This window comes from Colossoma macropomum, unplaced genomic scaffold (genome assembly GCF_904425465.1).
Source record: "Colossoma macropomum unplaced genomic scaffold, Colossoma_macropomum, whole genome shotgun sequence".
Classification (NCBI taxonomy): domain Eukaryota; kingdom Metazoa; phylum Chordata; class Actinopteri; order Characiformes; family Serrasalmidae; genus Colossoma; species Colossoma macropomum.
This window is the reverse complement of record NW_023494798.1, coordinates 29,250,283-29,538,640: the sequence shown is the minus strand read 5'-3', so window position 1 is coordinate 29,538,640 and position 288,358 is coordinate 29,250,283. Positions and strand designations below refer to the sequence as shown.

The 288,358-nt window shown below is 38.6% G+C and overlaps 3 protein-coding genes across 5 annotated transcripts in view; 2 read left to right on the top strand and 1 right to left on the bottom strand.

Annotated features, from left to right (window-relative positions):
- The first annotated feature begins 99,772 nt into the window (after positions 1 to 99,772).
- Positions 99,773 to 241,128, top strand: b3gat1a (beta-1,3-glucuronyltransferase 1 (glucuronosyltransferase P) a). 3 transcript variants are annotated; one of them, XM_036585633.1, is made up of 10 exons: positions 99,773 to 100,252; positions 165,150 to 165,296; positions 177,886 to 178,124; positions 188,396 to 188,522; positions 222,859 to 222,976; positions 224,754 to 224,916; positions 228,646 to 229,154; positions 236,883 to 237,179; positions 239,627 to 239,730; positions 240,922 to 241,128. In XM_036585633.1, the coding sequence occupies exons 6-9, from the start codon at positions 224,805 to 224,807 to the stop codon at positions 239,711 to 239,713; spliced, it is 1,005 nt and encodes a 334-aa protein (XP_036441526.1). In that variant the 5' UTR covers positions 99,773 to 100,252; positions 165,150 to 165,296; positions 177,886 to 178,124; positions 188,396 to 188,522; positions 222,859 to 222,976; positions 224,754 to 224,804; the 3' UTR covers positions 239,714 to 239,730; positions 240,922 to 241,128. The 3 variants fall into 3 exon arrangements, with proteins under 3 accessions (XP_036441526.1, XP_036441525.1, XP_036441527.1); XM_036585632.1 differs by lacking the exon at positions 188,396 to 188,522; XM_036585634.1 differs by lacking the exons at positions 165,150 to 165,296; positions 188,396 to 188,522.
- Positions 241,129 to 272,927: 31,799 nt separating this feature from the next.
- bckdha (branched chain keto acid dehydrogenase E1 subunit alpha) lies at positions 272,928 to 283,886 on the bottom strand. Its single transcript, XM_036585190.1, has 8 exons — positions 283,760 to 283,886; positions 281,866 to 282,042; positions 280,159 to 280,245; positions 279,923 to 280,031; positions 279,483 to 279,644; positions 277,532 to 277,738; positions 276,614 to 276,755; positions 272,928 to 274,718 (listed from the first exon to the last, which is right to left on the bottom strand). Exons 1-8 carry the CDS (start codon positions 283,871 to 283,873, stop codon positions 274,376 to 274,378), a joined length of 1,341 nt encoding a protein of 446 aa, XP_036441083.1. The 5' UTR covers positions 283,874 to 283,886; the 3' UTR covers positions 272,928 to 274,375.
- A 1,349-nt stretch (positions 283,887 to 285,235) lies between these two features.
- Positions 285,236 to 288,358, top strand: part of exosc5 (exosome component 5) — a 4,174-nt gene continuing 1,051 nt past the window's right edge. Inside the window, exons 1-5 of the mRNA XM_036585695.1 lie at positions 285,236 to 285,372; positions 286,290 to 286,403; positions 286,946 to 287,067; positions 288,053 to 288,193; positions 288,345 to 288,358. The exon at positions 288,345 to 288,358 is cut by the window's right edge and continues 76 nt beyond it. Coding sequence (XP_036441588.1) covers positions 285,282 to 285,372; positions 286,290 to 286,403; positions 286,946 to 287,067; positions 288,053 to 288,193; positions 288,345 to 288,358 — 482 coding nt within the window. The 5' untranslated portion in view covers positions 285,236 to 285,281. The remainder of the gene's footprint in view (positions 285,373 to 286,289; positions 286,404 to 286,945; positions 287,068 to 288,052; positions 288,194 to 288,344) is intronic.

Sequence of the window (288,358 nt, the reverse complement as noted above, 5' to 3'; positions counted from 1 at the left end):
TGTTTGAAACTGTAGGTAGAAAGTAAACAAAATATCCTCATGTGTTGCACATCTATGTGTCAACTAGTCCATGCAACCCCTTGTATACATCACGTTGTTATTCATATTAATATTAAGTGCCGTCACGTTGATTACAACTACTGGTGACCATATGAACAGTCAGGGCCAGATTAAACTTTTCCATGAGCATAAGCTATGAAAAATAAGTTAAATTCGACTTAAAACTTCATCAGATTTTCACACAAGTCCTAATAGTAGATAAAGAGAACCAAATTAAACTAATGAGGCAAAAATATTAGACTTGGACATTTATTTATTGAGGAAAATGGTCCAATATTACATCTCTGTGAGTGGCAAAAGTATGTGAACCTTTGCTTTCAGTATCCGGTGCGACCCCCTTCTGCAGCCATAACTGCAACTAAACTTTTCCGGTAACTGTTGATTAGTCCTGTATATTGGCTTGGTGGAATTTTAGCCCATTCCTCTGTACAAAAGAGCTTCAACTCTCCTATGTTGGTGGGTTTCTTCCCATGAACTGCAGCTTCAGGTCCTTCCACAACATTTCTGTAGGACTGAGGTCAGGACTTTGACTTGGCCATTCCAAAACATTAACTTTACTCTTCTTTAACCAGAACGACTTGTGTGCTTAGGGTCGTTGTCTTGCTGCATGACCCAGGTTCCTGGGGAGCATAATAATGGTCTTGAATTTCCTCCATTTGTACACGGTCTGTCTGACTGTGGATTGGAGTCCACACTATTTAGAGATGGTTTTGTAACCTTTTGCAGCCGATGAGCATCAACAACTTCCTCCGAGGTTCTCAGAAATCTCCTCTGTTCATACTGTGATAAACTTCCATAAACATGTTGTGAAGATCAGACTGTGATGAACCCCTGTTCTTTAAATAAAGCAGGGTGGTCACTCAAACCTGATCACCATCCCATTGAAAACACCTGACACTAATTTCACCTTCACATTATCTGCTAATCCTAAAGGTTCACATACTTTTGCCACTCAAACATATTTCATATTAAATCATTTTCCTCAATGAATAAAAGACCATGTCTAACATTTTTGTCTCATTTGTTTAATTTGGTTCTCTTTGTCTACTTATAGGTCTGATGAAGTTTTAGGTCAAATCTATGCAGAAATATAGAAAATTTGAAAAGCATTTACAAACGTTCAAGCACCACAACAGGGTTGCCAACTTTGGTGAGGTGACTGGACTCCTGGTCCTCCACCTTTCCGAAGCAGCTCCTCATTCTGGTAAATCACTCCCCACTGCTCGCTGTCCTGCTGTGGGAGTTTTTTTAATATGAAAATGTAGACGATTTTTCAAAAGTAATAGATGAATTGAATCATAATTATGCACATATAAGTATTATATGGTGGATGAGCAGTTTGGCTGTGTGTCTGTGTCTGTGAGTGGTCTTGAGGCATGAGGACGAGGAGGCCTTCTATGAGTGGCCTTAGGTGTCAGCTGTGACTTGATGGGACACACACATACAGCTGAAGCCTGTTTATATCATGAGAATGTTACATTTATTATTAGGAAAAGGAGAAAAGTGCATATGTAGCAGAAATAAATAAAAAAAAACATAAATCCAAATGTAATAGGCGAAGCAAATAAAGCTTGAAAGTTTGGGCCTGAGAATGGCCTCGGCCTTCAACATTAATACAAGTATTACTCCATGGTTCGGAAATAAGGGTGGCAAAAATAGCCGTGACTTTTGGAAATAATGGTGTGCAAATGAAAAAGTTTGAAATATTTGGTAAGGACAAGGAGGAGCCAGGTGTTGACCCCTACATGCCCAAAATGAGTATAAAAGGCGTGGATTTTTGTGGGTTTGTTAGTTGTGCCCGGGCCAACTCAAGATTAAAGCTTAATGCTGAAAAGCCTTGATCTTCAATAAAAGAATTGTGCCTTTTCCTGCCAATCCTGGAGTCTTGAGTTTTATTTTTAGTTTTGTGTTGAGAGCAAAGCTGTGGAGATCATTTTTCAACAACACTGCGCTAGTGACAGAAAAAGGAAGAGCTGATAAAGTCACTGTCTCCTCAATAGGCTATGATAAAACCTAATCAGATGTCATCATGCAGTCATCAAGAAAATAAAGTAGTCATTAGTTAGTTTGCTCTGAGTGCAGAGGTCAGTTGCCCATTCCTTGGTGTGAGATTTCTTGGCACAGTGTGAGAGAGCTTGAGAATAACCCGAAACTATGAGAGTCAGACACTCTGCATAAAGAAATATAATAATCTTCTTCACAAATATTATTTTGTGATATTTTCTTGCCTTGCAAACAATGTGCTTTCTTCAGGAAATGCACATATATTTGCATGTAACATAAAAAAGAATAACATGACGAGTGTCTCCAGACTTTTGAACAGTAGGATCTATGGATCATTCTACCGAATAGGCTCAAAGTCAGAGCTACATACATTTCAGACTTTTAACTGATTGAGTGACCCTACATGTTATTTATGTTTATTTTATTTAAATAAATGATTGAACATTCCATTTTTTTTACCAATACAAGTACCAATACAATAATAACATCTCCAAAACCGAAGTAGTGTATATACATTAAATCATAATATTTTTCATTAAAACACAAATAATTTTACTTAATTGCAGAAAATATGTGTTTCAGTAGTGACAATTCTTAATATTCCACTCTGATTTTCAGACTTTGGGAAACATTTACTTCAAAACTATGGGACCTAACTGTTCACCATGTGGCCATGAGGGACAGGGATGCAGTCTCACTTCCTGCTCTAAAATGCAGGGGTGTGGCTAAAACAAGGCTCCGCCTATGGACTAAAACTCTGTGTTTCGGTAGTGACATGAAAACAAGGGACAGCGATTTTTGAATAAAGTTTTTTATTTAAAGAATATCCTGTTGATAAATCCAAATATTTCAACTTTACTTTAACAGAAATCAAAACGTTTTTCAAAACAACAGCCAAAAAATAGGTAAAAAAAAACCAAAAAAAACAGGTAAAAAATGTAATTTAATGTAATAATGTAATAAGTTTTCAAGTTCAAATTTAGGAGTCAGGGTCTGGGTCTTGGGTTTATATACATATAACATTATAATATATAACATTATAACATTATCTTTGTAAATATCTAAGGTCTGAATGCTTAATTGTTTTATTATTACTATTATTTTTTATCATTATTTATTTATTTTTATTTTATTTTTTTTCTGTGGGACCACAGTTTGACTATCATTGAGTAGAATGACCCATATAGATGAGAAAACATGAGAAACATGAGAAAATTCACCACAATAACAGTGTCCTTGATATTTTCCATGACATTATTGCTATCTACAGTGTTCAAATTGATTTAAGAGAAGCTTATTACAGAGGTGACACAGACAACCTCTCACTTAAGTCAGACATAAGTTTTACTTCTCATGCAAGCCTTTGAAGAATTCAAGGCCATCTTTGATGAGAGGCAACATTCTGTTGTAAAAGTGTGGCAGCTGAACTCAACTGCCGAAGAGTTCACTCAGACTGAGGAAGCGTTCTCGTCTTCAAACTAACTGGCTGTCGTATTGGTACATGCACAAAAGCAAAGTTCAGAACCAGCCCTCAGTGCACCTTCATTCTCAGCCTGCCTTTTCACTCTGCTCCTAAACAATGTGGAAAAACCATCAGCGACTCCCTCGTTTATTCAGTAAAGGGCAGGAGAGCATGCCCCAGTGTCGATGGTGAGAGACGGCGGGTCAGCTCCGCTCTCGCCCCCGCAGCTCCAAACTCCAAGCTTCTGCGCATTTGTTTTGGGGTCAGCACGAGCTACAGCCGAGACGGAGGCTTTTATCTGTAGATTTTCCTTCAGCTTTGCTGCTAAGGTAGAAACGCACACACATATAGACATTCTTACTCCTCCACTTGCCCCTCCCTGTCACTGGAGGTTGTGCCGTGGACTGCGGTCTCTATGGCAACCAACTCAGTTTTATGACAAGCATGAAGAACATACAGTTGGGGGGAAATAACATATATTCAACACATCAACAATTTCATTAAACATATTTCCAATGCAGCTAATTACATTAAATTTTAGACTAGACATTGGTGCAGGCATGGTTCATGCACATTGGTACATTAGTACTCCCACTCATTTGTCACCAAGCGGTCATGAAAGAAACATCTCATGATGGGTAGAGGCAAAGTGGTTTCCCAAGAACTTTACAACAAGACAGTTGAACAGCATAGCAATGGCACTGGTTACTGACAGATTTCCTAACTACTAAATGTTCCTATAAGGACGATTGGGGCTATTATTAGCATGACGAAGGAACTTCACTCAACCATCAATGGGCCACACACAGGAGCTCCTCACAAGATTTCAGAAAGTTAGAAGAGAAGCCCAAGACCACTTAAACAGAGTTCACAGATAAAACAATAGGCAATGCACTCCACCACAGTCTTCATTCAAAAACACCCTGGAAGACTCCATAACTGAAGAAAAGGCCATTTGAAGCTCTTTGAACACTTGGAGGAGCGTGTAGATTACTAGGAGACTGTAGTGTCAGACGAGACAAAGAGTACCGGCATGGCTGAAGATCAAGATTCACCCGCGGGCCTCCTGGAATCTTCAAGATTTAAAGACTTCCTGTGTAGAAGAATGGGCCAAAATCCCACCTGAACTCTGTGAGAAATTAGTTGCAAACAAAGGCTTCTCCATTAAAAGTCATCTCAAACTGATTTCATGAACCTGACAATGAGTTCAGTGTTCTTCAGTGGTCTTCGCAGTCACTGGATCTGAATCTAAAAAAACATGTTTGTGACGTGGTAGAACTGGAGAGTTACAGCATGAAAGTGCACCTGAAGAATCTGCAGGAATTGCATGATGCAATCATGTCAACATGGACCAGAATCTCAAAGGAATGTTTGCAACATCTTTTGGAATCCATGCCTTGAAGAATTGAGGCTGGTTCAAGAGCAAAGGGAGGCTCTACCCAATAATAAAATAAATAAAGTAATAATAAAGTGCTCAGTGAGTGTATAACAATGACTACTGCACTGACTGCAGCTTTCTATTCATCTTCATCTCCAATATAATCTAATTTAGCAGATGATTTTCCTCTCTGCAGTATAAGAGATTAATGATGAGCAATCAACAATTAAGATAATGTGATAAGTATATCATGGCTGTTTTTTTTTATTACATTTTATGAATAAATGACCTGGGTTGGCTGACAGGGTTACCTAGATTTCTGCATTAATTGCTCATAAAATGTGATCTGTCACAAGTCACAAGTACAGACACACACAACGGGCAAAAGCTAATAACACAAAGAATTATAAACTTCTGTGTCTTTATTGTGCACACCAGTAAAACATTCACAGTAGGCCTGGGTGATAGGGTGATGTAATCGGATAACGTCAATGATGGACAAGTAACCTGATGGTGATGTGTAAGAGGTAATAATCACTGGTTTGGTAAAAAAAACTGAAAGGGGAATTAGAGTGGACTAATTTACCATTAAACAGAGTGAAAACGTTCGGAAGTTGGAGTTCACGTTAAAGAAGTGTGCAGAGAGAGAGAGAGAGAGAGAGAGAGAGAGAGAGAGAGAGTAAGAAAGAGAGGGGCTTGTTTTTTTTAACTAGAAAACATTATGCTAATCATTTTTAGATATCGCCCAGGCCTAAATCACATTACTGGTGGCTAAAGTGACTGAACCTTTGGATGTAATATCTGGTTGAACCTCCTTTGGCAGCAATAACCTCAAGCTAGCATTTTTGGTAGCTGTGGATCAAACCTGCACAAAGTTCAACAGGAATATTGGACCATTCTTCCTCTCCTTTAGCTTCAGATGTCTGGTGTGAATGATTCTCTCGAGGTCATTCTACAGCATCTCTACAGGGTTAAGGCCTGGACTCTGACTGGGCCACTCTAAAAGGCAGATTTTATTTTATAGAAGCCATTCTGTGGTAGGTTTACTTTGATGTTTAGGGTCATTGTCCTGCTGCATTATTCAGCTTCATATCAGCCTTCCTGACACGATCCAGTACAATGCCTTGATAAACTTGCTGATGGCAATTGGTCAAGTTATATGTATACATTACAAATGGGACATATTACTATTACATACTGGTACACATTTATAATATATATGGGATATTTAAACAATAGAACATGACAGGAAGTTTGTTATCTCAAACACAATAATAGCTGTGATTTGGTTCTTGGCTCATACTATAAAGCTATCACAGCTGAAATGTTATTTGCGATAATAAACTCACTGTTTTTACATAACAGTTCTGCAAAATAAAGCAAAAAGTAAAGTGCAGTAGCCTTGAATATTATATCAAAGTATATTGTACTTTTTATTGGAAAGTACACCTGTGAAAAGTTGGCTTTTTTAAGGCTTTTTAATTGTATTTTTTAAAATATATTTTTCTTTTATAGTGAAGTTAAAAGATTTAGATCATGAGTTTCATTTTTTAAAAAAAAATATTTTAAAAAATGCTGCCCCACGTTTTCATGTCAGTACCAAAACACAAGAGTTTTAGTCAGTGGGCGGAGCCATATTTCAGCCACACCCCTGCATTTTAGAGCAGGAAGTGAGACTGCATCCCTGACCCTCATGGCCACATGATGAGCAATTAGATCCCATTATTTTGAAGTAAATTTGTCCCAAAGTCTGAAAATGCAGTGTTTATTCTGAATGTTTATCACTACCGAAACATATTTTCTGCAGTTAAGTAAACTTTTTGTGTTTTAATAAAAAATATTTTGATTTGGTGTGCCCATCTGTTCAAAGCTGTCAGTACTGAAACATTTTGTTACGTTTCGTAGTGTTATTATTGTTTCAGTGGTGACAAAACAGAATGTTCAATCATTTGTTTTAATAAAATAAACATAATTAAAGTATAGGGTCACTCAAAGCAAAAGGATTTGGGTCTAAAGTCCAAGTCAGTGGCTGACACTGTACAAAGACAAATATGTTTGTGTTTGCATGTGTGTTTTTTTCAATATGTTATGTCACACCACAGACTGGCTAACATAGTTTGACTAGTGATAAAATAAACCCTCCCCAACACACACACAGAACAACACACCATCTCAGTGCCCTTAAATAAACTGTGGCATTGGCAGAGGACTTGGTGCAACATTTCACATTCAAACAAGAGAATGAGAGAGTATGAAGTGCGCAAGACGAGAACCAGAATAAACACTGGGGATCATCTTCACCTCTACACGCTGCTGAAGACTACTGTATCCCCTGCATAACAAATAACAGTGGAGCATTCAGTTCTGCACCTGAGGCCTGAAAGGGCCGCGTTCAGGGACAGGGAGCCGGTCCTGCGTGAGCATTAACAGCAGCAGAACCGTGCAGGGCCTGTGTGCTTTTGTTAAAGCTACAGAAGCGACCGTGTGTAACGCACACCAAAACGCTCAGGGCTTTGTTCCTTGCAGCTTGAGTACGAATTGAATAATTCCTTCGAAAATTCATTATGCCGCTTCCTCCTTGGTGTCTGGAGCTGAAATTAAAACGCGGTTCTCCTGAGGACCGCCGCTTGCAGGGACGTTTTGAAGAGAGGGGGGAGAGAAAGCTCCAAGCAATTAGGATTAAAATCATTTTCTTTCATACTGCTCATTGGAAAGATGCACTGGCAAGCGCACAACCCACACTGTAAACAAGAGATGATACTATACTGTACATTGCACAACATGTTAGCAACATGCCCACAGAGCAGCGTTGGCATGGAGACCGCGGCTGAGTTTATTTCAATTAATGGTGGGCAATATGATATGATATTATAATCATGATTAATTACATCATAAGATGTGTCCTGGGTATTTTCAGTACTTTTAGAACACTGAATAATTGCATGTAAAAAAAGATAGACATAAGAGCATAAGTACATAAGAACAACCAGTGTTAACTGGTCGTTAACCAGAGTAACTGCATTATCTGCTAATAACATAAATTGGACATCAGCTCATTATGACACCATCTAATTTTATTAATTCATTTTTTACCACTTGTTTGATGTCTCTTGTTAATCTTTTCTTCTTCTTTGGTTTATTTCTGAGCAATGAATTAAAAAACACTTTTGTAAATGAAGCTCTACTATTTTACTGGTGCATTTTGTCCTTTTTCATGTGGTTTGCAAACCTCAGAAAAACAAAATATTGTAATAAATATAATTTCATAATATCAATTCCATTATTTAATACTACTACTACTACTACTACTACTACTACTACTACTACTACTAATAATAATAGTTATTATTTTATACATTTTTATACATTGTTCCTGTGCAAAATGTAAATAAAACAAAATTCAATGATGTGCAAATCATTTAAACCCTATATTATATTGAAAATAGTACAGAGACAACATATCAAATGTTAAAACTGAGAAATTGTATTGTTTTTTTCAAAAATATATGCCCATTTTGAATTTGATGCCAACAACACGTTCCAAAAAAGTTGGGACGGGTTCTACAAAAGGCTGGTAAAGTTGTGTAATGCTAAAAATAAACACCTGGTGGTTAATTAGCAACAGGTCAGTAACATGATTGGGTCTAAAAAAGCATCCTAGAGAGGCTGAGTCTTTCAGAAGTAAAGATGAGGAGGGGTCCAGCACTCTGTGAAAGACTGCACGAGCAAATAGTGTAACAATTCAAGAATAACGTTTCTCAACATAAAATAGCAAAGAGCTTGGGGATTTGTTCATCTATGATACATAATATCATTAAAAGTTTCAGAGAATCCAGAAAAATCTCTGTATGCAAGTGACAAGACTGAAAACCAATACTGGATGGCGTGATCTTCGGGCCTTCGGGCAGCACTGCATTAAAAACAGACATGATTCTGTAGAGGAAATCACTTCATTGCCTCAGGAACGCTTCCGAAAACCACCGTCTGTGAAAACGGTTCATCACTTTATCCACAAATGTAAGTTAAAACTCTACTATGCAAAGAAACACCGCCACCTTCTCTGGGCCTGAGCTCATTTAAAATGGACTGAGGGGAAGTGGAAAAGTGTCCTGTGGTCCAACAAATCAAAATTTGAAATTCTTTTTGGAAATAAAGGACACTGTGTCCTCCGGGCTAAAGACTACCCAGCTTGTTATTAACACACAGTTCAAAAGCCAGCATCCATGATGGTGTAGGGGTGCATTAGTGCACATGGTATGGGTGACGTGCACATCTGTGAAGGCACAGTTAATGCTGAACGAAATATACATGTTTTGGCAACATATGCTGCCATCCAGACGACGTCTTTTTCAGGGAAGGCCTTGCTTGTTTCAGCAAGACAATGCCAAACCACATTCTGCATGTACTACAGCAGCATGGCTCTGTAGTAAAAAAGACTGGGTGCTAAACTGACCTGCGTGCAGTCCAGACCTGTCACTATTGAAAACATCTGTTGCATTATGAATGACAAATATGATAAAGGAGACCCCGAAATGTATTATGTATAATATACTTTTTTGCACTTTCAGTAGCTTATCATTTATGTCTTACCTTCAAACTTACAAATGATTTTGTATCAACTTCACATCTTAATTAATTTTATTCACTGGATCATTTTACAGATTTAGATAGAATGTTAATGATATTTTTGTTTTTAAGCTATAGATTCATCCAGTAATCACCACTTAAAAGTAGACAGTTCTGAATGTGCTCTGCCCTCCAGCCTCTCACATTAATTAGTTTTTATCATGTCTTGACATGTTAGCCAGTTAGCATCTCTACATATTACTGAATTACCTAATTCTATTGACGAACATGTAACATTACATTTGGACCTAGTTGATCATTACAACCTTATGTAACTTATTATGGGCCATTTCATAGCTACAGTCATATGTAAATATTTGAACAGCTCCAGTCAAATTACAGGTTTATTTTTTCACTTGAGGTCCTCTTATAACATTTGTGTGGTTTTATGTACCAAAAAGAAGTTCTAAATAATTCTTACATGACCATTTTCCAACCTCCTATCCACTAGGATCAATCAGGCTGTTTTTGTTTGTTACTGTGCCTTTAAGACAGATATATGTAAATAAGCTCTGTTCTGATTAGCTGCCCTGTATTGTACTCATAGCTGAAACACTCCTTATAACTTCAATATGAATGGGTGGAGCTAAACTGCTGTAGGTTGCATAGGTGGATGTATGTAAATGAGATTAGCTACCACATATGGACTTGGGAGTGAAGGGGATGTTTGCATATAACTTCAAACTCTAGATAGAAATTTAGATAATAGAAAAGCTGGGATTTCTTATGCATATTCTTTTGTAGACTTTACATATTTATATTGTACATTATTGGATTATATAGTATTGCTGGAATTTTTGACAACTGTTCTTTTTAAATTTCTTCATATTTCAATATCAACAGCAAAATCATTCAGTGTTTTTTAATAACAGCATTTTTAAAAACCTGCAATGATGCTGAATGAATAAATGAATAAATTCATATATATATATATAAATATATATATAAATATATATATATATATATATCGATCAGGCATAACATTATGACCAACCCTTTGTTTCTACACTCATTGTCCATTTTATCAGCTCCACTTACAATATAGATGCACTTTGTAGTTCTACAGACTGTAGTCCATCTGTTTCTCTGCATACTTTGTTAGCCCCCTTTTACCCTGTTCTTCAGTGGTCAGGACCCCCATGGACCCTCTTAGAGCAGGTACTATTTGGAAAATTTCTATTTAGAAAATTTACAAAACATGTCATTTAACAAAACGGGACAACAAAACTTTTGCAAACACTTGTAAATGTTGGAGCAATTTACTGATTCACAACCGTAGCCGTTGTGTGTGGACATTTCCTTATCGATACAAACACAACTGCTGGGTCTAATAACATTCCAGCCCTACTATTTTATCGTATTAGGCTCCCCATACAGCAGTTAACAGAGTTAACTGTTCTTTCATTTTGTTCTAACAGGATTAGCAACATTCTGTTGGGGTTGGAACGCAAGAACAGAGAATATTGGATGTGGTCGGAGTGATCCAACTATTTTTTAATTTCTTTTCTAAGCCCTGAATGTAATGTTATATTCTCGCCACATCTATTGTCCACCCTTAATCTCAATCAGTAGTTAATATAGACGGGAGACACACACACACACACACACATTATATAAAAATCTATGTAGTGCTGTGCTTATGATACATTAGTCACTGATGCACACCAATGCTTTCACATGGTTCTAGTCATTATTCAGGGGTAACATTCTGATATATATTGATGCCTTCTTATGTGAAGCATGTAAAAAAAAAAAGCACTAAACCACTTCTCTCATCAGAATGGCGTTCACTCTGGACCTGCATCTCAGCATCCATTAGCCTTACAATATGCGAAGGCCCGCTGGGCATGCCAGTCCATTCACATGTTGTATTCTGCTAACAGCGCAGTGTCCTACATATATTTATGTGTATGTTACACGTCTCAGTGTATTTTCACAAGGTTGTGCACTGCAAGTGCATTCAGCACAATCGTAAGGCAGCACTCACAGTGGTTAAATGGCATGATATGAGTAGTTCTTTTACATGATGTATATGTCATTTATTTTTGTGGCTATTTTGTTGGGGTTTAACAGAGTATTAACAACATGTAAGAAATGTAAATAAACATGTGTTTTGGTTACACTTTACTTAAATCTTGCTGTATAACATTAACATAACCATGCCATAATGTTACATCATGTTTTATTGTCAGCGCTAATTGTCATGACGGATGTCATAATTCTGAGACAGCTGAAGAAATGAAACCTGCTGCAGAGCCTGGTGATCCAGTTCTACACAGCAAGTCCATCCTTACATCCATAACCATCTGGTTTGTTTCCTCCACCTCACAAGAACAAGCCAAACTCCAGCACATAATAAGGACAGCAGAGAGGATCACTGGATGTATCTGCCAACGCTTCAGGACATCTACAACAGCAGGGTGATGGAGCATGCCGGCAAAATTACAGCTGACCCCTCTCATCCTGGTCATCACCTCATTCAGCCATTCTGGTAGAAGATTCAGGGCCATCAAAATCAGCACAGCCAGACATGCTAAAAGCTTTTTCCTCAAAGCTGTAGCGCTTATTAACCACAGTGGACACCTCACACTTTAAACTTGAACTAAACCATTAAACCTCCTTATTGTATTACAGTAACTCCTCTGATACATAATGCTATTTATACAACTGTATGGATGTGAACATTTTTTTCAGATATTCATATCATTCTGTAATATTCTGTATAATAGTTTTTATAGTAAATATCTACTCAGGCCTGTATTTTGCTGCTGAAACAAAACCTTGTATCTATAGTGATTCATAATGTTTGATGTCTAGATGCCTGACTAGAGTTACTACAAAAATGATCATATATCAAAAGCTGTCATCACATCAAACATTATGCCATCTGTCATGATAATTACTGCTACCTCTTTATTATATAAATGAAACTGAATCTGGGCTGTGAAAGAAACCAAAGACTCTTACTGTGGTTTTCCTGGGTTCTTACCAGGGATCGACTGGCCTTCGGGAGGATAGGGACAATTCCCTGGGGGCTGCTACATGTGTGGGCCACTGAGAGAGTGAGAATGAGAGAAATGCGTGGTCATTTCTAATGTAGTGCTATATTAAATGAATGGAGAGCACCTGGGACTGAACGGCATGCGCCTGGCGAATACTGGATAGCATGAATCAAGACACGAGTGTGAGTCCCAAATTCAAAATGGGCCTGTCTTTTTCAAAAACTTGATATGTTGTCTTTGTACTATTTTCAATGAAATATAGGGTTTAAATGATCTGTACATCATTGCATTTTGGTTTTATTTACATTTTGCACGGCGTCCCAAACTTTTGGAAATGAGGAATTTGGAAATTCAGAAAACTATTTGTATTTTGTGCCGTCATTGTAATTCAGTTAAACTCTCTTGGAACTCATCACGTTATCAAAAATAACCCTGCTAAAAAGGACCATTTCTAATCAGAATTGGCTTAATGATTTCCATTACAGACCACTACTTTCCTGCAGAGCAACTTTAGATCCCATTAGGAAACCATCAAATGCTTTTAGAATCATCCATTGGTCACCTATTAAACCATTAGGAACCATTATATTGTAATATCAACCCATTAAAAAAAGCCAAAAGACATTACAAAAAAGATCAGGAAGCACTAAATGGTTTCTATTGGTTGTTTCAGCAGAGAATTTTTAAGCTTTCTTTTTTTATTTTTTTTTTATTTATACCTAACACATAATATCTAGAACATAAAGGATTGTAAGAAAGTGTTACCACGGTAACTTTACGAAAGAAACAAAAAGGCATTCTTAACTTTAATGTACGTAGAAGTAACACAGTGTTTTGGCAGCTTTCTGCTGATTCATTTACCATAAAACACATACAATGTAAACAACAGCTGGTGTTATATTTATTTATTTATTTATTTATTTTAAATGATGTAAAAAAATAATTACTGAAAATGTAGAAGTCAAAAAGGTTTGAAATGACAGTGATAATATGAAAACCACTGAGGTCTGGTGTGTGTGTGTGTGTGTGTGTGTGTGTGTGTGTGTGTGTGTATGTGTATGTGTGTGTGTGTGTGTGTGTGCTGGAACAAGTCTCATTTCCAACAGAAAAAGCAAAAAAAACACAGCTTTGGTTTTTCTCTCCTGCGACCAATCACTGTGTTCTCCCAGTGAGCCAGTGAGCCAAGACTGACCGCTGACCAAGACCAAGACCTGTGATGTAAGCTTGCAGCAAGCAGAATCCCAAATGAGGTCCAAGCAGCCAGAATATCTATCCAGCACTTGATTTTAAATAAATCATTGCTCTCATCAGGGACATGGAAAGGTGTTTTAAGTAAGAGAGTGCAGCATGTATTATATATTAAAATGTTATTATATACATTTTTGGATAATTTACATCAATCAGAGCATAACCATGCTATTCTGACCCCAGAGGTGAAAACTAATCACATACAACTGACACATCAAACAGCATGCTCACTCTGCTCTCTCTTTCTGGAGGAATTTTATGCAAATGAGCTAGACAGTGGCCAGTCAGATTATTAATGTGGCGCTGTAACCAACCGTGTTACATACCTAGTTGTAAGATTCAACAGTCAAACAAACATCAAGTGGGAAATTACAACATTTATAACAATTAAGCTGCTTATATTGCTTGTATTTTATGGATATTATGTAGTATATATAAATAAATAAAATGTATTAAATTAGATATAAATACAAATGTTAATTCCTCCCAAAACAAGGTCATATTTGTCTGTATTAGACAATAATTTTTCATTTCAGTTATTTTATACATTTATTTTTTATTATTTTTAGTAGTAACAATTAAGCAATTCTGAAAGCTGGGGGTGCAGCAGACTCCCTCAGCACCCCTACTTTCCACATTCATGGTTGCCAAATTATGAGCTCATAGCTCCATTTTTTGGCACCATTTAAAAACTCCACCGTTACATTATGTGAACATTTCAGCATGAACGGATCAATAGAAATACTCCACAATTACTTAAAATCTTATTACATTAAAGTGAACCTGAAACATTTTTTGTTTTGTTTTTTGCAGTAGTGACAAAATGTGAATTTAGCTCGTTGTGAGGATGATAAATCACATATCTTGAATATTTTGATGCTGTAACGACAATCAGCTGATCAGCACTTAAGAAAAAAATCAAAATGACTATAAACCTGATCTTTCAGTTGCTGAGGCTAAAGTTAGGGTTGGGATAGGTGGAGCTTTAAAGGGACCATATTTTATTTTTTCTCAAGGTTCACTTACAACATTTTTGTGGTTTTATGTACCAAAAAGGGTCATAACTCATTTTTACTTGACCATCTTATGACTTTTTCCCTTAGTATTAAAGGGGCTGTTTTTTTTACCGTGACTTTGGGAGTAATGCATGTAAATGAGCTGTGTTCTGATTGGTTGCCCTGTATTGTGACTCATTCACACATTGTGATTCATCAAGCAATCAGAGCTGAAACACTCTTTATAACCTCAGTGTGAGTGGGCGGAGCTACATTGCTGTAGGCTCAATAGGTGGGTATATGTAAGAGCCTTGGTCATTGTGACATCACAGAAATAATGAATTCAAAATGGGCTGTACCTGCCGCATGGTTTCCATGTATAAACTCTATTAATAAAAAAAAAAAAACAGAAAAATTCTGTTTTCCATGAAATTTGCCCTTTGAAGTAGACTGGAAACAAACAAAGTTTACCTATAAAATGGACAAGAGTGCATTGCATAACAAAACAGTAAAAGCAAACATCTTGAAGACTACATTTTTTTTTGTAACTCCATTTGATTTGAGGCAAGTGTGAGACATAAGTATGTAGTTTACACAATGCTAACTGGTTACCATTAACTCCCATTACTTGTTAGCTACATTAGCCTCATAATTCCAGTGCACAACTTAAGCAAACTTCAAACAACAAAGAAGTCTTAGCTGATTGACTACATTTGGGGTAAGGGAGCTAATATTTCTCTAAATTACCATTTTAAAAACAGTGTAATATGTATGTTGTTGGGACGTTATTACACTTTAAACCTGCAATACGTACCTATAATATTATATATTTTTTTTTCTTTTTACAGTAGGATGCCTTGAACTCACATCAAATACCCAGTTTATTCACCGACAAACAAACAGCAGGCTATTTACGGAGGTGTGCTTTAATATCTTTCTGTGGATATCAAATGCATTTACATGCTTATCAGAGTCATGTGAGTGAAACTGGGGATTGAACTCGGTAAGCCTTAGTCCATAAATCTGCTCTCAGCTTAGAGACGCTGCTCTGTCACTCTTAATGTGATTCATTAGCAGGGAGATTGCAGCCAATTTGCACGGCCCAGATACCACTCCATGATATTTCTCACCGGATCATAAAGATAAGTTGCGGTCTGGTGTGGCGTCTTAGTGGAATCCCTACGTGACCAGAATCCTTCAGTTAATGCTCATTGTTGAAGAGCGAAAGCAAAGTCGTTCTATGTGCAGTGGTTTTCTTTGAGAAACAAAGGCCGTAGATGTATTCAGGAGAGAAAGGAGTGAAGAAAGTGAGCTGAGGAATACAATAAGTGACAGGCAGGTACCTCATTTACAAAGCTGTCAGTGAATCAGTGCTTCTGTGTGGAAAACACAAACAGCTGAATGACAGAATGACACTAAAGAGGTGGAGAGTGAATCTGATGTAATAATAATCGTAATACATTTTGTTTATATGGCAGATCTTAAAAGCCAGTTTATAAAGCCCTTCATTTTAGCACTGTTAAGGGTTGTCGTTAGGCCCAATGCCAAGGGCAATTCCATAGAGTTCTCAAAATTTCTCCATAATTCAGTGGTTGACATAAATAAATAAAGTCATTCAGAGTGGCCTGATGTTAAATCATTCATTGTAGAGAACCAGGTGATAGGAACCAGGGATTGTGATGACTACAACACAAATATAACCATTTTATTTACTGTCCAAAACCACCAGTGAACCTACACATGTCTTCTTAGTTTTAAATGTAATGTTGATGATGATAATAAATCTGGAAAAATAGGTTTTCTTTGGTTGCCATCAGGGACAGGGGGCAGAAGGGGTGCTGAGGGTGCTGCAGTACCCCCTGATTTCAGGACTAGCAATGTTAAAAAGGATAGTAATAATAAAACCTTCTGAACTTTATGCATGTGTTTCAGCGACATGCCCCCCCAAAGCAGCCGGTAGCAGCATATATTGGTTTTAAACTTAAAAATAATCATCTACGATTATAATAACGTTTTATCAACCATTATATCTCCTGCTCTTGTGTGTTTCGGTGTTAAATCTCACTGCATGCCTGTGGGTGTGACACAATCGATTACCGCTCCGCATTCTAAACAATCTGATTGATCGCCACTCAGTTCATTTACATAAAGTTCATCCAGGACGAGAGGGCGGAGAGATGATGTGCGTCAGCGATTTGATGTGTCAGGCTATATTTATGTACTGTTATTTCTGGCCTCATTGTAGCACTATATGACAAGTTCTGTTGGATGAAAATTATCAAAATAAATAAATAAATAAAGGCAAATCATTTCACGTCATTGGTCACATCACATATAAGCTGCTTAAAATTTCAGCACCCCCAACTAAAAACACCCTTCCGTGTCCCTGGGTGCTGTGTTGCCTTAATGCCCAGTCACACTAGCATTTTTCAGGAACACTAGCAAAATTTCATGAGTGAAAAATGACATTCATTTCAGTGGAATTTGAAACAGCTCTTCATAGCACTGAACCTCCAAAAAAGGAAACGCTAATTTTAGCGCTGTCGGCTTGCAATCTTTATATTTCATCATTAATTGCTATAAATGATACACAGTCAGTCGAGAGACATCACTTTTGTGATCTTACTGTTAATGGTTGGTGTGTTACCCAGCTTGTTAACTGCGATGTTAGCTCTTTGGCTAACACAAGTGACTGCTGCAAACCACACCAGCTATCTAAACTGTTTTTTTTTTTTTGCTACAACTCAGTTTGCAGTATAATGTGATATGTAGTATGAGGTAGTATAATTATGTCTACTTTTCTGTTTTTTTATGTTTAGCAAATTAGCCTGCTTGCTAACTGCACCAAAATGTAGTTCTTTTTTCCTGCAAATTCCAAATTGTGGTCACTGTGGTTGTACAAAGCATTTACAACAGTGTCTCAGGCATCAGACAGTGTAATCATAGCCATCTCATGTAATCGCTTTCTGTAAGGGGGCTTTTAGAGGTATTAGCGAGGTTTCAGAGGTCACGTTTCTATCACCACCACTGTGAAAAAGAGAGTTTGTAAGTGTCTCTATAAGGCCTTTAATTATGGTAAAAGCACTGTAAGGCATGGCTTTGAGCGACTTGTTGCTTTTATAAAATGGTGACAAAATACAACATAATGATACACCAATTGTGAATACATAATATAATTTATTATTAACAGTAATTGCTATTAACTATTCTTTCTCCAAGAATTATAGTTTGTTAACAATAGGCTAAGCAACATAATGGTCAAAGACTATTCCATGAAGAGTACAATGGTTTTTAATAACTTGCCGCATTAATACAGAATTGGATGTGTGTGGTGGCTTTAAATGCCACTCAGCCATTCAGACTTTAGATCCAGAACTGTTCCTTTTAAAAAGAGAGATTAAAAACAAACAAAATACAGAGGAAAGATAAAAATGCTGACATAAGACAATAACACTTATTATACTATAAAATATCACATGAAAAAAAAATAAATACAAAGAAAGAAAAGAAAAAAAATCCAAAATAAAAGACAGTAAAATGTAGCATGTGATAAAGTAAGAAAGCTCAGGACCAGCCTGAAAGTCAATAAAAATTCCGGCTAGCATTCCACCAAAGACGCTCAGGGCCCTTGAGCCGTACTCATATTAAATCCCATTTGTCTGTGAGGTCTGAGAGTTTTGAGCTGGGCCTACTCCACTTAAACAGCAGGCTGTGGAGAGGCTTTCAGCTCATCCTCTGTGTGGCTTCTCATTTGAAGGACTTTGCTCTGCATTACGGCTCCAGTCCACTCCAGCCACAGCGCCTCAAACCAAACACAAGTCATCCCTGCAAAAAGTTCAGCAAAACGCAGAGCGCTGGAACATGAAAGACTTTCCAGGCCTTTATCAGTGAGGGACTATATGGTGGGGACGAAAATAATCTCATACTAATGGATTCTTCAGTGCTCTCTGAGCTCCATATGGTTTTGGGCCAATGGGCTAAGAGCTTTTCCCAGTTTCTCGAGCGAGTGCCACCCTCTTCCCTCCGGCCTGTCACTCAGCCTCATCCATCTGTTTGACCTGCATTCTGCACTAGAAGACTGAGGAGAATTTACTAACTCACTAATCTAGGATCACAGTATACAGATCCGCCACCTGTTGAGAAACAGTCTATAATAAGAATGTAGGTGAAATTGCTGAGGATGGCTTAGTGAAAAAATTTTTCTCAATCATTCATGTATAAATAGAGGTGAAAGGCACAATCAGAAGGTGGCATTAGTTTCTGGAACGTTAGAAACACTGTATTTCGAGATCATGGCAAAAATATCCTGTTGGGAAGGGAAGTATTGTTCATTACTGTTTTTAACAAAGTTATCTGGTTGTTATTTTTTGTCCCAGCCATGCCTATAAAATCCAACCAGATGATGAATTGCCAGAACAGCTATAGTTGCTGCTAACAGACTCTCCTTAACTGGTTTACACTTTATATTCTCTTTATAATTGGATATATTGGATATATTTTGCCCTCAAAAAAACAGAACTCGAACTTTAAGCTCAAGCCCTTAAAGAACGAGTTACTGCAACTTTGTAAATAATATGTTACTTGCACAGCAAAAAAATGGCATTTTGTCAAGTAAAATTATCTTAAATATAGTCAGTAAATCTAATATTTCTCCTGTTGAGATTGTTGTAAGCTTAATTTGTCATTATTTACCTTATTTCTAGACATTATTTGTTTTTTTACTTGTTTTAAGTCATTTTATTAAGTAAAATTTCACTATATTGGCAGATAATTTTGCTTGTTTGAAGAAATGTGCTTGAAACTGGCAAAGTTATATGCCAGTATAGTGAGATAATTTTACTGAATAAGATTACCTAAAACAAGTGAAGTGTCTAGAAATAAGCTATATAATCTTATAAGTGCACAACTCTCAAAACAGGAAATGTCGACTATAAATAAGATCACTTCACTTGACCAGATGCCATTTTTTGCAGTGTGCACAACTATTATGACCTGAAAATGTATATTTTTAAACTAGAGCCAACATCAATATCTAATATAGCACAGAGCTACCCTGCTGATTTGCACTGACATACCATGGTGAAAATACCAGGGTCACTAGCATAAAGGAACACCATCATAGTGCTTTTTTGTTGTTTGCTATGCAGTGGCATACACTTTATGGTTTTGGCTGAAATGAACTGATTTGTAGGCTATGAATAGACTCTTCTGACTAAAGCATTTCACAAAGGTTAACACATCTGTCTACGGATCTGTTAGAAAATTGGCATTCAGGCATTGCAACACTAAAGATTATTTGTATTTTTATGTATTAATTTATTACTATTTTTTATTAGCAATTAACATGTTGGCTGTTTATGTTTTGCCAAAAGTTCTGTCTATAAGTCACTCAAAGCATGGGGTGCAGAAATGTGAATAGTTTAGAATTATATGCGCTAAAGTGTGCACTCACTTTTTTTTTGTCAAAAATAATCATTTTTAACAGTAAATATTTAAAATAAATGAACAATGAAACAAATAAACACTCTTGGTGTGTTGTTTTTATTTCACAACTGTGTAATATTCAGTGAGGAACGCTCAGTGCCTTCAAAGAAGGCCTACTGATTTCTGCGAATCAGAAAAAAATGTATATCTCTAATTTTTACTTCATTTTTATTCAACAGAATCATGTTTACATCTAAACTCTGCAAGTACAGCACTACTATTCTGGATGTAAAACTGGGCAGAAAATTGGCCAATCAGGAATTTATTTCTATTTGGTTTCTAAACAGAGCGAAGCAAGTTCTCCTACTGATTAAGAGAAGACAGAATGTGTTAGATTAACCATCATAACATAGTGACATAATTATCATGTGAAACTACCAGAATCCTATAGGGAAGTTGGCATTATCTTAGAGTTGGGTTTTTTACTCATGTTTTCACCATGTTTTGACATTTATGGCCCTAAACTGGAGGCGTAGCTCCAGTAGTCACAGTTCGCTACTGGTAATATTCCACTGCTGTTGTCTGTATTGTCCAGCAAACAAGCCTGAGTTGGCCTTGTTAGGGCCCATTTTGGGCTTCACTAATGGACCCTAATTGGCTGCCTGTAATGGGCTCTTGAGATTTTGCTCATTGGCAAATGATCGGCTGCCTAATGTTTACTCTGCCTTTGCAGTCCTAGCTTAGCCCTGACTAAGTGAGAGTTTTATGAGGGTTTGTTCAAGACCCCAGCTCAGTCGGCTACGTTCTCTAATGGTGGTGTTCTAGCCTGTGAGTACAGGAGGTGCTAAGGAGGTGGGGACATATTTACTGGGTGTCTATATCCCACTACTAATAATTACTTCCTCCAGTCACATTTGCATAATTAGTGTACTAGAAAATAAAAACAAATTCTGAATCATACCAAAATATCTTATCAAATTGAATCGAATCTAATTAAATTTAGTGACATCTGAGATTTCATAATGCACTGAATCATTTCCTAAGGGTGCTTTCAGCGAGGTTAGGTGCACATTGCAGCTTTGCTCACTGCTTGGTTTGAGCAGGGTTATGTCATCAGCTCAAGCTCACTGTAGACCTGCAGCAAGCTTGAAAACCATCCACCTGTCAAAGTGAAGTTAACAGAAAAAGGAACGGGATGTGGTCGTTATGTCAGAGAACACGAAGGCCTAGCGCAGGGGTTGGCAACCAAATGTTAAGAAGAGCCATTTGTCCGGTTTCAGCAAAAATCAACAATCAATTTCATTCAAGTAACATTTTGCCATATTGGCTGTAAATATGTCTCAGCATGAGCTAAAAAATATAATGTAAATGAAACTGCAGACTTGCTTTGCTCTGCTTTAAGCTTTAGCTCAGCTATAGCTGCATTTTATATATTATATAATAATTTATACATATATTCCTCGCATCTCTGGCTGGAAACTTTTCCGCAAAAGTAGAACAGTTCCTTGTAAAATGCCTCTTAACATTCACCTTTTTATGAAGCTTAAGTCAGCTTCTCATTCGCCAGCTTCTTGTTCGCATTTTCCCGTTCCACCTTAAATGCAGCTAACTATGAAGCTAACTGTTGCGCCGTTTAAGGTGGAATGGGAAAATTCAAACAAGAAGCTTCAGCTTCATGACTTTTTAGTGGTTGACAGTTTCTCATTGCAGATTAAACATATCAGGAAACCAGCTGGAGTGATTAAAATGCAAATGAATCCACCGATTAATCTCTAAATTATCAAAGTTTCGTCTTAAATCTTTTTCTTTGCCTTTTTGTTAGCTACTAGCTACACGAGATTGTTGTCTGCGTTGCTGTATGACCAGCAGTCTGTGTGTCTTCAGGGTTAAAGACTGAATAAGCAGTTACACATTAACTCCAGCGTTTAAGACCATTATTGTTAAAACTGCGTTGAACGATCAGCAGAGCTTTATTTTACTGCAAAGGTGGATTAATGTAATTCTGCTGTGGAGCCACAACAGGGCAGTAAAAGAGCTGCATGTCGCCGACCCCTGCACTAGTGAAACGTTATTGTCTTGCCAATCAGTTTGTCTCATTGGCTGCATTTTGCAAAGTCTGACCACAGCAGCAAGGTGGCAAAATGAAGCAGCAAAGCTGAGCAGTGCGTGATGCTCATCATAGCGTGGCATGAAGTTGAATTGGTATCGCGTGTGGGGATTTCACCCCAGTAACTCCAACCTGTTGATGGAGTCTTTAGGCGAGACTTTCCTGGAACATGTTGTATTAGGATGTCTTGAATGGGTAAAATAGCATGTTATATGCTGTAAACTAAATTAAACTTCATTCACATTCAGGTTACCCTTTTTTTATTTCTTTTAACCCTAAACCCCAAAAACGTCAGTGCGCGGTCCTGCTGTCTCCTGATGCTGCTTTAGTGGTGAGCAGTAAAATGTGTAATGTTACCATGGTGTAACAACAATGGTAGAACCAGTAATGGAGACTAAAACAAGAGAAAAATACCACAGGAATGGCAGCAATAATCACGAACATCCTGGCTGCAGCAGTGCACATACGTAAGCTACACTTGCAGAGATTTGCCGCTCTTCGCTCAGCATTAATGTGATAATAAGCACTACATCTGCGAGCTGACACCCGGCAATCTGATGAAAAAGCTTTTGCCTGGCCGCTTTAACAGCGTTAAAGGGAAGGTTCGATAAAGAAGGAAACCCTGATGGTGAGCTAAAGGCATGTCGTCAGGCAGCCGGATAATGAATAGTGATATCCATTTCCATGAAAGACCTATAAATGTCATTTTCTTTATGCTCACACATCTCCTATCAATAACTTATTCAGCCGTACAGAGACAGGCCTCGCCTCTAATATGGTCTCTATATAGCTTTTACGGCTGAAGGATACATACGCTGCGCCGCTGTGCCGTATTAGCATCACTCAGATGGGAGACCACCTCTTCGCACTGTGGCACACATTCCTGTATTAATATATAGGAAACTCCACTCAAGTTTAGAGTTAATAGGTTTCTCCATCAGACTAAAATGTGTCTCTGACAAACATTTTGCTCACTGATGCTGTTTCTGAAACTGAGAAGAAATGGAATACATTTGATTTCAACCCTACAAATGCATTTCCTTCAATCCTACAGTTATACTTCAAATTCCAAGGGAAAAATGCAGCTGTTTTTTTGCCTTTTAATCTACTCTAATCTGTTTTAAAATGTGCTTTCTCAATGCTGTCATTGCATTCATTTGAAATGCAAAGAATATGATGTCACACAGCCGTTTTTTATTTAGTTGGTATCACAAAGTGCCACTTCAAGCAAGAAAACGTATGAACGGAATATACTTTGCACAACAATTGCATTTTTTTGTTTTAAACACAATTTGCAAGCACAAATTATGAGTGCAATTTCATTTGGATGGCAGTAAATTAATTCAAAAACGATACCCCGTAAAAATGCATTATTTTATGCGCCCTCTGCTATTTTTGTATATTTTGCAGGTGATATGAACTCACTCGACCATTCACAGTTGTATCTGGCGTTGGCATGGCAACAACCAAGCTGATACATTGGCTGTGTAGAACCTTTTCACAAACGTCAAAAGGATTAGCTTGTCTTCTGCTCCGTCGCGTGTGGCGCTAGCATCTCCAAAAGCAGCTCAAACAGAGTAATGGATATCCGAGCTCTGAAAGCACTTTGAGCTAGATGTACTGATTTACTGCCTTATGTGCTGGTTTCACACGCAAATCAGACACATTCTGCTCGGGTGTTATGTACGAAACTGCTGCACCAGCCTAAAGTGGCATCTGCTGATTTATCTTCCTACAACATACAGAACATCCCTAATGCAACCAAATGATGCACACAAACCCTTCTATGTTAATCTATAGCCTCTTTTATTGGCCACATGCAGCAAGGAGCAACACACTCTCATTCCACTTTGTTTTTGCCGCCTGTCATTATTGAAGTCTTTATAGAATTAAAAAGTAATGGGTTTAGTGGGGCGCGAGGATTCGATAGTGGGGCATTTCACCACTAAATGACCCCCTGACGCCGGTCCTGGAAGCCATGTAGGGTTAAACAGCAGCCTTACTAAATTAAGCATTAATTTTAGGTGTATTGTGGATGTATATTGTGGTCACATCAAGGCATATGCTGTGTTGGGCTTGCAAACGTTTTAGGCATTTGAGTGAATAAGATTTAAAAAGCTATTTTTCTGGGCTGTTAGCATTTATTTACTTTGAAAACCATCATTACTATTATGATTACCATATTAGAGTAATGGTTCTTCAAGAGTTCTTTAGTAAAGAAAATGGTTCTATATAGAACCATGAGCACTTAAAGAACCCACTGCATGATTAACAGGTTTTTTGCATTGTGAAAGGGTTCTTCCGATTGGTGAAACATATATGGTTCTATATAGAACCTTTTTGAAAAGGGTTATATATAGCGCCAAAAGCGGTTCTTGTATCGTTACAGGCTTGACATTGTAAAAATGGTTTAGGTGCTATATAGGCCTCTTTTCAAAAAGTTTTCACATAGAACCATATACAACATATTCTCCATCAATCTGAAGAGCCCTTTCACTATGCAAAGAACCCTTTAATCATGCAAAGGGTTCTTTGAGTGTTCATGGTTCTATATAGAACCCATTTCCTCGCTAAACAATCTTTGAAGAAACAATTTTTTAGATGTGTAAGATAAATAGTTTTAACTAATGTGCTTAAGTACCTAGGACTTCTGCACAGTACCGTACATCTGGATTTTAAAGTTTCAGCGGACTGAGGTTGTGAAATGGTCAGTTCGTCTTTCACTTTTCCAAAATGAAAAGTAACCCACCTAAATTGTTTTTTCACTTGAAGTCATTCTGCCTATTTGTCATTTTTGGTCAAAATCCCCCCTAAAATGCACTGCCTCCAGTATGTATAGGTTTTACATGAAAAAAAGTGTGAATATTTAACATTTTTGTGTTGTTTATCTGCGTCATGTTTGATGTATAATGGCTTTTTATTTCGTGAAAGAAATCAATAACTTGAATTTCTACAGTGATGCAGTGTACACTCAGAAACTACGGCAGTGCAACCAGCAATAAAGGCAGCATGGAGCTTTTTTCACTCAGTGATAGGAATCACGGTAGCTCACAGAAAGCTTCCTCACACTGGCCCAATTTACTATCACCAATATGGACATGCATGTTCTGTAACTGCTCTGCAGATTTTAATGTGTTAATGAGGCCAAAGACCAAGGGCCAATCCCATTTCACCCCTTGCCCCTACCACTTAGACCTTAGCCCTCCATTTTGTGCATTCACACCTAGGGGTCCCGATTTTCCCTGAGATAGAGGGGTATGTTGAAGTGTCAGGGCTACCTGGCCCACCAAACGGAGGTTTTTCAGAGAATCACTCCAAATGGAGTGTTATGAGAAAAAAAGAAAAACTGGAAGGCGGCTGCATAACTGACCAAAGAAACCCACAAACGTACGTATATTAAAGAGTATGTTAAATAATTGTGATAAGCATTGTATTATCTTAGTTTAATGTCGTTTCAATGTATTATGGTCCTTTTCTTCATAACATACATAAAAAAATTGCTACTAGTGTGCTGATGTCTTGGTAGCTAGCTAAATTTCCCGTTCCATCTTAAATGGTGCAGCAGTTCTGATGCCTGAATTGGCAGAATGTAACTGCTGCTCCATTTAAGGTGGAACAGGAAACTTCAAACAAGAAGCTGGTGAATATCTGACTTCAGTTTCATATCACCAAAGAATTAGAGGTGGGCGATAATAAATTATTGTCATCCCCTCTTTGAAACCATATGATGCCCTAAATGTAACTAAAGCCCAGCAGCGAGGTTGCTGGACTTTACCCTCCTCTGCTATCACTGCAGACTGGCAGGGTCGCCTACAGAGCAGCACTAGTAGCTGTTAATGAAGTAATGTTTTTTTTATTTGAGGGTCCCATTTCATAGGGAAGATTTCAACCACTACCCCTTGTAACTCAGTTCCAATGGGCAAGGTGACACCTGAAAACAAGGGCTAGGGGTAAAAATAAGAAATGGGATTGGGCCCAAGTCTCTAAAGGTATCACTGAGGATATGTTAGGTAAGGTAGGACTTTTTGAATTATTTAGGTCATTTGTTCAAAAATGTTCATTGCAAAGACTGAATGCCTCTTCAACTTTTACAACCTGCACCATAACTGTGTAACGTCACTGGCCTGAAACTGAGTTCCACTCAGCAGTTCCGCTTATTTATTAGTGTATCATGTGTGATCAGTCACTGCACAGATCATTACATGCACAAATGCACCTGCTCTCACGGCAACACATCATACGTTAAATGATGGATTTTGAGTGGAATGCTCTTTTAAAGTGATATATTTCTGTGCGCTGCTCAAGCTCAGAGAGGATCTTCCATTAAAGTGACAGTATTCTGACTTAAGCACCCCTCTGAGTGCCATCCCCACATCTTTCCTCAGCTAGCGTCTAGATGCAACAGGAGACAGCAAGCACAAATAAACGTCAGTACACCGACTCCAGAGCGCCGCCGGCTCTGTAAAGATGTCATTTAGCAAGGCCAGGTATGACAGTCTTTGAACGAAAATGAACCATGATTTTCTCTCCAAATTTGCACATCAACACTTTTTTTCCTACTAATTTGCAGATAAATTCACTAGATCACAGCCTTGCTTCTCACACAGCGTGTCAATACAGTAAAAGGAAGAGTTTCTCATTAGGAGAACGTAACAAGGACGTCGTTGACTTTCTTAATGAAGGTTTAATCTCAGCAGGTTCTGGCAGAACATAGGCAGCCTGGCTTCTGCTTTTCTTGGGCACTTGATCTGTGGCCAGTCTTTCAAAGATCAGCGTTTAGCCTTGGGTTCACTACATGACTAAAGTCTGAACAGATTTTTAAAAAGACTGGGAATCTCACACTTTCCGACTGGTTTTTGGGTGACTGAAATATTGGAGATCACACACAACTCAACTCAGCGGAACTCACTGAACTCCCGCAAACGCTACCGAACCCTCGCAAACTCTTGCGTTCTCCCATTACTAGGAGACCCAAATAAACAAACGTGGAGCTGCTGCTGCTGCTGCTGTTTTCTATGCCGTTTGCGCCGACACAGTAAAGAAGCAGCAGGTAAACATGTTTAAGTGAAGGTCATTGATTTAAAAATGTGATCAGTTGGTATTCTGTAGAGTTTTAAATGTACATAAACTTGATTGTGCTCATGCCTTAAACTCAGCTCATTAAAAATCTTTTTTTTTTGTTTACTTGCTGTATCTTCTTCTTTTGCACTCTCAGTTTTCATTGGCTGTCACAGGAGTCGGTTCAGATTGAGTCATTGGTCAGTTTACACTTCTAGATCACGCTCAGAGTCGGGTTGAAAAAATCAAACGTTTAATAACTGGTCTGAAACGCGATCAGGAGGCAAAAAATCTGAGTCTGAGCCCCTCACACACGACTCGATTCTCTCTCCAACTGTCGACTCCGACTGGCTCAAAAATTTGCAGACTAGGGCTGACGAGCACAGACTCGGCCAGCCTGAAAACTGGGGCTATAATCAGGGTAAAAGCCATGTAGTGTAAACCCGGCCTTAGATAATGGTGCCAGTTAGCATAGCCTTAATACTAAGATGCTTTCAGAAACATTTCACTGTTTGGAAAATAAGTAGAAAAACTCGTAACGCTCATCATGACATCTGTTTACAGGGAAAGTCCCAACCCTCAAAGAGACATTTGGCTTGCTGCTAAATCCATGACCAGGGATGGTTCACCCTCGTGGTGGAGATGTCTGAATGCACAGTAGCCAGAACAAGCAGAAGAAACATGTTTTAGAGTTATTTGAGCCAAACGATACAAATCATTTATGCTGTTTTTGTCAGATTTCACAGAAAAAAATCGATTCTTAGATGCATCGCGATGCGGACGTGAACGATTCTGAATCGATTCACAAATGCCAAAAATCATTTTTCTAAATATTTAATTTATAACGTAATGTTGACGAAACGCAAAAGGCGGAACTTGGAAGTGGGTAAGTGCAGCGCCCGGACAGTCTGTGGCGGCACACAACAAAAACACTACTGGATGAGTGAGAAATCCGAGCGGCTCCCTCTGCATTAAAGCCAGGTTAGGTCAGGAGTCACAACACAAATGTTAAGAAGAGCCATTTTGTCCTTTCAACAAAAATCAAACCAGCTCGGAAGCCGCAACATTTAATGTCCAGTATGTCTCAGTTTGTGTGAATGTCCTAGTATAGACTAAACAATATAAACGAAAACGCAGATTTACTTCGCTCTGCTTTAAGCTTTAGCTATAGCCACTTTCCTCCCATCTCCGCCAGAAAACTTTTCCTCAAAATTAGAGCAGTTTCTCGTAAAAAGTCTCTCAGTGTTCAACTGTTTTCCAACACTGAAGTCGCTTCTTGTTCGAATTTTCCGGTTCCACCTTAAATTCTGCCTGAGGCGCCGAATGAAAATGCGGCACCATTTAAGTGCACCTCCCCATCTCTACAACGAGACCAAAACCGAAGTGATAAAATCACTAAAGAAAACGGGCAGGACGGCTGTAACGCGCTGCGTGGTCATCCATCACCACTGGATCTTATTTCACCGTAACAGCGCATTTTATCACATATGAGTGGCAGCAGCGTCTCATGTGCTCCAAACAAGAGCAGTTTATGAGAGCCTTCTAGTTCACTTGCCACATCACTTCCATTTGATTTATTAATAAAAGATATTGGAAGTAAATTCATTATGGATCATTACAAATACTTAGCTTTAAAAGTACCAAGTCCTCAGACAGTAAGAAAATAGAAATCATGTATAGAGAAAAAAGATGCATTGAGATGCATCGATAATCGTTTCATAATCGCATCGCAGCCCTCTGAATCATAATCGAATCGAATCGTGAGGTGCCTAAAGATTCCCACCCCTAACAGATATCAAATGTTTTCGAAACATTAATTCTGCTTTCTGTGTTGAGTCTCTCCTCATTCAAAGACACTGCAGCCTGGTCCTGTATGACTGGAAATAACTTCCTGGGGGTGTTGCCAAGATGACCGCCAGGTGGACAGACTTTCCTATAATGTCTTTGATGCTTTCTCGGCCCTGGCACACTAATTCATGCCAGTATCTAGGAGAAAGTAGCACATAGTGACTAAACTTCCTTACTGACATGAAAGTTCACATGAAAACTTTTAACTTTTTGTCAGGTTCGGACAGAATTCAGACACCTGCAGACCGAACTGAAGCTTTATTAGCAAAAGGAGGATCCAAAATCAAGGCCAACCAGTCCAAATTCAGAAGCCAAATTGAGAAAACTGTAACCATGAGGGCAGTCCAAAAAACAGAGTCCAAAAATCCAGAAAAGAAGGTCAAACCAGAAATGCCAACAATACTAAGAGGGCTAGGCTAAAGATGAGGTCAAAAAACAAACAAAGCAAAGGTCATAAACAGAAAAGCAAACTAACAGACTGGAAGGCTCAGTAAGGCTCTGCATAACAAAGGCAATACTTTGCAAAGTACAAACAAACTAAGGGGGTTTAAGTAGTGAGCGTAACAGGTGAGTTGAATCAATAATCAGGTGAAGCGGACCGGTGGAGAGCCACGTGAGGGAAATCTGGGGTCAGGTGATCAGGTGGGGTGTTCTGGGAAATGGAGTCCGGAGGCTGGGAAGTAGTAACAGTTGGACCAGAGGGAATTATTCCCCTTTGATAGTTTAATAATTTGCTATTTGAAAGTCTGCTAAGATGAACATGGTGTTCATAAAGCATCGGTAGCCTGACTAACTGGCCAAATAGGAATACAATAACATGTTGACGGTGGATAGTCGACAGCAAAACAGACTCTATTCAAAGCAGTGACAGAAAATTCCTCCACTGTCAGCAGCAACTGCAGCGTACCACAGCAGTCAGTGGAGTGCTCCATCAAGAGTTTCACTTTTTTCCGACTTCTGTTGTCAGTGGCAACAGTGGAATAAACCGGATGTTGATATTTTTGAGAGCTATGGATGCTGTACACCTCCACAGTGCACCCAGTGTTATACAGCCACCAAATTCCACCTGAAATAAATAAACAACGAACTGTCCTCTAAAGGTTATCTATTTTCACCAGTAACCATGGCAATGTTTTCATGGCTGTATGCTGCCATCGGCCATGTAATACTTTGAGGCATGGAATGACTTTTTTCCAATGCCAACATGTAAACACAACATTCAAAGTCATATTATCACCAGAGATAAAAACATGGTGCGTAAAGTAGATTAATTTTATTGTTTTTTTCAATTATTTCTCACTTGTAGCTCATTGAAACAAGCACAGATTCTAAATTTTCATTTCATGCCACATCTGTGTTTGTAAGTAGAAGAGGATGTATTTTATTATGATTTGAATCTGATGGAAAGTTATTATTTTGTATAGTTGATTAGAGGAAAGAAAAAAATGCTTTTTAATGATATTTTGTCACATTTTGTCATTTCTTGACATCACAATAAATGGAAAAATGTCAAATGTGCAAATAATGTCATCGTAATTAAATATGTAATTATGTAACTATATTTTAACAGTAACAGTAATACAAAATGAAAGTAATAACACTCTGTGGATAGGATGAGGATTTGTATGGAGGAAGAAAAATAATAAAAATTGTGGCTCATATACATTTTTGTCTATATATCGCATATTTACAAGTGGATTAAGGTTTTCTATTTAATGAGATACACACTGAAGAAGTAAGAAAGTTGCATGACCTTTGACAGCAGACTTTCCATAACCAAAGCACTGAGAACACCCATGGGTAATATGCAAGGCTAGCGCTGCTGATGAAATGGATCAAGAAAAAAAAGCATGAAATAAAAAAGGGTGAAATTGGATCTTTTTTCTTAATGCACCTTCAGTATGAGTATTAAACGCATCAGCTGCAATTCAATACTCCATTATACAATGAATTTACCTCCCTGGCACCTACTGTAGGATGAGATAATCAACACTAACAACAGCTTAAAGGAGATTCAGAGAAGTTGCTGGAGGCCTGTTTGCTGACGCAGGTCTGGACACTGAACACTCCTGTCTTCCTGGCCGTTTCAGCCACTTCACACATGCTGAATCATCACACCCACTTCAGGAAACTTTGCTCTTAGGTGACAGGGGTTTTCACTTGTAAGCACTTCCATAGCGATATCTATAGATTATACGCTGTGCTGCAAATATAACTGGGCTTCTGTGGGCTACATCAATTTTTCAGCAGTTGTTTTGTAACCTGTTCTTATGTAAGATAAAAAATCTCAGTAAGAGCCAAACATGTTTAAATACACCACATGCACCATTACAGTCTACTGCAGTGTAACTGGGTTTGTAGGTTTATGCTAAAATGTGTTAATTTCCATTAATACACAAAGTTTATCTTTTTACTGGTTATATATTTGCAGCAATACTACTTGCGTTAATTTATGTATATGTAGAATGTACTGGCATAGTTTCCACCGGGGACAAGGGGAGGGAGGACGACATATCCCACCCATTTGTTCAAAATCAGGTATTTGTTGCACCCGTTTTTAAATTTATCTAGAAGCAAGAGGAACATGCTGAAAAATGGCAGGTATACTCTTTTTCTCTACAGAGATATAATAGAAAAGAATGAAATTAGAACATGAGCTGACGGATAAAAACCACGCCCTTGATAAATGTAATCATTTCCATGGTTACATAACGCCCATTTCCCTGGATACGCCACCCATTTTAACTGTTACACTTCACCCATGTTCATGGCTATGCTACACTATGCTCCTTTGTTATGCTGCATCCATTTCCATTGTTATTTTACACCCATTTCTATTATTACGCTACACTCATTGTCATCGTTACGCTACATCAGTTCCTATGGTTACACTTCACTTTCCATTGTTATGCCACACCCATTTATATTGTTAGATGGCACCCATTTCCATAGTTACACTACATCTAATTCCAAAAATGATCATTGTTACATGGTTACGTTACACTCAATCGGCTACACCCATTTACCAGGTTATGCTACACTCCTGTTCATTGACAAACTGCTCTCATTTCCAAAGTTACACTATGCCAGAGGTTGCAACCCAAATTTTAAGAAGATGTTTTGACCTTTCAATGAAAATCAAACCACCTTGGGAGCCACAACATTGTATGTCCATTTTACCATCTTGACCAGTATGTGCTGATGTACTAGTATTGGCTAAATATATAAACTCAAACGTAGACTTACTTTGCTCTGCTTTAGGCTTCAGCTCACATCTCTGGCAGGAACCTTTTCCACAAGAGTGGAATAGTTTCTTCTAAAATGTCTCTCAATGTTCGATTTTTTTTCCGAGATTGAAGTCAGCTTCTCATTCGCTAGCTTCTTGTTTAAATTTTCCCATTCCACCTTAAATGGTGCCTGAGGCACCAGAACTGCTGCACTATTTAAGGTGATACGGGAAAATTTGAACAAGAAGCTGGCGAATGAGAAGCTGACTTCATCTTTGTGACTTTTTAGTGTTTGATAGTTTCTCACTGCAGATTAAACGTATCAGAAAACGAGCTGGAGTGATTATGATCACAAATAAGTCCATCCGTCTCCAAATGATCTATGTTCATCTTAAATGTGTCTCAGCAGAAAGTGACCAGCGGTCTGCGTGGCAATTTTCAGGGTTAAAAATTCAATTAGCAGTTATAGATTAACTCCAGACCATTTACTGTTTAAACTGTGTTAGAATGATCAGCAGAGCTTTATTTTACTGCAAAGGAGGATTATTTTATTTTTACTACTTTTATTTTTTACTAAAATCAAATTTTCCTGTATGCACTGCTACACTCATTTCTTTGGTTACACTACATTCATGTTCATTGTTACACTGCACAAATTTCCATGGTTACATTACTCTCATGTTCATTGAGAAAAAACATGTTTAGTTTGTTTTTGTATTTTGACTAGATCACAGAGATAGAGACAAATACAGGGAGTTGACAACATGGCAACCCTCTTTGCTGAACACTTTCCCCAGATGTTCAGCCATATGTGCGGCATCACTTAAGCATGGCTAAAACCTTTGGATTGTACAGTATTAAACCTGTTTCATCTCCAGTATACAGCTCGTCTTCTCTCTGCAGCAGGAGATTACTGCCGCAAGACAAACCTCACCATCTGCCCACCCAGAGAGAGAGAGAGAGAGAGAGAGAGAAAGACAGAGAGAGAGAGAGACAGAGAGAGAGAGACAGAGAAAGAGGGAGAGAGAGAGAGAGAGAGAGAGAGAGAGAGAGAGAGAGAGAAAGAGGGAGAGAGATAGAGAGACACAGATAGGGAACCACACTCTAACTGTACTCTGCATCACACACAGATTAAGTCTTTCTAAATGCTCACGTATCTCTGAGAAGACTGCAGATATACAGATTACCCTTTTAAACGTGTGTGTTTCAGGAAATGCCTGTGTTTAGTGTGAAATATTTATACTGACCATTTACCCTAGGATTTCAGACTGGGCTGCTGGTGGCATTTGGTGTTGTGATGGTCTCTGCTAGTTGTGAAAGGCAAATGCAGTAATTGCTTCTTTATCCTTCACCACAGCACTAATGTTGGGCTGCCACTATTGATTATATTAGTAATAAAGTAAGCTACAGATTATTTCGAGTAATCAGAGTTTTTACAATAGATCACACAATAGAAATAGACTTCAATGAAAAGTAACAAATCATTTAGAACCTTTCAACGATTCCAAAATACTTTACTGGAAAAAGAAAAACAAGGAAGCCTTAAAAAGACTTAATTGGAAACAGTGTTTGGCAATAAATGCATATAAATATGTATGTCCATTAGGCACTGTTTCTTACTGTAAGAGAGAACAGCAGGGGCACTTAAAATATGCATTATCATCATGCAAACTGCCAACTGATCACTGCCGATTTATCTACAAGTTATTAATTTTAATAAAATTGAGCTCAGTTGACAGTAATGTAAATGTCTGATTTGGCCTAAAGCAAAGGAATCCAAACCTTTTGCCTTGGGAGGTCAAAGTATAAAGTTTGTATAAAGTAGTTGGCTGAGGGCCAAAAAGATGAATCTGCTAGCTAGCAACGTGTTAGCTTTATGTTTTTACACATTCCCAGTACACATGAAGAAAATATATTGATTAACTACTTCATTGATATGCAAAAAATTATGCACACCTGGTCAAATGATACATTTAAGTTAACACATCATCTACAAAGAACAAACCTCTGAACAAACCATTTTAATGCACAATTACTGTTTATTTGCTGAATTTGATCATTTAAGGGGAAAAGCAAAACAAAACATGTGGCCTGTGCAAAAGCTATGGCACATTTTATATTTTATGTTGTATTTTTTCCCAACATATTAATTTTGCAAACAAACAATGCACTAAAAGTTTCTGAAATATATTTAAGTGCGTTCTCTGTAGAGAACTTAGAAACTCAACAAAACATAATTTGTCCAGGGGAGGTCAAACATTTGCATACAGCTGTACAAGACCTTGCTCTTTAATTTAGTAAAAAAGAAAAACTTCTCACTAGCAGTCTCTAATTTTTGTCTTATAGATGTGCTGCCACCTGTTATGCTGCATTAGCTGATAACTGCAAGATATATTCATTATTACAACTGTGTTGCATCATATAGTGTCAGAAAGTTTGAAAAGAAAAATAAGAAGCTAAAAAAATAAATAAAAACATGTTCTCTTCACTTAGAGAGCGGGGTCAGGCAGCTTTCTGGTGGACCAAATCAAAAGTCCTTACAGGCTAGATGTTAGCCCACAAGTTACTGATTCAGTGATCAATACAACACCTAGTCTTGTGGGGCTCACATAATAATGTAACATGGACTGTGGTGAAATCCACTGCTAACATAGGTCTGCCCCCTCTAAACCCACTCCATATTTCTCTAGTCTTGCTCTTTTAATGTTTGATATACAATTGATAACAAGCTAGCTTGCAAAATGATTTTGTTAGCTAATGTCCACTCTTCAAAATGAGCGTTTCAGAAAACCATTTCGTCAGGTGTGCAAGTTTAGTTTTGTCAAGTGTGCTCAATGCACAAAACTGATTCCATGAAACCTCTTCAGACTCTTAGTTTGAAGACAGCAAATTTGACATCTTCTAATGCTAAAGAATAGTATAGAAAGTCTGTTTTTACTGCATGGAATGGGTTTGCATCTGCATACTTAACCCTATTGAACTGAGCGTCTCACTCCTTTCATTATTCTGAGAATTTGGTGATGGCCCCTTAATTTCATTTAACGCTGCGGCCAGAGGAGTTACGGTATGTGCATAAACTAGAATTGGAGCTTTCTGAGTGCTATAGTGGTTTCTATCACTGTACAAAAGTAGCATGAGGTTTACAATAGCACGATAATAAGATTACACACACGTTATAGTTGTTAAGCAGTGATTAGAGGAGAAAATAAAGTGGATGTTTATGAAGAACATGGAGATCATCAGGGTTATGATTGACCCACAACAATCCAGTCCAAACAGCTGTTTAGATTTTATCATAGTTGCCTGCAGGGGACCCTGGCGGCTCAGGTACCCAGGCACCTGTCCCATAAAACCCATCGGAAGATCCAGGCCTGGTTCCCACATTAATAAGTCAACAATCCCACCAACATTTAGCTCAAATTTCCCATGATTTCCTCCAGACGCTCTTGGTACAAGTACAAATCTGGCCCTGCGAGACTATACAACCTCTGCAATGCTGAGGTGCCACACAAAGCACTAAATAATAGCACACTTTTTAAAGGAGGAATTTAGTTTGGTGCAGGGCTGAGTTATAATTCAGCACAACATCAGTGTTTGGTAGCTCTTCATTGTTTTCATCATATTGTCTGCTCTTTTCAATCACTACCTTTGTGCATTTAAAACCCCACAGCATTCATGTTTACTCACCAAGGACAAAAGCCACTGTTGCCTTCAGAATTACAAGAAACTGAATGTTCCAAGTTCACGCTTTCCTCATCAAGAAGTTTTCGTTTCTGCTGTGCACACACGAGGACACAGCGGCAATCTGCATTTCCCCTGCTCAAGCGTGTGAGAGGATGCCAACGATGGTAATGTTGATTAAATATTCATTGAGAACCACCAGCTGGCTTTCCTCCAGAAGAAACAATGCCTGTTAATATGAAGGGGCCCTTGAAAAGTCCTCGAATGCGTTACATGAAAGGGCACGGCACTGCCCTTGGGTAGCCTCTGTTAGCTGGCATGCCTTCTACTTCTCATTAAAAGTTAGTTTTTTGTCCACCATCTGAGGCCACCGTCTGTGTTGGAAAACTATTTGGCTTAAACATAGCTTACAAATTAAGATATTTTTAGAGCAATTTATCCCTGATTTGCTACGCACAACAACAAAACTAAAATAAACCTTTTACTTGTGGTTTATGTTTATTTTCCTTTATGTTTAGTTATAGATATATTAGTTATAGATTCAGTGATCAAAGCAACTCTACACTAAATGCCAATACCTTTATAGTAATTGTAGAAGTACAATGAGATTCAGTGCGCACTTCTCCGCTAAGCTACCTAAGTAATAAAGGAATAAAAATAGAAAACGATAAACTCAAATAGAAATATACAGAATAGTTACACAAATCGAAATATGTAAGGTGCAGTCTTCTGTGCATGTGGACACACCTGTGGTGTTTGTGCAGGTTCTGGATTGGGGGGTGGGGGGGTTCAGGGTGAAGGACCATGGCTGGGGCTGGAATATTGCAGTATAAAGTGACATGTGCGGTCAGTAAACAATATAGCAATAGGCAGTAGCAGATGCAGTCAGTCAGGTATTGTAGCAGCTTCACATTCTATTTTAAGTGACCAATGTGCAAAAGTATACTATATCGTACCATAGTATACAATAGGGGTTCTCAACCTTTTCCACCCCAAGGCCCACCTGTTTATTACTATAAAGCATAGCGGCCAATGGAAAAACTAAAATCATCTTTTTTTTATTGTTTTTTTTTTCTTAATTGCTCACACTGAGAACCTTTCAATTAGGCCTGAAAAAGACCAGATTGTCCATTTCAGTTTAATCACAGACACCAAAATATGCAGTTATGTTAAACATTACATGTTAAAAAACATGTGTGCAGAGATGCCAAAAAAGGGGGAAAAAGATAAATGTAGATGTGGACTGTGATTTGGAGCTATAGTCCATCGCATTTTCACTGAAAAGTAGTCTTGCGGCTTCTTCCCACAGGAGTAACTGTTTAGTCTCAAGATGTCTCTTTAGTTTTGAGGGCTGTAGCACCTTATTTGAAATACACCTCACTCCACTCAATGGGCGTTTGGATTAGAGTTGTCACAATCAACAATAATAATGTTAAACCTTACTTGGTATCTGCTTTTTTATCAATTAGTTTATCAATTTGATTTCACTAGTTAGGTCACTGATTCTCAGCTAAATTAAAGACATCTCTCCGCTATTATTTATTGGCTCATCTGTAAGAGAAATAAGAATCTGTACAGAGTCAGACGTTAAAAAAGGGGGATTATTCTGACAGTACAGTGCTCATGTGCTGCTAGAAAAGAAGAAAATGCCAGTTCTGTTGTTGAATTCCCTTGTTTTATTATAGCCTCCCCCTAAGTACAGGCCTGCGGACCAGGAGAGGGTGCTTCATGGCCCACAGGTTGAGAAACCCTGGCACACAATATCATATTATACTATGCTATAATACATACTATAATGTACTACACTATGCATACTATACCTACTATACTGTACTATACATACTATATAAAGTGAACAATGTGCAATAGTAAACAGGTACGTATTGTGTGGTTGAAATGCAGACAAAGTGCTGTGAGTGTTCAGAGATGCCATGAGGCAGTGGGGTTTGTTGTGCTGTGTTGCAGCGAAGTTTCTGAAGTCTGATTAAGCAGGATTATTGCTCTGGGGAAGAAAATGTTCCTCAGTCTGGCAGTACGGGCACTGATGCACCTGTAACAATGTCTAGAGGGCAGTAAAGGAAAGAGCTGGTTGTAGGGGTGCGCTGGTCACTGCAGATGGTGACTCTGTGGAGGCAACGAGAATTTTAGCTCTCTTGAAGAGATGGTAGCTGAGCTCTGATGACTCTCTGGGCACTGGAGTACTTCGCTCAAAGTTCACTCATGTCTGGCTCAGTTTGATGTTATATATCATAACACTACTGGACCTTATTATAATTGTTTAAACCTCATGTTACTGATTCAGCACTGTGTTTAAAACGGTTGATCACACTATTCTTTTTAGACTGTCTCAAGTGTGGGGTCAGCATCCCAGGGACTGCTCTACTGTACTACCTTAAAGACAGGAAATTGTTATGTAAGTTTTGTTCTTCTACAGCAGCAATTACTTGTGGGGTACCTCAAGGCTCCATTATGGACCAAATTCCGTTTTCACTGTATATATGTCCTTTTGAGACAATCTTTGGTAAATACAACATCTAGTACCACTGTTAAGCTGATACACAGCTGTATCTTCCACCAAAACATGGTAACAATAGCTCTTTACATTTTCTTTTTGACTGTCTCAGGGATAGTAAATGCTGGAAGTCCAAGAAATTTCTCCAGTAAATCATGAGAAGACAGAAGTTTTTGTATTTGGCCATCTTGACTTTGCAAAAGGTATAGCTGATGATTTTGGCCCACCACGGAATAACATCCAAAGCCATGAAAAACAACATTGCTGTCATTTTTGACACTGTTTTGATGTTTGACAAGCAGGTAAATGCAGCTTTGAGGAAGTGTTTTTTTCAGCTAAGAGTGAATGTCACACACAACTATTCCACAATATCAGTTGACATTCAAAGGAGATTTTTTCTGTGGCAGCCCCCACATTATGCAACAGTTTGCCCCTTTTTAAAAATCACCCCCCAAAATGTATATGTTTAAATGCATACATAGCAAACTTATTTATTCCTAAGCATTTGAGTCTTTTAAGATTTGTATAATCATTCTTTTTTTGTTCTGTCTTGTCTTGCCATCTGCGGTCATCATTGTTTGTCATTTTATTTACTTTTTCATTCATGATTTATTGTTTGTTAATATTAATCTAGTTTTTGTTAAATGTGCTATATCAATAAAGATGCATTGACTTGATCATGTTTAATGTATTTAAAATCTGCAAACATTGAAGCGACACTCTTATTTCCTTGTTAAAGTTTGGTTAGGTGGCAAAAATACCCATTGGAAAATAATCCCAACATGAAACGTCTTTTTCTGGCTTCAAATGTTCATGTTTAATCTAGAATGGCAAACAGTAAGCTTAGCTCAGTGCTAACATACTACTAGAATTTTCAAGCTTTGACTTTTAAGTCAAAGCTCAAATGAAGGGCCTAATTCTAATGAAAAATATCTATTACATCTGTAGAATTATTGCCACAGGTGAACAAACCAAAGGACGTCATGTTTACATAATTACTTTTGTATCCATCCAAGAATGCCACTGTCAATTTTGTGAAACTATTTGCCTTAAATATAACTATTTTATTTTTAGACCACTCGTGCCGCTTTGCCAAGTTACAGAAACCGTCATGTGTTACTTTTGACAAGTGATGAGTGCTAACACACGTGCTAACACTTTCAGATTCTTACAGCTTTCTCACTCTGACAGAGCACCAACAAAGAACACATCGATTTCGGTGAATGTTCAGGCTGCCAACTTGTTTCTTTTATGAGTAGACAGCTGAGTGCATCCACTGCACATTGTTTTATCTCTCTCTTTTACTCCCTGCATCATTTATAAATACCATCCGACGTGGAAAAAAAAAAAAATGATGTATTGCCACTTCTGAGCTGCCATTTGTCGAATAATTAGATGGTATGAAAGGCTACAGTCTTGCTTTCTCAGAAGGCTTTTGATTATTGTCCTGGTGATTTCAAGGCACCTTGTAGCTCAGAAAATAGTGACTAGATTGATTGTGTAGGCAGCAGTCTTTTCATAACAGGGATTGGTTTAGAAATATCCTTCAGCTACTGTGAGGGGCAAGAAGAGAAAATACACATCTCTTTAAAAAGCCCAGTCCACTATTCTTATTGAAGAGAACTTAATTAGAAAGAAGTGGCCATGAATACGTGTCCATTGCAGATTGTTTGGTGAGATGTTGTAGTTTTAAGCCCAGAACATACAAAAAAAGTTGATATGTGTAGTATGTACCCTCAAGAAGTAAATACATCTCATAAAATATTCAGTTTTTTGACAAATGTGGACATACAATCATCTTCAGTTGAACCGTATGTATACATAAACATTATGTAATAGAACAACAAATAAAATAAATGTTACTTTGTAATCAATCATTAAAAAAACTGAGATGTCTGTAAAAAAAGGAAGTGCACCCCCAGCTTCAGTAACTGGTATTGCCCCCTTGGCAGAAACAACCTTATATTAGCATTTTATACAACTGTCTATCAGTGTCTGACATCTAAATAGAAATAATTGTCCATTCCTCCATGCAGAATTATTTCAACTGTGCAATGTTTGAGAGGTGTATTTTATATATAGCCCATTTCAAACACCCCACAACATCTCAATTGGATTCAGATCTGGCCAGAGGGGCAGAGTCCTGCACAGTTTAATGGTTTTTCTGATATAACTCAGCAGCAAATTGCCAAGCTATTGTGTGTTAAAAGCAGGAAAATAACTAAACTGTGCTGGACAACAGCCTCTTAGGATCAGAGTTTGCCACCTCTGGACTACACAATTCTATAACTCTCCATTTCTTCCTTTAGAGGCATTCATTGGTGGATTTACTCGTATGTTTGGTATCATTATCATGTTAGAAGATCCTCTTAGTCAGTTTCCAATTTTTGACAGATGGCCTTACATTCTCCTCAAGCACTCTCTCTCTGGTATGAAAGAGAATACATGGGCAAATTCATAATTTGAAATTCACCAAACCCTGAGGCAGCAAAGCAGCCTCAAACCATAATATTTCCACCACCATGCTTAATATTTATTATGAGGTTCTTCTGAAGAAATGCAGTCTTTGTTTTTGCAAAACATGGCTTCTGGTACTGTAGCCAAACAACTTTATCTTGGCTTTGTCTGTCCATGGCATATTGTTCTTAAAGTCCTGGTCCTTGCCTAAATTTTATTAGCACTTGATTGAGTGCACTCGATTCCAGTTGGACATATCTGAAGTAGTGGAATCAATATATTATGTGTAGTGAAATACAGATGTGATTTTGGATGCAGCCTTTGTCATTTTCAATCCAGCAGTTTTCATTTATTCTCAGTCAACGTTCATGATTGTTAGTGAATGGAGGAAATGGCCATTGGCTTTACAGACATTTGTCATTGATGACGTTTGCAGATTATAATAAAATCCATGCTGTGATGATAATGATAAGGTGAAAAAAAATAAACAGATGTTTGTCTCTTCTAGGGTTACAATAAGCGCAAAAGTACCTTGATTATTAAAATGGAAAAGTTAAAATGTGTACAGTAATTAAATTCAGTTCATTCTGATTCAAGTTCCATAGAAAACTGTGTTTAGCTGTTAATGACACAGTAAAAAAACATATCCAGAGACAAGGACTCAGCAGTAGCAAATGCCAGCACTATTAATTGTCTTCAGTATTATACAGCAAGACAGACCTAACAAATATTAATTATGTAAACATGAAAGCCTTGAGTCTACACTGCAGAAAAAGTAATGCATTGAAATGACATGTTTTAAGAGTGTGCATCATTTCCATATAAATAAAATGTATTACATCACACAGTTATATGGCAGAAATAAGTAAACTGAAAATCAAAACTGAGTTGTGATATTATTTTAGTCATGTGCCATTTATGTGTGCATTTAAATCAAGCAGATTTAGTGACTGACATTTTCAGTGCATGGTGCTGTTTGCAATAGCAAATACAATTTGTGTTCAATAACTCTGCTTACCCAGCATTTCTTTTGAAATAAAGGGAATTAATAGGGAGGTTGTCCTCCCTTTGCTGCAGTAACAGCCTCTACCCTTCTGGGAAGCCTTTACATCAAATGTTATAACATTGCTGTGAGGATTTGATTGCATTCATTAGTGAGGTCAGGCACTGATGTTGAATGATTAGATAACTCCAAATCATCCCAAAGGTATTGGTGAAGCTCTTTTACTCCAAAGAAACACAGTTCCACTGCTCCACAGCCTAATGCTGAGGGGGGCTTTAAACCCCTCTAACTGACACTTGACTTTGGGCATGGTGACCTTAGACTGCTCCAAAGCATTCCATTCTATTGGTCAGTGCTTTTCTATGGCAATTATGCAAGCTACATGTGCGCAAATGAACACCACCAAATGGTTCACCTTAAAGTACTGAATTCTCTAATAAGACAAGGCTGAACGTACAGTGTTGATGAGTATAGAAGCTGTTGGGCTGATAGGTAAAAAGCTGATGACTACAGTGAGTCTTCCCAGAAAGTCCTGACTCTGCTGTCACTGACTGCATGGTACAAATCTGAGTTTATCGCTGATGACAGAGTGCGGTTGCTTGTGCTGTTGTATAACCTCCGGTGCTCTGCAGAAGAACGTTGCTGTGCTGTCCTGCTACCTGGAGAAATCTGCGACTGTCTCCTTCGCTTTAGAGGTTTTCAGCTCCAAGTAAGAACTGTCATAGCATTCAGAGACTCCGCTGAGGGCTCGCCTTTGGTTTAAGTCAGCACTGAGAGCCTAGTGTCATCTGCAAACTTGACCAGTCCACTGCTAGGCTATGAACTCATGTGGTTGTCTGTATTTGTGAAGAAGAGCAGGTGTGAGCGGACATATCCTGCAGGGGAGTCGGTATATGTGTGTGATCTGATGTGGTACAAACCCACACTGTCTGAATACTATGTTAGAAGAGATGATGAAGGTTATTGTTGGATACACACAGCCTTGTTTTGTGATGTTTTGTGTAAGAACATGACAACAAAAGAAATGGAAAAATATAGACATGAAAAACTGTCAATAGGCAATACAAGGCAAGTTTATGTACATAGCACCTTTCATACACTGCTGTCATTCAAAGTGCTTTACAAATGAGAAAATAAAGTCGCTTAAAAAAGTAAAGGAGAATAGAAATTCAGAACGTGCTTAAAACAATTGATGTAAAAGAGAAAATCATTAAATAAAAAAATGAATTAGAAATTAAATTAGGATAATTAAAAATCCAATTAAAAATAAGAAAAATAAAAGTTAAATTAAGATAAAAAAGTGTTGCCACAGAGGAAAAGTGCTAGAAATGCAAACAGTGTTTAAACTGAGCTGAAATCTGCTCAAATAGGAATGTTTTGAGCCTGAATTTAAAGGTCTCCAGTGCCTGGGTTCTTCTAATGGTCTCTGTCAAATGGTTCCTTTTAAGAGCAGCATAGTGGCTAAACACTGCTTCTCCATGTTTGGCCTACACTGTTATAAATAAAGGTTCTGTGCAGGTACATTTTTCGTTCTTTAGGTACAAACAATATAAATGTCCCCTCAAACGTACAACAGTGGTTTTAAGGTCCAACTGTGCACTTTAAATAAGTCTTTCCAAGTGAAAAATACATATTTGTACCTTTTCATAACCGAATGTTTTAAAACAGAACAATAAAATAAAAAGCGGGGTGTGTGGAGTCAGTACAACTTAGAAAATACCATTTCGGTGGATTGTGGTACAGTTATGCTCCTGGACTAAAGGTACTGAAATCTACCCTTGAGGGTACCACCCCAGTGACAGTTCAGTACCTTTATTTCTGAGAGTGTAGACTCCTAGGGGCTAATAAGTTGACCATGTCATTGTCAACGTGTAAAATTATGTCTCACATCTTGTTTAATGAATTTGGAACCATTTGATGTAGAGACTGTAATTGAAAAATATGAATGGGTCTAATTTCCATGTCAGCAATAGTCCTGGACCATATGGATTGTTTGCAGCACTCACTGAGTGCCTTTCAGCAAAATGTGTGCAATGGTGTACAAATAGCTTGTAATTTGGCAACTGCATTTTCTTCACATTTTCAGTTCTTTAGCTTTTTTATACAATTACCTGACACTTGATTTTTCAATATTCACAGTGCCTTTCCTGTGCTGAAAAACATGATATCTAACACTCTATGAAATTGTACCAAAAATAGGTTTAGACTTCCGAGGTAATCATAGTAATATAGAGAGCTCTTGTTTGTCAAAATGAGCCTGAAATCCTTGACTTCCTGAACATGAACTCCACTCTTTCAAATGTATCTTCACAACTTTCCCCTCATCACCTTGTCTAAACACGGTTACTCCCCATGTCATATGAGTTTAAATCAGTTCGCTGTCAATTAGACCACCAAGGCCACACATCAAGGCAAGCTACATCAAGGCAAGGATAGCAACCAAACAGCTATCAGCTACTTTCTTGGTCAAAGCACGGTAAACCCACAGCTGCTTGAAAGCACATCTCTCCCTGAAGTAACCCTGAAATGAGGACTTCACACATTCCATCCTGGTCCGCTAAATCACGAGCGGCTGGTGGGGTTTCAGGTGCCGCCACAAAGAAAATGGCAATTCTCCACGCGTGCAGGGTGGGAGAAAACCAACTGAGCATCAAATGAGGTGATGTTTTGGAGAAAGACGAAGGGGTCTCCCACTCGTCCCTCTGCTTTTACCTAAAGCCGGGGAGGAATCCAGGAACCGAATGTGTGGAACAAGAGCATTAAAGGTCAATGGTGTCCATATCTCTGCCCACAATCTCAGTAATAAGCATTTTTATATCTGATGCTGCTTTAATGCTACAGCAGAAATTAAAGGTTGGAGAGTCATCAGGATTTATTTTCAGCCAATTCGTGTAATACGATTCTTCGCTATCTGCTTCCAGTTTGAATGACCTGCACTGCAATATACATTTCATCAGTGTTCTATTACATGGTAATTGTGCCTGTGATAAATTGTGCCTGTGATGAATCGTTTTTCCAAGAGAGATAAGTGGGTGTTGACATTCTTTGCATATATAGACAGAGTGGTCAGTTTATTAGAAACACCTACCTTATATCTACACTCATTGGCCATTTTATCAGAAACACAGACCATATAGGTGCACTTTGTAAGTTACATGGCCAGCATATGTGGAGAACTTTGGAGCATGGATGCCTTTATAATATTGAATGTTACATAGAGCTACATAGAGCAAAAGTCAGAGACCACCTTTCATTTATTTTACATTCAGTCAAAACAGCTATTATGTAGTCAGGATAAAAGCAGACATATTGTGCCCTGTGCCTTTCCCCTAGGCCCTAGGCCTGGTCCACAGCACATACATTCATGCCTTTCAATGCCATCACTGTTCACCCCCCCTCTGGTGGCTGTTCTCCTCCTCTTGCCATCACTTGCGTTCCTCGGCGGTGTTTGGGGTTCAGGCCCTGCCTTCCTGCTGGCTCTCGTGGCTGTCATCAGGGCCAGGGGGACAGGCGGAGGGCACACATGCATTTAACGAAAGTTACAAAAAGTTCTCAACAACTAAATGTAATATAATTGTATATAACTTTATTACAGCTTCCGTTCTTTTCAGTCTTGCTTTCAGTTTTTCAAAGAAATCTGCAGCAATATTTTTCCACACTTTCAAAGTTCAGTCTTAGAAGTTGGTTGCATTTTCTATTTCTCTCGATTCTAAGGAATCTCGAATACATTCAATCATGTTAAGGTCTGGACTCTTTTCTCTTTTCTCAGTAAGGGCTTCTTGACAGCTACACTTCCTTTCAGACCCATAGCATTGTGTCGTCTTCTCACAGTAGACGGATGGACAGAAACATTTTATCTGAAGGGGACAGTTTTGGTGGTCTATCAGTTCTTGCCTCTATTTGCCTCTAGTATTTTCTCTGTATCTTTTAATACTTTTTTGACCTCCAGTTCTGTATACTTATTTATTTTCCTTTGATTTTTCCCTTCTTTATGCAAGTGGATTATCTATTATCTAGTCTCCTGGAAATAAAGTGAATGAAGGGTGGTCTTTGACTTTTAGATGGGACTGTATATGTTGTTACATCTGAATGCAGGCCAGCCTTCTGGCAGACCAAATCAAACATCCTTGTGGGCCACACTTTGGGCAGCTCCGACCTTCATCAACAGTCGGTTTCTGACCACAGGTCCACTATTGTACAGATCAGTATCTCTACATGTGGCAATTTTAGTCTTAGGTAAGTCCCAAAGGACGAATCATACAGTGAGCAAACAGAACGCATCATTATAGCGTGGCTTTAAAGCTTTGGTCGAATTGACCGCTAGTCCAGTGCACTATTTTGTCCTTGTTTGGAGTTGGAATTAGGCCATCGCCTGTCTCCTCACAGCCTCTAGGTCATCCTCAGCCCATCTGTGTGAAAGGATTTAACTGACCAGAGTGTTGAATAGTGGCATCTCTCCATATGCGCTGCTGCTACGAGGTTTATGCAGCTCAGTGGGGTGTAACTGAATTGCCTAAATGCTGGGCAGTCAGTCCTTACAGACGATAAATCAAGCACAGACCAATTTTACATCTTTACGTTTGCAGGAGACTGATGGATTGTAGATATTAGAGCGAAGGAGAAAATTAGACCTTTTTTCAGACCAAATGAACAGATAAATTGATGTCAAATATATTCCACACATAAATCTGTCTCTCTTGTTCTTTGTTGTTCTTCACCAAGTAGGGAACTTTGAGAAGTTATAGACTGAAATATTTACATCCTGGTGTAAGCAGGCTTTTTTTGCTGTAGCAAAGCCCAGTAAACAGTTAGATATTAGAACCTGTACACATCAGTGCCATGCATGGACTTTGCGGGCAGGGGGTCGGGTCAGGGGCTGAGGTGTTTCAAAAGGCCATTTTGTTTAATTTTTTAATTATGAATTTCGATTATGCAGCTGAAGCTAGCAGTTTCTTCATCAGCTTTTCATTCAACTTTTCCGTTCCACCCTAAATCATGCAAGAGTTAGCTGGCAGCTGTACTGGTGCCAGAATTTAACTGCTGCACCATTTAATGTAAAAAAATTCAAATGAGAAACTGGCAATTAGGAAGCCAACTTCAGCTTTCAGTCTTGATGTTGGGATCATACTGCATTGCTTCTATAATGTAGACATTTTGTTAGGACATTTATTTATTACCAAATAAGATCGACGTACCTTGCAGTCTGTGAAAGCTAAGCTAACAGTACAGATGGTGCTGACGCTGCCGTAAGATGTAAACTGAAAGCAGCAGACAAAAAAAGGGCATGAGTGTGATCAGGCGGCTGACTAATTTTGTGTCAAATTGCAGGTGCTCCCCCCCCCCATCCCCCATCCCAATAGAAAGAAACTATCATCAGACCAGCCCTGACCCTGTAGCCTTTCATCAGTGCTCAGTTTCTGACCATATGATCACTCTTGGCTGGATATTTTTGACTGGTCAATCTAACAGTCACACTGAAGTGTGTCCTGTGGTAAACAAAAATATCCCAGCCTAAAAGATTTTTCCATACCTTCATATTTCCGCTGAATGTCAATGGACCCTCTACGTTACAAGATTGTTAAAGAGTCAAAATAAGGTGCTACATGCAAACTAACACTGTTGTGCTTTGAACCTTTGAACAGGACTGGCAACCTCACCAAACCACTACATGCAAACCAGCAAGCTTTGTCAAATGTAGTAGTTAAGTTGGTTTGGCAGTAGCAGCCTAAAGATGTTCTCCACTCCAGTGGACCCTTCTTGTCCGTGTGCCACTGCCTGTTATGTCTACTGTCCATTTCTGTAATTAGCTCTGGTAGCCAGTAGCTACATATGTGTTGTTACATATCTGTACAGTGGTTGGTGATGACTGTGTGTTTTGATAAAAGAGAAATAATAAGTTATATAAAAATGTTTGTTCTCTCATTAGATGAGGGTTGGGGAATTTTGGCAAACTTCTGTTGGGCCAAATCAGACATCCTTGTGGGCCTCACTTTGGGCATCAACAGTCAGTTTCTGACCACAGGACTGTTACTGGCTGGATATAACTTTAGCAACACTGCGGTGCTCATTACACTCATACCAGTGAACTACCATATTGGTGTCATTGCTATGTTGAGAATGATCCAACACCCAAATCAAATCTGGCAAGCAGTGGTTCTATAGCGGTTCCTTTCCAGTGATGGATGGAGTAGAAGGGGACTGAGAAATTCTGCAGCCACAAATGGCAGAGTACAATGCTGCTCCTTGAACATAATAAGTTATTGCTGGCAACCTTACCAAAATCCCCACACAAACCAGCCAGCTTTGTCAGATGTTGTAGTTAAGATGGTTTGGCAGTAGAAACCTGAAGCCCAGTAGCAGGTTTTATATAATAGTATTAAAGGATAGTAATAGCATTATTCATATTTCAGCTTCTTTATGACCTTGAAATTTAGAAGGTCCAGTGACATTCAGGAAAAATGTACATAGGATGAAGATTTGGAACATTTTTGTTGACCACAGAGAGCAGCAATTTCAGAAAACATTTTTTTTCCTCTGAGAAAAACGCATTCAACCCAGAGTTCCTAATATGAGCATGACTTCAGAGGTCTATGATGGATATACACCAAGTTCACTTTAGACCCTCTGTCTACACTCATTGGCCATTTTATCAGAAACAGCTATAATGTAGGTTTAGAGTTGCAGCTTATCTGTTGCTGCGCAATTCATCAGACCCACTCTAACTCATCCATTACTGGAAAGGAACCACCATAAGACAACCAATGACTAAAAATCATTCTCAGCACAGCAGTGATACTGACATGGTAGCCTGTGTGGTGCTGGTACGAGTGCAACAGACACAGCCATGTTACACACTTCAGTGTTACTGCTAGATTGACCAGTCAAAAATATCCAGCCAAGAGTGATCATATGGTTAGAAACTGGGCAGTGATGAAATGCTACAGGGTCAGGGCTGGTTTGATTATGGTTTTTCTCTATTGAGATGGGGGGGTTGGGTGGCGATGATAAACTATGCAGCAACAAATATGCGACAGTTACTTACAGTTAGTAACTGTAAACCTACAAAGTGCACCTATGATTGGTGTTTTTGATAAAATGGCCAATGAGTATAAAAGTAAAGTAGGTGTTTCCAATAAACTGGCAACTCAGTCATGTTAAAGTCATAATGAACAGAGTCAGAGAACATGATTATATTTGGTTCAGTTACAGTGCTGCTCAACATGGAGCTTATCAGAAGGCAAGCAAGACATCAGTTTGCCTTTGCGGGTCAATGCTGCTAGGATGTCCAGCAGGAAAGATGGAGTAAAGTGGTGAGGTTCAACAAAAGTTTACTGGGCTGTGCTACATTAAAAGGTCTGCTTACACCAGAACGCTAAAATTACAGTAAAATATAAGTCATTATAGTAATGTAATAATAATTGTTCTGCAGTAAAGTAGTGTAACACATCGTAGCTTAAATTACTGTAATCACACTTCAGTTACTGACATGCATTACCATTAAGCACAATGCACGACAGGGGCTGATAAACTGTGCAGTATCTTGCTGTGGGAAACCTTCGAGGCCTAGTTTTTAGCTCATTTTTAAGATCATCATCATATTTGTATTTAAACTCTGATAGTAGTAATAATAAGTCTATATTTATGTTTTGTTTGGAAAACAAACTGTTAAATTCCTGAAAAAGGTCAGTGGAAAATGAGCCAATCAGGATATAGGTAACTACAACTAAGCAAGCTCTTCCTTTGGTTAGGACTTCAGGAGCTGAACCAAAGGCCTGACCGGTCTGATTAACCACTAACGTAATTAGAAACTGACAGGGGAATTTGACCAATTTGCAAGAAAAAAGTCACTCCAGGCCTTTTGAAAGTCCTAGATGTGTCACTGACTGTAAATATGAGTGGTAGTCTGACTAATGCATTTCAGTCAGAGGGGAAAAAAGCAGCTCTATGGCAGGGCTCTGAAAGAGTCTCTGGAAAGCTACAACAAGCAACTGTATATCATCGCTGTCCAAAGAAAATGGTGACTTTACTGGAAAAGGCAAACATGTTCTTTACTTTTAATCCAAGCTGATGCAAAAGATTTTATTTCAAGTATTTTGTAGCATTTCTGTTGGTCCAATCATCACGAAACTTACACACAAGGGCAGCTTCTAAACTCAAATGATGTTGAAAATATAATGGAGATACTTTTTTAAAATCTTTTTAAAATCTGTTACAAGCTTCAAATAAAGCATGGATTATCTTTTACAAGCTTCAAAAGTCAAATTTAGTCTAAAAAGGCCAAAAGTATTCACGTAAACCACCATTAATTTAGCGCTAGCATACTAATTCCATAGGAATGCTAGCAGGAATTAGCATGATGTAGAAGCGTTTTTACTTTTATGGCCCAAACTGAAGGCCTAGCTCTAATAGGTTTACCTCTGATAATTGTAGACCTACAGAATGTACCTATATTAGGTGTTTCTGATCAAATGGACACAAAGTAGAAGCAGAAGTACCAATAAACTGGAAACTATATTTTTGTTGTGATGTTTTGGATGTGAGAGGCATGTAATAATATTGCAGTGTGGTGGAGTGAGGCACTCATTCTAAATTCCCTTTGAGCCATGCTCGGAACCGTCTCTCCTGCTCTTTTGTCTCTCTCTCCGTCTCCACTGACCACTCTGTATGCAGCCTGGCTGCTTGTCTCCTGGATCCTGCTCTTTGATCTGCAGGACAAAAAGCAAAAAGAGGCTGCTCGCTCAGGGCAAAGTCACACTAACGCATTATTCTTTCAGCTACGATAAGGAGGCTTTGTGTCCCCTTTTGCCTGGGAGCGCTCACGTTAACGTCACGTTCCCTTCCGATGCGTGTCTTCATTTTGCCCCCGGCATCCACGCCAGGTCTTTATCTAAACATGGAGCACTGCAGAAGGAAGAGGACATGTTTCCTGGCACATGCTGCATGCATACTGATTCTGACATGCAGTCGAAAAAGTTCTGTGACGTGTTTGATTGAAGGGACTGAAATGAGATTGTTTTGAAACCTTTCAGCCTGGCAGACAAGAAAAAAAGACAAGGACATTTCTATAACACTTGTGTGGTTAATCAGGAGAGGTGCTGCTCTGTTGTTTTCATAGTGTTTTCAAGTTATTGGAGGTGAAGGAATTCCAGGCCTGATTTATGATGTATTGATTGATATATGCACATTAATGGTTTAGTGTAATTACTATTATGATCTATGATTTGGTCTATATGAGATGTGAATAATTTTAGTCTGAATGAGGACACTGTCTCACTCTCCACTTCACATGAGTATTGTTTATCTTTACAAGAACATGCTGACCCTCAGGCCTCGTCAGCAGGCCTGGTATGACACTGAGTTATTAACAAACTGTCAGTAAAATAGATGAGTAAAGCACTTAATATCTTGTTCTAATATAGTTTCTCGATGCCAGGCATGATCTTTTAATGAGAATAGATGCCTGGAGACAACTTAAAATTCTGGTAGTGGATGGTGCAGAATCAGCTGCTAAAAAGGCTCCGCCCACAGGCTCTCTATCTAAAGCCCACTCCCAAATTCCCTCCAGTCTGTAATCAATAATACAAGCAAAGTATCTTGCTAACTAGCAAAACATTGTCTGCACATGTTGCAGCCAAAAATATATGGAAAAATAAAATACAGAACGATTAAAAGGAAATTCCACAATTTTTCCCCAAAATTCCTGCATTGATCAATGGGTGAGGTGTAAACAACATCATTCAGAGTGGTTTGATGTGAAATGCCCCATTGTAGAGAAAATTACAAGGTCCGAATTGTTTAACCCTTTAAAATCTCAGGCTTATTACATACTAATGCTCATTATTCACTAACTATAGAGACTTCAGTGCAAACTGGCTGAGCTATTCTTAGGTTATACAAGTGTGTAATAAAACTTTGGGCCTGCCAGTGGGCCCTGACCATTTAAGCGGTCAATGCCTCTAAAAGCTCCCTCACAGAAAATTATTACATGACCCAGTTACTATTATACTGCCTGATGCTTGAGACATTGTTTTGCAATAGTTTTGAGATATGCCTTTGGCCTAAAATGGTACATGCAGGGATTTGTAAGGCAAATTAGTCCCCAAAGAAAATATATATTTTTCAAATTTACCATCATCAACATTACATATATGATCATGTGAAGAAGTAAGCACACTTCATGAAAGGTTTTCAACATGTTTGGATATACAGATATCTGGTCTCCATTTAAATGATGTTGATAGATAAAGTTGATATAATTTAACAAGTGACACCTAAAATTAACATTTTTTGTCATCCTTTGTATGATTGAAATAATTATGTAGAAAAATTATGAGAACACCATTGAAAATATCTTGGAGGAACCTGTCTTTGACTTTTAAACCTCAGATATCTGGTCTGGTTTGCTCTTTGTTATTGGAGTGTGTGGTTTCATCATGCCTAGATCAAAAGAGCTCTCTGAGGCCTTCAAAAAGAAAGCTGTAGATGCCTCTGAGTCTGGGAAGGGGTTTTATGAGTGTTTCCAAATTATTAGATATCAATCCTTCCACTGTCTGGAACATCAGTTGGGGATCTGTATTGGACCCTATGCTTTGAGAAGATGATGGAGGATGATGAGACTGTGTGAGCTGATTGCATTTTTTCTTTACAGTAAGATAAGAATGCTAAAAGTGAGGGAAGATATGCTTCTTAAGACCAACAGGACAAATCACTATTTTTGCCATATTTTTGCTTGTTTTTTGCCATTAAATTTCTTTTTTATCTCTTCCATTCACTCTATTTCGTCTGCATTATTACTCACACCCAAGCAGATTTCTTACTACAATTAGCTGCCAACCAAGAGCAGTCAAGTGTTTTAGAGACACTTAAGCAGTTAAAAATGAATTCACTATGTTCCATAGAGGTTTGTGTGTAGATTTAGATGGTTTGGCTGGTCTTGGTGTAATTAACCCTATTATATCTAATGATTTATTCAGAAACAAACATTGCTTCTTGACCACTTCAACTTATTAACATCTGCTCCCAGAGTAGTTAGTGAGCATGCACCTTCACGTTGGTCATAGTAAAATGGACCACCATGTGGAATTGGAGCTTTCTGTGTGCTACAGTGTTTCCTATCACTGTATAAAAGAAGCTTCTTGTTGAACCAGTTGTTGGATACAATGTGTTTCCGAGCAAGTGTGTGCACAGATACAGAATATAATTTTCATGGCTATGGAAATGCTTATTATTGATTTGCTTCATTAGAGTAAGAATAAAAGGTCACTGAAGTGTGAAGTATATTAGATTTGTAAGGACGAAAAAAGTGAATTGTTAACAAAGTTGTAAAGGCGCTGAAAACTTCACATCAACATGTGCTTTTTTAAATAAATACTCTAAAGAAAATGAAAAGGCGACTAAACTATCATTTTTATCACTTTTAACCAGTGTGACTCAAATACACAGGCACTGGATAACAGCCCATTCAGCTAAAAAGAGTTCAACACTAAGTCACACAGGAGCTGAAGCTCTACAGATGTTCTGTGTATGTGGGAAAGGGGCTGGGGGTCTCTGAGGCTCTACTTCAGCTTTGAGCTCAGCATTAAAAGGAGCAAAGAGCAATCATGAGCTCTGATCAATAGCATTAATATTACATATTCAATACTTTTTTCAGTCTGTTGCTGTAACGTTTGAACAGAAAGCAGACGCTCGTGGTTTGAAAACCCAAAAGGAAGCTTTACTTGGGGAATCAGGGATGAGCACCGTAGTCAGATAGCGAGCGTGGGTCAGTTCCAGAAAACACAGCAAGATGAGAATGGCTACCATAACAGACAAGGGCAAAACAGGTCGAAGTCCACAAAACAAGCAAAGGGTCAAAATCACTAATCCAAATAACCAGGCAGAAGTACAAAAGGGCAAATCCAAAAACAGAGTCAGAGAAAACGAGAAGAATAAAGGAAAGAAAGAATTAAGGAAAACAATCAGAAAGAAAACGCTCAGCAGTTTCGTGGAGAAAGCAATACCTCGCAAAGATTCTAACTAAAGCCCGGGCTTAAATATTATCTAAAACAGCTGCAAAGCTTTAGTATTCAGGTGAACTTGAGGGATGATTGGAGGATGAGGATCTCTCCAGAGTCATGTGACTTTGCTGAGGAGTCTGGGAAATGGAGTTCATGTCAGAACACGCGAGCGAGGGAACTAGCTCCGTCTGATGAGTGGCAGGAAGCGTGACAGTTGCCCTCTCTGGCGCAAATGGAAACTGTTTACTATGGATACTGAATACATAACTGCCCTTACAGAAAAGTCACATATATTTCACAGGTAAAGTGTGCAAAAACCATAAATATTGTGTTTTAAAGATTGAAAATTACTGCGTATATCAATTACATTGTCATGACTTACTAATTTTTTTCAAAATTCACAATTCAAATTCAATTTCAGTTTCATTACATCCTGTTCTTTCCATATACAAATTTCAAATACATATAACAGCTTTAGGAAATCATGTTATTAAAGGAGAATAGTTGACTGTGAAGTGAAAAGAAATCAATTAAAAGTGTTAGTAATATCTAAGATGGCGTAGTCGTGATCACAGACCACTGTAACTATAACACATTTGGAATATTTGGCTGGAATAAGATGGCTTCATGATACACACTGCAGTTGGAACATATAATAAGCACTAAAATAAGGTGTGAAATTATAATATTTTAAACAAAACCACTTTAATCTTGGCAGCATATTCCTACAATGCAGTTTGAGGCTGAAAATGAAATGAGGCCCAACCAGAAAGGTCTGAAGTTCCTCAAATCTTCATCATATCTCATTTACCTTTGAAATATGCTCTTGCTGTAGTGCGCCCTGAAGCGAAATTAACAGACTGCTTTACATTTTGATTAGCTAAATAACCTGACCTAGATATGATCTGGGAGTTTGTTAAAGAGAGAAGAGTTGAGCTGCTAGCAGATGGAGCCAAAGATTGGGCCAACATTGGAGAAATCCCAGCTGCACTGTTCCTCAGCCCTTCACTTCCCATACACAAGCTACAGAAAGTTCACTGATTGGTTCCCCAAAGTCTTTCTCTGGAATGAACTGTAAACAAGCTTGGCGCTACATTAGTTCCAACGGTCTCGACACAGTGAGCAGACTTGTCTTGTCTTATCTATTAGAGTGCATAGTGCAGTTAGTCTAGTGTGCTCTCCAGAGTGTTGGGTGTGAAATGCTAAGAAGTGATATGAATGTTAAAAGTGGAAAACAAAGATTTTGTGATTTTGTGAAATGTAACACTGCCCTGCACCTGACCTCAGAGTGGGTTTACGCTGTATGTGTTTCTTTGCAGGTTGATGTGCTTTTTTTCCCAGTTGTTTTTTTAAGAGATGCATTTTGATTGCTGTTTTTTTTTGTGCAGATGTCTTTTATGTGAAGTGCTACAGGCACCCTGGGATGCATTTCAACACAAAGTGCTCTGGTAGCCTACAGTATGAGTATTTTTCTGTGCTGACCAATCAGATCAAAGGCGGGCCTTCAGTGACAGCTCTATTTGAAGAAGCCTTCCTGGTTGCAGTCGCTGAATATGATTTTACCGATCAAAATCCTGATGTAAATAAAACATAACTTTTTGCTAGCAGTACCACACTTGCTAGTCAACAATAGATCATTTTCTAAAAAGGCGAGTGCCTGAGCTTTCTCTCTGTACATACCGAACCAATGGCTGGCAGCTTTTGCACAGCTAATTGACACCAATGACACTATTGTTGCTTAACAACAGGGAGATACACAGCCTAATGAAGTGTTAAAAACTGCAATGCGAAACCCCAGGAAAACAAAGGCCATGCAGTGCACCTCACGTTTTTCAGCCTTTGCTGTGTTTGTAAAATTTGAGTCAAACCTTGAGATCTGTGGTGAAGATTTATTCTGGGGGTGCACAATCCTGGTCCTAGAGATCTACTATTCTGCAGAGTTCAGATCCAACACCCCTGCTTCTACTACTCAGAAGTACTTTAGGCCTTCATTACCTGGATTAGGGTTGGAGCTAAACTCTGCAGGTGGTAGATCTCCAGGACCAGGACTTAGCACCCATGATCTATTGCATATTTCAATACAAAACAGGGAGGTGAGGAGGATGATGGGGGTTTCTTTGACTGTCCTGGGAAATATGGGAATAATGGGTTGTGTGATCACCCTCTTGAAACCACTTTAGTTTGAATGTCCTGGGAAATATGTGTGGTCACCCTCTTGAGACCACTTTAGTTTGACTGTCCTGGGAAATACGGGATGTGTGGTCACCCTATGAAGACCACCTTAGTTTGCAAATGCTGGGGAATATGGGACACGCAGCCACCCTATTGAGACCACCTTAGTTTGTAAATGCTGGGGAATATGGGACATGTGGTCACCCTATTCAGACCATCTTAGTTGGACTGTCCTAGGAAATGTGAGATGTGTGGTCACCTTATTGAGACCTCCTTAGTTTGTAGGTGCTGGAGAATGTGGAATGTGTGGTCACCTTAGTCAGACCATCATGGTTTGACTGTCCTAGGAAATGTGGGATGTGTGGACACCTTACTGAGACCACTTTAACTTAGTTTGACTGTCCTAGAAAATATGGTATGTGTGGTCATCCTATTGAGACCACTTTAGTTTGTAGGTGCTGGGTAATATGGGATGTGTGGTCACCCTTTTGAGACCACCTTAGTTTAACTCTCCCATTAGGTCACCCTATTGAGACTACTGAGACCATCTTAGTTTAAATGTCTTGGCAAATATAGGGCGTGTGGTGACCCTATTGAGACCACCTTAGCTCAAAATAGATGTTAGTCTGTCATGAGGGCAGAGAAGTCAGGACTTTGAAGGTCAGGTAAGAGCTTGACCAGAGACTCCTGAAAATGACTGTAAGTGGATGAAAGGCGGGAGCTCATTAGACTAATGAAGGCGGCTGAAAGATGAAACCGGCTGGCACTGACTGACCGATTTTATTCTAACAGCCTGAGGTATGAGCTCTGGGTGAGCTGTGTCAGCAAATCTGTCTCATCATCTGAAAAAGAATTCTCCCCTGAGACCATATCCATGACACTCTGACACGCTAATGAGCCGTCAAAACTAGCAGCATGGGATGATGGGAATCCTGAGGAAAGGGCTTTTTGGCTTTTTTGGTTGATAACTGAGATATCTCAGTATAATTTAGTATTGAATGGATTTTTCTAGATTGTTTTTATATTTTTTCTGTTGTAACCAAACTTGATAGAATAAAATTTTATTCCAAGTCATTTTGGGCCATTTCTAATGAATCTAATGATTAGAAAGCTAGCCAGGCAGAACTGTATAAGGTTACCTACAACTATTTTTTGATATTTAACTACACTATATGGATAAAAGCATTGGGACAAGCCTCTTAATCACTGAATTCAGGTGTTTCATTCAATTCCATTGCCAAAGGTGTATAAAATCAAGAGCCTAGCCATGCAGTCTGCCTTTACTCACATTTGTGAAAGAATGGGTCGTTCTAAAGAGCTCTCTGAATTTGAGCGTTGTGCTGTAATAGGATGCCACCGTTGCAATAAGTCAATTTGCAAAATTTCTTCCCTCCTAGATATTCCACAATCAACTTTGAGTGGTATTTTTGATTTGGTTTAGGAACCACAACAACTCAGCCATGAAGTGTCAGACCATGTAAAATAAGAGAGCAGGTCACCGAGTGCTGAGGCGCATAGTGCATAAAAGTCACCAACGCTCTGCTGATGCAATAACTGCAGAGTTCCAAACCTCCTCTGACATTAACATCAGCACAAAAACTGTGCGCCAGGAGCTTCATGACATGGGTTTCCATGGCCGAGCAGCTACATGCTGTATTCTGTGGAGTGACTAATCATGCTTCTCTATCTGGCAGTCTGATGAACAAGTCTGATTTTGGTAAATGCCAGGAGAACATTACTGTCTGACTGCACTGTACCAACTGTAAAGTTTGGTGGGAGGGATAATGCTATGGGGTTGGACTAGGTTCCAGTGAAGGGAAATCTTAATGCTTAAGCAGACCAAGATATTTTGGACAATTGTATGCTTCCAACTTTGTGGGAACAGTTTGGGGAAGAACCTTTTCTGTTCCAGCATGACTGAGCCTCAGTGCACAAAGCAAGGTCCATAAAGGCCTGGCTAGGTACATTTGGTGTGGAAGAACTTGACTGGCCCACACTGAACCCTGACCTCAACCTCACTGAAGACTTTTGGGATGAACTATAATCTATCTATCTATCTATCTATCTGTCTATCTGTCTGTCTGTCTGTCTGTCTATCTATATTAATGCCTATGGATTTAGAATGAGATGTCAAAAGCTCCTGTAGATGTAATGTGTAGGTGCCCTAATACTTTTGTTCATGTAGTGTATATGTAACTTATCTTAAATGCAGTTGAATATAAAGTAAGCCTACTTCATAATGTAGCTCTCAGCACAGCACTGCTGATGGGACCCAACGCAGATTCACTCACCAGTTTATTAAGCAAATAAACCTACCAGAGCAAGATATCCAATGCATCATCATCAGCCTTTAATAACTGATTAGTAACTACCCTGGCAAATTTTCATCATTAAGCGTAATTGATGCTTTATTGATGATGGCTGATTGATCATGGTTGACTGTCTCACATTCCATGATTAAGGTGGCCAGAAAGGTGGCCATGCTTCATGCTAGGGTGACCCTGGCCACCCTTAGCCATGCCTTGGCTATGCCTCTGTAGAATTATGTGATACTCACCTCAGTGTAATACCAGACAGTCTGCTGAAACTGTGCGCCATTGATTTGAAATGCTTTCCAAAGAAAAAGTTTTGTTGTTATTGTTGTCATTGTTGTTATTGGTTTGCTATTATCTTGAGTTACAGCCACAGCGGGTGTGCAGTAAACACAGCAGTGCAGCGAGTTTAATGGTTAAATATTAGTGTACCACAACAACACAAGTCAAAGAAATAACTATGTGTCAGCACAGTATTGCAGTTATCTGGAATTGGCACAAAGGACTGATCAATGAGTCTAGCTTTAAAGATTCTGCCTTTTTTCACAGTTGAAAACTCACAATATGTAAAAAGCTATGCTTAACATCCTCATATGAAATGTAACATGAACGTATAAACAATTACCAGAATTCTCACATATATGTAAATATAAATACCCATTTTAGGCTTTAGACTGAGGTAAAATTGTGAACTCCTGCAGGGTTTGGCTAGCAGTGCTGGCTGAATGCTGGGAAATTGCTCACTCGGGAGGAAAATGATGGTCAGTTCCCTGCTGTCAGACTGCTGGGGAGGAGAACGGAGAGGTAGGAGGCAGAGAAAACACCCTGAAAACAAGGCACAGAGAGAGGAGGGTAGAGTGTGTTTGCATAAGCAAGAGAAAGAGAAAGAGAGGATGACATGAAGGGTATAAGTTCTTGCCAAAGCGACCCTTAAAGTGACCTCTTCTTAGTTAAAAAAAGGAGCCTTATACCAGGTTAGCCTTGTGCAAACGGAATGCCCAACCATCACACCCTTTCCTCAAACTGTGTTGGGTTGTTCAGTGACCCCAAATAGACTTGCTTATGCTGTTTTATGTGGATGCTATATGACATTAGCAGCTAGTGTTTGAAGTGCATATTTGCATATTTGTGGGATTTCTGACACTGTATGACAGTTATCACATTTTTATGTACACTGTTATGTGCCGAAACATTATGACCACCAGCCTAAAGCCACTTCTCCACTGAATGGTACTGACTAAGCTCAACTCTACTTGGCTTTTTTGGTTTTCCATTAGGCAAACCTGGTACCTGGTATCTGGTACAATTTTTGGGATCACCTCCATCAAATTCCCAAACGAGCTGAGTCGATACCAAAAGGTGACGTGGATGCAGACTACTGACTGGTTGGAGAGAATCGTCACTTTCACCCTAAACACTGATGATAATGTTAGCTACCAGCTTAGCGTACCCTCTAGCATCATCTTAACTGATGTAGAATTGACCAACCCTTTTTTCAGCAGTCTTTTGTCTTGCTGCCATCAGCCTCGTCTGAACAAAATTCTTTCATGTCATGGTAGTTTCATGTGGCAACGCTATGATGACCAGGTACTTTGAGGGGGTACTATATCTGCAGCGTAGAATGAATCAGCTTGTACCAAAAGTGACTAGAGTTGAGCTGTGACAGAAAAGTGCCATAATATGCTGTTGGTCCTCCACATGCTGCCAAACGAGTTCCGATCCGCTGAGGCATGGACTCTACAACACCTCTGAAGATGCCTTGTGATATCTGGGACCACGATCTGGGGAATTTAGAGGCCAGGGCAACACCTTGAACATGTTTCTCACATCATTCCCAAACAATGTGTGCAGTGTGGGATGGAGCATTATCCAGCTGGAGGAGGCCACTGCCATTGGGGAATACCACTACCATGAGCCCTAACCTGGGTAAACCTGGTCTACAGCAATGTTTAGGTAGGTGGTATGTGTGAAATTGATGTCCACATGAATGCCCAGACTCAGAGTTTACAAGCAGAACATTTCGTAGAGCATCATACTCCCTCCACAGGGTTGTCTTCTTCCTCCAGTGCATCCTGGTGCCAACGCTTCCACAGGTACCATGTACCCAGCCTCATGATGTAAATCAGACCAAGTGATTTTCTTCTATTGTTCCGATGTCCAATTCTGATGCTTATGTGTTCATTGTAGGCACTTTCAACAGTGAATGGGGTTAGTATTGGCACTCTGACCAGTCTGTGGCTACACAGCACCATATGCGGCAGGGTGTGATGCATTGTGTGCTGTGACACATCCTCTTATAACCATCATTAAAAATTTCTGTGACTTGTGCCACAGTAGCCTTTCTGTCAGTTGTTCTTGTGCATCAGTAAGCCTTGGGCGCTCTGCAACCTATCACAGGTTCATGGGTTTATGGTTTGTCCCTCCTCAGACTCTTGTTGGTAGGTACTCACCACTGCTGACAGGAAGCACGTCACAAACCTTGTCTGGCCATTATTCAGGTTTTCCCATAGTGACATGTGTTGTTTTTATAAGATAATCAACAATATTTGCTTCATTTGTGAGTGGTCATAATGTTTTGTCTCATTGATTTATAAACATGTACAAGTACATTTTGTTTGTAAGTACAAACAAAATTCAGGCTTGATGATGGCTTCTACCAGTGTTCGAATTACAGGGGAGCCAGCCAGTCCCCCAAAAGAGACTTGAGCTCCCTTAAAAACAGTAAAATCCAAAGTGTAAAGGCTCACAGATAATTGAAAGCTGAACTTTGTAAGCATTAAATAATTTAGAACTATATATTTGCACCCTTGCAATGGTGTGAGTGAAAAAAAAATTAAAACACTGCAAAGAGTCCAACTCTCCTATCTTGTACTGCTATTCCAAGTATAATGTCAAATTGTCAAATAATCTCTAATAGACTTGCTTATATGGTTTCTGATGCTGTCTGACACACTGTTATCTTTAAACATGAACAAATCAAACCCTCAATGACCACGATGCCAGACTAATGTGCTACGTAGCATGCCACCGAAGTCCGTGCTAATTAAAGACTTAAAATAAAGAGTTCCCCAAAACTGAATCCAAAAACCTCCGTTCTTTAATTTCAACCTCGCCTCTCCCTAAACACGGAGTGTGAGACACACTCATATGTCTTTTTTATATACTTACACTGGATAACAATTTTTAGAAAGCAAAGACTTGAAACTCTTGACAGATACTGAGGTCACTGGTGGAGTCAGTGCAACATGCACGTTTCAACGTGAACTCAAGACTGAGCGGCGAGCAGTGTGTGAACACCCGTTAAGTAGGGTGCCCACAGCTGGTACCGCTCAGCCCTACCTAATCAGTCTTGGCTCTAAAACACAATTTTATTGATGAATCCAATTGCTGAATAATCATATTGGGGGAAAACAAAATATAGCCTATGCAAAAGTTATGGCACATTTCATATTTAATGTTTTATTTTTTTATGTTTTTATGTTAAACTCTAAATAGAAATTATGCACTATATAACCATATATAAGTTTGTTCCCTGTGTTAATATTTCGCTGTTTTTGGAAGAAAATCTCGTATCTCCAAAATGGTAACTTGACAGGAAAAGGAAAAACCCTACTTTACTTTTAATGTAAGTCATTGGAACCAGACTTTTTCTAAGTAATTCTGGGTCATTTCTTTTGTTCCATTCTTCATGAAATTCACATACAATGTAAAGGGCAACAGGCATTTTCAAATTATGTCAAAAACTGAAATCAACAAAATATGTAATTTGACCTGGGGTATTTAAACTTTTGTTTAATACTGCATGCACACTCTCACCTTATAATGCAGTGTTTTGTACTGAACAGTGTGTCTGAAATGTACAGTACAGCTGGGGCTTTGCATATGTTGCAGTTGCATGATTACCTGCAGTACAGATACAGGGTGTTTAGACTGCTAAATTCACTGAAATTGAAAAGTATCACTGTATATTATAATACGAATTCAACATAATCTCTCCATCAGACAGATTCTCTACAGTGAACTCTTATGCTGACCAGCTAACTCCTCACAAGATGAATCCACTCAAAACAATCAAACACTGCAATTGCAGCAATCACAGCAATCACATGAAGGCCTGCAGATCCCTTCAAGAATCAAACAACACTATACAATATTCTACTATATGAAACATAAAATCACACGCAACACATAAAATCAGTTGTATAGGTAGAAAATAGCTCTTGAACTTTAAAATGGTTAACAGTTACACTGACCATTGAGCACTAATAAACAATACAACAGGGTACAACACCCATTCACACCCTAAAGTGAGTAAAACCTAACATCTAACAGATTAAACCAGATTAAACAAACAAGCTCTTGCAGGAGAACTTTAAATCAGATGCCTTTATTCACTGTTCCACTTGGAATAGCGACGCTCTTGCCTTGTTGGAAAAGAGCCAGTACAGAAGGAGCCAGAACAGATGGTCTCTTTGGAGATTGATGTAATTTTTATTTTTCATTGCAAGAGTACAAGTATTTTGTTATACATAATACAATGGTTAATAAATTGGCTGTAAGTGTCTATGAGCCCTGAAAACTTAAGATTTTATTGTTTTTATGGGAGTTTAAGTCTCTTTTGGGAAGGTTAAGCTCCAATGTAATTCAAGAGCTGGTCGCAGTAATCATTTAGCCTGACTTTTTTCTGCAATTTTGTTCATTTTTATTGATAATAGTGTATCATACAGTGTCAGAAACCACATTAGCAAGTCAGTTTCAGATCTATTTGAGGTTGCACTAATTTCTGAGAAATATATTACTGAGATATACATTTCTGAGGTATTACTTGGCCATTGCTATACTATCCCAGATAGTTGCTATGGTATCCAGGGAATTGTTAAGGTATTGCTAGTTCATTGCTATGGTATCTCAGGTGGTTGCTAAGGTGCTGCTAGGCTGTTGCTATGTTTTATTGGTATAAATAATACAATTGTTAATAACTTAGGCTATTGGTGTCTGCGAGTCCTGAAAACTTCCGATTTAATTGTTTGTAAAGTAGCTCAAGTATTTGAATGCTGATAACAGCAATCATTTAGCCTGAATTTTGTCCAAAGTTTTATCTAATTTTCATATAACTGTGTGTCAGACCGTGTCCGAAACCACATAATGTCGCTGTCCAAAGAAACAAGTATGTCCAAAATGGTAACTTGACAGGAGAGGGCAAAAACACCCTTAACTTTTAATGTAAGTTAATGTAAAGAGATTTCATTCGAACTGATTTTGGGACAGTTCTATTGGTCCAATCACCATGAAATTTTCACACATTGTAAAGGAGAACTGCCGTGTTCAAATGACATAGAAAAATAAAAATCAACAGAAATGGAGATACTAGCGTCAGTGTTTTCTGTTCTTCAGAGAGATGCCCAGTGAGCTGGAACCTGCTTGGCATTTACCAGCAAGTTTACAGGCGTTTCTGACCAGTGTAGCCGCATATTCCATCATTAAACCACATCTAGTTATGCGCAGCGACTGACAGATACAGCAGGGAAACAGGGTTTTACACTCAGACTTGAGTTGTTTCTTGCATGTTGCTTCATTAATGGTGGCGGCAATTGTGTCATTGCCCCTGACATCGTCATGCATCAGCCGCTGTGCAGCTACTGTGCTGCTCACAGCTCCGAGTAAATGTAGCAACCAAACAAGAAGGCTAATGGAAGTAATGATGATTGGTATCCTTGCTGCTGACCTAATGAAGTCTGGTCCCAGTTGGGGCTGTGACATGATTGATTGAAGTAATTTCCCTCCCTTATGAGTGGCCCAGGGAAAAACAAGTGTCCCCGAGCAGAATTCATAAGCCGCTGTATTGGAATCTGACGCTACGTCACTGCTGCAGTAAGCTGCTCTGGAAGAATTGGCCCACAGACCAGCTTAGCCTCATCCACTCCTAAAACAATACCGACTGTGACAGCGGCTTCTATTTAAAAACAGCATCTTTCATCTGTTTTGTTACCCCCTGTTACGGTTTAAAGGAGACACTGTGTGTCTGTCTGAAACATTCTCACCATAAATCAACTATAAATATCCACAGAGAAAAGCAATAATAGCTACTTCCTTCTCGTGTTCCTTAGAGAAAGTAGAGGTTTTTAATGTTGGCCTTAAGGTTGGCTTACAGGAAGGATGAATGTATTTTTAATCCTTAAATGTTGATTGTTTCTTTGGTTTTGCTACACTTTTAAAATGTAATTATATACTGAATTACAGTATTGTGCACAAGCCAGAGACCACCCTTCATTTGGATGATTTCCAGTTAAATTAGCAATTAATCCTTAGTTTTTTATTTTTCATCATCAGAAAACATATTTATCAGAAAATTGCTCTGGGGTGGTCAGTCCATTGTTCGAAGAACACCAGCAGCTTCTTTGTTTGATTTGGAAATCTTCTATTGTCTACTTCCTTACTTAGTGAGGGCTTCCTGACAGCTACACATCCTTTCAGACCCATAGCGCTGAGTCGTTTCTCACAGTGGAAGGATGGACAGAAACCCATGTGGATGTTTTTTAGATCTGAAGCAGCTTGATTTTCTCCTCTCTCTCAAAGATGAAAGCTTTAAGTGCTGTTTATCTGATGGGGACAGTTTTGGTGTCTACCAGGTGTTGCAGGTGGTTGTTAGGAGTCCCATTTTCTCTGTTGCTTTTAATTGGATTTTGAAGTCCATCTTTGGAAATTTGGAAGCTTTCTTTCACTTATTTTCCCTTTTTTGACTTTTCCTTTTCTTATACATATTAAGTATGTTAAATAAATGAAGGGTGAAGTTTTACATTCTGTTTTAAGAGGTTCTACTATGCACTCTTTCAGTTAGCAAAAAGCATCAAAAACGTGAATGGTATATTTTTTTGGTCTGCAAACCAATTACATAATTAACCCTTGTGTGGTGTTGGGGTCTGTGGGACCCATTTTCAATAATTACCAAAAGACAAAATTATGAGATTAATTATTATTTCAATCTCAGATTCCTTGGCCTTTGTTCATTTTCTGTGATTAACATATAAAGTAAAGAAGTGAAGGACGCAGCACCTCCACACTTTTACTCCCCGCAGGTTCACCCCTACACATTTATATTACACATGTGGTGTTGGTGTTCACTCTGTTCTCCTCCTACATGGCCTGCTGTTAGTGTGTCTGTGTCTGTGTGTGTATGTATTTGTATATGTGTGTGTGTGTGTGTGTGTGAGGGTGGACAACACGGACAGGCTACTGACTGGCTACAGCTGCTAAAAGAGAACCCTACGCTGGTCATGTGATATTTGACATCTGGTATTTTTACATAAATTGTTTTGGCTGTAATGATTAAAAAAAAACAAAAATATGGTGGGTCCACCAGACCACTGAGTAACAAACACCCCACAAGGGTTAATCGATTAGTTACATAATGGATTTACACTCATAGGTTTGACTCCTATCTTCTGAAGCTTTTCCGTATGCTTCTACATCATTAATGATAAAAAACATTTTCTCTAATGTCAAAGCAAGTCTGCACACACAACAATAACTTTTAATCAAATTCAATGAATCATAAATGATCTCCACTTTTACTTACAAACAAAATCCTGGCATGAATGAAAATGTACAATTTCCAAAGAATTTCTCTGCTTATTTCAGTGAGATACGCCTGAGAAATAATTAAAAACAAATGACACAGTGTTTAAGTTATAGCCAGCAATAACTGCGAATTATATGGTTCAAAAGAAATAATTATTCAAATCAATCAACTCCTATTGTGAATTTTCTCACTACTGTGTTCAAAATCCTGCTTTTTTCCAAGACACTTTTTATGCTTCTTTCTTTGCTCGTCCTTTTTTTCTCTCTTCACTGGGACGAGTGTGAGATGAATGGTGTGAATGTATGGGAAAGCTGCGGTAGTTATTGCGTAATGTATTAATTGAGGCCCACAATGCATTCGAATCACCTGGCCACTGTTCAGCGCATGTGGCTCCCTTTTCATCCTGATGATCAAAGCTGGAGCTGGTTCAGATACATGGTGATGTGAAATGAAGACGGCACGCTGCAGAAAGCTCAGGAAGCCTCTCCACCGCCAAACTCTGATTAAAGGACTCTTCTGACACATGCTCCACAATGATTTCCATTGTCTTATCCTTACTCTGACTACGGTATTCATACGCCCTGAATAAAAAGACAAAGACGTGCGAGAGACGGACTAATAGACAGCAGCTTTACGTGGTGGAGAATTAAGAGGCCCAGTTTCAATAAGACAGAGTGATTGCCTTTGAATTTTTTATGGTTACAGGTTTGTATTGCTTTGAATATCAGTGGCCAGATTAATGAAAGTGTCCTAAGAAAGAAAATCCTCTTAAATGTGTTTTTTTTCTTAACCTCATTCTTAAGACAAAAAAAATACAAAGATTTGTTATTCTTTAAATAACTTCTTAAGAATACTTAAGAACTTCTTGAGATTTTTTTCTTAACTTTTTTCTTTAAGAATAATTCTAAGAACAAGTGGTATTCTTGAAAACATTGTTCTTAAATGTTATCTTAGCCTTTCAATAGACTCACACTTGTCTTATGCTGCAAGAGTTGACAAGATTTGATCTAAATCAATTATAAAACACTCACACTGCCTCTGCTATTCTTGCTTATTTTTGTCTCCTGCTCTCCACCATCACCTCACAATTATCGTATTTTATAAGGAGGGTTTTTGTCCTGTTGGCTGTTTCTTCCGCCATCCGCTCTAGTTCTTGTTTGCTAAATAATGTAAATAATAGTTAATATACATTCAAAATGTATCTTGCGTCACAAGCCTACACAACAAAACAATGAAGATTTTCTTAAGAAAACCTTAAGGAAATATTTAAAAATATCTTAAGACAATATTTGAGAACTAGGTTTTTTTGAGAATTGCATTCAAGAACATTCTTATGAACTTCAATGTTTGTCTTAAGAACCTTCACAAGTTTTTTCTTAAGAAAGCTTCGTGTATCTGGCCCCTGCTGTTGGTTCTAACCTAAGACTACTTTTTTGGTTGTTTTTTTTTTTTATTTATCCTTTTTTGTTTGATATATACAGGCAGGTTTGGGATACACTTTCTCCAGTAGTTTGTAATCTGGGTGTACACTTTGATCTATCACTTTCTTTTGAAGGACAGTTGTCAATAATAAAAAGCTTGCTTTCAACCTCCATACCATGCTGACCACCAAAGATGCAGAGCCACTGGTCTGTGCTTTCATACAATCTCATCTAACAATAAAGGTCCCAAAATTGTTCTTGGTTTGGAGGTAAGATTTTAGAAAAAAAAAATCTTTTAGAAACCCTTAAGTTCTAGTTCCATGTCAAACAGCTTCTAGACATTAACTGAGTAAGTGTGGAGTATAATGGAGTACAATCAGTGCGTAATTGTCTTGGCTAAAATGATTATAAACACTAAGACAGTCCAACTAAATTACACTGAAATTATTAACAGATTCTAGCTATTATACTAATAAAGGACAGAGCAGAATATCTAATAATATATGTGTCAAGGTGGTAAGTACAAAACATACTTAAATACTTAAATTTCACTGCAATGTCACACAGGATCAGGAGTAAATTGGAAACTCCATGTACCAGATAAGTCTTATGGTGTAAAATAATGGCCAAAATACAAAGATGGTGAACACTCAGTAAAACCAGTATCCTCAAACATTCAACAGTGGTCATAAGGTCCAACTGTACACCTTAAATAAGTGTTTCTCATGGAAAGGTGTGTATTTGCACCTTTTCATAAAGTAATGTTTTAACATAGAACCATATACTAAATAGTATATTTAGTGAGGCTGTTTGTAATTTATTTGTGCACATCTTTTTATGTCATGTAACTACCTGCTACTTTTTGATCAACATAATTGTACAGTGCTGAGAAATTTGTACCACATACTTGTAAATGTATGTAAAACCTCTCTCAATGAGCACCTCAATGTAAATTACTCTTCCTTGGAACTTATCATAATGTTACAAAAACAATAATCTAGCTCAGTGTTTTCCAACCTGCTCTCAATAGAAAGTCCACATTTTTCCTTCATCTTTATGAGATTGTTTGGCGCAAAACTGGACTGTGGACTGAACCGGGTTGGGAAACACTTATCTAGCACTCTGGAGATTGTACCTCACACTTACCTGGATAATGCTAGAAAGTGTTACCAAAACTTTACAGTATGTGGAGGTTTTTTTTTTAAAGCTTAAAAGTTCTTCATAATCATATTTTAAAAAAAGGTCCTTCAAAGAAGCATTTACTGAAAGGTTTTTAGAGAAGCATAAGTGGTTCTTTTATGATATTGCTCCAAAGAACACTTTCTTTGCCACTCTTTTTTTAGCATCCGTGTCCTATAAAAACAATGTGATGTTTTAAGTATTTAGATTGTATTGAACTTCAAAAGTTAACAGACTGTAAGACATGAATACTTGTTCTGTAAACTGACTATTACAGGTAAATAAACATTTTTCATATAAGAAAATTGTATATATACATTTTTCTTATATGAATATATATAATAAAGATACAGGTATCTATGTATGTCTTTGTGATATCACAAGAATGATGAACCAAAAAGTATTTTTTTTTTTTTTTGCAGATTTATTTCCATATATGAACTGTATGCACTGGGATGCAAATGTCATGAAACCTTAACAGCATTTACACATTACACCTTACGTTTTGATTTTGATTTGTATTGTGATTTGTATGATATGGGCCCTTTGAATGTGAATAAACAAATGATACATACCATTGAAATTATCCACTTGAAAAGTTCTCCATGGAGTATTTTCCTAGGGTGCCTTTAGTCCTTTTGGAGATGTGTTTGGCTTTCAAAAGGCTGTGAAGGCAGAAAAGCGGTCAGTAATTTTCTGTGGTAGTTGTTATCTGGGGTCAGTCCATACAGCCATGTGTGAAAGCTCTTTGAGGTGTTTCAGTCCAAAGATGGTGTAGGTCATTTCAGCAACATGATCTGCATTATTGATCGCGTAGCTTCAGATCTATATTACATTCCTCTGAGAAGCAACATGATGCAAACAACATTGAGTCGAGACTTTGGTACGCTAATAACTTGGAGAAGACAGAGCGCGTAAACAAGTACGAGCAATACATGTTATCAGTTTGATTTTTGGAGGTCAGCACAGTGACATTTCTTTATTATGCATTGTCAGGAAAGATGCCGATATGGGAATTGTGATGCCAAAATATCATTTAAATATCTGCCAATAAACATTTATAATTGTAGAAATTAGGACTGAATATATCTGGATTAGCAATTAAGAGAAATGTAGGGCATTTTTATACCAGGTAACAGATGCACTAAAACCAATACAATATTAGCACAGCAGCCCAAGTGTCTACTAAACATTCTGCTCCCCCTGAGAACAATAAGTTACAGCTGTCTCCAAAAATTCAAATAAATAATCACGATTAATTCCATTTCATTCACAGTCATATGCAAAAGTTTGGGCAATCCTGGACAAATTTCATGATTTGTTGATTTTCTAAAAGAAAAAAGTTCCACACATCCACATTCCACAGAAAACACTTCTGCACATTTTAATGCACAGTTACTGTTTATTTACTGAATCTAACAATGTAGTCTGTGCAAAATTTATGGCACTTTTTGCCCCAATATGTAAAAGTAAACAAAGAAACTAAATAAATAGAAACTTTCTTTAAAATGTCCACATTTTCATCTTCATTTTTTACGTTTGTTTATTATTTATGTGCTACACTGAGATGACCAAGGTGGCTAGCTAGTGATAAAATCAAAACTGGGGATGGTTTTATCTTAAGTGTGACATGATCAGACAGTCAGTTGGCTATTGTATAGCTAATGCTAACTAAATAAGTTAAGGTCAGCATTTCTCACTGCTCACCTGCTCAGATATGTCCTCATCCTCCTAAAGTAGCTTTTTCATTCTTGTCTTCTTGGTGCCACCCTGTTTTATTGCAGTTCTTGTATCCCTTGATTCACATTTGAACATTTTTGCATTGGTAATAAAAAACAGTACTTAACTCTGTAGAGCTCCGCCTGCTGTGTCAGCCAGTACCAGATTCACACAGTCACACTGAATTTGATGTGCTAATCTCTCGAGGCTGATGTTAGCTTCTTATTTTAATTTCTGTTCCACCTTAAAAAGTGCAGTTACATGTCAGTGCCCATACAGTTGTCTGAATGTAACTGCTACATCATTTAAGGTGGAATGGGGAAATGAGAATAAGAAGGTTACTTAAGCTTCATCTAATCTCTATCCACTGTATGAGACTCACAGTCAGCAAACCAAAGCTGAAGCACTTAAGGAGGGGGCTGCTGGTTTGACCCCTAAATTACTACAGAGATACACTTGGATGTTACATTTATAGTATATCTGAGCTTAACCAGTAACAGTAACCAGCCCAAAACAATAAGGGCCCACCAAGAATTCTCCTGTCTCCCAATTATTCACTCCTGCATTGTTTGAAAGGGTCAAACTAGGAAAATGTTGTTATTCATTTATTTAAGTTTTACATCAATACAAATATCAGTTTGAAATGTTAGTCAAATCTAAACGTCTGTCCAATATTGCTTAAGCAATTTTCGGTCAGTACAGATACGATTCCTGTATTATTGTGGATAATATCAGTGACAGGCTTCAGTCTAAATATGGTACATTTTTCAGCATATGATGTGCAGTATTTGCTGGAAAAGGTAGCAGAATCAATTTTACCATTGTGGAAAAAGTTCACTACTTCCACTAGATACAGCGTGCAAAAAATGCCGTTTCTGATTTTATGCCCAGTTTGTGCTGATAATATTTAACCCAGGAAGTCTAAGTAAACTAATTCTAAATTCATTTTGCCAATGAACAGAAGACGTGAATGCAAATTTCTAGCACATTTTTCCAGTCAATAAACCTGCAAGGTTGGTTAGACTCCTGTTCCGTCACTACTTCTGCTTTTGCTTGACAGCACAGTGGGATAACCAAGACAATACACTCAGCCCAAACATGCCATCACCCATCATGCATCAGTCAGCGCTGGTAGGTGGCTGACGTTATGCCCGGCCCCCTGTGGGAACCCACCGCTTTCTGTTTATTCCTCAAAAAACAAAAAAATATGAGAAACAGCTGGGAAGCTTTTCAAGTAAGAGGACAAGTATGTTGGGGGGAGAAGAAACCTTTTTGGAATCAATGCAAATTATGTGAAATTCGCTGTTTAAGATCAAATTACTGAAACATTAAAATCCAGTGGGCACAGGTCAGTTGATAGGATGTTTTTCTCTGATGTCAGCCTGTAGTCGAAATGTAGTTGAATTTGGACGTTTTTAGCCTATTTTGTCTGTGCTACATTCTCATGGTGGTTGTTTACCAATGTAATGTTGGATTATTTATGCCATATTAATGATGGTGTCTTCACTTAGTAGGCCTGGTATGATGTGGAACACACTAAAGTATCATTTTCCTTGAATATTAATGTTTCCCACCAGATATTGGTTTATGTACACCAGATGACATGAATCAGTTTCTGATAACCAAAGAAATTTTGCAGTTTGATTCCTCTGATTTGACTGCTCTGTTATGTCACCAACCACTACACATTCACTGATAACTGACTAATATTGATCATTTAAAACACTGATATTGAGACATTGGCAAGCAGTGCTGCAGAGTCACTGATCTTTCAATCATTTTCTAATGTAGTGCTCAGTGTGCATGTCTTACAGATCACGTGATCTGCCTCCCTGAGTAATTTAAGCACACTGCTGGATTCAAGTGGAATTTAAGAAAATTAAAAATGTGAAAGGGCAAAGAACTGACAGCGTTGCTATATGATTGTAGATAACTGTTCTCCAACATAGTTCTAAATTGTAGATATATTTCACTTTAAGCATCATCCTTAATAGCTAGCTCAACCAATATTCACCACACTGGTTAAAATGGCTACAAATTCAACACACATTTCAACATTATATTGACATAATTTTAGCAACCAAAATCTTGAGTAATTATTTTATTGTTGAAAACTGGCTGTCAGTTGATGTCAATGTTGTGTGCACAATGAGAAGACCACACTGGGATTTTTCTGAGTGGTGAAACTGGTTTCATTGTCACATAGTCAGCTTTCGAATGGTGGGTGAAAAACGGTTAATATGTGTAAATTATCATTGTCACCAAGACGATTAGCTTCTATTTAGTTTTCATCTAAAACTGATGTAGAACACAATTTCTGTGAACTGTCAAAACTGTTATGAGAGCTGAACCACCATTTCCAAATTACCTCAAAAGTGGCTATTATAGGGGACCAAGCACTTTGCACCACTATGGAGCCAAAATATAAATGATGGGCAAATTTTTAGTTAGGCATCTATTTATGATAGATGTGGGGTCTCAAAATGAGATTTATATGAAATGTACACTTATTGACCTTTTGACCTTGGTATGGTCAAGCAACATTTTTTTTTAACAATTAAAACACAGAAAAATCTATAATATTTGGATGACTGGTGTCTGCATAGTTTACGAACTCGATAAACTGAATCATTCCACAGCAATTACCCCTGTATTAAGTCTTAGAGTGCAGTAGAATTTCATGTTAAAATTAATAAAAGGTTCATGACTGAGCACAGAAAATAATAGTAGAAACTCATACAACTGAGATTTTGCTTGCATTGTCCTATTAAAGCATCATTTTAAATTGTGAACTGGGCCATTGTGACTTAATCTGTGGGCTGTGAAATGCATCCAGTAAATATCCAGCTGTGAAAATGCTATTCCCTTGGGAAAAGAACAAACATGCCCTTAAGACAAAGTAGTCCCATGTGCAGCCCAGACAATTATTCTGTATGTTATTTTTCTCTGTGAGCTCCACACTGTGAGCTGCACTCCTTCAATTTTCTCTCCTGCCACAGCGGTTGACCCACACACAATAGATGACTGTTCACTACTGTACACTGGCATTGTAGTGCCTGGAAAAGTAGTTACAGACCAATTTTGCCAAGAATTTCCTAGACAGTGTGGCAAAGGAAATGTCTACAGCTAATACAGTGATCATGTAGACAGTTCCCAACACTGATTTCAGGGACTGTCAAGCAAGCAATGTTATTATCACCGGTAAAACAATCTAACATAACATTGGCAATACATACTGGCCTAGATGTTCGTACGAGGACAGGCACAGTGCAAAATGTCCCTTGATGCGACTGTAATATGCGCCTACAATGCATAAAAATTTAGCATCTGTTTGAGTACTGCAGCTTTTTATGCAAACTATACGTAGTCCTGCCCACTAACTGCTAGCTTCTAAGGTGTTTAAAAGGCTCAGTGAAATGATGAAACCATTAAAAAGCTCTTTTTAAAGTTCTTTCCCACCAAATCACTCTACAGCGGTGTTATTCCACTCCTGCTAAGAAAACAGAGTCTGTGAGACAACAACATGGACAGTGTGCACATATTGCAGCTGCATCACAATATTTTGCACTGACTTCTCACACGTACATCTGGTCCTGACAATTTAAGCAGTGTTATTTTGATGATAAAATGTCTTTCTGCATGTGTTTGAGGCTCATGCCTTTGTTTAACCACTGTGTCTGTTGTCATTAATAAAAGACATTTATCAAACAACACGTCTTTTGAGACGCTATTGCAAATTTATGCCTTGTTTTAGAAGGCAGAAGGAAACAACGCAAGACTTGCCATGGTTGGTGAGCATGCTGTCCATGAGTGTGTGCATACATTCAGAACGGAACTCACATCACTTTGGAAATGCTTATTATTGATTTGCTTCATCAGATTAACGATAAAAGACCAAAGTGTGACGTACATTCATGTGTTTTCTTGCTCAAAGCTTGTGACACAAAATAAACTACAAATTTTCTCTACATGTCAAAATAAACATGACAACAGCATTGAGAAATGACATTATAACCCCTTAAAAGGCCAGGAGCTGCCTGGAGGTCCAGTTTTCCATTCCATTAACTTAACACTGATCCAGTCAGTTTGCATTGGGACACTCAGGCAAAAAAAATGTGACCATAACTACATCTGTTGCAGAGTGTGTGACTGGTGCAGAGTATGAACGGAGCATGATGTGGAGTGGCGTAATTTTGCCAAGAGTGCAGAACGGCTTTTCAGAAAGTCAGAGGGTCGTTGTTCTCTCTCAGTCTGAAATCGCTCCAACACGTCAATCCCACAAGCTACCCAGTCCTTTTTCCCCCACACTGGCTACCTCTGCAGGACATAAGTGATGTAGTAGCATGACATGATAGTTTTGTGCTAAAAGTACATGCATTTGTTTACCCTCTGTGGGTAACAGAGCCTGTGACTGGGTCATTGTCAGTTGACATCCTGTGCTCTACTTGCATGCTCTGATCTGTTGTGAACATGCTTACTTGCCTGTCAAAGTGTTGCCACAGCATTTCCCTTCTAATGACATATCTTGAAGGTGGGAGTAACTTTTGAAAACTACTGCTGTTTTGGGGTGGACCTTTGCAGGCAGCTGTTTTGAAATGTTTTCCTTTGCTTTTCATTGGTGGCAAAAGCAATGCAGAAAGCTAACATTAACGCTAGGAATCAGAATATCTTATTGCAGCCATATACCTGTGGTAACTGTCTTCAAATCATCACTATGATGGAGAGAACTGTATTCCATAGATTTTTAGTTGTGAATTTGAATTTTCAACCCATTTTTAGATGTTTTGCAGAATTCAACATGTTCTTCTCCAGAATCTCCCTGTGGTTTGCTCCATCCATCCATCCTCAATTTTGACAAGTTCCCCAGGCAACATTATGCTACCACCACCATGCTTCACAGTTGGGATGGTGTTGTTTTAGTGTTAGGCCATCTTGGGTTTTTGCATTCATGACAGAAAGTTCTACTTTGGTTTTATCTGACCACAACACCTTCTGTCAGTTTGTTTCAGGATCCTTCAAGTTTCTTTTTCCTTGATTTTCTTCTTGCTACCCTCCCATATAGGCCAGATGAGTGTAACATCATTGATATTGTGTGATGCACGTTTTCCTCTGCTGGTCATAAAACCCTGTAGGTCTTTCAAGGTTGCCAGTGGGTTCCTGGTGGCTACAGCGGGCAAGCTAAGATAACCTCACCTTAATTTGGCTCCTTTTTCTTTGAATGCTGAAAAAAGATCAATGTTTCCTTTGAGATTTTGTACAATGGCTGAAGTAAGAGTTACACCAATGATAGCTTGGTTGTATATTAGCCTATAGATCAGTGACTAGGCCAGCAGTCAGGGTGGGGTGACACCACAGGGATTCTCTACAGTTGCATGATGTATATGTGTAATTCATGCTGGTATTGTAGGGAGAAAACACAGATGAGTGAAAACATGAAAACAATATAAGATTGTGAATCAGACTAAGGCATCTATTGCAGCACTACAGTACATAACACAAAAAATAACATATTAAACTCTAGTTTTAGGCAACAGCATCCCTTTGTGAGATTAAAGAAGAGTAGATTAAAAGGCAGAAATAGCCAGTGTTAAAACTGTATTATCAGTAATGAATGTATTCATTTGAAAATTAAAATGCAGCCTTGCTTTTTTAAAATGAATTTCAAAATTCATGTTTGTGTAAATTAATTCTGCTTTTAGCCCTTGTAGACTGTACCCTGATGTAGATGTGTCAATGCTGCAGTGAGTAAAATCCTCAGTAATCAGGAGGTTGTGGATTGGTGTTATAAAAATTGCTCCTGAAGGACTGACTGAACGTAACTGCCTGTCACATGTATGTTCATGAATGCATAATTTCAGCTATCGCTCCAGACACAGTGACCTTCCTCATAAAACTGTGGCTTTGACCTTTATTTTACATCCACGTAGACGGTTTTCCTGCATTGGCTGAATTACTCTTCCCATGCTTGACATTTCCACAAACACAGAGGTAATGGTTTGTTACGTGTCATTCGACTTCGCCTCCGCGCAGACTGAGCAGGAACATTTTCCATCATCAGAACTGGGGGGGTGGGGGGTGTGGGGAGGGGGGCTTACATGGAGTTAAGCGTTTGTGAATGCTTACATAACCACGTCTAAATATGTAAGACCAGAGTAAAACTTCTGATCCAGGAAGAGCTTTCCTCCAGATCAGATCATTCTGATAGTAACAAATAACGTAACTTGAGCTGCAACTTTCGAATATTTTCATTTTCTAATATTCTATTGAATATTATCTTAAATATTTGAATATTACATAAAAAAGTGTTTCACTTAAATGATTTTTTCATTGAATTTTTTCATGTATTAATAAAACCTGAAATATTAATTAGGGAAAACAATCACTGATAAACAACTCTTGTCATAGCAATAGCATAGAATGCTATTCCATTCCAAGGTACCCTTCCCAATCTGGCAACCCTGACCGGGTTGTTGAGAGTGTTTGAATGTGTCAGTGATGAGCACTGCAGCATCTTTTTATCCACTTTGTCTAAAAGCAGGTTTTTGGTCAACTCTTCTCAGTGAATGATGGAGTGACCATGCTTAGATTGTATATGACCAAGTTTTCAAGCCACCCAAAAAACACTTTATACCTGAGTATGTGCTAAATGCAACTTGTCTATGCTAGTTTTATTGCCTGGTGCAATTTTAATAAGTCTCTTTCTACTCTGGATGGATGCCTCGTAAGCCAGCATGCTTTCTCTGAAATAAATGCAGTGGAGAGCATGCTAACTAGCAATCCAGAGCAGTAGGAAAAGCATTTGGGCTGAATCAGGTGATTAAAACTGACATTATTGCCTCAAATTATAGCACTAAAACAGACAGTTAGGAACAGAGTCTCGACAGCCCGACCTCTCACTGCTGCAGAGATTTCACTGCTGCTTTGACTAAAAAGAACTGTTTGATTGAGATGAGGAAAAGGCTCTCCATTAAAGATTTTGTTGATGTGCAGGCAGATCATTTTGCTCTCTTTAGACATGCTTCTATTACGTGCTGCTAGTGCAGTGGTCACTAATCCTGGTCCTGGAGATATACATACACTGCAAAAAATGGAACAGAAAAAGGCAAAGATAAACTTTGTTCTGGTTTTACGTAGCATACTTCAGTCTTTTGACACCACAAAACCAATTTAAAAATACCTTTGAATTAAACAGGCTGTGCCTTTTCAAGTGAAACGATCTTAAATCTAGTCGATACATCTAATATTTCCCATTTTGAGATGTTTGTGCACTCATTATAACATTGTCTAGTTTATTTCTAGACATTTTCAGTTGTTTAAGGTCATTTTATCAAGCAAAATCATCTCACTGTACTGGCAAATAAGCAGCACATTTCTTAAAACAAGCAAAAATATCTGCCAGTATAGTGAAATTATTTTACTTAATAAAATTACTCAAAACAAGTAAAATATGTTGTTTAGCTTACAACAATGGCAAACAGGATAAATATTAGATTTATTGACTATATTTCAGCGAATTTCATTTAAATAAATTCTTCAGAAGCCCTTGATTGGCTGGATCCAAATTCATTAGAGGTAAGGAGAACCAACCTCTGCAGGATAGTAGCTCTCTAAGCGGAGAGTTAGTGACCACTGCACTTAGATCCATAAACAAAAAACTTTGTTTCCTGTCTGACTGATAAAAAACAATGGACTGAAGAAATTGTCAAATTTAATAGAATACTTATTACAGCCTTAACCACCCAAAAGGCCATGGGCCCAAAATTTTATTACACACTTTTATAACCTAAGGAGAGCTCAACCAGTTTGCACCAAAGTCCCCATAGTTACTGAATAATAAGCCTTAGTTTGTAATAAGCCTGGAATTTTAAGAGGTTAAACATAACAATACACTAATGTGAAAATACATGAGGGGGAGTGCTATATTTTGAGATATTAGCACTGGTGTGCTGTGGTTGTAGGTTTGATGCCAAAGACCTTTGTTTGGCTAGTTTAACAATGTAGTTCTTTCCAGCAGGCTTGTTACTTGTAAAAAAAAACTGCGACGATGTAGGCGATGAGGGTGGATGCAAGTGTGAGTTAGTTTTACTGACATCGGATTAAACAGAGTCCAAGAATAGATTAGCTGAAGCGAGTAGAGCAGAGATATCCATAGTGAAAGAAATGAAACAAAAGACGAAAGGAAAACAAATGAAGAGTTAAACACAGAACTAAACACAGGCAAGCTGAAACCAAAAAACTAGAAAGGGACAAATATAAACCAGATGAACAAATCACAACAAACGTTCACATTGGCAATGCAAATAAAAGACATGAAGTAAACACTTGGGAGAAGTAACAAGAGAGCAGAGCTACAGACAAGACACAGGTGATAGAGATAACCGCGGAGGCTGTTCAAGGGAGGAGAAAGAAACCAAAACAACAACAACAACAAGAGCACATGGCTAGGAACAAGTGACAGACTAGGCAAGGGCCGGAACAGAAAAAGGCACGCATTGTGGTTTTATGCACCATAATTCAGTCATGGTTTTCACAATCACTTTGATGCTGGAGCAGATCTACAGTTGAGGCCAAACTGTATGTTCTCACATGTCCACATAAAGCATGCTACTGTGTATATGAAAGAACCCCATAGAAACGTTTCATATCAGCATTAAAGCGCTGTCCACACTGGTTCACCCAGGCTGAATGTGAATCATTGTGTCATAGAGAGTCCGGCCCTATCTTTCATAAGCAGCACTCTAATCCTCATTAAATGGAGGCTCTGAGGAGCCGTTAGCAGAGACAGAGCGTAAGACAGAGAGCACCATCTCCATCTGTAATGGGCTTACTGCACTTTTTTATTGTCCATCCAAAAATGCAAATAAATGAGGAAGCCAATTAGCATGGCAAGGTTACTCAGAGAATTCACGCTTCAAAACACCTCAATCCTGATTAAGGCCAGCGAATCGGGACCTTGTAAATAGCCATCCCACGACTTGTACGGTTTCCTTTGTTTCGCATGCTTTTCACTGCCACTTGAAATGCATGGCTAATATTGCACTCAATATTAGCAGTAATAGCAGGTTAAGGACTGCTAAGGTTGTGGTGGCCAGACTCAGAGTCAGTCAGGTCTCATAAACATTACAAATTCAACTAGATGTTATGATAAGTGCGTATTATGGTCAGTAAAAGCAAACGAGAAAATGATTGCTTGTGTAATTTGCCTAAGTACGGTTTGATTTTTTATCCAGGGAAGGTGTCAGCATCTAGATTCAAACATGCCTTGAATGATGCAAGTAATTCACAATGATTGGCTCTTAACCATTTTCACAGTAGCCATAACATGCAAATTTTCCCTGCTTTGGAATAGCTGCATTTTAATTTCTATAACACTGATGGAATATATTTTGATGGAAATGTTTATAAATGTAGGTGAGCAAGCATGTCATGACTACTGTCAGTGACGCTCCTTCTGTCTGTTCCTTGCAACCAGCGGATTTTGTAGCATTCACAGACTGTGAAAAGCACTACAACTACAGTGTTTCCACCCTCATCTCAGCCAATGGATTCTCTTTTCTTTCCCATCCCCTGAGTTCTAATGTCTCACCTGTTTGTCATTACATGCAGTCAGTTAGGTAGTACATAAGATAAGGCTTTAGTTTAGAATTTACAATTGCGAAGTATTGCCAACAATACTAGTTGCATACCGCGAGTTCTTTGTATTGCTATTGACCCATATATGACCTTTTTTGCCTTTTCCTGGCCTGTTTTTTGCCTTCTCCCTTTTGCTCTGTCATTTTTGCATTTCTGTGTTTTGTATTTTTTTTTGCATTTCCTGTTATGGATATCCTGTTTTTTGGTTTTGACCTTGGACTGTTTCGACCATGATTGTTATGTGAATCCTTTAGCCCAGAGGTTGGCAACATGTGGCTCCGGAGCCGCATGTGGCTTTTATACGGCCCTGTTGTGGCTCCAAAGCAGAATTAAATTTTTTAAGGTAAAAATAAAATAATCCTCCTTTGCAGTAAAATAAAGCTCTGCTGATCGTTCAACACAGTTTAACAATTAACGGTCTTAAACACTGAAGTTAATGTATATCTGCTAATTCACCCTTTAGCCATTAAGATTGGCATTCAGACTGCTGGTCACCAAAGCAGCAACAACAATCTCGCCTAGCTAGTAGCTAACAGAACGGCAAAGAGAAAAATTTAAGATGAACATCGATAATTTGGAGACGAGTGGACTTATTTGCATTTCTAATCACTCCAGCTGGTTTCCTGATATGTTTAATCTGCAACGAGAAACTGTCAAACACTAAAAAGTCGTGAAGCTGAAGTCAGCTTCTCATTTGCCAGCTTCTCATTCGAATTCTCCCGTTCCACCTTAAATGGCACTGCGGTTACATTCTGGCACCTCAGGCACTATTTAAGGTGGAATAGGAACATTCAAACAAGTAGCTGGAGAATGAGAAGCTGACTGACGAATGTTGAGAGACATTTTACAAGAAGCTTTTCTACTTGTGAGGAAAAGTTTCCTGCTGGAGATGTGAGAACAGTGGTTATAGCTGAGCAAAAGCTTAAAGCAGAGCAAAGTAAACTTGTCTTTTTGTTTACATTTTTTAGCCTGTACTAGTATATCAGCACATACTGAGACATATTTACAGCCCAGATGGTAAAATGGACATAAAATGTTGTGGCTCCCAAGGTGGTTTGTTTTTTGTTGAAAGGACAAAATGGCTTTTCTTAACATTTGGGTTGCCGACCCTCTCCTTAGCCTCAAGTAAAGCCCTAACTTTTTTATCTGCACACATCTGATTCATTCTGAGATCCTGACAAAGCATTGCAAACATTTACAAAAGTGTTCTAATTGTGTTAAATTCTATGATTCATTGTCACAGTTTTAGACACATTTTGAAAAGGAGGCTAAAGCTGTGTGGAGAGGTGTGAATTGTTTTCACAGCAGAAGGTTCTTACCTTTCCCCCCTCGTTGCTCACTAGCAGCTCAAGACAGACAGCCAGCAGTGTCCCAGTCATCTCATAACAGAGTTACAGGGGAAAAATATTTTATTTGATTATATTAGTTTAAAAATTCCAAGTCGATTTCCACTCCACTGGTGCAATGGTCACTAAGTGGCCTGCAAAAAGAGGCTACAGGTTTTAGAACAAATGAAATTGTACACACAACTTGTACAACATGACTAATAACTGTAATATGACAACCTCTTTGCATTAATCAATGTTTACTGGATTTGCATGTATGATAAAGGCTCGTGGGAAGCTGATGACAGATAACTGCATTCAAAATGCATTCACCATCATACAGTTACAAAACAATAGGAAAATGATGATAGGCGTCTATATTCATCCAGGTTGATAATTATAAGAGCACAGGTTCGGGACTGACGTGCTGTTTTCTGCATCATGCTGCTGGTAATGCTAGTTTCTCCTACATATGTAATTCCATCTGTACTCTTCTATTTTAGTCTAGTTGTTGGAGGTTAATTGTAAGGACAGATCAGTTCAAAGCCTCTGTTGTCAACATGTGCGAGCAGCAGGAGCCCCACAGACAGTGCTATTATCCTTAGTGTAAATGGCAGATTCAAATGATCTTTCTCTCTCGCTTTCTCTCTCACACACACACATTCACATCACATTTCAAGCATAACTTAAAATGTTCAAATAAACCAAAGTTCCACGTAATAAAACTTTACAATGTTCATATTTGAATCAATATAAAAGCTACTCAGTTTTTATTCAAGTGCCTATAAACTGTAAAACTATAAAAGTTTTTAGACTTTTTATAATTTCTGTATAATTAAATGGTTAAAATGTGAATAAAGTCACTGTGTGGTTTGATCTGAAATGCTCTGTTCTGGAGAAACTTATCTCAGTCAGATTTTTTCACAGCGGTTGATAAAAACCAGACTTCTGAAGAGTTTAAAGCCACCTCACAGAAAGTTATTATATGGAATGGTTATGAATATGCTGCCTGGTGACATTGTTGAACCAGTTTTGAGATGAAATTTTGACCTAAAACATATTTTTGTTTAATATATTCATGGCAGAGAGGCACCTGCAGGGCATTGGAAGGCAAAATAGTACATTTTGTCAGGTTTACCACTCAGATCTTAAACTCAGATGACACACGTACATTCACTGGTGTTTTTGGAGAATAAATAAAATGGCTATATTTGTAGATGTTGTGACCCTTGGTTCCTATCACAACCACTGTAAAGAGATCTGAAGTTTCCACATTAAACCACTCTGAATGACTTTATTCACATCTCATTGATTGAATTATGCAGAAAAATGGGTGGAATATATGACCAGCTTGTAGCTGTGAAAAATAAGAAAATGGGCTATTAGGCCAGAACGAGTATCTTATGAGCAGAAAAAAATGAATGCCCCCAACCCCCTCATTCAAACAGTACAATTTATAATTTACAAGAGTATAATTTGCCTGTTTACTCTCTATTGCTGTGTCTCGACCAAGCTGGTTCTCTAATGAAGGCCAGCGGTTGAAGTATATTATTAAGTCATCATAGTGGCTCATGAGTCATGAGTGTAAAATTGCATAAGTAACGATATCCAGGGAGCACAAACAGTACATGTCTAATAAAAATTACATGTTTTGGTTTTGATGATTGTGAAATAAGTTAAGACATCCTCATCAGAGAATGCAAATAAAATAGTATTTTTCTGGACATTGTAGTGCACAATTTCTATTTATTTGCTGAGTTTAACATGTTGAAAACTCAAAATATTAAATGTGGCACCATTTTTGCACAGAACATTACACTTAATATGACTGTAGATCTGAATACTTGCATTTTTGCACATTTTACTTCACTTTAACAATGTTAGCTGCTAGAATTACTGTATCAACCAAATACTGTATACTGTATATTGCTGCTCTGGTTGCTACCTCAGTGACTGCTATGCTCATATATGCTGGGTTATCTGCTAAGCTGCAAATATGTCATAGTATGTTACATCCTCCTTTGCACAGCTCCACATACTCTCAGTACCGCGTACTGCTTGTGCTCTGTTTTGTGTTTATTGCAAGTCTTTTGTATTTATTCATTGTACTGTATTGTCTCGCACTTGTGTTCCTGTGTTGATCCTGGATCAATGTTGTTTCCTTTCACTGTGTACTTACATATAGCTGAAATGACAATAAAGCCTGACTTGACTTGACTTGTGACAGAACGAATCAGACACGTGCAGATAAAAAAAGGCAAATGAGGCTTTACTGGTTGACTCGCTTTCCAAAGTCTTTGTCAAAAAACAGGCAAGGGTCAGATCCAAAAGTGGCAAAATGTACAAGAAGAAAACCATAACACAAACCAGACCAGGCAGACAAAATCCAAAAAAGGGGCAGGCAGAAGGCAAAGCCAATAATACAGAGGATAAGTCAGAACCAGAATCAAACAAGCAAAGACAGTAGCTCTGGAACAGAAGCAATATCTTGTACTGAGCTAACCTAAAGCCTGGGCTTATATGCTAAACTGAATTAATCACATGAAATATAAAAGCAGGTAAAACAATTCAATAATCAGAGGCAGATCTCTGATACGCGAATTGGTGTTACCTGTTCACCCAAAGGGTTCTGGGAAATGGGGTCCACCCGAGAGTTAGGGCTGGATAGAGGTGTGACAACGTGGCATTGCATTGACATTGGTCTTTCTAACTTCTATTATGAACATTGTCAGTACTGACTATAATTAGCCCTGTTTAATTAATTTAGTGTAACACAGTATGTGAAAAGTTCAATAAAAAACATTCTACTCATAATTCATGATAGTAGTTTTGTAATGTGGCATTATGGATACTTTTTTGTCTGTTCCAACATATCAGACCTCAGAAAAATGAAATATCATGATGCATGTCATGTAACGGAGTCGGGTGGACTCCTAGTATTGTTGCACTATTCATATTTGCACCTTCTATTACTGCGCTATTTATATTTGCACCAACAATTACTGTACAAGTGTACATTTTTACATATGCTCCTCCCACAGGACATACTACCTCATTGTACACTCTCCACTCACTCTCTATATATGTATATTATGTATATTATATTTACACTTGTACATATATATATATATATATATATATATATATATATATATATATATATGTATGTATGTATATATATATATATATATATATATATATTATATTATTTATTTATTTATTTATTTTTTTTAACCACTATATCATCCTTCTGCACTTTATATGTAAGTAATACTGTATTTTGCACTTCTGGTTAGATGCTAACTGCATTTCACTGGCTCTGTACCTGCACTCTGCACAATGACAATAAAGTTGTATCTAATCTAATCTAACACAAAAATAGCTTGTGATATTTTTGTCATTTCACCAAGACCCACTTATAAATGTTTGAAACTTTTGGAAGAAAAAGCATAACCAAAAGTGAGCAAGCAAGCAGAAAACATTCACTGTGTGTTCGAGACTCACCCCCACTGCCCCTTATAAAAGGCTATTTACTCTGCATTTGCTTTAAGATTATGAAGCTGTTCTGTAAGTACATCTCTTGACTCAGGCAGTATGAATACAACAGCCTGGTTTGTTCACATCTGCTGCCTAATACATTTTTGAAGCTTTAAGCATGTAATGTTCTTTGCTAAAAGCATTTTTTTATGTGTTTAAATCAATGGTCCCTGCCAAACTGTTGTTCACAATTGGGATGTGTTTTTGTTGCCGTGGTTACCAGCTGCTCTCCCTCCTCACACTCACAGAAACTGTCAATCTATGACTCGCTGATGCCTTAAATCACCCGAGCTCTCAGTGAGATTTTTCTCTGGGCTGATTTCATGTGTCAGGGTTAATATCTGACCAATTTCACCGAATGAACAAATGGACACGTCTCCTGTTTTCTAAGAAAAATACTTTACAGCAGTGGTTCAGCCAAAAAGCTATTGATCTGCACAGTTTTCCTTGTAACCCAAGTGCAGTTGATCAGCCAAGACATCTTTGGTTTCTGAAAACCTTTAATTTTGTAGCTACAAAGCTAAAGTAGCAACCAAGTACTGAAAGCTTGCAGCTAGCAGTCTAGCACTGTGCTAACTGCTAACACACACTTCCCCAAAACCGTTGAGTTAAGAAGTAATCTCAAAAAGACTTGCTCATGTGGTTTCTGAAACTGAATGATACTGATATTAAGCGTGTTGCATAGCTAAACAGTAGTTGCAGCCATCAGGATGCTACTGTTTTTAGCTAAGCTTAGTATTTTTCTGATTTTTCATAGAAAATGTGTTGTACAGCAAATATATCTTGGCTGATTAACTACATTTTATGTTCTAAAATGTTGGAATCAATTATAATGTAATTGTGTAAATTTAATTTTTGAATGAACCATTAAATTAACTTGTTTATTAGAGCGTGGTAGAGCAGAGATCACCCACCCTCATCCTGGAGAACTACCTTCCTGTGGAGTATAATTCCAACCTCAATCTGCTACACCTACTCCTTCTTATTACCTTCTTCAGAAGTCCTAGTTTGGCTGGAACAGATGCATTCGTGTGTTAGGTAAAGGAGGGGGGGCAGCATGTTAGATGCAGGTTGGAACTAAACTCTGCTGGAAAATAAATCTCCAGGAAGAGGCTTGGTGACCACTTTGACTACCTGAACATGATGTTTACATTTTTTTTGTCATTTTATGACATTTGTGTAGCCGTAATTTCAATTAGTATGGCTGGGGGGTAGAGGAGTGTTAGAAAGCAATATTCAGATAGCAAGCATACATTGGTTTGCTGGCTCGATAAGGTCAACACCCCGCTGACTGTGTGCCACTCCTGGTCCACTCTTGAACCACCCTGATTATCATCCTGCATGCAAGGCTCAACTAGTTCTCCTCATGCAGTTTTTTACATGTACATAGTCTTTTATTTTGAAGGACAAACATTATAAACATGCATGGAAAATGAATGGTTAAAAAGTAGCATTTTGTCTAAAACTCTGCTTCACCACTACTGGACACGCCTGGAAAATGATGAGCCAAAAGTCAGTGCATCGCTAGGGGTAGTCACCAGTGGGCTGCCAGCTTTGCCCTCCGTTGGCCAACAGTGGCCCGCTATATCCTCTTGCTATCTGGGTATGTCACAGAGACATCGCTTTACAGAGGTTGACCACCACCATCTAGCCAATGAGCTTACTTCACTGTATCTTCCATAACCATTTTAAACAAACTACATGGTTGTTTAACAGCACTAGGCATTGATATCTAATATAACTGGACTGTGATTCGTTCATTGGTTTTAAGGTAGTAGTTAACTTTGTTTTCTTTACCACAGTCAACTTTCCTACTTAACTAGGTAAGTATTAGCCTTTGCTAAGAACAAGCACAGCTCAGCTAAATTCCCACAGTCTGCAGAAACAGTTATGCAGGCTAATGCTGTGTTTACATGTTGCCATTGAAAAAAAGAGGGTTGTTTTGTGTCGTATTGCAGAATCGCTGTAAAATAATGACAGTATGTAACCATGTAAACATTCTCAATGTGACAGTGGCTGCTGAAAAAATGTTCAAAGTAGAATCACTTTTATTTGTTTAAAGAGGGAAAAAGATATGAGGATGCAAGAATGTCATCAACTCTGGGGAAGGCCTAGGCCCACCAAGCCCCCTACTCCCCATAGCTGTGCTTATTTTGAGTCCAAACAATGACCTGAAACACTACCCAATTCATAGATTTATAGCTGCACATGTTATCCCCTTAAAATCCCAGGCTTATTACATAATAAGGCTTATAATTTAGTAGCTATTCTTAGGTTATAGAAGTGTGTATTAACTTTTGCCCACTGCTGTGGCCATTTAAGGAGTTAACCCAAAGTCCTTGGACTGAACTGTGAAAGCAGACCTCATGTAGAGACAGCGGCCCAACAAGTTGGTTGAGTTAATTGCTTTATTACATCATTTCCTCATTTGCCACCTCATTGATAGGATCTGCTCAGAGTGAGCTGGCACCCTGCCACGTTGGGAGACCTTAGTATTCTCCTCCAATCTGCCGTGTGCAACTGGCGTAACTGCGTCTACTGTTTTCTTCTTATGTGTATTAACAATACAATAGACAGAAAGGTATCAGATACGCTTGACCAAAGAAAAAAAAAAAAAAAAAAATCAAAGAGCATTTTTCTCAGTGAGCAGCCTTGGCAAGTGCACTTTCCTCCTGTCAAGCAAAGGCTAACAAGACTTCTCTGATGTTAATTAGAACAAGCTGAAGCCTAAAATTAGTATGACGTTTGAGACAGAGGAAGAGCTTTGTTTGAGGTTTTGTTTAATTGCAAATGTTTCAGATTTTTAAACTGCAGAAAATGTTTTAGCTGATGCAGCTATAATAAATGAAATATCCCTAATTCTGAGTAATTCAGGAATATTCAAGCTATTTAAAGCCTTTAAACCTTTTAAACCTGTCAAACCTTTAGCTGGTTCACATTTTCTTTCTTCAGTATAATCGACCACATTTTTGGAAAATTATATTCAATTTTGATCTACTTTGTAATAAAAGCTCAACGAAGCTGAACCATTAAAAAGCTTCAAAAGTGATTATATTCATTTATTACGCTGATTTTGAACCTTGTAAACCCAGATTCGGTCCAACTTTTCTTCTTGAGTGTGATAAACTTTGTGTCAAATTATATGAAGGTTTAAGCCATTTTGCAGCTGATGGCATTACATTCCACACATTGTTTTAGTTGGACAAATATACATCATCTTTCACTGTGCTCTGCTTTTCTATGTGCAATACTGAGAGAGAGAAAGTGAGCAGAAAACACATTGACTCCTCTCTAATGACAGAGCCCAAGGCTGAAGACACACCATCATACGGGCCATTACTGAGCTCCACTCACGCCCGTGCTTCAACCCAACGGCTCATAATCATCACAGTCTGACTCACTCATCGCTCATACGACACACAACAGCCATATGGACCCACCCTGCTCCCCCAGCGGGTGTCCATCGTACATTCTGTTGTATGCAAAAGTTGTAATATGCCTAGTCAATTACATGTTTTGCTGATGCTCTAAGTGAAAAGAGGCCTAAGATATAAAATGTGCCATAATCTTTGCACAGAATTCAGGAAATATACAGTAATTGTGCCTTCAAATGTGCAGAAGTGTGTTCTCTGTAGAGGATGTATTAACTTTTCATTTGGGGGTACCCAAACTTTTGCATATGACTGTACATAGCACGTGTGTACACACAAACACATACACATGCTAGATGGTGTGGGGTGCCATCTGATGAGTTATCTGCATGGTGATAATTCAACTGAATTGATTTTGGAGTATTGATTATAATCAGTTATTATATTTTTCTACTGGCTATAAAGAACAAGCCATGATATTACTCTCCCAGCCATGTCGATGATTTATTATTCTATGAATATTCTGTTGTAGGGTCAATAAAAGTATAACACGTTCGACAGAGTATGTGCTATTTTGTTGGGCTAAATAAAATTTTTAGGTTATTTTTAATTGTTAAAAACTAAGAAAGCTTGCATATTGTTTTTCATTTTTCACTCGATCATTTCCTCAGCCCCAGAGTCTGGACAACTTTGAGGGATGGGTTATTCACTGTACCCTGGGGGGCTATGGTCAGGGTACCTTGTAGTCCAATATTGCATATATTTACAAATGCGGTCATCATCCTACCTAAACCAAATTTACTATACAATAACAATACTGAGAATGCAGGAACGCCGGCTTCACGTAAACCCAACCAACACTGCAACATCTTCACTTTGAAGCATTTGTCCATTCGTGACAGGCACAACTTATACCTCAGTGAAGCTCACATAGCTGAGCTAAAATCAGACCATTTATGGATCTTACCTTAGCTGACTTGATGTGTAGAAATAAACATTTGATCAGACATAGACTATTTAAAACTCTTTTCTTTTTCAATAAACCCTTTTATTTTCTAGAAATGTACAGTTTAGTTTCTAGAAATAAGTAAAACAATCCACTAAGCTTACAATAATATTAGATTTATCAATTATCCATCAATTGTCCATCTTTGCTGTCCACCACATCAGAGGGTTGCAGCTGCTGTCACTGAGCATCAGTTGATGATTCCTGTTCTGTTTTATTTTTAAAATCTCTCTCTGGCTATTAAAATTAAGCAGGACCTTCTTTCGTCTTAATCGGTACGAGCGCTCCTATTCTCTTTGAAGCCTCGCCCACTTTTCCTCCCACTATGTTTAAGAAAGCAGATGGACCCACGAACACATGGACACACACATACGCACATGCCATCTGAACATGTACTCATTGCTGGTCCAGTAGTAAGATACAGAAAAGAGAAGCTGAGACAAAAAAAATAAAAAATAGAAACTGGTCTTTATTAGCTACTTCAGCAAGGCTACGCTGTCCCTGTGTCCACATCACAACACAGTGCAGACTCAAGCAAATCCACAGTCATCCATATCACTTTTTTAACCAGTGGAATTACTGTGTGCTCCACTCACATGTTGAACCAGTGAGCAGACAAATTATTCTAGAACAGGGCATCCCAAGGTTTTTTTTCTCTCATGCCAGGATCCGAACACTCACAGAATGCAAAAAATCAGTGTCAAAAAACAAGAAAAAGGTATTGTACTGTAAATAATGTTGATATCTTAAAACAAGTAAATATTTTATTGGTTTAAGGCATTGGGGCTAAGTTTAAGTCACACTAATTTGATCAGATTTCATATTAAAATTTGAAAATGTTCAAAAAATAGTGTTAATCCTTTTTATGCATTGTCTTAAAACGTCATTGGTACAATAATTTTTTAAATGAAAATGTTAAATACTAGAGAACTTTTGCTTAAAAAAAATAGCAAAAATGTCTTAAATTAATACTGTAATGCTTAAAGTAAGATAATAAAACACTTCTCAAAATCAGGTAGAAAATGTTCCAAGTGTTCTAGAAAAATAATGTTAAAAATGAACAATACATCTTGCTTTTTATTTTAACATTAACAGACAAGACTAGTTCTCCACCATAAGAAGAAATTCCAAGACAACTTATTTTAAGAAAAAAATGTTTGGAATTTTTTAAAGACCACCCTTCTGGTGCTGGTAGGATTGTGTGATGGGGAGACCTAGCTAGAGGGTGGAATTGGATGTGATTATACTGGGGACAAAATTGGCACTGTGCTCTGATTATCGCTGCTCTATGTTTTACACGTTTCCATTTGCATGTAGCTCATGGCAAGCAGCAAATAGACTCAAAGCATTGAATTCAACAAATTGATGTCCCTTCCATTGTTACAAGACAGTAATCTCACTTCCTGAGAGCATGACCATGCTTGATATGTGTGCCATGTAAAATAAGGTCACTTTGACAACAGAAGTGTTTTGGAAGCACTTCATTTAGCACTTCGAGTTTGAAAAGCACTGTTGTAGAACACCACAGTTCTCCTACTGTTGGCTGCAGCTAAAAACCCTGGAGATTTTGGGGCTGGTGATTGCACCTCAATCTTCTGTTCCTCTACAGTGCTGCTTACAGCCAGCATATGGCCTCTGTATATGGATTGACACCAACAGATAAATCAACAATTCATGGCACAACTGTTCTGTTCTTTCTGCCTTAGCAGCTGTGGACTTTATTTAAAAAAATTACTTGCGGCAGAACTTGATTAAATAGAAGCAAAGATAATGAAAGTCATCTGAGAAAAGTGAGCTGTAAAGCCATTTATTTGGTAAGTGAGTATTTATTTGTTCTAAAATTCAAACAGAATACATTCAAATAAACAAACCAACAAACAGCGTGTTGTGATTGTTGTGTGTGTTATCTTAACCATTTTCAAATCTCTTGGAGAAAGTCCAGTATTTACAGTTATCATCCAATAATTACAGTGATGTAAAAAAAAAAAAGTGTTTGCCCCCTTCCTGATTTCTTTTGGATGTTTGTCACACTTAAATGTTTCAGATCACCAAACAAATTTAAATATTAGACAAAGATAACACAAGTACACACAAAATGCAGTTTATAAATGAAGGTCTTTATTAGTAAGGGAAAAAATTAAGGGCCCTGTGTGAAAAAGTGATTGCCCCCCCAGATGGTTAAAACATTAATTAACTGTGGTTTATCACATCTTTGGAAAGCGGAGCAGAGTTCGATTTCCCTAGCCACACCCAGGCCTGATTACTGCCACACCTGTTCTCAATCAAGAAATCACTTCCATAGGACCTGCCTGACAAAGTGAAGTAGACCAAAAGATCCTCAAAAGCTAGACATCATGCAGCGATCCAAAGAAATGCAGGAACAAATGAGAAACAAAGTAATTGAGATCTATCAGTCTGGAAAAGGTTATAAAGCCATTTCTAGAGCTTTCTAAACCACAGTGAGAGCCATTATCCACACATGATGAAAGCATGGAACAGTGGTGAACCTTCCCAGGAGTGGCCGGCCGACCAAAATGTCACAAAAGGGGTCACAAAAGACCCCACAACAACATCCAAAGAACTTCAGTCCTTACTTGCCTCAGTTAAGGTCAGTGTTCATGACTCCACCATAAGAAAGAGACTGGGCAAAAACGGCCTGCATAGCCGTAGTTAATACTAAAACTCTGGCTCTAAACCATTCTGTAATATGATGGTATTTACAAAGCGACAGTGCATATTTTAAATGGAACTTTCATGTAATTAATTAAAATATACTGCATGTATTACATAATTCCAAAAGCAATTACAAATCTGTAATTTCACAGCACATAAAACTATCTAAAAGTTAGGGAAGTTGGCTCATAATGTATGTAATTACACACTTATTACAGTCATAAATGTTTGGTTGGGAAACACTGCCTATTACACATGTGTAATTATATAGGAAAAGAAAAGTGCTGTTACAATTTGTGTAATTACATGAGTAAAAACTGAAGTTGATGCACAGATATTTACATAAGCTGTGTTACAGTAATACATCACCAGTAGTTACATTGTTGTTGCATGTATTGTTAATTGTAGCTACATAGTTATGAAGGACACTTAATGCAAAGTGGGAACAAATTCATATGATGGCTGGAGTGCACTGTGTTATTCTACCTGTATTTTCTTCTTCTAACCAACATAGTAGAATTCCACCAATTTTCTAAATTCCTGCACAATTCATTGTAAAGATATAAACAAAGCCATTCAGAGTAGTTAGATGTGAAATGGTTCATTGTAGAGAAACTTGATGCTTTATGGTGGTGGTGGTAGGAACCAAAGGTTGTAATATCTACAAAACAAATATAACCATTTTAATTATGAACAAAAATGGCCAGTGAACCTACACTATACACTACGCTTCTATGTAATGCAATTTTCTATGTAACGTTGATAATGATAAAATAGTAGGAGACTGTTATGCAAAAAAATGAAAAAAAAAAAGTTTTAGCCAAAACCTCAAAACTATTGTAAAATAATATGTGAGGCAGCGTATTCATAACCAGTATGTTTCTCTAAAATGGTGGAAGTACATTTAAAAGAATGTCTTTTGTAAAATTCTACTTAAATGTAGGGTTTGCGAAACTTTTTCCTCCACTGGTTGTCAGAAAAGCAAATCACAGCACTTTGTGGTTCTGAAAAACCTCCAGCAAGATAATTATCATGTAAGAAAGGCCAACCATGTTATGATGGAATAAACATTGAAAAGTTTCAAAATACGAATTTCTTGCATTGAACACATTCCACTCACCCAAAAACACTTTGTTCAGCTTGTGTAAAGCACCAAAATCAAGCTTTATCAGTCGCTTTAATGCCCGCGGCTCAGTGGCCTTGATGCCCACAGATCCGCGTCTCACATTAGGAAGCTTTAAAAGCCGTGACAGATTCGTCCCCAAAATACTGTATAACACTCCTCGGCCAAATGTAGCACGCAGCCGCTAGATTATCTGCAGGCTCGCTTCGCTGGCAGTTAGAGCCTTGACCCAATAACTCTGCCTCCAACAATCCGTCTCTGAGCAGCTCAGTTTTGTTTCCCACCTCTAATGTCCCTCCATCTCCAGCTGGGTTGGTAGAGGAGAGGGAGGTTTGTTGGCACAGTTTTCATTCTCTGGCATATCCTCCCATCATAAACTATCAGCAAATGAAAGATTTCAGCTAAAAAACAGACACATTAAGTGTTGGGTAACACTTTATTTTGAAGGCTACTTACATAAAGACATAGCACATGCATAAACGTTGAATAACATATTTGTAAAGCAACATGTGAGTCTTTATGAACAGCTTATGCCAATAATCACAAGACACCATAAGCTGAAGAAAATGACATTAGGGTTACAAAAGGTTTTTGTACTTTAACTTATGCAGAACTATGAAAATTATGCTTTATAACAGTGTTATAAATAGAACAAATGTCTATCACTTTGGTTTAAGGCCGCTTATGTCAAAGCAACGTCATTTACTTCATAGAAAACCTTATGTCATCATGCAATTTCAAAGCATAAGCTGGTCATAAATACTCAAATATTGCTTCATAAATATGTTATCCAGTGCTTATGCATGTGTTATGTAGCCCCTATGTAGGTAGCCTTCAAATAAACTGTTGCCAAATGTTGTATCATATTTGCCAAAGTTAGCTGATTAAAATCATGTTGTGCGCTTGTGCCAGCAAAGGTTTGGTGTGCACGGGTTAAGGGGTTGATTAGAACAATGTTGCTATAACATTTTATACTACAAAAGTTTTAATATAGTGAAAAATGAAACAATAAAAAACAATTGAGATTTTCATTTAAACAAAAAGCACTGAAAGGCATTTTGGTCCATTTTAATTTAATACAAAAAAAAAATTGTGAAAATATTTACAACTAGTGATAAACTTTATATACACCAACTGGCCACTTCATTAGGTACACCTCCGTGTTTCTACAGTCATTGTCCATTTTATCAGCTCCACTAACCATATAGGAGCACTTTGTAGTTCTACAATTACAGACTGTAGTCCATCTGTTTCTCTGCAAACTTTGTTAGCCCCCTTTCACCCTGTCCTTCAATGGTCAGGACCCCCTCAGGACCACCACAAAGCAGGTATTATTTGGTTGGTGGATCATTCACAGCACTGCAGTGACATGTTAGCGTGTGTTGAGCTGGTCTGAGTGGATCAGACACAGCAGTGCTGCTGGAGTTTTAAACACCTCAGTGTCACTGCTGAACTGAGAATAGTCCACCAAGCAAAAATATCCAGCCACCAGCATCCTGTGACCACTGATGAAGGAATAGAGGATCAGCATTACAAATTGTGCAGCAGCAGATGAACTATTTTCTCTGACCAACAAGGTAGGAGTGACTTATAGAGTGGACAGTGAGTGGACACAGTGTTTAAAAACTCCAGCAGCACTGCTGTGTCTGATCCACTCATACCAGTACAACACATACTAACACACCACCACCACGTCAGTGTTACTGCAGTGCTAAGAATGACCCACCACCCAAATAATACCTGCTCTGTGGCGGTCCTATGGGGGTCCTGAGTGAAAGGGGGCTAACAAAGTATGCAGAGAAACAGATGGACTTTAGTGTAGAAACAAGGAGGTGCACTTGAAGTGGCCAGTCAGTGTATGCGTCAACCAATCCCAAAACCAATGTGCCAACCAACCCCACCCACATTTGGACCCAGTTTGTTGTTATCCTTCTAGCATTGCCATCACAGCTTTAGGAAATGTTTAAATATAGATGATTCCCATCTATAACCTAAGCTAAAGCTATCATATCATCGTAGCATATATGCTTACAATGTGACAAATTAGGAACATGAGAATGCATGATGGGATAGGACACTTGAGATGAAGCTGTAATACTTGACCACAGAGTGTTAATGGCTCTAAACACAGACATAACTGTTCCAGTACTGGATAAACAACAGTTCATTTAGAAGTGAATGTTCTCGATGGAGTTATTTTGCCTCCAGGACATTCAGTGATGCCCAGTCTGTAGTGAACTGGAGGCTCTGTCATCAGATGTGTCACCTATGAATCATGTCCGTTCTTCTGTGTGAGGCACTGCAAACGCAGACTTGGACTCTGTCCTTATTCTGTCAGTGGGTGGACCTCTCAAAGCTAATGTTTACTTTAAATGCCTCACCACCTCACTCTCATTTCTCTCATGTGTGTCCTGGCCAAGATGCAGGGTGTGTCTATGCCTGCTCTGTCTGTCCGTCTGTCAGTCTGTCTCTCTCTCCCTTCCTTTTTTTCTCCCTCCCTCCACCCCTCCTTCCCTCCCTCTTACTCAGGATTTTAAACATTTAAAGGACTTCACTAGCATGAAGTGGAATTAATGAGTGTTGCCAAAGCCAAAGAACACAATGTTTGGGCACCCCTAGCCAATGTATGTATTTTGTTGAAGAAGTATTTACAACCTCTGCAGCAAACTACTTAAAAAAAATCAGGAAAATATTAATGCACAGTTAACTTACATTTGATTAAAATAAAAAGTAGAAAAAAACATACTTGGGCAAAACTTTGGACATCCTACTAGCTGAGTAGACACTACTTAGTGAGTGCTAACTCAGTATAAGTACTCTTTGGCAGATATTACAGCCTACAAGCACTTTTTATCTGCAGCTAAGAGTATTTCTATTCTTTTCTTTCTATTTCTATGCTGTTTCAGGAATTTTCACCCATTCTTATATGCAGGATACTTCTAGTTCTGCAATATTCTTGCAAGCACAGCGTATTTAAAATTAACTCACTGTTTTTCAGCGATGTTGGAGTCCATTTTCAATGATGCTCCAAAAGCTTCAGCTTGTGTTTCTTGATGTAGTTCATAGTGGATTTTGAGGTGTGTTTTGGATCATTGTCCTGTTGTAAAAGTCTCTGTTTGTCTTCAGCTTCTTGACTGACTGTATCACATTTGCTTCCAGAATTTGCTGATATTTAGTGGAGTCTGTTCTTCTCTACCCATGCTCTCCATCTACCCATGCATTGTTTCCTGTGTCGATGGCTGCCACAAAACCCCAGAGCACAACAGCAAGGTATTTTTTCATCAAGTGCTTCTCCTTTTTTCTCCAAGCAAACTTTAAGTGATTGAGGCCAAAAAGGTCAATTTGTACCTTATCAGTTTACAGCACTTGTTTCCAAAATGCCTCTGGCCTATCTAAATGTTTTTTTGTTTTTTGTTTTTTTTTTACATATTTTGGATGTTTTGTGATGAGGTTGCAGGTAAGGTTTTCTTCTGATGACTATTCCCTACAGATGTTTATATAAGCAACACTGTACAGTAGAATAGTGCACCACCATTCCTGTTTCAGCTAAACTTTCCTGCAGATCTTTTGCTGTCATATAGGGGTTTTGCTTTGCCTTTCTGGTTAGCATACAAGTAGTTCCATCTGAGTTTTCTTGGTCTTCCTTGACTTCCACAGTTCCCCTTAACTGGCATCTATGATTGATATTTCAGACAGTCGAAATTGGAGCGTTTTAATATCTTTTAATGGCCTTCCCCTGCTTTGTAGGCATTAATTAGCTTCATTTTCAGATCCTTAACCAGCTGTTTAGAGTAGATCACAATTGTTAGCACAAGGTTTGAAGAGTCAGCTGACAATACTTAATGACAATTCTTAACCTGCCTAACCCATCCTAACAAGTCAATTAAGGCCTTACAACCGGAAACGTGTCCAAAGTTTTGCACAAGCCACAATTACTTTCCCTATTTTCTTAAGTTGATCAACTATAAAGTTACTGTACTTTGGCCAGGAGTGTCCAAAATGCTGAAAATAAATGTGCTTGTTACTCTTGTTCTCTCTCTCTCTCTCTCTCTCTCTCTCTCTCTCTCTCTCTTTCACTCTCTCTCTCTCTCTCTCTCTCTCTCTCTCTCTCTCTCTCTTTCACTCTCTCTCTCGCTCTCTCTCTCTCTTTTCTAACTAAGTTATAACACTGTAAATCACTCCTGATCTGAGGTTTAAATCTTTGCTCCATCAGACTATAAATCCTCAATTTATTTACACCACAATATTATGTGTCTGTTGACAAATACAAGGACCTGTTTGCGTAGAATAAGCCTCAGTATCTTATTCAGAACTCTAAAGTAAACGTGTGCGGTGCTGCTTTATCAAACACAGCGCTCAGTGAAATCATTAGAGGTCCGTCTATGATAATAAATATTCCCATGCCGTCTGTCTGTATCATCAGCTGTAAATCAAGGGTCTGTTGATGTGGCTTTAGAGCTAAGTGCTTGACGGAATAATTGATTAAGGATTAATTACTTCGTGCTTGTTTATGCATTATTCATGGCTGCAAAATCAGATGTTTGAAACAACACAATGAGTTAGCCGGAGTGATACATAGGTACACTAATAAAAGTGAGGCATAGGTGTCTTGATTCAAATGACATCATTACCACATGACTAAAACAAATTCATTGTCAAATGCAAACTGAAAGAACTGTGTTGATCTAATGTGGAAATGATGTGATTTCTGCTGTAGTAATATGTAACATCTTGTTGAATTATTTTTGATAATTATGTGATTTTTTAAGCAACCTTGGTAAGGGCACTATACACATTAAAGTGATAACAATGATGATATTCCAATAGGTATGCAATTTGATTTATGGAATGTTGTCTATTCCCTTGGGAATCATCTCTAAGACAGATCTGAAACTCTCAGATGGAAAGTTTATTTATGTCTGTGACTCTGGAGGTGAAGTGTGTAGATGTTCCACAAAAACAAAAGTCCTCAGGTCTCTTTTAGAAGGCGTACATGCACAGTATACTCGTAAAAAGATGGTTCTTCAAGGGTTCTTTAGTAAGGAAATTGTTCTATATAGAATCACTCATACTCATGCATGATTAAGGGTTCTTTGGATTATGAAAGCGTTCTTCAGATGGATGGAGAATGTGCTGTAGATGGTTATATAGCACCAAAAAAGGGTTCTTTTCTTATTACAAGCGTAATAATAGCAGAACTCTTTTTGGTGCTGTATAACCATCTACAGCACATTCTCCATTAATCTGAAGAACGCTTTCATAATCCAAAGAAACCTTTAAACATTTAAAGAAATCTGCAGGGATATTTTTCCACACCTTCAACGTTCAGTGTTGAAGTTGGTTTTGCATTTTCTGCTTCTTACAATCCAACTAATGTCAAACACATTCAGTAATGTTGAGGTCTGGACGCTGGGATGGACAGTCCATTGTTCTAAGCACACCAACAGCTTCTCTGGATGACACTTTATTTTGAGTGGTCCTTTTTAGATGAAACACTCAACGGACTCACAGTAACATGTCAAAAACATGTGAGGGTTAGGATCAGGGCCAGCGTTAAGGTTAGGTTTTGTGTAATGGAAGTAACATATTAACAAAACATCTACTTAATGTCAGTAATGTATCAACAGCACATCTACAAGATATTTACTTCAATGTATTCAGATGCTTCACTACTGCTACTTCACTGATATGTTGTTGATGTGTTATTGATAGTCTAATAAGAGTTTATTGAAAATCTACAAAGGACCACTCCAAATAAAGTTATCCTTCTCTGTTTCTGTCTCCTTTTCTCAGTGAGGTTCTTTTTGACAGCTACACATCCTTTCAGACCCATAGCACTGAGTTGTCTTCTCACAGTGGAAGGATGAACCGAAATGTGTGGATTTTTACAGATCTGATCCAGAGTGATTTTGATTTTCTCCTCTCTCTCAAAGATGAAAGATCTTATTGTTACTTAATAATGCAAACTATTAATTGAAATTACATAAACTATATAATTTATTCAATGCATTCAATTAAATTGTATCATTTTATAAATTAAATAGAAATATATATATATATATATATATATATATATATATATGTATAACAGTCAGTGAATATGGAATCAGGTTGAACAATATGAGCGACAGCAGCAAATCATTTACATTTGTTGGATTGCATGAATTCCTTCATTCATTAAAACGTCCACAGGAAATCATCTGGATCATCTAGTGTTGATCCAGATGCTCCCAGCACTCCATAAGAACAAATTGTGATGTATTAAAAGGCTCATTTGCATATTGCAGCCTTTTGCTATTTGAATATTGCAAAAGCAAAAATTGCAATAATGATTAACAAAAGCCCTAAGATATGGAAGATTAAAGGAGACATAATCTGGACGTAAAGCGTTATTGCATTAACGCAGGGGTCCTCCTCTACTGCCTGACAGGTTAAAGCAAGTGGAAGGCTCTGAGAGTGGGTGGGGGGAGTGGGATGTAAAGTACCCCCCCTTAAACACACACATAAATACCCACACTCCTCCGATCCCCCTCCTTCTCCCCCATCTCTTCCCCTCTCTCTCCCTTCCTCCTCTCCGCCAGCCCACCCTACCCTGAGCTGTAATGGTACATGCCATTAGCAAGCCCATCTGAAGCAGAGGGGTGGTCTCAGCCTGGCTGAAGAGGCTACTTTGGAGCCACATAAACACATTCGCAGATTCGCCGTTGTGCTGTCAGCCTGCCTCCGACGCGGACGTCTCTCTAATCAGAGAGCGAGGAGAAAAGGAGAGAGAGAGATAGAGAGAGAGAGAGAGAGAGAGAGAGGAAAAGGGAGAGAGACCTAAGAAGAGAGAGGACAACCATCAAGCAAAGCATCACTGCTGCTTCTCGCCTATATCCCTCTTTCTTCAGAGGAAAAAAAAGCGGCTTCTGTCTCGCAGCATCACATACTCCATTTCTTCAAGCTCGAGAGAAAAAACACAAGCAATCTGGCTGCAGGAGAGAAATAAAGGCATGATTAGAATGCAGCTGACCGTTTGAAGGAAAAAACAAAAGGAGAGAGCCCAGAGAGGAGATGGTTTAAATGAATGAAGCAGTGTCCTTCCAGCAGCATGTGGAGGGAATAGCAGTCTAAGGTAAGAAGGAGCTTTGCTCTGTTTGCACATGCATGCCTTTCTACTCACCAATGAGGTTACACTGTAATGAATGAAACTGAGAAGCATGCAGCAATGACCAACAGGCTGAGACTGAAGACTCTCTGATTTGAGATGAGAAGAAAGAAAGACATGGATATGGATGTTCATTAGAACATAATACAGACATTTGTTAAGCACCCCACATGCATGGGGCTACTGACGCGAGCCCTAAGCCCAGACAGGGGAAAATGATTGATTGTCCTCATTGAAGTGGCACACAAAGCACTGAGGGCTTTTTTTGGTTTTTCGTTGAGGCGGACTCAGTCACCAGCTGGAAACCTCGGGCGACGATCATGTTGTTGCGTAAATCTGTGATTCAATGCGCACTGTGTGTCTGTTCGGATTCAGTATGGTCAATTAGCATAACTGCTCCTATATGCACAGTCAGTCTCATAACCATGGCATTGTATCAGACAGGGGCTAACATTTCATTTAAGGTCACTTATTTATGATTTATTATCAACAGTAGAGGATTAACAGGTTTGTGTTATTGATAACTTGCTGAACAAAAGAAGTTTCACTTCATTTGAATCTGAGGAAAGTCTAAATGACCAACCGCAGTATTGTCACCACATCACTCCACAGCTTGTGGCACTCTCTCATTGCAAATGAAACATTTAAGGTCAATTATTTAAGATTTATAATCAATAGTACACTATTTACAGGTTTCTGTTATTGATAACTCACTCGTGGGCAAAAGAAGTTACATTTCCTTCAAATCTGATAACGTCTACACGACCAAATGCAGTACTGTTACCACATCAGCAAACATCTTGACTTGTTCCACACAGTTAGTGCCCAAACAAATCATTTCAGGACGCTTATTTAAAACATGTTATCAATGATAGCTTATTAGCACATTTCTATTACAGACATCACACTTGTGAACAAAAGAAGTTTGACTTCATTTGAATCTGATACATGATCAGCTGTGGTATTGTTACTACAGCTTGAGGTGTGCTGCACACTCACTAATTGCAAGCAAATCATTTTAGGCCACTTAGTGAAAATATAATACCTGTAGTAACTATTACTGATAACGTAGTTGTGGACAAAAGCGTTGAGACTCATTAGATTCTGATGGCAAGTCTATAAGTACATGAGTGACTGGCAGTACTGTTTTCACACCAGTCCATAGCTTTACCTGTGCTATGTCACTTATTTAATATTTGGTATTTATTAATGCATTTCCATTTCTGGTAACTCAAAAGACAAGAAGGTTTACCTTATCTGAGTCTGATGGAGCCTGCATGATCCGCTGTGTTACCACATGAGTCCATAGTTGGACGTGTGCCACACAGCTACCACATGCTAATTACAAATTATTGTAGATTTTGTATTTTAAGATTTAATATCTCTTAACTGTTTTCTGTTACTGATAACTCATTAAGAACAAAAGAAGTTTCACTTCATTGAACTCGATGGCAAGTCTAGAGAAAACATAACAAACTAGCAGTTGCCACACAGTCCACACAGCTCACACTTGCTAATTACAAGCAAATTATTTTAGGTAACATAATCAAGATTTATGTCAATCATAGTCTGTTTACATGCTTATGTTTCTGATAACTGACAGGACAGAAGAAGTTTGACCTCATTGAATCCGTTGAAGTCTGAATGACAGCATAGTGTTCATACATCAGTCCATAGCTTAGCTTGATTTGTCCCACACAGCTAGCATTTATTAAATTGCAAATGAATGATTTTAGCTCACCTGTTTAAGATATATTTATAGATTTCTATTACTGAGAAATTGCTAGAACACAAAATAAGTTTGACCTCATTCGAATCTGATGAAGCCTAGAAGGTACAAGTCCAACCACAGTGCTGTTACCACATCAGTCCACAACTTGACTTGCGCCACACAGCTAACACTCACTAATTACAACCAAATCTTTTTAGGTCACTCATTTTAAGATGTATTATCTATTAATAGGTTTCTATTAATGATTACTCACTCAAGGACAAAAGAAGTTTCACCTAATTGGATCTGATAGCAAGTCTGGTGAATACACAACAGACTAGCAGTATTGTTACCACAGTCCACACCTCAACTTGCGCAACCCAGCTCAGCACCCTCTTACTGCAGATTCACTAACTGCAATTCATTTAAAGTCACTTATCTAAAATGTATTATCAGCAGTAGCCTATAGGATTCTATTACTGACTATTTGGCCTTATTTCAACCTCCCCACATCAGTCCATAGCTTGCCTTGTGCCACACAGCTAGCACTTAATCTGCACCGGAGTGTCAGTGTTGTTCAGTTATTATAAGCTTAGCACCTTCTGAGCCCTTCCCCCAAGCTGAGTGGCAATGCACTTCATGCCCAGCACAGTGAAAACAAATCCAATGAACAAAGCATGCATAGCTGTTCACTGGAGCAAAGCATGCATTAGATGCTATGCTAATTAACCAGTGACAGCCTTAGCGATCATCAGCATCAACTTCGCTTTCCATGGCAACGTTTCAGCCAGATGTCGCAGGAATAAGAAGTATAGCCGGCACAAAAGCCCAAAACCATATTATAGACCATTATGTAAGAGCTGATGGTGTCCAGGCAGGACCTGAAAGGCATTAGGAGAGCCGTGCAACTGTGTCATTGGAGAATTTAGCTCGATGTGGCTGCAGTTACCCTCGGATGTTGTCCCATGGCCAGAAAGTCTGTGTCAGAACGGAGACACATGTCACTGTGTCAGAAGAAGCTTGGAACAGCTTTGGTCAAGCCGGGCTTGGTTCCATCATGACTTCAGTGATTCTGAACAAACAAGTTTTCATAGGAAACAAGCAAACGTCTTGTTTAGAGCAAGACAGACTACCAACAGAAGCAGAACAGACGTCCAGGTTGGTCTGACTTGTCAAATTATTTCATGACTTGCCTCATTGTGAGTTAAATGTCTGAGGGGACTTTCAAGATCACATCTACTGACTCAATCGTCCGTGTGGAATTGTAACACGTAGCATCCAACGCCACAGATTATAAACAGGACTCAGCTCGGCCCTGCGTGGCTCCACTGTTCAGTTGTGTTCTCAGGAAGGTGAGAGGCTAGCGGGGCATTTTTAGAGCTGATTCAGTACATCAGCACATAGTGTTGAGAGCTCATGTGCAGCTACACAGCTTCTATTTCAGCTTACCAGTGTCATACAGCAGCCTGGCACTCTGTACATGCAGTTGTGAATTAGCTGCTGTCATGCTCCTGGCTTGGAGATAATGGTGATTCATATCTCTTGAATGCACGCAAAAGGACAAGTTTATTATTGTTGTCATATCAACTTCATAACTCCATTTTTACACCATTACACAATGTCAGCTGCCTTATACGTTTTATGATGAATGGACCAGTAGAAATGCTCCAAAATCATTGTACAGTAATGTACAGACACATTTTTGTCCCCCAGGGTTTAAACAATGTGCTCAAATGTAATTGTTTACCTTAAAGCTGCACTATGTAAGACTTTTTATGTTGCAATTGAAGGATGTAGCATGACTGACTCAGGAGAAAAAATGGTGTGTGTGTGTGTGATGCTATGAGTCGCCCTGTAAAGCTTGAAATAATCCTTTAAAAGTCAAAGACATTGGGTTGGGAGTTTTTCAGGCCACGTCACATGTACAGTCCAGCTGGATGTTCAGGTCTCGCATGCAAAAATCAACATTGATTTTTTACTGATGAAGATATGATGAGAATAGTAGATAATTTACTCAAGTTTTGACTGGGTTTTCTTTGAATTCTCTTTCAATGTGCTTGCAATCATCAAATTCATCCGCTCAGGGCAGGGGTCCGAAGCACAACCCATATTGCAAAGTGTTCTTCCACATGTTGTGCACAATTACACATTTACACTATAGATAGATAGATAGATAGATATATAGATAGATGGCAAAAAATGGCGAAACAACGATACAGGAGACAAAAAGCTCAGCTATTATAATGTGATAGAATGTGATAGAACGAAAAGAGATAGCTAACAATTTCTCATTTAACTCTCCAGTCAAGTGTCATTGCAGTCCAGAAGGACTTCTTTCATAAGTCCAGTATGCAGTGAAGTTGCAGCCAACGATTTCTGAGATGTGATGTTTTGCTCCTCTGAGTGAAACTTTTTGACGCTTGTTGAAACCAGTCCTAATGGAACAGTGTGAAGGGCAACTCAGAACTGAGACACACTGCAGACACTGTCGCCTCACACACTCAAATACACACATATCAGCTTTACCAGTCTTTAAGGTTTTTTCAGAGACAAGGATTCAATGCTTGAGATTTTTAGTGTCTCTAATTAGATTAATGATATAACCTAAAGTGCTGCTCCCGAGCCAGCTCAAACTAGTAACTGCTGTTAATAACCTAGAACTTTTCTTTAAATTCAAGCTTTTGGGTATCCTTTTTCTGCTGGCCACCTAGTGGCCATTCCACCAATGTTAGAGAATTAAAAAATAGGGAAAAATGAGGGACCTCAATAACAGGCAGAATTTGCATTTCATGGCTACTGTGAAAAGGATTGTAATTGTAACTAGCACTGTTTTGGACTTGCCTATCTTTTTGTGATCCCAGCCGTGAATGTTATTATATGTTGTCATTATATGTTATTATATTTTGTATATAATGTTATTATATAGTGGCATTCAGTGTTTAAAAGGCACTTTAAAGTAGAATGCATTACTACTAGATGGGAAAAAAACTTTTTACATTGGCTTGACAAAGCCATTGCTATGAAATCCTAGATGGTTGCTAAAGTGTTGCTAGGCCATTACTATGACATCCTAAGTAGTTGCTAAGTGTAATCAGGACATTGCTATTTAATCCCAGGTTGCTAAGGTGTTGCTAGACTGTTACTATGGTATCCCAGGTGGTTGTTAGCCTCTTGCCATGGTATCCCAGGTGTGGTCAGGGTCAATGCTATGGTATCCAAGGTGGTTACTAAGGTTTTGCTGGGCATTTGCTATGGTATCCCAGATGGTTGGAAGGTGTTGCTAGGATATTGCTATGGGATCCCAGGTGTTTGCCAAGCTATTGTTAGGCTGATGCTATGGTATCCAAGGTGGTTACTAAGGTTTGCTGGGGCGTTGCTTTGGTGTTCCAGATGATTGGAAGATGTTGCTAGGATATTGCTACGGTATCCCAGGTGGTTGCCAAGCTATTGCTAGGTCAATGCTACGGTATCCAAGGTGGTTGGCAAGGTTTTGCTGGGCCATTGCTGTGGTATCCAAGGAGGTTGGATGGTGTTGCTACGATATTGCTAGGATATTGCTATGGTATCCCAGGTGGTCGGCAAGGTATTGTTAGGCTGTTGCAATAGTATCCCAAATGGTTGCCAAGGTGTTGCCAGGCTGTTGAAATGCTATGCCATGTGATTGCTAAGGTGCTGTTGCTAGAGTATCCCAGTTGATTCCCATGTGGTTGCTAAGGCGTTGCTAGGCCGATAATATGGTATTCCATGTGGTTGCTGAGCTGTTAATAGGCTGTTACTATGGTAAACTGTGACCTGTAAAATGGTCCAAAAAAGCATAGAATAATAAAAAGAAGAAGGTTAAGTTGGCTTTGTCAACCCTTTGTTAAGTCAACTTAATTATTATTATTATTATTATTATTATTATTATTATTATTATTATTATTACTAGTGGTGGTAGTATTAGTATTAGTAATATTGAGTTTAGTATTAAAATTTGCCCTGGATTACTGTCAACTTTAATATGTCCCATTTCTGTTTTTCCTTATCTTGAAATCCTTATGGAGGACTCATGTTAATGTGTGCCACTTATGACATTAGCGTGCTGGTGGAGCCCCATTCCTATAAAGACAGTTATGTGTATCTTGAGGGCCCCTGAATCTGCATGCTGTGAATATTAACCAGCACGATTGTTCCCTGAGTGACACAACCATAAATGCATTATTCATCCAGTCTTGTTCTGACACTAAGAGTTAGGCCAAGACCAAGCGCGTCTCTGTACTGGCTCTGAGCGAGCAGGGAGGAGCTCCGCACCCAGCCAAAACCCACTGTTCTCCCTTCAATGGTCAACTAATGAACAGCTGAGGAGCGGAACAAGAGCGAGAGAAGAGAGGAGAAAGCAGGAAAACAGATTGCCGGGCCTCAGGCTGAGATCTTATTGTGGCTTCTTGAATTCTGCACCGCGGGGCCTCAAGCTTGCGTTTGGCTGCCATCTCCAGCCTACTTTAGTTGTGTGCTTACACTCACACGCGCACGCACACACTCACACTGTCATCACTGAGCCATAATACCCCCAGGGACGGCAGCTGTTACCCCAGAAGAGTTTTGGCTTATGGCAGCCGATGGGCATGAAGCAGCTCAATTCAGCTTGCCAGACCATTTCCCCTTAGCAGAGCCTCACATGGCCACCCATCTCCTGTGTGCCAGACACGTTCACCCATTCATTACGCGCCTCACCTTTTTCTTAACGCTGTTTGGCAGCTGTACAGTTAGTGCATAATCCCATTATGCTTATTCTGTTTTTGCTCTTGTATGTTCCCATGAGACTGTGAGGTGGAGGTTATGAATAAAAGGCAGTGAGGGATTTTGCATTTGTTTTAGTGCATTTTCAGGACAAAAAAGGCTTGACTTTGTAAGAAAAACAGAGAAAAACATGGCCAACCTACAATGAAAGGACAAACAAAATGGTCCTGATGTTTTTATAAATGTTCCATGATTTATTGCTCAAAACTAAAAAGGAAAAATAATTTATTTTTGGTTACTGATGGTAACGCTAGGGTTACTTTTTATTACTTTATTTACTTTATTACTAATTATTATTATTAGATACAATATATATATATATATATATATATATATATATATATATATATATAGATAGATAGATAGATAGATAGATAGGTACTTAGGTATATATAATACATATTGGACATATTATTATTATTACATATGAATATGTATGTAATAATAATATGTAACTCTGAATTTTTTCTTATATACATTAAAAGATTTTTTTGCCCTTTTTTGTTAGATAGTGACAATATATAATACACATGGGATTTATTACTATCACATATAAGTACTTATTAACATATATATAATACATATGGGACATTATTTTAAATATGCTACACATATATACTCCTCACCATTATAAAAAAAACAGTGTGTGTGTGTGTGAGTGGGTGTATGTGTATGAGTGTGTGAGCATGCAAGCGTGTGATGTGTACGTCTGCTCATGGCCTGTAACAGACAGACAAGCCTGATGGATATGGACATCAGTGACATTATACTGCCAGCTGCTTCTGACACCCGTCTTAAACACACATACACACACACACAGTGTGACATCAGTATAATACACGTCAGTCTTGATAACAATAATACACCCTCTTTTATGCAGACAGCATCGCTGTACTGTCGCCCGGCAGCTAACTAACAACCTCTCCTGTCTGACTAGCACAGTGCCACCCAAGCCCACCCTTCCCTCATCCGCACAGTAATGCATGCAAAGTGTCAGCGCGATATTTGATTATTGTCTCCTCTGTATTTACAGTTGTCCACGCCTTCTAATTATGCTGGCCTGACAAAGCCAACAGCATTGAAATCCCTTTTCGGCTTATACTTAATCTTCCCGCGAACGTTAAAGCTCTTAGAGCTGTCAAGCTAAAAGCACTGAACTTGGCATGAGGCTTCTGCCTAATCAATCAGATTTGACACTCCTCATGGGTTTTGCCGAGCTCAGCCTCGAAAATGTTTAAGACCTGCTTAAAAACAGTAGAAAGCTTTGCAGTCTAACCTGGTCTGCTTCCAGAGCAGGTAAAATGATTTTATATGCTCATTTTCCACCATTACAACCCACACCATACATCAACTTAGTATTTTCTCTTTTTTTTAGGTAGCTTCATATCCATCTCACTGTTATTTGTGCCCATAGTCTTTAAAACCAATCAAAGAAATAAATAAATACATAAATAAAGAAAAAAATAAGCTTCAAAAATTAAGCTTCAAGCTACTTAAACCGAGTCGTGCATTTGTGTATGTATGCCTTCTGTAAAAACTACTTTTGCTCCACAGACCTCTGATTTGACCATTTTACATGTATATTGTCTCTAACAATGCAAATACTAATATAATTTAGAGTTACTTTATCTGTAGTATAATGTGTTCATGCCAGTGTTGTTCTGCACTATTTTGCTTAAATCGATTTTAGGACAAAAGCTTATTTCAAAACTATCATAATATAAAGCCATTTTATATAATAACTTTCTGTGATGTAGCTTAATAGGCAATAAATGCTTCAGACATCTGCCACCACTATAAGCGGTGCATTCACATCAAACCACTCAACATGACTTTGTTTACATCATAGTTACTTAATTTTGCAGATTCTTTTTAAAAATGAGTGCAATTCTCCTTTACCTCTCACTTCTCATGAACTCTCATTTACTTAGCTGAATTTGAACAAACCTGCACCCCAAAGAAGCCCTAACATTTTATTTTAGGTGGGCTAATGTTACCTGTATAGTCTGTGGTGAGTCACATAAATCAGCTAAATACATAAATCTAGCATTGGCCCACTCAAAATGGTTATAACATTAAACTTGATGTGACTGAACAGGAATGGTTTATAACTTGTTTGATACCAGCTAGTATTAGTTTTCATGTGAGGTACATGACATACTTGTATATTTCCTACATATATATTCATAAACAGCTTTAGTAGTAAGTTAATGATTGCCAGTTAGCTATGCTAATGATGTACTACACCAACTTATCTACATTTTTATTTTTTATTTTATTATTATTATTTTTTTTTTTTTCAGTTTGAACAGAAAGATGTTTGATTAAATATTTCTGAATAGAAACACTTCTAACAGGTTTCTTCTACACACCAGCAACAACAATACCAACTAAATTCATAGAAAGCGAAAGTTAGAGAAGTTAACTAAAAGTGCATATTGTAATTGTCTCTTCTCTCATTTTCTAAACAGCCCAGCCACTGTAAGCCACAATTAAGTATTGTCATGCTTTAGAGGTAAAATTTTGATATTTCTCTGAATGGAAATCAGTCATGCTGAGTATAGGGTTGCCAGTTTTCAGCCATGTCAAAACCAGTCAGATTTGTCTTCGTGATGTCTTTTTGTCCTTTTTCCCCCATGTTTTAATATAGTTTTATAATTGTCTCATTTATTTACTCTGTTTTTATAGTTTTCTTCATGCTTGAAGAAAACATCAGTAGGTTTACATATTGGATGAGTAACAGATGCTCTTCAGATGAGCTAACAGAGCTAACCAGTGTCATGTTAGATGCTGATGAGGACTCGCTGTCTTCTACACAAGGTATTTTCTCCAACTTGTTGCTTGTCAGAGAAATATCTTTTCATTGTTTCTGGAGCTAGCTAAGATCAGCTAGCTAGAGCTAGCCTAGTTAGTGACACAGCTGTGCTATCTCTGCCTTCTCAGCCATGTCATTAATGCATCCTCAGCAATGAGCTCATGTTCAGGCACTCGCATTTCGGAGTATCACTGAATTGCTGGATGCTAGTTTTATTCATGTTCAACTGCAACTAAGACCATGACGATTAAACCATGTTGTTTACATGATCATATCTTAGTCAGACCTGCAGTCTTATACTGATATTGAACCACTGGGGCGCATGTAAATGTAGATTTTGTCTCGAAAATATTTTTGTCTTGCAAATATTTTTGCAGAATGTAGCTTGTGTACCAACATAAAACTCGTACATAAACTGTGGACAAATGCAGTGGTCCTCAAACTGGTCCTCAGGACCCTCCAGATGCTTTTGCTCAATCCCAATTCCCAACACATAGCAATTGAGAACCACTGGAGTAATGTACGTGACTTATGGAAGTGTATGTTTTGGATCTGATGTGGAATTACCACTGGAATTCTCAGATGCAGTGGAGTAGGAATGGTTGTTATTTCACACTTTTGATTTCAATACAGAAGCTGTTTGCCATCCCTTGCACTATGGCTACGTTTGCACAGCAGGTAAAAGTGGCCCAAATCCGATATTTTTCTTCATATGTAACACAGATGTGTCATCTTTGTGGCAGTATGAACAGCAAAAAACACATTTAATCAGATATTTTCAATTTCAATTTGAGACGAACAGCCAGATCGGAATTCATGCCACTTTTAAATCAATCCGACTAGACAGTCGTCATAATTTCACACTGCTGAGACCTCATAAACAATTAGGCTGATGTTTCTGTACCAAAAATTTAGAAGCAACTTATCCCAACCGCTCCGTGTTCGAAGAGATTTTGAAAGAAATGAGGCTGCAGCGTCAGGGAAAAGTCTGAAAGCAAAGTTTAAAGAATCCGAGGACACGAACCAAACAAGTGACCGTGTCCAAATAACATTCCTTTTTTACAGCGAGCTCGAACACATACTGGGTAATGAGCCCAGCTGTCAGCCGTCGGAACTTCATGATCGCTCCTGCGATGCTGGCAAAGATGAAACTGAAAACTCCAGGAGCGGCTGGCGTTCGTTGGCAGTCATGATTGAAGCAACATGAAGCATTGTTGTTTTGTGCATGCGGGTCAGTTTAGGAGCTGATCTATATATATATACTATGTGTATATATATATATATACTATATATATATATATATATATATGTGTGTGTGTATCACATTTAAATGATATTGTGAACAGCCAAACAAAAAAATCAGATTTGGTGAGAAAATCAGATTTGAGCCATTTTCACCTGCTGTGTGAACGTAGCCTATGTCAACTATGTATTCTATGTATTCTGCACCTAAATTAAAGACACCAAAGCCTTTTCTTCAAAAATTGCATTCAATTTGTCATAGCAAATCTAAAATTGTAACTGCTCCAGGTATCTTTATATATACATACATCTTTAACCAATTTAAACAGGCCAAGAATACTTACTTCACTATAAAGCTTCAGCCATGTGAAGGTTTAAAAAGACAATTGTGATTTTTACAGACACCAAAACTGTCTCTTTTGATGAGCATGCAAAATGAAGAGAGAGCCGTAATGAGATAACAAGCAAATGACCTTTAAAAACAATAAAGTCTGCCTTTAGTAAATCTAATTCCACTAAGTAGCTGTCTTCCCTGCCTGTCCTGGGCAATAACGGCAGTAATAGATAGAGGCTCTTCTTCACCCTGCGCTTCCACCCCCACCTGTTCTAGTCAATCTTGCAGCCAGCGAGAGCAGCCGCGCCAGTCCAGCAGCTGATTCGGCAACACTGCAGCGATAGCAGCATTGTGAAACGTCTGAGACCAATCAGATTTTCTAATCCTGTAGACTCACTTTATTGTGACTATGACCGTTTCATCCACTGGCATGGAGTACACTCACATTTAATTCAAGGCCTCGATCACTTCCAACACACGGTATGAAATAGGATTGGCATAGCAGAGTGTCTGGCTCAAATTAGTTCTCTTGCTGCTTTTTTTGTCTTTGGGAAGTGGGGTTAATATTTTGGCGCCACATTTGTTATAGTGAGTTCTAACTGGTGTATCGTCAGTATATCACTGCTGTCGGAAGAAAACCTTGTATCTCCATGTTTGTCATTTTTCAGTTTTTGACATAATTTGAAATGCCTATTGCCCTTTACGTTGTGTGATAATTTCATGAAGAATGGACCAAAAGAAACGGCCCAAAATGACTCGGAAAAAAATCTGGTTCCATTGACTTACATTTAAAGTAAAGAAGGTTTTTTCTTTCTCCTGTAAAGTTACCATGTTGGAGATACAAGTTTTTCTTCTGACAACAGTGATATGTTCAGTCTATGGTGCAGTAGCTTTGTTTTATTCAGTCACTCTCACAGATAAGTGCTTCATAGTCTCGCTTCAATGCTCTTAACCCACAATGAAATCTCGTTGTAGCCAAATCCCCAAATAAACAAAACACATTATGCATTATTGGACTAATTCCTTTATCAGTATTTGTCATAGCGCACCATCTGTGTAAAAAGATATGTATACAGCCAGCTGAACAAATTTGTATGACTCATCGGGCTTTCCAGGTGTTCACTGAGCTGTTTAACTCATAGCTCTTGTCTTTTGTTTCCGGGTTTGGCATGAGCAGACATCACTACACACTAATATACTTGAGAGCGAGTTTAAAGGGGAATTTCACCGATTATTCAACATTTCTCCATAATTAAATGGTTAAGATGTGAACAAAGTCACTCGAGTGATTTGGTGTGAAATGCTCCATTCTCAAGAACTTTACTGAGTCAGAGTTGTTCACAGTGGTGGTGATAGGAACCAGACGTCCACCTCTAAATGCTCCCTCACAGAAAGTTATTACATGTTATGATTTTATGCTAGATGTCTGAGACATTGCTTTACGATAGATTTAAGAATGTTTTGGCCAAAAAAAACCTTATCTGTTATCTTAAATCCTAACTTTTAAAACATTCATGGTGGAGGGATACATGTAGGGTGACATATGTGAAAAATAGTCCCCAAAGAAAACGTATTTTGTTCAGATTTACCACGATTTTAGCATCATAAACATTTCATATAGACACTCAGAAGACACGTGTAGGTTTACTGTTGGTTTTGGATAGTAAATAAAATGGCTATATTTGTGTTGTATTCATGACGAGCCCTGGTTCCTATCAACACCACTGTGAACAATTCTGACTTGACAGGTTTCTCCAGAACAGAGCATTTCACATCAAACCACTCTGAATGACTTTGTTTACATCTCAACGAGTTAATTATGCAGAGCATTTGCAAAGAGTTCCCCTTTAATGATATCTTAATAATTTTGCCTTGTTTTCAAGCATGTAGAGGAACTTAAACGTATATCTAAAGGGGAACTCCACCATTTTTTTTTTTGAAAATTTCAGCTTAATTCAGTGGTTGAGAGGTAAACAAGTTATTCAGAATGGTTTGATGGAAGATCACTCATTCTAGAGAAACTCAGATCTGCTTTACAGTGGTGCTTTACTGTGGAACCAAGGTCACTGCTTTTATTTACTATCCAAAACCACCAGTGAGCCCACACATCTTCTGAGTAATGTTGATAATGGACAATAGCATTAAATATTTCAGACCAAAAGCTTTCAATAAAACTATCATAACACAATGTCTCAGGAATCAGGCAGCATATTCATAGACATTTCACGTAATAACTTTCTCTGAGGAATATTTTAGGGGCAATAAACTCTTTAGTCTGGTTCATATCACCACCACTGTGAACAATTCTGACTTTCTCCAGGATGGAGCATTTCACATCAAACTGCTCTGAATATATGGAATTCCCCTTTAAGTAAAAAAAGATTGTTACCTCAGTGAAATAGTGCCTCAAGTAAAAATAAAAGTGTCTTTAAAAAAGAAAAAAGTACAAAGCTACCAGCTCAAGAACAGCTTAAAGGGGAATCCACTGAGTTTTCAACATTTCCTGCCTTACAATGTTGAGTGGTTTGATGTGAAATGGTTAAATGTAGGGAGTTTTTATATGCAATGTTGATAATGGTGAAATAGTGGTAACTCAAGTTGTAACTCAAAACTATTGTACAGTAGTGTCTCAGGCATCAGGCAGCAGCATATATTCATAACCATTTCATCTAACAACTTTTTCTGAGGGAGGTTTTGGAGGCTTTAAACTCTTCAGATGTCTGGTTCCTACCACCACTGTGAATAAATTTGACCTGGTAAATTTCTCAAGAACATTCATATCGAACCACTCTGAATGACTTTGATTACAGCTGAATGATTTAATTATGCAGAAAATCATCAGGATTCCACTTCAAGTTCTGCATAACTTATCAAACTTCAGTGGAATGTCTTAGAACATCCAGCATCTGTCAGCACTGGAACTGAACTTTTGGTGCTTCTCTTTTTGACTCTCTTTTGTTTTCTTGGTCTAACATAAAATACTAAATCCAAAACTTGGATCAAACTTGCAGCAATATAATGAAAGTAAATGACCACAAGTAACTGAAGAAAACCTAGATCCTTCGCTCACAAATATACTTAGAAGGATGAGTAGAAGTACAAGTACAAATACTGTAGTTTGAAAATACTTAAATGAGCACAAATCCATCACTATTGTACTTGAGTATATGTACAGGTCATGAGCCCACTTAACTGCATTACAGTACCAGTTTCAGGGTGTTTACAGTCGATGATATGTTGTTCATTTGTCATGTTGATATTTTCACATTAGCATGAAACAGTTTAAATATAACAGCATCTCTTACTGCTGCTTCTTGTCCCCCCCATCCCCTGAATTTAATTAACTGTTTAAGAAAGGAGGCCTGCTCAGTCATCCTCAACCTACTTGGCCTTGAATTAAATAAGCTCCTTCACTTTGAGCTACAGACTCAATTACAGTTTGAGCAGCACAAATGTGAACATGAAGAAGCGTGAACAGCATTCACTACTTACTGGGTTGAAATGAATCACTAGTAAGAAAAAGAAAAAGAAAACTACTCTTTAGTCTGGGTTAACGCTCCGCCATAGCAGCCTGTAGATCCAAATTATAGCCCAAATTTGTTTCCACTGGAATGTTACTAAAAGAAAGTCGGTGCAAATTATCATTATCAGTGCAAATTAGCCATTTCTGCTCTAAAACTGATGTTAGCAGAGACATTAGCACATTTAAAGGTGAGACAAATGAGCAGCTACTGTGAGATGTTAGGGCAACATGAAGTGGCAACAGTTATATATAGAACTATATCCTATAGTTCTTATGTCGTACGCTGGAGGTTAGGGAACCAGCCTTGTGACCGGAAGGTTGCCGGTTCGATCCTCTGAGCTAACAGGACATGACTTAAGTGCCCTTGAGCAAGGCACCTGACACCAACTGCTCCCTGGGTGCCGTGGAAAGGGCTGCCCACCACTCTGGGCAAGTGTGCTCGCTGCACCCTAGTGTGTGTGCATTCACTAGTGTGTATGTGGGTGTTTCACTGCACGGATGGGTTAAAATGTGGAGGTGAAATTTCCCTGTTGTGGGACTAATAAGGGTAACTCAGAAATTGGTTTTCACCAATAAAACTAAAACTGTAAAACTGAGTTTGTATTACTGTGCACATATTAAAACTGAAGTGATTTCAATGCAAAATATTAAATTCATTTATATTAAATTAAAACTGTATGACGATCAAATCAATCAAATTTGATCATAAGCTAATATTAACTTTACTAATAACTGTCATTTTGAAACAATAGGCTGAAAAAATAAATTGTGTAACGATGTTAGACTTTCTATGAAAATGCAAATAGCGGAGCAGTCTTGATATTAAAGGACTCAGACCAGATTGGGGCAAAAAAAAAATTGGGAAATCTCTAATTAAACTGTAAGGAACATGTTGAAATCTGAGTCATCTTGTATAGAAAACTAACCCAGCATAGTCCATCAACCAGATGATAGCAGTCCGGTGGTCAAAACTGACCACTGATAAAAGACTAGAGGATGGCAGGACTGATAAAGTCAAACACACTGAAAAGACCACATAAGGATTGTGGATCTCTAAGTACTTTTTTAACCAATAGGTTGAATAGATATTTAATCCCATAAAATCCCCAAATTATTAAATACTAAGCCTTATTATTCAGTAACTACAGGAAATTAAGTGCAAACTGGCTGAGCCATTCCTAGGTTATAGAAGTGTGTGATAAAACTTTGAGGCCATTTGAGGGGTTAATACATGCCATATTTGGGTGTGCATTGTTAGGTGGTGAACATGGTATTACTCTTCTCATTCTGAGGTCTTAAAAAGGTACTAAAAGGTATTAAATTTGATTTTAAAACTGTACAGCATCCCTGTAATTGACACACACCTGGCATTAACACTGATATTGTTGCTTCAAACTGGAGCTCTAAAACATATCAGTAGCAATTGAGTCTTGAAACGGTGCTACAACAAAAACATACCCATGCAAAACAATCAGTATGTAATGGTTCAGGAACTGCCAGGTAGGTAGGTAACAACATCTTGTAACTAAATCCTGCTACGAAAACTCATAGCTATGAGTGCAGAGCAGGCAGGAGTTTGCAAGTGGTGATTAGGTAGTATTTAGCTTGGTAAATGAAAGTTTGTTTTCTGTCAGATATACAACAGTGCACAGTAGTGCATGGTTTCAAAGTTTTGGTTAATCAAAAGGCTTTTTTAGTTTTTCAAATGCTTTTATTATCAAATATATCCGATTTGATCAAGTATTTGGCCTATTCAGCCTTCAGATTCAAGTGATCATAAAATTAAACTGGTTTCTCCAGGCAGTCTGAAGACCGGCTGTTCCTACATGACTGCTGGCTCTTCACTATACTGCTTTGGTTTATTCACATTCGCTTTGCTCGGATAATGACTCTGCATTAAAACAAGACATGATAAATGTCAGAGTTATGAAGAATTAAAGGCTCTCACTCCATTCTTCTGCACCCCACAGGCAGGTAATATTTTGTTCTGCTTGTTCTTCCAGCCCACCTGTGCCAGGCAATTATCATTCTACAACCCTTGATTACCTGGTTCAGGTGTAGAGCTGGGATTGAACAAAAATGCAGACACCAGAGATCTTGGCTGAGAACCTAGGATTTAAATGTCACCTGGCCAGCACAAAGTACAGCCCTTCATTATCCGCGCTTCATTCTGACAACTGTAGAGACTGTTTGGTGCTTGTAGCTAACTACTCGAGGCTTTCTACATCATATAGGCCTGCATACCACACCTTCAGGACATCACTTTCTTGTAGCTTCAGCACTGAAATATTAAGCTAATTGAGCCAGAATGCTCATGTTGTCACATACATGAATATACAGTAGAATGTGGGCTGATGTCTGAGCTCCAGACACATCCGCTACACATCAGCTGCTCTGAAATTGCAGTCCGTCTCTGTAGCTCTGAGACAAACCGCAGGCCACACTTTCATTTGCTTCCCAGTGGCCATTTAATATAAAACAAGCATGATTCACTGAGGGCTGTAGTGTCTGCTGGCCTGATATTGCACAGCCCTGTAAGCGTGTTCATTGCTTTTGTATGAATTATTGTTCAGGCCCCTGAATTCTGTGGTTTCTCTCAAAGATTACTATCAAAGAGTACAATCAAAATATTAATTATAAAACAGTTAGCTCAGGTTTAAAATCTGATCGAAACCATACAATCTTTACAAATGCATGCCTAGGACCACCTCACAGTTGAAATCAGTTGAAATTAATAATTTTTACCCTATAACTTCATGTCCCTGGTCATATTAAGTAGGATGCATCATATTGTTGCAACCCACTACTGGCTGGTGCTGGCCTCTAGATGCTCGTAAACATGGCCACGCATGCCTTCCAGAAACAACTTATCGTTGTGTTAATGTCATTGTTCATTAGTCTAATGTATATGCTATGTGTGTTTACTGTGTTATTCCGATTGTTAGTGTGCTGTGTGTGTGAGGAGAGGTCACCAGTAGCATGAAGCCTGTGGTTAGTGGTGACCTCCTCTGCGAGTTCAGTGCTTTTTATGTGCCTTTTTGCCCTGGTGTTTAATAAAGAGCACTTCTCGTGGTGAAATCATGGCCTCCCCTGTGTCTTACTGTACACTGACACTACAATACTATACCACTTAAAAGACAAAACTCTCGTTTTACTCTAATCTTTGATCGGAGTGCAGCTACTTTTGTCCAGCCTCTAAAACACATTTGGAGTTCGGATTACATCATTGTGTGGCAATAATATCATATTTCACCTCCCCCTCCCATCTTCCCCATCTATCATGGAAAGAAAATGCTCAGCCAGCACAGAGACTCTCCCTGATACTGCGTTTCACTTCAATATGTTAGGGAAGAAAGAAAAATGTGTTATGATTTTCCTATTCACACTGACTTTAAGGCAGACACAAAAACATGTCTCTTTCTGCTGTGCTTCTCCTTTAATAACATGATTTCTCAATGTTATCGAAGAATGTGATCTAGCAAAGCTGAAATTCTGGGGTTTTTATTCAGTTTTCTTACAGCTACCATTTTAAACATGAATAGGAATATGTCACATATCTGTGACATATTCTGACTAAACAAATCAATCACAAGAGCTTACCAATCTGAACTATGAATGAGGTCTCGTACTCACTCAAAAAAAAAAAAAAGTGCATTCAACAATAAAGGAAGCCTTGTGCATATTTTATACAGTGATAGAAAACATGGTAGCACACAGAAAGCTCCAGCATTTTGCAATGACCAGTGTGGACATGCACTCTTGCCAACTACTCTGATAACAGATTTAAATGCAAGTCTCTGAATGTATCACCAGCGAGACGTTGGTTTTAATAAGGTTAGGATGTACCATAAGGCTAAAGGCAAAAGAAAGTTCTTGTCTTTGTTTAGTAGTCCATGGTTGCTTGGCACCATAGCCTACTCTAAACAAATTAAATTTCAGAAGCAGCATTTATTGTTATTAATACTTATGATAATTTAAATTACTTATTGAACATTTACATACTATATGTTATCATACTGTGTGTTGTTGCTGTTTTATCAAAGCAATAAGCCACTTGAGAATGTGTATTATGATGATTTTACTCTGCTTTGTGTTGCCTAACAACACCCTCTGCTTGTGGTAAATACATGAATATGTGGTAAATACATGAATACATGGCCTCTTGTGGTTTATTGCTTCATTACATTAGTTTAAATTGTATTATTAGTTAAATTATTGATGCATGTAGGTGAAAATAATGGATGTAGCTTGTGTGCCTCTGTTAGTGAACACAGTATGGGTTATGGCTATTAATTAAGTGCATTTTTTATGCACTTAATAATATTTTATTACCTAAACACACTGTATTTCAATGAGGCATTAGATTATTTATCACTGTTCAACAACCTGGAACATAGAATTCTTTCCTTTCACATACAGATTTTTTTTTTTCTCGATTCAACCCCCTTTCAAGCAGATCCAACCCAGTAGGATCCCCTTGTGACTGACCATGGTCTTATACACATTTGCTGTGACAGCAGTATTCCACTGTGCACTGCTAGAAACAGTTGAGGAACTCTATGGGAGTAAATTCAGTTTATTCATGCTAGAAATACTCTGAGCACTGTGGCAGATGAGCGCTCTCCCACAGTCTATTTGTCTTATTTAGGACAGCCTTCAGTCTGAAAGTATAAAAACCGCTGCACACCAAAACGTGGTTGCTAAGGCATTCGAATAGCTTATACACAATACATTCATATATACATATATATATATATATATATACTACATATATATATATATATATATATATATACATATATATATATGTTTATATGCAGTTACGGTTGTACAGTATGCTAAAGTTTGGGCACCCCTGGTCGAATGATGGTATAATTTGTTGACAGTAAGTGAAAATTAGTTAACACATCCTCTACAGAGAATAGACTTCTGCACATTTTAATGCACAATTACTGTTTTTTTTGCTGAATTTAACATGTAGGAGAAAAAAATAAAACATAAAATGTGGCTTGGGCAAAAGTTAGGGCATATTTTAGATTTAACTTTTTCCATTTTTTTCCAGTACTCAGCAAATAAATAGAAATTCCGCTCTAACATTTACAAACAATATGTCTTATTTAAGGGTGTTGCCCGTAGAAGATATGTAAACTTATTTTCACTTAGAAAATTGACAAAATTTAATTTGACTGAGGGTGTTCAAACTTTTGCTCACTGTATACACATTGCTATGGCAGCTACCTTGTGTACATACAGTACAATCTAAAGCATGGTCAACTAAACATCATCTGTAAAACTTGAATTTTTGAGGAATTATTTTTTAAATATTAGGTTCTATACTGCTGATTGTACAGGAAGTGTACAGTGGGATAGGTTGCCCCTTAGAGAGCGTTTTATGCTATGTAATCTACTTTTGTATTCCTCATGTGAAGCCAGCCACGCAACATCATTGTACAGTTTAGCGCGCTTGAGGAGAATGCTAACTGCTGATTCTGTTATGTCAGCTAACAGACACTCACACTGGCTAGCATCATGCTGAGTGATGAGGAGGGCCATCAGTCATACCCACCCAGAGCGAGGCCAGCCCTGCTCTCATCAACCCCTAGCAAAGGATGGCTATAGCTTCACCAATGATTGAACACACAATCTCCTGATGATACGGCCAATTCTGACATTCTGCATTTGAACCTCATAGCTGTTGGTTTGTTCCGAGTCCAATTTGCTGAAGAAAAACAGTGACACTGGAGGGCTTTTTGTGGGACGGCAATGATATATTGCTGTAATCTAGGTGTGCTAGACAGAACACAAGTTAGTGTAGTACTAATGCAAACTACAGACACTCTAAGTCCCATAATGCCTTGCAGAGTAGCATGTCCTGATAGCTTTATATAACTCTTTTTTTCTGTACCACCCAAATAGTTTTTGCCCATATAACACGGCAACTGTCACTATGGCTGTGAAGTGTGTCATTTTAGTGTAAGCATTAGCAACTATGGGATAAGTAGATATTTTCTGTTCTAGCTTTTTCATGGGATGAGTCTGGCAATTCTAGTATCTAGACATCTGGATACAGATGCAGCTAATTTTCCTGGTTGTTTAGACGACTCTAAATTCTTTCAGCATGTTACATTTATACTGGCAACTCTCTTCACTCAGCTATTGATTTTCTACTCGGGGTGTGACAAGCCGTCCTTGCTTTACCAATGTTGCTTTTCATTTTTGATTTGTCTGCCTCTGTTGGATAACATAGCTGTGATTTTTCCGCTAGAATTCATCCACTAGCTACAAGGACGGAAGGTGCAGGTGTTTCTCGAACGACCATTGCAGCTTAATGAATGGCAGACAAAACCCATTAAAGTCCATCAGTTGCACAAATGATGTTTACACAGGAGCATTGAGCAGCTGGTGGTAATTTCTCTCCAGAGAGGTGAGACCCTTCTGTAGAGAGGATGAGGGGATTTGTCGGGCGTGGATGGGAGCGTGTGCATTGCCAGGGCAAACATTACTGCGCATCCGATAATGGAGGAATGATCTCTTGACGAGATGCCAGCCGACAGATTTCTGTGTTACATACAGCTTAAAGATGTACATCCTGTCCAGGCTTGATTAATCTGCAGCCATCGCTGTGATATTGGATTAGCTTAGATCTTGATCCCTAACAAGCAGTTTAAATTTTTGGTCTGTTTTTATCCTCCAGCCTCCAACTACTACACTGTGAACATTCAATGTATGTCCAAAAGTATCTGGACATCCTTTTAGGGTTAGTGAATACTGCCGCTTGAAAGTGTGCTCATTACTGAAAAAAAAACAGACAAAGAAAATCAAGGTTTATTTAATGATTGAATGAGAATACTGAAAGCCATTTTTGTTGCTATTACTGAATATATTATATCAATCTATTTTCTTCCTCTTTTTCTTTTGATTTTAATAATACTGGTTACTGAAAAAAAACATGCAAAAGTTTGGGCATCTTTGGTAAAATGAAATGTTTAGTCAATTTTTATTATGTTAATATAAGTTAACACGTCCTCTACAGAGAACACATTTCTGCACATTTTAATCCACAATTACTGTTTATCAACTGATTCCAACAAACAAACAAACAAATACAACACAAAATGTGGCCTCAGCAAAAGTTCAGGCACTTTTTATATTTTATATTTCATTTTTTCCAATGAGTTAAACTCAGCAAATAAACAGAAATTGTGCATTAAAATTCACAAAAAATACCATATTTAAGTGTGTCCTTTGTAGAGGATGTGTAACTTATTTTCTCTTAGAAAGTGACCAAAACATATAATTTGACCAGATGATAAGTGATACATAATTATTTTCATAGAAAGTAGCATAAAATGCCATTCTAGGGGATTATGCCCAGTCTGGCAACACTGAACTGCTGCGCTGTTTTGGCATGATGAGTGGTACATGAGAGCAGCGGAAACAGCATCTTTTTTAAACAGCATCTCAAAAAATAAAAACAATCTTGGTTAATTATTGTCAGTTAACAGCTAAGTGACTATATTTCTATATGGTGAAGACTTTTAGGCCTCTCAAAAACTAGCACATGCTAATCTCAGTACTGTGTTGGACTTTACACCTGGTGCAGTCTGAATAAACGTCCTATGGCTCGGAACAGCTCGCTAGTTTTTACGCTGTCTTTTGTGCTTGAACGTACTTGCAGCAAAGTGTATGCAATCAACACAGCAATCCAGAGCATAAGAAATTATTTGGGCCAAACAGAGCAAATAAGTCTGATATAATTATTGTTAGGAATAAAGCATTTAGGAATTAAGGCCTAAATAGAGTGTCATAGGCTTTGTCCCTTAAAATGACCACTGATTGTTGTTTTTGTGTGAAATGATCATTGTTTCACGGTATGAAGACTGCTTGTTAATGGTGACTAGCTAGCTAGACATCTAGCTTGATAAAGTTTCCTGAAAATACTGCACATAATTCCATGGTTTTGTGGGGAAAATGTTGGTTATTTAAATGAATTTACAGTTTTCAAATATTTTAATTACCAAAATGAATTTAATTTTAATGAATATTTGCCACAGCACTAGTTCAGTTGTGTGCATACAGCTTGTATAAAAGTCCATAGGAAAGCATTGACTAATAGAAAGTGGGACACTCTGGAGCAGCCACACATGAGCCAAAGGTCACCATGCCTAATGCCAAGCGTCAGCTAGAGGGGATATAAAGCCCATCAGCATTGGGCTGTGGTGAAGTGGAACTGTGTTCTCTGGAGTGATGGAGCTCCATCCAATATCTTTGGGATTAGCTGGAGTGACCCAGAACTAATTATCCAACATGACCTCTCTAATGCTCCTGTGGCTTCAATCAGAACCTCACAGCAATGCTCCAATATCTAGTATAAAGCCTTCCCAGAAGAGTAGAGGCTGTTACTGTAGCAAAGGGGGACAAATTCCTTATTAATACTCTTGATTTCAGAAAAAATAAAAAAAATAAAAACATTAAAGAAGAGTGTCTACAAACTTTTGGACTGTGTGTTATTATGATTATGTAGTAAAATAGGAAAATAATTCATTTGGCCTGAATGAGAACCTGCCTGTGGGGAGTCTGGGGTTCAAGAGACAGATATATGATCCACAGAGCTCATGCATCAGGAACAGTGCAGTGCTGTTACTGACATGCTAATGCTGGGCATTAAGGATGCTGCAGCCCTGAGTTATTATGTCAGTAGCAGACTTGGGGTTTCCCCTTATATTCCGTGCCTCTCCAGCTCTTTTCACACCACTGCTGTAATGTTAAATGAGTTATAAAACACAGCTCGGACCAGAGGGAGCAAAAAAACAGGCTTCTGTAGCACATCTAGCAGCAGACGTTTTTTATTCCACCGCACTGAATCCCTGGATTTTTACCGAAAGGCTGAAATGCCTGTTCGCCAGTCGTTTTCTCTTCATGAGCATCGGTATAATGAAAGCAGCCATTTTTACTCTCTCAATCCATGAGGCTGATAAGAGCTAGTATGGTGCGTCAATTGCTTGTTTAACCAATTAAAGCTAACTGACTTCAGCAGGGTGACTTTAAGAGGATAAGCAGGTCTGGATGGCACACTGAAGCAGAAAGATGACAGCATGCCTGTCTCATTTGTGGACCAGTGAGTGAGGAAGAGGCTGTAGATTGGTTAATTGTTTAGCCTTCTTGCCACTTCTCAAGAATAATGAGCAGTTTTTTTATGAAAATGTTATTTTAGCTTGTATATTTGAGATGCTTTTCTCAGAAAATAAGTTCATTAACAGGCTCATCTATTCATATTCAGTGTTAGGCTTTGAATCTAAGTATTTTATATTACTGAAGGATAAAACTTCAGCAAAAATAGTAACAAAAATATGTTAATATATTAAGAACACTCTGCTTTGCATGCCTAACAACACCTTTTATAAAATCACTGTAAAGCACGCCTCTTATCGTGTATTGCTTTATTATACAACAGTCAGAAAATGAATACATTAGAGAACTTCTTTAAGATAATATGACATCTGCAGCCCGTTTGGCCACATTCTAAAAAGGTGTGTGACTGCAGGACCACATCTAAAACTGAATCTGCCATTGCTGTTAAGTTACAGCAGCTGTGAGCAACTAAACAAACTGGAATTAGCCAAAAACAAAACACAATTCAGAAAGATGTGCTGTGAATTGCTATGAAGACTGATTAGATCGAAAGCACATTCAGGATAATCTGGCAAATATTAAAAAAGCTGAACTGAACCTGATATTGTGACAGTGTTATGGCTCTATCCATAACACGAAAAAGGTACTATTTCTTTAGTACAAGGAAAAATAGAAAAGCATTGACCAATAGAAAATGGAACACTCTGGAGCAGCCACGCATGAGCCAAAGGTCACCATGCTCAATGCCAAGCATCAGCTAGAGGGGTATAAAGCCCGTCAGCGTTCGGCTGTGGAAGAGTGAAACTGTATTCTTTAGAGTGATGGAGCTCCATCCAATATCTTTGAGATGAGTTGGAGTGACCCAGACCTGATCATCCAACATCAGTACCTGACCTCACTAATGCTCTTGTAGCCTCAATCAAATTCTCAAAGCAATGTTCTGAATAAAATTAGAAAATTATTATTTTAGAACATCTGGTGTAAGGTCTTCCCAAAATAATGCAAATATTAAAGCATATTCAAGCTTCTTTGCTTTATTGTTTTCTTTATTTTGCAGAACTGTTGTATGAAAGCAAAAGAATGCAACAGATAGTGTTATCATAAGCAACATGAACCAAATCATAGTGATGTTATTGACAACAAAACATGTCCTCTTGTGTTCTACTGCTTAAGAAACATCTAAAATTCTACTGCAGGATTGAAATGAATTCCACCGGCTACATAAATAATAATGTCCATTTGTAGGACAAAATTTAGGGTAATAGGTTACATTAATTCAGTTACTGGTACCTGGTGAAATTTGGATGTATTTGTGCTCTCTACTTTACTTCTGCTAAAGTATATTTGTGAAGAAAGTCTACTATTTATCCATTCTCATTGAATCACCATACTGATACTATACTGTATTTCATTCTGATGTGTACTATTGCTCACACGTCTCACTCTGGAGCTTTAGCATTTTATTTTAGATAAAAATACAAAGAAAAGCTCATAACGAACTCCAGTTTCTAAGCTAATAGATGCTGGATGTACCTGTTCTGTAGATAATGCAGTACTGGAGGAGTTTTGGCCTGATACTTTGTTACTCCTACTCTAGTTGTTCACTACTTTTACTTCAACTTGACTCATTATTTTACTGAAGTAACAACACTTTTACTCGAGTACGAGTTCAGACTGCTCCACCCACCTCGGGTTGCAACTGCCAAGTCCGCATACACATTGTTTGTACAAATAAAGGACTTGTCGCATCAGCTCCTTTGGGTTTGTAACTGCTTGAAGGAGTTAGTGATGTTATGTTGTATTGTACAGCATCAGCACACTGGACTGAGTGCAAATCACAGTGGAATGTTATTAGTTTTAGAAATGATGTTGCACATTGTGGAAATGCTGACCCAAAGGTCTTAACCAGAATCAATTCTCTATCATCCCTCACAACAGAACAGAATATTTCAGTCAGTCCAGCAGATGTTTTTATCCTTCATGGATGAATGAAGTGTTATTTACTTTGGATCTTATTAGGTTAAATAGTTTTGTGATTTGGTGTAGGCATGTAGACATGGGGAACCATGACTATTAGAGCTAGGCCTTCAGTTCAGGCCATAAATGACAAAAATGAGGAAAAAACACCTTTATGATAATGTTAATTTCTGCTAGCACCCTCATGGGATCCTAGTAGTATTTTAGCTCTAAGCTAATGTTGATTCACGTGAACATTTTTTGGCTGTTGGACATTGGTCAGTGCATTGATTAGACTTCCTCTCACACTCACAGAGTATCTAGTTCTTCCAGAAGGCCTAGAGTAGTGGTCACCAACCCTATTTCTGATAATTTACTGCATTGCAGAGTTTAGTTCCAACCTGCTTCTAACATGCTGCCTCCCTCTTACCTAACACCAACCCATTTTATCTGGCCAATCAAGAACTTCTGATGAAATTAATTAGGTGGAACAGGTGTGGTCAGAACTACACACTGCAGGGAGGTAGATTTCCCTGAGCAGTGTTGGTGACCACTGCCCTAGAGTGACACTTTCTTGGACCCACCTCTTGGAAATGAAAATGTGATTGGTTGATTTCACTGTCAGGATATAATTATGTCAATAGTTAATCTGAAACCTTAAGGCTTTCAGTCCAGCTCCTGATGTTCTAACCCAGGCATGTCAAACCGGGGACCTTCCGGGCCGAAGTGCTGTGGATATTAGTGTTTACCCTAATCTAACGCTCTGAATTCAGCTACTGAAGGCCCTGCTAATTAGTTAATGAGTTGATTCAGGTGTGTTTAATGAGGCAGCAAGCTAAAGTCTGCAGTGTTTTGGCCCATGAGGACTGGAGCTTGACATGTGTTCTAACCAATGGGAGAGCTTGCATGGCTGTATCCTGATTGGATAATTTTCTGTTGGGCATTTCAAGAATTTAACCCTTCTATTTTTATCCAAACGTTATGAAATTACCTATTGAGCATTATTACAATATGTGCAGAGTTTAAGTAAAACATGCACTGATGATTTTATTAAATGTACAAAAAATCACAGACATGTATTTCACAGATATCACTGGGCCTTCTCTGAATCCCTAGAAGGCCCTCAGGGTTCCCCACTGGCGTGTAGCCATTGGATAGTGTTCAATTCATTGTAGTGCAGCTAAAACCTTTTTACCTTTTCTGTGTGCCAAATAATGGTGAGTAAAGTGCATCATTAGCCTTTTTAACATAGATAAAAAGGCAAAAAAGAGCAAGTAGACACAATGAAAGAGATAGCAGTGGTGCAAATGCTGCATTCTCCCCAAGCATCATCCGGTGATGTGCTGAAAAGGACAAACCCTCCTACAGTACATGTATTTCTTGCTGTCATTAAAGAGTGAATCTTATAGTGGAGATTTGCCAAATGTCCATGAAAATGTCTAGATAAAAAGAACAACAATCAGAAACAAGAGAAACAAGAGCTTCATAGAAAGAGACTGGTTTCTGTCCTCCTGCTTCATATGGTAGGGTGACATTTCTTTGACTGTTCCAGCCGATGACTCCTGCCTCTGCTGAGCTCTCAAGTCTCCGGAGGAGGCATTCTCACACACAGGCCCCCTCATCAGCCTAACTCACTGAGAGGGACTGTCAAAACAACAGCCAATTAAGGCCTTCAGTGTATGCTGCACTCACTCATACATGTGATTGGTTTGAGGGTGAACAGCTTCTGTGATGTATGAATATAAAGCTTAGTGGTCATGCAGGTTGTGCACTGCAGCAGCTGTTGGAGCTCAAAGCTAACATCTGTGTGACATGCAGGAGTTTTCCTAGACACATGAATCTAAAGTATTTCTGAAGGTTATCATCTACTACTGTGTGCCACAGAATACACACACACACACACACACACACACACACACATCATCTAAACCGCTTATCCTTCCGGGTCGCAGGGGGAGCTGGAGCCGATCCCAGCTGTGATTGGGCGGAAGGCGCCACAGAATACATTTATTCACTATTTTAAATTGCCCTCTGACGTCTGCATAGAAGGTTTTTGACTTTGGTCGGGGCTAAAAATGCCCAGATGTGATTTTACATGCCCATTTACAACCCTATGATTCGCCCCTAGAATGAATCAAGCTGTTTTCCCTTTTTTGGTGGGCTCATGAATCATCTGATGAGCTCTGCTCTGATTTGCTGGTTTACATCGAGGCACCGTGATGGCAACATATCAAAATAAACACACGCAGGACATTAAAATGAACCTCCATGTAAATCAGCTAGATTGCCATACTGTTTATTTAGCGATGCTAGTTACATAGAGCTTGCTAGTAGCTAATGTTACCTATACCAGCTACTTGCTTTCGATCTTGGCAACAGCACAAAGTAAATTAAAGTTATTAGCTTTGCTATGAAATGTTCAATTTAAGATAATCCAGCTACAACTGTGAAAAAGTGGATAAGATCACACAGCATGGCTACTTAAAGGTTGCGGTTGGGGTTGTGATGCTAATAAAGTTGGAACTGCCCCTCTCTTCAGTCTCTTCAGTGTCAAACACGGAGCGAAGCTGCTTAATATTGTCCAGTTTTGAGAAAGTGTCTGGAGTGCAGAGCAAACTAACAATTCAGAATTTAAGTTGTCTGGGATCCTGTTAAAGATGTGGGAGCTGAAGTTGGCTTCCTATTCATTGGCTTGTTTTGAGAATTTTCCGTTCCACCTTAAATGGTGCCACATTTACATTCTGGTGCCTGAAAAAGTTGTAGCATTTAAGGTGGAACATTCGATTAAGAAATCGGCAAATAGGAAGCCAACTTCAGCCTTGCTTATAGATGAACATCAACCATGCCCTGTTGAACTTGGTTGGGTCTTCAGAAAGAAAGTTGTAGGTTTCTTAGATAGCATATTAAAAGTACTGACATTCCCTGCAAAGCCTGCAATGGTACATTCCTGCACATACATTAGTCTGCCATTTTCTTGGCGCTGCTCCGTTGTCATATGTAGATTTTGCGGGCATAAATATATCAAGAACATATACATGTCTTTTGTTACTGGAACATCAGTTTTTTTTAAAGTTTTGGTGCTGGATTGTGGCGAAAGCCACCTTTTACAAGCATACACTTTAAAATTCATAGCCAATTCCTCTATGCTCTTTCAGTGTCCATGCAATCAATAATACAAGCAAAAATAGCTAACAAGCAAAACACTGTTAGCTAATAGAAATGTTTTTCCAAAGAAATAAAAAGTTAATGTTTATTTTTACCACATGTAATTTGTTCTCCACACACTCAACACACATCTACACGCTTAATTGATGTTTTTTAGGGGGGCCATTTTTAGCCATGCCAACTTACATTTCATCCATACAGGCTTGTTGTCTGTAAGTCCCATCATGAGGCATTTAGAAATTTCTCCCTTAGTTTGGTCTCACTGTAATAAGGCTACGTTCTGCTGGCAGAATAGAAATCGACTTAGAGATTTTTAATCAATACTACAAAATAAAATGCCCCCCATACTTCTCTTATCAGATTAGCTAGGGCACTGTTGTAATGAGCAATGAGGGGTGAAAGGGGAGAGGTCAGAACCCTCTACTGCGAAATCAATTCATACCTTTCCACAAAGACAACTGCACCAAGATAAAACAGCACAACTGCAGCTTTCTTCATATACAACAATCATGTACACCTGCCACAATGAAAAATAACATTTATATAAATAAATAAATAAATAAATGTTCCTGTTTTGTTAATCATGTACATTCCTATATACACACATACACATATCATATATTTATCTACATATATATATAATTTATATTAATTACTTTTGAACATAGTGTGTATTGGCCTGATAATAACACCAGCGAGCTATATTTGTTGGCCCCTCATGTTTACTAATGTTTATTTTTTTGTTTACTTATGCATAAAGCTTCTCCAGTCTGCTTGATTTGTTTGAAAGAGGCATCACATGAAATGGTCTTCCTTTGAGCTCAGGACGATGACTAAAAACTTGCCTGAGAGCTCCTCTAATTAACACTGCCAGCTTTTCTAAAACGATGTCAATAATACGTTCATAATAAAGTGTAGGTTGCTAGGTGCACCGTAGTTCTAGAGGCCATGCTCAGCAGAAAATTACTAGATGAACAGAGTATAGAGAGGAGACAAGCTTTTGCTTCCCACAAAGAGAGACAGGCGAAAAATCGATACAGCTCTGTAGCAGGCGCAGTATGGCTGATGAGAAGCCCACACAGGATGATAATGGCTATGGATTTCTAATCGTCTCTCATGTTTTATTCCTGGCTTTTAAATGTGATGTACCTGGCCATGCGGAACGGGTACGCATGTGGCTAAGTGCATCTCTGTCAGTTATTACCAGGCATGTTGAGGTGTTTATTTGAGTAGAGAGGAGAACTGGAGGCTTTGTTTTCATTGCATGATAACCCGGTGCAAGACGCTTTGGGTTTAATGATGAATGTAATCATCCAAGCGGTGTTGAATTTTCCTAGCTATTGCTCTGTTTGTGGTAGATGTTCCCATCATGATTTCAACGGTTGCAGTTGAACACAGACTCTGATGGTCTCCTGTTTAGGCTTATTGTAGCGTTGTCCATTGATTATGGAAGCCCATTCCCATTCCCACCAGGAGAATTTTTTTTTGTTCCTTCTCTGACAGCAGTATTTGAAATGATTGATTTTGTACCTAAAAATAATGACTTGTTTTCCCAAAATACTAAATTAATATTTTAAAATATTGACATTTTCTCCAACATTGATGTATTTTCTCAAAATATTGATTAATATCTCAAAATAATGACTTAATATTTCAAAATTGTGACCAATGTATTTAAAATATTGACTCATAATACTGACTTAATTTGGTTTATTAAGATTTTTAGAAATTAAGCAACTATTTTAAAAACAAATAAAAAAAAACATTATTTCAGTATAATTAATCATTGTACTGAGATACTAAGCCATTCATTTAACATGGAAAGTCATTATTTCAAGTGTTTTTGTGAAAATAAGTCATTGTTTCTATATCATAAGCCATTATTATGGGATCTTAAGTCCTTATTTATTTATTTATTTATTTTAATTAATTTTTTAATTTTGATTTTGCAAATCAAAATTTTAAGCAATTATTTCAAGATATTAATCAAAATTTTGAGATAATAAGTCATTATTTCAAGACATAACTCCAGCTGTGGGATACTACTGTTAACCACCACATTGACCAAGTTTGCAGGTTCGTGTGGGTTATTTTGTTGAGATTGCCAGGCTTATGATATCACTTCAATGCATAGCAGTGATAGCTTGCATGTAGCAAGATTCATATTTTGGCTCATTCACAACCTCATAATTCAGAGAAACCAGTGATATTCAGAGAAAAAAATGTACGCAGAACAAAAAAAGGATTGACTTTGGAATATTTTGCAGCACAGGGCACGATGAGCTTGATTCAGAGGTCTGTTTATAAGCGACTTCAGAAAAAAAGCCCAGTCATTTGAGCATGCATATGTGTAGTGTATAAGCCCCACTCCTTCATGCCTACTTTACTCTATGCATCTACATGCATGGTTTTGATCATAGACACGCATGCAACCCCCTGTAAACACAGCACAGCAGCCGCTGACACTCATTACTCACCAAACCCACAGATATAGAATAGAATTTTTATAAACCAATCAGAATAGAATCAGATATTGGTGCTGAAATGTGAAAAGACAGCCACATTTCATAAGCAGTAAGGTTAGTTTCATTTTCGCATATTCAGAGTACCGCAATTTCAAAGAAGTGACATAATCAGCTTCCACTGAGTGAAGTTGATTTAACTGATTTCTGTTAACTATTATAGCTTCTATGAGAGCCAAGGGACCATCTATAAATTATATGGAAAATAGTGATCACCAAGGTCACCATTTTGGAGTCAGTAGAACACAAATGATGGGCAAAGGAGCCTCAATTTGTAACAGATGTAGGATCTCAAAAAGAAAACCACTCCCAAATTTCATACATATTGACCTTTTGGTACGGAAAGCAACATATTTTTAACAAATACATTCAGATCACTTCTATTTGTGTTGTAGTTAAACTAAATTAACTAAATAATTCTACAGTTATTACATAGTTTAGTTCTAGAATCACTAAAACCGTTCTCCAAGAATGATCCAGCTGGATTGTTTTTCTTTTAAACCTTTTTCACTGCTTGTGAGTTTTCATGTCTGATTCACAGTAATTTCCACAAAAGAAAACAAATGATAGACCCTCAGAAGACAAAGGGTTTTAAATTTTTCAATATGCTGTCTAGTTATTTTTTTCAGTTATCAGATACTGTATTGAAACCTTTTCTGTTCACTGATTTCTTTTCTAGCAGAGATGGAGAGGTGCCTCTATGAAATACCTAAATGAAGACATTCCTCGTGGCTCTCTGGGGCTCTGGGCCCTGTGGGACTCAGAGCTGGAAGTGCTCTGGTGTTAATGCGATCTTGGGCAAAGATGGGTGTGCCATGCCGAGCTGGGGCCAGACCTTGGCATGGCTCTGCTGACTGGCACAGTTGATTTGTTCCTCTGTTTCCATGACAACAGACTACATGTTTTTTCCCCCCTCCTAATGCTTGTAGGGTAGGAGGAGAGGAGCACAAGGTTTTTTTTTGCAGTTCGCAGTTCATGTTCGCTGTGTTTAGAGGGCATTTTGGAGAAATTGTCTCTGTCCAGCAGACGGATACAGTTCTCATTAAAAAACAGCAACGTGCTTTACTTACTTCATGTTCCTGTGAGAGAAAATTAGGGAGGTGTTGGAGAGAAACCCTTAGGTCTGCTGTGCTTCATAAAGTAAACAGATGCTCAACTGCCTGACCAGAATTTTTTGTCTGTCCAGCATGGTGCAGCAATTAGTTGCATTTTCAATCTCAATATTTTATGTTTTGAAAATATCTTGAGACAGAATTGAAACTCCTACATTAGAGCTGAGTTTCAGACTTCTGGTTTTACTTGTAGCTGTACTAAGCCCCAGTAATCACAACTCCTAACATTTATAAAAGCTCAGGGTGCCTGCATAGTGATGCTTGTCCTATAACAAGACAGATGCTGGCTTTTGAACTTTACGCTGGTAACAATCTGGATGGTCCTTTTTTTCTTTGGAACACGACATCCATTATTTCCATAAACAATCTGAACGATGGTCAGATCAGAATACACATTTCCACTGTGCATCAGTCCATTCTGGATGAGCTTGAGCCCAGAGAAGTCAGCAGTGTTTCTGGGCGTTGGTGACTTCCTCTGTGCATAGTACAGTCTTAACTTATATTTATAGATTCAGCGATGGACAGTGTTTATTAACAACAGTGTTTCAAAGCATTCCTGAGCTCATGTGGTGTTATCCATTACAGAAGCATGCCAGTTTTTGATAAAGTGCCATCTGAGGGGCCGAAGGTCATGGGTATTTGGGCCTTTTTCCATGTGCACAGAGATTTCTTTGGATTGCTTAAATCTTTTGATTTTATGATGCAAATAGGAGGGTGAAAAACTCAAATCCTTTCAAGTTCTAGCTGAAGATCATTTTTAAACTATTATTTTTTTTTGCTGATGAATTTTGGGCAAAGTTGTGAGCCTCAAACCATCTAACCTTTCATGGATGCTTCTTTTATATTCAAACACGATTGCCTCACCTGTTTAAGATGTTAATTTCACAATGTTTCTAGTCTTAAATTGCTCATGTTCCAACTTTTTAGGAACCTGTTACAGGCATCAATTTTGGAATGAGCACATATTTACAAGAAAACAATGAATCTGATAAAGTAAAACATTGCATATATTGTCATTGTACTGTTATTGTTCAAATACAGGTCAAAGTAGATTTATAATCACTGCTTTCTGGTTTTTATTGGCATTTTATCTACTGCCCCAAGTTTTTTTGAATAGAGTTTGTAAGCCGCTTATATCCGCCTACATTCAGCCCAAAATTTCCCATGATTGTCCTGAGAGATTCTTGTTACAACGGCCTGTCTTGCCCCACAAGACTGCGGCCAGATGTCTAGTTTTGATCACTGACATGAAAGAGGTGATATAGTTTCCATGAAAGACAGTAAACGAAAGATCCTAAGAAGACCAAGGAGCTTATCAGCATCAGTTTTAAATTTCAATATACTGCTTTGTTTTTTTTTCCCGTTTCTTGATACTGTATTGAAATCATGAAACCCTTAGCAGTGCTCTTATCTTTATCTCAGGTAGTAAGCCCTTTAGCTTCTGTACCAGCTGCTCTGTTACATAGAGAATAGTGGGGAACTGCCTATTCTGCATAGCCATTTCAGTCTTTTTCTCTGTTTTTGCCTCATTCTTCATCAGCATATCTCTATTCTCTGGGTGAAATAAGCACAAATTGCTCATTGAGTCTCCAGCTGTGTGAGCTCTATTGAGAATTGAGCTGACGGTGCCAGATGCTGGCAGTGTATCGCTCTCTCTCCTGAGACAGCACGGATGCAGAGCTGCTCTTAATCAAACCACAGACCTGGGAGGCAGCGAGTGCAGAAGAAACACATCTTCATCCTCTTCCTCATCTTCATCATCATGCTGGTCCTCATTAGATACTATCTGGATTTTTCTTTTGTTATTGAGACTGACTCACTCTTAGAGGAGCACCTACGTCGTAATTAGAGGAAGTGGAGAAAGGACGTGAATATTAGAATAATAATCACTTAACGTAAAATGTACTGTAGCACTTTCAAAAGTCAAGATTGGTCTGAGATTCTGTTCAGAACTGCCGGACCAAATGGATATTAAAGAAATGGAAGAGCTTTACTTGAACCCTACTACATAACCATGCCATAAGCATGTCACAGCAGTGGTTATTAGCAGTCATGATAGGTTATGTCCCCTAATATCACAGTGTTCCATTACCTTTGTAATGAGTCATGACAAATGTCGTAGGATTTGATGTCATTACGACTAACTAGAGTAAAATTAGCATGTGACATAAGCTAATAAGCTGTCATGACATCAAATATTATGCATAATAAGCTGTCATGACATCAAATATTATGGATAATAAGCTGTCATGACATCAAATATTATGGATAATAAGCTGTCATGGCATCAAATATTATGGTATCTTTCATGACAAATTGGTCTTAGTAATGTGAGACTATATTACTATATTACCTAACGAAATCTGTCACGACTACTCATGACAGCATATAACATCTTCCAAGACATGTTTATGGCCTTGCTATGTCAATGTTAAGTAGCAGTTACCCACTTTGCTTTAGGGCAGTTCATAAACTGACATAAACCTGCATAAATATTCATAAAGGCTTATTTCAAGAAGCATAACAGCTGTTTTTGTCAGCTTTCATGTCAAGTTGACAAATTTATCAGGTGACATCAATTTATTTCTGACAAAACCTTTTCGACAAAATGTCACAACACATTGGAACAACTTTGTAGCTCAGTGTAAATTACACTGAACACGTTTATATGCACTTAATAATCTGTTAACTGCAGAAAATCAGGTTTAGTCAGTAATCCGATCAACACGTTTACATGCACTTGAGGTATCAGATAATGGGAAACTCCAGGTCTTCATGATTCAGACAGTAATTAGATTTCTGCTTTGCAACCAGCCAATAAACTCACAGAAGAAGGTGTGACATAAATGTAAAACTCAAACTTAATGCCGCAGCTTTTTCTAAAACATTGTGCCTCTTTACCTGAAAATATAAACATACATCATCTAGAAGATGAAGAATATTCAAATCCTTCTTTTCCTCAAGCATGTAGTCGGTTTCAGCATTGCTCCAAAAGTGTTTTGCTGCATCTCGCGGCAACGCTGCTTGCTTATTTCCGGTACTGCGGTCTGTTTTCACACATGCACAGACTGAGAAATCCGAAAGAAATCAGAGTAAGAGTTTACATGCGCTGAGCAATCTGATTACTGAGCTAAAATCCAGCTCTTTATCAGATTTCTGAATTGGATTTCTAGACCTTACTCCGATCTGAGGAATCAGACTATGCCGTTTACATGACTGTTTATTTGAATAATCATATAACTCCATATAACTCCAACTCCATATCACCATTTCTAAGAGCCACAGAAAATCTCTCTTTTTTTCAACAAGGCTGACTTGCTGAGATATGTCACGTTGATAGTCTTATGCCAGTGTGACATGAATTAAGCTACAAAGTCTTTCATTTCACCCCAGAAAGTGTCAAAGCAAATGCTAGGCATAGATAGCGTGTCACCTTGACATGAAGCTGGCAAATACAACCTTTATGACAACTGCACAGGAATTGGAATGAGTATATATCAATGTTTATGTAGGTCTATGTCAGTTGTCATACATAAGTGGCATGTAGCCTTAAGAACACTGGTGTACAGTAAAGTGTCATCAAATAGACAGGCTAAGGAAATATGCACTCAGAGTCAGCTCTGGCCTTTTCTAGGCCCTAAGCAGGACTGTCCCCATCTTGCTAGCTGATGTACTTCAAAATAAAAGGCCAATGAGTAACAATGACTACCACAAGCTATCTAAATGATATGATCCTGATGGTTTTTGTATGCTGGTCTGCCACAGAGCCTGAAGCAGCTGCTTATATCGCTTCTTAGGTAGAGCTGGCACTGTATACACCCAAATAAACGATGTAAAATAACAGTATAGACACAAGAAAACAACTTTAAGGACATTTTGCATGTCTGATATATCCTGTCCGTTTAGTCTTCTGTATTTGGCCTCTGTATTGTGTAGACCTTTCTGTTAATCTTGTTCAAAGTCTCTGAGGAAATTTGGTTTGCTGCTGAAAACCAGAGGCATCCATCAGACAATGCAATCCCTCTGGTTGTGCCTAAAGACAAAGCTGTTTGTTACTTGTTTTATTATGGTATTTCCTCCTTCCTTCTCTGTAAGATCAGAGCAATCCACTACATATCATCATGAAAATGCGCAAGGGAACAGAATAATAAAATCAAGCTGGGTTTTACATTCATTCAACTTTTGAAACCTGCTTTATCAAAATGAATTCGACTACCGAAGCCGCTCCACTTTGATAAGTATAAAAGCAAACTGTATCCCTTCTCATTCTGGTGCTACATTTTCCGTGTGACAAAATGGAATTTCCAGTTGACAGATCGATAAATGAAACATGTACATGCTGCAGGAGAACTGTGTCATTTTGCTGTAATACTCTCTAGCTGTGTCTTAAACTGCCAAGGTTACATGACTGTCAGGCTCAGTGCCTTTGAAGACCTGGCCTGTGACACGCTTACTAAACCCAAGAGAATGAGGTCTTCCCACCACTGAGTATCATTACCATAATACCCACCCACCTCAACACCCCCACCTGCCCTGGGCCCTCTTATCTGCACAGCGCTCAGATGGACAAGCATTATCCACACTCGGCGTGTAAGCATATTCAGGCATTAGCCCTGATGAGCTCTAGTGGAAACCTACTTAATATGTCATCCTCGGCATAAAGGCATCAAGTTCAAACTTTGCTGCTAGGCGTATTCCAATGAACAGTTTCATCAAAGAACACATGGGCATACATAGAGGCAGCAACATGTTTTTGTTACAATGTAAAAGAAAGGATCACCACAAAAATGTTTTCTGTGCAGATGTTGCTTAAAAGCTAAATATTCAGACAATGACTATTGTTTACACTGTATTTGCTCCCTCTACTTCAATTTCCTGCCTGGCTTACAGACATACAGCACTGTGCAAAAGTCAGAGACCACTCTTAAGTACAAGTTATTAATTTTTTTTGAGCATTTGGAAAGAGCACAAAACATATATTTTCACCAATTTTTCAAAATATCTGCACTATTAAGTGGTTGAGATTCCAACGAAGTCATTTAGAGTGGTCTGATGTGAAATGGTCATTGTAGAGAAACTAATCAACTCAGATTTCTTTACAGTGGTGGTGCTGGGAACCAGGAGTCGTGATGACTACAACACAAATATAGCCATTTTATCTACTATCCAAAACCACCAGTCAACCAACATGTGTCTTCTGAGTTTATATATGTAACGTTGGTAAAACTGTGATATATATATATATATATATATATATATATGTATATATATATAACTACTATTTTGCCGCACAGCACCCTGCATGTCTCGAGCATCAGGCATATTATCTGTAACCATTTTATGTACTAACTTTCTGTGATGTAGCTTTTAGAGGTATTTAATACTTTTATACTTTTGCTATCTGGTTCCTATCACACCACTGTGAACAATTCTGACTCTGTTAGTTTCTCCAGAACTAAGCATTTTATACCAAACCACTCTGAATGATTGTGTTTACATTGAACACTGAATTATACAGAAAAAAAACTTGAGTTTTCAGGGATTAGATATTTGCAGTGATTATGTTATGATCTATTAAACTCAAGGCATTACTTGAGATAGTAATAAGCTAAATATACAAACGATCATAATTTATAGAGTCCTTTCTATTGGGAGGTGTCGGTCACAAACCCCTAAACACTAAATTTACACTTTTGAAAATAATGCTTACATTTATTTTTTTGCAATTCATTTTCAGTGTTTTTTTTTTTAAATATATGCCCCTGCAAGTGAGACTGTATCCCTGTCCCTGATGGCCACATTGTGAGAAGTTAGATCCCATTGTTTTGAAGTTAATGTGTCCCAAAATCTGAAAATCAGTGTGAAACATTGAGAACTGTCACTACTGAAGCAATATTTTCTGCAATTAAGCAAACTTATTTGTGTTCTGCTCAAAATAGGCTAACATCGTCACCAAAACAGTCACTACTGAAATAATTGGTAAAGTTTCTGTAGTGTTATGGTTGTTGTGGCAGTGTTAAAATGGAATGTTTGATCATTTGTTTCAAGAAAATAAACATAATTAAGGTTTAGGGTCACTCAAAGCAAAAGTCTACAGTCCAAGTCAGCTAAAAGTCTGAAATGTGTTTTGACTTTGAAGCAGTTCTGTAGTTCTGTTCTGATCTGTGTAAGAATATGAAAACTATTCTACTGTCAATATAAATCCTAGACTGCGCTTTACTGCTTTGAAACAAGGAGTTTGTTTAATTGCCTACCTAGGTTATTTCCTCTTTAGAGGGAGCTTCACTAAATATGGCCGTTTGTAAATGTTTCTTCCTCAGATTTGCTCAGTAAATCGAGTTAAATTAGAGCATTCATCATGGAGAAGAGGTGAGTTTATCTCCTTTAAAAAGGAAAATTAACCTTTAAATCCTGAGTAAAGAGACAGAAGGAGCAGCGGTTTCAAGGTGTTTCTGAGAGAAATGTAACAGCTAATCCGTCAAAGCAGCTCTGGAGAGAGCGTGAACCACTTTGGTGTCACATATGAGTCACTGGATTAATTTTCTCACAACACAGTTTAGGGATTGTGGTGACTGTAGGACACAATCGTGTGAATTTCATGATTTCAGTTTAGAAAATATGAATAAAGAGAGGAGACATCTGGAAAGGCATATCTGCATCCTCTCCTGGCACTCGGTTCCAGCACACTGCTTAAAATACTGAAAATATATATATATATATATATATATATATATATATATATATATATATATATAAGCATTATGATCATTTCAGTTAAATCTGACCTTTAATCTTTCTCCATAATTTCACTAATTGAACTTCTCTGTGTACCTGTACACATGTAAAGGTTTAGCATGTGTCATCTGACTTGTGTTATTATACTGAAGTGTCAGATTTTGATATGGCACTTAAGTGGCACTTTTCTGAAAAGTTTGGTACAAAATTTGGTCTAAAGTTTGGTCTAAATTTTGGTGTATATTTGCTGAGTTTAACATATTGAAAATTTGTCCAGGGTGTCCAAACAGCTTAAAAATATATATATAATTGTTTTTTTGACAACTTAACTTGGAAAAAATCTTGTTACATTAACTTACATTGCAAGTTAATTGCAAAATGTTTATACTTATGCTGTAAAGTTATCCTGTTCGGTTTGTTCTGACAGCCACAATGAGCACAAATTATTTATACCTCAAAATTTGGTAGTAAACAAAACCGTGCTATGTACACTTGCAGTTTAGGTCCATTTGCCATTAAGTCCATTGCAGGGAGAGACCTATTTCCAGTGCTGAGAGACTCTAGGCAGAAAGTAGAAACAGGAATGATCTCCCATGTAATCCAGTGTTTAACTCTCAGATTATGTAATTGTACCTCTCATACAATTCCTCCTTAGTCAAAGGTGTTGTTCTCATGTGCAATTAAAGCTTTAACACCTTAAAATCTCAGGCTTATTACATACTAAGACTTATTATTCAGTAACTATAGGGACTTCAATGCAAACTGGCTGAGCTATTCTTAGGTTATAGAAGTGTGTAATAAAACTTTGTGTCCGCCAGTGGCCCTGGTCATTTAAGGGGCATTAAACACCTTTTTTGGCCTGAACATTGATGAGTTTTCAATTTTTAGGACAAATTCACAACAGCAGTTGGATGGCATAAATAGGCTGTGAAAAGCCTTTGAATAGTTATAGTATATAAATGGCTCTATTATATTATTATATACAAACAGATGGAAGTATATAATGTCAATGAGTGAAACTGAATGTGTTGTGGCGTCCTGCCACTGGCCACACTGAAGGTGCAACCATGTAAAGTGGCTGTGCGGAGAGGCTCTCGAGAGGCACCATGGTCCCACTGAGAACTGAATATGTATTGTTGTTAATGCTGTTGTTGCTCTAGTTGAGAGGTGGTACATGTTGGATGTGCTTTATGGTCTTTGATTCAGTAGCGCTGGGCATCAGTTCTCCCTTGCTGCCTGTTTCTCTCAGGTTCCTTTTTGCCTAGACGCTACAGTGTTTACTTTCATCCATGGTGCCAGTTTGTACTGAATATAAAAACATTCCTAATACCATTAGTGTATGCGGCGTCAGGTGACCTGCAAACCCCGGGTTTCTAAATTCTGAATCATATCGGAGCAACTCATTCATTTTGCTTGAATCGTTCAAATGATTCAGAATGAGTGTCACCAACAATCACTGAGAAAAGAAAGATATTGATATTACAATATTCATAAAGGCTATTATTCATCAAAGTTATATAAACAAGAGCACAGATTTGACCACCTTTAATTATGTACAAACTACTCTGCGTCTACTGTGCTTATTTGAGCACAAATGATGAATCAGCTTTGGTGCGTGAAATCAAGCACTTCCTATTTGTGCCTCATTTACATATCATTTGCATTAAATACACCCTAATTTATGCAGACGTTTCAGAGCCAATAAAAGAACAGCATTCAGATGTTTGTGAGCCAATGGCTGTGCTCATAGGTGGAGTTTCAGGACAAGAACTTTATAATTTTAAAATTATGATGACCATAAAAGGAGAAACAAAGAAAAATACTTATGTTTTTTAAGACAGTAGAATGTGATGATTTCAAAACCAACAGGCTTTTAAACAAGAAAGCATTTGTCCCTCCAAATCACAAATACCTCAAACACATATCTGCCTCTAGTGGGCAAAAACCACTAGAGGCAGAAGAACTAGAACTAAATAGATAATTTAAATAGTAATAGTAATAGTAATTTATAATGTTTCATAAAATTGACTGACCACACCCAATTACTGGAAGCAACAGTTGGAAACAACAGCTTACAAGAGTTTGCACACAAGCAATAAAGCTTTAAAAGTGACCTGATCAAAGTTCATCTTAGGCATAGATCATTATTAATGGCTATTTACCCAGCAATACCTCAAAATTGTGTTGTTTTTTTATTTTTCCATTTACAGTCAGTAAACTAGAATAATGTTCCAGTCACACATGTCAATACATAACAATGTTTAATGCAGAAACCTTTTATTTCACCCCTATAGGACTTGCCATGTCATGTTAGCGTGATGCACATGAACATTTAATAAATTTGCAGGTTTTAATTGCAGTTTTAAAGCAACTCCTTCATTAAGAGAACATGTGATATCGATAGAATTGATACTGAGGAAAATGTGATTCACAGCCCTTAGATTTCAGACAAGCCTTGATTTGAAAATAGAATAAAAAAAGAAAGAAAATTTGCAGTATTGGATGTTTCGACACCAACAGAGACCGGTAATGAGGATGAGGAGTCTATCTAGAGCCCTTGGATCTTGTCAGAGCATGACGGGCCTTCTGGTAATGGCTTGTTAGAGTGCAGCACAGTGTTGAAGCTATGGATAAGGGTACGAACATGACAGTGGGGTCCCGTTTGGCAAAGTTGTAAAACATAGAAACGTGTAGTCTCCTGATAGAAAGGCACACACATTAGGCTTGAGCTGACTGACGATAGAATCGAGAATTGTAGATAGATTTTATAGATCTCAATGGCTAATAAAATTGGACTATTTAAATGTCAGAAGATGGGCCGTCTGCAGCTTCAGAATTTTTTTGGAATCTGTGTTAATTTTATTCTTTATGCTTTATCTCTATTCTTTTAATGTGTCATGCATGTTCGTGTCATTTTTTAGGTTAACTTTATATGGTAAGATTTAGCCATTGTATTATTTAGACAGAAGTAGGTGTGTTTAAAGTTGGTGGTGGTGATGGTCACACCTTCAAATCATCTCCAAATTTTACTGTGGTATATGGTATCACTGGGGATGGGGGTAAAAGGCATCATAAATGATACGATAAATGTAAAAGCATTTATCTCACATTATGTCCTGTGACATAAAAATAAAATATCAAAATGAATCAAATGTGTTAGATTTGCTTACATGGTATCCAAATAAGTGAACGCATGGTCTATTTTCAAGTCCTCATTCAATAAATGTCAAGCCATCTATCTAACAATAGCCAAATATTATACAGTGCTGCTAACTAGGAAAGAGAGGAGTAACACTTTCTATGAATGTCACCTTTGTAAGCATCTATAAACACATTTATAACATGTTATAATGTATTCATAAGGCATTATAAACATGGTTATAAATATTCATAAAAAAGAATTACACTGAATTACACTTTATAGCCATGTTTATTATACATTATGAATTATTAATATAATGCATTATAAATAGTGTTAATAACATGTTATAATGTCATTGCCAAAGAAGCCAGTCCCAGCTTGGAGAGCGTAAAGTAAAGACAAATACCAAGCTAACGGTGGTGTACATTGACTTTCCCACATTGGGTAAAACACTGATGGCAGCACTAGTTTAAACTCTGACATTTGAAGCCTGTAATGTGCTTTACTGTGTATGTTTTAGTGTTTCAGTAAATCCTTCAGTAAATACTTCAACTCGAAGCCTCACTCTTAACACTGGAGGAGGTTTTAGTACAGTACGCCTAACTTTACTTAGAGCGGACAAATACGACTTATGAGCTCTTAAAATTTGTTATGATCAGTACTTATAATGTATTATATTAACAATTCGTAATGCATAATACACTTGGCTATAACATATAATGCATTTTTATAAATATTTATAGCTATATTTATAATGTCTTATGAATGCATTATAACATGTTATGAATGTGTTTATAGATGCTTACAAAGGTGGCATTCATAGAAAGTGTTACCAAGAGAAGCTGGTTAGCATTTGCTTAGCTAGCATTATAACAGTCTGCTCACAACAGAACATGTTTGTTTTGCTAACTGAAGTACTAACACAAATTTAGATGTTTTATTGACTCCGATCTGAGGGAATGAAGTCCAGCAGCTGGAGAAAGGTGAAATTAAACCTGTTCTGTGGTGTTTGGATTTGTGGCCTGATTGGCTAGCTTAGCAAGTGGACTACAGACCCAAACCATGCCACAAACCACAGTACAGGTTTGATTCTGACTAACTGGTTCTCTGCTGACACGAGAATAGATGATAAAAACTAATGTGTGAGAGAGGAAAAGCAGAAAAATCGAACCTCCTGAATATCAAGAGGATAGCGGGGCAATGTTGGCCCACTGATGCCAAAGCTGGCGGGCTGCTGGCTTTTTGCTCAACATTTTATGGGCAGCCCACTGGTGGTGAAGCAGAGTATTAGACAAAATGATGCTTTTCATCACTCATATTTAACTTATAGTCTAATTTACTTACTTTTCCTTTGTTTCTTCATTTCATTATTCTTCAAAAACTGGTTTAGTAAATCATTTTAAGTTAGCGCAGTGTCAACAACAACACTTTCAACAAAATTATTTAACACTAGACTTAGTCATTCTTTTTTTTTTCTCTCAGGTGTTTGTAATAGTGGTCTTAGTTTATTTTCCAAAATGATCAGCTGTGTGCATTTAAAATCGTAAAGATTAAAAGCTAGTTAGATGTTGTATGCAGGACAATAATCTGAGTGGTCCAGGGTGGACCACCATTGGCATACAGTCAGAGGGGTGCTGACCTTATCAAGCCAATGGACTGATATATGCTTGCTGCCTGGGCTGCTCTGTGGTGTTTGGGACTGTATCATTTTGGCTAATCTAACGAGAACTTAGTAAGCAGGCCAAATGTGCCACAAGCACAGGCTTGGTTCTAGATAACTAATGCCAAAATGAAATCCATTTACGGGATATCTGAGCACAAAGTCGAATGACACAAAGGCAAAATCGAATGTGTTCTGTGTTCTGTTAGCTGTCGCTGAGCTGCTATCATGCTTAGTTTTTCTGATTCTCTGATTGTTATCCTCTATTAAGACCACCTAGTGGTGAGCTCCCACACCACAGAACAGTGAGTGCCTCTAAAATATCCTTAGGTGGAATATGTTTATTTGGCTGTTTAGGCATGGAATAGAAATTTGACATCATCATTTTGAAGTACTGTCATCATGGTTTACCTTATTACTGTTATACCACCCAACCCTAATTAGAGCAGGTTCTCAGTCAGTATTCTCAGCTTTTATTTGCCCTCCACACTGAAAACACTCTCAGACTGTGTGCTGTTTTTATTTTATTCTTGGGAAGTGACTCTTGCTTGCCTTCTAACATTTCCCCTCCGTGACAGCATCGTTAATTGGCGATGGCTTTGTGCTGCAATCAGGTGATACTGTGCACAATCTTACCAGCCTAATACACATAAGTAAAGAGGAGAATATACAACAGTGTGACTGCATTGTAGCTAAGAGAGGACCTTTCTATATGAATCCTTTGTCTCACAAATTTGCGCTTCAGCAAAGAACAACAACTAGTGAAAATTAATAACACATCTTAAAGTTAGCTTTTTCTCTGGGAATCATTTGCTTTCTGAAGATTATTAAGGATTAATACCAAATCACATTTGCAGCTTGTAAAGTAATTCCCTGAAGCTAAGAAGGAGGAGCATGAAAAATTTGCAACCAAGTTGCATTCAGTTTGCACAGTTGCCCAATTTCCTTCCATTTCTGGTGGTCAAAAGTCTCCTTGAAATGAATCGTGTTACATTTGATTTCAAGGAAATTTGGACAGTTTATTACCTCCAACCTGTTATACATGTGTAATTACATAAAAGAAAATATGCTTTTTTTTATGTTGATACATGTATATTTACATAAGCTTTACTACTCTAACCCATCTGTGAACACATCACCAGGAGTTACATTGTTGTTGCATGTATTGTTAATGTGTAATTACACAGTTATTAGAGACACAACATAAAGTGGGACCAATAAAAACGTAATTTCATGAAAACGTATCAGAAGGAAAATTCTTGTATGAATCAGCCGCATCGTAGTACCTGAACCCTCTGCTCCATGTTCATAAACCACCTTGGCTAAGCTGCGAACTATTGACTAGCTGTGTAGTGCATGACAAATAGCTCCCTCTGCTTTTAGCTGGCTTTAATAAGGCTCAAATTGCATCTTAAATGTAAGAGTATGGCATTAAAGTAGAGGCTGTGGAGAATTGGGCTGAGGCAATTTGGGTCTTATATTTCAACAGTAGGAGTGAATAGACAGATGGAGCTAATTTCATAGATAGTTTCAGATAAAGCTAGCTGTCTGAGTGGACACCTTTATTAAATTTAGCTGCTGACTGTCTGCTTTAATGTGAATAGATGGTATCAGCAAGAGAGCCGTGTCTAAAAATATCTGCATGGCGTACCTGTTTCATGACTCTCCTGCTTTAAAAAGGGTTTCACAGCAGCCCAAAACAACAAAAGAGACATTCAACCAAAAGCCTTTTATTTTAACAATAACCTCAGCTGTGTAACACAGAATAGGTTTTCATCTATGAGTAATGTTTAGTGAAATAAAGCATCTGGCTAGGACTGTGATTAATATTTGGCCTAATTTAATATAATCTGTGATTAAAATATTTGATAACTGTGACGTCACTGGAATAACAGATACTTCTACCAATTTTACAAACCCATGCAATTCAGTTCACCGGTTTTTATCAGTCCAACACGAAGCAAGCTTTTGTTTATGAAGCTAAATGCTAGTAGGATGAAGGTGAATGTATTGACTCTGTGAAACTGTGACCCTTTCACGCAAAAATAACTGTTGTTCTACGTTTTGAGCAAAAAAAAACCACAAGTTTAGATGCCCGTTTCTTCTCTCTGTCTCTGTTTCTGACAGCAGAACAAAATATTGATTTAGTATCTCAAAATAATGACTAAGTTTCTTAAAATGTTAATATCTCAAAACAGTAGTGATTTACATCCTTTAAATATTGACTTAATATCTTGAAATAATACCTTTCTTAAAATATTGTCTTAATCTCTGAAAATAATGGTTCGGTATCTCTTATTATGATTTATTATCCCCAAATGTTCTTGAGATTTTGAGATGTTATGTCAGAATGATAAGTTATTAAATTTCAAGTAATTATTTCAGGATAATGAATCATTATTATGAGATTGTATAATTTTATTATTTTGACTTTGAAGCTGTTATTTTGACATAGTGTTAATATTTTAAGAAATGTAGTTATCATTCTGACCTAATTAGTCAATATTTGACTTAAGTAAAAAAAGTAAAGACGGTAAGTCAATATTTTGAGAAAATGCCATTATTTTTAAAATGTTGATGATGATGAAGTCAGTATTTTGACACAATGCTGCCAGAAACAGACAGGGAGACAAAAAACATAAGTAATGCTTTCCTGCTGGACCAGGCAGGAATGGGCTTCCATACCAGCGATATATTTACAGATGCTCTGGTAGAAAGAGGCTTAAAAACCTTCATCAAGTAGAAATATGGCGACTTCCCCGCTCACTGATAAGAGACCAAGGATGTTGCTTTCATTGTTTAAGGTGCTATTCCTAGCTTTCCTGCACTGTTGCCAGTATTATTATCAGCACATTATGACACTTGCTATGACTAGATTTGTTTATCAGTAATGTTTTTTATCACTCTGTAGTATCTCAATGAAACGTCATTAGAAAGCATTAAAAAACAAAACGTACAGTGGTGCAAAAAGCGAATCAGTTTTTTAATCATTGTTAAATATTTGAGAAAATTTGATATTTGAAAAAAAGTAGGAATATTTAAAACTATTCGAAAATAAAAATACGCTATACATCTGACCTGTTGACTTTTATGTTGAGTGTAACTCCTGTGGACTCACTGGACAGGTGAAAAAATGTTGCCCAGTGCAAATCTTGTTTATTATCAGAAATGCAAAGGTTAAACAAGTTAATGTTGCTGATTTATGTCTATTAAAAATAACGAGCTTATATGCAAAGAAAGCATATAGACATTGTAATTTCTCTGTTGTATCATATTCAGTGTCCTGGCAGTTTTGGTATCCTACTGCATATAAAAGATGAGCTGAGAGGTGATCTGAAGAGCTTTTAGAGACAGTAAATATTAAACAGGTCATCACTGACTAGAGCACATAAAACATGCTCATGCTGGAATAGCAAACATTCGTAAATGCATTACCTCTGAAAGCAGAGATCAGTGTTAGAGCACTTCCATCATGCCATTTATTTCTATTAGTTCGTGACAGTGAGTCCTCAGTCGGTGATTAGCTTATTAATGCATGTGCATTTCTTATTCAGGGGGTATCAGTGCAGGAATAGGTCTCACTACTGCAGTACTGGTACTGTACAGCACTGTATCTCACAGCAGCACTTGCAAACCTGGCTGAATGCAGAATACGCACAGGTAAGTTCTATCTGCAGCTGTAGAAGTGATTCAGAGTCTTTCTGGACTGTTTAAGAGATTTGCCAGGCTGCATACCAGGCCATCCCCAGCACTGTATAGCCTCCTTCAATATACTCACACATCCATTACGAAGCACTGAACAGATTTGAATACTGTGATTCCGCTGGTGTCACCTCCATGAAGCCATGAGTCCATTTCACACCCTCAGTTAATGAGTCCCTTGATAGAGCCACAGGACAGAGAGCGGACATTACCTGCAACGTTACCCTCGATGCATCTGAATGCAGCATGGAATGTCTGGCTTGACAGAAACCACAATTTTCTTTACGTGTAGGTGGGATAAATTGTGAAGATTTAAATTGTAAAAATTCTAAAAATATATTTTTTCCTCACTTTTGTAACTAAATGACTTTGATGTAATACATAAACACTGCCAGATTTTCTGATTCCAATTTCTTTGCAACAAGAATTATTAATTGACTTTTTTTTTCTTTGTGCTAATACAGCACAGAAATAAGATTCAATGAATTCCTGAATCTTATCATGAGATCATATGCGACTCATCCAGAGTTATGAGGCTATGAAGAGGGGCTGTGATACACGTCATCTACCTCCCTCTGTGTATGTGTCCACATTTTGTGTGAAAATGACCAACGGACACCCAGGAAATCACTAAGGACTGACCATCACATCAAAAATCATCCATTCTTCATTCAGTCCACATCGGAGACACATGTGAAATAGCATGCATAGTTTACAGCTGCTGATATATACATAAATCTGATGTCGGAACAAAACATTGTTTCTCCAAAATGGTAACTTTACAGGAGAAGGAAAAAAACCTACTTTACTTTTAATGTAAGTCAATGGAACCAGACTGAAATGACTGACACCAGTGAATATATATATATATATATATATATATATATATATATATATATATATATATATATATATGTGTGTTTTTTTCAAACTTTGCTGGATTTTCATTGTAATAAAACACTATCATACCAACATTTTTAATATTTTACACTGTGTTCCCTTGGACTTTAAAGGCACACAGAGGTTGAGAAATGGTCGTGTAAAAAATGAATTATGACTGTTTATGGTTTATGGTACATAAAACCACATGTAAGTGCACCCCAGGGAAAAAAATGAAATACAGGAAAGGAGGTAGGATATGGGCCCTTTAATTTAATCCCCAATCTGAGAGAAAAGGACGTGCGATAAAGCGGCATGTGCCTCTTAGCAGCAGCCATGAAGCAAATGAAAAGAAAAAAGGCACGTTCAGGTCATGTTCTTTAATTATTCATCTTTGTCTTTCACTTGGCTGCTTAATTCCTCCCTGCTGAAATGTGGCGGGATTTGCGGAAGTGTTCTGCTCGCAGGCAGGGATAATAGCTTAGTCTGTGGCCAAACTCATTTCTTTGTTTGTTTCAGCTCCGCGTTTGTTTTATGGAGAGCGATTTGCGATTGGTGTTTGGTCGGGTGTTTGCATATGTTATTGATTTCTGCCTAAGCGTTCACAGTGCTGAAAAGAATAAATAATCACTGTGGATTTATTGCCTCTATTGCAAGTTCAGCTTTGTTTGCAGAGCCTCCCAGTTCTCTCTTTTAATCAAACTGTTAATTGCTGTGCATTGACTGCAGAGCTACCAGGAATGTAAAAAAAAACCTCTGAGCCATAAAAACTCAAAAAAATCCTTTGTTATTTACAGGAGAAAAAAAAATGACCTTACATTCATGTAAAATATTGTCATTCCTCTCCTCCCTGTAGTGAAAATTCATACTTCACTGGTCCAGTGGTGCATTTTAAGCGAGACATTAAATGCAGATGTCTGAAGGCACATAAGCTCATGGAGACCCATACAAGATGCCGCCTGCCTGCAATCATAGTGTGCCGGTGTATCTCTGCTATGCATGGCAATGATGTCTCACCTTGTCCTCCCCTTGAAGTGAAGGACACATGGCTGGATTTGCATCGTGCCCGAAGGGACAGATCTTGAGCTATCAATTTAGCTTTTGGTGTTAGCTTCACCTCAGGATGGGATAATCTCAGCTAATATTTGAGGTTCAAGTGTGTTTAGGCTTTCCTTTAGTTTTCAAAATGAAAAGAAATGTGGTACAGAAGAACAGCCTGTGTTGGGTGAGAACCTGAAACCTGGTTAGACTACAGTGAGTGATGTATCTAGAGCTTCCAGAAGGCCTAGAGTGATGTTTTGTCTCAAGAACACTCATTGTACATTTCTAATCTACACCATAGATTTCTAATTACGGCAGTAGTTAATCTGACACATTAGGCCTTCAGTCCAGCTCCTGAAGTCCTAACCAATGAGAGAGCTCGCTTGGCTTTTTCTACCTAGAACAAAAAGGGCTATACTACAGTACATGCAGGATGATTTTATTAATAGATAAAAACGTGGCCTGGGGGAACATGAAAATACAATCTGAATATCAGATTCACCAAAAGCACATTAGAATACAGGAAAAGTCAATTCGACAAGAAAGAATATTGAGAAAGATAAGAAACCAGCAAGATCTCCCTCTATTGGATGTTAGGAGACAACGTCCTATAGCATTCTTCGAGCCTTGATAATCAAAAGCAAATATATTTGGGTTTCTTATGGGCGAATAAGCAAAAGCACAGACTTTCCAAACAGCGTTCAGTGTTTTTGTGGAACTTTCATCACAAGTCTTATAAATAAATTTGCATAGAAATGTATGCAAATAATGCTTTGGTCCAGTATTAACTGTAAAGCATCTGTAGAGCATTCAGTCACACATGCATCCTTAGGAAATACACTGTTAGAAATAAAGTACTTTTTTTTTCATTCTTCAAAACAATTTTTCAAATCATGTACCACCCAGCTAAGGCATTGTCCTGCTGTTCCCTCTGATATAAATAATATTGAATAAAATACAAAACAACTGTACTCATATTTGTTCTACTGTTTTGCTGTCTTGGTGCATTTTTTCCATTGTAATTTGTTCACATAGCTCAGAAAAACTGAACATTGTGGTATTGTGTAACAAGAAAATGTCAAAGTATCATGATGCTATATTTTTGCCATATTGCCTTCTCTCACTTGCAGCACAAAGAAACTGTTAGGGGTAACTAGTTTCTCTTTATTTTTGTGCTTCATTTGCATTATTTTATATAGGTTCATATCCTTATTACTTTCTCTCTGGCCTGCTGCTTGGTTCTGTTGGCTTGCTACTCTGTTAACACTGTGAGAAATGACAGTTAGCTCTGTTAGTAGGATGGCGGACTCCATCTGGATACATTTCGCATCAGTAAGCATCTCTGAAGAGAGAGAGGCTCAGTGAGCTCGTTTCAGTGCTGTGAAAGGTCAGTACTCTATAGGATAATGTATGTCAAAATGAGCATACCTGAACACTAGAGCTGCGCGCTATGGACATAAAATTAGATGTGTGATAAAACTGTTGGATGATATGAGACAATATGAGAAGTGATCATTTATTATTCAAATACAGTGTCTTTGACGGAATGAGCAGCAATGCAGATCTATCCTTCAAAAAATGCCAAAAACTACATTCCCTGAACAACCCTTTCTACAAATGCCTACAAAAACATATATATATGCTGTTATCACATATATATATATATATATATATATATATATATATATATATATATATGATAACATATTTATATATATATATATATATATATATATATATATATATATATATATATATAATGATATATATATCACATGAGAATAATCACATTTGAAGCATTTTTACAGGCTAGTAGTTAAACATAGAGCAGCTTTTCAGGTTTGAATGAGGGTTTTCTGCAACTGGCTCTGTAGCAGAGTGGTTAAGTCACTCACTCTGCTCCTAATGAGAGAGACAATTCCGCCAACATAATCACTCTTGCACTGCACGTGTGTAATGTAATTTGATGTGTGTAGCCTTTGTGGAATGTCATATGGCAACAACAATAAAAACATCATCAATACTTCCAGGATGTGGATTTAGAGGTTTCTATGTGCTGCATTGTTTCCTATCACTGTCTAAAAAAGTTCAAAACCTCATATCTCCAACACAGGAATTTTACAGGAGAAGCAAAAAACATGCTTTACTTTTAATCTAAATCAATGGAACCAGACATTTGATACAAGTAATTTTAAGCCCTTTCTTTTTGTCCCATGATCATGAAATTTACACACAATGTAAAGGGCAACAGGTATTTTCAAATTATGTCAGAAACTGAAAAATTAACAAAAATAGAGAAACATGGTTTTGTTCCAACAACAGCGTATTTTTTCCTTAGTTTTAGAGTTAACACATAATCTACAATAAACACACTTAAATATTTAATTTTTCTGCACATTTTTGAGAACATTTTCTGTTTATTTACTGATTTTAACAACAGAAAATATACAGGCCACATTTTCTTTTTTTATATTATCTTATATTAAATTGAGCAAGTAAATAGTAGTTATGCATTGATTTGTACAGAATAATGCTCGCTATAGAGTACGTGCTACTGTATTTAATGCGTTGACTTATATAAATGCAACAACAGCACTGACAAATCATGTGATTAATGAGAGGAGTAGATTAAATGGCAGAAGCAGCCATGTTTTTGCCTCAGCCTCAAGAGGTTGAATGGCAGTAATATCTGCTTCTTCATATTATGAAGATCATAAGGATTCATTCTTAGGCTGGAGGAGAAAGTGTACAGTGCCGTCTCTCTCACAGTGGTGCTTCTCATTGGGAATGTACTGTATATGGTTAGACCATGGATGAGCCCAAGGCTGAAATCTGAAACCTGCTCGTCTGTCAGTGAGACCTTCTCTAGAAACTGACAAAGTGGAACATCGTAGAAGCATTGCAGTGAGTGCAGTGAGAGGAGAAAAACAAAGTGATGGGGACAGACTCATTTCCCAAGCTCCTTCAGGGCACATATGTAGGCAGTCTCATTTGGAATAGAAACCTCTCTCTCTCTCTCTCTCTCTCTCTCTCTCTCTCCTCTGCTCATGTGTGGACTGTGCGTCAGTGTTAGGCCTCCTCTGTGGACAGCGGCCTGACAAGCACCTCAGTGGTAATTCCAGTGAAAGCCCTGGCTTGGACCGGAACGTGGCAAAAACCTGATTGGATTCCATATGCGGCTGCCTGGGAAGGTCGTGACAGACTTGCGGATGGAGAAGCATTGAGATCGAAAAGCAGAATAAAAGAGCAAAATCGTGCAGGCAAACTAGAGATTGAATACTCTGGAGAAATGTTTTGAAACAGGTCAGCAGTGAAACTTTCAGCTACCGTTTATTGTGGCCTGCTTTCTGCCAACTCAGCTCTAATATGAATATTTAAACCCACAGTCACACTCACAGTGCCCTGATCCATCAGCGTGAATGATTTTCTGTGGATTTCAGACGACGCAGTTTCTTCAATAACACTGTTGCTGAATATTTGCTGCATATCCACGGTCCTTTTTGCATTATACTTAGCGCTGTCACGATCGCTCTGTTAAAACTCACTACTTGATTCAAATTTACATTCTTAATGATCCAGCCTAGTGATTTCTTTGCAATTTTAATAATGAACAGAGAATCTGTAGGTCATTATAAATCTGTTTAGCAGGCTGAACATCTCCCACAAGCAGAGCTATTAGTACTCAAATTGCTTTTATATGCATCACTGAAAGAGAGGAAACCCACACCAGCAGGATCTCACAAATGCATGTTTGTTAATATTTATATTATTATGTCCTGAATGTAAATATTTTTTATTGTGATGCATAGTGACAAGGACTTGATTTGAAAATGTTGTTGCTAATTCTAATTTTCTAAAAATTCTGATAATTTTGGGCAATATAATTGGATATTTATATCTTAAATTAAAATATTATACTCCAAAAGTTTTAGTTTAGTTTAGTATGGCAAAAAGGTGCCTTACTGACAGATATGATAGTCATTTATTGGTTATCACAATTCTTAAACTCAATCAATTAACAATCTTAAATGAGAATTCCACCAATTTTTCAAAATTTCTTTAATTAAATACCGAAGATGAAAACAAAGTCATTCGCAGTGGTTTGGTGTGAAATTCTCTATTCCAGAGAAATGTACTGAGTCAATGGTTTAGAGTAGTGGTGATAGGAACCAGACGTCTGAAGAGTTTGATGCCTCTAAAAGTGCCCTCATAGAAAACTATAATAAGGAATTGTTACAAGTGCCTGTGACACTGTTTTTGAGTTTTGAGAAAACATTCATATTTATAAAATCTAATAGTGTTGGAGAGGTCCATGCAGGATGCAAGACAAAATAGTAAAAATCATATTTTTTTTTCAAATTTCCCAGTAATCTACAATTATCAGCTTTATTTATTAAATCTCAGAAGTACCTGTAGGTTTGCTGGTGCTTTTGGATGGTGCAAACAATGGCAATATTTGTAGATGTTGTAGACATCACAACCTCTATCACCACCACTGTCAACAAATTAAAGAAGATAAGTTTATCTACTATGAACTGTTTCACATCACACCACTCTAAATGACTATTGTGTGCATCTCAACCACTGAATTATGCAGAAATTTGAAAAATCAGTGGAATTCCCCTTTACAAAGAGATAGCATTAATGCCACTTTTTCTGTTCTGATACTGATATTGAAACCTTAAGCATCAGCCAATACTGCTCCAATATTTTTTCTTTATTAACTATTAAACTTTAAAATTAGGCATTTTTAACTGAAGCACCTCATTTAAGATGCGCATCTAACAGTGTGCTGTCAGGCTGGAACTGTTTAAACAGCAATTGCTATTTCAGGACAGATTTGTTATAAGAATGGAAAAATATGTTTGAATTCCAGCAACGCTGCCACCAGAAAAGTTACTTATGGTCCTGTCAAATTATGGGTTGTAGATATCGGCCAATATTATCAACCAAACAATATATTTGATAATAGTCACATATTAAAGTACTGACATTATTAACACATACAATATTAAAAATGTAATAAAAACAAACTAATCACTGTATTGAAACTGAAAATATGCGTATTGTTACACCCCTAACCTGCAACAGCTCTCCTCCTCTTTGAAGACTGGCTGTTCATTTAGTGGGAAGTTTAGTGGGAAAATTGCAGATGTATAGGCTGTTCTACAGTGTGACTATAGGATAAGTGTTCAGTGGGAACACAGCAAACAGGAAACAGCTCTGCTGCTCATGTAACACTGCTCAGGGCAGACTAAACATAGAAGGCTGGAGGATGCGGGTGCTGGCAGCGAAGGGATGAAAGTGTCTTGTCACTCTCCTATAATTGGATGTGTCAGAGGACAGTACAGTGCTGAGCAATGTAGCCCTCCCATGATGCACTTTTCTAACCCTTCTGGCCTTAAACGTGATCAAAACTAGTCTCTGTTGATTCTTTTGACAGTCCAGTGAACTTATTTCTCCACAACTGGGCGGGTTAGGGTTTATTTTGCAAGCTAATGGTATGATGTGAATGCTAATAGGGAGGATATGCTCGAAAAAGAAGATATGCCCTAAAAATTATTCTGGATGCAACAAACCTTTTTACCTTTTTTTTGCAGTCTAAGGAGCCAAGCTGACAAAAGTAGACTAAAAAAATTGACATAAATATTCTGGAAGCTGTGCTATTTCTGCTGAAAAAGGACCATTAGAAACTATAAGGGTTAAAACCCAATGGTAATGGGAATAATGGGAATTGGCTTTTAGTTTCCAATAGAGGCCACTAGCTTCCTGCAGAATTAGCACATTTAGAATCATCTGTCACATTTAAACCATTAGCATCCTTTACATTGTGATATGAACCCATTAAGGATGCCAAAACACATTACAAAACCTTTAGGAACTAACAGAAACACTTACCACTCTATTGCACAACGTTGCCTATAGGCAACAAACTCATTTTCCTCACTTTACACCAACATTCTACATATTTAATGACAATGACAGGGTCAATAAAACAGGGAAGAGTTCGAGTATGTCAATAAAAAGCATGTATTTGGTCATACTATCTGTTAGTGGACACTTTTAAACCTCTTATTTTAACATTCAGTATATTTTTTTGTTATGAGAACTTGCAGAAATATGTTTGTTGCCTAGAAGCAATACTGTGTGACAGTGGAATGGGTTTAGCCAGTCACAAGCCAGATCTCACCACTTCAGGGAACATGGCTTTATATCATTTCTTCCCATTGTTGCACAATGTTGCCTCAGGGCAACATACTCCAAAAGGACCCCTGCACACATTATTATTTAAAAATGTTTTTGAATTTAATGATCAGGTCGATTTCATGCAAGAAAAGTGAATTTTTTTTTACCTCTCATAATGCATGCAGTAGAGGGTTAATGGTTTCTTGGCATTGGCAATGGCATTGTGGCACTTCCTCCGGTTAACAGAATGGGCTCTAGAGGCATGGTATGTGGAGCGCTGCCATGCATCCCACCCTCCTGCATTAAAGGGACATTAATCATTGTTATTAATGTCATCATTCCTTGATTTAAGGGCATGTGTATGTGTTTATTGTGTCATTTTGTATTGGGCGGTGGGGTTAGTCAGAGTGGTTTTGAGTGAAGAGCTACGGCTAGTGGTGACCTTGCCTGCTTTGTCTGGCTGTGCCTTTTCTGCTGGTGTAAATAAAGAGCACTTCTCGTAGCAGAAATCATAGCCTCTAGCCTTGTCTTCTTCTTCGCTAGATGCTACAGTATTATAAGATTACAGGTTGTTTTTGTTTAAAGACTGTAGGTCACTTGGATAATAATATTCTCAGATTTTCAATATTGCACCTCTTGCTTACACTCAGTGCAAAATTGGCTTTGTGTTGCAGAATTTTGGCCAAGGCTTTCTTGGTGTAGCCACTGGATAATACATATATCACTGGCGCCTGAGAACCTATAAAATTCCTCTCATTTCCAGCTTATTATTGAAGCTCTAATCAAATGGTTAGCATGGGCCTCCTACTGTCCCCAAGTGGCTGTAATTATAGAGCCATGCAGATGGTGCCAAGTGATTTTCAGTTCTAGCAGAAGGTGCGCTACCTCTTTAGCCATCCAGTCTTGGGGCTCTGGGAGCCACATGTCGCTTCATTTCCACTTTCATTCAATTCAATTGCTGGAGCATGTTAATGGGATTTCTCATTGTTTGGTTGACTGCACCTGCAGTTGGGCTTTTTCTTTCGCAGTCAGCGACATTCCTTTGTAACCGGAGAGTGTAACATATTATAACGCATGATTAGAGGTCACATTGTATTGATATGCATTTCATGTCATGTTATCTGCCAGACTAGAGAGGTCCATTTCATATTAGGCAAATTATGTCGGATGTGGGTATTTATCAGTGGGTGGTTTGCACAATTAGATTACATCTTCTGCATTCAGCTATGGTGCCTTTTCACCATTAATCTCACATGATCCTCACATTAAAAAAAAAACAAAAAAAAACTTGATCAGCATTTATATATCAGCTTGGCTACACCACTCAGTACTGCATTCAGTGTTCAGTCTGTGCTGTCTGAATGCCACAAGTGCAGTGAGAAGACACTGTCTCTTCATAAAGTCACTGTTCCATTTGTGGAATGTCTAATGTTGGTGTGGGTAGGGAGTAAGGTGAGTGTAGGTGTGAGGTATGCGTGGGTGGAATAAGCTTGTTATGTTAATCCAATGCTATTGAAACTTCTCTAGAAAAGTATAAAACTGACCCTGGACTAATCACTTATTGATTAGCTTATTCAGAATTCCTATAATGTTTTTGTTGGAGTATATTAGGCATGCTTAGTCATATTGTTTTTATTGACAACATATTAAATGTTGAAACTGAGAAATTTCTTTCTTATATATATATATATATATATATATATATATATATATATATATATATATATATATATATATATATATATATATTGAATTTGATGCCATCAACACATTTCAAAAGCATTGGGACAGGGGCAACAAAAGACAGATTGTGTTGTGTAATGATAAAAAAAAACAGGTCAGCAGCATGACTGGGTATAAAAAGAGCATCCAAGAGAGGTCAGAGAGTCAGAAAATAAAGATGGGGAGGGGTTCACCGCTCTGTGAAAGTCTTTGCGGGCAAATAATGTTTCTCTATGTAAAATAGCAAAGAGTTTGGGGATTTCATCATCTATAGTACATAATATCATTAAAAGATTCAGAAAATCCAGAAAAATCTCTGTATGCAAGGGACAAGGCTGAAAACCAATAATGGCTGGCCGTGATCTTCAGGCCCTCTGGCAGCACTGCAGTAAAAACAGACATGATTCTGTCAAAGAAATCACTGCATGGGCTCAGAAACACTTCCAAAAACCACTGTCTGTGAACACAGTTCATAGCTGCATCTATTAACTTAAGTTAAAACTCTACCATGCAAAGAAGAAAATATATATAAACAGGATTCAGAAACACCGTCGCCGTCTCTCATTTAAGATGGACTGAGACAAAGTGGAAAAGTGCCCCGTGGTCCGACAAATCAACATTTGAAATTTTATTTGGAAATCATGGACGCCGCATCCTCTAGGCTAAATGGACCATCCAGCTTTTTATCAGTGCACATTTCAAAAGCCATCATCTGTGATCGTATGTGGGTCCATTAGTGCACATGGCATGGGTGACTTGTACATCTGTGAATGCACCATTAATGCTGAATGATATACAGAGATTTTGGAGCAACATATGCTGCCATCCAGACAACGTCTTTTTCAGGGAAGGTCTTGCTTATTTCAGCAAGACAACATTCTGTAGGTATTACAACAGCATGGCTCTATAAGAGACTCCAGGTGCTAAACTGGCCTGCCACTGAAAACTTTTGGCGCATTTTGAAATATAAAATATGACAAAGGAGACTCAAACTGTTGAGCAGCTGAAATCATTTGTCAAGCAAGAATGGGAAAACATTTCACATTGAAAACCACAGCAATTGGTCTCCTCAGTTCCCAAATGCTTACATAGTGTCGTTAAAAGAAGAGGTGATGCAACACAGTGGTAAACATGTTTTTGAAATGTGCTGCTGGCATCAAATTCAAAATTGGCACATATTTTTCAAAAAGCAATACAATTTCTCACTTTCAACATTTAATATATCGCCTTAGTACTGTTTTCAATTAAATACAGAAACCAAATGATTTGCACATTATGGCATTCTGTTTTACATTTGGCACAGCCTCCCAACTTTTTGGAAACAGGGTTGTATTATTATTGCTAAATATGAAATCAAGATGTACCAAAATAGTAATAATAATAATAACCAGAAGAAGAAGAACATATTAAAGTTTTTCTATTGTATAGTGTGATGTTATATCAGTGTTGTGCAGATGTTGGAAAATATTGTGATATAAGTTTGAGCTCAAGTCACCCACCTCTGCCCTGACCATGTGACTGCAGTGGATATTTCTGAGTTTGGACAAGGGTAAGAGCAGTGCTATTGTTATTCGGGCAGCGTAGCACCCGGGGCCAGAGAGAGAGTGAGTGTAAACAGAGCAGTGGTCAGCCACTCGTCAAGGGTGAAAATGAACTGGTGCTTCCCTCTTGCTGGGATTAATTGAATCCTTGTGGCAGTTAAAGTGACTGGGAGAGCTGAGTGACAGCGTCTGGAAATGAAAAGGGCATGCATTCTGAAAAGGCCCTGCACTGCGATTATAGGGAAAGCTACTCTTCGGAACCAGGCAGGTTCTCCCTGAGAAAACACTGAGAGTTCACTTGATGGGCTGAAGAGGCTATTTACTCTAAATGGTGCTGAGAGAACGACTGTTACCCCTAGGGGGAAAATACATATGTATAGGCTATAGTGTATCACGATATGTAGGAGGATGAAGTGGGAACGTGTAGGGTGCAGTAATATCCTTTAGGAGGTCTGAGACTGAGCGCGCTGGCACAAACCTTCAGGCTGTATTTCCTCAGGAGTACATTCTGCATGGATCAGCATATCTGTTTCCGTGGGCTGGGGGGAGGTGATTAGATATGGCTCCAGAGCAGTAACACGGCCAAGGTGATGGGGGCCGCGTTCACCCCATCCTCTATCATTGAGGAGCGTAAGCTGAGGCAGTCAGGGACAGAGGCTGAGCTCAAGCTCTGCCAAACTCCACAGCCTGGACTGAGGGTACTTGCTAATACCCAGGTCTGGGCTGCTATCTGTGAGCCTGCAGCTGCTCGGGTTTAGTGGAGACCTTCCTCTAATGTAGGACCTTTCAGAAAGAGTTACCCCGCAGGAGCAAATGGAACAATTTAGCTTTGGTCTCCGAGATTACACAGGCTCTGAACAGGCTGCAAGCCTATCCTGTTACATCAGGTAGTGCGGTATGTGCAAGAAATAAGCGATCACTGAATAGCAGATAAATATAACCTGGGCTGGGAACACGAGGGCTGGGTATCTTTTGAAGTTTTTAGCTAGAGAGTCAGACACTGGTACTTTTTCATGAGAGCTCACTGTAACAGGCTACTGTGTAGTATACAGTAATGTGCAAAAGTCAGATACTACTCTTCATTTATTTGATTTCCAGTCAAGTTATTCATTTTTTCAGTGTTAGGAAAAAGCACAAAGTATTTATTGAACTGAAAATTGCACAGAAGCCTCAACAACTAAAAGTAATATAAATATTTTCAGTATGTAGCGTCCACCTACACAGCTTTACCACAGCTTCCATTCTTTTCGGGAGGCTTATTTTTTGTTTTTTCAGGGAAATCTGCAGGGATGTTTTCCCACACTTACAAAGTTCAGTCTTGCATTTTCTGCTTCTCACCGTCCAAGTAATCCCAAACACATTCAGTGATGTTGAGGTCTGGGACTCTGGGGTGGTCAGTCCATTGCTCTGAGAACACCAGCAGCGTCTTTGTTTGATGTGTCCATTTTGTATCCTTTTGAGATCGAGAGCACCAAGTTGTCTTCTTGTAGTGGAAGGATGGACAGAAACACCTGTAAGAACACCTGGAAGATCACAAGTTCAGTCCTTACTGATGCCACAGCCATCTGTGGATGGGAGTCCAAGAGAGCATAATTGTCCTCCCTCTCTGAGTGGGTCGGATGGCCCTCCCTCTCACCAATCACTCAGTGAAAAGCTAGCCAACATGGGTGTCTGCTAGCTGACCTAACAGAATTGGCAGTTTGAATGTTCTGCTTCACAATGATGTTGTGTTAGTGGCAGTTTGAAAAAAAATGCACCTTCACCCTCCTAGTGCTGGTACTATTGTGTGACTTGGGAGACCAGCTAGTGGGGAACTGGACAGGACTAAATGTCCAATCCAGCGTTTTCTGGTATTGAATTGGTGTCATATCTTATAATAATAATAATTACAAAATAACAACAACAACAACAAAAAATGAATGAATTTACATGACATCAAAAATCATTTAATTAATACACAGATTACCTATTTTAAGTGTCGTCACCATCCAAACAAAAATATGTTTTGTCCATTTTTATTTTTCTACATCATTTGAACACGGCAGCTGCCCTTTACAGCGTCAGTGTTTACATGCAAAGATTTTTGCAAACCCAATTGAATACATTTCAATTATAGATTAAGACTGAGGTGTTTATTCTCACTCTACTCAACAATCTGATGGGAAATCTGTTTACATGCACACTACAAGTAATCCGATCCAAAATTACACACGTGTGTAGAGCACCACTTAGTGTAGACGTTACCATGACAACAAGCATCACGTGAGTCCAGTCAGAGTGAGATGAGCAGCAGTGAGCAGCGCTTGTGTTTTTAATTACTCTAAAATGATGTCAGACTCAGGAAAACGTCCTTCACATGTCCTTATTAAAGAAGGCCGAGAGGAAGACGTCGTGTTCTGAGACACATTAGCTGGACGTCCGTCCCACCGCCGTCTTTTAAAGATCAGAGCATAAACTTCGTCTCCTCTGCAGACCAGTTTCTGCTCCGCCATGTTGAACGGTATAAACTTTCACCATGAAGCGACACACATGATCAGAACGGACTTAAACTTTCCGACTGGGAACACAGATGCAGGCGTTTACACGGGTACTATTCTTCTATTTAACGGATTATTTACAGGCTTAACTTTACGCACCTTGTTCAATCAGATAAAAGTGTATTCCGAATGGCCTCAACTGGATGTATTCTATTCCGATTGAGCTGTTAGTTGTATTATTAATGGATTTTTAGGTTGCTTGTAAACACGGCTATTGTGTGAAATTTTAATGAAGAATGGACCAATAGAAATGCTCCAGGAGCACTTCAAATAAAACCTTGTTACATGAACTTTTGAAAGTGAGAAATGTTTTTGCCCTCTCCTGTAAAGTTACTAATTTGGAGATACTTGTTTTACTTTGGACAGTGAAATGTGCTAACATGATATGAATTTTTATCATAGCTTTAAAAAGTGATATAATCTAAATTGATCAAGGCCCTCAACTGTAATTGGAGGAATAGCTATATTTAGTCTTGGAGTTTTGAATAACTTAAGTGTGTAAAACCTTTAAAAATCAGATGAAGAGGGACGTCTTACCCCTGCACCGGTAAATGTTCAAATGTAGCTCTAGCTAACACATAAACCTCTATAAAGACAGAACAAGACCAGAGTGGCCGTTGGCCTTTGCTGTATATGACACGTTTCCAGTGCTGTAGACGTTGCTCAGGTAGCTGTGAGTGGTCTTCAGTGCCATGCTCTCAATCATGCATCCTCTCTGTTCCAATTTCACCACTGCAGAAGGTGGCAGCCCCTCTGCCTGTGTGCAATCACCAGACATTTCTGAACAAAACGCAGTGCGTGCCTCGCAGGCCGCTCGGGTTGGGGTCATCACCGCTCCCCCACTTCAGCTTATTGTTTCAAAGCTGTGTGAAGACGAGCAAGCGCGATCACGACCGGTTCACTTTCGACACAAACAGTCACTTGATGCTATGATGCTCATCCCTCTCTCTCCTGATAGACACCCCCCCACAAGAAATAGCTCTCTGGAGGTGGAGGGATGAGTTAACTTGTTGTCATGGCAACCACAGGTCTTGTAAATGCGAGTTTTTTTTTCTTCCTTCTCCTGCAAGAAATGTTTTCTCCATCCCACAGCAATGACGGCAGGGAGAACGAGTAGAATAATGGTGCCCGAGCCACTGAGAGGAGGCCACGCAAATTAATCCTTCATTGATGTGCTGATATCCAGACTGGGCAGTTTCACTGAGCTCTTTTGTTGACTCCCACTGATTCTGGTACAAGTACACATGAATGGGCTGCTTGTTTGCTGTTTACATATTCAACTTTTGAGTGAATATTTTTTTTCTTTTGCTAAAATAAGTGCAAAAAACAGAAAGTTATTTTTCATCAAGAGCAATAATCAATGGGTTGAAAGTTCAGTGTTCCTCTGTAAAGCACTTAGAGATTTTGTAACTTTTGTAATTTTGTCAAAATGAAGTATTGTTATTATAGAATTTAAGGCTTTTTTATTACCTATATTATTTATATTAATATTTAAAGTTGGTCCATTAGGAATTCCCAAAAGGAATTTTGAGGAATTTTTTTTTCCCCATAGGACTAAATGGAGTGCAAAAGTTTTGGCACTTTTCTTGTGTCACAATGATACAAATACACTAACATGTACATTCAACACACCACACACCCCACAAACACACTCAACACACCACACACTCCACACACACATACACATACACACTTTTAAGGTTTGATTTGACACTAGATTTAAGGTAGCAGGAGATTTAAGGTGGAAGTGGATGTAAGGCAGCAATTATTTACTGTAGTAGTGAAGTTAAGGTAGCAGGAAATTTAAGGTGGCAGTGGACTTAGGCAACTATAACAACTACCAACTTAGCAACAACCTAGCAGGACATATGAACCATTTAAGCTGTGTGACCATTCTGTGTTTCCTTCAGGAAATGCACGTTTCTAGTTTTAAGTATACGTGTTTGTTTCTTAATCAAAATATTCATAAAGCAGCTGTTTGTTTGATTTGTAACAGAAAAATGATTTCAATAACTTATTATTATTATAATTATAATTATTATTATTAGTATTGACAATTGACAAGAAGTAACCCATGTATTTTTAGCTGTAATGCTCCCAGCCACTGTTTATACAGCAAGAGTTTTCTTGTGGGTGATGGGAAGCTGCTGTTTAGAGTCCTACTTTCTTGAGCTTAACTGTAAAATAAATGTTAAGAGATAAGACTCTATTTAAGAGTGTTCCCTGTAAAAGCTCCGGCACTCACAATCAAATGCATACAGATTTATTCATACAGGTTCCAGTGGCAGTGAATGTTTTATGCCAGTGTACTAATGCGCAGCGCTCGAAAGAACGTGACATAATATCTTTATTACTTGCTGTTAATTAACATATTAGCCAGTGGAGATGAGAGTCTGCCATTATAAGTTATGACATTGGGTTACAGTTACTTGCTTGAGGTTCTTATTTGTAGTTACCACTCAGAATGACATTTGAATGCTTATTTCCTGTTCTGAGGCTTCCCATAATTCTGACCATTCGGATGTGACTTGAACACAATACATGATTTTAGAATTTTTCAGCAATGCCTTTTTTATTTTACAGACACAAATCATAAGCGTTGATCTTGTGAGCACTCGGTTGACTGCTTCTGGTGCCGGTATTCAAATACTGACTCACTATTCAGGTATTCATTGTGCTGAATGGCAGAAAGTCAGGGGAAGATATCATTACTGTCCAACAAAAAGACATGCATCTCTTTTTTTGTTGATTTTTATTTTTCAACATCACTTGAACGCGACGGCTGACCTTTACATTGTGTGAAAATTTCAAGATGAATGGACCAATAAAAAGACTCCAAAATGACTTGGAATAAAAGCTTAGCAAATACACGGCTGAATAGTGTGGCATGTTTTGCTTGTATTTGAGATTTGAGAAGTATGAATAATATATTTCTCTATCATGAAACTTAAGTGCATTAATGTGAGTGGGAGAAGGTAGAGGTTGTCAGGCTATAACTAGACCAACTACGCTAGCTGACTTTAGCTAGCTAGAACCAAAAACAATGAAAAGATGACAAGTCATCACCATCTACTGCAGCACTGGTTAGCTCTAGTGTTAGCACATTAGTTCATCTGAAAGGGCAGCCTGTGTTAGTCAAGCCTTATCAAAGGCAATAATACCTTCCAGTTTAAGCCCACAGCAATCAGATCCCCTGGCTATTTTGGATCATAAAACATATTTTTTAAATGTATCCCTCTTGTTGTTTTTTTCCTTTATGTTACTGATTACTGACTTAGCCTGCTAGCACCAGTGCATTAGTTAACCAAACATTCGTTCGTCAAATCTCATGGATATTCAAATATCAAAATAAGGCAGAACATCCATCCTTGGAAACTCGACTGTCAGTGTCGTCTCACTCTCTCTTTCTCTTCCGTTCTCATTGGCAGGAGCAGAGGCTGAGGCAGCCCGTCTTCCCCACATCCCTCTCTCCCGCGGCCAATTCAAGAACTTTGCAGAGATGGGCTCTGAACTTGGCCGCCAGTGAATTATTGATATCGGCCACTTACGAGAGAATAAAGAAGCATTTACTCAGCGTAAGTTTCCCTGAATTAATCATAACGCCGGCCCAAAACGCATGACGAATTCTTTCATTACAAACCCACCAATTTCTTGCTTAAATGACACACGTCTTCAGCGAGCGTGGACCCAGCTATTATCTGCGGCATCACTTTACCGCGCATCAAAGATTCAGCACACAGGCTTTTGTTGTCCTGCGCCATCGCATCTTCCACCTGCTGCATAAAAGCACGCACCATGCAATTTTGACATCAGCATCCCACTTTTGCTTGAGGCACGTTCAATGGCAGAGTTAATTGGCACTGATAATTTGGTGCCATAATAGAAGTTGATGAAAGTAGCTGGTGCAGCCTGTCAAAAGAATGTGCTCCATACTTAAGCAGACATTTAATTCCCTGTTTCTCCATCAGAGCAAAACAAACACAAACATTTACATATGGGTGAAAGTACATAAATAAATAAAAATAAAAATTTCTTAATACTAAAGGAAAACTGTGAAGAGCAACTTTACTTAACGCTTTCTGCCTATCATGCTTTTTGCAATTACTCAAATATCATATATATTTATAAAGAGTAATTTCTGTACATTTTTATGGTTCCATCTAGTTGCCTCAAGTCCTACAGTTTGTTTATAGAGCCACCAAGTTACTCTCGAGCTGTATTGCAATAAACATGTAAAGCTTTCTTTTACAGTACCAGTTCTATGATTAACTAGGTAAGTGTGAAGTACAAACTCCAAAGTACTCGATAAATATGGGTAACATGATGCTAAGGTGCTACCTGGTCCAAGTAGGAGTTTCCAATTTAGTTTCCCACTTAAAATCATTACATTACATACAAATTTAGTGTATGTTTGTATTTACCACCATGTTATTTTCATATAATTAGGTCCATTATCATCTTAATAACTAGAATCTGTTGGCGTTTCAGTGTAATTTAGTTAGACTGTCTTGGTTCTTGTCAACATTTAACAACAAATAATTACACAACTTTTTAAAATTTTATAATTTTATTGTTTCTCACACTTACTCAGTTAATATCTAGAACCCGTTCATCATGTCAGTGTAAAGTTAAACTGCCTCAGATCTCATAATCATGTTACCCAAAGTAATAATTTTGTCCATTTTCTTATTTCAATGTTCTATAAAGTGTTTTATACAATTTTTTGTCTTCAGTATGTAAAAATTATTAATATTCATGACTTAGTCTAGAATTCTAAGAGTCTATCTGTGTCCAGTGCCGTTTTGAGACATTGAGGGTCAAATATTTCACTTTTAAACCAGCAAAATTCTCATGTAGTCATTGTTCATTTTCTAACAAAGTCGTTGTCTTGAGACCGTTGAACGCTAAAATTGTAAGATATTTGTAAAAAGCCTTTTTTTATGGAATCGACTGAATGCAGAGCCTTTTCATTCTGAGAACTCTCTTTGAGTTTAGAATAATAAGGTTTTATCTGTGACTAAATCCAAATTAGCAAAAAACTTTATCAAACTGTTCAATATTCAAACTCTAATATCATAAATACATACAAAGCATGAAATGTAGCAAATATAAAGACAGCTGTCTCAGTGTAATACAGTGTAGTACACTGCTTTACATGAATTTTATTTTCAGATATTTGTATAGGTTTCCTGAGCCACATCAATATCATGAGCATGTTGACTGTAAATAACTGTACAAAATAAATGTACAGTGCTGTGGAGTTTGTACCACATACTTACCCAGTTAGGACCTGTTTGGCATTTGAGTGTCATTTAATTAGAGTGCATTGGAACTTACCGTCATGTTACCCATAATTTTCCAGTACTTTTGAGTTTGTATGTCATACTTGCCTGGTTAATACCTAGAACTTAAAGGACTGTAAAAGAAATTGTTACCAATGAATGAGATATTTTTTAATGAGAGAGTTTTAGCCCCGATATTTTTTCTTGTTTGGCATTTTGACACTTTGTAAGAGCTTCTAGCCTCTTTCCTGAACCAAAACTTCTAATAAAGGACCTAATAAAAGTGAATTAATAGATTTTTTCTTTTGGGAAAGATTGAAAAAACATTCCCTGATAAGTAATCAATACACTAAACATTGGCTGACTAGAGAACCCTCCTAAAAAGGTAATATAGGGAAGCACACTATGGACTGTATGCAGTAGACTCTCTAACGGGGAAAGAGTTTCTGGGCCCACAGAAGGGAGCAGTTCCAGATGACAGTTTAAGTTATAGCTGAGGTTCAGTCTTGTACGTATATGGAGGGTTGGGTGAGATGGCCCTATGGCGAGTTGCGCAAGAGGGCCCTGTAAGGAGAGAACAATCTGGTAAGAGTCAGACCAGAGTGGGTTTTAAAAAAAGACATCAAACGCGTTTGGGTTTAAAGGCTACCAAACAAGGTGTAAGGTTTGGACATGATGGGGACTAAAATGGTATGGAACTGTGTAAATGGGGTGGGGAGATTACCTCATCGCCCCAGAGGGGAATAAAAAAAAGGGATGTTTTGAGATGTTCTTGGCATTGTGGTTGACCGGGAACCATCTTGCCATTTGATGATCAATAAAGCGAAGGCCTTTTTCTTCCCTCCACAAGAACTCAGCGGCTGAAGTCTTTTTCATTCCTTTTTATCCTTTTTCAATGTTGTTGATATTCTTTGATTCTTTTAGCTCTTTTTGAAGACATTAGATTACAGACAGTTATTGGTTACTTAGAAGTTACTTATAAATGTCCAGACCCTGGGCAAAAAGAGAGAGCTCTTGGCTATGACAGAGCCATCAGATTTCAGGCTGCACACTTCCAGAGTGAGTGAATTTCACATCAGGTTCAACTTTGGTGAACTTTAATGCTCAAATTGCATCCACGACCAAATAGCGCTAGAGCAGCACTGAAGATTAAAAATGTAACATGAAAGATGAAACGCTACATTTAGCATGACCACTTTAACATTTCTTCCCTGCTGCCTACAATTATTCACATAAAAGAGACACTGCATGATGCACAGTCAGTCGGAATGCTGTATTTTATGGTAGAACTATTTTTACTTTTTTGATTTTACTGTTTATGATAGTTAGCCAACTTGGTAGCTGCTAGGTTAGCTGCTTGGCTAAGCCATTTACCAGTCAGGTCATCTAGTTTTTGCTACAACTTGGTGTGTGGTGCTATGCTTTTGCTTAAGCAATAGAACACGAGAGGGAGTGTTCTATTGCTTTTATACAACAGTTAAATAAATAAAGTACGAAATAAATAAACTGGGTCGTGAACGTGGCGTTTAATATGTATTAATGTTCGCAATTCCTTCCACCAAATTATAGTTACTTAACAAGCAGCTTGTTGCTATGTCAAAACCCCGCTCAGTCGCTACACAGTCTGCTGTAAGCCTCGCCTTTTGAAGTACAGACTGAATCATAAAACTGCCGCAATATCAAGTTTAGCTCAGTGTTGTCATTTTTTGCTGATCAGTATTAATGTTGTTTTGTTCCAGCCAGTCTGTAAAGCATCTTACAGCCCATTTAGTTTGGTGTTGGGTTCATGTCACGCATGTAACGAACACTCAGGGAGAGTCGGACTCCATTTCCCAGAATACTCTGGGAGATCATGTGACTTCGGACAATGTCTCACGCACCTGTCAACGATCAAAGTCTCCTGAGTATTGACCTGTTTCACCTGTTTAAGCCAGGCTGTAGGTAGAATCAGTGTGAGGTATTGTTTCCCAGCAAACTTACTGAGCGTTTATTTCTATATGTGTGTTTCTGATTATCCGACCTTTGCTTCGTCCTTTGATTTGCCTCTTGCCTGCCCCTTTTGTACCGTTGCCCTGTCTTTTTGATCTGTGTTTTTGGAACTTGCTTGCCTGTTTTTCGACCACGTCTTTTGCCTTGTCCCTTTGGTTCTGTTCGCCTGGTGTTATGATCACCATTGTGATCCTACTCCGCTTTTTGGTTTTGACCCCTGCGTGTGTATTGACAACGAGCCTGCCCAGCGATAATAAAACCTTTTTCACTCCTTTAATCCGCACGCGTCTGGATACTGCTGATTGGTTACAGTTCATTTCTGGCTCCAGGTTGTTTAGCTGCTCTTCTGCCACAGCTGCTGACTAAAAAGCTGCTCAGTGGTGATGACAGTTTGTAAATTTAGTGTAGTCTCATCTTCAGAGACTGACTAAATCGGCTGTCGGTCAAATGTGATCTTAAAAGTGTCCATTTTCTGTTTGTGACAAAATAAGAAGTAAAAATGTTCAAATGGCTTGAGCGTCTCCCACAGCTGTCAAAGTCGTTGCCTAGCAACGGTGTCGCAGTGGAGTGATATAGTGTTTATGAACACTTCTTAACCAATCAGCCTGCGTCCCTGGAACTAACTGTTGTATAAAAGTATATACAGCGATCAGGCATAACATCATGACCACCTCCTTGTTTTTGCTCTCATTGTCCATTTTATCAGCTCCACTTACTATATAGGAGCACTTTGTAGTTCTACAATTACAGACTGTAGTCCATCTGTTTCTCTGCATACTCTGCATACTCTTCATAAATTTCTGGATTGACTGTAGCTTGTAGCAAAGCAAAGAAAAATAAAAAAAATGGATGGAGTGAAAACAAAGACAAGATAAGAACAGAAACAGTAAAAGCAGAAAAAAGGTAGAAATATGAAATTATGAATGAAAGTACTGCTTCAGTTTGCCTTAATAAGCCCATTTTGTTATAAACTGCAAATCATTATAACTTGATAACATTAAAACTGATCCCCAGTTAATTTCGTATCACCTTTAAAACTCCTTATAAAAAAGGACTCTTAATTCCCAAAGGCAAAATAAAGCAAATTAATAAACATGGGTCTGCATCAGATACCAGAGAATATCACCACAAGGTCACTGCAACCTAACAAACACCGTACAAGCTCTGTGCTGCTCTGCTTCTACCCCAGAGACTCAGAGATGAGTCAGAAAGGCAGCCACGCAGAGAGAGGGATTATTTTTATGTACAGTGCTCTCTCTCTCTCCCCCTCTCTCTCTCACTCTCTCGCTCTCTCCCTGTCGAGACCTCTGTGATGCCCCTGCAGATCCCCCTCTAACTGTGTCCATGAAGGGGTGAAAACAGTTACCATGGTGACAGGCCCAGGCCTGTGTGTCGGAGTGCAAGATGAGCGCAGTGGTGTGTGTCCGCCACTGAGCGACTTTGACACTGATGCCAGCTCTTAATGCCATATATGGAAACACGGACTGATTAATGGCCAGTAATAGAGTGCATGAAGTTGTTGTGACAGGACATAAGCACTGACCTAACAGTGATCATCATTTTATTTAGCACTGTCCAGACATTTTAAATATAACTGCTTCAAGCCTGGAAAATCAAGCTGGCCATTAGTAATACCCAGACAGAGTTTTCCAAGGAAGAAAACTGTTGATTTAAAGCTCATTTTGTAATATAAAAAATACACAATGTAAAATTTTATCTGTACAAACGAAATGACTGCAGTGTATTTCTAAATTATTCAGAGAGAAAACTTTTTGAAAATGATAATGCAGGTGATTCCTTGATGAGGGTGTAAAATTCAACTTTATTTTGAAATATTTTTCAACATTAAATCAAAGAAAATATGCACTTAACCATTCAAACTATTAATTTTTTGGTAACACTTTACTTGAAGTGTGTCTACATAACACATTTATAACATCTTAAATAAACACTTCATAACATTTCAATGAATGTTTAAATCAACATTTATGAAGTATGCATGTTTTACATGATATTAATATGAACCACTATGTCATCTTATTGAGATACATTGTTCAACATAAAAGTCCTCATTTATTATATATATTATATTACTTTCTGTAAAATGCCTCATTTCTAGACAGCCAAAATAAAAATGACCTTGCTTTATCCCTTTGGTCATTAAGTGCTTTAACACTTTTCACCTATACTTCTGATTTCTTTTTAATTATGTGTTGTTTCTTAAGCATTTGTTGCTTTGCATGTCACTTAAATTACTTAAAAACATGTTTAGCAACAATAATTTGAGTGAATCTCAGTGTGGTGGTGTGCCAAAGCACTTAATGACCAATAAATAAAGCAAGGTAATTTTTATATTGACTGTGCAGAAATGAGGCGTTTTACTGAAAATAATATAGTTTTTCAAAATTAAAAACAAGAACTTTTATTTTGCAAAATGCCTCTCGGTAAAATGACATAGTAGTCCATATTAATATCATGTAAAACAATTATGCTTTATGAATGTTGATTTAAATGTTCATGAACATGTAATGAAGCATTTATGTAAGATGTTATGAATGTGTTATGTAGATACCCTTCAAGTAAAGTGTTACCCATTTTTTGTTCATTTCTTTTTTAATCTATTCTATATTTGTTTTTGCTGACTTTGGCTTAAATGAGTAACAGGGTTGAACGCAACAGGATTGAGCTACTCTGTTAATTTGATAACAGAGTTATGGTCAATGTGATACTTGGTGTACGATAACGTCCAGGGATGCAGGAAGGTGTTTTAAGTTGGAGGTGCTGAAATTTTAAGCAGCTTGTGATCTACAGCCTTTTTCCATTTTCCATTTTGTGTTAATTCAGCTTTATCTGGAAATTTATATAACTCAGTCTCAGTCAAAGCTCTCACCTTTCCTCTGCTGAAGAGCTCACAATGTGTGCGCTCTAGCTGTGGATTTATGATGCTGTTATTGGGCAGAGTCTGCGCTGGCTGTGGGTTGGAGTGGGGATCTCTATGAGTGTGTTGGGACAGATAGAGACTGATAAGCTGTTGATTCATCCCCGGTGCCTGTGGGCTGGCACATTCGATCAATACTAATCCACTGATCCCCCATAGGTCACATCCAGCCGCCCATCTCTCTCTGTCAGCACAGGAGAGTCTGTAGCAGAGCCCTGCAAGAGGGGTCTGTTTAACGCTCCTCAGGGGTACGGCCACGGAAATAACCTGGAGTTTATGGAGAAGCTGCACAAAGAGGCTGCTCTGGGCTGTGTATCTGGAAAGGTGCTGCGCTGACTTTTACCTGATAGGATTACCTGTCATTGAGATGTGGCCTGTGCTTTGAAATCCGTGCACATATGTGAAATTCGGTTAAGCTTTTTTGAGGGAATGGCTTGAGGTAGTGTACTGAACTGGCTACTACAGCTCATTAACTTATGCGCTTATGGAGGCATGGTTGGAATTGGACAAAAACACAATTGGCAGTAGACCTATATATTATTTTGATTTTAGATGGTCTGTGTCTGCTTTATGGGGTAAATAACATGAGGCAGGTACATGTACTAATGCTTTATTTGAACGCTGCTGCTACAACATGAGAAGCAACATGTAGCATTATTATGCATTAGTCATTGTGCTGAATAGATTCTAAATTTCGATTCAGCAGTTTGGTTGATTAATGTTATTCACATAATCATAGTGGGTGTTATACCACTTGAAATTGACATATCCTTTATAGTGTTATGCCACAAATAAGCGCAAATAATGCAATGTACAAACAATGCAAAACACACTTAGGTTATCCTGTTTAACTGAATGGCTGAGTCAGGGATGTTTCTGTCAGTTGTAGTCTGAGGAAGTCTAGCTTGTTTTTAGGCTGTGAACCTAAGAGAGAAATATGAAATACAAGTCTGTAATTTGTTGCCTCATTTTTATTCAATGGAATCATGCTTGTATTTGAACTCTGCAGTATTACAGGACTACTCTTGTTTCATTGTAAAGTTTTGGGTGGAAACAAAAGGGTTAGAATCTTGAGATGCCCTGCAGAAAATTAGCCAATCAGGAATAGTTTTTCTCTGTGGTATCTAGGTGGATACACCTATGCGAGTTTTCCTGTTGGCTAGGACTTCAAGAGCTGATGAGAAGGCCTAACGCCTAAGACTGACTATCTGCTTCAATCATGCTTGACTTTCAGTAGGTGAGATCAATTTCATGAGAAAAAAAGGCACTCCAGGCATGCAGTAACTGTGAATGTGAGCAGCAGCCTAATCAGTGAGTCTATTCCAGACCTCTCTACTAAAATAGTCACTGTGAAACTGCTATAAGGTAAAATATGCTCATGTGAACCACTGTTAGCTTAGCACCAACAAACAACTAGAATCCCATAAGGACGCTAACAGAAATTAGCATTATATTTTTACATTAAATATGATTTTTATCAAAGTGAATAATAAGAATTCTAAGGCACTGTTAATCTGCAAAAGAATAGGTTTATTTTCTTATATTTCATTTTTTTCCTCTGATATCCACTTATTACATTTGTGTGGTTTTATGTAACCAACATAGTCATAATTCATTTTTACATGACCAATTCTTAGAATTTCTTCTATTAGAATTAAACTGACTGTTATTATTACTGTGCATTTCAGACTGATATGTGTAACTGAGCTCTGTTCTGATTGCCTGTCCTTTAACGTACTTGATTCAAAAACCAGTGTGGGTGGAAAGGTTTCCTTACTTTTTCAGTGTGAGTGAATGGGGCTAAACTGCTGTAGGCTGAATAGGTGGATAGGTGTAAATGCATTGGTTTTCATGAATGCATTGGGTTTTTCTGTAAATTCAAAATGGGCTGTTTTTGCAGCTTAGTTTTCATATATGAAGTGTATGGGTTAGAAAGTGAACGGTATGTTTCAAAACTTAACATACTACATCAAACTCCTTTATTTAAAAAAAAAAGCAATGAAAGTTTAATTTTGGCCTTTTAAATAATTGTTATGTACGTATAGGCCAAAAAATTAGCTGTAAAGAATTCGGATTCGGCCATAAAAATCATTATGGGTGCATATCTACCTATCAGTCCAACTGGATTTGGATCATATTGATTGGGGACATGAGAAAGTGTTTTAAGCTGAAATTTTTAGCAGCATATACTATATATTATATACATATAATGAACACTGCAACATCATACTAAATACTATTTTTTCATTTTCCATGCCAGCTGTCGGCGGAGAGATGACAAGAAACAACTGAATACATTTAACCGACAACCACAGCTCATGCACACCCTGCTCTCGCTGCTCTTTCTTGCTGGACAAACTTTATGCAAATGAGCTGAGCATTGACCAATCAGATTGCTCAATCAAGCAGGAGATTATGACAATGGTTGATAAAAATGCAGGGGGGGGGCTGTTGGCCGAAATATGTAAGTTTTTATAAGAATATTAGGCTGCTCCAGTGAGCAGAACTTGTTCCCAACTCGTGCTTATGTTTTAGCGACAAAGTGGCCAGTTGCAGTGATTCACTTTACTCTAAACTGCAGTGTTAACTCTAACAGTGTGTGGCTACTGCAGACTTTGAACATATATATATACATATATAATATATAAAACGAAATAAAAATAAGGCGGTCTTACAAGCGCACGTTCCATCTCCTGTCTTACCAATGAATCCGATGGCGTTTTCTGCAGTGAATAAGTAAAGCAGACTTTAGGATCTGCTGTTTAACTAACACAGAGGACGTGGCTATAGGGCAGCGCGGCCAGCACGCTTCACTGACGCACAAGACTTATCTGACTTCATCAATTATTAAAGTGTAAAAACAACCAAATCAACCACAAAGTAAAGAGCACAGGCAGTACTTCTGGGTGCTTTCTTCCAAAGTAGAAGTCTAGAAACTCAGCTTCCTGGAGGCAGGCCTCAGAGGATGCTCTATTTATAGTGGAGGCTGAAGCTCCTGTCAGAGCGGTTTGAGAGTGGGATAACTTCCTTTCTATGTTCTGCAGGTTGGCTCAGAACTTACACCTACACACAGCAGTCTGTTTTACAGTCCCATGGTAACGACGTGATGGAAAGGCTATTAAAGAACGAAAAAAAAAAGTTAATTATCAGGGTCTTGTTGAACTCTTTGAAAACGCAACAACTGAGAGCAGCTGTTCAGAAATATGTAATTTGAATGTACAACTGTAGAACAGTGAGTATATTTCCTGAGTTTATATGTGGATGACGATATGAATACTGACAAATAATTGCTTAAAGGCACAGCATGAGTGTTTGTTTGATCAGTCTGGACTGATTCATATGCATAAAGTGCATTAATTAGTCCACGTACTGCATGAAGAACATGACTGTAGCTGTGAACAGAAGTGCTCTTAGTAAAACATGGAGAATCTGCAGGAAGGACAGAATGTTTTTCTTTTCAAATATGCAGTATTTTGACCTTCTTGAGCTGTAATGAATCACAATTGATCCATTTTTTTTGTGAAGTTAATCGCAATTAATCGCATGTGATATTTGCTAAAAACTGACACACATACATACATACATACATTATATGGACAAAAGTATTGGGACACCTACACATTATACCTGCAGTAGCTTGTATGACATGCCATTATAAATCCATAGGCATTACTATGGAGTTGGTCCCACTTTGCAGCTATAACAGCTTCCACTCTCCTGGGAAGCTTTCTACAAGATGTTGGAGAGTGTCTGTGGGAATTTTTGTCCATTCATCCAGAAGAGCATTTGTGAGGTCAGACACTGATGTTGCAGTGGGCCTGGCTCGCAATCTCCTTTCTAGTTCATCCCAAAGGTGTTCGATGGGGTTGAGATCAGGGCTCTGTGAGGGCCAGTCAAGTTCTTTCACACCAAACTCACCCAGCCAGGCCTTTATGGACCTTGCTTTGTGCACTGGGGCTCAGTCATGCTGGAACTTCCCCAAACTGTTCCCACAAAGTTGGAAGCATACAGTTGTCCAAAATGTCTTGTTCTGCTGAATCATTAAGATTTCCCTTCACTGGAACTAAGGGTTCTAGACCAACCCCTGAAAAACAGCCCCTACACTGTAATCCCGCATTTTGTTTTAACTCAAATAAATTCAGTCTGTTGTACATAAAACTCAGTATATCCCACAAATTGCTCAACAATTTTAAGTTAAGGGAACTTTTTTGATGATTTTGTACACCAAAATAACATTTTTAAGTTGAATTAACTTATTGCTATTTAGTTTAGTCTGTTGCTATGGCAACTTTGAAACCCCACATTTAAAAAACGACGACATTTCTGTTGGTTTTAATTGTTTCTTTCTCATTAAAGTTCCTGAACAAATGTGTGAAACTGAGTGAAACTAAGTAAGCTTTGAAATAAATTACATGCTTGTTTTGTTAACACAATCTTGTTAGATAAAACGTATATTTCTTTCCCATTGGCTCCTGGCTCCGTTTATTTGCATACCAAGTGTTTCTTTCCGTTTGTTTTACTCACTGTCAGTGTGCTTTCATTCCACCCAGACTGCTTTTCCTCAAGCATATGTGTTTTATATATGGTTTACTCAGCTGCTTGACGTTGTGTTGTTGGCTAAGAGTGAAGGTTGTCATTCTCTTTGCTGATGAGTGGGCATTTGTGTTGGTCAGTGACTATGTTCACAGTTAAGGTTAACCCTTTGGTGTTTAGCAAAGTGGTTAATATCACTTAAATAGAAAAAAAATCTCAATTGCCTAATGAGACATATAGTTAAATTGCAATTTCAAGACGTTAAATTACAATAATTAGAATTTACGAGTTGCACAAATGTACGTTTATGTTAGCCTAACTCAAAAATTATAGTTATTCTAACTTAAGTTTTCATTACACATTACTTATTTTTTTAAGGCAACCGGTTTCCTCAAATATTTTAAGTAAATTCAACTTATCCAGGATAGCAGTGTAGCATCATCCCTCCTCCACCAAACTTTACAGTTGGCACAATGCAGTCAGGCAGGTAACGTTCTCCTGGAATTCGCCAAACCCAGATTCGTCCATCAGATTGCCAGATAGAGAAGCGTGATTCGTCACTCCACAGAAGTGGAGCTCCAAAGGCCAGTGGCATCATGCTTTACACCCCAATGCTTGGCATTTTGCATTTTGATCTTCGGCTTGTGTGTAGCTGCTTGGCCATAGAAACCCATTTCATGATGCTACTAACACACAGTTCTTTGCTGATGTTGCTTCTAGAGGCAATTTGGAACTCTTTAACGAGTGATTCAACAGAGGATAGGCACTGTGCGTGGTCTAAGGATAGTTTGCGTGGTCTACTGTTTTGTGGCTAAGCTGTTGTTGCTCCTAGGGACTTCCGTTTCACAATAATAGCACTTATAGTTGACAAAGACAGATCTAGCAGGACCGTGGTCATCTCCACAACCTAAACTTTCATTTTAAAAGAAACTTTTCATTGTCCAATTTCCATTTCCAACGATGCCAATTTCCACTAGCACTTCTCTATGCTATCCCCTGTTATACCTGACTAAGTTAAAACTAGTATTTGAGTGAGAAATAAGAGCTACGGTCATAGCAAAATACAACACCTGAGCAGCTCAGACTACTATGGTTAGCAAAGGAATTAATGGCATAAAAATTGTTTCAATAATTTATTATAGTAATGTCTTAACCCCTAACAACTCCAATTTTTCTGCTTTAAATGTCTTAAGTGTTTTACTGAGTTTCCTGTAAATCATGCCAGTCCTCACTGTGCATTGACAGGAGCGCACTAAACTGTGCCTCTTGATTCTCTTGATATATCCTGCCCTGTATGCAGGACTGGATAGCTTTCACTCCATGCTTCCCTCCCCTTGACCCTTCTGTCTCAATGTGAGTCTTTGTCTGCAGATGAGAATAGCCCATTCTCCTTTTAACAGATGAGCCCTCTTGTGTCCACAGCCGCCTGCTCCGAGGACGTGACTGGACACGTGGTGTGGATACCAGCAGCTGGCCCTTGGAGCCCCACACCAGCTCAGCTCCTGTGAAGAGCGTACCCTTGACGTCCCTCCCCACAGTACACCCCCCACCCCCGCCACTCTCTTCTGCCCCCTCACTTGTTACAGGCATGTGTGAGGATTAAGGCTTGGGATTACTGAAGTGTCCACATCGTTTATGGGAAGAGGGACACACCGTTGTTCGTGAGTAGCCTTCATCACCTTGTCTCTTAGCTTCAGCCCTCCAGCAAGAGTCTTTGTGTTTGTTCGGATCAGTGCTGTGGAGCAGGGGCAATTCTGGTTGACTTAAAGCTTTGTAATGGCTTCAGTCTTCTAATCGGGAAATTATGATTCATTTACTGCAAAAAAAAAGTTAGGAATCTTGCCAAGCACTCTTTACTGGTATGTTTTTCTTGTGCTGGTCTCATGGGCTAAGACTAAACAAAGCATGGTGAATCAGCAGAGCTTCTTGTAGCTTTACTCACTCATTATATGTCCAAAAGTATCCAGACAATTCTTCTAAGTAGTGGTGTGCCCACTGAAGACACAACTGTACACATACAGCTTATACGAGCTCCATAGAAAAGCATAGACAAATAGAAACAGGACAATCTGGAGCAGCCGCACTTGAGCCTAAGGTCACCATGTCCAGTGCCAAGCATCAGCTAGAGGGATAGAAAGCTCCCCAGCATTGGGCTGTGAAGCAGTGGAAATGCATTCTCTGCTGTGATCTCTGCGCCCTGGTGACATCTGGTATAAATAAAAATAGTGCATGGCCACGACTTAGTAAGGTGTGGAACAAGATAATTAAGTCATGGCCACAACTTAGTAAGGCGTGGGAACGAGATCCTAATGCGTGTACACAACTTAGTAAGGCATAGGAACGAGATCCTTATGCGTGGCCATGACTTAGTATGGCATGATCTCATTCCCACACCTTACTAAGTCATGGCTATGAATTAATAATCTCATTCCATCGCCTTACTAAGTCGTGGCCATGCATTAGGACCTCGTTCTCACGTGTTAATAAGGCGTGGCCACACATTATTTTTATTTATAAGGGATGTCACCAGCAGGGCTCCGTAAACATCAGTAACTGACCTCACTCATGCTCTTGTGGCTTCAGTCAAGTCCTCACAGTAATGTTCATACGTCTAGTGGAAAGCCTTCCTGAAAGCTTATTTACATTAATATCCTCTATTAATACTGATTTCAGAAGAAATGTTGGATATCTACAAACTTTTGGATGTAATGACTACAGGATGCTAAGAGAAGGACTAAGAGACAGTGTGACATGTGGGTTGGTATATATCTAACTGAGTGCCGTCTGTCGGCTAACCATAACTGACTACAAAAAGCAGTAATACCAGTATATAGAGATGCACCAAAATTAAAATCTTTAATCAAAACCAAGAACTTCAGGAAACCTTGGGCTCAAAACCAAAACTGAGACCAAAACAAGCTGACAAATAAAAACAGTTTACATAAAATAAACTTACTAAAACTACTGCAGTGCGTAGCTACAGTATGTGGCACAAAATCCAAGAGAAAAGTCATCCAAGATGCTGTAATCAATTATTTGTTCGAGTTAACCTCACAAACTGAGGCTACAGTTGGTGTTAGCATGTTCACAGGAACTTTCCTTTCTGCTTCTGTTGTTCCGGTGTATTCTGGGTATTGAGCAGGATCTCATGTTTCCAAACCTGCAGTGGAGAAATTCTTGATTGTCTTTTTAAAATTCAAAATGGACAGCGATTATAAATAACTTGTTTAATGTCCTTTACTGTTGATCTGCTGCTGCTCAAACTGTTTGAACACATCTGCGCTAACCAAAGCGGGAAAATAAAACAAACTTTTTATCAAAATTTTGCATTTTCATTACTATGAAAATGATTTGTAAAGTCTTAGATTTTGGCCTTTTTAATCTTTGTTATTTTTGGTAAAAATGTTCAATAGTTTTTCTCTTTTGGCTGAGAACTGAAAGTGTATTTATGCCCAAAATTTTTCGGTTTTCAGTGGCCGTAATTCCTCTGCATGCCTAATGTATGCCTAGTGTATACAGTGTATGCAGAGCCTGATATTAAGCTTTTTCAGTGACTTGTTCTATGGATTAGTAAATTACTGGTCCAAAGGCCAAAATCACTTCTCCACTAATAAAACGTCACAAACTTTATACAAAATTAAACACATCAAAAAAGCTCACGTTTGGTGTGGGCAAGCTGTGTGGTTTGAGGTTATCTCTCAGCCAAACTGGGGTGAACACAGCAAGTTATGCAAAACATTCCTTGTTTTTCCATTGTAGATCACCTAGTCAAATTCATCCCTCTAAGTGGGAATGCTTTTTCGGCATTACCGCTTGGATTGGCTTGTTTTGATGCTCTTCCTGGCATTTGTCCAGGTTGTGAACGTTTCAAAAACATTGGATTGATCAGGTCAGCTGCTGCTGCTGAAGTGAAGCTCTCAGGTCTGATACAGATATATAAACTTTGCTATTCGTAACCACTACATACATGTCTCAGGAGGCTACATTCCTCTCAGAACACATTTTCCTTTTTAGTTAGTTCTATCTTGCATATTTCCTTGTCAAATCAAACATCTCAATTCGTTGTTCACTTGTCTGACACAAACTTTCGCTTGTCCCAGACGAGCCTTAATGTCGAGTCCTGGTACGAGTTTGTACTTTGGTTAAAATGAGGTCGCTCTGTCACTGCCCTGCCTCTCTCTGAAGTTTCCATTTTCACTGGTAGCATGGCGAGGGGATTAAGAGCTGGACAGGAACAGAGAGAAATGACACATCCACTTATTTCAACCATCTGTGCGGCCTGGGCTTGATATTATTACTGCGCTATACCTTAGGGTGGGAGTGGTGGTAGCATGCGTATGTGTGTGTGTGTGTGTGGGTGGGGCTGGGTCAGGTCGAAGAGCATGAGTGTGAGAGTGGCAGATGTTCCAGAAGCTGCTGTGGATAAACACTTTCAGAACTAAACGCATTGGGGAAGGAAGCTGTGTGCGAGTATCCTTTGGTGACTCGAACGTGCTTCCTGTGGGTGCCTGCAGTGAGACGAACGCATTCTCCTGCTCTCTCATGGCCTTTTTCAGCCCGGTAATGGAGATGGAGGCAGACAGCAGCACCAAGAGGACTGATTGAAGTCATCTACATCTTCTACCATCTGTATGCAGTATTTTTAGTTTGTCTGTTTGTTTTTCTTGAAGATGAAACAATTCCCTCGGGACATAAGTAAGGCAATCATGAGTATGATTCCCGGCAGGCTGCCGTTGCCTCTGTAGGATGGAACACAATGATGAACTAATGTATTTTGTGCATTTCTTTGTTACTTGCCGGTGATTTTCAGCCAAGTGAATTATTATTGAAAGCTATTCAGTTGGCAAATGTGATACATGATAAGCAGGATGAATTGACAGAAGGGGAGGAAGAACACTGGTTGCTCCTGTTAAAGTAAACAAGAAATATTGATAAAGCTATAAAACTCATTTCCTAAGAGGACAGATGTGTAATGAGTCCTTTTCCGATCTGACACCCTATCCCGATAGATCTTCTTTCTGTGCCAGAGCTCTGCTGAATGCTTAGTCAATCTGTGAGCGCTGCTGAGAGGGGAGTGGACTGACTCTGACTCTGACTCTGAGTGCAAGGACCCACCAAGGCCTGGCCGATACATCGGTAGGCTGATAAAAATGGTGAATATTCATACATTTAAGGTATTGTCAGGGCTTGATTTGAGGGGGGATGCAAGGGGATTCCATCTCCCCAGGCAAGAAAATCACACAAATTCTCCCTGTGTAAAAGTGCCATCCCCTCCTTAGTCACTTAGTAAGAGGGAGGTGCTTTGGGGGGCGGGCAATATATCGTTTGGTTGATTAATGATCAATATTGATGGATTTATGGGTATTCTCGGGGCCTGATTAGAGGGAGAATGCAAGGGCATTCCATCCCCCCCAGGGAAGAAAATGACAAAAATTATCTCTCATAAAAAAATGCCTTCGCCTCAAGTCACTGTAAAAGAGGGACACCTAGAACAAATAATAATGTAAAAGAAGATAATACAAGAATAGCAGAGCAGCACAGGACTAGTGATCTCTGAAATTACTTTTCATTCATCCATCATTCATTCATTCATCATCATCTTTAACTGCTTAATCCAGATAGGGTCGCAGTAGCAATTGGGAGAGCAGAGAATCCCAGACGAGCCTGTCCCCCACAACTTCCTAAAGCTCATTCCAGGGGGACCCCGAGCCGCTCCCAGGCCAATTTGGAGATGTAATCCCTTCAGCAGGTCCTAGGGGTCTCGTCCCAGTAGGCTGTGCCTGATAAACCCCCACTGGGAATGTGACCGGGGGCATCCTGATCAGATGCCTGAACCACCTCAACTGGCTCCTCTCAATGCAGAGGAGTAGCGGCTCTACTCTGAGCTCCTCCCGGATGACCGAGCTCCTCACCTTATCAAGTGGAGTGTAGCCCACCACCCTGCGAAGAAAGCTCATTCACAATCTCATTCTTTTAGTCATTACCCAAAGCTCATGACCACAGGTGAGGGTGGGGATGTAGACCAACGGGAAAACAGAAAGCTTTGCCTTATGGCTCAGCTCCCTCTTCACCACTACAGTCCGGTACAGTGACCGCATTACTGCTCCTGCTTGTCCCAGCCTGCAGCCGATCTCACCATCCCTCTTCCCATCACTCATGAACAAGACCCTGAGATACTGAAACTCTTCCATCTGGGGCAGGTCCTCTCCCCTTACCTGGAGTGGGCGTGCCATCCCTTTCCGGGCTATTACTTTTCCTGTACTTAAATGTAAGAACTGCCACCATTCATAACTGACAAAAGCCAAAATTTTAACAAAATGACTGGAATAAACTTTAATGGGCTACTGAAAATTCTATATTTTAAATTGTCACCAATCTTTATAAGCCAACACTCCAAACATGATATCTTAGCATCATATATCTAGTCTAAATATCTAATATTTCTCATTTGAAGATTCTTGATCAGATTATTTGACTTATTTCTGTGTTAATATCTGTTTTAAGTCATTTTATCCAGCATAGGTTTTTGGAATGGGCAAAACTCTCTGCCAGTGGAATAAGACACTTTCACTCTTTTTTTACTATTTGAAACAAAGAGTTTCTGCTATTTAAGTTTGGGCCACGTGCCCGTCTGATGGTAGCAAAATTAAAAAAAATTGGAATATAAGGTTTGGCGTATGCCATCATAATTTAAACCCAGCATAACAGTCAGCACAGTGGTTGTTCTTTGTTGTCCCAAGTATTTTGTTTGTTTTTTTAGTTAGTCATGGCTGATTCCACCCACTCTCTAGGTCTCCCTCTATTACATGACGCTACTGAACTTTACTTCACCTTTCAATGTAAGTTAATGTAAAGAAGTGTTAGTGCAAGTGATTTCAAAGCATTTCTATTGGTCCAATCATCATATAATTTTCACACAGTGTAAAGGACAGCTGGTGTGCTGAAATGAGAAAATCAACAAAAATGGAGATACATTTGATGGTTTTCTTTGGACAGCATTGATTTATGTAATAATAACAACAACATTATAACTAATTCAGTTGAGGCAGTCACATTAAAAAAAAAACAAAAACGGAACTATCCATTTTATTGTTTTTCATCTATACCAAAACATCCGTCGTTCATGTGTTGCACACTTTATGCTTTATTTTTCATATTATAGCTTCCGTGTCCTGAATAAATGTGCTTTATCATCCTGGTGCCAGTCTGTCAGTGTCTCTGCCTTGTGACTGAAACAAAACACTGGATCTAGAAAACAGAAATTCCATGGCCAAAGTGCCCTGTAGAAACAGGAGGACATCTGCCCACAGTCCCTTCACAGGACTGATCACTTCCCAGAGGTCATTACGCGCTGCCAAAGAGCTTTCCTCACCGGCCCTGCCCAGCATGGGCTCACTGATTGGTTGCTCGCTTTTGTGATGCAGTCATCCACAGGGAAGCGTGCAAACCCTCCTCCCTTGCCCACAGTAAATGAGAACGAGATCTAGGATTGTTTCCTCCACTTTTACAGAACACGAAATTGGAACATGAATAATTGAGAGAGAATCCCTCTCAGCAGCGTGCTGCCTTTTGTCAGCATGAAAACTACACGTCCGTGAAGGTTTTTTGGTTGCTTCGATATTTCCAAACGGATGTGTGCAAGGTTTACGCCGGACCCCTGACATGCTTAATTTATATTTCACAACTGCTTGTCAATTCTCCTGCTCTGAGCAGTGTGTCGAGAGACAATCCAGGCTTGTTTTACCATGGAATGCTTTTGTATCTCATACATGAAGACGTTGCTTATCATGGTTTAACACTGGTCTGTGTTTGTATCTTCTCTCCATTTGGAAAAGCAGTTCATTTATTGGTTTGGAAAATTTTGGTACACAGATATTAACCCAGTAATTATATATAGGACTGTGCAAAAGTCAGAGAACCACCACTTATGTAATTCATTTCCAGTCAAAATGGTCATTGAGGATGTTATTCATTTTTTCCCACACCTCCAAAGTTCAGTCTAAGAAGTTGGTTGCATTTTCTGCTTCTCACCATCCAAGTAATCCCAAACACATTCAGTGATGTTGTGGTCTGGACTCTGGGGTGGTCAGTCCTTTTTTTCTGAGAATACCAGCATCTTTTTTGCTTGATTTGCAAGCTTTCTTCTTTTTTGTCTAATTCCTTTTCTCAGTGAGGGCTTTTTGGCTGCTACACATCCTTTCAGACCCATAGCGCTGTGTTGGCTTCTCACAATGGAAGGATGGACTTTCACTAAGTGGATTATCTTAGATCTAATCCTCCTCAGAAATTTCTCCTGAAAAAAAGTGAATAACTTGTACTTAATGGCTGTTTTGACTGGGAATTTTAAAGTGCACCCATTGCTGACACTACATTGCACACACACACAGCTTGTATCTCCATAGAAAAGCACTGACCAATAGAACAGGACACACTGGAGCAGCCACACATAAGCCAATGGTCACCATGTCTAATGCCAAACATCAGCTAGAGGGGTATAAAGCTAGCAGCACTGTGCTGTGGATCAGTGGAAGTGCGTTCTCTGGAGTGATAGACCTCCATCCAGTACCTTTGGGATGAGTTGGAGTGATCAGTACTTGACCTCACCAACGCTCTTGTGGCTGAATACAATCAAATCCTCACAGCAAATGTTCCAACATCTAGTGTAACACCTTCTCAGAAGAGTAAAGGCTCTTACTGCAGCAAAGGGGACAAAGTCATTGTTAATACCCTTGATTTCAGAAGAAACCTTCGGATGTATAGTGTGTAATTACGCACAATTCTCATATAAAATGTCTTGAAGTAGTGACTGATTTGAGTGTGACAGACTGCCCACCACTCCAGCTCACATCCTAATCCATTCTATATTTCCATCTTTCAAGAGCTAAATTAGAATTTCAACACCACATTTCTTTCATTTGCATCCCGCATGAAATGTAATATAATGGCACCATTTCTTTAAGCTACAGAAGCAGTTCCTCTGTATCCACTGTACTTATCCCACACTGTCATTCATATGAATGGATTAGCTCTCCTGTTTCATGTCGATGAACAATACACAATTATGAAATATCCCTTAATGAATGTGCATTTCTGAAGACAATCCATCCATACATTGATTCCATAGTTTCCACCTCAGAGTCCTCTATTATTAGACAGTGCAAAGTCTATTCATTAAAGACAAGAAAGAGTGCTTTCATTCTTCCAACAGTGTAACTTCTGTGACTGAGTCCTTTCAGATATTAGTGAAAAATTATGCACCTCACATCTCATTGCATATTTTCCCTGGCTGTAGTGGACTGGCTAGTTAAGGGTGAGTGGGTGTAGAACAGAAAGGCCTTTAGGCAACTTTCATGCAACTCAGAATATGGTGTATCAGTGGCAGCTGATGCTTTCTGACGTGGAAATGCACAGGTGGCGATTAAAACAATTAAAGCTGCACTATGTATGTAATTTAAAGATGTGTCACACTGTCAGTTTTATTTATCATTATTGTCAGGACTTCATAATATTTAACACTAATCTTCACAGTATTCTGTATTCATCACTTTACTGTAAAATCAGCTCATCGTAAGATATCTTATGTAATAACATGGCAAATTACTGTGAGACTGACACTGAGTTGTATCGCACAGCATTATGGGATATGAGAGCTACTGAGAGTTAAAAAGGCATTTTAGAGTTTTATGCTGAAATGAAAAAATCTATTGTTTAAATGCTGAAACACCGAGGTGTTGACAAAAATACTAGTGTTTACTAACATACTGAGATATAATATATATATCTCATCTATATATATATATATATATATATATATATATATATATATATATATATATATATATACGTACATACACATAGATTTTTTTCAAAAAAATTATTTAATACTTGTGGATTTGAATATTGTAAACTTGACACCAAAATGAATTTTTAAATGTTGGGAACAATAAGAAATTACAAAATATTAAAACAATTTATTGTAATAATCTATTTAGCAACATTCTGGACATTTCTTTTTGTCTTAGTTTCTTACTATTCATATGAAACTTATGAAGATACCCAGCACAGCATATTAGAATCATTTCATACACATATTTGCAACCGAATGGATTTTGTTTTGTTGAAAACGTTCCAAAGTAGTACATCTATTTTCTAGCTATTCCTCTGAAGTAATGTTGGCAGTATTAGCAGTGTTGGCACTGCTGCTACAAAAAGAAGCTAGAGCTGCTAACTTACACCCACAAAAGCTGTTAAACGCCTTACTGTCATCAGTTAACTTAGGTAATAAACGAAAATCATCAGAATTCTATACTTATGAGGTGCCAGAAAGATCACAAAATAACCCCAAATTATATTTTATATAATTTTATATAATTATAAGCAGCAATGCTAATGGTTGTTTTTCCAATGACTGCCCAGAACTGAGCATACAGACTATTTTTAGTTTGAGTTGATGAGCACTACACTGTCTATCAGACGCAGCTCACTTTAATTAAACAAACCACGGCAGAGTGTCGTGATATAGACTAGATATTTCACACTTTTTTAATTGCTGAATGTACTGAATATTAGCATGAGTGACAGCTAATACAGTCAGATTAATAACTATTTCAGTGATGTTTTATGATAAAGTTTAAGGAGAAGCTGCGCTTCATGTGTAGTCCCAGCCACCTGTGTGGTGTATGAATATCTTATACAAAGTCTAGAACAAAATAACGATTTGTTTGTTTGTTTATGAGTTTATATGCATGTGCAAGCACGAGGGTGTAGATGGGGGCTGTGAGCATTTAGCAGCGACATGATTTTCCTAGAGCAATTTCTCATAGCTGTGCTTCCAAATGAGCTTCGCTGTAACATGTTCAGCCAATCCACTCTTGATCTCTCTCTGTGCTTTTACTTTGCTGTGTAGAGTAATCCCATCACTGTGGGCACGATTTCTGCACCGTGTTAAAGTACTTCCTTACTCCATTTACATGCTCCTGGCATGCTCACGTACTGCTGCCGCCGCTGCCACCCTCACAAACACGGCTGCTCACGAGCAAGTGCATAAAAAAGCTGTGTGAAGTGGCTCAGAGATGTGCGTAGCCTGCATAAGAGTTTTTTTCTGGGTCAGATAGAAATATTTGTGCCTTTTTTGCTCTTATTGGACCAAATTAAGCCCATACACAGCAGGACGGCACCAGAATGTGCTCTAATGAGATGATGTTTCTCATAATAAATACACAGAAAAGCTCCAAAAAGAATAATTGTATGAAGCGTTGCTCAAAGTGCTTCTCTTGTAGTACATATTGTTTTTGTTTTTTTTCTGCCTTGACACACTTGATTCAGTTGTTGGAGGGCTGATTAATGACTTGATGAACTGAATCAGGTGTTTTAGAGTAGGGAAAGTACAAAAATGGGCACCGTATGCAATCACCAGGATTAGGCCTAAAAACTACAGGTCTATGTTACTAAAATTTCACATTTGTTTTAAAAGGTTGTACAATATGGGGGTATTTATTGATGGGAAAAACCTTTCCAAGTCGATTTGTGCTAGTCTGAGTTGAGTCTTTAGTACAGAATTTTAGTTTAGTCTTATTATTAGCTTCAGGCCTTGCATTGTACAAAAGTAAACCCTTCTAAAGACCAATCACGTTCAACACAGCTTCAAAAAAACAAACCTTTTATCATAGAAAACCTTCAGTCTGAAGGACAGAACTGAAGCGCTATTCACCGTAAATATGGTGTTTAGAGGAAAGAAGCAAAACAGCTTGGCTAGCCTGTGGTTTGTATAGCACGTATACTAGCTAAAGCTAATAGGTCCTCACAAGAGTACATAAGTATATAAATGGCAGGTAAAACAAATTCTACTACTGTTTTGCAGACCATTGTTAACCTTGGAAATGCTGGCGTTCATATCACTTCAACTGACCATGTCACTTTGTCTTTGTCGTAGTTGCCAAGATGGGAGTCTAAGCTGAATAAAGGACATAAATTCTTAGTGGAGAATTTTCTTCACATCTGTCGAGTATGATAACATCAGCTAACGTCTACAGAGTGCTAAACATGGACACGATGAACAGGTAAAGATAACTGTAACCAAAAGGCTAAATTAGGCATGTGAGCTGGACACGTTGAAACAGCTTTCTAACAATAATAGGCATAATAAACCTTGCGATCTCAAATGCCAATGGCTTTTAAAGTGGAATGTGAAAACTGTTCCACTGAAAGTGGCTGCAGCACCAACTCTAAAGCACAAACTACCTTCAGGGTAACATTAGTCAGCAGAGGTGAAATGCTGACACAAAGGTTCTTCCCCTCCATATAACAAAGTTTATTCTTTTGTCTCGCCTAATTGCACAAACTCATTTTTCCTTTAAATTGAGACTGCCTTTGGTTTGAGCTTGAGCATTTGGGGTGAGCTGTACAAGCTCTACTCAGCCATCATTGTCACTGTTGTTGTTGAAGCAGAAGCAGTGTAACTAAAGTTAGCTAGCTAAAGTTTTAGTAAGTTTCAAAGGTGATCTGTAACTTCCTAAATCTTCAGGTCAGTTAGCCAACACTTTCAGCTAAATTAGCTATTGCGCTAACTAACATTCTTGCTATTCAAACTGCATGCTAGCCAACCATTCCAAGTTGTTTAACCTCTTTCCTTTAAACACTGCATTTACTGCATGTACAGCTTCAGTCCTGCCCTTCAGACTGAAGGCTTTTCTATAATAAAAGTCTCAAGTTATTTGAAGCCTTTTGCAACCTGATGCCACTGTGAGCAAAACTCGCATGCAAATTCACATACAGTGGAAAAGAGAAAGTTTTATTATTTTACTTTAAGGTTTTACTTCCTAATTTAAATCAGCTTTGCTCATTTTTTCTCAAAATGAAAATTTACATAGGTCTCATAGGTCTTGAGTCTGGGGTCCAGTCACAAAATGGTTAATTATTATCAGTTGTATACTGGAATTAGAGCTGAATAACTTCCGATAACCTGGCACCGATAACAAGTATGCATTAAAGGTGCAGTGTGTAAGATTTAGTGGCCTCTAGTGGTGAGGTTGCAGACTGAAACCAACTGGATACCCCTCCCACACCCCTTCCTTTCCAAGCTTGTAGTAGAACCTACGGAGGCTGCCAGGTTTTCTGCCATCGCCTGTCCCGATTTCTTTTTGTTTTCATGTTTTTGCTTCTTTGATGAGGTTTCCCCCCTTTTTGGCTTTTTCTTGTGCTAAATAATAAATCCGGTCCTCTATTCGTCAAAATTTGAGTTCTCAAACTTCTCACAGCACAAAATGAATAGCCAGCACCAGGCCTCCAGCTTGTGCCTTCCAGCTGTGGCACTGGAAGTAAGCTGCTACGAAAGGACCATTTGAGAGAAGCTCTCCATTCACTTCCATTCATTTCTGGCTTCAGTCTACCAATAAAGGTGCACCTGAGCTGTTTTATATCACCTTATGGCCTTGTCCTCCTCCACAGAGACTGGACTGTCTGTGATTTGATCCACAGACTCGACCATCACTTTATTGCTTCAAAATAAACGTTTTTCTGTGACAGTACAGAGAATGATGTGATAAAGCTGTGACTCGAAACACTGCACTGTAATGTCTGAGGTACAAACTCCTCAATAATCTAAACCACAGAGCCAGTTCACTATATAATAACACTAATAATAATAATAATAATAATAATAATAATAATAATAAGAGACATGGTAAATGGTAATTCTTAATGATGTTCATTTAATTAAAATTTGAATGTTTGAAGTTGTTTGGTGGGTAATGATAATTTTATAACTTGTTTTTTCAGGAATTTGTTGTTTTTACGTACTTTTTCTTATTTGTTTTTCATTTATGATGTATTTATTTATTCAGCGATATGAATTAAATTTGATTTGTGCTTTATTTTGATTGTATAATAATTCAAGATCTTGCATCTTTATCATTATTATTATATTATTATTATTATTATTATTGTTTATTCATTTATTCATTTATTTTATTTTAAAATGAGCTTTGTTAGGAAGTAGTAACTAAAACTCGTCTGGTGAAAGTGTACCGTCGAGCTGAAAGGTTGTGATGATTTATGCTCCTTTAAAACATTCACAAATGTTAGCTGGGCAGCTCCTACTAACATTATGGTAATTTGAACTGCACACAGGAGATGTGCGTCATTAAGGCACCCACGCAGTCTCACACTTTCCCGTCATCCACTGCATGAGAAGCTGATCAGGAAGTGAGACGACTGACCTCAGCTGGTCCCCACTGGAAACAGTGGGATGACTCCAGTTTATATACACTCTGTTGAAAGAGGAGCTGCTCACTATGTAGATATGAAGGGCTCATTCTAATCTATTAAAAACACAACGATTCATAATTACAGGTTTTGTATATGATATTCCATTTCTGCTAATAGATCCCCCTAAATCTTACACTCTGCACCCTTAAGTGAAAATTTCCGCGGTGTGGGAGATTTTTACAGTTTCAAGAAATTGTAGTTTCCACCAAATATGTGGCTGTGGATACAGTGAGTGGAAAATGTGTTAAAGATTTTCAAAACGGCTTTTCTAATTACTAAGTCTAAAGAAATATGGAACGGCTAGCATCTTTAGAGACCTGCCTTATGCATGCTGCACTTATGAATTCAATGTGGACTTGTTTTCAAAAGCAAAAACTTAAAATGATCTGTATTTATACAGACCACAACAAGGCGTGGAGACCTCTGAGGAGGAGTCATTTTGTAGTTGATGACATGCAAACTCTGGGTTTAAGCTGGTTTTCTCTACACATTCGCTGTTAGAAGAGAAGAGAAGAGCCCACGAAGAGCTTCAGACACGGTGGAAAAACATAAATTTCCAGATTTCTAGTGTCTTCTATGGGCTCTCATGGGAATAAGTGAGATGGATGCACAAGTGTTCAGCAGTTGTAAGCCCTAAGGCAATACAGCAGTGGTAAGAGCCTTCCCTAATGCATGTTCTGTCCTGTTGCTTTAGATTTCAGCAAAAAAAAAAAAGCTCACTGTCTTGCAAAGTGGAAACTATATACTAATACAAATCTCTTATACATATAATGCTTGTATTCTTTGCTATAGGCTAGCATGATTTGTAGGTTGGCATATCATAATGAAACACAAGCGGACATAAAATTATGGATCTTAATAACAAGAATTCTGACGTACATAGTTATAATCAGTGTGGGCTTTAAATTATTACCATAGCTTGGATTTCTGAATGTTGCTTATTCTTGGCTGAATTTTAATCTCACGCTGTGCACAATCAATCTTTTCTGTTCAATCTGCTGCTAAGTTCCTGCAGAGGAATTTAGATCAGTTGTTATAGCCTTTTCCAATTTGAATGTCTTAGAGCTTTATGAGGAAGTGAAGTAATCAGTCCTCAGCTGCTGTGCGTGCACTTCACCCCTCAGTCAGTGATTGTAAAAGTTAATCTCTTTGGTAGCTGTTTCTTGGCGTTTTTAAACAGATAAGAATAAGGCATCAGCACAGTTGAGTGACAGGGTGTTGGACCCTTTTCATGATCGTGTTTCAAGCAGTCCTATTTTTACAGTAGGTACTTGTAATGATGGTGATCTGGACCAGTTAAAAGAGTGTTTTGTAACTAAACTTCTTGTAATTAGGGGTGTAGTGATACACATATGTGCATTCCATTCAATGTTTGATTCACATCCACACACACCCACACACCCACACACCCACACACACACACACACATTTTCGCAACCGCTTATCCTTCTGGGTTGTGGGGGGAAGCTGAAGCCTACCCCAGAGGTCATCGGGCAAGAAGCGGGACACACCCTGGAGAGGTTGCCAGTCCATCACAGGGCAGACAGACAGACAGACAGACAGACAGACAGACAGACAGACATATACTTCCTCTGAGGCCAATATTCAATTCAATTTTTGATATTTTGAGTTTAAAATGTCTTGGGGTCCTTGCATCAACATGCGTTTTCAGTGATCGGATCATGTTCAGATTTCACTTGACTGCATGAAAACCCAGGTGTAAACACCCCTGAGGACGCATTATGAGATGATTACAATTAGATCATTCAAATCGCAAAGTCGTAGATGGATCTTGACTCCATTTAACACAAGTGTAAATGGAATGGGATAAACAAGAAAATAAAAGTTGGGGGATGTGCGAGGCTGAAGTTCTAAACCAAGAGGCTTCTTGCACTCCAGGCCGATGAAAATGTCCGAGCTTGTGGACTCATGTCATAACTGGCGAAATCTCATCTTGTCACACTGGGGACAAAGGTTTCCAGCGAAAACTGGAATCTGGCCAAAGTATTTACGGATATGATCTGGACACAAAATCTTTCAAAATACAAAAAACTAAACTGCTAAAACCTCATTCTTGCTTTCAGTGTTTCAAAGAAATCTGCAGGGATATTTTTCCACGCCTGAAAAAGAGAAGAAGTTGGCTTCATTTTCTGCTTCTCACAAACCGAGTAACCCAAACACATTCCGTGATGTTGAGGTCTGGACTGATGGTGGTCAGTCCATTGTTCTGAGAACACCAGCAGCTTCTTTGTTTGCTTCGGAGGTGTTCTTCTTCTTTTTGTCTATTTCCTTTTCCAGTAAGGCCTTCTTGACAGCTACACATCCTTTTAGACCCATAGCACTGAGTTGTCTTCTCACAGTGGACGGATGGGCAGAAACTCCTGTGGATGTTTTTAGATCTGAAGCAGTTTGATCTTCTCCTCTCTGTCAAAGATGAAAGCTTTAAGTGCTGTTTATCCTATAGGGTTTATCTTAGGTTCTAGTGTTCTACCAGTTTCTCAAGACTCAAGATGCAAATGTGAAGGAGGACAAAACTTTAATCTTTGATAGGATTTTACAATTTGTTATTAGGAATTAAAATTCTCTGGCGTAGGCCCCGTCATCGGCCCAGGTCTTGGAGCGTCTGGACTTTCGCAGATCCCGCCATATAGGGACAGAAAGAGCGGAGCCTACTTCCTGGACACCTGGGCCGGGACCAAACTGGTGGCACTTGGAGAGGAATGAGGGCAAAGTCAAAATATTGGCATCTGAAAGCAGCAAAACAGGTTTCGTTAGTTGAGTGCATTAGTGATTGGACAGAGTAATGAGTGATGTAGCATTGGAGTCTCCCTGGTAGAACTTGCTCTAAAACTTTGCTTTGACTTTCCTCTTCCTCATGCAAGTGAAATATCTTGTAATTTCAGAAATATCTTAGGAAAAAATATAAAAAAAAGAAAGAAAATTAAATAAATAAGGGGTCTCTTTATATGTAAACTTCAATGTACTCTTTTGAGAAGACTTGCTGTTGTTGTAAATTATTCAATACTGACTCATTCATCAAGGGCGTGACTCAAATGAACAGCAGTTTTCCAAAAACAAGAGAAAAATAGTGACAGAAAGTAGTTTTGCTTAAAAACATTGAACCTGTCCTTTAAGCTTTCCTGTTCCATTAAAACCTAGGTGACTTTGCACTGCGTGTCGGCTTTACAAGCTTGTTTTTCTTATTTGAGCCTGAACAGATGAAAACTAATCTGAGTCCAGCATGGCAGTTATCTTATGTCTAGTATCACATTCTTTTTGGCATGAATGAGACATTCCTTTTGTACACGTTTACATGGGTCATACTGTCACAGTTTGTCTGCCATCAGTGTTTCTCTGGGCCACAAATGCTTCTGAATGGAAATCGCTGAAGCGGCCTCGTTTATGTGGTTGACAAGTTTGATTTGGGCAATCAGAGGACCCTCCTTCATCCCTCTTGAGCAGCCCAACAAAAGGCTTGTGATTCAGAAGCCTTGATCCATGACTGAATATGCTGCTGATGACATATGATTACAGTCACCTCTACGGCATCTGTGACCTCCCTGACTCCATTAAAGCGAAGCGCTCCAGCTCCAGCTTTGTCTTCAGTAGGAATTTATCACGGGCGGCCTAATTGGAGCCATTTCCAATGTAATGCGACCATCCCACGAGACTTCATTACGGTTCGTGTTTCCCCCCCTGCCGCTGTTTAATGCTTTGGTCAGATGCCAGTGCAGCCTGCGCTCATGACTGAGGCTGCGGTGGTGCACGGTTCCCTGAAGGACCCAAGCACCGTCAAAGATTTGGGCCGGAGCCGAGCCGCTTCTCCAAGCAAGCAAGGGAAGAGAGAGAACAAGGAATACTGCAGAAACACTATAGTAGGGATGTGCATGAGTAGTCCAGTACCTGGTTAACCATTCGAGGTGCCAGTATTCCAACACTGGAATCACTATTCATTGCGGGAAGATGGCGAAATTATACAGACCAATAATTTCCCGCAAATAGCACGGCTTTTATCACTAATTTGGCTAGCCTGATGTGTCCAGACAGTGCCAGCTCTACTTAATAAGTGGCTAATTAGGGCCCAGTGGCCAACAGGGGGCCCTCTAACAACTGCAGGGCTATTACTGCAATGAAAGAAAGCAAAAAGAAAGTAAACTACTAATACATGTAGAAAGTAAAGCTTTTATAACAGTCTTCACTTCCACCGTTTTAGTGTTTAGCAAGCTAGACAGGCTAGGCATGCAGCATAAGTTGCCATGGTGATCCTGGTACAAAGTGATCCACCACCACAATCCTGGTTTAGGTTAAATTAAGCTTAAAGTTAGCTAGATAAGCAAGAAATTCGACTTTGGGAGAGCCCTGGATGGAGAATGCTGATTATCTATAATTTAAACTGTAACATCTGATGATCAGCAATACATAAACATCTAATGATCAGCAATACATAAATTAGCCAGTTATTGTTGTAAGTTAACCTTTAATTTTGCAGTACATCAGCAACAAGCTTTTTAAATTTATCTTTATATTGCTTTGTGTTATTAAAATTTGTGGTATAAAAATATTTATCTCTGCTTTTATTTTAATCTAAATTACAATGTGGAGGTCTTGTGGGGTGCCTGCTTATGGCCCCAGAAAAGTTAGAGCCCACCCTGGGTCCAGAAACAGTTGAAATATATTTGAGTTTTTGGACGCTATGTGACACAGCATGTCTGGTGTGCTACAGCCTTTAAGGGGAATTCCTCTTGTAAACAAAGTCATTTAGAGTGGTTTTATATGAAGTGCTCCGTTCTGGAGAACACTGAGTCAGAACTCTTCACAGTGGTGGAGATAAGAACCAGATGTCTTAAGCATTTAAGGCCTTGCAGAAAGTTATTACATGAAAATGGTATGAATATGAATAATATGAATATGCTGATGCCTGAGACACTGTGATATGATCGTTTTGAGATCAGATTTTGGCTGAAAATGCATTTTTTAGGTACATGTAAGGTGTTTTGTAATATAATCCCCAAAGAAAAAGAATGTTTTCAGATTATGCCTTCATTAACATTACATACAAAAACTCTCTGTGTCTCATGTGGGTTCAATGGTGGTTTTTGGTCAGTAAATAAAATGGCTATATTTGTATTGTAGACATCACGACCTCTGGTTCCCATCACCACAACTGTAAAGAAATATCATAAGTCATAAGAAATAAGTCATTAGGTTTCTCTATAATGGACTCTTTTCACATCAAACCACTCTGAATGACTTTGTTTATATTGCAGTAACTGCAGATGTACATATCGCTGCTGTCAGAACAAAACCTTGTATCTCCATTTTTGTCATTTTTCAGATTAGACATAATTTGAAAATGCCTGTTGCCCTTTACATTGTATGCAAATTTCATGATGAAACAACAAAAATAAACGGCCCAAAATGACTTGGAAAAAAGTCTGGTTCCATTGACTTACATTAAAAGTAAAGTATGTTTTTTCCTCCTCCTGTAAAGTTACCATTTGGGAGATATGAGGTTATATATGAAGTTGAAAGCCTCCTGCCTCGCAACACTTGAGAAAAAAAAGGTAAACCACAAACATATTGTGAAACCGTATTCATCCATACATAGGTCACCTCATAGTTAGACTTTCTGCCAAGACTAGCTAAGAACTTAGTAGTAACTAGTACTGGATTCAGCATAAGAGCTGATTAGAATGACTAAACGTCTTCAAAGCAGATGCTTTAGAAGTTGAGAAAGTGAATTTGTCCTGTTGCTATATCATTGGACTTTGTAGCTTTAGTTCTCTTGTTCTGCATAATGAGGATTAAATATAATTGCACTTAAAACAACTCTGAATGCTCAGGAAATCCCGCAGTTCATCAAAAAGCTCCCCGTAAATCTCTCTAAATCTTCTGAAATATGTTATTGGGATTTTTAAATCTCACAGCTCTTTTTTTTTTCTCTGCTCTTCCTGTGGGTTAGACATTTGGCCTTCTCCTTCGCTGCACATCTCTTGTTTTCTGTACTCCTGCTTGTTCCGTGTCAGAGCCTTTAAGAGATGACATTGGTGATGCTGTTGCTGCAGTGCGTTAAGCAGCCAGTCAGGAGTCGTGTTTCTCAGCAAAGTCATCCCTCAAACTCCGAACCACTGACACAGCACCTTTGTGTCTGCTGATACGGAGCATCAGTTCGTGTCAGTGTTTCCCCATGCCTGCCATTCCGGTTCCGTACGGAGCACATTCCAATGTGACTTTGAGTGCGAGTAGATGCTGATGTAAAATGCCAGTAAATGGTGGAGCAGCTGTGCCGTCCTTTAAGGTCAAAATGGAAGTGTAAGTGCCGGTACATTACATTTTCCTGCTCAATAAGCGCCTCTCATGACCTCCAGCATGTCTCTGTGTACGTATGAGAACAGTCTAATCTCTCCTCTCAGAGCAGATCCGTAGTTAACTGCAAGACAAATCCATTTACACTTCGCTTGTTAGGAATACATTTAAATGCCACCACATATCAAATGTCAAAGCTTCAGCTAATGCAGTGGAGAACTATTGATGTGTGCAGCTGTGCAGGTCATTTGAAAATCCCGATGAGAAACAGCGGTTTGTGGTGTTATTTCCAACATGCATGTTCAAATGACATTGATTTATTATACAAGATTAAAATGGCTAGTTATTGTCTGCTCCAATTTAATCATATTGATTCTTTCTCAGAACACAAGAAGTAAAATCCATGACATCATAAAGAATGAAAAGAATGAAATAGCGTGAAAAAAGTCATCAATTTTATCGTTAATTTTTTTGGTTTTCTACACAAAATATGCGCAGGTTTAACTAAATTATACAGACATAAATGGCACAATTATGGTTTTGCCAGACTGATGTACAGAATCTAGCTGATCGGCAATCTTAGAGCTCAGCTTAACTGGGGGCCTCTAACCAGGTGGTCTTCTACAAGGGTTTGATTAAAAAAATGCAAGGTAAAAAAGTGTCCCATGTTTTTTTTAATGCATTTTAATCACATATCAATCATTTAAGTAGATCTTTGTCATTTGTTTGAAAAATAATACCCCAAACCAGACCGAAAATCCACAGTATAGTGGTGCTAGAAAGTTTGTAAACACTTCAGAATTTTCTATATTTCTGTGTAAATTTGAACTAAAACTTCATCAGATTTTCACACAAGTCCTAATTGTAGATAAAGATAACCAAAATAAACAAAGCAGATTGTATAAATAAAATTAGAAATAGATTTGGACATTTATTTACTGAGGAAAATAGTCCAATATTACATCTCTGTGAGTGGCAAAAGTGAACCTTTGCTTTCAGTATCTGGTGTGACCCCATTGTGCAGCAATAACTGCAACTAAACCTTCCTGGTAACCGTTGATTAGTCCTGCACATCAGCTTGGTGGAACTTCAGCCCATTCCTTCGTACAAAACAGCTTCAGCTCTGTTATGTTGGTGGGCTTTCTCCCATGAACTGCTGCTTCAGGTCCTTCCACAACATTTCTATATGATTAATGTCAGGACTTTGACATGGCCATTCCAAAACATTCACTTTATTCTTCTTTAACCATTCTTGTCTTTGTTGTCTTGCATTTCAGCTCACAGGACAGATATTCATTGTTCCATCAGTGAAGCCATCCTGGCTCAGATGCAGCAAAACAGGCCCAAACCATGATACTACCACCACCGTGTTTCACAGATGGGATAAGGTTTTTATGCTGGATTGCAGAGTTTTCCTTTCTCCAATATAACACTTTTCATTTAAACCTAAAAGATCTATCTTGGTCTACAAGGTTTTGTTTGTTGTTTAGTGTTATCCTAATGGTGAACATTAACATTAGCCACTGTGAAACAGGCCTTTAGCTGCTTAGAAATTCCCCTGGGTTCCTTTGTGACCTCATGGACTATTACACCACTTGCTCTGGGTGTGATCTTGGTTGCTTGACCACTCCTTGGGAGCAACAGAGGTCTTGAATTTCCTCCATTTGTACAAAATCTGTCTGACTGTGTGTTGGTGGAGCCCAAACTCTTTAGAGATGGTTTTGTAACCTTTTCCAGTCTGACGAACATCAACAACTCTTCTTCTGAGGTCCTCAGAAATCTCCTTTTTTTCATGCTGTGATACACTTCCACAAACATGTGAAGATCAGACTGTGATAGATCCCTGTTCTTTAAATAAAGCAGGGTGGTCACTCTCACCTGACTGCCATCCCATTGATTGAAAACACCTGACTATAATTTTCATATTATCAACTAATCCTAAAGGTTCACATACTTTTGCCACAGATATATAATGCTGGATCATTTTCCTCAACACAGAAATGACCAAGTCTGATACTTTTATCTCATTTGTTTCATTTGGTTCTCTTTATCTACTTTTAGGACAGTGAAAATCTGATGAAGCTTTAGGTAAAATGTATGCAGAAATACAGAGAATTCTAAAGGGTTCACAAACATTCAAACACCACTGTAGGTCATTTGTAGCTTGAAATTTAGCATGTATTTACATCTTTACAATAAACAGACAAATGCTAATGGTCTGTAGCAAAATAGTTACCTGAATGTAGATATACAATTTTTTCACCTCATTTCTTTTGGCAAGAAAATAGCAAGTTTAAGTCAGTTTGGCTGACACCAAACATGATAAATTCACCAAATGATGTTGAAAATTTTGTTCCATTAAATCTAAACGACATGAATGACTAGAGTGTAAAAAGAGTTTGAGTTGATTGGTGCTTCTCGTTTGGTGTGCGGTAGCCTTTAGAAGACTGCAGGAGTAATAGTGAAGCTAGTAGTAGCTAAATTTCAACACTGCTGTTTATGATGCATCAGATTTTCATTTGAATGTTCATCTTGAAGCCAGGACTCTATTTTTAAGTTTAACAATGTAAGCATCACCTGATTTTATATAGTGCATGTTGGGTAACCAGCCACAGCGAAGCAACTATACTCGTCAGATGTGAATATTTAGCCATAGAAAAGTGAAAACAATCATTTGTGGGCCGGATTTAAGGATGAAGTATAAATATCTGACAGTCTATATGAAGCTGTCCTTGTGGGCCAGTAGTTGAGACCCCTGACTTAGAGCCCTGTATGTAACACACAGATATGGCTTTGACAGGCATGGTTATACGTTTATAAGCTTTACTTTGTTAGGCTCATCTGAAATCACATTCCTTTGAATAAGAATGACCCCAGTTCGTCTCACGGACATAAACGCATGTATTCTCCACTTCCTGTGACATTTCTGAACATAGGCAGCTTTGTCCACTTCTTCTTTTTTACAGTGTGCACTAGTTCCGCACTAATGTGTGATAAGCACTCTCTTAATACAGTGCTGTTCAAAAGTTACAGAACATCCTTTCATTTATTTACTCATTCAGTTTTCACCATCATGAAAAAAGAAAAAAAAAATGTAATTGAAATATAGAATCCATCCTTTTTAGGAGACTTGCTTTCTGTTTTTTAAAGAACTTTTCAGAGATATTTTTCCACTCCTCCAAAGTTCAGTATTAGAAGTTGGTTTCATTTTCTGCTTCTCATGATCAAAGTAAACAAATTTAGATTCATAAATCCATAAAACCTCCGCATCCAGTTTGAGTGTTCTAATGAAAATTATTTCCGTTTTTTCTGTGTCCTTTTCTACAGATAATTTCAGACCCATAGTATTGATACTTCCATACGGATGTGTGCAAGGTTTACGCCGGACCCCTGACACGCTTAATTTATATTTCACAACTGCTTGTCAATTCTCTTGCTCTGAGCAGTGTGTCGAGAGACAATCCAGACTTGTTTTACGGTGGAATGATTTTGTATCTCATACATGAAGAAATTGCTTATCATGGTTTAACACGAGTCTGTGTTTATTTCTTCTCTCCATTTGGGAAGGCAACTCATTTATTGGTTTGGAAACTTTTGGTACACAGATATTACCACATTAATTACATATAAGACTGTGCAAAAGTCAGAGACCACCATTTATGTAATTCATTTCCAGTCAAAACAGTCATTGAGGTCATTTTATCCATTTTTTCCACGCCTCCAAAGTTAAGTCTTAGAAGTTGCTTGCTTGCTTCTCACCATCCAATTAATCTCAAACACATTCAGTGATGCTGAGGTCTGGACTCTGGGGTGGTCAGTCCATTGTTCAGCTTCTTTGTTTGATGTGTCCGTCTCCTTTTCTCAGTGAGGCTCTTCTTGACAGCTACACATCCTTTCAGACCCATAGCACTGAATTGTCTTCTCACAGTGGAAGGATGGACAGAAATACTGGATTTTTTCAGATCTGAAGCAGCTTGATTTTCTCCTCTCTCTCAAAGATAAAGTATTGTTTATCTGATGGTGGTCTTGATGGGGGTCTACCATGTTTTGCACAGTTGTTGAGACTCACACGTTCTCTATAAGCCCTGGAAAAATGGATTAATTGTACTGAATGGACGTTTTAACTAGAAATGAAGTAAATGAGGGGTGGTCTCTGACAGGTGGTCTCTGACAGTACTGTAATATTCACTTACATTGTGTGTGTGTCTGTGTGTGTGTATGTGTGCGTGAATGTACTTTGCATTTGCTGCAGTCAAATTAGTGGCCTAAAATAATGAGGCAAACAGAGCTGGAGTGAATGCATATACACTTTAATTACCTAAGCCATTAAGGAAGGCGTCAGCAGAGATCAATTTGTTCCTGTGGCTTGTGGTAGCAGGTTCAGAGCTAATGATGACATGTCAAAGGAATAATTCACACACATCAACAGTCTGAGTAATTATACAATTAAGAAAACAACAGGGTCGCATTGATGTTTGGCTGTATTAGTAAATTACATGGCATTAAAACAGAGTATTGCAATGTTGCAATATGAGCTCATAAAGGTCCAGTTTTCATGCTTTCATAGTGGCTTTTCGACAAAATTTGCAACACCTGTCATTTACATTAGTGCTTAACTCCATCGCTGACTCTCTTTATTACCCAAAGTGGTAGAAAAGTCTTAGCAGTACAGAAGTTTTGGCCGATGAATCAGATTTGTTCTTTAGCCCTCATGCTATTTATACAGTAAGCTGAATCACGGTGAGGTAGATGCATAACCAAAAGGTAACTGACCCATGGAAAATCTGAAAGCCCTTCGCAGCTCTCAAAGGTTATGTTTCCCATTTCATAGGAAGAAGCAAGATGAGTCACAGTATTCTGCAAAAAAAAAACTTTCAAAATCTCCTCCGTGTGGAGTCGTGACTGACTTTTACACTCGCAAAAATACACTGCGCTTTAATGTACAGGACACAGTGGTACTCAGGGGATTTAAACGAGGTCAGCATTTGCTTCAGTGGTCTTCCGAAGTTTCCTAGCAATGCCTTTTTCTTTTGTAGGTTTGTGTGTTATTGCGAGTGGACAATAAATACAATAAAACAACTCCCAGGTCTCTGTGAGGGACATCTGTCAATGCACCTCACATTAAAACCTATTTGGTTGGCTAGTTGGTTTTCAACCTTACAACAAAGCCCCCTTACCCAACCTTGGGTTATTTCCCTATGGTTTAATTAGCAATGATCAAATTCATAATTATGTGTTTTTGCCGACAGACAGGCTTGTAATTGGGGACGGGGACCCTGGAGAATCCTCTGAAACAGGATTCCTGCACATCTACCTCATTAGAGGAACTCCACTCTTCGCACTTTTTCTGGGAAGGCTATTAGACACAGCCCAACAACAGTTCAGTAGGCTTTTACTGTGGGGAGAAGTCAAGGGGAGATTTAATGGCCTTGTAACAAGCCCAACGCTGCTAGCTTAGTATTATATTAATGGCATCTTATTTATACATACATAAATAAGCACCCAGGCTGTGTTCTGATACTCCATACTGATCATACTGAATACTAAGAGCATGTCTGTTTGTGGGTTAAGGCAGCAGTTCTCAACCTTCTGTAGTCTAAGCCCCCATTTGTGGACAGCAAGTGCAACTCACCCTCAGCCTGGCCCTCACTCTCCCACACTGGTCATTACTTTAGCGAACAAGGAACAGGCCCTACCAGAAGCATTTTGCTGGCTATCCTTGACCTGCACGTAGAAACATGGTCCTGTTGTGATTGGTTGGTACTTTTTTAAATTTTCATAGATATGGATATAAATAGATATTATTAAAAATTACAAAATTAAAACGTATAAGTTAGACATACAACGTATTAGATTTTTCTGTGACCTCCTTAGCGTCTCCTTGCTGCCCCCACTGCTCACGGATGACTGCTGCATCGCCGGGGATCAAACATGCAACTCCCAATTATAGGGCCTGAACTTTCTCAACATTTGCTCGTAGCTTTGGGCTAGTAGCTGTTCATATCATATTGCTACATAAAATAATCTGCAATGTGTTATTTAGCGCACATTTGGACTCTTTGTGTTGTTTTATGTCAAGAGAGAGAAAAAATTAATAACCTAGCTATGTAGATCATGATAGAGCAGAGGCAGAACAAACACCAGTGCAAGCAGTCATGTTAATGTTAGCTGGCTAATCAACCTGCAAGTTAAGCTAACTGGTTACCAGCCAATGGGTCATTCTCCATTTGTGGGAACTCAGGTGGATCAATTTTTAAAAAATCAATTTCTTTCATCCCAAAACTAAACACTTTTAATATGTCCATTAACATCTCCTATATGCAAAAAAAGGAGAGCTTAATTCAAAAACATATTTTACAGTCACTGGTGTTGTATGAATATGGTGTAACACCAGTGACGTGACTCCAGTGAGATTCTGGTTAAAACTGAGGATTTTGTAACTTGGCTGAGTCATTGGTGGTCAGGTGACCTTGTGCAACTACTTAAAATCAGTAACAAAAATGATATTTGGCAAAATTTGAATTACCCAGCCATTAAAGCACATAAAACACTGGTGACAGATAGAAGTTATGTACTGCCTGATAAACAAAATTATTGATAAATTAATGAAATATAGTGAGCGAGTGTGGGCTTGCCTTCTCATGCCTTAAGATGCTTCCTCTCTGATGAGCCTCGACCCAGAGAAGCAGTTTATTACAGCTGAAAATACTGTGTTAAAAATGCCAAAACCTCTGTGAGAAATGTATTTTTTTTAAATAAAATACCTATTTTTTTAAATGTAGTATAACATTAATGATATAAAAGGTAAACATGAATTTGTTTTATACAAGTTAAACATCTTAAAAATAGTGTTTAATATTAAAAATGGTTTCTTAAATGTTGAAAATTGGTCCTGTGATGAGCTGTTTTACAAATGCAGAGCAAATATGAAACAGGATAAAAGTGTCAACTGTGTAAATGTACATACTGACTTTTGGAGCTGTGCCTAATATTTTAAGCATCTTTTTAAGCCCTTCAAACTTCGTGACGTGGTTCTCCCTCCAAATGGAGAATGACCCCGATGAGCAACATAATTCCAAAAGACCATCCTTTGTTTTGTTATTTTTAAATAGTGTGTTAAATGAAATTAAGCAGTTGGACTGATATTATTGACACAATCTCTTGGTTGGAGTCAGGGTGGTTTTAATGTAATCCTGCTAGTAACAACGCTGTTTTTATAATGTATCCTGATTACATAACACTGTTACATGTATATCTGGTCTGTGTTTTGACTGGCTCTTTCATGAAACTTGTTTTGAGATGGGTGCAACTTTTGACTGAGTTTCTTTACATTTTGCAAATCAGGAGAAATGTAGTTTCAGTGCATTTTTTTGTACTAAATTCAATATAAATATTTTGGTGAAACCCCTGGCGCCAAATTGCTGCCTCTTGAATGCAGAAATCACATTATCTTCTGGCAAGGACCCTGCAGGAGTGATGCCAACCCCAAACAGTATTAAGTAGCCTAATAATATTTGATTGATGAATCCATTCTGGAACATCAGGATAGATGTACCCTGAAAACCAAATATATAATGATTACCACAAAACTGCACTACGAAAAACGTGGGGGATCCTGATGCAGATCATTTTTTAATATTTTAATACACAGTTGTAGCCTCAGGCAGAGTATAGGTAATAAGGCTGACATATGCACACCTGTCTTCAGAGCCACAGTGTAATGAACAATGGTGCAACTGGAGCTAATTTATATTCCTTTCTTCTCACCAAAGACAAGTCCAAAGTCAACAATGTCTGGCGTCGTCTATCAGAAAATCACATTTAAATTTCTTAATTAGATTTCTGAAAGGCTTACATATTCTGTGGGAGATGAGAAGCATTCTTTGCATTTCTCCAAACTGATGTTTGACAGCATTTCAGAGTAAAAGCATCACATTAACAAAAGGAATATTGAATATGATTCCTGCAATGAGCTAAGAGAACTGTCAAGTTAATGATAAGCCCAACTCTGCTGTTTTTCATTACTATAATTTTCATTACTATAATTTGAGGCCAGTACATGTTCTCATTACCCATTACCGGAGATGAAATATAAGAATGAGCAAGCCCAGTTTCGCTGGACTGCAGTGCCTACATCAGGGGTCGGCAACATGCGGCTCTTTTACTGACCTTTTGCGGCTCCACAGCAGAATTAGACTTTTAGGCAAAAATAAAATAACCCTCCTTTGCAGTAAAATAAAGCTCTGCTGATCGCTATAAATAATAATAATAATAATAAATGGTCTTAAACGCTGCAGTTAATATATAACTACTAATTCACCCTTTAACCCTTAAGATTGGCGAGCACACACCATAGCAACACAGACAACAATCTCACCTACCTAGTAGCTAATGAAAGGGCAAAGAAGAAGATTTAAGATGAACATAGATAATTTGGAGACGAATGGACTTATTTGTATTTATAATCACTCCAGCTGGTTTCCTGATACGTTTAATCTGCAACAAGAAACTGTCAAACACTAAAGAGTCATGAAGATGAAGTCAGCTTCTCTTTTGCCAGTTTGAATTTTCCTGTTCCACCTTAAATGGTGCTGCAGTTACATCCTGGTGCTTCAAACAAGAAGCTGGTGAATGAGAAGCTGACTTCAGCCTGGTGAAAAATCAAATGCTTAGAGTCATTCTACAAGAAACTATTCCACTTTTGCCAAAAGGTTTCCTGCTGGTGATGCAAGAAAAGCGGCTACAGCTGAGCTAAAGCTTAAAGCAGAGCAAAGTAGGTCTGTGTTTTTGTGTATATTATATTTTTTAGACTACATTAGGACATTAGCACTGGCCAGTGAACATTACGGACAATTTTCATTTTTGCAAGTGATCCATCCAGCCAGTATAATCGTTTACTAATGATTAGTGGTAGAACAGTTTATCTTTTTTTTATGGTCAGGAAACTCCTTGGAACTCTTGTTCATGCGTGTTTCAACAATGATGTGTCATTGAGCCAGTTATTAGAGATTCTGTGGGTCCAAAATACTGAGCATTTGGCACCAGTTTAGGTGCAAATCAGACACATTCTGTCCACTCATTATGTATGAAACTGGCGCACAAGTCTAAATGTGCAGTTCATGAGTCACAATTAATTTTCCAATAAACATTTCTACTAAAGGTCTAAATCAGAATGTTTATGGATTATCCTGTTAGCCAGTTAGCCTCTCAGATGGTTGGTAAACAAAGTTGCATCCTCACGTTTATAATGATTTTGGGCATTTTACTTCATATACAGAAAATTTGTGACCAATTTGTGACACTAGTGAGATCCTGCAATTTTTCATCCTCCAAACTGGGCTGTGCCAAAGTATTCTACTTCACAAAGTCTTATACTTTATAAAGTACTGTTTATTTTACAGTACATGAACCTAAAATTATCATGCTCTGTGAATCAATTCAGAGAATAACGAGGCATCTAAGGCTTTACACGGTGAAACTTTCATGCAACTAGTTGCACATTGGGAGTTGCCTGCAACATAACTTCCAGGTAACTCGACAGTTACACAAAGCAATTTGAAAATAATCAAAGTGGCACGCAACAAATTCATTTACTTTACTAGACAGCCAAATTAGCAGCTCATATTTTTGATACCCCATATCGTTCTCACTATAAAGTCACCCACAAGGTGTAATTTTACATATTTACATCATTTTTATCATCTCCACATTATCTTTTCCTGTTGTCATTGGTATTCTTTTTATTTCCATTTACCTATGTGTCTAAGGTTTATTATATATCTGAGTTTTGATCCATTGTGTTTATGTTAAGCTTATTCAAAATGTTTAAGTAGCCATTACAGTTATAGCCTAGTTGATGTCTTGCTCATTCAGTCCTAGAGGCACAACAAGTTAATCAAGAAGCAAATCTCAGCCTTCTCTTCTGTAACCATTTTCATCCTTTGGATCCCAAATGAATCTGAGCTCTCTGAAAATTAGGAGACATAAAGGGGACATAAGGAGAGGAGAAAATGAATCTAGCTACATAAATCATGACAAGAGCATGCTAAAGAAAAATAAATGGTGGCACAAGCAGCTGTTTAAACAGCTGTTAGCATTAGCTGGCTAGTTACCGCAGCTCTTTTACAGAAGTGTTAGTTTCGAGAAAGTCGGAGTTGTCCTCATGGCTCAGAAAACTGACAAAATGAAAAACTACCAACATTCTGTAAAGTCAATTTATAGGTCTCTTTTTCAACCATCCAATATGGCATCTTCTGTTTTATTCTCTTGCCCACTCATCCAGTGGAAATCAGTTGCTTGAAAGTATGTCGTTTGACATGATCACGTGATACGTTCTCATTGGCTGTTTCATGATACTTGTTTCACGAAATTTAGACGCTTGCAACTGTTGCAGCTGAGTTTCGAGTGAATTGCAGGATGCTTTATTTTATGCAACTCAAGTGCAATTTAGTTTCAGAATCAGAATCACTTTATTTTGCTAGGTATGTTACACATACAAGGAATCTGTATTGGTGACTGCACACATGTATGTTCACGTAACATACTAAACAGACCAGACAAGCAAACAGACTGTTAACAAGTATTTAGCAAAGGAAAAATTAAAATAAAAATACAATAAATGGAATAAAAATAAAGAAATAATAAAGGGCCATGGAGGAGCTAAAGAGATGTGTGAATATCTGTACATTTGCAGATAATAACATCTATACATATGAAGGTCTGATAACATATACTATAAAAACTATTACAGATTATTACAGAATGATATATCTGAAATTAACACCTGTACAGTTGTGCATATAGCATTATGTATCAGAGGAGTTACTGTAATACAGTAAGGAGGTTTGATAGTTTAGTTCAAGTTTAAAGTGCGAGGTGTCCTCTGTGGTTGATAAGTGCCTTGGGGAAAAATCTGTAAGCATGTCTGGCTGTGCTGGTTTTGATGGCCCTGAATCTTCTACCAGAGAGAAGTGGCTAGAAGAGGTGATGTCCAGGATGAGAGGGGTCAGCTGTAATTGTGCTGGAGCACTTCATCACCCTGCTGTTGTAGATGTCCTGAAGCGTTGCCAGATACATCCAGTGATCCTCTCTGGTGTCCTGATTCTGTGCTGGAGTTTGGCATGTTCTTGTGAGGTTGAGGAACCAAACCAGATGGTTATGGATGTAAGGATGGACTCGCTGTGTAGAACTGGATCATCAGGCTCTGCGGCAGGTTGAATTTCTCCAGCTGAGCACTCTCTGCTGTGCTCTCTTGGCTGTGAAGGCCGTGTTCCTCTCCCATTTCAGGGCTCTGGATATGGTGGTGCCCAGGGAACTTAAGTGACTCCACAGTGGAAACCACAAAGACATTGATGTTGGCGGGGGGTAGGGAGGGAAGGTTGCACCTGAAGTCCACTACCATCTCTACGGTCTTTTGTGTGTTGAGCAGATTGCCGCTGCACCAGGAGACCAGCTGCTCGACTTCCTTTCTGTAGGCAGACTCATCCCCATTATGATCCACAGAGGTTTCAAGTAACTAAAGTTTTATCATGTAAAGTCAGCCTGAGATTTGATTGTTCTTATCACTTCTAATCCTTGTGGAATGTTTTGGTAGGGAAAACATAATTTATTAACGATCTCTTCATCACTGAACTTTGGTTCCGAGCTTGTTGATGGATCCACCCATTTTGCTGCACCTTTTGACCCTTGAAGAATAGAATAGAATAGAATAGAATAGAGTAGAATGGAATAGAATAGAATAGAGTAGAATAGAATAGAACAGAATTCAGGACTACTGGCCAACTGTGTTTGCACACAGAGAAATTAGACCTTCGCATTTAACCCATCCGTGCAGTGAAACACCGACATGCACACTAGTGAACACACACACTAGGGGGCAGTGAGCACACCTGCCCAGAGTGCAGGGGTTAAGTGCCTTGCTCAAAGAACACTTCAGTCATGTACTGCTGGCTCAGGGGATTGAATCGGTGACCTTCCGGTCACATGGCTGGTTCCCTTAGTTCCAGCCCATGACTGCCCCAGTACACCCCTTGTGTGGTGTCCCTGTTGTTGTTACTCAGTGGTCTGGTGGATCCACCACATTATTGTTTTTTTTAATCAATACAGCCATAACAATTTATGTAAAAATACCAGCTGTTTAAAATATCACAAGTGTCCAGCGTAGGGTTCTCCTTTAGCAGCTGTAGCCAGTCAGCAGCCTGTCCATGTTGTCCACCCTCACACACACACACACACACACACACACATACAAACACATACACACACAGACACACACACACTAACAGCAGGCCACGTAGGAGGAGAACAGAGTGAAGGACACAGCACCTCCACACTTTTATTCCCCACAGGTTCACCCAACACCACATGTGTAATATAAATGTGTTGGGGGGTGGACAGTGTGAAGTCATTGAAAATGTGTTGTTTTAAATGTTCTTTACAGGAAATGAGCAAAGGCCAAGGAATCTGGGATTGAAATAATAAATCGCATATTTTTTTTCTTTTGGTAAACATTGAAAATGGGTCCCACAGACCCCAACAACACGTAAGAGCTAAACCCTGCACCTAATGAGTATGCAGTTAACAAAAGTTGTACACCTGGCCCTGACTGTTCTTGGTAGCATTGTCAAAATTTCCTGTCTGATCGCCACTCCCTCAATTCCGGCTCACATTAGATTCATGTTTGGTGTTGCCATAGTCTTCAGATCTGAAGTTCTCCAGAATAAAAAGAGTAATTGAAGGAGGAGATGGAGGACAGCTGACCTGATGGTTATCAGTCTAGCATTTTTGACCCCGGGCTCAACGTGCCCCTTTAAATCTTTCATCAGTGCCGAGGCAGTGTGCCTGAGACAAGACCCGCACCATCAATCAGGAGCGCTGCTCTCCGCAAATGGCTTACTTAACTTTTCCTGAGAATAAAAAAGCCATTCTCCTCTAAATCAGACTGGGGACGGCGCTCAGGGCAGCTCGCCTGGCCTGATTACTTTATCAAACTGCTGGACACACTGCTGGCCTGATGCAAAGCAAATAAATACATCTAAATGTACATCTATCTGAGTGAGTGCTGGGACAGTAGCATATCGTGTCAGCACCCATTACGCATGTTTTAACTTTTAAGCTAAGCTCTGTCTGCCAGCTAATGGAGTTGTGGTTGAATGCATTGCAGAGTCTATTTAGAAAATGAGAATCTGGTATTCTGCTGTCAGAAAGGGTTTGCAAGTCTAACAAATAAAGTTGGTGCAGAGTCTGGGGAATAACTTTATTCCCAAATGTGTCACTGTCAGTTCAGCACAAAGACCGTCATCCACAGTTTCCTCTCTTTTTGTCAAAACAAATTATTCTCCAAGGGCAAAGCTGTGTTTTCACCTTGTGTTGAACTTCATAATGCCCAGACATTACAGATATATGTGTGCTATGAATATACTAACAACCTTAAAACCACTGAAATAATACTGACTCACTTTAAATTGGCTTTTTTTTTCTGTTGAATTAAAATTATAGAGAATACACTGGAGCTGCTATCCTAACAGCTTATTTACCCTCCTTTATTTATTTAGTCGCTTCGGATATCATCAACCTGACATTTCTAAACCCTGTGGTGTCCTCTAAACAGCCAGCTCCACAATTCCTGTGAAGCCTCTGGCTAAAACTCTAAACAAAAAAGCTCTCTGCTTAGTTTGCCCTGTATGACTTATGTCTGATTTTGCCCTTTCGATTTCTATGTTTGTGGTTTAAAGGGTCAGTGTGAATCGTGCTCAGAGGCCTTTCCCTCTAGTTTCCTTTAAACAAGGTTCTGTATGTGTGGAAGTGCAGTGGGGGACTCAAGCAAGACTGTAAATCTGGGCATCATACATGGAGGCAGCAAACATCCACGAATCACACTGCAATTTACAGTAGCACTCTACTTAAACCCTGCTACATAGCACTGACATAACCGTTCCATAAATATGTCATGGCAGATGCCACATACTGTCATGAGTTGTCATGACAGATTCTATTCAACAATACGTGACGTCATAACAGCTTATGTCACATGCTAATTTTTGTGTGCTCTAGTTAGCTGTTATGTCACCAAACACTATGACGCATATCATCAAAATATATCAGACTGGATTTACACAGTGACACTCTAATGCACCCTTAGTTGCTTGCGACTTACATGGAACTAAATTGCACTTGAGCTGCATAATGCAAAGCGTCCTGCAACTCATTTGAAACTCAGCTGCAACAGTTGCAAGCGTCTCAACTTCAGGAAACACGTTTCATGAAACAGCCAATCAAAACGGCAATTACATATCACGTCATCATGTAGAAAGGCATAGTTTTAAACCATTGATTTCACCGGATCAATGGACAGAAAACAGAAGATGGTGGTTGAAAAGGAGACTCACATCCCCCCCTTAAGGTTGGTAATTTTCATTTTGTCACTTTTCTAAACCATGACAACAAACGTGAGATTCTCAAGACTAATGTTTCTGTAACCAGCTGCATTAACTAGCCAGCTCACAGCTGTTTAAACAGCTGCTTGTACCACCATTTATTCTGCCTTGGCCTGCTGTTATCATGATCTACGTTGTAGGAGTCATTTTCTCCTCTTTTTACGTCCCCTAATTTACACACAGCTCAGATTCTTTTGGGATCCAAAGGATGAAGAGGAAACAGAAATAAGCTCTGCGATGAGGTTGTTGTGCTTCTAAGACACAATGAGCGAGCTATCCAGTAGGCTATAACTGTAATGGCTACTTAAACATTCATTTTAAAGGCTTAACATCACACAACAGTAAAGAACCAGAATAGATAGATAAAAGGTGAATATATATACATATGGAAAAAAGAATGGTAACAAAAATGCTGCAGATATGTAAATTACACCTCACAGAAGACTTTAAAGCGTGACAAATATGGCTGTATATCAAAAACTACGAGCTAATGATTTGGCTAACTAGTGGAGCAATCAAATATGTGGTGTGGAGCTTCAACTGATTCTAAAAAGCTTTGTGTAACTGTCAAGTTGCACCAAAATTGTGTTGCAGGAAACGCACAACATGCTAGTTGCATGAAAGTTTCATAATGTAAAGACAGTCTTACTGAACAAATCTGTCATGGCAATTTATGATAGCATATGCAATGTGCCAAGACATGTCTAAGACATGGTTATGTCAATGTTATGCAGCATGATTTGAGTAAAGTGTTGCCCTATTTACATTGTAAAACTCACAGGAAACCAACTGATTTGTGCAAACATGAGAATATCTCAGCTTAAAAATGACTAAAACTCTTGAATATCAATGTGATGCTGAAAACTTCACAAACGTTTTTCAGTCCCGTGTCTGTATCAGTACTGATCTCCAAAAGGCTCACATTGTCACAGTGGCAACTATAACACAACAAACAAAATCTCGATAGATATGGCCAGTTTAGTTTACTGCAGATATCAGAGGCTCTGTGTTCGTATGGGTGGAGCATCTGAGGCCGAGACCAGTGATTAATGGGCGGTTTGCATGTTGATAATCCATATTTAAGTTCTCCTACTGGTCTGTCTTACACTGTGAAACAACCTGGTTGACACAATTTATACAGTTGTATGCAAATGTTTTGGCACCCTCCCAGTAAAATGATGTTTTTTTAATATTTTAAGTGAAAATAAGTCAACACACCCTCTAGAGAGAACATACCTTTTCTTTTAATGCACATTTTTATTGTTTATTTTATTGTATATTTTATTGTTTATCTGCTGAATGTAACATAATGGGGGAAAATAAAATATATAATGTGATCTTTGCAAAAGCTATGGCATGTTTTATATTTTATGTTTTATTTGTTTTTCAATATGTTAAGCAAATAAACAGAAATTGCGAATTATTTTTTACAGAAAAATGCAAACATTTTAATGTGTTCCTTGTAGAAGATGAGTTAACTGTGTTCTATAGTTATCTACTAACCTTCTTGGGTCTGAGGGCATTTTCTTAATTTCAATTGAACTGTAAAGGCTCTTACATATAACATGAAAACCCCCATGTTTTATGTCAAAATGCTCTGTTTTCTTCATCACTACTTTTCAAAGCCACTTAAGCAACTTCAGTGGCTGTAAACTCTGCATGCTACTTCACATGTGTCTCTGATGTTGACTGAATGAGGAATGAATGGTTTCGAATGTAATGGGTCAGTCCTTACAGATTTTGTGAGTGTCCATTGGTCAGTTTTACGCAAAATGTAGACAGACACATGAATCTACCATTGACTTATGGTGAGAGGCAAATGATCTCAACTCCTCTTCATTGCCTCATAACTCCAGATGTGAGTCACATACAACAACTTGCAACAAGATGGAATCAAAGAGCAGATTCTACAGATTCAGGACATGTTTGAACCATATTTCTGTGCTGTATTATCGCAAAGATAAAGAAACATATGTAGAAACATCAAATTTGACATGTGGGTGAGATCATGGAACCCAAAGAGGGTTAATCTTCGATAAAGCTATGTGTGGTTTGTCTTCGTTCCATTAAGTCTTACTGGCCTAATTAAAACTCTGTTTACTCAATTAACCGTTAAAAAATCATTCAATTATTGATTACTCAGTACATCAATACAATCAATATTATTGATAGTGACAGCCCTACACGTTGCATTGTGTATGATATGTGGTGCTTGTTTCTGTACAGCCACTTTCCTGTTAAATGAACCCCACTGACATCTGCTTGGCCGTTTTGAAACCAATTGATGCTGCTGCAATTCGAAATCAATACATCACTTTCAGAATTCACCTTTGCTGACAGGTAAGTTGGTTTTGTGGACAGTGACAGTCACATCAATAATGACCTATTGTGGCTGCTCTCTGCAGATCTCCAGTCATTACTGAAGCGTATTCAAAGCTGCAGCTCGCGCTCGGGAAATGAGTGAATAAGTAAGCAGGGACGAGCGACGATCCAGGCAGCTCCGTATTAAGCTCCTCTTTGTTCTGTGCCTCAATGCCAGCAAGCGCATTCAAATCAGCATGTTCTGAAGACACACCGGAGATGAGACATCAATATTTGAGCTGAGATGCTTGGCTTATCTTCTCCATAATCGAGATTCCGGATCCTGTCACCCTGTCACGCACAAGCACACGCAGCAGAATCGCCACTGTTAAATTAGCACCTGCAGTGTTAAGTTGTTCTGTAATTTGTGTGTGTGGTGTGATGGACAGCTTGTGCCTGGCTACCAGGGCTGCACAGTGTTTGTTATTTGTTATCACAATACTGGCCTTTGCAAAACTGATATGCTGCAATATGCAAATTAACCCTCTAAACAATCACAATGTTTTTACTGTGATCATCCTGATCAACCACAGCTCCAGTTGACAGTCAGAAGGTGTTTTGATGAGTCAAGTTGCTTATGTATCCCAACAAAAGTACATTATGTTGGTCAAAAATATAATCTTTCAATAAGTGATGTTTGTGACCAAAAACAGAAATGATGTGTTTCCTAGTATTACAGTATCATAGTACAGACTGACCTGAGATGAAGACTCATGTTACTTCGTAGGCTTGTAGGCGAAGGCCCAATCAAATTTCTGTAAGGGCCCAGCCTGCACTGCTGGCCAGCAGAGGGCGATGGCGGCGAGGTGCCATAAGTTCAGGGAACTCCAATTTCCAGAAGTCCTCGGGCTGATTAGCCCCAACTTGGCACACCTGTAGACTCCTCTACTTAAGGCTGTGGCAAACAGCAATACTTTGTCACACCTTTGTAGAGGGGTGACCGGTATGGTACTTAGCCCAGGTGGGTATTTAAACAAAAAGAAAAAGAAAAGGAAAAGAAAAGAGGGCTGGGAAAAAACAACAGAGAGAAACTGCCCCAAAACTACTTAAAAGCCAAAAAGAAGGCTTGAGCAAGAAAACAGCTCCAAGCCATAGAAAAAGTATTTGCGCAAACAGAGCAAACAGGTGAAACATAAAGTTTCCTCTTATAATCACAGAGGAAGTGTTTTTTGTCTTCTGATGATCTTTTATTTCACTTTTCTATCTCAGCCTTTGAGCACGCTGCTTTCAGCGTCCACTTTGTTGTGATAGCAGAGGAGGGTAAAGTTCAGCAATCTCACTGCTGGGCTTCAGTTAAATTTAGGGCATCAAATGCTTTTAAAAAGTAAGGATGCAATAATTATTTATTATCGCCCATCCCTAATGGGCCTTCAGTGATTACGCAGTTGAAGTCAACTATTCACCAGCTTCCCATTTGAATTTTCCTGTTCCACCTTGAATGGAGCAGCAGTTACATTCTGGCGCTTTTCTGGCACACTATTAAATATAGTAAATGTTTATGCTTGTAAGGAAGAAAAGGACAAAGATATTTTGAAATGGCATTTAACTAAGACAATACAATGGTTATCGTACTTCTTTTAAAAGAGAAAACGCTCAAATTTGTGGGTTTCTTTGGTCGCTTGCACAACCATCTTGCTGGTTAACATTTCTGTTTGGAGTGAGCCTCTGAAAAACTTCTGTTTTGGAAGGCCACATAGCACTAACACTTACCCCTACCCCTCTATCTAAAAAAAAAAATTCAGGACATCCTACTGCTAGGTGTGAACATGCAAAACGGAAGGCTAAGGGCTAACTGGTATAGGCAAGGGGTGAAATGGGATTGGGCCTAAGACTCAAATTACTTCATAGGCTTGTATAAACCATTTTATCATGGGCTGTGGGTCCACACATGGGCAATGCCATGTTTAGATCACGTGACAACACCTGGGTGAACTCACCTTAGAAGAAAAAGACTTGCTCATTGGTTAAAACTGCTAAGGCTTTGCTAGTCACTTTCCCACAGGTTATTGAATGCAGTACCTGACAAGTGAGCTGCGTGTTGCTAAATGTTGAATGGAAAGATATATCAAAGGGGATCATTTGCTGCTCTTTACAAGCAGAAATGCAGGAGAGCGGGCAGCAATTAACATTAGGCCATGTAAAAAAAACACAAAATAAACAAAAAGGAAAAAAGACCAGTGATAGCAAAGAAGCAGAGTAAACATAACCATTATGTTTTCTGGTTGGAAAGTGCTTATGAAGGACAGATGACTAAACGCTGTTCATTTTTTTATAATAAATATGCATTGAAGTGTAATGGTATTTTGGCACTAGCATCCACACTAATATCACTCCCGCTACAGACTGAGCAAACACTTTGATTAATCTAAAACTAGACGTAGTCCATACGACCAGTTTCCATTCTGTTGTGTTTAGTATTAATGTAATAGTGCTTGGTCTTCATCAGGAGGAACATATAATTGGCTAAGCTGCATCCCTGTCAGTCTGACACTTTCTCAGCTTCAACAGCGAGTGATGGCAAAGATAAGGAATGATTTACATTTAAAGTCAGAAATAGCACAAACAAAGATTATGTAACACTACTTGATGCATTTGGCAGCTGTCACATGTTACTTGGACAGATAACATTACTTAGACTACACAGAATTGAAGAAAAAAGCATTTCTTACAGTTACCAGTAACTTACCTCTGACTCCCACATCTTTTGAGGGACAGCCGGAGACTTTCATTCCACTATCAAATAAGTAGAGGGCAACTGTTCCTCCACAACTCCAGGGGGCAGTATAGAGTACTGATTATTTCATAAAGCAAAGTAGAAAATCGCTTATTGCTCCTTTAACCTTGTCATTGATGTTATCCACCAATGTGTTTTTAGTATATCTCAAGGTGTATCAATTGAATATGAAGCGATACAATTGCAATACTAATTTTGTCCATGTAATATAGAACTAGATGCCTGTTAGAGATGTGCCTTCTGAATAATGTTGATACGAGTATCAATATAACAATTAATGAACAGATATTTGATTAACTGTAGGAAAGAACAATTGACCCAACCTTTTGAAACCATATCCAGGTCTTCAGTAGGGTCGAGCATATGTGGCAATGTGGTTTAGGACACGGTATGACTTACTGTAAACTATAAAAATGACCAAAACTTTACTATATAGCTGAATGCTGTGGGCAGCCATCTTAGACAACAGGTGTTGTGCCAAATTCTGCCTCTCCTTTGCACACACGTCATGCAAAAGGCATGTGGACGGCACAGATTATGTTTTGCAATTTCTGTCATTTCATTTTTATAAACAGTCAGGTTCTGTGTGGGTACTGTTCAGCTACAAAATGAAGTTTTGTTCCTTCTTATAGTTCACAGTAAGTCATACTGTGACCTAAAGCACATCAACACGTTTGTACTATACACTTAATGTTTCATCAAGGGTCTTAAGTAAAGAAAATGGTTCTTTATAGAAGGGTTAAAGGGCTCTTCAGCACATTCTCTGTCAATCTGTAGATGGTTCTATATAGAACCTTTTTTAAAAGGGTATATGTGTACCGCCCCAAAAAAGGTTCTTCTATTGTTACAATGTCAAGCCTGTAACAATAGAAGAACACTTTTTAGTGCTATATAGAAGCCTTTTCAAAAAGGTTCTACATAGAACCATATAAAACACATCATGCATCAATCTGAAAACTCTTTAATGATGCAAAGAACCCTTTAATCATACACTGGGTGCTTTGAGTGTTCATGGTTCTATATAGAACCATTTTCTTTACCAAAGAATCCTTGAAAAAAATTTGTGTTTACCTTAAAGACCTGGATAAAGTTTGAGCAGTTTTGAGGATGTATTCACAGAAAAGATTTGGTGACTGACTTCGTGTTTGTTAGCAATGTTGGTCTTGTAGATCCAGTTTTAAACTAAAAAATTTCAAACTCCAAACGTGTCTTGGCTGACTGACTACACCTGAAGGAAGTGGAAGATTGTGTAAAATAGATTAGACGGCCGAACAATTATGCAATGTGAACATGGTGCCAAGGACACATTGTTAACACCAGAGTTATCACTTTAAAAGGCTCACCTTCAGCCCTACGTTCAACGCTCTCTTTTAAGGCACTTTGTTTTATAGTAGCAAATGCAACACAATGCCAGTGTAATTTAATACACTTTTTACTAATGAATATGACCAAAACTGTTACCTTTACACTCCTGTTAAAACATAGTGATATGTTAGCCTGTATATTTTCCTGTCTTCCCATAATGGAGCTTAATGAGTACCCGATTATTGATTTCAGTATTGAAGTACTTGCAGCTGGAACGGTTAACCAAGTACTCAAGTTTCAGTGCACACAAATCTCTCTTCCACTGTCATAACAAAATTTGTTCATATCAACAACAGGACTTTGGCTAGTTAGCCTCCTGTCGATGTTCTGTTCATGGCTGGTTAAGTGTGGCTGATGTGCAGTGTCATCCAGGCCACCCCCTTAAACACTGATTGTCTGTGTATAAGTCAGGCCTGTGTTGTTTAGTTTTCTGCATTCTCATCTGTGAGCTGTTTTCAACCCCCCCCACCCCCAACTACCATCACCACCACATCACCCCACCTGCCTGATCCAGCACGCTGACCCGGGGCTGCAAATTTAGCCCTTTAATGCACACGCAGAATTGCTGCCGGCATGCACAGATTGCCTGTGTGATTTGCTGAGGTGCAGCCTTGTTTTTTTTAAAGACAGTCTGTTCAGCTGCTGGAGCACTGCGCACTGTACAGACCCATAACAGAGACACAGTCAGTATCTCAGACACTTACTGTTCCAAACTGATAAACCCGTCTACAGGGTTACAGAGTGCAGGGTTTTTTTCTGAGCTCTGTGAAAAAGCTGACGCATTTCCAGCAGTGTTGTCAAATTTTTGATTTTCAGTTACATTTCATTTCAGAACTTTTGAAGGAAAGTGGTCCAGTCTCGCCCTGCTGTTTGTAATGTAGCGCCTCTATTAAAAGAGACACAGTTTTGGCACAAGTTGTGATGCTTTATCTTCCAGCTGTTGTTGGCCACAGCTACGGCATACATAAGCAGAGTTTTCTTTCTCTGACAGCTCGTTCACTATCCAGCTCATGTCTCTTGTCTCACTCTCATGCACACACAGGCCTAGCCCAGCCCTCTGCAATATGTCATCCGTTCTGCTCTAATGTTAGCAAATGATGAACATGCACCAGTCACGCATATCACTATAAAGCAATGTCTAATGCAGAAGCCACTATTTAAGTAGTACTATTCCCTTTCCTAGTTCAGTGCTACTTAGTATTAAGTGTGCCGTTAATACTGATATATGAAAATATGCTCTGTTATGATTAGCTGCCCTGTATTGTGCCTTATTCAAAAAGCAGTCTGGACTGATACACTCCTTATTACTCATGAGTGGGTGGAGCTAAACTTCTGTAGGCTGAATAGGTGGATGTATGTAAATGTGTTGGTTTTCGTGACATCACAAAAACGGTGATTCAAAACAGGTTGGTTTTTTCTCAGCTTGGTTTCTGTATGGACTGTACAGACTTTGGAGTCAATGGTCTGGAGGCAAACAACCTTTTACATATTACTTCAGACTACTTTTTCTTTTTTTTTCTTCATAAAATAGAGTGGAATTCATTTTTGCATGGTATGGGCCCTTTTAAAGCAAAGTGTTTTTCACTAATAAACACACAGCACGCCAACCAAGCACAGACCAGATACTGCCAGGTGGTGTGGGTAAAAGTAACGCACACAACTCAGGTGACGGTGGTGTGAATGTGCTACGGCTGCAGCTATCGGATATTTTCCTTCTTGAATATTCTATTGAAAATTTTATCAAATGCTCTATAAGACATGTTTCAGTTCAGTAACTGATTTAGAAAATAATGTATGCCTATTGTAAGAATTATTATTATTATTATTATTATTATGTTTTTGCACTATTGTATGTTGCTCCTAAGGTGATAAGGTGTGGCCAAGAATTAATATATTGTCACTAATTAATATATTGAGGCCAGGAGTTAAGTTTCTCAGGCCATATGGCCTCAATATTTAAATTTGTGGCCACCTGTAGTTAAAGTGCACTACTGCATAGTATTCATTCATTCATTCATTCATTCATTCATTCATTCATTCATATTTATTTTCCTTTTTTAATAAAACTTAACTCACATACTGCAAGGTAACAAAAATCATGACTGTTAAATAATTATTTCACAGCAAGTTGCATTAAATACTTATTCTTCACCAATCCGGCAACCCTGATCTGACTGAACAGCAGTGAGCGGTGCACCAAAGCAGAACCAACGTCTTTTTATCCGTCGTCTCATAATGAAAACAACTTTTTGGTGAACTGTTGCCAGAGAACAAGGTGTGTTGAAGGTTCTTAAGTTTCTAAAAACCGCGTTATAAACTCAGCCACGTCGGCTTAACGGCTGGTGCCTCAGCTCTGGACAGCTAGCCGGCACGCTCGCGTTTATTCTCGGTAAGAAACGCAACCGCGAGCCTGCTATCTCGCTAAATAACTAACTAACTACCAGCCCGAAGACGTTCCTAACATATTGGGACTAAATCTGGTAGCTAGTTAAAACTCATACTGCTTGCCGTCGCCTGGAACGGTGAGTCTCGCAAGCTGAGCCAAATTACAAGGAGTCCGCAGTGAGTCCGGCGTTCAGAGCTGACGTTAACGTTAGCAGCTGGGTATTACCGAGGAGAGGCTGACGTTAGTACTTGGCTCGGTAAACGTTTGCTCCCCCAAATAAGTGCTTGGGTACACAAAAGGTGGTAACGCGACAGTTATTCGAGTAGGTTGTCCGTTTTCGAGCATTTTTATAATCGAATTTATCGAATATTATCGACTATTTTCGCAGCACCAGAATTCGCTGAGCACACAGGGCAGCGACCGCTCGCACCGCGTGGGCTGGCTATCTAGGTTAAATTGAAAACACTAGCTAAACACATTTGGTATGTTTCCAGCATTTATCAGCCAACATGGCAATATAAATAACATTTTTATTTGCTATTTTACTTACTCGTTTTAAATATGTGGAGCCCCCAAGTTGACAGTGATAATTTTTTTAATAAAGCATGGTCACGAATTAATGTATTGAGGCTGTGTGGCCTCAACATAGTAAAGTTGGGTAATTCATTGCATCAGTATAGCAGTTTGTGTTGTCAGTGTATTAATTCATGGTCTCAGTTTAGTAATTTGTGGCTTCAGTATACTAAATTGTAGTCTCAATAGGGCAAATTGTGGGCCTCAACACAGGCCTAGTATTTCATGGCCTCAATATATTAATTTGTGGCCACACCTTATTGAAAAATAATCACCATGTCGCCTTAGGGGCTCCATGTAAGTCACTTGCCTTTTCAAATAGCATGAATCAAATGTGCTTTGTTGAAAGTAAGTGGTGAATAGCTGTTTTAGCAAATTGGAGAAAACGTCATGTTTTAGGTTTGTTCCCCATATATTTATTCCCTTATTAACTTATTTTCATTTAGAAAATCAACAAAACATCATTTGACAGTAAGTGGTCAAACTTTTGCACATCACTGTATGCTATGACGGTTTGAAGTGGAGCAGCAACGTTCAGAGACAGAGCTGGTGCCCTTACCTTCCTCACATTCAGTGCGTCACAAATTCAAAATCAGATTAATAAATCGCCTGATTGTGTATTCTGGCAAAAAGCTGTCGATTCCGGTTCTGCATCCCGAATTTGAAATACCATTAATCTCTGTTAGTAAACTGAGGCCTGTGCTGTTTTCAGTAACCCCTGATTGACCCAAACTATGGGCAGCTTCTCCAGACATTCCCAGCAGTTATACTTTAAGACATTTTAACCACAACGGAATTTGTCTTAATTCACTAAAGTGTGCTGTGCTGTACCGAGAGTCAGTACGTAGCCCTGCCGTACCTCAGCGTTAACCAGAGGGACTCTGCTGTTCCCCTGTTTAAACAACAACAACTTCCTCTCCACTTCATTTCATCTCCCTCCACAAAAATAGCTAAAAATACACTGTCGCATCTGTAGTCAACCAACATTTGCACTGTAGCGCGTGCACACGCACACAGACGGGCTTGCTGCAAGGCACAGTGTCATCCCCGCCTTTCATATGTATGTGTCTAGATGTATTTCAGTGCTAAATGTTTTGTATCAGCCTCATTTGTTGTCTTTTTGAAGAAACTAGACACAACCTTGTTTTGACTTGTGTGATTCTTCTGTTCTTATAAACAGTATGAATTATCAGAGTCAGAGCCAGGTTCAGCTTTGGTGGGCTAAATATTCTAAATACACTTAAACATACTACTGCAGTATGTAATATATAGTGTGTGTGTGTGTGTGTGTGTGTGTGTGTGTGTGTGTGTGTGTGTGTGTGTGTGTGACCAATTTGATTGCAGATAAATGTATAAAATGACTAATGTGCAATGGTAGGAAGCTGTAAATAAAATTTAATGTGTCCTGGACAATGAATGAAAAATGTAGAAGATTCTCAAATGACTAAAAAAGCTGCTTAACGTCAAGAATTAAGTTCTGGAATTCATAATTCATCGTATTTCAACAGTGTAGCCTACATTTCAAGGCAGATAACATAAACCTAAACAAGTAATTATATTGTAGAGCATCTTATTCTATTCTTGTTCAGAGATTCTTGAAATATTGAATGAAACCTCATTCTTTTTTGGCAAAAAGCTTGTAATACTTACATTAACATTGTACAACTTATTGTATAGTTACATGCAAAGTCTTGGACTGAATTTAACATGGTGGAAAAAAATGAAACACAAAATGTGGCCTGTGCAAAAATTGACCTTTTTTTTTTTCTTTTGAGCTAGTGTGTAATAAATATTCACAGAAATAGAAAGTAGTGACTCTCCAATATGTTCACTTTTACTCGTGTTTCAGTTCCTATGGAAAATAGATACAAAACTAAGATGACTGGATACTGAAAATGTTATAATGTGGAATATTTTGATAAGTGTTAGTGACTAAAATGGCATTGTGTGTTGTGCTGTGTGCATTTTAGGTTTTGTGATCTGCTGTATGAGATGATCTGGGCAGTGATGACTTGCTGCATGATCCCCAGGAAGCAGCCTCTGCAGCTGCACCTTAAACATACACCTGTCCAGCACTTATAACCACAGGTGAGAAGATGCTACAGACACACTCGGTCAAAACAACCCCATTTGCATGTACTTTGTCTGGCAGGCACTGAGTGATGTTGTTGCTGTTCATGGTTAGTCATCAAACTAATGCTGACATCTCTGGAAGCCATAGTTGAACATAGTAAGTGATGTCATATCCCATGCTCTGATGTCAGTCAGTGGCCTGATTTACTGCGTACTATAGAGTTGAGGAACTCATTAAAGCCCCAGGGAGCCTGATATGTATTAGGTTAATCTGGCTCCTGTGGACACAATGTGCATGTACAAGGTTTGCCCTGTGAAAAAACTCCGGTATTTGCTAAATGGCTGATTTTTACCCTCACTTAGCAAATAACCTCACCAGTGTGGCTTTTCCTGCCCACACAGCTTTAACAAAATGGTGCGTTCCCCAATAGTCTGTCTGTCTGTCTGTCTGTCTGTCTGTCTGTCTGTCTGTTCGAGTCAGAGAAACTTACCGACTGATAGCTCACCACCAAGCATAACAAAGGTAGCTCATCTGTCTGCCTGTTGTCTGTTCATAAATCCACCCAGCCATGTTAACATTGTGTGCTTACATTCTTTAGATGCACATCCAACAGTAAAGTGAATAAGAACCTTACTTTCTTTAAGACGCTGCCACATAAAAGCTGGAGAACATTTTTAGTGAGCAAACACGGTTGAGTCTACAACACCACCAGCATAGTCGTGCCCATTTCACTCATTTCTCCCTCTTCGCTCTTGCTGTTTTAGTTCTGCTTTGGTAGCATAGCAAGCAGGGAGTGTTGGACAAAGGGATGTCAATAAAATGCACTCATTAGAATTGTTAGGTCACACCCAGGCAGCTCTTAGATTGATCTGATTGGCAATTTTAAGTAACATTTTATTACATTTCTATCTTTTTTCATTCAAACTTTGTTTTTCAAATTTAATAATATTGTGCAAATGTATTTAAAAATTCTGTTTTCCCAGATCCTTTAACAGGGAATTATTTAGAGCCCTAAAGTGAAACCTCTGACCTAAATGTGCTAAATTTCACAATTGCTCGATTAAAACACATTACTTGATTTTAAATAAGTTAATACATCCTCTACAGAGAACACACTTAAAAGCATTTACTGTTTATTTGTGAATTGAGTGTATTGTGAAGAAAGAACATAATTTTGCACCTGGTGCAAAAATAATTTTATTTTTTCCAATGTCAAACACAGCTAATAAATAGAAACTGTTCACTAAAATTTTTAAAACATGCGCAAAGTTTGTTACCTGTGGAGGATTTGTATGTAGTTGAACTTAAACATGTGATTTGACTGGGAGTGTTCAAATTTTTGCATACAGCTGTATTTGTTGTATATTTTATGTAGTGTTGCAAAGACATCCTTGTTGGTTTTTTATTAAAATATTTTTAATTTAAGTCGATTTATTTTTTTTATTGTTGGGCCTTTATTAAAGAAAACTAAGATTAGTCGTATTGATAGTGCTAACATAATCAGTAATGATAGCCCTAAAATGTACAAGTCCTCAGATATAACAGTGCCTTTCTTTTCTCCACACACTTAAACAGATGGAGGCTTAGTAACAGCTAGATGAACGTTTAGACAGATCCCTTAGCTTGCCTGATAGTATGTGTGGAAATGAAGTGTTTATGTTTAGAAGCAATAAACAGAACTGACATGCAGAATTATGCTCAGCACAGAGCCGCACTTTTAGCAGGGCCGCATTAAAACCCTTTATCCCTCACTTACAGCCTCTCTTTCTCTCTCTTCTTTCCCTCTAATAGCCTTTAACTCCCTCTTCCAAGTAATGACCAGGCATAGAACCAACCCTGGAGATGCCGAAGAGAAGAGACATTCTTGCCATCGTGTTAATCGTGTTACCGTGGACCCTGCTCATCACTGTGTGGCACCAGAGCGCTATCGCCCCCCTGCTCGCCATCCGAAAGGGTACCTTTTACTTCTCTGATTTCAGCCAAAACTAGTTACTTTCATGTTATGTAAATGTCTGCAGTATTTACAGTATATAAAAATAGTTTTAGCAGCTTTCCTTTGTTAAGATAACTTTCTTTTACAAGTGTATTATTCCAAGTTTGGATTTCGTGTGTGTGTGTGTGTGTGTGTGTGTGTGTGTGTGTGTGTGTGTGTGTGTGTGTGTGTGCATATATAATATATATATATATATATATATATATATATATATATATATATATATATATATATAATAAATAAAATTGTATAAAGTAGATTTTTTAAATAAGCCTCTGAATTTACATTAAAATATGAAATATGATTTTTAAAGAATGCAGAAGTACACAGACAGGTTCCTGTGAAAAGAAGTAATGTCTGTACTTTCTTGTAATAACCGGTTACTTATTTTCTTTCAGTCTCAATCGTGCAGCATTTTTAGTCCTGTTTTGGGAGTAGTGGCCTGTATTATGAAATAGCACAATTTCTTCAAGTTTGTCATAGGTCTGTTTTTTTTACGCACGAGACTGAAATCTAAATAGCCTTCTTCTCTGTTCAGGCTGAGAGTCAATAAGCTGATCTGTTTTTAGCAGCTGAACAGTAGCAGTGCTCTGTAATCAGAAGTGTAATCACTGATCCGTCTGGATTTGCTCTTAAACAGTTTGTCAAATGATCAGGGCATGTATTCTCAGAGCAGGATTCTTGATCTCTTGCTATCCATATTGATTGATTTGTTATGTGCTACATTGCGAACACAGACTACAGCACTCACGCTCTGAGTCGCACTACTAATACTAAGTGATTTGAACTTGGGCTGAAGATTTCACAAATAGTAAAATAAAAATATTTATGTATGTAGCACTTTTGATTTAAAATGCAGCTCAAAGTTACAGGGTAAATAAAGGTAAGCATAAGAGACAGAATAGAAAATAGAGAAGATAAAACCTTGGAAAAGAAGGAAAAATAAAAATGCTAATATAGTATACTATATATATATATATATATATATATATAGTGTGTGTGTGTGTGTGTGTGTATATATGTGTGTGTGTGTGTGTGTGTGTATATGTATGTGTGTATGTATGTATGTATGTATGTATGTGTGTGTGTGTGTGTGTGTGTGTGTGTATGTGTATGTATGTATATATGTGTATATGTATATGCTAAAAAATAAAATGAGCTAAAACAAGAAATTGTACGTCAGGAAAACTTTTTTTAAAATTGAATAAAATTAGCAAAATTAACACCTAAGTGATACAAATAAAACTGTAGACTATCAAAAGCAAAAAGATATGATTTAAGCTGTGTTTTAAAACTGCTAACTAAGGATGTTTGCCGTATGTCTTCTGGGAGGGAGTTTCACAGTTTGCATCATATGCCAAACCATACAATTGTCTGCAAAAGTTTGAACACCCCTGGTCAAATTACATAAATTGTTGATTTTCTAAGTGAAAAAAAGGCAACACATCCTCTACAGAGAATTTTAATATGGCATTTTCCGTCAACTTTTTATGCTCACTTTCTATTTATTTATTTGAGTTTAAAATATGTGCCATAACTTATACACAATCCCCATTTTATGTTTTCCCCAGTATGTTAAATTCAGCAAATAAACAGTATTTGTGCATTTAATCGTGCAGAAGTGTTGTCTCTGTAGAGAATGTATTAATTTATTTTAACTTAAATCAACAAAACAACTTAATCAGGGGCGCCCAAACCTTTGCATACGACTAAGTTCCACAGATTCGTCTGTATGGATGTGACAAATGTGTGTGGTGGGTGTTTTTTTTTATTTATTTATTTTTTTTTTTAAAAACCCTCTTCCTGATGAGAGGGTTGTGTGGTGCATGTTAACAGCTTGTCATTGCACTGTAACAGGCCTTTGTAGCAGCTTATAGGCAGCAAACAGCTGGGCTGTTGGTGGAGTATGCTAATGGATGTGAAGTGAAAGTTTCATTCCATTTGAAGTGAGAAGAGGGCATTAAGAGAGCAGTGATAAAGACCTGTGATAGTGGGTGTCACCATCAGAGACCACATTCGTCTCCTTAATGAGACATCAGTGTGTTCACGCTGAGAGAATTCCACAGTCTTGTCTCTTATTATTATAAGTGTAACCAATGCGCTTATTATGTTAGGGATGCACAGAATCAGAATTGTGGAGGATCAGAATCGGCCAATATTCACTCCTAATATTTAGTCAGATTATTTTTTTTTATTTTGGCCAATCTATGTAACAAATTTTCCACACCTCCACAGTTTAGTCTTAAAAGTTGGTTGCATTTTCTACTTCTTATGATTCAAGTAATCCAGTCCATTGTTCTGAGAACACCAGCAACTTGATTTTCTCTTAAACGAAAATGAAAGATGAAAGATTGTCCATCTGATGGGGGCAGTTTTAGTGGTCTACAGGGTCTTGCACAGTTGTTAAGATCCCATTTTCTCTCTTTTTAAAAATATTTTTATTAATAATAATAATTTTCCTTTGAATTCCCCTTTCTTATTCAAGTGAATTATCTGTTCCCCTCAGAAATATCTCCTGAAAAATTTCTAATACTAATGGCCATTTTGACTGGTTGGTCTCTGACTTTTTTCACAGTTCTGTATGTGTTTTATATTCAAAGTGCAAACATCAGATAAAGAGCTAATTGGCTTTGCTGTCTGCTGCTTTAGAAAATAGCTAATAAAGAAATCGAGAATTGGCCATAAAACCTGTTGATTTGGTGCCCACCTGCTCATTAGCCAGGTTTTCGTCCAGCTTTCAAATTAAATTCGAGCGAATAACTGGGATTTGGAAAATACTACAAATTAACATGGTGTTTCCATCAGCTTTGTACAAGAGAGTAAAAGTCTATCTGACTCATTTGTACAAAAGCTTTAGAAGCTTTTACTTCTCGGTGATGTTTTGTTTACTTTTATGCCTAGATTTTACGATCTTATGATGTAAGACACAAACAAGCTTCTCAGAAAATGTCCATTACTTGGTGGCAGGTGTTTACTGTGTAATATGTATTGTTTGTTTGTTTGTTTGTTTGTTTTGTTTGTTTGTTTACTTACTTACTTACTTACTTACTTACTTACTTATTTAATATAAGATAAAGGTACATTTTAATTTAGTCATCAGTTCACTGGTACCTGCCACCTTCTGCAGTGTTTTGTAGTCAAAATCAAAACACTGTTCAGTCTTGTTGCATTTTATTTGCGTTTGCATCATTATCATTTACATCAGCAAATACGTTTCCATTATAATTTATTGGCAAACAAGCTTATAGTGTCTATGATGATTTTGGCAATTTTATTCAGTTTGTCAAAAAATTCATAAAAATACACAGATGGAAACCTATTATCTTACTCCAGAATTGTATATTTGTACTCTATACCTGTTGGACTAAGGCCCATCTCATAATGCTCTCTAAAAGCTAATGGTGAAAAGATGAGTGGAGTTGAATGCAGCAGCGGCGGTGCTGTTGCAGTGCGTTTGAATAGGAGGGTCTTCTCGCTGTATTCCGGCCATGTTGCCCTCTCACGGTGCCTGCTCTCACTCTTTCCAGCCTGTCACCATCTAGTAAAAGAGATCTTTATCATACCAGAGTGGCTAATGGTCCAGCGGCAGCGTCTGGCAGGTACTCCTTTTGGGTTTTTGGCATGTGTCACACATAGAGAGAGCTGCCCTGGGGCGTGCTAATGTCTTAATTCTCTTTCTCTGCCCTGTAGATGATGGAGCGGAAGCCCGGCGCGAGGCAGGTCCTGCCACTGACTCCAAGGAGTACTGCTCCCCCGACAAGGACATAGTGGAGGTGGTGCGCACCGAGTACGTCTACACTAGACCACCACCGTGGTCCGACGTGCTGCCCACCATCCATGTTATCACCCCTACGTACAGCCGGCCAGTGCAGAAAGCTGAGCTCACACGGTTGGCCAACACCTTCCTCCATGTGCCCAACCTGCACTGGATCCTGGTGGAGGACTCTCAGAGGAGAACCCCACTGGTGACGAGGCTGCTGAGGGAGACAGGGCTAAACTACACACACCTCAACGTGGAGACCCCACGCAACTACAAGCTGAGAGGAGACACGCGAGACCCCAGGATCCCACGGGGCACCATGCAAAGGAACCTGGCTTTGAGATGGCTCAGAGAGACCTTCAGCCCAAACAGCAGTCAGACTGGCATTGTCTACTTCGCAGATGACGATAACACATACAGCCTGGAGCTTTTTGAGGAGGCAAGTTAAGATTTTTAACTAGGGGTTGCATGAGAGTGGGAAATAGGAAGATATTTATCGTTCTCATGATAAATTACCACACAGTATGTCACACTATGCTTTTATGAGCATATTGTGGATAAACAGTCATATGCAAACACTGCTGATCAATCAGTCCTCTACAGTTAACACACCTCTGTACATCTTATGTACAACTGCTGTTCATTTAACCTGTTAGTGGGGGGAAATCATGAAATTAACCTGTGCAAAAGTTGGTGCACATTTAATATGCTACGTTTTATTTTTTTCCTTACAGTGTTATACTTTGGGAGGTGTCCATATACCATATATTTTGACCATTTTATAAAAGTATTTTCATATTCAGCTTTTTTTTCATTTTTGTTAAATAAAAAAAAACAGCATGCTTTGAATTTGACCATTACATGAATACTGCTTTGGAGTGAATGGGGAAAAGTGTGAGTGAGCAGCAAGAGCATGAAGCTAGCTTTTGTACATAACCAGCAAAGTTGTATTGGCTGAATTTGTTTTCGCTTAATTTGAAAGAATACTACAGTTACACTACTGATTCATCTAATATTTACTTAAGAGATTAGTACTAAAAACATTTTAACATGAAGTGCGTGAGGTGGAGGAGAGGTATTCTCTCAGGTATTCTGATGTATAGAAATATACTGTGAAGTGCTCTGCGGTCATTAAGCTAGCTTAAACCTTACTGAAATACAGTCAGAAGAAATGGCTGTATTTAAGAGGAGTGCAGTTTGATCTTTTCAGCTGTCAATAATCCCATAAAATGTGTTATTCGAGTCTAGCCAGGATAAACCTAGGCAGGCAGCAAATCACACCATCTGATTTTATATATAATTTTATATATAATCTGCTCACTATATACATTTATGTAATGGTATATAATTTCACAGGGGCAAAAACATCACTCTGAAAGACAGACACATGTTAAGCCTGTAAATAAATAAAAAAAAACCCTTAGTGCTTATTAATATGTAGCTGATACATAGTCTTCAAAATGAAAATTGTGTGTATTTGTAAATTTTGTTGTTTGTTTATGCTTTTATTGCCATATTTAAATGTGTTCTCTGTAGAGGGCATGTTAACTTATTTCATTTAGAAAATTAACGGAATGTAATTTTACCACAAGTTAACCAGAATTTGCATACATTGTACAGAGAGAGAGAGAAAAAAATACACTAAGTTACTGTTTTAAGTTTAAAAAAAAAAAAAAAGTTGAAAGAAAAGTGATCTGGACATCAGTGAAGAGCATTTTGATAGTAGCTTGCAACTGTCAGACAAGACAGTGTTTGTAACCACTTAATATAACACATTTCAGTGAGGAACCTTTTAGAAGACTTAAACGCTTCAGCGTCTGGTTCCCGTCACCACAACTGTCAACAGTTTGCACTCGGATAGTTTCTCTAGAATGGAGCATTTCACATCAAACCACTCTGACGTTTAAAATGGTGGAAGCCCCCTTTAGGAGACTATATTACAGAATAGCTGTGCACAGCTTGCAGTGGAATTGTCATCTTCTGTAGTGTTTCCTTACTAATCAAGTACTACAGACTGTGTTTTCAGGACTCTCCTCCTTCATACTCACCACTGTTATGAACTAATTGACATTTGCCCACAGCTCAGACTCGTGGACTAATGTGTGCAACCCCTAATCTCAACCTATTCACACTGTTTTAACCTCCAAAACAATGTTTTAAATCTCTAAACATCTGTTTAGCGTTTCAACGTAGACAGCAGGTCTTGAGACAAGATGCTTTTAAAGTCCATTAGCCAAACAGATTATAGGTGACCCATGGACGTAAGATATGCTATTGTTTGTAGATGGAGCTTGAGTAAATGGCTCTCAGTGCTGTATTGACGACACTGTCGTTACCTTTGTCTTGGGATCACCCATCATGCTTTGACCCAGACAGCCCCTGTCACTTCAGAGCCTCTTTGTGGCTAAGCTCTTTGAGGCTCTGCTGTTGTTTCACTTACTGATCGTTAAAGGCTTTAAAGGCTTGGGCCTTCTTCTCCAGCTGACATTAAACCACTCTCCTTCATTACAGACGCTGACTAAAAGCTCCTAGCTAATGGGAGAGAAGGTCAACACAGTCTTGTACAAATTTTGTGAAAAATAGCGACTGCTGAACAAGACTGTATCCGTGTACAATGAGGCACCGTATCTCCACAGACATATTTAAAAAGAGCCTAGTTCAGTGAAATGAAAAGACTTGGGTATAGTCGTGCCACAGTGTTGCTTCTTGTCATTGTGTTCTTACAGTACAGGCTAGATTATATGGTTTCAGGATAACTTAAATGAAGAGATAAATGTAGTTTTGCTGACATTATATTATATTTTATTTCAGTTTCTGATTTACCCCCAATAAGGCTCAGTATCATTCAGAATTTTCAATACTGCTACCTTGACCTGACTGCTGATTCCTGAATTGATACTGTTAAATTTAAAGTACCCGTAAAGTCATAAATTAAAACAGAAAAAAACATCTGTTTAATAATAAATTGTTAAATATTAAATGTATTATTGTTATGCCCTACAAACTACTAAAAATGACAAAGGAGCATCCCTTAACACCAACACTCATTAAAAATATAAAGCTTTTTGAAAATGCACGATTATGCAAGTTGTAAACGCACCCTTGCTGCCCCATTTCTGAACACTGCCTGTTCTCCTACAACCCCATTCACCATCTCTATGTATGTTACAGGCTGAATAGACTCAGCAGAAACAGAAAAGCTCCCATTGTAACATTTAATAGGCAGAAAGATTCTGTCCTTGTGTTACTCTAGCACGTTGCTCTTCACATAAAAATGGGAATGCATAAGGACAGGCTTCAGGCTTGTGCACGTTATGGAGAACCTTTTGAAAATGGTTCTATACACCAAGAAGGGTTCTTGTTACATTATCAAGCTTGCATGCATGCATATGAATTTCAGACTAGGTCAAGGCAGGTCATATATATTTGTTAACTTTGGCTAATAATATGTGGTAAACATAAGTTTCAGTAAAACTTTGTTTTATATAAACTACAGTCCTGAATTTTGAAACTCAGTCCTAGTCCTAGTCCTAATCCTAAACCTAAAACCTTATGTCACATGTTAGTGAGACATGTGAGTCTTCTGAAATGAGTAAACAAGAGGATGTGTGTCTCTCTCTGTCTCTCTCTCTGTCCCTCTCTCTCTCTGTCACAGTAAGTGTATCCATGCCTCTGTTCAAAACAACACTGCTATGCTAGGTGTATTAATTAACGAGCTTTTATTAAAACTGCTTATGTAGGCAGTCTTACAGCTAGGCTTATTTACAGCACTCCTCTATTTTTATCCCATGTTCTCCTCCTCTCCTCCTCCCACACTGCTGGGCTATCTGAAACACTTGCAACACCTGGGCACAGCGTGCCTCTATACACAGAACCAAGGAGAGAGAGAACATGAATTCTCTTTTTTCTGTGTACTGCGTCTGTGTTTTTTACCCAAATATTCTCTTCAATTCCTATTCAGGACTCTCCCAATATCGTAATATATAATAATAGCAGTCCTTTGGGGGTTTCTTTCCACATTTCTCATCTTGCTGGGAGAAGAGCATAGCTATGTGATCAGCTCAGTTACACACCCCATTGAATCAGTACATTGCACAGTACTTGACAGTATGCTGTCAAAAATTCCATTCAACTTAAGAGTACTTTTTCAAAATAACAATTTAGATCGAATTAATTATTAGTTTGAAATTTAGTATTGTATTCATGTAAAGGGTCACATTAGCCAGGAAAATCAATTTTCTTCATAAGTACTTCTGAGAAATATAGAGCGAGTCTACAGAGAAATATTTAATGTTGTGCAGATTCTAGTTTTGTTTAAGTTCATGGCTAAATTTAACATCGTAAGAGTGCAGAGATGCACTCTTGTGCATTGGTGTACGTAACGGCTCAGGCAATCTCCATTGATCAGCGTCAGACAACTTGTCTGTTTACCATCTAATATTACCATTTCATTTATTTCTTTTGACAATGTATGCCGTTTTAATGTTTTCATTAGTTTTTAGTACCTGTGTCATGTTTTTTAGGTACACTGTGAAAGTGGTTTGTCAGAACAACCTTTATTCAACTCAAACACTTTGAATGAAACAATGCAAAGCACCGTTTCAGTTTAGTTGAATGAAAACAATAGTTTACATCAGTGGTTCCCAGCCCTGGTCTCAGAGTACACCTGATCCAAATAATCTGGTCAGTAAAAATCCTTCCTGAGCTGAGGTGGGTATGTTGCAGCAAGAAAACACAAAACCGTGCAGGGAACCTGTGTTTTACATTAATTCAGAGTTCAAAAAGTTCCTCTGTTGCACATTTTTATATTGTATGGCCAGGCAAAAACAGAAGCACCTGATCAGTCATGTGGAATGTGTTGCATTTCTTTTTGTCTGCAAAAATGTATCCACCTCACACAAGCGTACAGACTTTAGTGCTTGCTGATTTTGTTTTTTTGTGGCAAACAAAGATAACTGCAGTTGTTCGGTTGAATTTAATCTCAGCCTCAGACTCCACAAATGAAGCATCTACTAAACGTTAGGCTGGTCGCAACAATCAAGATTTTGTCACTTGCATTCCAACTGTCTATCTGCACCGCCTTCTCTACACATTTCCATGCAGATTTTATCAGTCCAGTGGGAACCACACCATTGCAAGCAGTTGCCCACACAGCGCACCATGACTGAGTTTTTGGGAGCGCAACAGCTGCTGGATTGAAGTGTTTGTGAAATCCACAGCATCAAATCTTTCAAAGTTATTCATGTATGTTTTCTTTGAAGCGCTTACTGCGGGTTTGTTTTGGTTGCAGTGCCTTTTTATTGCCTGCCCCTACCAATCATGCTAAAACAGTAGCATCTGTGGTTGGTTATTTTGCATGTCGATCACATGGCCTTTCCTGTCAAATTGCATGGTCTTGGTCATATTAAGGGACAAAAGACACTCTTTAATGATAGGCAGAAGTCTGGATGCCAAGACATAAGTGTAATGACAGGGTGCACTACAGGTTCTGCCCAGCTCATGTGGGTGTTTTTCATGTGAATATAGTTTAAACATTTTAAACACTCATTTTAAACTGGTTTCTCCACCTTTGCTACAGCATAACAAGCAGCAAGCCTGCACGAGGAAGCGCAGACAGATTTTTGTAAAGCTTATTCAACAGCATTTGTTGGTGGAGCATGAATAAGTTAATTCTTCACCAGTAATTCACCCTGCTCAGATGAACCTTGAATACCTGACAGTGGGCTAATTTGCTCTGATGAAATCAGACTGGCTTCAAGTGGTGAACCAGTAGAACCATTAATCCCCCATCATCACACTTGAACATAACCTGCATCATATTCTGTTATTCTGGCAGGGTCACTATTCTGCAAAGCCATTAACTCTCTGTTGCTGATGATGCTCATGGCTATCCACCTCAGTACACTGCGTTTGCTGTTTCTGTCAAAGTCCGCCTCGCCCTCTCTGACTCTCCGGCATGATTCTTGTGTGTGTATAAGTTTTCCCCTTTGTTTGCCTCCCTTGTTGCGCCCTGACTTCAGAAGTGCAGCTCTGGCTCGTCGTGTTGCTCTCATCTCTGACTGCACAAAAACAGAAGAGAAAGCGCAGCTTAAAGAGAGGCAACGGGAGGCGAATGGGAAAGCAGCCTGATATACAGAAAACTAGGCCAGCCCGCCACTGCCAGCGCTCCCCTTGGACTGCTCGTTTAAGCAAGATGGATGTTGGCCAGGATTCACCAGCATTCGCAGAAGAACTATATGCATGTTCTAAGCGCTATATATATTTATCAAAGCTGCGGGGAAGATGCTTTTTTGAATGGAAAATAGAGTGCAGTATCATTTGCGGAGAAATGAATGGAACCTTGTAGAGGATTCTGGAGAAAGATCCTCCAGTGGATGTGAGATTATTATGGTATGATTATGGTAATGAAGGGTAGACTATAAGATACAGTGAAAGGGGCTTGCTGACAACAGTTCTATAAGATATTTCTATTATACTTCTAATACAGTGTCAAATCATTGCTAGGGTTGTCACAACACACATTTTCAGGTTTCTGATTCTGAGGTCAAAGTTCTATTAGTTATACATTTTTATGTATTAATGTCTTGATTCTGATATAAACAGTGCAGCTATCCTATAAAAAATACAACCAAAAACAGAACCGCCTTATATAAAACCTACATGCAGCATTAGGCCACCACCGCAATATCCACATGTCACAACAGCCCATTTAAATATGTGTACAACATTTACATTAAGCATTAACTAAGGCATAATTTAGACTTATCTTTATTTTTGAAAAGGTAATAGCCTCCCATCCACACAAAAGTGACGTTTTAGATCACTAAAAACCGAGCTTTTTGAAAACGCTCTGCAGGGTTAAATCTCTTGTTTTCAGTGTATTTGTGTACACAGACAAATAGCAGTTTCAGAAGACTCTGACACATGGCTGTCAGTTTTCATTTATTGAGTAAGCTGTGCCTGAAATGTAGCTGACAACTAGGTTTTTCCTGTTTGCGTCCCAATTTGGTTGTTGACAATCCTATTGTAAAATATTATCTGTAATAGTGTAGTTTTTACTTTTTAAGCTTTTATTTTCTGGCAGAAATTGTGGGCTCCACAATTGTGGAGGTCTGCCGGCCTGCCGTCACTTTATTAGACGATCTCTGCTTCGCTCTATATTTTGCACAATATGCTTGCTCATAATGTTCTTCTTGATGCTTGACATCAAATTTTATGAGGTATTATTGAACCCTTACTAGGCAAGCCTGCTCATGTGAGCATTTTTCAGTTACTTTTGGGATTTCATTAGACACTGAGGGGCATATTAGTTGTACAGTTTTACATTTCAGTACAGTGTTTTGTACTGAAGAACATTTAATTTTTGCAATTTGTAATACTGAAATGAAATCATCACACATTAAATGTTAGTCGTATTTCATATAAGCATCGGATTGGTGTTTTGTTGTAAATTAGTAGTAGGTTGTGGAGTATACTGCTATAGGCTGTGTCAGCACTGTGGGGCCCTTTTTTCAGCCCTTTACAGGAGCTTCTTTGGTTGCACCAATGGTTGGTGCATTTAAGTGCAAGCAGAGATACAACTGTTTCACCCCTCAGTCCCCTTTTACCATTCATTAGCCAGCTTCCTTTTATGTTGTGGACCACTTGTGTTGGGTGGCACACAGAAAGCTTGGATGAATGTTTTGAAACAGAAAGATTACAGAATGCCTCTCTCTCTTCAGTGTCTCTCTCTCTCTCTCTCTCTCTCTCTCTCTCTCTCTCTCTCTCTCTCTCTCTCTCTCAGCCTGATTTCCTCAGATGACCGGCTTACATTTGTCTCTTGCCACTCTGTTCTTGTGTAAGGTCTGCCTGTCTCACCTCTCCCCAGAGAGCAGAGTGCCTCCTGGGTCTTCCTAATGGGCTCTGTGCACAGGCTGCCCACTTCAGCCATTAGGTCGAAAACGTTTCAAAAAGATAGAGCTCGCTAGCAAGGACAGACAGCAGGTTATAGCACCTGCAGAAAACACCAACAACAAACCCCTGTCATGCTAAAACGTATTAAAGTTGCCTGTTCATGGCTAGTCTTCTAGAATAAATGCAAAAAAACTCAAGCATTTTACTTCTTCATCTGTAAATAATGAAAACATTCACACTGTTTAACACCTACCCTTTTTCTTTCTCTCTGCAGATGCGCTCCACTCGTAAGGTCTCCGTTTGGCCTGTGGCGTTCGTCGGAGGTTTGCGGTACGAGTCACCCAAAGTCAACGCTGCTGGCAAGGTCTATGGATGGAAAACAGTGTTTGACCCCCACCGGCCCTTCGCCATTGACATGGCAGGTTTCGCCATCAACCTGCGGCTCATCCTTTTCAAACCCCAAGCCTACTTCAAGCTGCGGGGGGTCAAGGGGGGCTACCAGGAGAGCAGCCTCCTCAGAGAGCTAGTCACTCTCAACGATCTGGAGCCTAAAGCTGCCAATTGCACTAAAGTAAGGAATGCATGTGTCTGTCAACCTGAAATTAAAATGAACCTTTTTATTTGTTGTGTTAGTTCATGTTCCTGTATATATTAAGCACAATTCTTACCACACCATTTAAAAGACAAAAGGTAAATTCTTGTTTTTGCATATTGTTGAACCAAAATGCAATGACTTTTGCCCACCCATAAAATGTTTTCTGATTTTTAATTACGTCACCGTGCACCATTAGACACCAATAATTATAATCAATTATAAGAAATGTTTTCTTCCCCTCCCACCCCCCCTTTTATCATTGAGAGACAATGCTCAGCTAGCTCAGAGCCCAACTTTTTAATTCAAAAATTGATATAACTACATCAGTTTTCGACTGTGGCAGGCATAAATACCTAAAATGAGTTTTATTTGGATGCACTGGAAACGTATTCATATAAAGGAGGTGTTGTAGAATAATGTAATATGCATTTATTACATTACTTTTATAGGAAAATAGTGGACTGACATGCATGCCATGTCTTTCACCCATCTGCCACAAAATTGGTTTTATGTTATTGAAAACAGTGATTCTAAACTTTTGAACAGTAGTGTACAACAGCAGCTTATTTAATTTGCAAATGTTCTTTTTGTCCATTTCCTTTTCTCAGTCAGGACCTCTTGACAGCTACACATCCTTTCAGACCCATAGTGCTGAGTTGTCTTTGTCAGAAGCAAGAAGAGGAATTCCACTGATTTTTCAAAATTTCTACATAATTCAGTCATTGAGATGGAAACGGTCTTCCAGAGTGGTTTGATCTGGAAGTGGTTCATTGTAGAGACTCGGATTTCTTTACAGTGGTGGTGATAGGAAACGGGATGTCTACAACACAAATGTAACTGTTTAATTTGCTATTCAAAATGGCCGGTGATCCTACACGTCTTCTGAGTGTTTATATGTACTATTGATGATAGTAAAATAGCGGTAAATGAGAAAAATGTTTTCTTTGGGGACTTTTTTGCCTCATAGTACAATTGTATGTACCTCCTGTTATGACTGGATTGTGAAAGATTTTTAGACCACATGTTTATCTCAAAACTAGCGTAAAACAGTGTTTCAGGCATCAGGAGGAAAACTTATCATGCCATGTGACGAAGCTTTTGGTGGCACTGAATTCTTCAGACCTCTGGTTCCTATCACCACCACTGTCTAAATTTTGATCAGTGGAATTCTCCTTTAAGTACTATCAATCTGATGGTGACAGTTTTGGTGGTCTACCAGCTCTTGTACTGTTGTTGGGGGTCCTTTTTCTCTGCATGTTTAATAATTCTTTCTGTTTTTCCACTTATTTTCCTTTGACTTTCCTCTTCCTTATGCCTGTGGATTTTTTTGCATCTAATATCCTCAGAAATATCTCCAGAAAAATGGACACCTTGTACATAAAGGCTGTTTTTACTGTAAACTAAATAAATGAAAGGGTGATCTCTGGCTTTTGCACAGCACTGTAGCTTTGCAGGAGAGAGCAGGACTCTGGGTTATGCTTCAGCAAATGTATACACGCATACATCTGCACACGCACATATGTACACATACAATTATCCTTTTTTTAGAAATCAAATGCAACAGCCTCTTCTACCTGGTTAAGTGTGCTTGGGGCTTGCAGACCAGGCACCACACACCTATACATTATTCATCAGGGCCAGTGAGCAGGAGGAGGGAGGGAGGGATTGCAGTGTTGTTGCTCTGAGAACAAAAGGGGCCGAGTGAGGAAAGATGAGTGTTATCTCGTCCTTTATGAATATTCTGTATGTAGAGCCGTCTCCAGCGGAGCGCTCAATATCAGTAACTCCCTTGACCCGATCGCTGCAGCCGCTTATTCTCCAGGACAAAAACAAGCGTTTTGCACAAAGCATGATGGTGCATATTTACAAGAGCTACAATGAAGCGTGCTGGTGCATATATATAAATGATTATTATTATTTCTGAATAGTCTCCGAGTAGTTGATAGATGCGCTGGGGAATTCAAATCTAGGGTGCATAAGCAGGTAGATTTAATTACAATATGCCGAGTCTCTTTATCCCCCAGAGTTGGAACATAACAAGATACACAAACCACAAACAACTCGATCCGAACTCTTCAAATCTAAAAGAAGTAGTCTGTGTAATCATGCAGAGCACTATGATGAGTTTAGAGAAGGGCTGCAGCTGGTACACCTCTGCAGAGAGCTCTGAGTACATGCATATGTGGACATCTGAGAGATACTGAGTAGGAGTGGAGCAACAGCACTACAGCACCGCAGTGTTAGAGGGTGACGGCTGAGGAAGAAACTCCCAATCAAAAGCTTCATTTACTTACTTGCTGTGAGCGTTCTGAAGAATTAAACCCTACAGAACCCTCTAGAGCAGACAAGAACTTAGTGTTCTTGTTTTTCTCTCTGTATTACAAATTGTGGTTTCTGTTTTTTTTTTTTCTGATCACCTGCAGATTCTCGTCTGGCACACACGGACAGAAAAGCCCGTCCTGGTGAACGAAGGCAAGAAAGGCTTCACAGATCCAAATGTGGAGATCTGACGTCCACTTGAGCTGCGGTAAACAAACAAAGCACAAAACATTTTGGTCACTTTGAAAACCTTACTGCTAAGAAAGCTGCATTTGTTGTGGTACCTCTCCTTCCTCTTAAAGGAGAATTCAGCTGAATTTTCAAACTCTGCTTAAGGAAAAAGCTAAGATGTAAACAGTCATTCAGAGTGGTTTGATGTGAAATGCTCTGTTCCATAGAAACTTAACAAGCCAGAGTTGTTCACATTGGTGGTGACAGAAACCAGAGGCATTTAGTATGTTAAACAAATATGCTGACTGATGCCTTAAAAATGTTTTAAGATGGTTTCGAGTTAAGACATTATGGACGTTTAGTAAAGTTGTTGGATATTGTACTGATTAAGAGAAGCAATAAATTATGATTAAAATAGTCTCCTTGACTTGGCATTCAGCAAGTACAGAGTGTTTTTTGTTGCATAATTAATCTGAAATAATCTGTAACTAGCCACTCCTTTAATCAACTGGCAAAAAAGCTAAATTACTATAGCGCCATTCATTATTGTGCAAAGTACCAAAAAAATACTAATAGCTGTGTTCATTATGGAAATTTTATCATGGTAATGATAAAAGTATTAATCTTGAAACCCAGTCCAATGTTTTTCCTTAACAGTTGCAAAGGTGCAACTCAGTAGCCAGTAATTTAGCTGTCAGTAAATGTACCTATGAAAAATTTGAAAACTTATGAAATTTGAAAAAATATGAAACTTTTAATTTTATTATTTTTTTGAAAATATAAACAAAGTAAAAAATAAACTAAAATAAACATAAGAAAGCTATCAATGGACATTTGTTCAGTTTCGTTCATTTGCTTATAATTTGCACAAACCTGATTAAAAAACTCACATCTGGCCAAACCAATAAACTGTCAAAAGAAGTCTTTAAAAAGTGAATCGTCAAAATAAAAATACCTGAATAACTTCAATTAAATGTGTATACCTTTTTTGATTTATCATATCTCATAATGCTGTGCAGTACAACTCAACATCAGCATCAGTCGTTTGCTGTGTTATTGTGTTGATTTCACAATAAAATGATGAATATAGTATTTTACTGTGAAAAGTGCTGTTATTGTAGCTACAATTAACAATGTTCATTCACTGCTATAGAGAAACAGATGGAAAAGATTTAATGTAGTCAATAATGTGAGTGTAGTTACTAACGGTTGTTTTATGTTGTTTCAGGCACTTGGATAAATCGAGGCCCTGCAAGAACATCCAAGAGACAGTACCTCAGAACCAAACCTTCGGAAAAATAATTCTTGTTCCTAGTTATGACTAAAAGTTCATGTTCCAGAGAGGTATCTTTCAAAGCACAGATTGGTTAAACAAGGCAATATTTCTCAGTATTTTGTATGTTTAAACATCAAAAAGCAGATAACGCTCGTGACAAAAACAGGAAAGGAAACAATGGCACATCTGTATGATGACGCCCCCCCTCCCCCCATCATCTGCTCACAGGAGACAGCACAGCATGGAGCCAGAGAGATTGCACACTCGGCTAGCTGATGATTCCACGCACTTCTTCCCAGCACACGGTGCCCTGCCTGTGCCAGGGGCGTAATAACTGTAGAAAAAGAACCCTGAATACGACTCTAAAGGGCAGAATGACTCGAGCGTATCTGCACGGATGGAGAGGAGAGGAAAGACAGCTTCAAGTGTTCAGATTTGGTCTGGAATGGAACTTTTAACAAATATCTCCCACAGACTGGACTCTTTTCAGAGACTAATGCATACATAGAAGGGAATGTGTTCTTTTTTTTTACATAACAAGAAGCCTACGTTTAATTTAATGTTCTTTTGTTGTTTGCGTTGCTAGCTCAAAACTACTGAATTGGTTTTGGATTCTTGTTGCCTCAACTGAAATACAAGTCCTCAAAGTGTTTTCAAAGCATCAGTCTGCGGTATTACTCACACGCTGAGCCTAGCAGCCATGTTTGACGGTGAGTGAACATATAACACTTTTCTTCTGTCTAGGACCTAAATGAACAAGAACGGCACTTAAATGTTACGTCCAGTGTTCCAGTGTGGACATTTATATTGTAAATATTGACTTCAGATGAACAATCATAGGCTTCAGAATGAAGTGGTCTAGCATTAAAACTGAACAAGCAATGTAACTACTGTATTTATAATTCCGTGTAAAGTAAGACTGAAGAATAATTTACTGAGACATCCAAACAAGACTTTGCACATGCTCAGTGAGGTGAAACTCAGAGAAGGCAAGGGGCAGGGCAGAGAGGAGCGTTCGGGCAGCACTTTGATGTTCCGACTCATCGTGTTGAACTTTATGGGAGTGGGGAAAAGCAGGCAGCTTGATGAAAAGCACTTCAGTAAATATTCAGCTGTATTTCACATGTCAGACAGAAGCCATGTACTTACAGAAAACAGGACGAGATGTAAAGCTAATATTAGACTAGTGGCAGGTCAGTGGGCTCTGCAATATACATCTGGATTATTAAAGCGTCCCAGTACGGTTTATCACTGTTGGAAGTAGGGGTGGGAATTGTTACAGGCCCCACGGTACGATGGTATCGCGATACATGAGCCACGATACTATTCGGTTATGATATTCACAGTCAACCTGAAATCAAAATTGACCTTTTTATTTTATAAGTACATGTCCTCGTTCATATGAAGCATGATTCAGCATATATCATTTTAAAAGATAAAAGGTTTGTTTCTGCATAATCTTTGATAGACGTGTAACCACTGTTGCCCACCTCTGAAACTCCTCCTGCTGTCTGATTATGTTAGGCAGGTAAATACTCCTCCACGACTGACTGTAGGTTAGTATCAGGAACACCTGCTTTTCACAATCCTGTCAAATCCAGATGTATAACATCTTGTCCCACCACATTTATTTCCCACCCAAATATCCTGTTTCACCCTGAAATAAACAGTATGGCCAAAAGTATGTGGACACTTGACCCTCTCACCTATATGACCCTGTTGGACATCTCATTCCAAAACCATGGGCATTAAAATGGAGTTGGCCCCACTGTGTGACTCCAACAGCCTCCACCCTTATGGAAAGGCTTTCCACAAGATTTTGCAGTGTGTCTCTGGGAATTTGTGCCCGTTCAGTCAAAGGAGCACTTGTGTGAGGTCAGGCACTGATGTTGGATGAGAAGACCTGTCTCGCAGTCAACATTTTGATTTGATTTTGATTCAGTTGTTCAGTGGGGTTGAGGTTAGAGCTCTGTACAGGCCACCAGAGCTCCTTCACACCAAACCCGTCAAACCATATCATTATGGAGCTCACTTTGTGCCCAGAAGCTCAGTCATGCTGGAACAGGAAAGGACCTTCCCCAAATTGTTACCACAAAGTTGGAAGCATATAATTTTCTAAAATGGCTTTATTTTACCCTTCACTGGAACTAAGAGGCCCAAGCCCTGAAAAATAGCCTCAGACCATTATCCCTCCTCCACCAAACTTTACTGTTAGCATTGTGCGTTCTAGGAGGTAGTGTTCTCCTGGCATCCACCAATCTCAGATTCATCCATCTGACTGCCAAATAGTGATATGTGATTCATCACTCTAGAAAACGTTTCCACTTCTCCAGAGTCCAGTGGCAGTGTCTTTACATCACTCCAGCTGACGCTTGGCACTTCGCATAGTGACCTTATGCTTGTGTACAGCTGAGCAGTTATGGAAACCCATTTCATGAAGCTTCCAACAAACAGTTCTTGTGCTGATGTTACTTCTAGGGACAATTTGGAACTCTGTAGTTAGTGATGTATCAGTGGATAGGCTATGCTGTTCAGCACTCAGTGCGCCCTGTTTGTGAGTTTGCTTGGCCTCCTAGTTCGTGGTTAAGCTGTTGTTGCTCTTAGATGCTTCCATTTGACAGTAATAGCACTTACAGTTGACTGGGGCAGATCTAGCATGGCAGAAATTTCACAAACTGATTTGTGGCACAGGTGACATCCTTCGACAGTGCCGTGTTTAAAGTCACTGAGCTCTTCAGAACAACCAATAGTGTACTGCTAATGTTTGTCTATGGAGATTGTACATCTATGTGCTTGATTTTATACACCTGTTAAACAGTCAGTAACTAGGAGGGATGTCCACATACTGTTGGCCATATAGTGTACCTCATGTTAAGGACCTGATGTCTGTTTCACATTGACTTTAAAAATTAGTGAAGTGACATATATTGCAATTTATTGAAAAATACTTGAACTGCAAATTATTCCTCCAAAAGAGAACATTTTATCTGGTGAGGTTTACACCTCAGTCTCACTTCAATCTTTTTATCGAAGCAAAACAGGACTCTAAAATGGACAAAACAGTATTCAGAATAAGCTGTGCTTGCTTTTCTATTTTGAGCAAATGCTTTTATTTGTAAGGTAGACCAACAACATTCCACCAGGCTTTATCCTTTCATATTTACCGCATTTTATCAGGCGATTGTAGCATAAAAAGTCTCACCCAGTGACTCTTATTGGTCAGTTATAGTGTAATATTATAGAGGTTCTGATTCCTGTCTGAACGGCGAGATCAAACTCTGTTCTCTTCTGTGTAGGGTGAGCGTGTTATCCACCACACTATCCGACTTCTCTGAAAGAAGCCTGTTTCTACGGAAAGAAACAGCACCACCTTGTGGATTAAGAAAGCAATGCATTTTGGTAAACTATTAATCAAACAATTAGAGTCAAACAATTAAAGCATGTTTAAAAATTAATAACTGGGCCTCTGTGTATTAATACTATAAACCCAAAATATTGCAATATTATACTGTATCGATTGTTTTTCTCCCACCCCTACTTGCAAGGCCTGACGTTTTGGTTTGACATAGAGGAAGAAAAGGCAGCAGTTGTTATCTATAGGCATACATAGGTTGTCATGCTCAGCCACCAGTGCATTTTAGTCTTCACAAGCTATTATGTTATTAGACACTTGCAACCCAAGCTTCTCCTTTGTGGTGATGGTGATTGGAAGCGATTTTTACGGGTAGAAATCCGCTGCACAATTTCTGACTCCTGTCGGCGGCGCTGCGCAAAACAGTTATTTAAGCACAACAGATTCTGACCTTGTAAAAATCTTAAGAAATAGAAAAGCTTGTTCCCTCGTACTCTTAACAAAAGTAGTACTTTGAATTTGCTTGATTTAAGGGTGCACATGAATAGACTATATTAGACCAGCACAGAGTTGCAGAAAGTAAGTAAACCGTAAGACAGTAATAGGTTTTATTCAGCTGTACATAAATAAATCAAGCAGATTCAAAGCTCTGTTTTTTGGTGTGTATATATAATAAAGCGTCACTAAGAACACTATTTAGATAAATCAGTACTTTTTTTTTTTTAACTGTACATTATGACTTTAGTGATCAGTCACATGAGCCCTCGACAAAACAGACAGCATGTACGGCCCTCCGCAGGGCTCCTGGAATAAGACTTCTGCCTGTAAAAGTCTCAGTTCATGAGGAGTGAGAGATTTCACTGGAACACGTACGTAGCTCGGCCCTCTGCGCTTTTATCTAGCCCTTACAAAGCTCCACAGTCCTACCTGCATTTCAAAAGGCTCTCGAGCTCGCCGAGAGCTTCAGAGCGCTCCTCACAAAGTGTTTGTTCCAGCAGGCTAATGAACGACATGAGAGGGATGAGGGAGATGGCAGGCGAGCAGGAACAAAACCCGCCGCCAGAGCAGATGTCTGAGGCAACACTAAGCCTTGTCTTACTTCTTCACAGCCGCAGCCGTCCACCTGCATGATTTAGTCGTTTGTACCCATCAAAAAAAAAGGAAGAGAGAGAGAGCGAGAGAGAGAGAGAGGTAGATGGAAAGAACCATGTTGTAGCACTTCATCTGCATCTTTTCATTTTGCCAGAGCCACTCGACACAACGTTAATTTGACTCCACACTCTGCGATGATAATTTTCAGCACTTCCTTTGTTTTGGGCGAGGCTTTCGCAGCTTACAGGAGGCTTCAAGCCGCTGTGTACACATGGTGTGCAGCAGGCCCTGTTTCTGAGCACTATGTGATCATTTTCATCTGCCTTCACCTCATTAGCACATAAATGTTTGTGCTGATGATTGTTTTTTGTTTTTTTTGCCCTACGTGTTGGTAGCACAGAGGCTGACACAACACAGAGTGCACTGACTGTGAGTTGCCTACACTATAATGAAATTGGTGGGGATGCACAATGATAGCGGAATCCAGGGCCATGACTAGGATCAAAAAGGTCCGTTTTGCAGAAATCACATGCCGGATATTCATTTAGATAATCAGACAATTACCCGGACATAGTTATTTGTTCAATTATTTATTTACCAATTCATTTTTCAGCTGAAAGTACATGTGGACACCTCTAAATCATCTCTCCCTGAACAGAAGCTCGTAGTTTGGTAACATGGTAACTTTACAGGAGAAGGAAAAACAGATCATTTTGGACCGTCGCTATTGGCCCATTCGTTATGACATTGTAGCACAAAGCATGGGGTAACTAGGGCTTTCAAATTATGCAGAAAAGTAAAACGTCAGAATTGAGATACAATGTTTTTTTTTGTTTTTTTTTGTTTTTTTTTCTTTCATGTATCTCTGTCTTTCCGTCTCACTCCCTGTGCTTTTTGCTTTCTGTCTCTTGCGCCTCAGTAACTTGATTTTCTGAAAGCACTCTGACATCCGGACATCAATAAAATGGCCACTGGACAAGCGAGTGTCTAACATTAGGTCTTTAAGGAACTGACAGTGATTCAACTACCTATTTACTAGTTATTGATTAGATATTAGCAGATATTAGCAGAAATGTGCTTAAAAAGTGATTGGCATCAGACAGATAACCAATTTTAAACTTGTATTTATTGCACTCTGGAAGAGCAAAACATTTTAGGGCTACTGCAATAAAATATCTGCTTATTCATTTTACTGCATTTGTTGCCCTTAAGAAATAAATTATGTTTCTCTTGTTATAGAGAAACATAAAATCAACAGATATGTTTATGAAAAAATATAGAATATCGGCATCAGCCCAGAATTCCCTTATCTGTGCATCCCTGGAAACTTTACACTTGTGCTAATCATTGCCTGGCATCTGTTACTTGACTGAAAACATGTACCTGTCGCATTGTCTGCTGCGATATAACTTCATAACTCATAAACAATAGAAAAGGCATTCAAAGCTGGATTATTTAGTTTAGATGCATATTGCAGCTGTCCATCTCAGCCCAAGTGATTATTTTGCACAGTCTGAGTGGGAAACCTCCCCCTTCTGTACATTGTAAAAATGCTGTGTGAGGTTTTTTATATTTATCCTGTACTGAACTATTTATTTATTGTATTTATTTTTACATGTCGTCACTCCAGTATTCACAGTTGGGTTCAGTTCTCACACTTTACCCAGTGTGTTTTCTTTAATGCTTAAATAGTGCTTGAGGAAACCGACCGTGGTTCTTCTTCGAGACGTTTCCAGCGAGTAGAAAAATGAAGATGACACAGCTGTACAGGTCAGTGAGAGCCAGGGAAGAAATGACCAGGCCCTGTAGCACTTGCCTTTGACTGTCAGGCGCATTATTACTACTTAGATGAATTTCTTTTCACCATCTCACGCCTTGAAGTTTCCACACTCCCTGCGCTGGTAGTATAAAATCATAAGCCATGCCAAGCCATTATAATATCATTATAAGGAAGGCTTTGGTGTGGTCACTGACATTTCCTAGAAATGCACAATATAATGCACCATGTCACTAAGATTGAGTATCCTTGCTGGTCTTACTGTTTGAGTTGCCACACGCACACAGACACCTAAATCTCTCCTGTTTTACACACAAGGCAAAGCATTTCTGCATGTTACTCTTGTAAATGTTCTTTTTTTTTTTTCTCCATGGCTCATTTCAAAGAGAAAGAGATTAAAACGACAAAAGAATAAACATTTCAAAAAGAGCTGCGTGTCATTTTTTTACATGGTGTAACTTCTTCGTCTCTTCGGTCTGAGCAAACCTTAATTCCTAAAAAGTTTGGGCAATATGTGAAATGGTCATAAAAACAAAGCACTAATCAGCCAATTCTGTATAATCTGTGTTAAACTGACATTACTAAACACAATATTTGATGCTTTACCTTATGAACATATAGTTTTGTCTTGGTTTTTGGAAATATAAGCTCATTCTAAATTTGCAGGAGCATGTTTACCTCCATGTTACATCACTTTTCCTTTTAACAACACTTAATAATGGTTTGCGGACAGATTTGAAAGCAGAATTTTGTACTTGTACATCCTTCTAAGTCTTCATCTGCGTAACCGTACAGGGCCTACGTTGTTGCATTTTGGATTTCATAAAGTGCCACACGTTTTCAACGGTAGACAGGCAGGTCTGTCCACGCAGCCATGTGACATACAGAAAATGGCTTTGTGTTGTCATGTTGAAATACGTAGGGACGTCCCTGAAAAAGACATTGTCTAGAAGGCAGCATGTGTTGCATTCATGTACAAAATGGGTGCATCTTTCAGTGTTATTGGTGCCTTTTGCAGATGGGCCAAGCCACTTTATGCTGGTAACAATCCAGATGGTCTTTTTCTTCTTTTACCCATAGAACACGACATACATTATTTCCATAAACAAGCTGCAAGTTTGACTCGTCACACCACAGTACACGTTTACACTGGGCGTCAGCCCATTTCAGCTGAGCTCGAGTCCAGAAGTCTTCCCTGCATCTGGACACTATTGACATATGGCTTCCACTGTGTAAAGTACAGTCTTAACTTGTGGATGCAGCAACAAGCAGTGCTTATTGACAAGTTTCTCAGAGGATTCTAGAGCCCATGTTGTGATATCCATTTTGTGAGATCCAATGAAGCATCCTGTTTTTTAATGCAATGCTGTCTAAAGCGTTGAAGGTCACATGCATGCTGTGGTTTTCGGCCCTGCACTTATATAATACTGTTTTCTGTAGAACACCTTAAATCTTTGCAGTTGCTCACTGACCCCTTAAAATCTCAGGTTATTACCTACTAAGGCTTATTATTCAGGACCTACAGGGAATTCAATGCAAACTGGCTGAGCTGTTCTTAGGTTGAATAAGTGTGTAATGAAACTTAAGGAACATACTGTTGGATTATTCGCTGATGCATTTTTGGCCAAGTGGCTGGCTGCTCCTTAATACCCATGACTGTGTTACTTATTTTATTATGGTTTTCTTTTTTTTCACATTATTTAAAGACATAAATCGCTGCTGACCCAACATTTTAGGCACATGTTGCAGGATCAATTTCAGGGTAAGCATATATTTACACACGTCAAATATTAAAATGTCCTGTTTCATTTCAATACGTTTCACATACTGTCCCAACTTTATTGGAATTGAGGTGTGTAAAACTTGCACTAAGAGGCTGTTTACCACTTGAACATGTTTTTGTTGATTGTATCATATTCAGATATCACTTGACCACATGAAAAGCCAGGTGTAAATACACCCAGGAGGCAGTGTGATTGGTATACAGACGGATTACTCAAACCACATTCGGTAGTAGTCACGATGGATCTTGACCACATTTAAGTGTAAAAGGAATACATTTTCTGTATCTGCATTTGATTATGTAAGTACGCTTCTTTCGTGTCCAGAAAATCCTTTGGACAGTAGTGCCTCTGACCAAGACAAGACAAAGCTTTCTCCTCCCTTGATGCAGACTGTTCATTTCCTGTTTTAAAAGGTTTCAGATATTCAACAGCTTGTAACATTAGCAGTAACAGGAGAGAAACCATTTTTACTGTACGTCATTGGGAGAGTTCGTTTTTGCATGGGAAAATAAACGGATTTCATCTGGTCAAACTGGGGACGCATTCTAGGAAAAATATAAATGCAATATGCATTACACCTTGCATTTACATGAAAGACAAGCTCTAAATGAGCAGATTAGTCTTGATATTTTATTACAGAATAAATATAACCGGGTAATCTGTTGGTAAAATCACCCAAGCAGCACATTTCTATACACTAAAGCCCCTTTTCTCAATGTCTTTATTTGTAAAACCTTTGCAACCTGCCGTGTCTGTAATGAGGACACACACTTAAGAAATGTTCACAGTGATTAAGCCCAGCTGGGACAAAATACAGTCTCAGTAGTAGGAACGGTTCTCTCAGCAGTGGACTTTACTGGGGCTTTGTTGTCAGCAGACTGCTGTGCACCACTGAGCAACAAACAGCAGTCAGAGGGAACCCCTTTTTATTTTGATTTGCAGTTATAAAGCATCACAGAGCTCAACACTTTTCTAATTAAAGGGCCCATTTCATGGAAAACCACATTTTCCACACTTCATGAAATAAATTTGATGGACTCAACACTTCAACAGTGTTTAAGTTTCAAAGCACACAGTTCACCTCCCGGCCCAAACGTCCATATATGGAAGTTGCAAGAACAGCTCGTTTTGAATTTATTGATTTTTGTGATGTCACAAACTCATTTACATATCTGTCTATTCAGCTTATAGCAGTTTAGCTCCACTGGATTACACTGAAGTTATCAGAACTCTGTCAGACTGGACTGCTTTTTGAATGAGGACATTTACATATATCAGTCTCAAAGGCACAGTGACAAAAACAGCCTGTTTTAATGGTAAGGGATAAAGAGATGTTTTTTTAAAATGCTCAAGTAAAAATAACTGTTTTTGTTACATGAACTCACACAAACATCATGAAGACATCAGGGAAAAAAAGAAAAATGTATGATATGGGCCCTTCATCATCAGACATTTACCTACATCAGGGGTCGGCAACATGCAGCTCCACAGCTACATGCGGCTCTTTTACTGCCCTGTTGCAGCTCCACAGCAGAATTAGCTGTTTAGGTAAAAAGTAAAATAATCCTCCTTTGAAGTAAAATAAAGCTCTGCTGATCGTTCAACACAGTTGCAACAATAAATGGTTTTAAGATTGGCGCACAGACTGCTGGTCACCATAGCAACGCCTCACCTAGCTAGTAGCTAACAAAAAGGCAAAGAGAGAGATTTCAGATGAACATTAATAATTTAGAGACAAATTGACTTATTTGCATTTATAAACACTCAGCTGGTTTCCTGATATGTTTAATCTGCAGCGAGGAACTGTCAAACCCAGTTGCGAGGCTGAAGTCAGCTTCTCATTCACCAGCTTCTTGTCTGAATTTTCTCGCTCCACCTTAAATGGTGCAGCAGTTAGCTACATTCTGGTGCATCATGCACCATTTAAGGCGGTATGGGAAAATTCGAACAACAAGAGAATAAGAAGCTGACTTCAGCCTCGTAAAAATGTTGAGGGACATTTTACAAGAAACTTTTCTATTTTTTTGGCAAAAAGTTTCCTGTCAGAGATGCGAGAAAAGCAGCTATAGCTGAGCTAAAGCTTAAAGCAGAGCAAAGTAAGTCTGCGTTTTCATTTATATTATATTTTTAGCCTATACTAGTACATTAACACATACTGACATACTTACAGCCAAGATGGTAAAATGGACATAAAATGTTGTGGTTTGATTTTTTTTTTTTTATTGAAAGGACAAAATGGCTCTTCTTAACATTTGGGTTGCCGACCTCTGACCTACACTGTTTGGCAGCTGGATATAAAGTTTTGTTTAGATTTACAGTCAAGTTCCAGGGTTTTTGGCAGGAATTCTTCAGCCATGTACTTTACTAAAACACTACTGGCCTGATTCAGCCTACTAGGTTTCCCATGTGGCAAGGTGACTAAAATGTGATTATCTTCTAGCTGCATCAGATATGCAAAAATATCTGGACAGCCATTAGTGAATTCAGCTACTATAAGGTGCACCCATTGCTGACAGTTGCACACAGCTTGTATAACCTACAAAGAAAAGCCTTGACCAATAGAATGAAAGGCTCTGGAGCAGCCTGAGGTCCCATGCCCAATGCCACGCGTCAAATAGAGGGATAAAAAGCCCCCCAGCATTGGGCTGTGGAGCAGTGGAACTGTGCTCCTTCCAATACCTTTGGAATGATTTGTGAACCAGAACTGATTATCCAACATCAGTACCTGACCTCACTACTGCTTTTGTGGCTGAATGCAAACAAATCCTCACAGAAATGTTCCAACATCTAGTGTAAAGCCTTCCCAGAAGAGTGGAGGCTGTTACTGCAGCAAAGGGGAGGACAAATTCCCTATTAGTACCTTTCATTTCAGAAGAAATGCAGGTGTCTACAAATTTTTGGACATACTTTACGTCGTATAGGCTGGTGATGGAGGTTTTCTACTCTTGAAAGCCTGAACTGTGGATTTTTTGTGTAAATACATGAAGTAATGTTATAAAAATCGTAGTTAAGAATGTGTAAATATCATGCATAGTTTCCCAAGGTTGAAATGAAAGAGACTATTCAGTATGCTAATTATGAATTGAATATGCCTGGGAAGAAGCTAGCTGCAAAGTGTAATTAATTTTTGTACATATAATTTCTTTTAATTTTTTTCAGACGCCCTAATCACTTAGATTGAGACCTAGAATTCTCTAGTCATTTAGAATCTGAAGTGAAGCAGCATTTGAGCTCTGAGATTTAAGCCTGTATGAGAAAAAGCAACTCGCATTAGACATCTAAAAAAAATGATTTCAAGTACAGTTTTCCGCAAAGATAAATGATTGTTGTTCTTAACAAACCAGGCCATCCTTCAATAATACCACTTCTATTTCTTCTGTCCTTAATGCCAAAGCCGCTTCTCCCCAGACAGATATGTTTTAGACTTTTTCCTCATTGCCAGCTTTTCATTTAATCACAGTTGTGCCATTGTGCCATTTCCAAGGCCGTGGTGGAGTGGCGGAGGAGGCGGAGATGCCCTGTTCCACAGGCCCTGGACTAACCAGGGTTAAGCACCTCAAGGGCGCAGAGACAGCACTCTGGCGAAGGACGTTAGAGCTCATAATGCTGCTCTACCAAAGCCTCAATTCTTACTTCCACATTCGTAATTTTGACCAAGGACCTTCCAGCTCCACAAATAGGTCAGCTCCCTCTGTAGACTGCAGAAGCATTACTGCCCATATGTGTGCACAAATGTATAACTGTGTACATTTGACTTTTCACCAAATTATCACTCCAAGGCTTTACAGCAACGTAACAGTAGAGGAACTATTTTAAGACTTGAGCAATCAAGTAATTTTATTTAGAGAAAAACACTTATGAACAATTGAAGATCAGTGGGATCCAAAGTCAAGCTCAAAAATCCAGACATTGCATCAAAGTTGAACTGTGATCCATCGAATGATCCTAAGATATGACCCTGTGATCCATCGAATGATCCTAAGATATACCCTGTGATCCATCCAATAATGCCAAGTCAAACTGTGATCCATCCAGTCATCCAAAGAAAAACTCTGTAATCCATCCAATAAGCCAAGGTCAAATTCTATGATTGATCCAGTGATCTAGGGTCAAACTGTGATCCATCCATTAATCTTTGATCCATCCAGTGATCTAAATATAAACTCCTGTGATCTATCCAATTATCTAAAGTCAAATTCTGTGATCAAATCAATGATCCAAAATCAAACTGTGATCCATCCAATAATCCAAAGTCAAGCTGTGATCCATCCAATAATCCAAAGTCAAGCTTTGATCCATCCAGTTATCCAAAGTGAAACTGTGATCCATCTAATGATCCAAGGATAAACTCCTCTGCGATCCATCCAGTGTTCCAAAGATAAACTCTGTGATCCAACCATAGATCCAAAGTCAAACTGCGATCCATCCAAAGATCCAAAGTCAAACTGCGATCCAACCAAAGATCCAAAGTCAAACTGCGATCCATCCAAAGATCCAAAGTCAAACTGTGATCCATCCAGTGATCCAAAGATAAACTCTGTGATCCGTCTACAGATCCAAGGTCAAACTGTAATCTATCCAATGATCTGAAATCAAACATTGTGATCCATCCAATGATCTAAAGTCGAACTGTGATCCATCTAATGATCCAAAGTCAAATTCTTTGACCTTTACAACAATCTACTGCACATATGGGTCTACACTAAAACAATGCTCATTCTCAAAAGTACGTTTTATTAACACATTCATTTTCTATCACTTACTGAAAATTTCACAGTAGTTACTGAATAATTTATAGTCGTTACTGAGTAAATAGGCTTTAGAGTTTTAAAAGTGTTTGTTGTAGTAAGAGATAGAAAGGTTGGAAAATGGTAGTGTACCAATGAATTATGACTGATTTTGGTTGAAATGTCTTAAATGGACCTCAAAAGAAGACATAAAATACAAGAAAAATGTAAGACATGGGGCTGTTAAGGGCTCAATGGGCCTGTTAGTAGCGCAGTGGGTAGCGCTGTCGCCTCACAGCAAGAATGGCCTGGGTTCGATTCCCGGCTGGGAGACCAGGGTCGTTTCTGTTCTCCCCGTGTCTGCATGGGTTTCCTCCGGGTACTCCGGTTTCCTCCCACAGTCCAAAAACATTGCCCCTAGGTGTGAGTGAATGTGTATGTCTGTCTGCCCTGCGATGGACTGGCGACCTGTCCAGGGTGTATCCTGCCTTCTGCCCAATGACAGCTGGGATAGGCTCCAGCACCCCACCGCGACCCAGAAGGATAAGCGGTTTAGATGATGGATGGATGGATTTTGTTCAAGCTTTAATCATTCAAACGAGCAGTGTGACATTCCTTGCTTAAATGAGTAATAATGTGGTATATTATTGGACCTTCTGCATTATTGGTGACCTCATAAAACCCTTTGCGTTGTTGGTGACCTCATTCTTAAAAAATCTCAAAGCCGTGATAAGAATCTCCATGTTAAACTCCACTGTGACCGAGCAGCGGACGCTTTATGGTAAAAGCCGTCATTCTATTCCTCCAGAGGCAGACGGAGAGGAGGAGGAGAGGCACAACAGCCATTTTTCTCTGCCTCCAGCACCTCTCACTGTGCGATGAACTGAATAGATTTCTCAGAGGACAGCGTTCGACGCTGTAATCCCCTCGCTGGGATAATGGGGCATCATAATCTGAGAGATATTCCATCAGAGACAGTGGCAGACGCGGCCTGGGCATTGCGCCTGCTCGCCTCGCTGGCCTTTACGACAGCCATATCAAACATCGCAGAGCAGAGTGGAAACCCTTATTACGCTGTATCTTATCAAACGAAAAGAAAATGATTCAGAGGAGTTTGTTTTGTCGGGAGGAAAAGATTACACTGATTTGTGGGAGCCTGTTGAGAGCGATACAAGGAGACGGAGCCGAGTGAAAGAGAGAGCTTCGGGGGGATTGGCAAGCTTTCCCCTATTAGACTCTAAAGACAAGGATTTTGCTGCTTTTTTGGTGTAAGAGTGAAAAAAGAGCTGTAACTTCAGCTAGGAGGCCTGCTGTCTGCAACATAGGCTCACTGTTTTTTGTTTTTCTTTTGAAGACAGGTTTTTTCACATGGGCAGTTTGTCATTTCATTCTAACATATAACTGCCTGGATGTGACTGGACTGATAGTCAAGTCTGTCACTCAAGTGCTTTCCACAGGTTCGGCTGAGAAGAGTCAACTCCTCAGAGTCCATTTTATTGGTTTGAGCTTTTTGCAAAAGAAGTTGTCCCAATGGAGCTTTTCGGAAACACGGGAGGAACGGGTTATACAGCAAAAGAGTTCTATAGGCTTTATGCCGAAGGTCACATGACCAAACCGGAAAACTGGTCTCATCACATCCGCTTGTCGGAGAAGGCGGTAAAAACAGTAAGAGCTGACGGCGGTAGGGACTTCATTCATCCTAGCTAACCAGCTGACCTAGCCGGTCCCTTTTTATTTTCAGAGTTTTATTAGATTTTAATATCTGAATGATTGTGAGAGAAGAAAATGTCTTCGTGAAGACCTATAAAGTACCAGAGGCGGATAATCCGAACAGTGATTGCTGCTGTGTACCTCAATGCCCAATGTCAGGGGAATTCAACTCCACTGTAAGCTTCGACATTTCCCAAAGAACGAAACCTCAAAAAAATATGGATACATAATGTGAGACGTGAGAATTTGGTAATTAAGAGGACCACGACAGTCTGTAGTAGACATTTCCTCTCCGCGGATATCGTTAAATGAGTGGGCTGTGCCTCTGTTGTTTGCCTGGAACAACTACTCTCTGCCGGCAACTGGACCAAGCGCCTGGGAGAGAATTCGAACAGAAAACCCAACCCATCCCTAACGTTACTCTCAGGCTGGGAGGCTTCTCGCTATTTCTCATAGACCTGTAACGCCCTGCCCTGATGCTGACAGCACCAGTCAGCCTGTCTTTGTTTGATACTGGAGACAAATAAATGACAACGTAATTATGTGGGTCTATGGCCAGCAATAAAAAATCTAATTTACACAGTGACAAGTTTTCTATCAACAAAAATTAGCAAAATCACACAAGAACGGCCTGGGTTCGATTCCCGGCTGGGCGACCAGGGTCATTTCTGTGTGGAGTTTGCATGTTCTCCCCGTGTCTGCGTGGGTTTCCTCCAGTTTCCTCCCACGGTGCAAAAACATGCAGTTAAGCTAATTGGACATGCTAAATTGCCCCTAGGGGTGTGTGTGTGTGTGTGTGTGTGTGTGTGAATGTGTATGTCTGTCTGTCTGCCCTTCGATGGACTGGCGACCTGTCCGGGGTGTGTCCTGCCTTCCGCCCAGTGGCGGCTGGGATGGGCTCCGGCACCCCACCGCGGCCCAGAGGGATAAGCGGTTTAGACGATGGATGGATGGATGGATGGATGTTAGCTAGCTAATGACATACTACATGACCCCTATTCGGAACAGCAGATAAACACCCTCGTAGTCGCATGTGTATGAGGAAGCGTATAGCTGAAACCCCTTATCCATTTTGGTGGCAGGAGTTTTAGACGTCAACCTGCATATGCGATGGACATCGGTTATGCTCATCTTTGGTAGCTCCTGAATGGTAGCGCCGTATTGAAGGTAGTTCAAGAACCGGAAATGATGCGACCTGTTTTACAGAATGCAGAAGTTTGTTGCACATAACTCCTATTATGATAAGTGAAGACACTCAGTATATATCATGTTTTTATGGGGTTTGCTAACAAGTTGAGACATACTTGATGCAACAGCAAAACAGCAGTGCCAAATAAAAAAAAGCTGAAAAACTACAAGGACAGTCACCAACTGTACTTAAGAAGAAATTTCATCTTAAAATCTACTTGCATAGTTTTTATGAAGATTCTGACATTCACCACTGTTTTCTTATTTGAGATTTGCTCTCAGGTAAAAACAGAATCTACACACACTCAAGAGCACAAAGGTGTGAACAGGTCTGTGGTTATGAACACGTCATTAATCTGATATACATTTTTTCTTAGGACCTTCTAAAGAACAAATTTAAGAAAAAAACTTGATGTTGATGAATGTGGCCCAATGTTCTTAAATGTTTTCTTACGATAGCCTCACACTTTCCTTAATCTGTAAGAGTTGAAAAGATAAGCATCTAAATTGATTGAACACAGACGCTGCCTCTGCCCGTCCTCGTCCTTGCTTTCTGTCAGCATTCCACAAATATTGTATATTCCAAGGGGGATTTTTTCCTGTTGGCTGTTTCTTCTACCATCACCTGTATTTCTTGTTTGGTTATTTATTTTAAATGCTTAGTTTGCTGTTTTCACCCCATTTTGCTCCTCTGAGCAGATTAAACTAAATAACAGAAATAACAGTTAATACAAATTCAAAATGTATCTTGTCGTTTATGAAAAGCTGTAAAATGCAAGAGACACTACATAAGAAAACAACGATTTTCCGAAGAAAATCTTAAGGTAATAATTAAGATTATCCTAAGAGAATATTTGAGAATTTTTTCAAGAATTGTATTTAAGAAGGTTTTATAAACTTCTTAGTGTTTGTCTTAAGAACCTTCCAAGTTTTTTTTTCCAGACCATAATATTTTTAACACCACTTGTTCTTATAAGTATTCTTAAGAAAGTTTTAATAACTTTTTATTTAGTATGGATTTTCTTATTTAAAAAGTTAAGAAAAATACATATTTAAGAAGATTTCCTTTCTATAGATAGTTTTGTGAATCTATTGCAGAAACTTCTTAACTCTGAAATCTTATCTGTTTAGTCACCATGGCAACTTCAGTGAGGACTGAATTCAGGACAGAAGTTCATAACTCATAACAGTTCATAACTTCATAATCTTATTCATTAACTCCAGATAAGTATTACAAAAACATCCTGACTAGACTAAACCTCCTAAATTCTATCCTAACTTTAAGATAAATCCCAGAGCGTCTTAACTTCTGTTTTAACTGTCTGTGTCTATCATTTTATGCAGTGACAGGCAGCATAGTTGAGTTTTTTTTTGTAACAGATTTTTAAAAATTGTAAAAACACTGCAGACTTGATCTCCACCACCCCCACTTATTACCTTTGGGTGTTAATGTTCATGAAAACTCATCAGATAAAATATTAGAGTGATGGTGGTGAATAATGAGGAGACAGAGCTGAACGTGTGTCTGTTCATTAGGATGAATAACGTTAGCATGGTGGGCTAAAGCGTTTGGGAAACTGAATCTGTGAAGCAGCGATGCTCTGATAAACAGCACAAAACGCTGACATGATATTCTCAGCTACTTTACTTTATTCTCAGCTTCAAGTTGGAGAGAGGTTGGACAGTTCTTCTGCTGATCTCCAATAGCAAAACAACTCTCCTCTTAAAGGCCCAAACACCCGCTCCACAGTGAGGTGGCAGCCAATGTCATGGCAGAAATTTTGGGCCAGCATCTGGGGTGGCCAATCAGATTTCAGGAAAAAGCACCACTCATGCCTGCCACCCCTTTAAAACCATGCATGTCTCCGTGGAAAAAATGAATGGCAATTTTGAAAATGATCATTTCCTACAGCAACTTTCTGTGATGTAGAGGCATCTGGTTTTAGAGACGTCTGGTTCCTATCGCCACCAATGTGAACAATTCTGACTCTAAGTTTCTCCAGAGTGGAGCACTTTTACCTCAAACCACTCTGAATGACTTTGTTTACATTAATAGTTGAAATCCTCTGTAAGTCTTGGACTGAATTACAGCACCAATGGTGAAAATCTGAGAGGTAAATCAATATTTAAGTCACAAATCTTATGGACAACTGGCCGTGTGGGACACACAGGATGGTAGATATGAGCACATGGTAGGTTAAGAAGTTCAATATGAGTGTAAGGCAGGATTACAGCTTCAAGAAACAATTCTATGGTGAAACTGCATTAGATCCAGAGGTCATTACAGAACTCAAGAAGCCAAGAAAAACTAGAGGACCAGAATCCAATATCACAGAGATAAGCTTTATTCATTCAGAGGCTCCATTTAGAAAGTGTTGACATGGTCAAATCCAGACAGAGGTCAAGCACAGAAGGACAGATGTTATCTCTTCCCCTAATGGACAAGAGGATCACTGCACCTACAGCCTACACTGCACAAAAGCACTGAATTTCAGTGATCTATACTGACCATGGTGGTTCTTCTGAGATAAAATATAGCACTGTTCAAAATTAGAGATCATTCTTCATTTGTTTCATTTCCAGTCATTCCAAAAGGCTGTTCACTTTCAGGAGGTACTTCTGAGGAGATGTCAAAGACCGTGTGAGACAAAGTGAGTCTTCTGAATTGAATGGGAGCTGTAATAAAGGCAAACCGTGGACACAGAATACTAAAAAATGATTTGATATGAAGAGTTCAGTTGCAAAAACTAATAAGCATCATCCTTTAAAAACGAGCTGACTGCGGCAAGTTATTCTTAACACGCAGCACATTCTGAACCCTGAATACATTTTGCCACAAAAGCTATTATTGTCCATTGTCAGGGCACTGCAAGTTCATGTTTTACAGCACAAACGGTCAAACGTCAGCGCTGTTCTCCAGCAGAACCTGATAAATCCCTTCAGCCAATCAGAGCACAGTATTCAGGTCAGGTGACCCAACACTGCCACAAACTGTTCTAGGCAGAATCTCAAATGGGTCCCTTCTCCCTACAAAGTGCACCACGCAGGTCGTAAAATAATGGGTACTGCATCTAAACAGAGCTCAGTCTAACAGAGAGCCACTTTACATTCAGCCATGTGAGCACAATTCATACTGGACATAAAGCGCAAATATTTGGGTGTAAAAGCAAAGAATTCATAACTCACATAGTGCACTATATAGGGAGCAGTGAGCCTTTTAAGATGCAGTCTTTGGATTATCAGAGATATGATCTTCTAGATGTTTAATATTGACCATTACTGGGCTGTTTTTGTTGCAATTTTTATCTCTTTACCTTCTTTGTTTTATGCTAAAGAATGTTAAATATTGCACTTAAAAGAATCTTGTATCCATTACATGCTTCGTTCAAGTCTGAAACATGAAATGACCATCTGAGTTATCTGCGTTTACCAAAAAACAAAATTTAAATAAAAAAAGGAAATTTTTGATAAAGTTTGGTTTGTCGGTTACTTGTATTTTGTTGTTATTTTTACTTAATCAAAACAACCCAGCTGCAGTTTGATAGATATTACATGGCATAAGCAATAAAAAAACATTATGTATAAAAATGTATTAAAATGGAGATGGAGTTTTTAATTAAAATTTTCATTAAAATATTTTTGTTGAATATGCTTTCTCTTTTTATCCCAATGCTGACAAACGACTTGCATTTATTATCTGTTCTGATTGAAAATTTAATAAATGAATGGTGGTCTCTGACTTTTGCACAGTACTAGTACAGTATGCTGTATATTAAGAGCTCCACATTAATTCTACCATCAAAGGCAAAGCGAATGTACTAGTAGTCTATAATGATCTCCCCGTTAGGCTTTGTGGAGTGTAAAATGCCACGGGTGGTATTTCAGCCTGTCTGACCCATTTCTGTAATGAGAACAACCTCCTTTCAACACTGTGCTGCTGTTAATTAATTTCTTATTGGTCTGTTTAGAAACCAAAGAAATGTCGTGAAGACAGCCGAGAAAGAATGTGGATAAAAACAGGACTTCGGGAATGAAGCGTGCCGTAATCCACTATGGAGCGCGTTTGTAATGTATATTTTTGATGATCTCATCTCTGTTGGGTTACATTTGCTGAAGGGGTTCATCTGTTAGTAGCAGCGTGTTAAGTGTTAAGTCTAACTGTGTTAAGCAAACTCTGAAGCTCAGCTTCAAGCGCAGGTGCAGTCAGTGTGCAAATAAGCACCATATCCAACATCATGTGCTTCTGGATTGCACACAAACTGAAGGACAAGAATGGCTCCTTTTAGGGGTGTAACGATTCTGAAACGATTCTGAAAAGATCGAAAATGCGATATAAGCATCCACAGTCTTGTGTTGTGTTATGGATAATAGACCATGATACACCCCTCCCCTCTTAACCTCAACCCGCTGCTGCCACTGCTGATGCCTACTGAGCCCTCATTACAATACTTATGTAACAAATCTCATTTTTCATTTCACAATTAACAATATAACACATGTAAATTATGAGATTATTATTCTGTTTAAATTTAGGTCAAGCTGTATACCATGTTCTGTAGTGTTTTTTTGCAGATATTTTTTTCCCTGTTGTTTGTCTTGTTCATCCCCCACCACTGAAAAAAAAACAAACAAACAAACAAAAAATCGTGGCTTAAAAATTGAGGTCTAAACCGAACCGTGTATTTGGAGAATCATTACACCCCTGGTTCCTTTACCTCCAAAATCAGTGTTCATGTAATAATGAGATGCTCACAGTACTGAAGACGGTTTCTGCTTAATTAGAAGATCAAAATATGTAAATTCTGCATGTGTTAATTGATCTCTGTCTTAATATGTCATAATTCATTCATAAATAATGCCACATTACATGAAAGTGATGTTATAAAACAAAGGTTTCTTTCAAGAGATATAAGATTGTACAAATATTCAGTTTTGGCTTTACTATATTAATATAGTAATAAACCGCTGTTGTCAGAACAAAACCTCATATCTCCAAAATGATAATTTACAGGAGAGTGAAAAAACATGCTATATTTTCAATGTAAGTCAATGAAACCAGCTTTTTCCCCAAGTGATTTCATACAGTTTCTTTTGCTCTATTTGTCATGAAATTTATACACAGGGTAAAGGGCAGCAGTCATTTTCAAATAATGTCAAAAACTGAAAAACGGCAAAAATAGAGATAGAAGGTTTTGTTGTGACAGCAGCGACATATGCCTGTATTAATCTATTGATCAGCTGTGTCAGATACGGAGGCCTAAAGACTAAAGCCTGCTCATCACATAAAATGGCAAAAGCCAAGACATATGATGTCTGTGATTTGAAATATAGAGGTCTCTATCAGTCCTCAGTCCACACATGGAGAAAAACACTAAAAACAGCCGAGCTAGTCTGTGTACATTTATGCACAAGCTGCCCTGATAACCATGTAGTTCAGCTGAGCAGTTTAGTTTTAAATCCAGCTTCAGTCAACACTGCTTATTATTATCTGCTAAACTATAACAGAATTAGCTGAAAAGCAGACAGTGATGTGCTGTTTTTCTAGTTTTAAAACGATATTAGTTTCTCATCATTGTGCTGCCTGCTAAGCTTTTACATATCATCCAGGAAACTGTCTTCTAGATGACATTAAAGTGAAGTGTTTTCATAGTTTTTGATTACTGTACTGCAGTCTCTGCTATCTGTATTAATCTCTTTTAATCATGTGATGTAAATGGGGGCACAAATGCCAAGTCAACGAATCGATAACATGATTCATTGCCAACAACCTTTTTTAATCGACGTTAACGATACTGTTGATTAGTTGTTGCAGCCCTAGATATAAAATACTCAGAAGACGTCCAGGTTCACTGTGATTTTGAATAGCAAATGAAACATTTATACTTGTATTGAAGACATCCTGGTTCCTATCATCACCCCTGTAAGGAAATCTGATTGAGTAATTTTTTCTACAAATTACACATTTTTTCTTAATTTCTACAGCCGTTTCACACCAAACTACTCTGAATGACTCTCTGAATGTTCACATCTCAATGATTGAATTATGCAGAAATTTCTCTTTTCAGTTGGCATTTATGAACTTGCTCAGGTCCAAATAACACAAATCTCACCACAAGCGAACTGGCACTGTTGGGGTGAGTTTGAGTTAGTTCAGAATGAAAGCAGCCGCACTTCCAAGCTGGATTCGGCTGCTTGAAAGTGCATTTTGAAGCAAGGAATCCACTACGGACAGAAAAAATGCTTTCAAACGAAATAACTCTGAGAACATTCTGAAAAGCCACAAATCAGGAGATGGTTACAAAAAAGATTTCTGTAACTTTTATGTATCACAAGCATAGTCAAGGCCATCTTTAAGAAGAGGAAGGTGTACATTGCAGCTTCTTACCTAAATCAGGCTGTCCTTCCAAATCGAACCCCTGAGCAGGAATATGTCTGATCAGACAGGCTACTGAGAGACCAGCAGCAACTTTGAAGATTAGATATAAGACAATAAAGTCAAAGACGGAGAAAGTCAAACTGGAAAAGCGGAGTTTCCAAAACTTTCAAAGGTTCAAAAGCTGATTAAAATCTACAGAGAAAATGAGACTCCTAACAACCACCTGCAAGACCTGGTAGACCCCCAAAAGTGTCCCCATAAGATAAACAGCACTTCAGTTTTTCATCTTTGAGAGAGAGGAGAAAATCAAGCTGCTTCAGATCTGAAAACATCCACAGGTGTTTCTGTCCATCCTTCCCCTGTGAGAAGACGACTGTTAAGAGGAACCTCACTGGGAAAAGGAGACGGACACATCAAACAGAGAAGCTGAACAATGGACTGACCACCCCAGAGTCCGGACCTCAACACCACTGAATGTGTTTGGGATTACTTGGATTGTGAGAAGCAGAAAATGCAACCAATTTCTAAGACTGAACTTTGGAGATGTGGGAAATTGCTGCAGATTTCCTTAAAAAAACTGAAAGCAGGACTGAAAGAATGGACCCTGTAATAAAGGCAATGAGTGGACAAATAAATAAATCAGATTTTATGTTTAGTTGGTGAGTCTTTTGGGTAATTTTATGTCAAATATGTTTTCAGTGTTTTTCCCTTGTACTTAATTGCCGTTTTGACTGGAAATGAAATAAATAAAGGGTGGTCTCTGACTTTGCGCAGTGCTGTAGATCTTACCATCTGAAAAACATCATTCATACGGCGTGAGGGTTTTTCTCTTCAGACGAGCGTGGGGCATTTTACAGAAGTGAAGAATGGACGCAGGCAAATCCTTGAAGAAAACCTGCAGCTTTCAAGCTGGAAGGTGAAAATGTGATAGTTCATCTTTCAACATGACAACAACACAAAGCCCACCACTAAAGCACCATACAGTGGCTGAAGAACCTTGAGTGGCCTAGACGGACCTGTTCTAAATCCCTGTGAAAATCCCTGGAATTACTTAAAGAGAGCAATCCGTCAGCGGTCACTGCAGGTTGACTGGACTTAAACAATTCTGTAAGGTGAAATGGGCAAATGTTCTTCCATCTGCATGTGCAAGGCTGGTAGATCTATATCCAAACAGACTCCAGGCTGCAATTCAAGTGAAAAGTGTTTGCACAAGGAGGCTCTTCTTTCACTCTTTTTTCTCCTGAAATGTTTTTTTTTTTACATTGTTTGGATGTTGTCAGATACAATTCTGTAAATAAAACTGGAAAGAGGGATTTTATTGGTCCTTTTTGTGTTTTAGGGCTGACGTCAGTTTGTAGACCCACTGTATGTACATAGTAATCGTGGCTGCTGAGTGAAAAATGGAATAGCTGTTTGAGCTGCGCATGTTGTGTTGCTGATACGAGGCGCTGAATCTTTCCTCTTCAAAGTCTGGCCTCTTTCTTACAAGATCAAAGACCATGAAGGATTAAGCGTCCCTCTGATAGTTATTAATTAGCTGCCCAGATGCCTCGGGCCTTATTTACACAACAAAAAGCCACAGTGCATACTCGCACTTTATAATCAGATTATGTTACTTTTATATTGAAGCCAAATAGGACACAAATTAAATCTGTCGAAACGTGGACTATTTATATGACACAAGCTGTATATCCATCTGTAATAAGTTTTGTGAAATAAAAATGGAAAAATAATGGAAAACATGTTCATATTAAGGCTGGTATTACCCTTTTAAACTCCTTGGGACCACCGGTGGTTCCAAAACACACTTCGTCATATCTTCATAACTTTCATATTTCATAAGCTACATTCAAAAGGTGGGGGTCATATGAGAGCTGTAACTGTCTTCTTTCCAGTCAAATAGATGGGTGATGTAATTTCTAAACTTTATAATAAAAGAAGCTGAACTCACATGTCTACTGAAAGTCGACCCATTTTTCCACAAATCTGGGGCTATAAACTATAAACAGATGGCGTCTCTTCAGTGATCTGCTCTGTAAAAATTATTTTTATAAAAAATACAAAGAGCGTCTAAGATTTTAGGCTTTCAGCAGTAAATTGTAAGCATATAGCAATATGTTTATGATCATAAAACACAAGTTCTGTTAATTTGAGGGGAACAAAAATAAAAAATAAAAAAGTACATTTTTTTTTTCATGCAGTTACTGAATAATTTGCCTTACGGATTTGGTCATGTAAATTCAGATGGACAAACCAAAATACACCCATGCATAATATAGAATTTTGTCCACTACTATGTATATGATGGAAAATAATGCCTTTTAGAACTGCTCTGATGTGCAGGTAGATGTTGAGTTGTGTTGTCCTGTGGCTAGAAAAAAAATTACATATACATTATATGGCAAAAAGTATGTTAACACCTGACCATCACACCTATATGAGTTTGTTGGACTTCCCATTCCAAAACCATGATCCCTTTCCCCTTCCTTTATAACAGCCTCCCCCCTTCTGGGAAGCTTTCCACAAGATTTTGGAGTGTGTCTGTATGAATTTGTGTCCATTCAGTCAAAATGTGAGGTCAGACACTGATAGTGGATGAGAAGGCCCGGCTCACAATTGACATTCAAATTCTTCCCAAAAGAGTTCAGTGGTGTTGAGGTCAGGGCTCTGCGCAGGCCACTGGAGTTCCTCCACACCAAACTCGTCAAATGATGTCTTTATGGAGGACACTTTGTGCACAGGTGCTCAGTCATGCTGGAACAGGACAGGGCCTTCAACAAACGGTTACCTCAAAGTTGGAAGCATAAATTTGTCTAAAATGTCTTTGTGTGCTGCAGCATCGACATTAACCTTCACTGGAACTAAGAGGCCCAAACCCTGAAAAACAGCCCCAGACGATCATTCCTCCTCCACCAAACTTTATTGTTATCACTATACTTCCTAGTAGGCAATGTTCTCTTGGCATCCATCAAACCCAGATCCTCCAGAACCATGAGTCATCACTCCAGAGAACATGTTTCCACTGCTCCAGATTCCTTCATGGATGACGCTTGTTGCTCCTAGATGCTTTCATTTCACAATAATAGCACTTATAGTTGACCGGGGCAGATCTAGCAGAGCAGAAGTTACATGAACTGACTTGTGGCAAAGGTGGTATTCTAATGGTAGTGCACAAAGGTTTGAGCATTCCTGATCAAATTACATGTTTTGCTGACTTTCTAAGTGAAAATAAGTTTACTCATCCATTACAGAGAACGTAAACATGGCATTCTTCAAATTTTAGTGCACAAATTCTATTTAGCTTAACATAGTGGAAGAAATGTGCCACAACTTCATCCATCCATCCATCCATCATCTAAACCGCTTATCCTTCTGGGTCGCGGTGGGGTGCTGGAGCCTATCCCAGCTGTCATTGGGCGGAAGGCAGGATACACCCTGGACAGGTCGCCAGTCCATCGCAGGGCAGACAGACAGACATACACAGTCACACACACACTCACACCTAGGGGCAATTTAGCACATCCAATGGCCTGACTGCATGTCTTTGGACTGTGGGAGGAAACCGGAGTACCCGGAGGAAACCCACGCAGACACGGGGAGAACAGGCAAACTCCACACAGAAACGACCCTGGTCACCCGGCCGGGAATCAAACCCAGGCCCTTCTTGCTGTGAGGCGACAGCGCTACCCACTGCGCCACCATGCTGCCCCGCCACAACTTCAGCACAGGACAAATTTCATGCTTTCTTTTTTCCAATATGTTAAATTCAGCAAATAATCAGCAAAGACAAAAACAGAGATATAATGGTCTAATATTATGTGGGAAAAACCACAAACAAATGTTAAAGGTTAAGGATGTTTTTTTTCTTCTCCTGAATAGTTATCCAGTGAAACTATGAAGGAGACCATGTCAGTTTGGTCATGCTGTGCTCTAATTTCTGCTCCAAACCCTTTTGCTTTAAGTGTGGTTGGATTTGTCTCCACATTTTTTTTTATTTTTCAGAAACGCCCTCGTTTTTATTCAGACTGCAGTTTAAAAGACCGCTGCCATTTTGCGTTAATGCCGATTTCCCCGCTAACCCCTTGTTCAAAATGACCCCCTTTACCATTCTGATTAATGGCCCATTGCCTCCGCAACAAATAAATACAAAGTGACACACGTAATTTCAGATTCAAATTGAATCAGTACTACATCAAGGGCATTGAGATAATGAAAAACAATTGAGCAGCCGGAGAAAAGCCCTCACTTGATTAGCTCCTCGTGGGAGGCTGTTTCACCGGCAGGTGGAAGAGTGCTGGTGCAGGAGAAGCATGATTTTGTCCCATTAAGAGTAAAAAATAGCCAGGACACCTTCAAACACAAATATTGCATTAACTGAATTATCTGTCAACAAATGACTGGGGCTGTCTAATGCTGCTAACACAAACCCCAGCCCCTCTCAGAGTGCAGATTAACACAGGGCCCTGCAGTGCCTGCCTTTTAATTATGGCAGAGATTAGATCAAATTATGTTTACCACTTTGTTAGCTGTGGTTTAACGGCGAGAGAACAGTCTGTGCAGCGACAACGTGCAGAAACGGTTTCAATCTCAACCCAGGCCCATTTCCAGCTAGCATGGATCTTGAAATGATGCACATTTTATAGATCACACATCTATTAGAGGACTGTGACTTATCACTGATTGTCCAGTAATTCGCTAGAATACAATTAACTGCACTATATATTGCAGCGAGTAGCCAGTTTTGTAGGTACACCTATTTTGTGTCTACACTTTCTGGTCATTTCATCAGAAACACATGAATTATACACTATGGCCAAAGGTATGTGGACTTCCTGATTACTGAGTTTAGATGTTTTAGTCACACCAATTGCTAACAGGTGTAAATACTCACGCATTTAGCCATGCAGTCTCCGTAGACAACCATTGGCAGTAGAATGGGTCGCACTGAAGGGCTCATTGTCTTTAAATGTGGCACTGTGACAGGATGCCATCTTTGCCACAAGTCGGTTTGTGAAATTTCTTCCCTGATAGTTCTGCCCCAGTCAACTGTAAGTGGTACTGGAAGCAGTGAAATGGAAGCATCTAGGAGCAGCAACACCTCAGCCACGAAGCAGTAGACACTCAGCAGGACTGCCAAATGCTGAAGCATGTTAAAATCACCTGTCCTCTGTTTCATCTCACAGCAACAGATCACTGCACAATGCAAAGCTGTGGCTGCAGTGGTGTAAAGTCCACTGCCACTGGACTCTGGAGCAGTGGAAATGTGTTCTCTGGAGTGATGAATCATGCTTTACAATCTGGCAGTCTGATCGATGAATCTGGGTTTGGTGGACGCCAGGAGAACACTACCTACCAGAATGCATAGGGTCAGCAGTAGTTTGGTGTTTGGTGGAGGAGGGATAATGGTCTGGGGCTGTTTTCCAGGGTTTGGACCCCTTAGTTCCACTAAAGGGTGATGTTAATGCTATATTGCACAAAGACAGCTTAGACAATTATGTGCTTCCATTTTTGTAGCAGCAGTTTGGGAAAGACTGAGCCCCTGTACACAAAGCGAGCTCCATAACATGGTTTGGCAAGTTTGGTGTAAAGGAACTCCAGTAGCCTAGACAGTGCCCTGACCTCAACCCCACTGACCACCTTTGGGATGATCTGTAATGTCAATTGCGAGCCAGGCCTTCTCGCCCAACATCAGTGCCTGACCTCAAAAATTCTCTTTTGACTAAATGGGCATAGACACACTCCATAATCTTGTGGAAAGCTGTGGAGAGTGGAGGCTGTTATAGCAGCAAAGAGGGGGACAAGTCCATATTAATGCTCATAGTTTTGAAATGGGATGTCCAACAAGGCCATATAGGTGTGATGATCAGGTGTCCACATACCTATGGCCATATAGTGTAGATGAACTTTGTAGGTGTACAGTTATCAACTGTAGCCCATCTGTTGCTGCACAGATTATCAGCCCCTCTACCCTGTCCATCAATGGAAAGGGACCACTGTATGACCACCCATGACCAGGTGGTCGTCCGTTCTCAGCAGAGCAGTGACAATGACATGGTAGGACATGTGGTGATGGTACTATCAGGCACAGAGGTGCTGCTGTGGTGTTTAAAAGCTGTGCACATTTACTGGCCACTTTATCGGAAACTCTTTACTCTTGTAGCTTAGTTAGTTGTAGCTCAGTTAGAGACTGTAGCTTATCTGCTTGTGTTAGTCATCCTCTAGCCCTTTATCAGTGGTTTCTGATCACAAAGATGCTCTAGGCTGGATCTTATATCACATCTAAGATCACTGTAAATAATAGAAATGATCGACATTTTTTTCAGCGTCGAGTTCCCCCTTCAGGTGCCGAGAGCTTTTATTGAACTGGAAAATACAGCTTTTAGCTACAGTGCAGCTGCCAGCTGGAATTTATGACAGGACACTCCACTCCATCTCTTCACCCGACCATTTTAAACTTCTAATCTATAAACCCCTCCACTCAGGCTGCAACTGAATTAGCCGATATTAGTTTTTAGTTGATTTTAATTGTTTCTTTGTTGATTTTGTTAAAGGGGCATTCCACTCATTTTTCAGAATGTCTATGTAATTCAGTTATTGAGATGTAAACATAGTCTTTCAGAGCGGTTTGATGTGAAATGAAATGATATATTGTAGAGAAACCTACAGACTTGGTTTTCTCTACAGTGATGGTGATACGAACCAGGATGTTTACAACGCAAACATAAATGTTTAGTTTGCTACTCAAAATCACCAGTGAACCTACATATCTTCTGAGTTTTTACATGCAATGTTGATGATGCTACAAAAAGTGGTAAAAAAGAAACAAAAATGTCTTATTTAGGTACTATTTTACCTTATAGCAGCCTGTATGTACCTCTCCGCCATGAATAGATTACAAAAATACACTCTCAGGCAGTGCATTCATAACCATTTAATGTAATAACGTTCTGAAAGCGAGCTTTTAGAAGCGTTAAACTCTTCAGATGTCTGGTTCCTGTCACCACCACTGTGAACAGTTCTGACTCTGTACATTTCTCTAGAACAGAGCATTTCACACCAAACCACTCTGAATGTCTTCCTCACATAAACCTTTATTCACACAGGCTTTTTGACAAATAAGTGGAATTGCTATTTAATTGTTTTATCGTTCTCTTTGTACTATTTTATTACTATTACTTTTGCCTTATTTAGTGTCTTCATTTTTCCTGTTCAGATTTTTTTTTTTACTATTCTACTTCTTTTTATTAGCTTATGATAATCCTTTTTATATTAAAGTGCCTAAATTGGTTTTGTCTTTTGTTTTAATTATATCCTTATGCTTTATTTAACTTTCTTTGTCACATTTTCATTATTACAGAATTATATTCACTCTCTCCAATCCCTCATTTTTATATAATGCTTGGCTACAGTATAAGTTAACCCACCCTCAATGTCGGTTTAAATAAGGGGTGACTGATTGATTTTTAGGTGGCGGATCACTCTCACTCTCACCAACACTGCTGTGTCTGATACACTCGTACCAGCACCACACACACTATGTCAGTATCACCTCTGCGCTGAGAATGAACTGCTATCCAAATAATATCGGTGCAACCGCAGCACTGTGCTCAACATAATGAATATGGATAACTGTGAATAAGGGGACCAATGAGGAATGGGTTATGGTGGCAAACTGTGCAGCAAACCTGCAAAGTGCACCTATGTGGTAGTTTTTACAGTCCCTCTTTATTTGGAGAACCCTATAAATGATCTATGCATGCGCAAAATTATTAAAAAATGCAAAGCAAACGTCTACAGGGGGGGAAATAAGTGTCCAACACATTAATCATTTTTTCATTGAACATGTTTCCAGTGTGGCTATTCACATAAAAGTTAGACCAGACATTGGTACTCACCCTGTGCAGACTCAGGGTTTCCTCCAGGTGCCCTGTGACATGCAAACTCCACACAGAAAGGACTGTGGTCGCCTGGCAGGGGAATCAAACCCAGACCCTTCTTGCTGTGATACTGGATGGAAAAGCATTTGGTTGCACTGACAGCTTCAAGAAGGAACTAATCTCTCACAGTGTTCAGGTGGGATCTTGGCCCATTCTTTTCCACAGGCAGTCTTTCAGTCTTGAAGATTCCGTGGGGCTCACTGGTGAATCGTGCTCTTCAGTTCCTACCACAAATTTTCCATTGGGTTTAAGTCTGGCGATTTACTGGGCCATTCCAACACCCTTATTTTCTTCACATGGAACCAACTGAGAATCTCCTTTACAGTATGCTTTGGATCGTTGTCCTGCGGTCGTTGTCTCATCCTCATGATCCTGGTGGACGGCAACAGATTCATCTCAAGAATTTCCTGGTATGTGGTTCCATTCAACTTCTCTTTGATCATTTGGATTCCACTGATATCATGAGAAGAGAAACAGCTTCATACCAAGACGCTTCCAACTCTGAACCTCCCTGTGGGTTTGGTGATATGCAGAGCCATTTCTCCTCCAAACTTGGCACGTATTGCTGAAAAGATCCATTAGTGTCTCGTCCCACCACACTACATTCTCTCGGTGATCTACACGCTTCTCCAGATGTTCTGTAGCAAACTTCAAACAAGCTTCAACATGCCTTTTCTTCAGTAATGGAGTCTTTAGGGGGTTTGCGAATGGAGATGGTGGTGGTGGTGGTGGTGGTGGTGGTGGAGTGCATCACCTATGGTTTTCTCTGTGGACTCTTTTTGAGTGGACTGGGGCTACTCTTCTTTTTGACTGCCCAGTTGGAAATCTTGTGAGGAGCTCCTGTGCGAGGCCGGTTGATGGTTGAGTGTTCCTCTTGCTAATAATAGCCCTAATGGTGCTTATAGGAACATTTAGGAGTTAAGAAATCTGTTGGTAACCAGTGCCATGGCTAGCTGCTCAACTGTCTTGGGAGAGCTCTTGGCCTCTACCCATGTTTCTTGCATGATGACTTGGTGACAAAAGATTGATTACTTGCATTCAGAGGTGGGTTCAGTAACCTACCAACCTGCACAAACCCAGTGGATACTAATCAGCACAGGTAGAACCACCTGAGCTAATGAGAGGAATCAGATGGTTTAGTGCTTTTTCCTATTGTGCTCAACATGGTTCTCCTGTGTCATTTATCTTCATTTCACATATGTTTTTTTATGGATTTGGAATGTTGTGATTTCTTTAGTTTTATTGACTGTAGTTTAAATTAATTAATTAATTAATTAAGTTAATACCAATATCTGGTCAAAATTTCATGCTAATAGCTGCATTGGAAATATTTCCCCCACTGTATACAACATCTACAGTGGGCTACCTAAATAAAGTATTAAAGGACAAGGAGTGGAGGTACAAGGTAGATCTACCTAATAAACTGGACAGTTATGACCATTAGGTAAACAGGTTAGTATGTCACTATCATGCTAACAGGTGACTATATTTACCTGAAACGGCACCAACACCCTCATTACAGGTTAGATCTGTAAAAATAGACATTTTTAAGTCTGTTTTTTTCTTTGTCTATTGACCAACTTAGAAAAAGCACCTTAAACACAACAGGTAACGCTGTTTAAGAACAGTATAAAAAGGTTTACATTATTCTTCATAGCAAACATACAGGCTCACTTTTTACAAAAATATAAGCACACGTTTACAGGTGTAACCACGTTTTACATGCTTTTTATTGATGTTTCAAGCATAATTTAACCCCTCAACATTTGATCAAATGCCATCCTGAAGTTAAGAGCTGTAACAGTTAAAGAAATCTGGAAAAACTGCAGTTTGGACTAGAAATCTAGAGGACAGTAAAACACCATCAACAAAAGAAAAAAAAAATCATAATTCAAAAACTAAACCCAAACTAAATAACACAAAAATACACCCAGACCCATCCTGCCAGGACTTTTACAGTAACCTTTTACACAACATGAAACCTAGCTTGTTTGTCCCAAAGCTGGGAGAAAAAGTGTTTTTTTTAGTTTACTAACCACATCACATTCAAAGAACTGTGAAGGCAGAGAGTCATGAAAACATGAAAGCACTGATCTAGTGTCACTGTGTAGGTCTACACTTACTGAACATACTGAAATGAGGTTAAAACAATCTGTGTGGATACAGCTAATTCAAGTTCACTCAAAGATATATGCATCTCTGTTAGAGTTGATCACTTCAAAAAAAAGATCATGGGAATCAAACCGGATTTACATAAAGATCTACACAAACTATGTTCACTGAACAGTTTAATTCCTTGTCAAATGTAGTGGTGATGTACACGCTGAGAACTACGACAGCTCTGCCAAAGACAGGCTCACCAAGACCGCCACGCTAGTCTATAATTCAAAGGCACGTTAGGGTGGCCCCTAGTGGCAAACATTGGAAAAAACAATCATCCCTCTTCAGCTGTGTCCTCTGGCGCAAAGAAACGGAATGGAATTACTAAAAACGTAATGCATAGAAATAGAAATTCACACATGTGCAACTACCGTCAATCAATCCCTTTGTGTCTTCAGGCTCTCGCTCTCTCTGGGCTGATCCCAATCCAAAAGAAAATTTTGAAACCCCTACTCACTACTCCTGCTCTCTACTAGCGATCGGCATTTCAGTCAAAGCGATATTCAGATTGACCTCCCGTCTCATCCAAACGCCACAAGAGGCAGGTACACAATTCCATCTTAATTACTGCTACATGATTTTAAACCCATAACATAAATCCTTAATAGGTGACAAGTGGCTTGAAATTTACCAAGAAAGGTGGCAAATCTGAGGTCTTTAAGATAACCAACTGCTAACTGTTGCTGAATGCTAATGTTCCCAGTCACATCATATTTCACCTCCTATATTTTAGCTCAAAAACAGCAGCGATGTGAAGAGCAAAGTTAGTTGACACCAAACAATGCTGCACTAAATGACGCTGGAAGTTTTATTCCATCAAGTGTTTATAAGTGAATTTCCGTGATGATGAGCTACAGCTGTGCGACGTGGCGATTCCCGTCCACCTTCAGACGGCTGCAGAAGTCTTTCTGTGTTTCCTTCTTTAGACTAAACCGATTAGAAACTGTGATGAACATAAGACGCAGGTTCTTCACTGCCCTATGGTGGAGTATAGAGCTCATACGATACATACAGGAAAATTCATCCTTTACATTTTAAAGTCAGATGTTCAGATTCAAATCTGTCGATACAGGATGTAAAGCTAACGAAAACGTAATGCCTTATGTAACTATGTAGTTGCTTATGTAATTACATTTAAATAGTACAGCAAAATAACAACAACATCTCAACTTCTAAGGGTTGAAAATCACCTTCGTATAACCTCAAAAGTAAGTGGCTATGGGAAGAGAACAGAGGCTAAACTTTATTTTGAATTGGGCCCGGGTCCTTTCTCACCCCCCTCCTCTGAAATGGAGTGATTACTTTACTTTTCGTAGAGGTCCAGTGGGTAGTGCTCCTTGTACTGCTGAATGTGCCTCCAGAAGGACTCTTTCTGCTGGGCAAGGCCGGGGGTCATCTCGTTGTAGACGTCGGTGAACATCAGGTCCGGGTGGGGTTTGAGGCGCCTCTCGGCCCTCTCGAACGCCTCCATGACGAGTTTGCGGGACTGCTTCCTCCAAGCCCGCTCCTCCTCCTCCCCCCACCAGCCGCAGGCTGTCATGTAGTGCCGCAGGCGGGAGATGGGGTGGTCCTGCTTGTCCCAGTAGTTTACCTCATCCACCGAGCGGTAGGCTGAGCTGTCGTCGCTGGTGCTGTGGTGGCCGATCCTAAGGCCAAGAAAAGCCATCATCTTTACCATCACGTACAAAGCGGAAGAGGAAAAGGGGCACAACAGCTGCGTGCTCAGAAGAGCTCACTGCTATTCAACAGTCTATAAACACTTCATTTTCGTAACCTTTTCAACTCCTTGAGACCACCAGTGGTTCCAAAACGCACTTCGTCATATTCTTCATAACTTTCATATTTCATAAGCTACATTCAAAAGGTGGGGGTCGTATGAGAGCTGTAACTGTCTTCTTTCCAGTCAAATAGATGGGTGATGTAATTTTAAACCCTGATAATAAAACTCACAATTTTTTTTTTTGTCTACTGCAAGTCGACCCATTTTTCCACAAATCTGGGGTATAAACTACAAACAGACGGCGTCTCTTCAGTGATCTGCTCTGTACAAATTATGTTTATAAAAAAATGGCGTCTAAGATTTTTGGCTTTCAGCAGTAAATTGTAAGCATATAGCAATATGTGTATCATAAAACACGTTCTGTTAATTTTGAGGAGAACTTATAAATAAATAAACAAAATAAAAAATTTATATTTACTTCATACAGTTATTGAATAACTTGCCTTACGATTTGGTCATGTAAATTCAGATGGACAAACCAAAATATACCCTGGAGAATAAGAGCTTAAACTGTTGTTATACTTTATTAATATTTTATACAGACTAGACAGAAACATTGTAATCTCTGGTTCATACTGGACACGTCTACAATTTGTTTTTTTTCTTTACAGCTTCCTGTAAATTATTTTAGGCTTGTAAATTTGTGAAGTACACATTTTGTTTTTTGCTAAATAACTGTAAAAGTATTTAAAGAGAACCCAGAGTTAAGACTTGTATGCCTTAAAATAGTGTACATGTCTAATATTATTCAAATATGATGTATAAATCAAATTAAAAGCTTTTGTTTACCATACAAAACATGACAAACCGGCAAAATCTCTCTACTAGTACATCACCATTGTTACACTGTGATGTCATATGGTTGCACTGAATACAGTCCTACTGAAAATAAGACAACAAAAAACTATGTGACTCTATAAGTATGTATGCATGTAATGCAAAAAATGTAACACTCTAGCTAAAGTTGGAAAGGCTGAATGATATATTTGAGTTAAATCAGATAGTTAACTCACCGTTTTTCGCTCAGTGGACGAGAAGAGAAAGAGCAACAATTTTATACCAAAACAAAAATGGCAGCCTTAATAAAGCTATTTTGTTTATTTCTACAAATATGTAAAATATTTTGCTTGGTTTATACATCATATTTGAGTAGTACTGGACCTGCACACTACATTGAGGCTTACATGTCTCAACAGTCAGGGTTCCCAAGTTTAAAAAGTTTTTAAGCAAGATTTGTTAAAGATTTCTAGATTTCTGTTTCAAATAAAAATCCAAACATTGTTTTGAAGACTTCAGTTATGAACAATTCAGCTGACAGCAAAGTGAGTGCAAATGTTATAACCTACCCTTGTAGGCAAGGTTAAAGGAACACTACAGCCAAAACCTAACCATCGCTACATCTGTTGGAAATATGCCTACCCACCTCCTACAGCGCTGCCACAGTAGTCCACAGTGAGATTTTCTTGTTTAAAGACTAGGAAAACCCCTTTCTGATGATGAGGAGGAAGTAAGTACAAGAACTTTGTGGCAAATACTTGAGGGTGTACTGATTTTTTTTTTCTGCAAACTGGCTGATGCAAAACAAAGCCAAACAGCCAACACAACTGCTAGAAAGCCAAATATCACATCTGTATTTATTAGCCTCTACATCAGAGGTGACACTAGTAGTCAGGATTCCTTTATCACCATAGGGGGCGATTTAACTGCAGCAAAAGTGGCTCTGCATTATTGAACACAGTGATCAGAACAGTGGTGTTGTACCTGTAGGTCATGGCTTCGATGAGGAAGGGCTGGTTTTCAGCCACGGCTCTCCGCCGCGCTTCCTTCGTGACGTTGTACACCGCAAAGACGTCGTTTCCATCCACGCGGATGGACAGCATGCCGTAACCTGGACCTCGTGCAGCTACAGAGAGAAAACAAAGGAAAAGTGAAAAAGAGAAGCTGAGCCTGACAATCACCTACCAGCAGATATGCAAATACAGTGGATCAAATCCGTATTAATCTCAATTAAAATGAACCCATCCATCTGTTTTACGTGTGCGCAAAAGTCATTAGTCTCATTAGACATTAGCTTGGAAATGTACAACCCACAATCAAGACTGGTACATTAAATCAAACATTTTTCTCTGTCATTTTACTTGTTTTAATGTTCGAAGTTGTTCGCTTGGGCTAGGACAATACGATACAATGAATCAGCTTCATTTGTGCTACACAGAATGTAAGCAGACGCACAAGTACGTTTTTTAATAGAATATGATGGAATATTTAAATCATAAACAAAAAAGAAGTTACTGGCACGGTGGAACCAAACAAGTTTTAAGACTGACATATGTACCTGACCTCTGTTCTGTATTCTGTCTTCTGTCTTGTTCAAAAAGCCAACAAAGCTAAAATGTGTGGAACAACCTGCAACATCACAACCATGACAAATCTAAAATGGGCTGTTTTTTTCTCTGACTGTATGGACCGTAAAGACAGAGGGAACGGCTGGTACGCCTTGAAATGTTAATGCTTGCATAGTATGTACTACATCAAACTATAAATGTAAAAACGTATGGGCTCTGTAAACCTCAAATCACAGTTCTACAGAGAAAATGACTTGAGGGTGCTAAAAGAGAGGCTATAACAACATGAGATAATGTTGTAATAACTGTGTGTAAACATAAAGATAAGTCTTACCGATTCCATCTCCTCTGTACTGCTCGTTGGTAGGGGTAGAGATGGCGTAGCCGTTGTTGCGGCAGAAGAATATAAGTGGGCACTCGAGGGTGGCGGAGAAGTTGAAGCCAGCGTGAGCGTCGCCTTCACTGGCAGCTCCCTCACCGAAGTAACAGATCACAGCTCGGTTCGAATTCTCTCGCTTCAGAGCATACGCCGCTCCCGCCGCTACAGCAGCCATAAACAAGGACATTTTAATTATCTGCATTCTGTTTTTATTTATTCAGTTTTCAGTTATATAGTTACGTCCACTCCGCTGGAAGTTTTTTTTCCCCCATTAAAAATAACTAATGTCCGACAGAACAACAAAGATCCAGTTATTAAACTTTCTAATTTATTATAACATATATATTTGGGAGGCAAATGTATTCTCCCATGAACATGGCTTTTCTCAGTAGGTGCTACAAGCACATGATATACATCTAAGCCATAAGTTTGTAAGCTAAAAGCAGGAGCGACAAGTCAGGTCTCAAAATACTGCTGGAGAAGATCAATTCAATTCTAATTCATTTCTAAAGCACTTTTCACACATTTAGAGCACAAAGCAGCTTTATAGAAAACTCAGGTCCATTCCCCAAATGACCGAGCCAAGGGCTACAAAGGCAAGGAAAAAACCAGAGCAGGAGGAAGGAACCTTGAGAAGAACCAAGCCTAAAAGGGGAACCGATCCTCCTCTAGTTGACACCAGATAGCAAACAATAAAACAAGAAAAATATGAATAAAAAAATAAAGACTTGACAATTCCATATTAAAGCATTTGTGCCTGATGACCAAACTCCAGGTCAGTGTAAGTGATTTACTCAACAATGCACATTTATAAGATGTTGCAGAGTCATAACCAAACCTCAGTAAAAACTTACTCCTACAGGATAAAGACAAAGTTCTTAAAGGGCCCGTATCCTATATTTTTTGAAAGGTCCACTTGTAACGTGTGAGTTTATGTTCCAAGATTCATTTTCACATGACTATTTTCCACCCGGGCGGCACGGTGGCGCAGTGGGTAGCTCTGTCGCCTCACAGCAAGAATGGCCTGGGTTCGATTCCCGGCCAGGTGACCAGGGTCATTTCTGTGTGGAGTTGTTCTCCCCGTGTCTGCGTGGGTTTCCTCCGGGTACTCTGGTTTCCTCCCACAGTCCAAAGACATGCAGTCAGGCTGAGTGGACATGCTAAAATTGCCCCTAGGTGTGAGTGTGAGTGTGTGTGACTGTGTATGTCTGTCTGTCTGCCCTGCGATGGACTGGCGACCTGTCCAGGGTGTATCCTGCCTTCCGCCCAATGACAGCTGGGATAGGCTCCAGCACCCCACCGTGACCCAGAAGGATAAGCGGTTTAGATGATGGATGGATGGATATTTTCCAACCTCTCTTTATCCTTCAGGATTAAACAGGCTGGTTTAGCTACTATTTCTTTAAGACTAATAAATGCAAACGATCTCTTTTCTGACTGGCTTCTGTATTGTGCCAGGCTGAAACACCCCTTATAACTTCAGCGTAAATGGGCGGGGCTAAACTGCTTGTAGGCTAAAAGGCAGATATGTGTAAGTGACATCACAAAAAAACAGAAACAGAAACTCCAAGCTTATTAACTATAGCTGGACTGTGTGAAGTGCACAGTGAATGGTACATTTTGAAACTTTAACAATGTTCACTTACTATATTAAGCTCTTATATTTCAAAAAAGGAAGTTTTTGTGATATGGGCCTTTTAATTTTAATATACGTTAATGTGACAAAGTTTTATTTCAACTAATTTTGGACCATTTCTGTTGATTCAATGGTCATGAAACATTCATGCAACATAAAGGCCATCTTAATTTTCAAATGATGTAAAAATAAATATGCAGTTAAAAGTTTTTATTATGACAGTGATGATATTTTATTGAATGCGGTGCACTGTGGTTTATTATCTCTCACCCTGGGGAAGCTGAGTGGCCAGAGGTGAAGAGATGGTCACAAAGTTGAGGTCTCTGCAGCCGTAGTGAACGGGCATCTGCCGGCCCTTGCCAAGGTCATCAGCATTGGCGTAGCACTGAGCCATGAAGAGATCCAGAGGGAAACCCCGGTACATCAGCACTCCTGCAGCATAGAGAAATCACATACATATCAACATTAACCAAAGAACACCATTTTATTTTAAGTACTACTATAATACAGTAGAACCACTACAAAAAAGAACAAAATCACTCCATTAAAAATATCAAAAACTCCATCTCACTGCAGACCTTTCATCAAAAGTTCTCATTTCTAGGTGAAATAATTCTAGTTACATCTGTCACTTCATTATGCCAGCGATTAAATACTGAGCCAGCTGTCATGATCTAGATTTTAGTAGATTTTGAAAAGCTGATTCTCACCTGCCTCTCGGTACTGTCCAAAGACCAGGTCATTGGGGTCCAGAGCTGCAGCACTTCCTATGTGTGTGCCCTCCTCACCGTAATTCGTCATGTAGAATGAGATACGGCCCTTCAATCCAGAATCAGACATTAGTCAAGTCCATACAACCACTCTTTAGTCTCCATACCTCTTTAATCAACATTCACAGGACAGAAAATCAAAGCTGAGATCCAAGCAGCTCCATCAGACTCTCTACCTGTCTCTGAGACTCGTACAGAATGCGATCCATTGTGTTGAGCAGCGTCATCTTCTGATAGAAATTCAATACGGTCTCTTTTGGAAGCTGAGAAACAATAACAGAAAACTATAGTTAGAGAACATTTACATTATATAGGAAGATTGTGAATAGAGGTGAAACCAGGTCTGCGCCCTTTGACGGTTAACCAAGTTACCACGGTAACAGCCTCCAGTGATCTGAATGATGAACTGATTTACAACCAGTTTAAAAACCTCATTTAATTAAAATGATTTATTGATTTATTTTGTGTGAACCATTGCAAGCCACTAATATTCCCACTCAAGAACATGGTTTAAAAAAATGTAAAACAATAATCTGGTCATTTTAAGACGGCCCCTGGCAGTAAATTTACCCATGGTTATTTTCAATGCAGTTACTCGAATCAGAGGACTTTGTTCCCAGCACAGGCCTGAGTGAAACATTTATATGACAGAATAATTACAGTTATATAACAAAAGTATAGACCACATTCTTTTCCAATACCAATGAAACCGGGAGTATCAGCCCATACTGATCCAACAATTCTTTAACAACTATAAGCTTTAATATTTTAATTGTAGCAGTTCACTTAAGATGAGCATTGAAAAGTAGATTATCACACACAAATTACTCTACTACCCTTTATGTTTTTGTTTGTGCTACAATGTGTAGTTGAAATGGAAAAAAGACCAAAATAGGCTATGAAAAAACTGAGTATATATTTTTTCAATTTTGCATTTGCAAATATTACATACTTAAGATGGTACAGAAGGTGGGAAAACTTTATTATTTCTACAAACAATTTGTGAAATTAATTTTTAAAGTATATTAATTGCATAATGGGCTACACTGAGTCAGGTACTGGGTAAAGATATGTCACAAGAACTGGTGCTTTGGCGCCGAGTCAATGTAATTTATCCAAAAAAACACAATGGTACCGGTTTTCTATGGAAATCTTGGGAACACCCACTGACCTACGAGCAAACCACAATGATGATGGCATCTAAATCTGCTGCTTCAGCAAACAGAGCTGTCAAATAACATCAGCAAAACTCACATATCGAAATATTTCCCTTTCTAGACAGATGATAAGGGTAACATCATTGATGTCTGTAAACAGTGTCATCAGTCATCTCAAACTGAAAGTAAAGGAGGTAACAGTCTAATTTAGCCATGAACCAAATGACTGCTTTTTTATTTTTGCTTAAAATTACTGACTTATGATGTTTTGACTCAGTTATAAATGACTTTACTTGTTTAAGCTACACATTGTTGTCCTTTTAAATCAATCATGTGTAAGCAAAATATAAATAAGTCTTTTTGGCTCATTTTTACTGCTACCATTAGCCTACTAATTGTATCCAATGCCCTATAATACTAAAACAACCGAGTAACTGAGTTATAATAAACAATGTAATAATGTAAAACAAAAAACAAACAAAGACAACAACAGTAATAATGTGAATAATGAAAGCTGCTGTTTACATTTGCACTGTAAGTGATTAACTTATGCAGTTACTACACACCAGTTGTTGTTTACAGGCTCTCTGTAATTGCTCTGTAAGTCTTTTTATGATAAATGCAGTTGTTCAGTGTTCTAGAAGTCCTGATGATTCACAGGAAACCAGCATAACAATAACACATCGTCACACTGCACCTCTAAGTCACATGGTGTAATCTCATTACCTTCGGATCCTCTGAGGGGTTGATTATCTGTCCCTGCCTGTCCATGACTCTGTAGATGGGGATTCCTGAGATCACGTTGGGCTGGATGAACTCAAGATGATCCACAAACTCTGCAGAGGCCCCAGGGAACTGAGGCTTCTCCACCGACGAATCGAAAGGCTGCTGGCACCGAGCTCCCTGCGACGGGACAGAGAAATGTGAATTAAACCATAGAAATGCAGGTCATCCCCATACATGACGTATAAGCTGCACAACGTGGGTCTATAGACTCCATGAGGGTTGTGGCGCTGCAAGAGTGGATTACAAACACTGTGTTTGAAAATACTGGTGATAAAACATCCTGGTTAGATACATGGTAAACAGAATGGCCTAATACATTAGCTAGCTACCAGCTTCTAATATATTTTAAACAGCCCGTATAATGGAAAACCAAGTTGTCTGCACTTTTTTCATATAAAAGAGTGATGTGGAATGTTAAAGCTTTGACACATACCATTTACTCCCTATTCTATACAGTCCATATATAGAAACTGCCTGCAGCAGTCTAGCCCTGCCCATTCACACTGAAGTTTTTTAAGCCTGGACTACTTTTTAAATGAGGCACTGTGCACAACAGCCAATCACAACAGTGCTCATTTACATCCATCAGTCTCAAAGGCAGAGTAGCAGGAACATCCTGTTTAATTCTAACAAATAAAGAGAAGCTGGTCATTTTATATGGTCATGTAAAATAGAATTACAACTGTTTTTTTTAGTACAGAAACCCTAAAAGCTGTTATAAATGGACTTCAGGTTCAAAAAATAAACAAAATAAAATAAAAAAATACAAGAAAATGTAGGACATGAGCCCTTTTAATTTTCTTAAAAAGGAAGTGTTCAAAAAAATCTATTGTTAACTAAATTCTAGACCCTAAATTTAAGACTTACAAATTTGGACTGCTGCATAATTTAAATTTAAAGCTTCAAATTCAGCCCCTAAGCATTTTAATTTGAATAAAAACTGAAGATGTTTTATGCACCGTGATGTGTGATGTAATTGGCCACTGATCTACAATATCTAACAACAAAAAGCCATATAAAGTTTAATAGAGATCATTTATACTCGTTGTATGTAGGAAAAAATATATGTAATATAGTTTTACCCTCCTGTTATCATCACGTTAATTTTATGTTTACCCAGTTGTTCCCATTAAATTAGGAAAAGCCATTAAATATGAAGGAAAGAATGATGTCAATCATTTATTTAGAGATGTTAAACACTGAATGGGGTTTAAACTGACCTTAAAGATAACAGGAGAATTAGAACTATTTAACATATTTGTAGTACATTGTGTGTCTTAATCCACACCCCCCGAAACAGACCAATCAGCGCGGAGGGATACGGCGAAGCGCCGTGAAGGTTATGCGCATGCGCAGTAGTCGGTTTCTCTCCGACAGAATAAGACTGATTTTGTAAACATCTCCGGTTAGTCGAGATCAACACCACAAAAAGAGTTATAAACACCTAAACTTCATAATAACCGCTCTTTACTGCTGTCTGTCTAAAACATTCACAACCACACACACGTACAGGTTACAAAGACGACTGACAACAAAGCTGAATACAGAGTGCCGGTGTGCAAGCAGCGTTCCAGAGCTCCAAACACCGCTGTAGAAACCCCAACTATTCGCCCAGGTTCGCTTCATATTCGAATTTCCGTTCCACCTTAAATGGTCCAGCAGTTACATTCTGTCGTCTGAGGTGTCAGCATGGAACAGCTGGAGAATTTAAGGTGGAACGGAAAACTCGAATAAGGAGACACCTTTAGCTGGTACAGGTTCGGTCTCGAACACCCGGGAGAGGAACCCTGCGCTGATGAATGGCGCCGGCAGCTGAGAGTGAAGGTGCTCTTACGCTGAGGCGGAAAGCTCTCTGCTGCAGCACTCTGGACGAATTCAAAGCTGAACGTTGGCGAAACGCATGAAAACCGATGCCGACCCATTTCTGCAGACCCCTCACAGTCGCCATGTTCCAGCTTGACTGTCTTCAGCGTGTGGCCCGTCAGACAGACGCCCCCTACAGGAGAGGATGAACCCACTGCTTATACTGAAGTCTTTCATCCCATATGAATACAGACACCATGTGCCACAGTGTGGTGTTACTACAGTTTTATGTTGTTCTAGTGTAATACTAGTGTTTGTTATGGTGTCTGTATACTGCATGTTTGCTCTGGTTTTATGAAATCTAGTTTTAACTAAGTATTGTATTGTATTGTAGTGCACTGCTCTGTGTTTAACTCTGTTCCTTTTTCTCTAGGTGTCAATGACTTTCTGATTCTAGCAGTATCTGAGCTCAGGACTGACTTTCTCTCTAACCTATTGGTAACTAGCGAAGATACTTTCTCTGGATAGACAAAGCACTTTTTGTAAGTCGCTCTGGATAAGAGCGTCTGCTTAATGCTGTAAATGTAAATGTAAATCTAGTTTTATATAGTATTCTAATGTAACACTGCAGTGTCTATTGCTTATTGAAATTCACTGTAAACTATTATAAAATGATTTTACTACATTGCTATAGTATACTGTAGTGAACCTACTAAAGAACTGATGTACAGAAAAAAAAACTAGAATAATAAACTGTAGAAAATGAATATATAATTAATGGATTGTTTGTTTCCTTTGCTTATTTGTTTGTTTTTATTTGTTTAGTTTGTTGTTTATTTACATAAAATCTCAACTGTACATGTGTGTCCAGCAAAAGTCTATGTGGCATGAGAATAAATACGTAAAAACATCAATTCAGCAAAAAAAAGTAATAAGAATTTCTTGATATCAGAAAAGTAGTGGATGTCTTGTGATCTAGTTAGAAAGAACAAAGTTTGACTCAAAACTGGACTTCGTAGAGGAGAGGGTTGGAAATGGTGAAACTAACACAAAACATATAAACCACTGCATATTGTATAAATATGATTTGGATTTATTCTAGTATTACTGTTTTCATAAGCAAGTAAATGCTTATGTGGATAAATAGCTTTTTATTTATTTATTTATTTACTTATTTATTTACTTAAATAATTATGTACAGGGATAAAGTACAGCTCCAATTACATCTTGGAAGAATTATATCTTTGAAATGTATATCAAAGATATTTATATTGAACCTATTCAAATGAAAAGACAATACATTACATTCACATGTTAATAACAACGTAAAATTAGGTAAAAAAAATAGACAAATAAAATAGAATTAAAATATAGATAAATACATAATAATAATTTAAATTAAATAAATGACAATAATACAAAATTTGACCCTTAATATTTGTTGGCGTGGATAAATGCATGAAAAGAAGTCTTTTGTTTTAGTTCTGTCGTCATCAGTCGGCGCGCCGGACAGTGACCGTGTGGAAGTGCGCCGGCGGTGCTGCAGCAGCGTGATGGAGGGCGATGTGTGTTCGGTTCTGAGAGAATACGGCAGCGAACAGAACCTCCTGTCTAAGCCCGACGGATCAGCCTCCTTCATTCAGGGTATTTACCCTCACACTGCCTCACGGTTCAGTCAGATTCGAGTCACATTTCACTGCTGTCTCTCTGCAGCTGTGTCTGAGCCAACGCGGTGAAGCGGCCTCTGGTTTCTGCTCGTCTGGTTTTCTGGTGCTGCTTTAAAGAGAAATCCCACTGATTTATCAAAATCCGTTCTTAATGAGGTGGAAAAGATGTAAACAAACTCATTCATAGTGGTTTGGCGTGAAACGCTCCGTTCTAGAGAAACTTAGCGAGTCAGAGTTGTTCACAGTGGTGGTGATAGGAACCAGAACCAGACATCTGAAGAGTTTAACACCTGTTAGTTATTGCTTGGAATGGTTATAGTGTCTGAGACCGAGTCTGTTTTATGGTGCACTTCAGATAAGCTTATGACCCCAAATTGTATTTTTAAGGATCCATACAGGACACTGTAAGGCAGGGGTGCTCCAGTCATGGAGTGGAGGGCTGGTGTCCAGTTCAGTTTAGTAGTTTCCCTACTTAAGCACACCCAGTAAACCTGGCATTTAACCAAGGTGTTGAGTCAGGTGTGTTTGAGCATTTAAATCCCCAAACTGTGCTGGACACTGGCTCTTCAGGACCGGAGTTGTGTCCGCCCTGCTGTAAGGCAGAATAGTGGCAGAAGAAAACATGTTTTTCTTATTTGCCTCTATTTTACCATTATCAACATTACATACAATAACTCAGAAAACGTGTTTGAATAGCAACAGCCATCCTGGTTCCTATCACCACCACGGTAAAGAAATCCCAGTCAGTAAGTTTCTCTGTGTTTACCTGTTTCACGTCAACCCACTCTGAATGATGTTTACATCTCAAACATTGAATTATGCAGATTTTCTGAAAAGTCAGTGCAGCTCACCTCCATGCTCTGCTCTGTTTATCTTCTAAAAATATGTTTACAGGGGACACCAGTGTCCTGGCAGGAGTTTATGGACCAGCTGAAGTTAAAGTGAGCAAGGAGATCTATGACCGGGCGACCCTGGAGGTGGTGATCCAGCCTAAAGTGGGCATGCCAAGTATGTGTGTTCAGATCCAGCATAGGACTGGGTATCGTTCAGAATTTATAAATACAGATAACAACACTGATATCTTGATACAAATTACTGGAAGTACTTTCTTTGATACCTTCTTTTAAATAATAATAAATGTGATACTGATATATGTATCAGTATCACATTTATTATTATACATATACATATATGTGTGTATATGTACACATTGTAGGTTTAAAATTACCCTACCAGTGTTGGACCAGGTGTAGAGCATCTAGAACAGAAGTCTCAGTCCTGGCAACTCCATGCTCTACATATTTTTGTGTTTTCTCTACTCTACATACCTGACCCTGCTTATGAGGAGCTCTGGATGTTCTGGATGAAACAAAGCACATATAAGTCCATGGTGTGGGGTTGCCAGGATCTGCAATAGAATGAAGATTTATTTGTGTTTTGACCCTGGAAGTTGTTACCGCTTCTCTCCACTGGGTGGCAGTCACACAAAGGCTAAATTCTGTTTGGGCATGATGAACGTCCTCTGAGCTTCTGCTGATCCGGTTCCTCAGGTGTCCGGGAGCGTGCGAGAGAGCAGTGCGTGCGGGAGACGTGCGAAGCTGCTCTGCTGTCCACTCTTCACCCTCGTTCCTCCCTCACACTCATCCTCCAAGAGGTGCATGACGACGGCTCTGTATCCTTCATAGAACCAAAGCAGACTTCTACACTCTCAAAAATAAGGGTTCCTAAATTGTTCTTGGCTTGGACTTATGGATCTGCATAAAACTTTTTTTTTTTTGCCTAGACTTGTATGTTTTCAAAAGGAAAAGAAGAATCTAATCATTTAAATATAAAATAAAACGTGTGTGTGTTCTTGGGATTTAGGGCAACCTTCTGGCCAGCAAAATCATACGGGCCAAATCTGGACCGTCAGGAGGTCCATGAGGAACGTTTTGACAACCACTGCATTGAAGGGAACCAGTCACGCTGTCATATAGTGTTTATCAGTTTTCCAGGCTACTAAATAAACTTAAAATAAATCATGACATTTTTGCAACACAGTTCTAGAGATATTGAGTTGTTTTGTTGCAGAATCTTGATTCCTAACACCTCCAACAGTTCCTTGAACTGTTGATGGGGGCATGGCTATGGGGCGTGACTACACCCCCTCATCTGCCACAGATCACTAAAAATTGCAACTTCAGTAAAGATCTACATTTTCTGTTGAATTAATACAGTCTTCACTCCGGGTTAGTCAATATACCAATGTGTGAAGGAAGGAAAGCCAGTCTTTAAAACTTTTTAAAAGTTGCTGGCAATATAAGTAACCCGAACTGCCACAAAACCCACCATTTGTTCTGGGAAGCATTTACGTGTGCTCAGAACACCTCAAGCTGGAAGAACACAAGAAGAAATGAAGTTTGGACTGAAATGGCTTTGACATTAAAAACATTGTCTCCTCAAACGTCTGGCATGATGCCACACCTTTGACATGAAAAAATTACTAAACGGACTGTTCCCCTTTAAAGAACCATCCATTAAAAGGTCCTTTATAAAAAGTGGTTCTTCTACATCATTTCACCTTGTTTTTAAGAATGTAATGGTGTTTATCTGTCATGGTTCTGTGCCTGTTTGTCTGTGTGTGTATCTCATGGGTTGAGTCCTTATCTGGCTCTCAGTTGTTGTCCTGCTACCTGAACGCTGCCTGCATGGCGCTGATGGACGCCGGGCTGCCGATGGGCCGCTTGTTCTGTGGCGTGACCTGCGCCATTGATGCGGAAAGTCAAATCATTACAGACCCCACGGCTCAGCAGGAGAAGGTGTGGGCCAGTTTCTGTACCCCAGAGGAAAAGCACTCCTCTGATTTTGTGTCCTCATTTCAAATTCAGTCACAGTGCATTTTGGCTCACTGTTTTAAATGTAGATTTGGATGTGTTCCCTTTAGCCTGAGCAGTGTTTATTCCATTTCAGGAAAGTCGAGCACT

Excerpts from the sequence above, each read along its gene's own strand:
- bckdha (XM_036585190.1), bottom strand. The coding sequence starts at position 283,873 with ATGGCGACTGTGAGGGGTCTGCAGAAATGGGTCGGCATCGGTTTTCAT. Across the intron at positions 279,645-279,922 it reads TGGACAGTACCGAGAGGCAG|GAGTGCTGATGTACCGGGGT; the intron begins GTGAGAATCAGC and ends TCTATGCTGCAG. Across the intron at positions 277,739-279,482 it reads GGCCACTCAGCTTCCCCAGG|CGGCGGGAGCGGCGTATGCT; the intron begins GTGAGAGATAAT and ends TGGCTGCTGTAG.
- b3gat1a (XM_036585634.1), top strand. The coding sequence starts at position 224,805 with ATGCCGAAGAGAAGAGACATTCTTGCCATCGTGTTAATCGTGTTACCG. Across the intron at positions 224,917-228,645 it reads CCTGCTCGCCATCCGAAAGG|ATGATGGAGCGGAAGCCCGG; the intron begins GTACCTTTTACT and ends TCTGCCCTGTAG. Across the intron at positions 237,180-239,626 it reads AAGCTGCCAATTGCACTAAA|ATTCTCGTCTGGCACACACG; the intron begins GTAAGGAATGCA and ends GATCACCTGCAG.